This window comes from Hyla sarda, chromosome 1 (assembly GCF_029499605.1).
Source record: "Hyla sarda isolate aHylSar1 chromosome 1, aHylSar1.hap1, whole genome shotgun sequence".
Lineage (NCBI taxonomy): Eukaryota > Metazoa > Chordata > Amphibia > Anura > Hylidae > Hyla > Hyla sarda.
Genome location: NC_079189.1, coordinates 578,889,237 through 579,177,594, shown reverse-complemented (window position 1 = coordinate 579,177,594; position 288,358 = coordinate 578,889,237). Strand labels below are relative to the sequence as shown.

The window sequence follows — 288,358 nt, the reverse complement described above, 5'->3', positions numbered from 1 at the left end:
TCATTAGGTAGCAGGTTCCCCACATTAAGTAGCAGGTTTTCCACATAAAGTCGCAGGTTCCCCACATTAGGTATCCCCACATTTGGTCATTAGGTAGCAAGTTCCCCACATCAAGTAGCAGGTTCCCCACATAAGGTCACAGGTTCCCCAAATTAGGTTTCCCCCCATTAAGTAGCAGGTTCCCCACATTAGGCTTCCCCATATTAAGTCACAGGTTCCCCACATTAGGTTTACCCCCATTAAGTAGCAGGTTCCCCACATTAGGCTTCCCCACATTAAGTATTAGGTTCCCCACACTAAGTCGCAGGTTCCCCACATTAGGCTTCCCCACATTAAGTAGCAGGTTCAGCACGGTAGCATAATGACCCCCCCCACCCCCACACACACACTGACCCCCCCCCCCCCCACACACACACACCCCGTCCCCCCCCCCACACACACACACGGACAAACACCACTAATGAATAACCCCTAAAAAATAATTTTTATTGGTGACTATTAAAATAAATACCCAGAAATAAGTGAGTTAAAATTGATGGCAGATAGGTTATAGTAATATGACATAATAGTGGGAGTTCACCCCTCACTTGTGAATTGTATAGGTACTGCAGATACCACAAATCCCTATCTGGAAATCATTAAAACAATTACACCGTATTGCCAGCCCCTACATGTTTCGCCATTGCCACTGTTTGCCTCTTGAGAACGCCATTGTAATGGCGAAACATGTAGGGGCTGGCAATACGGTGTAATTGTTTTAATGATTTCGGGATTTGTGGTATCTGCAGTACCTATACAATTCACAAGTGAGGGGTGAACTCCCACTATTATGTCATATTACTATAACCTATCTATCATCAATTTTTACTCACTTATTTCTGGGTATTTATTTTAATAGTCACCAATAAAAGTAAATTTTTAGGGGTTATTCATTAGTGGTGTTTGTCCATGTGTGTGTGTGTGTGTGTGTGTGGGAGGGGGTGTCTGTGTGTGTGTGGGGGGGGGGATGTCTGTGTGTGTGTGTGTGGGGTGTCTGTGTGTGCATGTGTGCGTGTGTGTGTGTGTGTGTGGGGGGGGGGGGGGTCAGTGTGTGTGAGTCTGGCACCCCCCCCACACACACACACACAGACTCATACACACACACTGACCACCCCCACACTCACACACTGGCACACACAGACTAACACACACTGACCACCCCCACCCCACACACACACTGGCACACACAGACACACACACACACACTGACCACCCCCACACTCACACACTGGCACACACACAGACACACACACACACACACACACACACACACTGACCACCCCCACCCCACACACACACTGGCACACACAGACTCACACACACACACACTGACCACCCCCACCCCACACACACACACTGGCGCACACACTGCACCACAACCCCCGCCATCAACCAGTACCTGTGTATAGTGCGGGAGAACCTCCCTCTCCCTCATCATTCCCCCTTTTTTTTTGCTTTTTATAGTTTTGTTTATTTTCCTTACCTGGCTGCGCTTCGGCAGATCAGGTAAGGCGGAGGGTCTTGCGGGGTCAGTGAAGCAGATGAGTTACGTCCTCTGCCCGCTTCTCTGTGCGGCATCACTGACGTCACTTTTCATTTCCTGTAGTCGCCGCCAAAAGTGACATCCCTGATGCCGCACAGAGAAGCCGGGAGAGGACGTAACTCATCTGCTTCACTGACCCTGCAGCCCGCAAGACAGCCGAAGTGCAGACAAGTAAGGAAAGGGGAAGAGTGGTCTTCAACCTGCGGACCTCCAGATGTTGCAAAACTACAACTCCCAGCATGCCCGGACAGCAGTTGGCTGTCCGGGCATGCTGGGAGTTGTAGTTTTGCAACATCTGGAGGTCCTCAGGTTGAAGACCACTGGATGCCATAGGAGGAACATGATGGGGGGATGATGAGACGGGGAAATGATGGGGGGGGGAATGATGGGGGGATGATGAGACGGGGAAATGATGGGGGGGGGGAATGATGGGGGGATGATGAGACGGGGAAATGATGAGGGGGGGAATGATGGGGGGATGAGACAGGGGGAAATGATGAGGGGGGGATGATGAGGCAGGGTGGGGGGATGATGAGGGGGAAAGATGGGGGACATGATGAGACAGGGTGGGGGGATGATGAGGAGGGAATGATGAGGGACATGATGAGACAGGGTGGGGGGATGATGAGGGGGGAATGATGAGGGACATGATGAGACAGGGTGGGGGGATGATGAGACAGGGTGGGGGGATGATGAGGGGGAATGATGAGGGACATGATGAGACAGGGTGGGGGATGATGAGGGGGGGAATGATGGGGGAGATGATGAGACAGGGTGGGGGGATGATGAGGGGGAATGATGGGGGACATGATGAGACAGGGTGGCGGATGATGAGACAGGGGGAAATGATGGTGGGGGAGGCACTAAATGCTTAATGTCTGTATGGCTAGTGATGGTCTATGACAGGGGGAAATTATGAGACAAGGGGGGGATGATGAGACATGGGGGGTGGCGATGAGAGGGGTTAAATGTAGCAGAGGGACTGATAAAAGGGAAGGAATTATGTGGCACTGGAGGGGACGGGACCAAACTGAGGTGCAGAAGAAAATGAAGTTGGGGGGATGATGTGGCATTTAGTCCAAGTCATTTATTTAACATTTCATTATTTTTAACTTAAATTTCCCTGTTAAAATGGGGGTGCGTGTTATACGCCAGTGCGTGTTATACACCGATAAATACGGTATATAAATTTAAATTTATTGTGTGTGGGATTTGGGTGGAATAGGGGCGTGGCAGAAGATTGACGAGCTGCAGAGTCCAGCAAGGGCCCTTGCCATTTTTTTGGTCCGGGGGCCCCGTGTGTTTTCAGTCCACCCCTGGGGGGAGGGGAGGGAGGGGGTGTAATCAAGGGGGGGGGGGGTGCGTGTGTGTGTGTGGGGGGGGGGCAAACAAAGGGTATGCCCCGGGTGCCAAATGCTCTAGGTACGCCCCTGATGCTGGGAGTTGGAGTTTTGCAACATCTGGAAGGGCCAGAGTTTGGAGACCACTGTTCTATAGAATAAAGGGAAATCAAAATGATAAAAATGTATAGAGACAGACTCCAAGGAGCATTCCCATGGAAATGATGCACAGGTGTAAGCTGTGCCGAATCTTGGTTAGGGATCCCTCAGATGGACAGCAGCGGCGGCAGGAACACAGAAGCTTGGAGGTTCCGTTTTCGTGACATCACGCCACGTCCCCTCCATTCATGTCTATGGGAGGGGGCATGGGTGTATGTCCTCCAATTGACATTAATAGAGGGGGTGTGCCGGCTGTGGTCGCCAGTAATCCGGAGCGGAAATCTCTCTGTGCACCAGATAACTGGGGTGCCGCAATGGAGATTGTGGGGGTCCCCAGTGGCGGGAAGGTGTTCTCTGACGGAGTACCTCTTTTAAGGTGAAAAAGTGTAGGTTTTTATTCACATAAAGTGCAAGGCAACATTTCAGCTTGCTCACCCGGCTATGATCAAATGAATAATGACACAGCAGTGCAGACACAGGGCCTCACAATCAATTAGATCAATAAAGTGCAATATGCTGTTATATTACATGCAATAGTAACAACATTATACAAAGTTCATGTGAAAATAAACTGCCGATTTAAATCTGTAGTATATCAAAACCATAAAGTAAAAACAAAGGCCATATGCATAAAAATACCATATCAGGGTAGGGTCACACGTAGAGCATCCGCAACGTTTTTCACGCTGCGGATGCGCCACTGACCATCCATAGAGTGAGTTCTCTGCTGTGCCTGTGGGACCTGCATGTCTGCTCATAGCATCAATCCAACATATCAATCCAATACAACATACAGGGATCTGTGATTCTGTAGTAAACTGCGCACACATGCACAATTTACTCGCAGACATCGCAACTCTGAGATATCATGGCCACTCTAGGCCCAGCTCTGGGAGCAGGGGGAGCATCCGCTATGTCTGTGAGTAAACTATGCATGTGTGCACAGTTTATTACTGACTTGCAGATCCCTGTATGTCTGCTTGTAGTGGCAGATTGATGCTACGAGCAGACACACAGGACACATGGGCACAGCAGGAAGTCCCCTCTAGGGTGCGCGAAATACCCTGCGGATGTGGTACCTGTGACCCTACCCTATGTAATCAAACGCATACAAGTGATAATGAGATGGGTGGGGGTGGAGGGCACTCACCATAGGGCATAGGTACAGGGATATATCAGCATGAAAGCATGAACACTGCGTTATGCGGCTTATGGTATACAGCCAGGAAGTCAACTCCATGATGTTTTCCACACGCATGCATGGAATGTCATTAGAGCAACTAGAACGCAATATTAATAATGGGCAGGAATTAAAGGGGTACTCCGGTGGAAAACTATTTTTTTTTTTTTTTTTATCAACTGGTGCCAGAAAGTTAAACAGATTTGTAAATTTATTCTATTTAAAAATCTTAATCTTTCCAGTACTTATCAGCTGCTGTATGCTCCAGAGGAAGTTGTGTAGTCTGACCACAGTGCTCTCTGCTGAAACCTCTGTCCATGTCAGGAACTGTCCAGAGCAGGATAGGTTTGCTATGGGGATTTGCTTGTACTCTGGACAGTTCCTGACATGGACTGAGGTGTCAGCAGAGAGCACTGTGTTAAAACTGGAAAGAACTACACAACTTCCTCTGTAGTATACAGCAGCTGATAAGTACTGGGAGGATTACGATTTTTACAAATCTGTATAACTTTCTGGCACCAATTGATTCACAGCACACCCAGGACTACAAGCCCCAGCAGACCCAATGAAAATATAGTCTCAGTTTTGGAGAAGGAGACAGGAGAGGCGTGCACACTTGAGCATTGGGGGAAGGAAGAGAGCGCTACAGAGAATGCCCACTGAGCTCCAAACCTGCAGCCCCATAAGCAGATAGGTTAGAAAAGGTAAAAACAGGTCCTGAGAATAAACAAAGGAATATAAAACCCCTCACAGTGAAACCTGCACATAGACTACAAAGTGTGTATGAAAGGTCGTAGCAGAGAGTGACTGACATCAGAGTACACATAGAGAAGAAGTCTAATACAATGTTGTGTAGGAGATTTCCATATTTCTAAGCGCTGAAAAAATTGTTGACCCAGTTTCTTTATTTGGCAGCAGACGACGGAAACTGAAATGTTTTAGAATTTTTGCCATAATTACGAACGAAATAGATAAAATGCAGCTCCACCGAATGTTACTGGAGTAAAGGCGCCCTTACAGCAATAGATGGCTGGACCCGTTACCTTCAACAGGTTTGGCGGAATGTCTAAAGCTTATGGCGGCCTTCCAACTCTCCACCAACAAATGGTGTTGGTGAATGGAGGGGTCGGGAGTGTTGGATTTTTACCCTATTGTTCGGGGGAGGGGGGGGGGGACATCAAAGTTTCACCATGCCGAACATTCATGTATATAGGGAGGTCAGGAGAGATGACTGTTGCCCAACAGTCTTTTTTAAATGTATGGCCACCTTAAAGGGGTACTCTGCCCCTAGACATATTATCCCCTAAGATGTCTGATCGCGGGGGTACTGCCGCTGGGCCCCATCTCCCAGCTGCACCCATCGTTTGTTTAGAGAGTTCGGTGTAGCGCTGGAGGCTCATGACGTTACGGTCACACCCCGCTCGTGACGTCATAGCTATGCCCCCTCAATGCAAGCCTATGGGAGGGGGCGTGACGGCCATCACGCCTCCTCCCATAGGCTTGCATTGAGGGGGCACGGCCGTGATGTCACGAGTGGGGCGTGACCGTAACGTCACGAGCCTTCGCCCCGCATCGCCAGTCATCCGGCACGGAGCAAAGATCTCTCCGTGCACCGGATGTCTGGGGTGCTGCAGCCGAGATCGTGGGGGTCCCCAAAAGAATTGTGACAGAAAGACAAATGATAACTAATGATATGGATGCTCAGCGTTGGCGGCAGGCAGGATGAGCTTTAGGATGAGCATATTCACCATGCTAGCACGATAATACTGTACTATTATATAGATGCATGCTAGTGTATTGTATAAACATAAAAGAACATCTTAAAGCCATATATGTCATATAAAATAAAAGATAATACTTCTATATGTTATTCACTATGTTCTAAAGATTATTTACATGCCTTTTTTTATGTGTCTAGCGTCTGTATTTGGCTCACAAATCCCTCTGTTCTGCTGTTCACTCATTCTGACATCCACTGCTTAGAAAGAGGCGTGTCCGAGGCATGCACTGAGCCCGCCCTCACTCCCCATGCATCCACTTCCTCCCTCTTCTTCCAATCCCCTCAGGCTGCTCTGTAACCCCCTCCTCTCTGTTTTCATGCTGCAGTCTGATAGGACGGGAGTGAGCACCGAGGAGTGCTTGTCCCGCCCTCCCTTTCTGGACTTTGTCCATGTCTGCGCTTCAGTTGGGAAAAAAGAGGATTCTGCAGCCAGATAGGATTATGTTCTGGATGGTATGGGGACCCCCTAGAGGTGTATGAAGTATATCAGAAAGGTTATTGTTTTGCCAAGATGTGCCCATTTAAGGAAGAAATAAATGAAAGGGGTACTATATTTTTTTTAAATGAACTGATGCCAGAAAGTTAAACAGATTTGTAAATTACTCCTATTCAAAAATCTATTAAACCCTTCCAGTACTTTTTAGCAGCTGTATGCTACAGAGGAAATTCTTTGCTTTTTGAATTTCTTTTTTGTCTTGTCCACAGTGCTCTCTGCTGACACCACTGTCCGTGTCAGGAACTGTCCAGAGCAGCAGAGGTTTGCTATGGGGATTTTCTCCTGCTCTGGGCAGTTCCTGATACAGGCATCAGATGTCAGCAGAGAGCACTGTGAACAAGACAAAAAAAGAGATTCAAAAAATCTGTTTTACTTTCTGGCACCAGTTGATTTAATTCCAAAAATGTTTTCCACTGGAGCACCCCTTTAAGAATTCCCTTATGAATAAAATAAAAATAAAAATCTGCAAAATATCAGTGAATAGCACACAATAAAACACACAATCACAATAAATAAACCTATCCTACATAATAATATACACACATATGGTGTATATATGCTGCAATTACCTGTACAATAAATGTCTTTTGAGAATCAATAAATGCCACAACAAGAAAAAATTAAAAGTTATGGGGAACTGCTTTTTACTGCATTTTTTGTGTGAATTAAAGGGGTACTCCGGTTGAAAACTTTTTTTTTTTTTATGAACTGATGCCAGAAAGTTAAACAGATTTGTAAATTGCTTCTATTAAAAAATCTTAATCCTTTCAGTACTTTTTAGCAGCTGTATGCTACAGAGGAAATTTTTTATTTTTTGAATTTCTTTTTTGTCCTGTCCACAGTGCTCTCTGCTGACACCTGATGCCCGTATCAGGAACTGTCCAGTGCAGGAGAAAATCCCCATAGCAAACCTATGCAGCTCTGGACAGTTCCTGACATGGACAGAGGTGTCAGCAGAGAACACTGTGGACAACACAAAAAGTAAGGAATTTCCTCTGTAGCATACAGCTGCTAAAAAATACTGGAAGGGTAAAGATTTTTTTAATAGAAGTAATTTACAAATCTGTTTAACTTTCTGGCACCAGTTCATTTAAAAAAAAAAAAAAAAAAAAGTTTTCCACCGGAGTACTCCTTTAAGATGTTGCTCTTGTCAATTTGTTTACAATGGCAGCCAGGGCATCCAGATACTTCAGCATGTCAGCGGGGGGCTCTCTGCACTCTACAGATGCCTCAGTACTGTAGTAACCTGAGTCCAATATCAAGAGGCCCAATGACCTGATATCCAGAAACACGGCAAGGTGGCCATATTGCTGCTTACTTGTTGTGCCGGATATGCAGAGGCCCAGCTGTCTTCTTCATCCCATTTTGTGGCTGTGTCAAATGGCTGCAGGTGAAGAAAATGAGGCAGGGGCCTATCTGATCACAAGACCCCTGCGATCTCACCTGCAGCACCCCTGTCATCTGGTGCATGGAGCGAGCTTCGCTCTGTGCCTGATGCCTGGCGATTCTGGGGCAGGAGGATCGCCCCCTGGTCACGCCCCCTTGTGACATCACGCCCCGCCCCCTTAATGTAAGTCTATGGGAGGGGTGTGCTGGCAGCACCAGATGACAGGGGTGCTGCAGGAGAGATCTTGGGGGTTCACAGCAGCTGGACCCCTGCGATTAAATATCTTATCCCCGATTAGTCCACCCCCCCCCCCCCCCCCCAGTAGTGAAAGGAATAAGACGCATCTGTGTTGTCCAGATTCTTCCTTCTTTGGCTATGCAGAATGTCCAGCAGAATGTACAACAGGAATTCCACATGAATGTTCCGCACTGACGTTCCGTCGCAGCAGAGTCCCATTGATTTCAATGGGATTCTGCTGCTCTTTTTACTCTGCAGAATTTAGGCGGCAGTTACATCTGCTGTGGAAATCCTGATTCCGACATCCGCAAAATCATTGAACTTGTTTTTGCATATTCCGCACAGAAATGCATTGCCGCCTATGAAATGGCGCATTTCCTAGCGGTCCTAGTGCCAGCATGTTCTGCCGCCACTCTGCTGTTTGTGGAATGTCCCTGTGGAAATTGTACATGCGGACAATCCACCATGTGAACATAGCCGTACCCAAATGTTCTAGTCAGTGCCCCCCATAGGTCATTCTCTTGTGACTGGACGCTGTGGTGTAGCGGCCCAGTTCCCCATTGCAGGCCCCATGTGAGCGATTCCCCTCCATTCACTTCTTCCCGTCACTGACCTCCCTTACACATTTGCTTACAATTCAGTTTTTCACTTATTTTCTGCAAGTTTTTTTTCGTAAGGCAAAACACAAAAACTTGGGGAAATTTGCCAAAAATTCTTTAGATCACGAGGAATAATCTGCCACCTACAAAGGCAAACAAACAGTCTGTTCCCTTTAATCTCTGTGCTCCGCAGAAACATATGTGCAAAATGTGGAATGTATGAGACTAGTTATTTTGGCTCAAGCGCCCATTCCCCCTCTATTTCCACATGGTGGTCATAAGCTGAGATCTCATTCACTTTAATGGACTTTTACTCTCTGCTTCCAGAAGGCTTGGAACTGTTTCCCAAGAGGTGCGGACAGAAAGTATGGGACCCCACAGCAGAGCTCAGAATAGACCCCAATGTCCACCAGCTCTGATAATATATTACTAATTTATTAACCACTTATTAGGTCCAAAGTTTTATGTTAATATTCTTCTAAAGTGGTTGTAACTGGTCTGCCTGTATTTGGTTCCTGGCAGCAGCTCCAGCCCCTCATGATGAAGTCTGGGCCAATCAGGAGGCTTGGATAACTGGCTAATCCTGTCCAGCTTAACCCCTTAAGGACTCAGGGGTTTTCGGTTTTTGCACTTTCGTTGTTTCCTCCTCACCTTTTAAAAATCATAACCCTTTCGATTTTGCACCTAAAAATTCCATATGATGGCTTATTTTTTGCGCCACCAATTCTACTTTGCAGTGACATCAGTCATTTTACCCAAAAATCTACAGCGAAACGGAAAAAAAAATCATTGAGCGACGAAATTGAAGAAAAAACGCCATTTTGTAACTTTTGGGGGCTTCCGTTTCTATGCAGTGCATATTTCAGTAAAAATGACAACTTATCTTTATTCTGTATGTCCATACGGTTAAAATGATACCCTACTTATATAGGTTTGATTTTGTCGTACTTCTGGAAAAAATCATAACTACATGCAGGAAAATTTATACATTTAAAATTGTCATCTTCTGACCCCTATAACTTTTTTAATTTTCTGCGTATGGGGCGGTATGAGGGCTCATTTTTTGCGCCAAGATTTGATGTTTTTAGCGGTCAAATTTTTGTATTGATCAGACTTTTTGATCGCTTTTTATTAATTTTTTCCTGATATAAAAAGCGACCAAAAATACGTTATTTTGGACTTTGGAATTTTTTTGCGCGTACGCCATTGACCGTGCGGTTTAATTAATTACATATTTTTATAGTTTGGACATTTACGCACGCGGCGATACCACATATGTTTATTTTTATTTACACTGGTTTTTTTTTCTATGGGAAAAGGGGGGTGATTTGAACTTTCATTAGGGAAGGGGTTAAATGACCTTTGTTAACTTTTTTTTCACTTATTTTTTGCAGGAGCTATAGCACTGCACACACTGATCTCCTATGCTGATCCCTGCAGAGCCATAGCTCTGCACGGATCAGCGAGATAGGGGCTCGATTGCTCAAGCCTGTAGTTCAGGCTTGGAGCAATCAAACCCTGATTGGACAACGAGAACACAGGCAAGGAGACCTCTGCCTGCGTCCCAGCTGATCGGAACATCGCGATTTTATCGCGATGTCCCGATCAGCCCGACTGAGCTGCCGGGAAGCATTTACTTTCGTTTTCAGACGCGGCGGTCAACTTTGATCGCCGCGCCTGAAGGGTTAACAGCGCGCGGCACAACGATCGGTGCTGCACGCTGTTAGCCCAGGGTCCCGGCTATGATTAGCAGCCGGGACCGACCCGGTGTAATGCGGGGTCAAGGCGTGACCCCAATTTTAACACCAAGAGCGGGCTCAGGATGTACAGGTACGTCCTAAGTCCTTAAGGGGTTAAGTGCCCACTGTAACACTCACGTTTCTGAAGATAGGAACTCCGGTGTATGTGGATCCGCTGGACCTGTGTGGCAGATGACTCGGACTGTACCAGGGAGCGGAGTCTAAGGTGTCTTACTGGTATTCACTAGAGCCCACCACAAAGCAGGATGGGCTTGCAGCTGCAGGGGACACCCAGATCGCTACCCCTGGCGCGGCTCGACCACACAGGCTGCTGAGGAGATGCGAGGCACAGGAGGGATGAGGCAACTCATAGTCAGGATAGCAGTAGGTCAGGGCAGGCAGCACAGTAGCATAGTCGGGACGTAGCAGAAGTTCAGTAGGCAGGCGGCAGAGGAGCATGGTCAAGTCACAAGAGCAGGAGATCTGGTACACGGGAAGGCAATACAAAGGAACGCTTTCTCTAGGGCACAAGACAACAAAGATCCGGCAGAGAACTGAGGAGGGTGGAGGAGTTTATAAATGAGCCACAGGTGGTTACACCAATGAGCGTACTGGCCCTTTAAATCTTAAAGGTGGAGGCAGAGGCCGGAGAAACACCCGGAGAGTGACGGACTGGGGCTCGCATGCGGGCGCATCCCGTGATGCGAATCCCAGCCCCGTCGGCAGCATAAGGTAAGGGGACCATGCGTTCACGGCAAGTGTGTGAGGCCGGAGCGCATAGTGTGACAGTACCCCCCTTTGGTCTCCCCCTCCTTTTACGAGAGAGAAAACTCCTGAGAAGGTCACAGTCCAGGATGTTCTCCTCAGGTTCTCAAGATCTCTCCTCAGGACCGTAACCCTCCCAGTCGACCAAAAAAAATTGTTTACCTTTCACAGTTTTTGCAGCAAGAATCTGTTTAACTTTGTTGACGTCAGATGAGCCGGAGACAGGTGTTGGGACAGGATTCTTCTGAGAGAACCGGTTTACAACAAGAGGCTTGAGGAAAGAGACGTGGAAGGAATTGGGAATACGTAACGTAGCAGGTAGACGGAGTTTGTAGGAGACAGGATTGATCTTTTGTAGAATCTGGAAGGGACCAAGGTAGCAGGGACCGAGCTTGTAACAGGGGATCTTGAAGCGGATGTATTTGGATGAAAGCCACATCATGTCACCAGGATAGAAGGACGGAGGAGGTCTTCTACTTTTATCCGCTTGCGCCTTCATGCGTGAAGAAGCTAGGGACAATGACTATTGGGTCGGTTGCCAGATGGTGGAGAAGTCACGGACCAGCTCATCAACAGCAGGCACACCGGAGGAGACTGGGAGAGGAAGAGGAGGACGGAGATGGAGTCGGTAGACAACAAAAAAGGGAGATGACCTTGTGGACTCGCAATCCTTAAGATTATATGAGTATTCAGCCCAGGGGAGAAGGTCGACCCAATCATCTTGGCGAGCTGAAACAAAATGCCGAAGGTAAGTCTCAAGGATTTGATTAACCCTCTCCACCTGAATGTTGGACTGAGGGTGGTAGGCTGAGGAGAAGTCCAGATTGATGTCCAGACGGTTACAAAGGGCTCGCCAGAACTTAGAGACAAACTGCATCCCTTGATCCAAAACTATATGCTGTGGAAGACCATGTAATCGAAAGACATGCAACAAGAAGTACTTCGCCAGCTGCGGAGCAGAAGGAAGACCTGGTAGAGGAATGAAATGAGCCATCTTGGAAAACCGATCTACCACGACCCAGATGACAGTGTTATTATGAGAAGGTGGCAAATTGGTGATGAAATCTATGGCGATATGGGACCAGGGAGTCTCTGGAATGGGTAAAGGCTGTAAGAGTCCTGCAGGTCGTTACCGAGGAGTTTTGTCACGGACACAAGTTACACAGGATCGAACAAAATCAGAAACATCACGTTCAAGATGGGGCCACCAGTAGTGCCGGGAAATAAAAAGTAGGGTCTTGCGTATTCCAGGATGTCCTGCTGTCAAGGAAGATTGACCCCATTTCAGTACCTTGCGTCTCAATCTGGTGGGCACAAAGGATTTTCCCGGAGGAACTTGCTGAATCTTGGCAGGAGTGGCAGGAATCAAACGGTCAGGAGGAATAATATGCCTAGGCGTGGAGTCCAAACCAATGACGTCAGAGGACCTGGAGAGAGCATCAGCCCTGATGTTCTTGTCTGCTGGACGGAAGTGAATGAAGAAGTTGAACCTGGAAAAGAACAGTGACCATCTTGCCTGGCGGGGATTCAAACGCTGAGCAGACTGAAGGTATAGAAGATTCTTATGATCGGAGTAGATGCTGACCGGATGAGAAGAACCTTCCAATAGATGTCGCTATTCCTCCAAAGCTAGCTTAATAGCGAGGAGTTCACGATCTCCAATGGAGTAATTCCTCTCAGCAGGAGAGAAAGTCTTGGAGAAGAACCCACAAGTTACACTCTTGCCCTTGGCGTTTTTCTGAGTGAGGACAGCACCCGCTCCAATAGATGAGGCATCAACCTCCAAAGCAAAGGGCCTCTCTGGATCAGGTCTAGTAAGCATGGGAGCAGAGGCAAATGCAGACTTTAAACGGGAGAAGGCCTCTTCAGTCTCTCGAGGCCAAGATTTAGGATTAGATGCCATTTTAGTGAGAGCCACAATAGGAGCAACCAAGGATGAAAAATGTGGGATAAACTGACGATAATAGTTAGCGAATCCCAGAAAGCGTTGAATCACACATAGGCCCGAGGGACAAGGCCAATCCAATACTGCAGACAACTTATCTGGATCCATCTGCAGGCCCTAATGAGAGACAATGTAGCCAAGAAACGGAAGACATGATTTCTAAAACAGGCATTTCTCCAGTTTGGCGTACAGATGATTCTTCCGTAGTCGCTGAAGAACCAGACGAACATGAGTATGATGCTCCTCTAAGTTGGAAGAGAAAATCAGGATGTCATCTAGTTATACGACAACACAGGTGTAGAGAAGATCACAGAAGATATCGTCGACGAACTCCTGGAAAACGGCTGTAGCATTGCAGAGACCAAAAGGCATAACAAGATACTCAAAATGTCCATCACGAGTATTGAAGGCCGTTTTCCATTCATCTCCCTTGCTGATACGAATGAGGATATACGCACCGCGTAAGTCTAACTTTGAATAGACCTTAACACCACGTAGGCGGTCAAAAAGTTCTGAGATAAGAGGCAGAGGGTAATGGTTCTTGACCGTGAATTTGTTAAAGGGGTATTCCAGGCCAAAACTTTTTTTTATATATCAACTGGCTCTGGAAAGTTAAACGGATTTGTAAATTACTTCTATTAAAAAATCTTAATCCTTCCAATAGTTATTAGCTTCTGAAGTTGAGTTGCTGTTTTCTGTCTAATTTCTTTCTGATGACTCACGTTCTGGGAGCTGTCCAGCTCCTATGGGGATATTCTCCCATCATGCACAGCTCCCGGGACGTGACATCATCATTGAGCAGTTAGACAGAAAACTTCAGAAGCTAATAACTATTGGAAGGATTAAGATGTTTTAATAGAAGTGATTTACAAATCTGTTTAACTTTCTGGAGCCAGTTGATATATAAAAAAAAAAGTTTTTGCCTGGAATACCCCTTTAAGTCCCCTGTAGTCAATGCACGGACGGAGTGAGTCATCCTTCTTCCCTACAAAGAAGAAACCTGCTCCAGCAGGAGAAGAGGACTTATGGATAAAACCCTTTTGGAGATTCTCCTGGATATACTCAGCCATGGCTTTGGTCTCAGGAACTGAAAGAGGGTATATCCTCCCACGAGGAGGAGTGGTACCAGGCAGAAGATCAATAGGGCAGTCATAAGGACAATGTGGAGGCAGAGATTCAGCCTGTTTCTTGCAGAAGATGTCCGAGAAATCTTGGTAAGGTGGCGGCAGGCCAGGTAAAGGTGAAAGACAAGAAACAACTTTACGCAGAACAGGTTGGAGGCAAAAATTTTGACAGGATTGTCCCCAGTGAATTATTTCTCCAGTTCTCCAATTCAGTTGCGGGGAATGGCGTTGCAGCCAAGGAAGACCAAGAAGAATCTCTGAATTACAGTGTGGCAGAACATAGAAGTACAGAAGTGAACCTTATAGTCCAGATTTTGTCCATTAACAGAGGAGATGAACAAGGGCTTGGACTAAAGCCGCATCAATAAAGTCACCTGCTTATCCGGAATCCAAAAATGCTGTAGCGCTGAAGGAAGACTTGGCTGAAGCAAAGACTTGTACAGGAATAGTTAAGTGTGGAGAGGTAGTATTCACACCCAGGGACACCTCTCCCACGTACCCTAGGTGCGGGTGAACTGTCCCTGAGAAAATGCTCCTGGCTAGCACAATACAAACACAAATTCTCATTGCGTCGTTGTGACCTCTCCTGTTGCGTAAGACGAGAACGATCTCCTTGTATACCCTCTCCGGCAAGAGGCGCAAGAGACAGAAGAGGGGGAGTTTGGCACACAGGTGTCAGGCGGGCAGATTCCCTCTCAAAGCGCAATTCCTCCTGTCTTTCGGCAAAACGCACATCAATGCGTGTGGCCAAGTGGATACGTTCAGTCAAAGAAGATGGAGGATCTCGTGCGGTAACGGCATCTTTAATCCTGCTTGACAATCCTTTTTTGAATGTGGCACACAAGGACTCTTCATTCCAGGCAAGTTCAGAGGCTAGAATGCGGAATTGAACAGCGTAGTCACCAACGGTAGAATTCCCTTGACAGAGGTTCAGCAAAGCCGTCTCAGCTGAAGAGGCACGTGTGGGTTTCCAAAAAGCACTGCGAAATTCTGCCAAGAATGCCTACTAATTGGAGGATACTGTATAACCACGGTCCTAAAGGGGTGTAGCCCAAGCCAAGGCTTTTCCGGAAAGTAGACTAATGACAAAGGCCACCTTACTACGTTCCGTCGGAAACAGTTCAGACATGAGCTCCAAATGCATGGAGCACTGTGTAACAATACCTCTGCACAACTTGAAATCCCCATCATACTTGGAAGGCAAAGGCACGTGCAGTTGGGAGCCAGGAGAAACTGCAGGAGCTGGAGGTGGGAGTGGGCCAGATTGTGGTACCTGCTACTGTTGTAAAGCCAAAAGCTGTTGCATCATGGCTGCAAGTTAAGAAAATTTCTGTGCCTGTCGGGCCAACTGCTGTGACTGACGTACCACAATGGAGGAAAGATCCGCAACTTCAGGCAGGAGTACCTCAGCGGGATCCATGGCCGGATCTTACTGTAACACTCACGTTTCTGAAGACAGGAACTCCGGTGTATGTGGATCCGCTGGACCTGTGTGGCAGATGACTCGGACTGTACCAGGGAGCGGAGTCTAAGTTGCCGCTGGTCTTCACCAGAGCCCGTCACAAAGCAGGATAGGCTTGTAGCGGTAAGCGACACCCAGGTCGCTACCCCCGGCACGCTCGACCACACAGGCGGCTGAGGAGATGCAAGGCACAGGAGGGATGAGGCAACTCGTAGTCAGGATAGCAGTAGGTCAAGGCAGGCAGCACAGTAGCGTAGTCAGGAGGTAGCAGGAGTTCAGTAGGCAGGCGGCAGAGGAGCAAGGTCAAGTCACAAGAGCAGGAGATCTGGTATACGGCAAGGCAATACAAAGGGACGCTTTCTCTAGGGCACAAGGCAACAAAGATCCGGCAGAGAACTGAGGAGGGTGGAGGAATTTATAAACAAGCCACAGGTGGTTACACCAATGAGCGTACTGGCCCTTTAAATCTTAAAGCTCTGGTTTTGCGCACGCCCTAACGGACGGGGACACGCGCGCCAGAGCAGAGAGGTGGAGGCAGAGGCAGGAGAAACACCTGGAGAGTGACGGACTAGGGTTCGCATGTGGGATCATCCAGCGATGAGAATCCCAGCTCCATCGGCAGCAGAAGGTAAGGGGACCATGCGCTCACGGCCAGCGTGTGAGGCTGGAGCGCATAGTGTAACACCCACACCCTCCTGAGCTGGCTTGTTTATACTTAGCTCTGTCTTCATGTTCTTTTCTGGGATGAAGGAACTGTCCCTCGTCTCTAATCCTGGTTTGTTATCCTCTTGTGTATCTTGTGTATATTCTTGGCCTCTTTTCCTGATTAGTCTACTGCATTCTGATTCTGTATCACACCACTCTCTCTTTGTTAAAGACTTGGCTTGTTTAACTCTGATTACACGTTTGTTTGTGCATTCGCTGTTAGTGTTCCTATTGCTGTTAAGTTGTTTGTTAACCCTTTTGTACCTTGACCTTTTCCCTGACTTTCATACTGTGTTGTTTGTTGCTTTAACTTCACTACCCCTTGCACCTTAGTGGCATAGAGACCAGTGTTTGGGTTAGGGACACTCTAATAAGAAGGTGGGCACTCCAAAAGGTAAGGGCAGAGAGTGTGAGTCAGTTTAGTGTCACACTTATCTTTGCCTACTGTGGCAAGAGTTTTTCAGGATTAGGAAAATTGAGCTAATTTCTTCTAAAAACAGCACCATCAGGTGACATGGGGTACGAGGGGAGCTAACTGCATAAATCCGTGTGGCATTTTACTACACTAAATAAAGATCAAGATTGTCCTACTCCTGGCATCCCTGGTGATCGTCTGTAATTTGTTAAGAGAATTTGACAAAAAAATTATCAATCCTTCTGCAGCACCACCACAGGTGAAGTAAAGCATTGCACCATACCCACCTTAATCAATGGGCTGTCTGTGTAATATATGTACGTGCTGGGTATATACACTGTATCTCCCAAACACATTTTCTTCTATCCAAAAGGAGAAAGTAAACTGGCACTCCTACAAGTATGAGGCATCAAATCCAAAGTCTGGCCCCTGTGGATGGCAGCGACACTTTTACAAGCACTGAACTGGTGGTGCAAAAGCCTGAACAATAGATATCCAAATATGCTCCACAACAAAGAAGAAATACAAGGCTGCACTCACCAGTTAACGTCATTTGTGCTTTAGTAAAGGTTCCCAACATGGGGTTGCACTTAGAGCGGGTGCTTTCCTAATGCGAGCGACATATGTTTCGTGCTAACTAGCGCATCCTAGGAGCCAGAGGATGAGCTAGTTAGCGTGAAACATATGTCACTCGCATTAGGAATGCACCCGCTCTAAGTGCAACCCCATGTTGTGAACCTTTAATAAAGCACAGATGACGTTAACTGGTGAGTGCAGCCTTTCATTTCTTCTTCGTTGTGGAGCATGTTTTCTTTTATGTTTCCATGAAATTACACTACAGTGTAAAGTAGTGTGTGCACAACCTGTATAACAGTGTTTAATGTTGTGCCGCCTCAAAATAACTCAACACATAGCCCGTACTGTCTAAACCTTGGCAAGTGAGAACACCCCTAAGTAGGAATGTCCAAATTTGGCCCAATTAGCCATTTTCCCTCACTGGTGTCATGTGACTCAGTAATGCTTCAAGGTCTCAGGTGTGAACGGGGAGCAGGTGTCTTAAATTTGGTGTTATTGCTCTCACACTCTCTAATACTGGTCATTGGAAGTTCAGCAGGGCACCTCATGGCAAAGTACTCCCTGAGGATCTGAAAAAACAAATTGTTGCTCTTCATAAAGTTGGCCTCGGCTAAAAGAAGATTGAAACTGGGCTGCAGCATGTTGGGCAGCATGTTCAGTGGTTTAACAGGACAGGTTCCACTCAGAACAGCCAACCAAAGAAGTTGAGTGCACATTCTCAGCTTCATATCCAGAGGTTGTCTTTAGAAAATAGATGTATTTAAGTGCTGACAGCATTGCTGCAAAGGTTGAAGGGGTGTGGGGTCAGCCTATCAGTGCTCAGAACATACGCTGTACACTGCATAAATTGGTCCGCAAGGCTATCTTCCCAGAAGGAAGCCTCTTCTAAAGATAACACCACACAAAATGGACCTATGGATGGAGGGTAAATAATCCAATCACTATTTACAATTGATCACAAAGGTGATCACTAGTACCCTAAATTTACCACCCACTGAAAATAATATACTGTATTAACTCTTATAAAACCTAAAAATTTTTTCATCATGCTTATTATTTAAAATTGCCAACAGTAGGTCTCTTTATAAATATCAAGTAAATCCATAAAGTATGTAGCTACATACTAATAGTGCGTCACCATATATTATTGTTGTGGCTGCAAGAGGCCTAACTGTTGATTTTAAAACAACAAACACATCACCCCCGACGTATTGCCACCAGCATGTGGCTTTATCAAGGGCTATAGGGCAAATGGCGTGTACAAGAGCCGATCTGGGGGTTATATAACCTCCCCTATGTGATGTCATCAACCAGGATGTAGTTTCGTTACTGCCTCTAAACGATTTCATTGGTGAATCAGTGAATGAGCACTGATATTGTCCAATAGGATTTATCACAAACCATAACGTTTCAGATATCCAATCATGCTCCTGTGTCTATTACCATTATTGATAGGTGAATGAACCAATCTTAACTTTACCTCTTGTCGGCCGCATCTCCGACTGGCTTCCTACGATATTTCCATATATGCGCAAGCTTCTAATGCCAAAAGATAGATATCACTGTGAGCGATGTCAATCTCAGAATACGCTTGCGCACTTAGTAATGTTTGAATATACCTCTATTGGTCCTTTCTCTAGATGACGAGGCCGCAACGATTGGCTCTCCAATTCTCTGACGCTCTCGTTTCTTATTGGCTCACAGTTCCTACTGCGCAGAACTCTCTGCACTAACTGATTCTTTTTACAACCTGCGCAGAATACCTCTGCGCGAACTGATAGACCCATTTAGACCACTATCAGAATAGTGTCATTTCCATGTAAAAACACTCAACAATGATATTAGACAACAGGTAAGTATTCGTTTCCACAGTACACCTGTTAGGGCTCTGCCTTCTGCTCCTGGTAGTGCCATGGTTCGCATTGCGGGACGCGCCAGCATGCGAACCCCGGACTGCCGTTCACCTTCTGCCCCATGCTCTTCTGTCCCCGCTAGACCTTTCACTCGCGTTGCAGGGTGCTCTCGCTTGCGAGCCCCATTCTGTTCTTCTCCTCCTGCTCGTCTCTGCTGGCACGTGTCCCCGCTTCCTAAGGCGTGCGCGCGCTGACTCTTCTAAATTAAAAAGGCCAGTGCACCACTAATTGGTGCTTGTCTCTAATCAACCATATTTAGTTCCAGCACTTCCTACTGTTCCCTGACGGATCTTTGTGGCCTTGTTGCCTAAGAGAAAGCATATACTTGTGTCTTTCCTTGCCGTGTATCTGACCCCTTGCTATGTATCCTGACGTTGCTCCTGTGCCACCTGCCTTCTGACCTCCTGCCTGTCCTGACTTCATCTGTGCCTCATCCTTCCTGTGCCTCCTTATACCTCGGCTGCTTGTGGGGACAAGTCGTATCAGGGGTAACGACCTGGGTGCCGCCTGCCGCAGCAAGTCCATCCTGCTTTGCAGCGGGCTCTGGTGAAAACCAGCAGCACTCTAGACTCCACTCCCTGGTACGGCCCACAACATCTTCTTCACAGGTTCTTCATCTAATTCCATTGTAAAAAAATACAATAGCAATATAACAGTGATACAAGGAAATTATAAGATTTAATAATTATGAATATCACACATGTTTGATGAACAACTTCCTGACTGTACCATATAGTTACCTTTTATATATAGTAGTATAATTATATTAGAGAGGCATTATAAAGTTTGATGACACAAAATGACTTTGGAGATTGGAGATCCTGTATATATAATGTGAGGGGTGGATTAACTTATGGGAGATACTGTGTATATAATGTGAGGAGTGGACTCACTTATGGGAGATACTGTATATATAATGTGAGGGGTGGACTCACTTATAGGAGATACTGTATATAATGTGAGGGGTGGACTCACTTATGGGAGATACTGTATATATAATGTGAGGGGTGGACTCACTTATGGGAGATACTGTATATATAATGTGAGGGGTGGACTCACTTATGGGAGATACTGTATATAATGTGAGGGGTGGAGTCACTTATGGGAGATACTGTATATATAATGTGAGGAGTGGACTCACTTATGGGAGATACTGTATATAATGTGAGGGGTGGAGTCACTTATGGGATATACTGTATATAATGTGAGGAGTGGACTCACTTATGGGAGATACTGTATATATAATGTGAGGAGTGGACTCACTTATTGGAGATACTGTATATAATGTGAGGGGTGGACTAACTTATGGGAGATACTGTATATATAATGTGAGGGGTGGACTCACTTATGGGAGATACTGTATATATAATGTGAGGGGTGGACTCACTTATGGGAGATACTGTATATATAATGTGAGGGGTGGACTCACTTATGGGAGATACTGTATATAATGTGAGGGGTGGACTCACTTATGGGAGATACTGTTTATATAATGTGAGGGGTGGAGTCACTTATGGGATATACTGTATATATAATGTGAGGGGTGGACTCACTTATGGGAGATACTGTATATAATGTGAGGGGTGGAATCACTTATGGGAGATACTGTATATATAATGTGAGGGGTGGAGTCACTTATGGGAGATACTGTATATATAATGTGAGGGGTGAATTCACTTATGGGATATACTGTATATATAATGTGAGGGGTGGACTCACTTATGGGAGATACTGTATATATAATGTGAGGGGTGGACTCACTTATGGGAGATACTGTATATAATGTGAGGGGTGGACTCACTTATGGGAGATACTGTATATATAATGTGAGGGGTGGACTCACTTATGGGATATACTGTATATATAATGTGAGGGGTGGACTCACTTATGGGAGATACTGTATATATAATGTGAGGGGTGGAGTCACTTATGGGAGATACTGTATATATAATGTGAGGGGTGGAGTCACTTATGGGAGATACTGTATATATAATGTGAGGGGTGAATTCACTTATGGGATATACTGTATATATAATGTGAGGGGTGGACTCACTTATGGGAGATACTGTATATATAATGTGAGGGGTGGACTCACTTATGGGATATACTGTATATATAATGTGAGGGGTGGACTCACTTATGGGAGATACTGTATATATAATGTGAGGGGTGGAGTCACTTATGGGAGATACTGTATATATAATGTGAGGGGTGGACTCACTTATGGGATAACTGTATATATAATGTGAGGGGTGGACTCACTTATGGGATATACTGTATATATAATGTGAGGGGTGGAATCACTTATGGGAGATACTGTATATAATGTGAGGGGTGGACTCACTTTTTGGAGATACTGTATATATAATGTGAGGGGTGGAGTCACTTATGGGAGATACTGTATATATAATGTGAGTGGTGGACTCACTTATGGGAGATACTGTATATATAATGTGAGGGGTGGACTCACTTATGGGAGATACTGTATATATAATGTGAGGGAAGGACTCACTTATGGGAGATACTGTATATATAATGTGAGGGGTGGACTCACTTATGGGAGATACTGTATATATAATGTGAGGGGTGGACTCACTTATGGGAGATACTGTATATATAATGTGAGGGGTGGACTCACTTATAGGAGATACTGTATATATAATGTGAGGGGTGGACTCACTTATGGGAGATACTGTATATAATGTGAGGGGTGGACTCACTTATGGGAGATACTGTATATAATGTGAGGGGTGGACTCACTTATGGGAGATACTGTATATATAATGTGAGGGGTGGACTCACTTATGGGAGATACTGTATATATAATGTGAGGGGTGGAGTCACTTATGGGAGATACTGTATATATAATGTGAGGGGTGGACTCACTTATGGGATAACTGTATATATAATGTGAGGGGTGGACTCACTTATGGGATATACTGTATATATAATGTGAGGGGTGGAATCACTTATGGGAGATACTGTATATAATGTGAGGGGTGGACTCACTTTTTGGAGATACTGTATATATAATGTGAGGGGTGGAGTCACTTATGGGAGATACTGTATATATAATGTGAGTGGTGGACTCACTTATGGGAGATACTGTATATATAATGTGAGGGGTGGACTCACTTATGGGAGATACTGTATATATAATGTGAGGGAAGGACTCACTTATGGGAGATACTGTATATATAATGTGAGGGGTGGACTCACTTATGGGAGATACTGTATATATAATGTGAGGGGTGGACTCACTTATGGGAGATACTGTATATATAATGTGAGGGGTGGACTCACTTATAGGAGATACTGTATATATAATGTGAGGGGTGGACTCACTTATGGGAGATACTGTATATAATGTGAGGGGTGGACTCACTTATGGGAGATACTGTATATAATGTGAGGGGTGGACTCACTTATGGGAGATACTGTATATATAATGTGAGGGGTGGACTCACTTATGGGAGATACTGTATATATAATGTGAGGGGTGGAGTCACTTATGGGAGATACTGTATATATAATGTGAGGGGTGGACTCACTTATGGGAGATACTGTATATAATGTGAGGGGTGGACTCACTTATGGGAGATACTGTATATATAATGTGAGGGGTGGACTCACTTATGGGAGATACTGTATATATAATGTGAGAGGTGGACTCACTTATGGGAGATACTGTATATAATGTGAGGGGTGGACTCACTTATGGGAGATACTGTATATATAATGTGAGAGGTGGACTCACTTATGGGAGATACTGTATATAATGTGAGGAGTGGACTCACTTATGGGAGATACTGTATATATAATGTGAGGGGTGGACTCACTTATGGGAGATACTGTATATATAATGTGAGGGGTGGACTCACTTATGGGATATACTGTATATATAATGTGAGGGGTGGACTCACTTATGGGAGATACTGTATATATAATGTGAGGGGTGGAGTCACTTATGGGAGATACTGTATATATAATGTGAGGGGTGGAGTCACTTATGGGAGATACTGTATATATAATGTGAGGGGTGGACTCACTTATGGGAGATACTGTATATAATGTGAGGGGTGGACTCACTTATGGGAGATACTGTATATATAATGTGAGGGGTGGACTCACTTATGGGAGATACTGTATATATAATGTGAGGGGTGGACTCACTTATGGGAGATACTGTATATATAATGTGAGGGGTGGACTCACTTATGGGAGATACTGTATATATAATGTGAGAGGTGGACTCACTTATGGGAGATACTGTATATAATGTGAGGGGTGGACTCACTTATGGGAGATACAGTACATATAATGTGAGGGGTGGACTCACTTATGGGAGATACTGTATATAATGTGAGGGGTGGACTCACTTATGGGAGATACTGTATATAATGTGAGGGGTGGAGTCACTTATGGGAGATACTGTATATAATGTGAGGGGTGGACTCACTTATGGGAGATACTGTATATATAATTTGAGGGGTGGACTCACTTATGGGAGATACTGTATATATAATGTGAGGGGTGGAGTCACTTATGGGATATACTGTATATATATAATGTGAGGGGTAGACTCACTTATGGGAGATACTGTATATATAATTTGAGGGGTGGACTCACTTATGGGATATACTGTATATATATAATGTGAGGGGTGGACACACTTATGGGAGATACTGTATATATATAATGTGAGGGGTAGACTCACTTATGGGAGATACTGTATATATAATTTGAGGGGTAGACTCACTTATGGGAGATACTGTATATAATGTGAGGGGTGGACACACTTATGGGAGATACTGTATATATAATGTGAGGGGTGGACTCACTTATGGGAGATACTGTATATATAATGTGAGGGTTGGACTCACTTATGGAAGATACTGTATATATAATGTGAGGGGTGGAGTCACTTATGGGAGATACTGTATATATAATGTGAGGGGTGGACTCACTTATGGGAGATACTGTATATATAATGTGAGGGGTGGACTCACTTATGGGAGATACTGTATATATAATGTGAGGGGTGGACTCACTTATGGGAGATACTGTATATATAATGTGAGGGGTGGAGTCACTTATGGGAGATACTGTATATATAATGTGAGGGGTGGACTCACTTATGGGAGATACTGTATATAATGTGAGGGGTGGACTCACTTATGGGAGATACTGTATATATATATATATATAATGTGAGGGGTGGACTCACTTATGGGAGATACTGTATATATAATGTGAGGGGTGGAGTCACTTATGGGAGACACTGTATATATAATGTGAGGGGTGGAATCACTTATGGGAGATACTGTATATATAATGTGAGGGGTGGACTCACTTATGGGAGATACTGTATATATAATGTGAGGGGTGGACTCACTTATGGGAGATACTGTATATATAATGTGAGGGGTGGAGTCACTTATGGGAGATACTGTATATATAATGTGAGGGGTGGAGTCACTTATGGGAGATACTGTATATAATGTGAGGGGTGGACTCACTTATGGGAAATACTATATATAATGTGAGGGGTGGACTCACTTATGGGAGATACTGTATATAATGTGAGGGTGGTCTATCTTTTGGGCTATACTGTATATAATGTGAGGGTGGTCTATCTTTTGGGCTATACTGTATATATAATGTGAGGGTGGTCTATCTTTTGGGCTATACTGTATATAATGTGAGGGTGGTCTATCTTTTGGGCTATACTGTATATAATGTGAGGGGTGGTCTATCTTTTGGGCTATACTGTATATATAATGTGAGGGTGGTCTATCTTTTGGGCTATAATGTATATATAATGTGAGGGTGGTCTATCTTTTGGGCTATAATGTATATATAATGTGAGGGTGGTCTATCTTTTGGGCTATAATGTATATATAATGTGAGGGTGGTCTATCTTTTGGGCTATACTGTATATAATGTGAGGGTGGTCTATCTTTTGGGCTATACTGTGACTACTAATACCGCTCCCTGTATCCAAGCATGTGATTACTATTATACTGTTCCTTATGTACATGAATATTACTTCTATAACACTGTCTATTCCTCAGTGTCCTGCATGTATAGGAGGTTCTGCCCTGCGGAGATGACTGCTCCATGTTACATGTTGTCTCCATTAGCGCGGTACTTTACGTGATCTCCTCACATTTGGCGCTCAGCAGAACAGATGATCTTCTTCATGTCTTTTTTTACAAGAGCAATAAACACTTTTTTTTTTCTCTTTAACAAGGTGCCATGTGTACAGCTGCCTGGTCGGGGATGAGAACTTCAATAGCCAGAGTTACATCACAGATACTTCTTTTCCAAAGATGTTACAGTGCAGGAAACAATAGCGTCAAAGGGTCAAAAAGTCTTCGAAAATAGCACAAAATGTATAAAATGTATCAAAATGACACTCTTTGTTGTTATGCGCCTGCAGACATCGGATTAGCAACATGTATAAACCGGTGTTTCCCATCCAGGGTGCCTCCAACTGTTGCAGAACTACAACTCCCAGAATGCTGGGAGTTGTAGTTTTGCAACAGCTGGAGGCACCCTAGTTGGGAAACAGTGGGTCACACTTTAAGCCTCAAAGTAAAACCTGTATTTATTTATTTATGTATTTAATTAGTTATTTATTAATTAGTTTAATTATATATATATATATATATATATATATATATATATATATATATATCTTTTTTTTTTTTATTTATCTAGTTTTTTACAAAATGTTAGGCTTTAATGCAAAATTGCATGAAGGCACCCATGAGTGCCAAGTGCCCGGTGACATTTACACAATGTGCCAGGTCATGTCTACTTTGAGAAAATATTGGTATGTTACTATACAATTATACTGTATGAATATTACCCCGAAGCCTATGGCTGCAAAAGGGTTAAATAAGCACATTTCAGGGATTTTATTTTGCCTATGTCATGCACACTCACCATCACTAGTCATACAGCGCCATCTGTTTCATTTCAGCACTATGGCATCCGTTTGTTTCATAACTGTAATTGGGTCATGTGATCACCAGTCTGACCCACAGAAAATCAGTGTTTATTGTATCAGAGGAAGTGACTGGGTCCTGGGTCAGTTGATTTCCTGTGAACTGCAGGATGACTTTATCCGCTATTAGTTTGCTCCTGCTATCTCCCAGACCCCTCCCATCTGAGCTCTATCTGTATACTACTGCTATCTCTATAAGATCAGGATATATAAAAGTTATGCACTTCCATGTTCTTGCCGTGCTTTTCCCAATTTCGCTGCAAAAATTGAGCTAATATATTGCAATTGTGCAAATCACAAAAACAGCCAAAATGCAGTAAAGATGTGTAAAAAAAAAAAATGAATTCAGTTTGCAAGCACAGTCTAAAGACTAAAAATCTTCATAAAACACCATAATTGTGATTAAAAGTTAAATCACTTTTTGGCCTATGGAAATATTTCTCAATAAACACACTTTAAAGGTGTACTCCGGGGAAAAACTTTGTTTTTTAAATCAACTGGTGCCAGAAAGTTAAACAGATTTGTAAATTACTTCTATTAAAAAATCTTAATCCTTCCTGTACTTATTAGCTGCTGAATACTACAGCGGAAATTCTTTTCTTTTTGAAACACAGAACTGTCTGCTGACATCACGAGCACAGTGCTCTCTGCTGACATCTCTGTCCATTTTATGAACTGTCCAGAACAGCATATTTTTGCTATGGGGATTTCCTTTTACCCTGGACAGTTCCTAAAAATGGACAGAGATGTCAGCAGAGAGCACTGTGCTCTTGATGTCAGCAGAGAGCTCTGTGTTTCAAACGGAAAAGAATTTCCACTGTAGTATTCAGCAGCTAATAAGTACAGGAAGGATTACGATTTTTTAATAGAAGTAATTTACAAATCTTTTTAACTTTCTGGCACCAGTTGATTTAAAAAAATATATATTTTTCACCGAAGTACCCCTTTAAATAAGAAAATGCACCACAACTGCAAAGTGAGAACTGACACAAACCAACTTATGAGTCTAATCAGTTCATCTCAAGTTCTGGTCCCCGACACCCCCCCCCCCTCTTTCCCCCTCACTGTGGCACATGCTGGATTTTATCGTTTTGAGCTTAGAAACATAAAATAATACCTCAAGTCCTGGACGACATATTAGTCCTGCAGTGACTAAATAATACCATCATGCTGTGCTGTAAGGAAATAAAAACCACTATACACAGACCAATATCACTAATAACACACTATACAAGTGACAAATGATTTCACTGCACCCTGACCACTACCATTACCACTGACTAACACTGATCAATTGTTATTGAATAAAAATAACTATACAAAGACCAATATCCCCTATACAGTGACCATATAGAAGTACATACCAGCTGTACACAGGATCTGTATACCATATAAGTGATAATATGCAGACCATATAGAAGAAGATTTGAGCTGTACACAGGATCTGTATACCATATAAGTGATTATATACAGGACCATATAAAAGTATATACCAGCTGTAGACAGGATCTGTATACCATATAAGTGATTATACACAGACCATATAGAAGATTTGAGCTGTACACAGGCTCTGCAGACCATACAAGTCATTACAGTTACATACTCTTCTCTGATCGGAGTAGTTCCCTTTTCTATTTCGTCTCCATCTTTCCTGGGTCAAGAAGGCTTCTCCCAACCACAACTCGTCTCCCGGGGCTCCCTCACACTGCCCCCATAGAATATTAGACCCCAAACATTGTTGTTATAGAATATTATGCCCCTCACACAGCTCCATAGGGAACAAATCAGACAAAAACACCCTTCACTTCTCCTTCGCTCCCTGCAACTCCTTTCACTCCTTTTCTCTCTCAGCTTCCTGTGTGGTCAGCATCATGCAGAGGCGCTACTGCATAGGAAGCCCAGGCTGGAATCCTGTCCTGGGGGCTCTACTAGGGTACTGGCTGTACCCTCCCGATTATGGCCCTGTTCAGCACCAGCAGCCTAGTAAGATGACCAGGTGCAGTGATAAGACTCCACACCTTTTCTCTACAAAGCCAGAGGATTCAGGGGAAGTGTAGGCAGCATTACGAAATCATTTAAGTGATACAATTGGGATCAGTATAAAACGAATGCCTGCCACATCAACTAAAACAGGTAAGCATAATAAAAGAACTTCAACGTCATTCTCTAGTAATAGCTATGTAAGCCAAAAAAAATAAAATAAATAAAAGATCTTCTTTAAAGGGGTACTCCACTGGAAAACATTTTTTTAAGTCAACTGGTGCCAGAAAGTTAAACACATTTGTAAATTACTTCTATTAAAAAAATCTTAATCCTTACAGTACTTAACAGCTGCTATATGCTCCACAAGAAGTTATTTTCTTTTTTAATTTCCTTTCTGTCTGACCACAGTGCTCTCTGCTGACATCTCTGTCCATTTTAGGAATGGTCCAGAGCAGGATAGGTTTGGTTTGCTATGGGGATTTTCTCTGGACAGTTCCTACAATGGACAGAGGTGTCAACAGAGAGCACTGTGGTCAGACAGAAAGGAAATTCAAAAAGAAAAGAACTTCCTGTGGAGCAAATAGCAGTTAATAAGTACTGGAAGGATTAAGATTTTTAAATAGAAATTATTTACAAATATGTTTAACTTTCTGGCACCAGTTGCTTTAAAAAAAAGAAAATGTTTTCGAGTGGAGTACCCCTTTAAAGTAGAACTCGAGTAAATACTGAAAATTTAGCTTCTACCTGAGGTAGAAGCCGGACCGACTTTGAAACGCATTGTACGTAATAAATGTTATTTTATTGATAAAATTTCGTTCTTTTGGCCCCTTTTTCAGCAATGCCCTGTGATCCCCTGAGAGGAAGTTTGGAGGATTAATTAAAGGGGTTATTTTGACTCTTAAAAGTGATCACCAATCTACAGGACAGACCATCAATATTAGACTGGAAAGGGTCGAACTCCCAGCAGCGGTGTGCAGTTCTGTGCCATTCAAGTGAACAGTATTGAATAGTATGGCAGTGCAAGGATGAGCGCTGATAAACATTTGATATATTGGGACAAGCAATGCAAGTAAGGAACTTATGAAAGAAGCTAATAATAATAATAATAATAATGGAATATTAACAAAATCTAACATCATTCTGTGCACTACATGTGGAATAGCTCATGACTGTGCTGCCATCTAGTGTCAGGTAGTAATATTGCTTTTCCCATGTAAACATCAATGTTCATTGTTTTCCATTCTCATGCAATGCAATGCCAATTCATTAAAAGGGGAACTCCAGTCTCCAGTCAATATGCAGTTAATGATGAGCTTAGAAGTAACCTTTTCACTCTTTTGTATAACCACAACCCCCCCTCATTTGCACCCCAGTGTATTGGCAGACATTGTTCACATTCTCTCTTGAGAATCTGTTCATATTTATTCCACCCTCGCATTGGAAATCCTCTGAACATTTAAACAAACCGCAAATCTGAAGAAGCAGAGCTGCAGTATAAAGCAGAGTGGAGAGAAAAACATCCTGGCTGGAGTCAGTGCTATTAAAACAGAATACAAATCAGCCAATGCTGTAGAATAAATAGCAGGAAGGAAAGGGTCTAGCTTTAGGAGGTGCACAGGTATAACACCCCGGCCCCAATACCAAAATGGGTTCAAAGGTTTCTCAGCTACAAATTCATGTGTCCCTTCAACTTTTTGGGAGTCCACACCCACAGGATTGGTTATTAACTATAATGGGTCAATAATGGAATGTGAGTGGAACACAATGGAGCTGGTTTTTATCACCATTGCTCTAATGATTGGTGAGGGTCTCAATGGCCCCACCCCCAAGGATCATTGATTGAATTTTGTGAGAATCTTGAGAACACAGGGTCCTGTTAGAAAATTAAGTTGGGTTGTAATGCTAATGTGCATCCTTAACTTCCTGCAATTTCCATACTTGCCTTCCAATTTTGTCTGGGCAATCTCAGGGACCCGGCTACAACATAGAAACATAGAATGTGTCAGCAGATAAGAACCATTTGGCCCATCTAGTCTGCCCAATAATCTGAATCAATAGTCCCTGGTCCTATCTTATATGAAGGATAGCCTTATGCTTATCCCTATCTTATATGAATAATAGCCTTATACCTATCCCTATCTTATATGGAGAATAGCCTTATACCTATCCCTATCTTATATGAAGGATAGCCTTATGCCTATCCCTATCTTATATGAAGGATAACCTTATGCCTACATCTATCTTATATGAAGGATAGCCTTATACCTATCCATATTTTATATGAAGAATAGCCTTATGCCTATCACTATCTTATATGAAGGATAGCCTTATGCCTATCCCTATCTTATATGAAGGATAGCCTTATTCTTATCCCTATCTTATATGAAGAATAGCCTTATACCTATCCCTATCTTATATGAAGGATAGCCTTATGTCTATCTCTATCTTATATGAAGGATAGATTTATACCTATCCCTATCTTATATGATGGATAACCTTATGCCTATCCCTATCTTATATGAAGAATAGCCTTATGCCTATCCCTATCTTATATGAAGGATAGATTTATACCTATCCCTATCTTATATGAAGGATAACCTTATACCTATCTCTATCTTATATGAAGAATAGCCTTATGCCTATCCCTATCTTATATGAAGGATAGCCTTATGTCTATCTTATATGAAGGATAACCTTATGCCTATCTCTATCTTATATGAAGGATAGATTTATACCTATCCCTATCTTATATGAAGGATAGTCTTATCCTATCCCTATCTTATATGAAGGATAGTCTTATACCTATCTCTATCTTATATGAAGGATAGCCTTATACCTATCTCTATCTTATATGAAGGATAGCCTTATGCTTATCCCATGCATGTTTAAACTCCTTCTCTGTATTTGCAGCGACCACTTCTGCAGGAAGGCTATTCCATGCATCCACTACTCTCTCAGTAAAGTAATACTTCCTCATATAACTGCAGAAACGTTTACCCTCTAATATAAAACTATGTCCTCTTGTGGGAGTTTTTCTTATTATTAATCTCCTCCCCTCCTTTACCGTGTTGATTCCCTTTATGTATATAAAAGTCTCTATCATATCCCCTCTGTGTCCTCTTTCTTCTATACATCTTAAGGTCCTTTAACCTTTCCTGGTAAGTTTTATCCTGCAATCCATGTACTAGTTTAGTATCTTCTCTGAACTCTCTCTAGAGTAATTATATCCTTCTGGAGATACGGCCTCCAGTACTGCGCACAATACTCCAAGTGAGATCTCACCAGTGGTCTGTACAGCGGCATGAGCACTTCCCTCTTTCTACTGCTTATACCTCTCCCTATACATCCAAGCATTCTGCTAGTGTTTCCTGCTGCTCTATTACATTGTCTTCCAACCTTTAAGTCTTCTGAAATAATTACTCCGAAATCCCTTTCCTCAGATACTGAGGTCAGGACTGTATCACATAGTTTATATTCTGCCCGAGGGTTTTTACGCCCAGGTGCATTATCTTGCACTTGTCCACATTATATATCAGTTGCCAGAGTTCTGACCATTCTTCTAGTTTTCCTTAAACCTTTCCATTTGGCGTATCCCTCCAGGAACATCAACCCTGTTACATATATTTGTGTCATCAGCAAAAAGACCAATACCACAATACCTTACCATCGAGACATTCTGCAATATCACTAATGAAGATATTGTTACGCCGAGCGCTCCGGGTCCCTGCTCCTGTGCCTGGTCTCCCCAAGACTTATCAGGACTGTGCCGTGCCTCCTCATAGCCCCCGTCCTGGTAACACTCTGCCCCGTGCCAAGCCTCACCCTCTGCCCCCTTCCCCATTCCCACTCCTTCTGAACTGTCTGCCGTTCAAGGACTTCACTGTCCCCCAGAAGGAGACTCTACAATCGCTCCCAATGTCCTCGTCCCATGTGGAGCGACATCCCGACAAAAAGAGGGGGAGACCTAAGGGGGGGGGGGTACTGTTACGACGAGCGCTCCGGGTCCCTGCTCCTCCCCGAAGTGCTTGCGGCGTTTCTCTCCCTGCAGCGCCCCGGTCAGACCCGCTGACCGGGAGCGCTGCACTGACATTGCCGGCGGGGATGCGATTCGCATAGCGGCACGCACCCGCTCACGAATCGCATCCCACGTCACTCACCTGTCCCGGTCCCCAGCTGTCATGTTCTGGCGCGCGGCTCCGCTCTCTAGGGCGCGCGCGCGCCAGCTCTCTGAGATTTAAAGGGCCAGTGCACCAATGATTGGTGCCTGGCCCAATCAGCCTAATTAGCTTCCACCTGCTCCCTGGCTATATTACCTCACTTCCCATGCACTTCCTGGCCGGATCTTGTTGCCCTTGTGCCAGTGAAAGCCTTTCCTTGTGTGTTCCTAGCCTGTGTTCCAGACCTCCTGCCGTTGCCCCTGACTACGATCCTTGCTGCCTGCCCTGACCTTCTGCTACGTCCGACCCTGCTCTTGTCTAATCCCTTGTACCGCGCCTATCTTCAGCAGTCAGAGAGGTTGAGCCGTTGCCGGTGGATACGACCTGGTTGCTACCGCCGCTGCAAGACCATCCCGCTTTGCGGCGGGCTCTGGTGAAAACCAGTAGCAACTTAGAACCGGTCCACCGACACGGTCCACGCCAATCCCTCTCTGGCACAGAGGATCCACCTCCAGCCTGCCGAATCATGACAGATATTAACCCCTTAAAGACCAAGGACGTATATTTACGTCCTTGGCCGGCTCCCAGGATATAACGCGGGTCACGCAGGGACCCCGCGTCATATCGAGTCGGTCCCGGCATGTATCTGATGCAGAGACCCGGGGCTAATAGCGCACGGCAACGATCACGGTGCCGCGCGCTATTAACCCTTTAGACGCGACGTTCAACTTTGATGAAAGTGAAAGCTGCCCGGCTGCTCAGCGGGGCTGATCGGGATTACCGCAGTGAAAATGCGGTGTCCCGATCAGCTGGGACACAAGTGGAGGTCCTCTTACCTGCCTCCGGCGTGTCCCCTCGGCGATTGATTGCTCCAAGCCTGAGATGCAGGCTTGAGCAATCGACCGCCGATAACGCTGATCATTGCAAAGCTATGGCTTTGCAGTGAACAGTGCTGGCAATCAGTGTGTGCAGTGTTATAGGTCCTTATGGGAGCTATAAAACTGCAAAACAAAGTGCAAAAAAAAAAGTTAATAAATGTGATTTAACCCTTTCCTTAATAAAAGTTCAAATCACGCCCCTTCTCCCATAAAAAAAACACCATGTAAATAAAAATATATATAAACATATGTGGTATTGCTGCATGTGTAAATGTCCAAACTATAAAAATATCTAATTAATTAAACCGCACGGTCAATGGCGTACACGCAAAAAAATTCCAAGGTCCAAAATAGCGTATTTTTGGTTGCTTTTTATATCATGAAAAAATGAATAAAAAGGGATCAAAAAGTCCGATCAATACAATAAAATGGTACCTCTAAAAAATTCAGATCACGGCGCAAAAAATGAGCCCTCATACTGCCCCATATGCGGAAAAATAAAAAAGTTATAGGGATCAGAAGATTTTAAACATATACATTTTTCTGCGTGTAGTTATGATTTTTTAGAGAAGTACGACAAAATCAAACCTATATAATTAGGGTATCATTTTAATTGTATGGACCTACAAAATAAAGATAAGGTGTCATTTTTACCGAAATATGTACTGCGTAGAAACGGAAGCCCCCAAAAGATACAAAATGGCGTTTTTCTTCAATTTCGTCGCACAATTATTATTTTTTCCGTTTCACCGTAGATTTTTGGGTAAAATGACTGATGTCACTGCAAAGTAGAATTGGTGGCGCAAAAAATAAGCCATCATATGGATTTTTAGGTGCAAAATTGAAAGGGTTATGATTTTTAAAAGGTGAGGAGGAAAAAACGAAAGTGCAAAAACGGAAAAACCCGTGGTCCTTAAGGGGTTAAACAAAATTGGTCCCAGTACAGATCCCTGAGGTCCCCACTGGTGAAAAGACCTTGCTCTGAATATTCTCCATTGACTACAACCCTCTGTTGTCTGTTCCTTAGCTACTGCCTAATCCACTCAACAATATGGGAGTCCAAGCTCAATGACTGTAGTTTATTGATAAATCTTCTATGTGGGACAGTGTCAAAGGCCTTACTAAAAATCTAGATATGCAATGTCTACTGCCCCTCCGCCCAGGGCCGGCCTTCGGGGTGTTCGCAGTGTAACAGGCCGGCCGAAGATGGGGAGAAGCCATAGGCGTGTGCACGGGGTGTGCCGGGTGTGCCTGGGTACACCCTAATCAAGCCCAGGGGGGGGGGGGGATCTGCGGCCACCACTAAGCAGCCCGCAGGGGCCCCCGTTACATTCTGTACCTCCCTGTGTCCCGAAAGATCTTTTCGGGACACAAGGATGTCTCGTTACCTCTCTGCGGCGCCCCCCCCACGTTAACTTTAAAAACGCAGGGGCCGCCGGGAGATAGGGCACGCAGGGACGTCACTGACGTCCCGTGCGTGCACCCATAACAACAACAGCAGAGCGGAGCAGCAAGGAAGAGGACACGCGCGCATGGTAAGTTACCTGTATGTTGTACGTCATCTTCAGTGTTCCGACCACCACTCCTCCAGTCCCAGGACCTACTGCTATGGTCTATAGACCATAGCAGTAGATCGTGACCCCAGAGCGGTGATCGGAACAGTGAAGTGGGGCAGTACACAGACATACAGCCTCTGGCCATACACTATATATGGCTGGAGGCTGTATGTCTGTGGGGGAACATACTGCACCTAATGTGGGGAACTATACTGCCAACCTAATGTGGAGAACTATACTGCACCTAATGTGGAGAACTATACTGCACCTAATGTGGGAGAACTATACTGCACCTAAAGTGGGAGAACTATACTGCACCTAATATGGAGAACTATACTGCACCTAATGTGGGAGAACTATACTGCACCTAATATGGAGAACTATACTGCACCTAATGTGGGGGAACTATACTGCACCTAATGTGGGGGAACTATACTTCACCTAATGTGGGGGAACTATACTGCACCTAATGTGGGGGAGCTATACTGCAACTAATATGGAGAACTATACTGTACCTAATGTGGGGGAACTATACTGCACCTAATGTGGGGGAACTATACTGCACCTAATGTGGAGAACTATACTGCACCTAATATGGAGAACTATACTGTACCTAATGTGGGGGAACTATACTGCACCTAATGTGGGGAATTATATGGCACCTAATGTGGGGGAACTATACTGCACCTAATGTGGAGAGCTATACTGCAACTAATGTGGGGGAACTATACTGCATCTGATTAAGGGGGGCAGGGGACTGGTGAAGGGGGACATGGGACTGATTAAGGGGGCAGGGGACTGATTAAATATGAAAAAAAATATTTGTTACAAATATTTTTTTCCTCTTTGTGTATGTTTATGGGGTAATTAGGGGGGGGGGGCACCACAAGGTTAGCTCGCACAAGGCGCCTGAAGACCTAAGGCCGGCCCTGCCTCCGCCATCTATTATTTTAGTTACCCAGTCAAAAAAAATCAAAAAGATTTGTTTGACATGATCTCCCTGAAGTAAACTAATGTTGTTTTTCATCTTGCAATCCATGGGATTTTAGAGGTTCCACAATCCTATCCTTTCGTAGGGTTTCCATTAAGTTCCCCACTATTGATGTCAGACTAACTGGCCTATAGTTGCTTGATTCCTCCCTACTACCTTTCTTGTGAATGGGCATGACATTTGCTCATTTCCAATCTTCTGGGCGACTCCTGTTACCAGGGATTGGTTAAATAAATCTGTTAACAGTTTTGCTAGCTCACCACTAAGCTCTATTAATAATTTTGGGTGTATCCCATCAGGCCCCTTTGACTTATTTGTCTTCACTTTAGACAGCAAACGTAGAACCTCTTCCTCTGTAAAGACACATGCATCAAACTATTTATTAGTCTTCCTCCCTAATGGAGGTCCTTCTCCTTCTTTTTCAATTGTAAAAACTGAACAGAAGTATTCATTAAGGCAGTCGGCTAGCCCCTTATTCTCTTCTACATACCTTCCTTCCTTTGTTTTTTATTTAGTTATTCCTTGTTTTAATTTTTTTTTTTCATTTATATATCTGAAAAATGTCTTATGCCCTTTATTCACAGACTAAGCTGGTTTTTCTTCTGCCTGCACTTTAGAAATTCTTATGAGTTGCTTGGCCTCTTTCTGCCTAATCTTGTAGATTTCCCTATTTTCATTGCTCTGGGTTGTTTTATAATTACTAAATGCTAGTTTTTTTTTTTTAATGATTTTGGCCACTTCTGCTGAGTACCACAGTGGTCTCTTCCTTTTTCTGCTTTTACTGACAAGTCTAATGCAATTTTCTGTTGCCTTCAATAATGCGTCTTTTAAGTAGGCCCATTTCTCACCTGTGTGGTGTGACTCCTTCACTGTTCTTATATTAAACCACACTGACTGGTGATCACTAGATCCCAAGCTTTCGCCTACAATAACATCATATACCAAATCCCCATTTGTGAATACCAAATCCAAAATGGCCTCCCTCCGGGTTGGCTCCTCAACCACTTGTGGAGATAATCCCATTGACCCTAAACACCAACACCACTGACCCTTGCTGTCCCTGAAAATATCTCTAATCTGCAAAACTGACGCTAACACAAAAAGAGGGCTCTAGGACCCAGAGACATAAACCATGTCACACACTGCTAAACAAAAGAGGATAAAATGCTAAAAAAAACTGGGAAAAACAAGAACTACAAAATACAGAAACAATTAATTATACAAGAATGAGCCAACTGAACTAATTACGTTCAAAACTAGGCTAGAACACAAAGACCATACGCTATAATCCGCATCACACTTCAAAAGTCAGGGATCATACAAATAGCAGGGGTCATCCTTCCCCAATCTATTATTTTCTTTGGGGCAATTGCTATGTAATGTTCTTACAGCTGATCAACTACTCTGGTTCAGCTGGCCCTGCTGCTCAACTTAAAGGGGTACTCCACTGCCCCAGCATTCGGAACATTTATTCCAAATGCTGGGTGTGGTCACGCAATGCAAGTCTTTGGGAGGGGGTTTGACAGTCACAAGGGGCGTGGCCTTGACATCAAGCCCTCCGCAGCTCACACCCAGCATTCGGAACAAAATGTTCCGAACGCTGGGGCAGTGGAGTACCTGACTGAGTGTGCAGGCTCTGACTGAGTGTCTGATTGATAGCCTTCTCTTTAACCTTTTATGGACTCAGCCCATTTTCACCTTAAAGGGGTACTCCAGTGGAAAACTTTTTTTTTTTTAATCAACTGGTGCCAGAAAGTTAAAACAGATTTGTAAATAATTTCTATAAAAAAATCTTAATCCTTCCAGTACTTATGAGCTGCTGAATACTACAGAGGAAATTATTTTCTTTTTGGAACACAGAGCTGTCTGCTGAATCACGAGCACAGTGCTCTCTGCTGACATCTCTGTCCATTATAAGAACTGAGTAGGAGAAAATCCCCACAGCAAACATAAGCTGCTCTGGACAGTTCCTAAAATGGACAGAGATGTCAGCAGAGAGCACTGTGCTCGTGATGTCAGCAGTTGATTTAAAAAAAAAAAAGTTTTCCCATCGGAGTACCCCTTTAAGGAATTTTCGTTTTTGCACTTTAGGTTTTTCCACCTCCCCTTCTAAAAATCATAACACGTTCAAATTTGCACCTACAGACCCATATAAGGTCTTGTTTTTAGCATCACCAATTGTACTTTGTAATGACATCCCTTATTTTATAACATAATCTGTGGCAAAACAGAAAAAAAAACCTTATTTGTGGGGTGAAAAAAAAAAAACATTTTGCAACTTTTTAGGGCTTCCGTTTCTATACAGTGTACTTTTCAGTAACGATGGCCCCTTATCATTATTCTGCAGGTCCATACGGTTACAAGGATACCCAATTTATATAGGTTTTATTTTATTTTTACTACATAAAAAAAATTATAACCACATGCACCAAAATTTGTATTTTTTAAATTGTCCTCTTCTGACCTATGACTTTATTTTTTTTCCGCATACAGGGCTATATGAGTGCTAATTTTTTTGCACATTGGTCTGTAGTTTTTATAGGGACCATTTTTTTTTTATGGGACTTTTTGATCGCTTTTTATTAATATTGTTTTGGTATATGAAGTGACCAAAAATACACAATTTTGGACTTTGGTATTTTTTACGTGTACTCCACTGACCATGCAGTTTAGCTACCCTTATATTTTAATAGTTTGGACATTTACGCAGGCAGTGGTACCCCACATGATTATTTATTTTTTTTACGTTATTTTATTGAGGGGTGATTCAAACTTTTATTAGGGGAGGGGCTTATTCACATTTATTAACTTTTTATATTTATTAGCCCCCATAGGGGCTGTAACATGCAATCTTTTGGTTGAATATACTGATCAATGCTATGCCATAGCATAGCATTGATCAGTGTTATCAGTACTCTGCTGCTTCAGCCTGCATAACAGGCTTGGAGCAATAGAGCACCGATTGGACAGCGAGAAGGGGGGTAAGGACCCTCTTGTTGTCCTCTCAGCTGATCGGGACATCGCTATTTCATCATGATAGTCCCGATCAGCTCCGCTGAGCTGCCGGGATAGTTTCAGTTTCATTTTGTGATCAACTCTGATCGTGGCATCTAAAGGGTTAATGCCGGGCATCAGGCCAATCGGTGATTCCTGGCATTATCCCTGGGTCCTGGCTGCTGATAGCAGTCGGGACCCATCGGGTTTAAATCGTTCTCCACTCGTAATAACGTTTTAGACGCCAGTAACGGGACCAGGATGTACAGGTATGCCCTGATTCCTTAACAGGTTAAAGGGAAACTGTCATCACTTTCATGCTGCCTGAACCCCAAGTCATCAGGGCGGTCCTGGCAGCTTCACCTGCCCAACCAGTCTTCATTGATCAATCGCTCCCTGTTTGGGTTAGGGAAGGATCTATAAATCAGGGTCAGCAGGGCAGACAGAAGCCCCCAGGAACCAACCAAGTGGTGACAGGCTCCCTAACCAATCAGAAACTTAGAGCCTTCAGTTAAGTTGCATGATCAGCTGATCCAGAGTATTCAATCCGCTGTAAGAAAGTTTAATAACAATTGCCCTAAACTAACATACTGGGAAAGGATGATCCTTGCTATTCATATTATGTAAGATTAAAGGGGTACTCCGCCCCTAGACATCTTATCCCCCTATCCAAAAGATAGGTATTAAGATGTCTGATCACGGGGATCCCACCGCTGGGGACCTCTATGATCTCGGCTGTGGCACCCCAGACATCCGATGCACAGAGCGAACTTCGCTCTGTGACAGAGGCTCATGATGTCACGGTCACGCCCCGCTCAGGACATCACAGGCAAGCCCCCCCTCAATGCAATTCTATGGGAGGAGGCATGATGGCCATCACTCCCCCTCCCATAGACTTGCATTGAAAGGGAGTGGCCTTGTCATCACGAGCGGGAACAGCTCGCAGCGGCGGGACCCCCACAAGAATGTCTAGGGACGGAGTACCCCTTTAAGGATGTATTGGTCCTTGGCTAAGACCTGGTTCCTGATGTCACCATCCTCTCTTTCCACTCAAATCTCACAGCAGTGGCCTGGCCCCTGTCTATATCAGGTACGGCACTGTTTGCCTGACAAAATGGCCGCTGAGTCATCCTCCAAAATGGCCGCCTTTCTTGCCTAATAACATCATAGAAGAAATTTTGCCTCGAAGTTCAAGAAGAACAAAGACTTCCTAAACCGCCCGCCCGCCTCCTCCACGGAGCCCACTCAACAACATACTAAACAATCTAGTATTTAAAGCCAGGTCCATACTGTGTTATGTGTAAATTTACTACAGAATAATTTGTTTTAGTAGACAAAGCACAAAGGGATATTTTAACACCAGCAGATATTTTAATAGCCCTGGTGCCCCGGGAAACAGAGTACGTCTTCAAACGTGCGGAAAAAGGGGAATTTTTCGCTTGCAAAAATTAAGTTCTTGGGGAGGGAGCAATTTAGAAAAGTCGCGCTGAGCGCACAAGTCTATTTTAAAGTTCTAAATGGCACAATGAGTGAAGTCAGGCAGATATTTCCATACCGCAACCAAATAATAAACACAGTCGGTTCCTAAGGAACCACGAGGGACGTCGCACTGTGCTCGGCTCAGCGTACTCCCCTCTAATTACTGCAGATTCACTTTAACACACACTCACTCCTAACTATTTTATGAACTTTAAGTTTTTCTGCTATATGCTGTATGTTGGTAGGTTTCTGGATTCTTACTGCAGAACCTTATAATACACACCCCAGCTGCTTCAGAACTTCATAATACACACCTCAGGTACTGTAGAACATCATAATACACATATCAGCTGCTGCAGAACTTCATAAAACACACCTCAGGAACTGTAGAACATCATAATACACATATCAGCTGCTGCAGAACTCCATAAAACACACCTCAGGTACTGTAGAACATCATAATACACATATCAGCTGCTGCAGAACTTCATAAAACACACCTCAGGTACTGTAGAACATCATAATACACATATCAGCTGCTGCAGAACTTCGTAATATACACCTCAGATCAGTGTTTCCCAACCAGGGTGCCTTCAACTGTTGCAAAACTACAACTCCCAGCATGCCCGGACAGCCAAAGGCTGTGCGGGCATGCTGGGAGTTGTCGTTTTGCAACAGCTGGAGGCACCTTGGTTGGGAAACACTGCCTCAGATACTGTAGAACATCATAATGCACACATCAGCTGCTGCAGAACTTCATAATACACACCTCAGATACTGAAGAGCATGATTATTCACACCTCAGCTGCTGCAGAATATCATTATGCACAGCTCAGCACAATTCAGCACAATTCAGCTCAAGCAGAACATTAGAATACACTCCACAGCTACTGCAGAACCTCATGCTACACACCTCATCTGCTGCAGAACATCATAATACACACCTCATATACTCCAGTGCTTCATGCTACACACCTCAGAAACTGTAGAACATCATAATACACATTTCAGCTGCTGCAGAACTTCATAAAACACATACTCAGGTACTGTAGAACATCATAATACACATTTCAGCTGCTGCAGAACTTCATAAAACACACCTCAGGAACTGTAGAACATCCTAATACACATTTCAGCTGCTGAAGAACTTCATAAAACACACCTCAGGTACTGTAGAACATCATAATATACATATCAGCTGCTGCAGAACTTCGTAATATACACCTCAGGTCGGTGTTTCCCAACCAGGGTGCCTTCAACTGTTGCAAAACTACAACTCCTAGCATGCCCGGACAGCCAAAGGCTGTGCGGGCATGCTGGGAGTTGTAGTTTTGCAACAGCTGGAGGCACCTTGGTTGGGAAACACTGCCTCAGATACTGTAGAACATCATAATGCACACATCAGCTGCTGCAGAACTTCATAATACACACCTCAGATACTGAAGAGCATGATTATTCACACCTCAGCTGCTGCAGAATATCATTATGCACAGCTCAGCACAATTCAGCACAATTCAGCTCATGCAGAACATTAGAATACACTCCACAGCTACTGCAGAACCTCATGCTACACACCTCATCTGCTGCAGAACATCATAATACACACCTCATATACTCCAGTGCTTCATGCTACACACCTCAGCTGCTGATTAACATCAGAATAAACATCTGAGATGCTTCAGAACTTCATAATACACACCTCAGCTGCTGCAGAACATCATAATACACCCCGCATATACTCCAGTGCTTCATGCTACACACCTCACGCTGTGGCGTGTCAAAAAGCACAATTCAGCTGATGCAGAACATTAGAATAAACACCACAGCTAGTACAGAACTTCATAATACACACCTTAGCTGCTGCACAACATCAGAACAATCACCCAGCTGCTGTAGAACCTCATAATACACACCTCAGCTACTGAAGAGTATCATATCATCGTACACACTTCCATCATACACAGAGCTCCATAATACACACCTAAGTTGCTTCAGAACATCATAATACACACCACAGCTGCTGCAGAACATCATAAGGCACGCCTCAGTTCATGCAGAACATCAAAATACACACCTCAGCTACTGTAGAACCTCATAACACACACCTCTCTGCTGCAGAACATCAGAAGAATCACCCCAGCCGCTGCAGAACCCTAAGGCTAGGTTCAGACTACGGAATTTCCGTCGGAATTTTTGCTTTAAAATTTCCGGCAGAAATTCCGCTTACTATAATGCACAGTGTAGTGAATGGTTTTCCGTTCAAAAATTCACACTCCGGAATTTGTGAAGCGGAAAATCCGGATGAAAAATCCGCTAGAAAATTTCCGCCTGAAGAAAGGGGTTGCTCTTTCTTCAGGAGGAAATCCTAGCGGAACACCTAGCAGTCTATAGGAGACTGTCCGCGCGGTCCTAGCGCCGACTAATTCAGTCGGCGCAGGCGGAACTCGGAATCTCCGGGTGGAAATTTTCTGCCCGGAGATTCCGTAGTCTGAACCTAGCCTTATAATACACACCTCAGCTACTGCAGAGCATCAAACACTAACCACAGCTGATGTAGGTCATCATAATACACACCTTAGCTGCGGAAGAACAATACAATGAACACCTCAGCTGCTGCAGAACATCATAAAGGTGCATGCACACCACGTTTTCACTGTACGGGTGCCGGATCCGGCTGGGGGAGGGGAATATTGTGCGCTCCGTACCCCAGCCGGACCGGCGCTGAAATCCATTGACTTTAGTGAGCTGACCGGAGTCACTGTTTTACTTAATTGGATGATCGGATCGCCCGCAGTGCTGCCGCGGCGATCCAATCATCCAGCACAGCAGCCGGAGGTCCCCTCACCTGGTTCCGCTGTCTTCCGGGAGTCTTCTGCTCTGATCTGCCTTCCCGCAGACCAGAGCAGAAGATGACCGATAACCCTGATCAGTGCTGTGTCCTATACATAGCACTGAACAGGATTAGCAATCGAGTGATTGCTTTTTTTTAACTTTTAATTTTACACTTTAATAGTCCCCTATGGGGACTATTAAAGTGTAAAAATAAAAGTAAAAAAAAGTAAAAAAATAAAGTAAAAAAAATGTGAAAAAAACCTCCCCCAATAAAAACGTAAATTGCCCCATTTTCCCTATTTCACCCCCAAAAAGTGTTAAAAAGATATTTTATATACATACTTGGTATCGCCGCGTGTGTAAATATCTGAACTATTAAAATAAAATGTTAATGATACCATACGGTGAACGGCGTGAATGTAAAAAAAAAAAAAGTCCAAAATAGCTGCTTTTTTATAACATTTTATTCCCCAAAAAATTAATAAAAAATGTATTAAAAGTTTTATATAAGCAAATGTGGTATCAATAAAAAGTACAGATCACGGCGCAAATATTGAGCCCTCATACCGCCGCTTATACGGAAAAATGAAAAAGTAATAGGTCTTCAAAATAGAGGGATCTTAAACGTACTAATTAGATTCAAAAGTTTGTGATTTTTTTTAAGCGCAACAGTAATAGAAAAGTACATTATCACAGCTATTATTTTAATCGTATTGACCCAAAGAATAAAGAACACATGTCACTTTTACCATAAATTGTACGGCGTGAAAACGAAACCTTCCAAAATTAGCAAAATTGCGGTTTTCTTTTTAATTTCCCCACACAAATAGTATTTTTTTGGTTACATTTTATGGTAAAGTGAGTGATGGCATTACAACGGACAACTGGTCTCGCAAAAAACAAGCCCTCAAACTAGTCTGTGGATGAAAATATAAAAGAGTTATGATTTTTTAAAGGCGAGGAGGAAAAAATGAAAACGTAAAAATAAAATTTTCTGCGTTCTTAAGGCCCAAATGGGCTGCATCCTTAAAGGGGTACTCCAGTGTAAAACTTAAGTTCCTTCAAGCAACTAACTACAGTATTAAAAGGGCTATAAATTCAGTCCATGTGTCTTGCAACAGCTGGAGGCACCCTGGTTGGGAGGGAACCGCTGGTTAAAAGGGGTACTCCGGTGTAAAACGTAATTTCCTTCAAGCAACTAACTACAGTATTAAAAGGGCTATAAGTTCAGTCTGTGTGTCTTGCAACTGCTGGAGGCACCCTGGTTGGGGACCTCTGCTTAAAAGGGGAACTCCGCTGGTAACCTTTTTTGCTCATTGTCACCCTTGTGCAAATCACATTTGGTGTGACACTTGTGCAAATAAAAAAAATAAAAAAATACCTTTTTTGGCTGTGAAATAAAACTGGTCAGTTCACGTCACAGTTGTGAGGTTTTTTTTTTTGCCTCCAGGGCTAATTGTGTCACCCTAGTGCAAGTCACATTTGGAGTGACAGTTGTTCAAAAAAAACTAAAATCTTTTTTGGCTGTGAAATAAAACCAGTCAGTTCACGTCACAGTTGTGAGTTTTTTTTTGCCAGCAGGGCTAATTGTGTCACCCTAGTGCAAATCACATTTGGTGTGACACTTGGGCAAATAAAAAATAAAAATACCTTTTTTGGCTGTGAAATAAAACCAGTCAGTTAACTTCACAGTTGGGAGTTTTTGGGCCTGCTGGGCTCATTGTCACACTAGTGCAAATCATATGTGGGTTGACAGTTGTGTAAATTTGAAAAAAAAAAAAACTTTTTTGGCTGTGAAATAAAATCAGTCAGTTCACTTCACACTTGGGAGTTTTTGGGCCTGCTGGGCTCATTGTCACACTAGTGCAAATCATATGTGGTGTGACGGTAGTGTAAATTTGAAAAAAATTTTTTTTTTGGGCTGTGAAATAAAATCAGTCAGTTCACTTCACACTTGGGAGTTTTTGGGCCTGCTGGGCTCATTGTCACACTAGTGCAAATCATATGGGGTGTGACAGTTGAGTAAATTTAAAAAAAATTTTTTTTTTGACTGTAATAGATATAATAGCAGTTAGTTGTCTGCAAGCATGTGTGTCAGGCCTACAGCGTCTACTCTACGTCTACGTCTGTCAAGGACATGTTTGAGCGTAAGATGCCAATGTCACAAGGTCACCCCCTAGCCCGGTGTCTGACAGCTGGCTAGTCTGAACTCATAGCCCACACCGCAGTGGAAGGTACCCGGACAAAATTTATTTGCACAAAAGGCAATCCCCAACCGGTACTCGATTGTGCAACAGGAAGTAATGGCATGTCTGGCACACAGTGTTGGGGCAAGGGTCCATCTGACCACTGATACCTGGTCTGCAAAGCATGTTCAGGGCAGGTATATCACCTACACTGCGCATTGGATAAACCTGGTGACGCTGTGCAGGGTTGCCGCGGTGGATTTTGAATGAAGATGGGCCTCTTGAAGCTGATTGGTCGCTCGCTGCTGGATGGTATGAGGGTGACCAATCAGGAACGTGCCGTACATGGCTGTGTACAGTTACGCTGTCATAGGAAATAGTCGGTGAGAGGATGTCATTCAAACATGGGGATGGTAGGCTTAACTCTAATTGGCTGTTCGGAATGTCGAGTGAGCCAATCAGAGAGGGGACGTATGAGTTCAGGTTGCAAGTCTTTGCCGCTGGTGGCGGCAGGGGGTCTTTCAAATCTTTCAGCCAATCGCTGCTGGGCAGGTCCGGGCGCCGACCAATCAGGTTAAAGACATATAATTCCTCTTTGGGGGATTCCTAGAGGCAGCATAGATGTACCCCAGATTAGGAGCTTAGTTGTCCCCCAGATTAGGTAGCATATATGTCCCCCAGATTAGGCAGCATAGATGTCACCCAGATTAGGAGTTTAGTTGTCCTCCAGATTAGGCAGCATAGATGTCACCCAGATTAGGCAGCATAGATGTCCCCCAGATTAGGAGCATAGTTGTCCCCCAGATTAGACAGCATAGATGTCCCCCAGATTAGGAGCATAGTTGTCCCCCAGATAAGGAGCATAGTTGTCCCCCAGATTAGGCAGCATAGATGTCACCCAGATTAGGCAGCATACATGTCCCCCAGATTAGGATTTTAGTTGTCCCCCAGATTAGGAGCATAGTTGTCCCCCAGATTAGGCAGCATAGATGTCCCCCAGATTAGGCAGCATAGATGTCCCCCAGATTAGGCAGCATAGATGTCCCTCAGATTAGGCAGCATAGATGTCCCCCAGATTAGGCAGCATAGATGTCCCCCAGATTAGGAGCATAGTTGTCCCCCAGATTAGGCAGCATAGATGTCCCCCAGATTAGGAGCATAGTTGTCCCCCAGATAAGGAGCATAGTTGTCCCCCAGATTAGGCAGCATAGATGTCCCCCAGATTAGGCAGCATAGATGTCACCCAGATTAGGCAGCATAGATGTCCCCCAGATTAGGAGCATAGTTGTCCCCCAGATAAGGAGCATAGTTGTCCCCCAGATTAGACAGCATAGATGTCCCCCAGATTAGGCAGCATAGATGTCACCCAGATTAGGCAGCATAGATGTCCCCTAGATTAGGAGCATAGTTGTCCCCCAGATAAGGAGCATAGTTGTCCCCCAGATTAGGCAGCATAGATGTCACCCAAATAAGAAGCATAGTTGCCCCCCAGATTAGGAGCATAGTTGTCCCCCAGATTAGGCAGCATAGTTGTCCCCCAATGAGTGTGGGCCGGTCAGTTCCAATCAAAGGGCCGTATGTGGCAAGCGGGCTGTACAATGCCCAGGTCTGCTCCAGAGGGTTTCATAACCAACCATAATAGAGAAAATTTTGTTGTAGGGGCATGGTCAATCTACTCAGACCCATCTGTCATTGGTGGCTTGAAATCCTGGCTGATCCATCCCTGATTCATCTTGACAAACGTCAGTCTCTCCACATTTTTATTGGACAGACGAGTTCGCCTTGGGGTGACTATGGCCCCGGCCGCACTGAACACCCGCTCTAAATAATAATAAATTGGGTTTAGCTGCCCATAAGTCCAGCGGATCTTCAACGGTTGTTGGCAGGGTCATCTCGAGGTATGCCACCACAAGCTGTTTCAGGTCCTGCTCCATGTCCACCTGCTGCTGATGAGTAGCTTCACTATGCGGCTGAAGGAAGCTACTCATCAGCGACTGTAGACTCAGGCTGCTGCTGACTGAGCCGGTACTGCTCCTGCCACCCCTCCCCTCCCCAGCAGCCGTGGCAGTGGAAGGTGAGCGCAGAGGGCCCCCCGAGTCAGACCTGCGAGTGGATGGACCATGTGGCCGATAGGCATCGGCCAACTGACTACGTAGAAGCTCCCTGAAGTAGGTCAGTTTGTCCTCCCTCTCAGTGGGTGAAAAAAGGCCCCCATTCTGGGCCGATAGCAAGGGTCTAATAAGGTGGAGATCCAGAAGTCATCGCGCTGACGAATTTTCACAATTCGGGGGTCACTACGCAAGCAACTCAGCATGCATCGTGCCATTTGTGACAGTGACTCGCTGGGACTACCTGCCTCCATCTCCACTGCATACTGCCACGGTGTGTCTGGGTCCTCTGTCTCGCCTCCCTTGTAATAACCCTCCAGCTCCTCTGGCTGCTCCTGCTCCTCCTCTACTGTTCAATGACCAGAAACACCGGCCATCTCATCCACCGTAAACTGTGCTCCGCTCTGCCCCTCATCATCCTCCTCCAGTTCATCCCCCACAGGACTCATGTAGCCTTCTGATGTAGGCGCAACGTCTCCATTGCCGTGACCAGCCATGTTTTCAATCATTTTTTGGAGCAAATGTAGGAGTGGAATTACATCGTTCATGGCATAAATCGAGCGACTAACAAAAATGTTGCTTCCTCAAAGGGCCTCAGCAAACGGCAGGTGTCACGTATGAGCTGGCACTCATTCACATTGAAGTTACACAGGGGAATACTCCTATCTGCTTGGATCATCAAAAAATCGGTGATGGCTTTTCTTTGTTCATATAGTCTGTCCAACATATGGAGGGTGGAATTCCAACGTGTGGCAACGTCACAAATGAGACTATGTTGTGGGATACCGTTCTGACGCTGCAGCTCAAGCAAAGTGTGCTTGGCGGTGTACGAGTGGCTGAAGTGCATGCACAGTTTCCTTGCCACTGTCAGGACGTCTTGCAAATGGGGTGAAGACTTGATGAACTTCTTGACAACCAGATTCAACACTAGTGCCACGCAGGGCGAATGGTTCACACTTCCTTGTCGCAGCGCGGCCACGATGTTCTTCCCATTGTCGGTCACCATGGTTCCCATTTCCAGATTTCGTGGAGTAAGTAAGCCATACTCGTATTTCTTCCCTAATGAACTTTAGCAGTTCCGCCCCTGTGTGACTCCGTTCGCCAAGGCAAACCATGTGAAGGATGGCTTGACACCGCTGTGCCCTACACACGTGGTACGATGAAGGGCCACCGAGATTTGGACGTGCAGTGGAGGCCGAAGACACGGGGGAGGAGGAGGCGCACACTGTAAAAGGACCAACTGCCTGGGAGCGAGAGCGTGGAGGAGGAAGCGGTGTGACCTGTCCAAGTTGCTGTTGTGGCTGTGCAGGAACAACATTTACCCAGTGGGCCATAAAAGACATGTATTGTCCTTGCTCGTAGTTACAGCTCCACACGTCGGCGCTGCCGTGCACTTTTGAACACACCGACAGGCTCAAGGACTGGCCCACCTTCTATTGTACAAACTTATGCAGGGCTGGTACTGCCTTCTTCACAAAGAAATGACGGCTTGGGACTCTCCACCTCGGCTCGGCACAAGCCATTAATTCCCTGAAAGCTGCAGAGTCCACCAGTTGGAAAGGGAGGGACTGCAACACCAGCAACTTGGACAGGAGCACATTTAACTTCTGCGCCGTTGGATGAGTGGGCGCATACTGTTGTCTCTTGGACATGGCTTCGCCGGTCGATTGTTGGCGGAATGGCTGACAAAAAGCGGGAGAAGCAGGAGCGCCAGAAGGAGGGTTTGACACAATGCTCCCTTCGGCTGAGGTGGTGGAGCCTTGGCTGGATGACGGAGGGAGCGGATGGCCACTGGGTGATGCGGCAGGCTGGACCACTACATCGGAGCCACGGTTATCCCAGGCCCCTTTATTGTGGCGAATCATGTGTTGACACAGGGCCGTGGTGCCGAGATTGGGACCCTGGCCACGCTTCACTTTCTGCCTACAGATTTTGCATGTGACTACGCTAAGGTCCTCCGGATTCTTTATGAAGAACAACCACACCGCAGAGTAGCTCATTTTCCCACCCGCAGTCCGCACTATTTGACTGCTATTGGCGCCGTCTCCAGGAACCCCTGTTCCACTGCCTCCCAGAATGGTAGCTTGCCGCGAAGCAGGTGGTCTCCCCCTGGCACGTTTGGCTCCTGAATTTTCCACTACTGCCACCACCACGCTGATTGCCAACCGTGCTACCGCCTTGCTGCCTCATAGACAAAGAGTAAATCTCTTCTCCTGATGATGATGAAGCCCCGGCTTCTGCACCCGGCTCCCAATTGCGATCGGCTTCATCATCATCAACAGTTGTGTGCACGTCACTGATGTCTGTCACGATTCGGCTGGCAGGAGGTGGATCCTCTGTGCCAGAGAGGGATTGGCGTGGACCGTGCTAGTGAACCGGTTCTAAGTTACTACTGGTATTCACCAGAGCCCGCCGCAAAGCGGGATGGTCTTGCAGCGGCGGTAGTAACCAGGTCGTATCCACTAGCAACGGCTCAACCTCTCTGACTGCTGAAGATAGGCGCGGTACAAGGGAGTAGACAAGAGCAAGGTCGGACGTAGCAGAAGGTCGGGGCAGGCAGCAAGGATCGTAGTCAGGGGCAACGGCAGGAGGTCTGGAACACAGGCTAGGAACACACAAGGAAACACTTTCACTGGCACAATGGCAACAAGATCCGGCGAGGGAGTGCAGGGGAAGTGAGGTATAAATAGGGAGTGCACAGGTGAACACACTGATTAAGCCAACTGCGCCAATCAACGGCGCAGTGGCCCTTTAAATCGCAGAGACCCGGCGCGCGCGCGCCCTAAGGAGCGGGGCCGCGCGCGCCGGGACAGGACCGACGGAGAGCGAGTCAGGTACGGGAGCCGGGGTGCGCATCGCGAGCGGGCGCCACCCGCATCGCGAATCGCATCCCGGCTGGGAGAGGTATCGCAGCGCACCCGGTCAGCAGATCTGACCGGGGCGCTGCAGTTGCGAGGATGTTGCGAGCGCTCCGGGGAGGAGCGGGGACCCGGGGCGCTCGGCGTAACAGTACCCCCCCCCTTGGGTCTCCCCCTCTTCTTGGAGCCTGAGAACCTGAGGACCAGACTTTTGTCTAGGATGTTGTCCTCAGGTTCCCAGGATCTCTCTTCTGGACCACAGCCCTCCCAATCAACCAAAAAAATTTTTTTTCCTCTGACCGTCTTGGAGGCCAGTATCTCCTTCACGGAGAAGATGTCAGAAGAGCCGGAAACAGGAGTGGGAGAAACAAGTTTGGGAGAGAAACGGTTGATGATGAGAGGTTTAAGGAGAGAGACATGGAAGGCATTGGGAATACGAAGAGAAGGAGGAAGAAGGAGTTTGTAAGAGACAGGATTAATCTGGCACAAGACTTTGAAAGGACCAAGATAGCGTGGTCCCAGTTTGTAACTGGGGACACGAAAGCGGACATATTTAGCGGAGATCCATACCTTGTCTCCGGGAGCAAAGATGGGGGGAGTTCTTCTTTTCTTATCGGCAAACCTTTTCATGCGAGATGAAGCCTGTAACAGAGAATTTTGGGTCTCTTTCCATATGGTGGAAAGATCACGAGTCACTTCATCCACAGCGGGCAAACCAGAGGGCAAGTGAGTAGGGAGGGGGGGGGGGAAGAGGGTGACGGCCGTACACCACGAAAAATGGGGATTTAGCAGAAGATTCAGAGACTCTGAAGTTGTATGAGAATTCGGCCCATGGTAGAAGATCTGCCCAGTCATCCTGGCGGGAGGAAACAAAATGCCGTAAATAGTCACCCAGAACCTGGTTAATTCTTTCTACTTGCCCATTGGATTGAGGATGATAAGCAGAAGAGAAGTTTAATTTAATCTTGAGTTGTTTACAGAGAGCCCTCCAGAATTTTGACACGAATTGGACGCCTCTATCCGAGACGATCTGCGTGGGCAAACCGTGAAGACGAAAAATGTGTACAAAAAATTGTTTTGCCAACTGAGGCGCTGAAGGAAGACCAGGAAGAGGAATAAAATGTGCCATCTTGGAAAATCGATCAACGACCACCCAAACAACAGTGTTGCCACGGGATGGGGGTAGGTCTGTAATAAAGTCCATACCAATCAGAGACCAAGGCTGTTCGGGGACAGGCAGAGGATGAAGGAGACCAGCAGGCTTCTGGCGAGGAGTCTTATCCCGGGCACAGACAGTACAGGCCCGCACAAAATCAACAACATCCGTCTCCAGAGTCGGCCACCAATAGAAACGAGAGATGAGTTGCAAGGACTTTTTGATGCCCGCATGGCCTGCGAGGTGGGAGGAGTGACCCCATTTGAGAATCCCGAGACGTTGGCGTGGAGAAACGAAGGTCTTCCCTGGAGGAGTTTGCCTGATGGAGGCTGGAGAAGTGGAGATCAGACAGTCAGGAGGAATAATGTGTTGCGGAGAGACCTCTACTTCCGAGGCATCCGAGGAACGAGAGAGCGCATCGGCCCTAATGTTCTTGTCGGCAGGGCGAAAATGAATTTCAAAATTAAAACGGGCAAAGAACAACGACCACCTGGCCTGGCGAGGATTCAGCCGTTGGGCAGACTGGAGATAGGAGAGATTCTTGTGATCGGTGTAAATGATAACTGGAAATTTTGATCCCTCCAGCAGATGCCTCCATTCCTCAAGTGCCAATTTAATGGCCAGTAGTTCTCGATCCCCGATGGAGTAGTTCCTCTCCGCCGGAGAGAAGGTCCTAGAAAAAAACCCACAAGTAACAGCATGCCCGGAAGAATTTTTTTGTAGAAGGACCGCTCCAGCTCCCACTGAGGAGGCATCAACCTCCAATAGGAAGGGTTTAGATGGGTCAGGTCTGGAGAGCACAGGAGCAGAAGAAAAGGCAGACTTGAGCCGTTTAAATGCGTCTTCCGCTTGGGGAGACCAGGACTTAGGATTGGCATTCTTCTTGGTTAAAGCCACGATAGGAGCCACAATAGTGGAAAAATGTGGAATAAATTGTCTGTAATAATTGGCGAACCCCAAAAAACGTTGGATAGCACGGAGTCCGGAGGGGCGTGGCCAATCTAAGACGGCAGAGAGTTTATCTGGGTCCATTTGTAGTCCCTGGCCAGAGACCAAGTATCCTAGGAAAGGAAGAGATTGACATTCAAACAGACATTTCTCCATTTTGGCATAAAGTTGATTGTCTCGAAGTCTCTGACGAACCATGCGGACATGCTGGCGGTGTTCTTCTAAGTTAGCAGAAAAAATCAGAATATCGTCCAGATACACAACAACACAGGAATATAAGAGATCACGAAAAATTTCATTAACAAAGTCTTGGAAGACAGCAGGGGCGTTGCACAGGCCAAAGGGCATGACCAGATACTCAAAGTGTCCATCTCTGGTGTTAAATGCAGTTTTCCATTCGTCCCCCTCCCTGATGCGGATGAGATTATAAGCACCTCTTAAGTCCAGTTTGGTAAAGATGTGGGCACCTTGAAGGCGATCAAAGAGTTCTGAGATAAGAGGTAGGGGGTAGCGGTTCTTTACCGTGATTTTATTAAGTCCGCGGTAATCAATGCAAGGACGTAGGGAGCCATCTTTTTTGGACACAAAGAAAAATCCAGCTCCGGCAGGAGAGGAGGATTTGCGGATAAACCCCTTTTTTAAATTTTCCTGGATGTATTCAGACATAGCAAGAGTCTCTGGGGCGGACAGAGGATAAATTCTGCCCCGGGGTGGAGTAGTGCCCGGGAGGAGGTCAATAGGACAGTCATAAGGCCTGTGAGGAGGTAAAGTCTCAGCTTGCTTTTTGCAAAATACGTCAGCATAGTCCATATAAGCCTTAGGGAGACCGGTTACAGGGGGAACCACAGGGTCACGGCAGGGAGTACTGGAAACCGGTTTAAGACAGTCCTTGAAACAAGAAGTACCCCAGCTCTTGATCTCTCCTGTGGACCAATCAAGGGTTGGGGAATGGCGTTGAAGCCACGGTAGTCCAAGGAGAATTTTGGAAGTGCAATTGGAGAGGACCAAAAACTCAATTTTTTCGTGATGAGGTCCGATGCACATTAGGAGGGGTTCCGTGCGGTAACGCACGGTACAGTCCAATCTTTCATTGTTAACACAATTGATGTAGAGGGGTCTGGCGAGACTGGTCACCGGGATGTTGAACCTGTTGATGAGAGAGGCCAAAATAAATTTTCCTGCAGATCCGGAATCCAAGAAGGCCATAGTAGAGAAGGAGAAGGTAGAGGCAGATATCCGCACAGGCACAGTAAGGCGTGGAGAAGCAGAGTTGACATCAAGAACTGTCTCACCTTTGTGCGGAGTCAGCGTACGTCTTTCCAGGCGGGGAGGACGGATAGGACAATCCTTCAGGAAGTGTTCGGTACCGGCACAGTACAGGCAAAGATTCTCCATGCGGCGTCGTGTCCTCTCTTGAGGTGTCAAGCGAGACCGGTCAACTTGCATAGCCTCCACGGCGGGAGGCACAGGAACGGATTGCAGAGGACCAGAGGAGAGAGGAGCCGGGGAGAAAAAACGCCTCGTGCGAACAAAGTCCATATCCTGGCGGAGCTCCTGACGCCTTTCGGAAAAATGCATGTCAATGCGAGTGGCTAGATGAATGAGTTCATGCAGGTTAGCAGGAATTTCTCGTGCGGCCAGAACATCTTTAATGTTGCTGGATAGGCCTTTTTTAAAGGTCGCGCAGAGGGCCTCATTATTCCAGGATAATTCGGAAGCAAGAGTACGGAATTGGATGGCGTACTCGCCAACAGAAGAATTACCCTGGACCAGGTTCAGCAGGGCAGTCTCAGCAGAAGAGGCTCGGGCAGGTTCCTCAAAGACACTTCGAATTTCCGAGAAGAAGGAGTGTACAGAGGCAGTGACGGGGTCATTGCGGTCCCAGAGCGGTGTGGCAAATGACAGAGCTTTCCCAGACAGAAGGCTGACTACGAAAGCCACCTTAGACCTTTCAGTAGGAAACTGGTCCGACATCATCTCCAAGTGCAGGGAACATTGTGAAAGAAAGCCACGGCAAAACTTAGAGTCCCCATCAAATTTATCCGGCAAGGATAGTCGTAGGCCGGAAGCGGCCACTCGCTGCGGAGGAGGTGCAGGAGCTGGCGGAGGAGATGATTGCTGAAGCTGTGGTAGTAGCTGCTGTAGCATCACGGTCAGTTGAGACAGCTGGTGGCCTTGTTGCGCTATCTGTTGCGACTGCTGGGCAACCACCGTGGTGAGGTCGGCGACAGCTGGCAGTGGAACTTCAGCGGGATCGTCGGCCGGATCTACTGTCACGATTCGGCTGGCAGGAGGTGGATCCTCTGTGCCAGAGAGGGATTGGCGTGGACCGTGCTAGTGGACCGGTTCTAAGTTACTACTGGTATTCACCAGAGCCCGCCGCAAAGCGGGATGGTCTTGCAGCGGCGGTAGTAACCAGGTCGTATCCACTAGCAACGGCTCAACCTCTCTGACTGCTGAAGATAGGCGCGGTACAAGGGAGTAGACAAGAGCAAGGTCGGACGTAGCAGAAGGTCGGGGCAGGCAGCAAGGATCGTAGTCAGGGGCAACGGCAGGAGGTCTGGAACACAGGCTAGGAACACACAAGGAAACGCTTTCACTGGCACAATGGCAACAAGATTCGGCGAGGGAGTGCAGGGGAAGTGAGGTATAAATAGGGAGTGCACAGGTGAACACACTGATTAAGCCAACTGCGCCAATCAACGGCGCAGTGGCCCTTTAAATCGCAGAGACCCGGCGCGCGCGCGCCCTAAGGAGCGGGGCCGCGCGCGCCGGGACAGGACTGACGGAGAGCGAGTCAGGTACGGGAGCCGGGGTGCGCATCGCGAGCGGGCGCCACCCGCATCGCGAATCGCATCCCGGCTGGGAGAGGTATCGCAGCGCACCCGGTCAGCAGATCTGACCGGGGCGCTGCAGTTGCGAGGATGTTGCGAGCGCTCCGGGGAGGAGCGGGGACCCGGGGCGATCGGCGTAACAATGTCCTCCTCGTGTTCCACAACAGTGTCTGCTTCAGGACCCTGAACAAATGAAACACCGCCTCCCACGTCACTCTCCACATCACTACTTGGCCGTCTTGCGGAGCAAGGGACGCATGTCTCCTCACATTCTTGGCTGCCCATTAGAGGCTGACTGTCCTCTATTACATCGTCCTCACTAAATAGTGGAGCTGAACCCAAAGCATGAGATACTTCTTTGGGAGAGGGAACAGCATAGGACAAAGGCAATGGGATTATGGGGACTGCTCCTGGGCCATGCCAACTGAGGGTTGTGTCTGAGGAACCCACCGACTCTTGACTGGGGTTGTCAGATGTCACTTGTGATGATGGGGATGAGTGTGCAAACCAATTGACGAGGAGAGATGGGTCGACGACACGCTGGGTGTTAACGGGAGCTCAGGCCTATTGCTGCGACTCCTGCTGCCACTCGCCCCAAGTCTGCTGCCAACTCTGCCTGCCGTATGTAGGCCTCTGCCCCTTCTCTGTGCACGTCCTGGCACTTCCCTGCCTGACATACTTAGTGCGTTTATGAGGGTATTACAATACGCCACACTACTCTTTAAACCGTATTTGTCTAGAACAGCAGCAGGCCATTACTTACGGCTGTCCTTTTACAGTATATAGGCCCTAGACAGAATAACAGTTACTAAATAGTACACTCCTTTGTTGTAAGTATGCCCTTTGCAATGATGAGCGCACTGGTATGCATATTTCTACGCAGGAAAAACTTTTTTTTTTCTTTAATACACCGGCAGGTATATAACCTGTGTTATAACACTGAATTTAGCACAGAGACTGAAAAAAAGGTGGTATATGGTACGCTATTTGCTTGTATTTAGGCCCTTTGCAATGATAAGGCCACTGTTAAGCATATTTGTACGCAGGAAAATTTTCTTTTTTCTTTAATACACCGGCAGGTGTATAACGTGTGGTATAACACTGAATTTAGCACAGAGACAGAGTAACAGGTGAAAAATCGTAAAAAGGCACTAAAGTCCACACTAATATGACTTATTTCTGAACAGCAGCAGGACCCAACTGGGCAGCACCACAGATTTTTTTTTTTACAGGGATTAAATCCTAAATTGCACTCTGTCACACAAGACAGAGAATGTGAGAATCAGATTTGTAGAGCAACAGAAAAAACTCAATTAGGCTGAAAAAAGAGGAGATTAGATGCTCCATACAGGTAAAACAGCTGTGAGATCTATGACGCAGGTGACTGCTATGCAGCACCTCTATGCCTGCTATATGGAGTAAGGAGAATACGAGGTTTTGCTAGAATCATTCTCGGTCAGAACTGCAGCAACACTGTGCCCTGTGTCTTTCCCTAATGCTGATGTCAACGCTGCATATATGCTGTATAACGCCGTTGTATGCGATCAGCACACAGACGTGCAGTCACTTCCTTTCCCTATCTCGTGTGGAGAAGATATGACCAGAGGGAAGATGGCCGCCGATTATATAGAGCTGTTACATCACAGGGGTCACTGAACACTGATAGGCTGTATTTCACATGTGATTCAGGGTCAGGCCGCCTACCTTGATTCCCGCTCCAGCTTCCCGCCCTCCCATGGTGCCTTGCCCCATGTACTGACATGGAGCCGCCATCTTAGGTCTAAAACAGCCTAGACCGCAGGAAAATGGAGTTTAATAAACCGATTTGTGCAATCGAATCGCGGCGAAGTTCGTATTCGATCAGAATCGAATTTTTCCTGAAATTCTAAACGAATTCGGGTTCGTCAGATTCGATTCGCTCATCTCTACCCCTTTTATGTTTTAGGAACAGCTTGGTTAAAGTTTAGTCTGGACAAGAAGACAATTAGACATCCCATGATCATTGTAGATCTTCCATATGATCAGCTGATCATTGGAATTAATCTGCTAAAACGCTTGAGTTCCATAGTAGACTTCATTAATGAAGCAATATGGATCCAAGTAAGGGCACCAATTGCCTACAATCATTATTGCAAGGAACGATCCAGACATAGCTGTCATTTTGTGGAAGAAAGGTCTGACTCTATTGAGATTCATATATATGTAGAAACCGACATAGACTGGGAATTGCACTTAAAAAGTTCTTTATCTCCAAATGTATCCATGTACAAAATAGCAAAGAGATATACAGAACATAATCACCCGGTGCTCAATAGACTGCTCAGAGGTTATTCCATTTGGTGTCTTCAGAACCTTCCATCCCAGACTTGCTGATCGGACAGTATTCATAGGAAAACATTAAAATTACAGCTTTCATTAATCCCCTTAGGTGCTAGAGAATCGATTCTTTAGCACCTAAGGGGATTAATGAAAGCTGTAATTTTAATGTTTTCCTATGAATACTGTCCGATCAGAATCCTGTTTTTAATTATTTTATATTTTTTATGTAGAAATGAATTCTCGCAAGAGAAACGTACCTGTATAAGTGTATGATGGTAACCTAATGATTCCTTTTCAGGTTAACAATATAGCTAGGATGAAGTATGCCAAGTTGTAATATCAACCTGAGCCAATTAAAACAAATGTCCAATCCTAAAATGATAAGATGTCTTTCTCCACAGGAACAGTGGGTACATGATCTGGATGGTGACTCTATGAGTCATTATGTTGTTGCAAAATGTTTATTGTCTATTTCTATAGGTAACAAAATGGTAGAACACTCTTTTCTGGTGCTGAAAGATCCAAAATACCAGATGTATGTGTGGTGTCCCGGCACCGTATTTCATACTGTCACGATTCGGCTTACGGGTAGTGGATCCGCTGTGTCAGCGAGGGATTGGCGTAGACCGTGCTAGTGGACCGGTTCTAAGAGGCTACTGGTTTTCACCAGAGCCCGCCGCAAAGCGGGATGGTCTTGCTGCGGCAGTAGCAACCAGGTCGTATCCACTAGCAGCGGCTCAACCTCACTGACTGCTGAGAAGGCGTGGGACAGAAGGACTAGGCAGAGGCAAGGTCAGACGTAGCAGAAGGTCGGGGGCAGGCGGCAAGGTTCGTAGTCAGGATGGATAGCAGAAGTTCAGGTACACAGGCTTTGGACACACTAAACGCTTTCACTGGCACAAGGCAACAAGATCCGGCAAGGGAGTGCATGGGAGGAGGTCAGATATAGCCAGGGAGCAGGTGGAAGCCAATTAAGCTAATTGGGCCAGGCACCAATCATTGGTGCACTGGCCCTTTAAGTCTCAGAGAGCTGGCGCGCGCGCGCCCTAGAGAGCGGAGCCGCGCGCGCCAGCACATGACAGCAGGGGACCGGGACGGGTAAGTGACCTGGGATGCGATTCGCGAGCGGGCGCGTCCCGCTGTGCGAATCGCATCCCCGACGGCCATGACAGTGCAGCGCTCCCGGTCAGCGGGACTGACCGGGGAGCTGCAGGGAGAAAGACGCCGTGAGCGCTCCGGGGAGGAGCGGGGACCCGGAGCACTAGGCGTAACAGTACCCCCCCCCTTAGGTCTCCCCTTTTTTTTGTCCGGTGACTGCCTCCCCTGGGATGAGGACACCGGGAAAGAATGGATGGTTTCCTCAATGGCAGGCAGTACAGCAGGAGTAGGAATGGGGAGGGGGGGCAGAGGGTGAAGCTTGGCACGGGGCAGGGAGACACAAGGACGGGAGCCATGAGGAGGCACAGAGGCTTGCCAGACGGGACTGGGAGGGGGGGAGAGGCACTTCCTGTGGCAGGCAGAGTCCCAGTACTTGATCTCCCCGGTGGTCCAATCAAGGGTGGGCGAATGAAGCCGGAGCCATGGCAGACCGAGGAGGACCTCAGAGGTACAGCCGGGGAGAACGAATAGCTCAATCCTCTCGAGGTGGGGTCCAATAGACATGAGGAGGGGTTCTGTGCGGTAACGCACGGTGCAGTCCAATCTGGCTCCGTTGACCGCGGAAATGTAGAGCGGCTTGACGAGACGGGTCACCGGGATGCTGAATTTATTAACAAAGGACTCCAAAATAAAATTCCCGGAGGCACCAGAGTCCAAGCAGGCCACGGCTGAGAGGGAGGAGTTGGCTGTAGGAGAAATCCGCACGGGCACCGTGAGACGTGGAGAAGAAGACTTAGAACCAAAAGATGCAACACCCACGTGAGCTGGGTGCGTGCGTGCGTTTCCCAGGCGTGGAGGACGGATAGGGCAATCCACCAAGAAATGCTCAGTACTGGCACAGTACAGACAGAGATTTTCTTCTCTACGGCGATTCCTCTCTTCCTGGGTCAGGCGAGACCGATCCACTTGCATGGCCTCCTCGGCGGGAGGCCCAGGCGAAGACTGCAAAGGATGCTGTGGGAGAGGTGCCCAGAGATCTAAGTCTTTTTCCTGGCGGAGCTCTTGGTGTCGCTCAGAAAAACGCATGTCAATGCGGGTAGCCAAATGGATGAGTTCTTGGAGGTTGGCAGGAATCTCTCGTGCGGCCAGCACATCCTTGATGCGACTGGATAGGCCTTTTTTAAAGGTCGCGCAGAGAGCCTCATTATTCCAGGATAGTTCAGAAGCAAGAGTACGGAATTGTATGGCGTACTCGCCAACGGAAGAATTACCCTGGACCAGGTTCAGCAAGGCAGTCTCAGCAGAAGAGGCTCGGGCAGGTTCCTCGAAGACACTTCGGACTTCAGCGAAGAAGGACTGGACTGTGGCTGTGGCAGGATCATTGCGGTCCCAGAGCGGTGTGGCCCAAGACAAGGCCTTTCCTGAAAGAAGGCTTACTACGAACGCCACCTTAGACCGTTCTGTAGGAAACAAGTCCGACAACATCTCCATATGCAGGGAACGCTGAGACAAAAATCCACGGCAGAGTTTAGAGTCCCCATCAAATTTGTCCGGCAGGGACAAGCGGAGGTTAGGAGCGGCCACTCGCTGCGGAGGAGGTGCAGGAGCTGGCGGAGGAGATGGTTGCTGCTGTAGCAGAGGCAGAAGTTGCTGTAACATGGCGGTCAACTGCGACAGCTGCTGTCCTTGTTGGGCAATCTGCTGCGATTGCTGAGCGACCACCGTGGGAAGATCAGCGAGACTTGGCAGCGGCACCTCAGCGGGATCCATGGCCGGATCTACTGTCACGATTCGGCTTACGGGTAGTGGATCCGCTGTGTCAGCGAGGGATTGGCGTAGACCGTGCTAGTGGACCGGTTCTAAGAGGCTACTGGTTTTCACCAGAGCCCGCCGCAAAGCGGGATGGTCTTGCTGCGGCAGTAGCAACCAGGTCGTATCCACTAGCAACGGCTCAACCTCACTGACTGCTGAGAAGGCGTGGGACAGAAGGACTAGGCAGAGGCAAGGTCAGACGTAGCAGAAGGTCGGGGGCAGGCGGCAAGGTTCGTAGTCAGGATGGATAGCAGAGGTTCAGGTACACAGGCTTTGGACACACTAAACGCTTTCACTGGCACAAGGCAACAAGATCCGGCAAGGGAGTGCATGGGAGGAGGTCAGATATAGCCAGGGAGCAGGTGGAAGCCAATTAAGCTAATTGGGCCAGGCACCAATCATTGGTGCACTGGCCCTTTAAGTCTCAGAGAGCTGGCGCGCGCGCGCCCTAGAGAGCGGAGCCGCGCGCGCCAGCACATGACAGCAGGGGACCGGGACGGGTAAGTGACCTGGGATGCGATTCGCGAGCGGGCGCGTCCCGCTGTGCGAATCGCATCCCCGACGGCCATGACAGTGCAGCGCTCCCGGTCAGCGGGACTGACCGGGGAGCTGCAGGGAGAAAGACGCCGTGAGCGCTCCGGGGAGGAGCGGGGACCCGGAGCGCTAGGCGTAACACATACTGTGCCTTGGTGGGGGGTCCCCAAAGTCAGAGTCCCTAGGACTGTGGGGGTCCGCTTCCCTAGTTAGCCCCTAATCACCCCTTAGTAAGTTAATATTTATAAAAATTATCATTGTAAATATGTATATTGCATTACTCACTTGTTTGGCGTCGCAGGACCTTAGGTCATGTGACCCGTTATTCAGAACTCTATGGTATCTTGAAGGACCTTAGGTGGTTCTTGTGTCACATGTTCGCCCACAATGCCGTGTAATGGGGAGTGACAGTTGTTATGGACCAATCCAAAATGGCTCAGCCCCTGCCCATATAAGGGAGCTGCGGCAATTATTCGCTCTCTTGGGTTGCTGTCACTGAACGAGGTTGGACATCCGCAACTTTTAAGTACGTTTACTAGGCCAAAGCCTTGCGGCCTCAGCCTATAACAAAGCTGTTGTACTTCTACAATTCCCCGCTACTCTCTGCAAGATCACTGGACCTAAATGCACCCCTAAATCCAGCGGATCTATGCTACAGAGTCTTTTAAAAGCTAAACTGAGCTTATCTGATCCCAACCAACTGTCAATCGCTGCTCAACTATAAATAGACTCTGTTATCTGGACTGTTACTAATATTGGCTGTTACAGAAAATCTTCAGAAAATGTTCTTGCAAGTTCTCAGTTAAACAGTGGTTGTGGACAGTCCATTTATCACGCACTCACCTATCGCTCTTGGGAAGGGTGGCGATAGGCCCAGCATAATTACAGTATATAACCCACACCCTGGCGTCACGAGTGACAAGGGTTAACAGCAGCCTTTATTATTCAGAACCGCAACACCCCAACTACCCTACACCCCACAAGGCACCACATATGTGGGTAATGACCTCTTACACCGATTTGCCATATAGATCTGTTTGTCCAATAGGATGCAACAATTCGGTCTTAAGGTACCACATAATCCCATGGTAAATATTCAACAATATCCTTTGTATTTGTTGAACTAATTGTATGGCCGAAAAATTAATCATTATGTTTAATAGAATAATAGCATGATGTGTCCACCATGTTGTATGTTCTAAATAGACCACAGTGTATTCTAAAGTTCTTCTCTACAAGTGCCTGTCTGGGTGAAGAATACTTGTTGTCTCTTTAGATATTTATGGCTGTTTAGATAAGACAGATGAGAGGGCTAGTTATCCAGTCTTGTGAATGTTATTCTGACTAACAATTAATTACCCATTTGACTGGACAGATAGGCCTTCACACATCTGTGTTGCAGAATCATCCATTGTATTATTTTTTTTCCATAAATTTGTTAGTGTTGGAAATGTCTAATTGGTGACTATTTGTCTGGAGAAACCATGTTTTGATTACTTATATGTGTCACACTTAATCCCCATACTTTTAGTTTTGGTCCCGGCAGCATTAACCCCCTAGATGACGTGATCAATCCTAATCACGGCATCTATGGTGTTGACAGGGGGAGCGCTCGGGGGTCGCCATTGGTTGCTATGGCAGCAGGAGGTCAGATCATGACCTCCTGTCTGCCTGCTACGGAAGCCTGTGAGATCCAGCCAGAGGTTGGATCGTACAGGCTGTAGTGTGTGCAGTTCATCAGGTCATACTGTGCTGCAGTACAAATGTATTGCAGCATAGTATAACCTGTAAAAAGTGTAAAAAATAAAATAAAAAGTTCTTCAATAAAAGTATAAAGTGTAAAAAAAATAAAAAAATGCCCCTTTCCCAATTAAAGCCCTGTATAATCACCAAAAAGATCAAAAACACAAATCATATACATAATAGGTATTGCCACGTCCGTAATGACATGTACTATAAAACTCTATTGTAAATAATCCCACACGGTGAACGCCGAAAAAAATTAAAACATAAATAAAAGTAAAAAATTCACCAATTTTGGTACAAATAGCGGAATAAAAAAGATCAAAAGGTAGCATGTAGCAGAAAAATTATACCAATAAAAAGTACAGCTCATCCCACAAAAAATAAGCCCTTACTCAATGGAGACGGACGAAAAATAAAAAAGTTACGGCTGTTGGAAAATGAATGGAAGAAAAATAATTTTGCTCAGAAAAGGAAAAAGAACATAGAAAGCTATATAAAATGGGTATGGCCATAATCGTACTGGCCCACAGAATAAATGTAACATCACTTTTACTGCACAGTGTACACCATGAAAAAATAAAAAAAATAAAACACCAGAAATTTAACAGTTTTTCACAATATTTTGAAGTTTTTCACAAAAAATGCTGCATGTCATGATGGCTAGTTCCCTCCCGTCATCAATTGGCTACCCCTACAACTACTCCGGGTGAAGGACTGTACCATTGGGTCTGAGTGAGTGGTCCTTATTGGACCTTATATCTTAGTTTAGCTGGCAGCGAACCCTTACCATCTGTATCATACTTGGTTATTGTAATACTGTTGTGATAGGTGATGGTATTGGAACCCCATTGATTTTTCTTTGCTCTCCATCCATCTGACCTATACCTTATGTAAACTTTTATTGGTATTCTGAGGACTATTTATCTTATCACTAAATACTATTAAAGGTTAAGTTTTAATTGAGCTAACTATTCTACTTCTGTGAACTATTATGGTGATGTCATAGTCATTATCATATGAACACGCCCAACCTACATTCATTGGGGAATTCCAATTTAAGAGGATGTGTCTAACTAATTAAAAAGTCTGTTTAACCAGATTTCAAAAAAAAAAAAAAAAAGAAAGCAGAAATACACAAAGAAGAGACCTAGGGACACACCTAGAGCTAGAGAACAGACTTAGACAAAGAGGTCTGCCACTAAAAGAGGGCCACAAGGTGGAAGCCATGAAAGCCATGATATCGTAGAACCCAGCAAGCCGGATTGATCACATGGTACAGACTATGGCTACCCAGGTTGAAGCGATGGACCATTCAACTTCCCTAAGAACCGAAAAAAGGTTTTTACATAGACTTTGTAAGAGACACAAAAATATTATTCTATTTAATTAAGACTAATTTGGATAATGTGAATGGAATTATACCATTTAGATTGGTGAATATATTAATTAAATAAAATAGTTAATTATCTCCATATTGAGATTATAGTCTTGTTCTGTATTATAGATTCTAACTGCAGAAGAGACTATTCTCCAGATCTATAAGAAAGCATTGAACAATTGCTTATAGATATTGATATAACTCCTACTCGCCAAACTAAGCGTTATAAGTAAATTTCCCCCACAAGAAACTTGCTTCAAGTTCTTCCTCCTAAAATACAGAGCAAGATCATATATCTCTGCTATCAGTCTTAATAGTCTTACCAATGTCATGTATAAAATAGTCCAGAATGGGGCAGAAGTTTTTCCATGTTTATATCCTTAGATGGATTTGCCCATTCATGTGATTTGTAGTTGGTTAGTTCCCAGAAGAACAGATGGTGGAACAAAACTTTTCCACTACTCCAGAAGGGTTATTTAACATTCATTTTGTTTATCCTTTCGGTTCTGAAGAAGGTACTAGCCATATTGAAGAGTCATCTCTGGTTTTCAACCATGAGATCAATGAGGAGTATGAGTCATACCAACAGTAAAAGGTAAGCAAACTTAAAAGGCGACTTAACAACTAAGCTTGAAGAAACTTATGAGATAAGTCAACCTGAAATCTTCCCTGAATTTCAGGAACGGGTGGAAGAGCAGGTGTCTATAGCTGATGGATGCTCAAATGATTTGAAATGTCAGCAGCTAAAAGGGCTCTTCGCAGATTTCCAGGATTGCTAAGGATTTTTATGACTGTGGGGTAACTGACCTACATGTTGCAAGAATCCAGACAGATCCTGATGCACCTCCTTAATATGACAAACAATACTGACTTCTGCTGGCAGCTTACGAGTCGCTATTGGAAATCATCAAGAACTTGGAGAAGCTGGGTATTATACGTCCGGTGCACAGTTCGTATAACAGTCCGGTCCTTGCTGTCTTGGAACCAAATGGTCAATTTCACTTATGTACTGACTTAAGGCAGTTAAATTAGTGGGTATATAGGTCAGGCTGGCCCGTACCATTTATAGGCTCAATGGTGACGTACCAAGGTTACTTTCCTAGGTCATGAAATCACCGCTGATGGAATCAATCCACAAACAAAGAAGGTGGAAGCAGTGCTCAGTACAAAGACACCTGCTAACCTTAAAGAGCTAAGATCCCTTCTGGGTATGATGAACTATTCACGTAAGTTCATTGATAACTATGCCAAGATTTCAAAACCTCTATTGCAGTTATTGAAGAAAGGTGAAAGATGGGAGTGGAGTGGAACTCACGATCAAGCGATGAATGAACTCAGGACAAGACTCACCCAGGTCCCATGCCTAGCATACCCAGAAGATAGGAAACCTTTCTTTCTTGAAACAGTTTTTACCGACAAAAGCATGAGTGCAGTTTTCTATCAGAAGCAGGAGAATCTGAATAAAACCATCACTTATGCCAGCAAGTTCTTATCCTCGGTGGAAGTAAAATTCAAGGATTGTGGAAAAGCAATATTATCAACTGTATGGGCTTTGCTAAATTTTCAGAGTCTCATCCAAGGTGAGAAAATCATTGTGGAAACGGCACATCAACCGGTACAATATTTGCAAAGTGACAGGATGAGGGATAATAATCTTTCTAAGAGCAGGATAACCGCATGGACTTTGTCATTGATGGGATGGTCTCTAGAGGTCAGATACAAGCAAAACAAGGTAAATCCAGTTGCCCAAGGGTTAGCTGAGCTCCATGATTGTACCGTCCCAAAACATAGTTGTGAACCGGTGGGAGAAGATTTCCTGGATGAACGATTATCTCCTTATATGTGATTTGAGGGTGAATATTGTAAATCTTTACCATCTGTGTACGTGGACGCTTGCTCCTACCATGCTGTGATAGGAGATGAGCGAAAATTTGTTGCAGGTATTGGCATGGTTTGGTGTAACACTTTCCCAGATGTATCCCTAGGGTACAGTATTGATTCAAAAAGTAGCCAGGTTGCAGAGCTCACAGCTGTGTACAAAGCTGTTCAGATGGCCATAGAACATGGTACGAAGGGATTTGTTATTGTCACGGATTCTAACTATATTCGTAATAGCTTTGTAGAATATTTTCCTGGATGGAAAAGATCCAATATGATGCAAAGTAACAACAAGCCCGTCCAGCATGGTAAGATGTTTTGCAGGATCAACAAAATGGTTTGTGCTTGGATTAACCCTTTATTGAAAAAAGATTAAAGGCCATTCAAAAAGCCCTGGTGTGGATAAGGATGGTAATGACTTGGCAGATTCCCTAGCCAAGCAAGGAGCCATCAATCGAGAATATTTGAAGTTCGATGATCTCATGGGACCTATTCAGGTAAATGCCTTAACCATACAACAGGCTAAAAGGAAAGTCGAGGCCAATGTGGCACAATGGAGCCAGGATTCTCCCAGTGAAGATCTCATCACGAGCCAAAAAGTATCTTTTATAAATATACTAGCTGAGTACCCGGTGTTGCCCGATTTTTCCTTCCTAATCCTTTTGGGAATGAAAATCAAGGAGTAAGCTTTTGTATTAATATCCCAACCCCATATCCCATCCCCATTTCCCATTCTCATATCTAGGTTTTAGAGGCGGAGAACAAGAAAAAAAAACAGCAGGCCCCCCTTGTAGACAGTGCCCCCTTGTAAACAGCAGGCCCCCCCCTTGTAGAAAGTGCCCCCTTGTAAACAGCAGCCCCCCTTATAGACAGTGCCCCCTTGTAAACAGCAGGCCCTCCCTTGTAGACAGTGCCCACTTGTAAACAGCAGCCCCCCCCCCTTATAAACAGTGCCCATATCAAGTCGACTTTATTTGCGGCGAATCGCTATTAAAAACGGCTATTTCTGGCCTACAGAGAGCCTCAATAGGGGTGTAGAACACTTTGCTTTGTCATAACACCCATAGGGAGTGTGCTTTGTTAGTGAAATAATACTGTTAGTCAGTATGACATGCAAATTACAGGCATCGCTATTAGAATCACTGCCGCAGAGCATCTGGATGTGGCAGATTTTTTATGTAATTTTAATTTAACTTTAATTTATTTTAATTTTTTGATTACCCATTCTGGTGAGGATCAAGCTGGCGGTCCGCAACGAGGTGAGCTACCACCTGTTCCAGCCCCTGCCTCTCAGTGTACCCCTATACTCTTGAGTGTCCACTTGAAAAGGAAAAGGACTGCAGTACTGGCAACTTGGACAGGAGCACATTCAGCTTCTGTGCCATTGGATAAGTGGGCACATCAATCTAGAAGTGGCTGCAGTGAAAAAGCCCGTACTTGTATCTTAAAATAGAGCTGGCGGTCCTCTGCCAAGCGAGCTACCACCTGTTCCAGCCCCTGCCTCTCAGCACCTCCCTGACTCGGAAAGTGCAAATGTTTCATTTAATCAGTTATGGTTCATTGTTATCACTCTAAGCTGTTTCATTGGGTTCTTGTGATAATTCCACAGGTAATATATGACGTCGACGACCATAGGGCCTCAGTCTTGAAAAGATTACATCGATTTTTTTTAATTTAAGATTTTTATTAGATTTGCAAGTTTAATGTCCTGGTGTTTACTTTGAACTAATACTGTATGACCACAAAACCCAAACTAACAAGGAGTCACATGATGGCACAATGACAGAGCCTAGAGGTGGCAGCAGCATGAGGAGACCATAATCTGGCAGAATGACACAGCCTGGAATTGGCGGCAGCAAGAGGAGACCATATAAAGTGGCTGAATGACACAGCCTGGAGTTGGCGGCAGAATGAGGGCTTCACAATCCCTTAGATTTAAAGATGAATTTTAAAAGTTAAATGGAAGATTTATGGTAGCTAGTGCTACCACAAAAATTTTTTGGTAACGTCCCAGGCCCAGCAGCATCAGTAAACCATATAGTGGCTGAATGACACAGCCTGGAGCCCGCGGCAGCATGAGGATACAATAGGGCTTCACAATCCCTAAGATTAAAAGATTAATGGGGGCGGAGCTTGGACGCCAAGCCGTAGGCAGCATGGAGTGAGAGCTCAGGGCAATTCCGGGGGTAAAAAGCTACTTCTAAGAGACTAAATACAGTTGTGGGGCTATTAAGTGGTGCGCTAAGCTGCGGAGGGCCTGTAGAGACATTTGGAGACCTGCAGTTTGCGGGGGAAGGACTCCGGAGGAGTTAAGTAAGTTCAGTGAACTGAGGGCCCCGTCGGGCGCGAGCGGCAGATCCCCCTTCGCGCTCTCTACATACGCGCCTACACCTCCTGCTGAGATTATCAAAAAGTGACTCACCTGGAGGTTCCCGAGAGACTGCCGACAGCTTCGGTGAGAGGAAGAACTGCTGCGGTCCAGTACCGGAGTTTAGTGAGACAGTCGCAGCGTACAGTCTTCGTGGCCCTCCTGGGAAGAAGCTGGAAATGGAATGCCGGCGGCCATTACCAGCATCTTCACGCCCAGAGAGAAGTAAACCGGCGTAGTCGGCACGGCACACAGAGAACCATCCCTCGGGGCTCCTTGCAGCGGAACAGACTCTCCCGATCCTTCATCTAGTCTGGTGACTCGGAGGTGAGGTGTGGGATTCAGTGCCTAACTGATGAGGGCTAATGGATAGTCGGATAATTTCACGTGGTCCCCCTGACCCCACTCAGCGGCCATAGAATACGCATAAGCACGCTCACGCTGCTGCCACAGCGTGCAGGAGACTCGGTCCCCAGATACCTGATATCTGATTACCAAAGTACATTTGAGTGACAAGGGACTTTATATCAAAAGATTTACCAAATTATCTCATTTACTACAACATCATTATAACATCATAGTGTCTTATTTGCAAAATCACAGGTTGCTTAGAGAACAAGTCTTTATGTGTATAAACCATATTTGATTGAGATAACATTTAAGGAGGAACTCTATTATCCCAATACCATATTACAGGTCTTTGAGTACACTCCTCACTTCCTGCTCCACTCAGTACCATCTCTCAAAGTGGGAACTATACTACAGCACAGGGGTCTGCATTGCTTAGCAACGAGTGAGTAAAGATTGCCGTTTGTTCTTTGTACCTCTAACATCTCCATCCTCTGACCATTGCATTTGTTAGTGTCTCAGTGGTAAAACGTTAATACTCCCATCTCACCAGACATAGTGTTACATGGACTGTATAATTGTTATGAGTAAACATAATTCCTGCTTGCCTGACCTGAGTCTACTTACGGATTCTCCACACAAAAGTAAATCCACATCAAAAAGGAACTTTACTCCTGTGTACAAAGATCACCATAAGAAATACATTCGCTATATTAAGTGACATACAAGACCAAGATGAACCATCCTCAAATACAAATAGTCCTAAATTCTCCAATTCCTCCCCCTCAAATAGCCCTGCTAAACAGAAAGCTAAATGGGGTGACGACCTTCCTGGGAAAAACGGTCAACAATCGCTAGAAATTGACTTTGAGGAAGCCATGGGCACCTTAAATACTACTGAGGAAGCGGCTTCTGAGTCCTTTATAAAAGAGACAATGTTAATGTTACACAAAGCTTTCAAAAGAGAATTTGCCGCGGCTTCTTCTGATATGAACAAGAGAATTGATGCAGTAGAAGACAAAATGCAGCACATTGAAACAAAAGTGGGCGAATTCACAGATGCCCATAACAACTTAGTGGATGATCATTCTTCTACGAAAAGTGAATTAGAAAAATTATGTATGAAAGTTGCAGATATCGAGGACAGGAACAGGCGTAACAACGTCAAAATCAGAGGTATTAGCGAAGATTTTACATCCGACACTCTGGAAAATATGTCAAGGATTTTATTAAAACAATAGTACCAGAATGCACTCCCCACGACTTAATACTTGACAGGGTGCATAGGCTTCCGAAGCCAAGGGGCCTTCCAGATGCTATACCTAGGGACGTTATTGCTAGAATCCACTTCTTTCATACCAAAGAGAAATTGATGAGAAACATGGGAAAAAAGAACACAGATATACCTATGCTATATAAAGACATTCAAGTTTTTGCTGACCTATCCCAGTATACTATTCAAGCAAGAAAGCAATTGCAAGAAATGACAACAATCCTCAGAAATAACGCCATTACTTATAGATGGGGCTTCCCAACCAAGCTCATTGTCCCTTACTAAAATAAAACTTTCCTGATAGACTCGATTACAAGTGTTATGGAATTGATGAAAAGATGGGGCTTACTCACAAGCCTGCCCTCGGGATCACCTGGATGAACCTACCACACGAACTTCCCATACTCTATAATTTGCTTAGCCCTAAATGCCCCTAGCTGAATGTTAAAGTAACTACCCCTTAAAGATTATATCGATAGATATATGTTTCATTTAAATGCTGTTATGTTCCTTACTCTTATGTCTCAGACTTCCCCCAGTCTGTGCAGAAATATGTCATCTGCTCGTTGTACCTTTTCTTGTTTGCTATCCTTTTTTTATGTTTCAATGTTTTATTTTTTGTATTTAGTTATGGAACATGTTGTGACGACACAAAATATGAAAATTGTTTTTACAACAGATGGACATCGGACCCCGCCCTCTCCATACTTAATCTTCACACAATTATGGGTAAGTGCAACTCTGACTCTGACCATTTTACACATAACATGAGTAATAGCATATGCACCCACAATGTGCGGGGTCTAAATAGCCCTCATAAACGTTCATATCTGTGGTCAGACTTGAAGAAGGCCTCGGTGGATGTGGCTTGTCTCCAAGAAACCCATTTGAAAAAAGACAACCATCCGACTATAGCTCATAAAAACTTCCCACATATCTACTTAGCAAACGCATCTTCAAAAAGGGCGGGAGTTATGATTGCCATTAGGGACTCCTTCACTTTCATTGAACATAAACTTGTGGCTGATAAAAGCAGTAGATACTTGATTTTAATTTGTACTATCAACAACACACTTTTCACTATTGTCAATGCATACGTCCCCAACTCCAGACAAATCCATTTTCTCAACTCTCTTTTACAGAAAACTAATAAGTTAATTCAAGGTAAATTAATTATCTGTGGTGATCTGAACGCAGTTAGTGACGCTTCCATTGACTCCACTACGAGATCTTCTCAGGTTCAACTAAAAAACTGGTTATATGACAAGGAACTGCTGGATGTTTGGAGATGTGTGCATGACAATGAAAGGGATTACTCATATTACTCAAACCCTCACAACATTTACACAAGAATCGATTATTTTATTACGAATGTCTGGTCTATTAAGGACGTTATTAAATGCGATATAGGCTCAATTTCATGGTCGGATCCTGCCCTTAACTTCCCTTCGAACGTCTATCAATGGAAAGTAAATTTGTTCATATTGAATGACCCCACAACTATAGAGTCACTTAATAAGGAATTGACGGAATGCTTTGAAATAAATGAGGGTTCGGTAGAGGATCCGACAGTTCTATGGTGCTCTCATAAAGCCTTTGCTAGAGGCATCTTATAAAAACAAGCGGCTAGAGCGAAAAAGCTTTATAATAACGAACTCAGGACAACTCTAGAAAACACAAAAAAGTTGGAAACTGAACATAAAAAAGATTCCTCTAAATTAGATACCTTACTTTCACTCAGATCTCAACGCTTAAAACTGGCTAAAAAATTACAAGAGAAATTCGATAAATATATTAGATCATCTAGGACAAATCTATATCAAAATATTAATAAACCCACTAGCCTAATGGCTAAATTAGCCAAAAGTAGACAGACAAAAAATAGACTTCCGTACCTGAAACCACCAGACGGCTCTCCTAAAATTTCACACCCACAAAAAATTGCGGATAAGATAAGTGAATACTACAGCAATTTATATAATTTAAAGAATGATCATAATACACCCATGCCCGATATTTCTCAAATTAGAGATTATTTATTAAATTGTAATCTGAAAACCATTACTCCTAAGGACGCTAAAGTACTTTCCCAGCCTTTCACCTCTGAAGAGATTGAGAAAGCTATAAGCTCTCTTAAGAAAAATAAATCGCCTGGTCTGGACTGATTTAATTCAGAATACTATAAACTATGTTCATCAACTCTATTGCCACATTTGGTATCCATGTTCAACTCCATACTACAAGGCAGAAGCTTCCCTTCAGAGATGGTAAAGGCCACTATAATTACTTTGCACAAAGCAGGAAAAACTCCAGATTGGCCTACTAACTTAAGGCCTATATCGTTATTGAACGTGGATATAAAATTATATGCAAAAATTTGGGCCACTAGACTTTTGTATTTTCTTCCAGATATTATAGGTAAAGATCATGTTGGCTTTGTGAGGGGGACACTAGCGGAGGATGGCATAAGAAGAGTAGTTTACCTGATATCTCTACCAACAAAATAGAACCAGATCATGTAAAATGACTTTTATTAACACATATGCAAAAAATACATACAATAGAAAATAAAAAGAGGATAAAATAAGGCACTACAATAGCAGTCACAGAAGAAGGGAGCAGGCAAGTGGTGTAGCCCTACATGGAGTACAGGGAATAACTGGTGTACCATAGAAAATACAAATGTAAACATGGAAGAGGTCACTGGATATCATTACAAAATGTAATGTAACAGTGACACATCAAAGAATGTCTTAAATGGGAAAGCATACAATAAACAGAGAATAACCAAGGGAGAAATGAATGAGACACCATAAAGTCCTCCTGCCATGCAGCCACACACCTACCTCCTCCTACCCCAACGTACGTTTTGCCTGTGCTTCGTCAGGGGGCGTGTCTAAACCTCCTGCCAGGTGGGTATATATATCATCACTCCACCAATGGTGTCCCTCCTCTAGATGATTGATAGCTGCCTAATCCAATAAGAGGCCTTCATTGCCCCTCATACCACTGAACCTACCTCTCTATCAGTAATAAGTAATAAGTAACACCTGTTTATCTCACCTCCTAGTATGGTGCTGTATAATGAGATGCGACTAGCGCATCATCACTGCACGCCGCAATTGGGGTAGTACTACGCTGGATGAGCTCAAAGACTTCCTGGTCACATGACCAGAGACCGGTCATGTGATCCCGCATCATCAATGGGCGGTCACATGATCGGAGGAGTCCGCGCGTCACAGCTTGAATGACAGGGGGGCGGTACCCGCGCCGTATCGCAGTGGGAAAGTACTAGTAGCAGTGCGATCTAGGCACATAGCAGGCTGCGAACATCCCGAGTATGCGCAAACCACACCAAGGGGATCGGCCGACATAGACATACATAACAGGACACAACATAAAACATACAGGTGAATACAGATGTAACACCGCAAGCCCAAAATGTGCAACTTACTGTGAAAGGGTGGCAAAGTGAATGGGAGACCCACCAGAAATGTGATGAATGTGAAAAATGATGATCAGTGAATAGATGAAAATCCCCTAGAAAAAGAAAATAGAGTAAGGAAAAATGAATTAAACAAACGTGTATTATGAAATTAATTAATTAATTATTGAAAAAATGATCAAAAATAGCAAACCAAAACATAAATGTGAAATAATAGTGATATCTGCAGCTAGATCGGGTCGGACGCCTTCTCTGCTCCTTTCTCTGGACACAGAGAAGGCGTCCGACCGTGTTCATTGGTTGTTCGCCAGAGAAACTCTCCGCAGGTTCCATCTTCCTGAGTCCTTCATTCATGCCATTTGGGCCTTGTATAGTGATCCTACAGCTTCAGTTTATGTTAATGGAATCTTATCAAGTCCCTTTAAAATCACAAACGGCACTAGGCAGGGGTGCCCACTATCCCCTCTAATATTCATTATGGTCATGGAAATATTGGCGTCCAAGATAAGAAATGATCCTACGGTTGAGGGCATATATGTCGGTAATATACAACATAAAATTAGTCTTTACGCGGATGATGTTCTACTGCTGTTAACTAACCCCCTAAATTCATTGTCTGCGGTCAGATCACATGTCTTTAAATTCGGCACCCTTACTTATTATAAAATTAACGAATCTAAGTCTAATATTCTTAATTTAAATCTCCCTGACCATTTAGTATCTCATATCTCCTCTCTTTTTTCGTATAAATGGGCCACATCTCATATTCCATATCTGGGTGTTAACATTACAAGCAGTTGCTCCACCTTATTTTATTTTATTTATATAGCGCCTACAGATTCCGCAGTGCTTAGTTGAGGCTAACATGCCAGCTTTCACTAGTACATTACAAACGGAACTTAATGCTACTGCTCAGAAATATTGGAGTTGGTTGGGTCGTAGAGTGCTGTTCAAGGTGTTTTATTTGCCCAAAATACTATATTTATTCAGAACTATTCCGATAAATATTCAGTTCACAGTAATTTCAAAACTCCAAACAATGGCATCTAGATTTATTTGGAGCGGTAACCGGCCTAAAGTGGCGGCCAAGTTATTACAAAAATCCTCTACTAACGGCTGCTCGGGTATTCCAAATTTAAAAGCATACAGACTAGCGATATCTATAAAACAATCACTAAAATGGATTGCAGAAGAACCAAGTAGACCTTTTTGGACAGACAGAGAGTCCACGTTCTCAGGCATTACAAACTGGAGAGACATTTGGCTAAACCCTTATAGAATTATCTCATTGAAAATAGTACTACTACCATCTACTAAATATGCATTGAGTGTTTGGTGCAATGCTTTAAACATAAGAGTAACAGGTCAATCATATGTTAAACAAGATATTCCTTTCCAGTCTTTATGCAATTACATTAAAAACATACCACCAAATATCTGGAGAGATTTTGGGATAGCGCATATTAAGGACCTCTTTGAAAACTCAAAGATAAAGTTATTTCACCAATTGCAGGAGTCTTTTAATTTCCCAGACTCAGACCAGCATTCATACGACAAAATAGCTTCTCATCTAAAGAAATGTAACCAACATACATGTGCGATCCCACAGTGTCTCTCAGATTTAATATTCATCCCCTTCTACTAGTAATAAAGCCGGTTTGGGTCTTTTATACCCTTTTTTTTAATTGTGATTTACATGCTACTAAAACTAAATATATGCTAAAATGGGAGGAAGAGATAGGTAGACCTTTTCCTATCTCCATGTGGTTGAAAGCCCTTTACATAGGCAAGCATTTTTCTAAGTGTTCTAATCACGGCGAACAACTCAAAAAAATATACTACAGATGGTACTACACCCCTAAACGTCTCGCAACATTTCATAGCGATCAAGATCCTCTTTGTTGGAGGGGCTGTGGATTAATTGGCTCATTGTCTCATATTTTTAGGAAATGCCCTAAACTAAACAAAATAAAAGAGGACTTACTTTCTCTCTTACAGATACTGTACCTGACAATTCAGAAAATTCCTACCGAACTGGCCCTTCTAATGATAGGCATAGATGGCTATCCAGATAAGATACGTATTCCAATATGCCACATTCTACACAATTACAGATTATTAATTTCTAGGAAGTGGAGAACTTCTAATATCCCATCTATAGCTGAAATAATACACATGGTCAATTATAATCGACTGTTTGAGGAGGTAATAGCGAGACATGAACAACCAGCCACTTATTCCAAAAATTGGGGTGTCTGGTTGCGCCATTTTGATCATAAATAGCACCTTTAGCCCCACTCACTACCTACTTTTAGTTTTCATAATACCACATAATTTACTTTTCTTTGATTGTCTGGCCACAAAAGTTGACCGGAGAGAGGCGGGGTCCGAGGATTTCATCAACCAGAGGACGTTAGGTGAGGTATGAATACCTGTTAATATGAATAAGTCATATATTATAGAACTCGTGGTCCTCTGGAGTAATTCTAAGGTTCATTTATTATCTACATATATAGTTGGTTCGGAAACTTTCATAATGCTTTATTAGAACCATTTATGTATATGACATATATACCCTCATGTGTTTGTGCATAGAAAGACCGTTATAGACCGTTACAGATGAATACTTATTTCTTTTCCTTTTTGTTTTCACTACTTTATTTTATTATGTAACTCTATTAATGTTACAACCAAAGCTTAGCATGTTTATGCTTGTTAAGAAAATTCTTCAATAAAACCCAATTGAAAAAATAAAATAAAAATAAAAAAATAAAAGATTAATTTTAAAATGTATATGGAAGATTTATGGTAGCTAGATCAACCATAAAATTTTTAGATAATTTCCCAGGCTCAGCAGCATCAGTAAACAATATAGTGGCTGAATGACACAGCCTGGAGCTCGCGACAGCATTAGGAAACAATAGGGCTTCACAATCCCTAAGATTAAAAGATGAATTTTAAAATTTAAATGGAAGATTTATGGAAGCTAGTGCTACCATGACATTTTTTAGGTAATGTCCCAGGCTCAGCAGCATCAGTAAACCATGTAGTGGCTGAATGGCACAGCCTGGAGCTTGCGGCAGCATGAATAGAACATATAGTGGCTCAATGGTACAGCCTGGAGTTGGTGTCAGCATGAGTAGACCATATAGTGGCTGAATAGCACAGCCTGATGTTGGTGGCAGATGAGGAGATCATATAGTGGCTGAATGGCAAAGCCTGGAGTTGGCGGCAGCATGAGTAGAACATATAGTGGCTGAATGCCAGCTTTCACTAGTACATTACAAACGGAACTTAATGCTACTGCTCAGAAATATTGGAGTTGGTTGGGTCGTAGAGTGCTGTTCAAGGTGTTTTATTTGCCCAAAATACTATATTTATTCAGAACTATTCCGATAAATATTCAGTTCACAGTAATTTCAAAACTCCAAACAATGGCATCTAGATTTATTTGGAGCGGTAACCGGCCTAAAGTGGCGGCCAAGTTATTACAAAAATCCTCTACTAACGGCTGCTCGGGTATTCCAAATTTAAAAGCATACAGACTAGCGATATCTATAAAACAATCACTAAAATGGATTGCAGAAGAACCAAGTAGACCTTTTTGGACAGACAGAGAGTCCACGTTCTCAGGCATTACAAACTGGAGAGACATTTGGCTAAACCCTTATAGAATTATCTCATTGAAAATAGTACTACTACCATCTACTAAATATGCATTGAGTGTTTGGTGCAATGCTTTAAACATAAGAGTAACAGGTCAATCATATGTTAAACAAGATATTCCTTTCCAGTCTTTATGCAATTACATTAAAAACATACCACCAAATATCTGGAGAGATTTTGGGATAGCGCATATTAAGGACCTCTTTGAAAACTCAAAGATAAAGTTATTTCACCAATTGCAGGAGTCTTTTAATTTCCCAGACTCAGACCAGCATTCATACGACAAAATAGCTTCTCATCTAAAGAAATGTAACCAACATACATGTGCGATCCCACAGTGTCTCTCAGATTTAATATTCATCCCCTTCTACTAGTAATAAAGCCGGTTTGGGTCTTTTATACCCTTTTTTTTAATTGTGATTTACATGCTACTAAAACTAAATATATGCTAAAATGGGAGGAAGAGATAGGTAGACCTTTTCCTATCTCCATGTGGTTGAAAGCCCTTTACATAGGCAAGCATTTTTCTAAGTGTTCTAATCACGGCGAACAACTCAAAAAAATATACTACAGATGGTACTACACCCCTAAACGTCTCGCAACATTTCATAGCGATCAAGATCCTCTTTGTTGGAGGGGCTGTGGATTAATTGGCTCATTGTCTCATATTTTTAGGAAATGCCCTAAACTAAACAAAATAAAAGAGGACTTACTTTCTCTCTTACAGATACTGTACCTGACAATTCAGAAAATTCCTACCGAACTGGCCCTTCTAATGATAGGCATAGATGGCTATCCAGATAAGATACGTATTCCAATATGCCACATTCTACACAATTACAGATTATTAATTTCTAGGAAGTGGAGAACTTCTAATATCCCATCTATAGCTGAAATAATACACATGGTCAATTATAATCGACTGTTTGAGGAGGTAATAGCGAGACATGAACAACCAGCCACTTATTCCAAAAATTGGGGTGTCTGGTTGCGCCATTTTGATCATAAATAGCACCTTTAGCCCCACTCACTACCTACTTTTAGTTTTCATAATACCACATAATTTACTTTTCTTTGATTGTCTGGCCACAAAAGTTGACCGGAGAGAGGCGGGGTCCGAGGATTTCATCAACCAGAGGACGTTAGGTGAGGTATGAATACCTGTTAATATGAATAAGTCATATATTATAGAACTCGTGGTCCTCTGGAGTAATTCTAAGGTTCATTTATTATCTACATATATAGTTGGTTTGGAAACTTTCATAATGCTTTATTAGAACCATTTATGTATATGACATATATACCCTCATGTGTTTGTGCATAGAAAGACCGTTATAGACCGTTACAGATGAATACTTATTTCTTTTCCTTTTTGTTTTCACTACTTTATTTTATTATGTAACTCTATTAATGTTACAACCAAAGCTTAGCATGTTTATGCTTGTTAAGAAAATTCTTCAATAAAACCCAATTGAAAAAAAAAAAAAAAAAAAAAAAATAAAAGATTAATTTTAAAATGTATATGGAAGATTTATGGTAGCTAGATCAACCATAAAATTTTTAGATAATTTCCCAGGCTCAGCAGCATCAGTAAACAATATAGTGGCTGAATGACACAGCCTGGAGCTCGCGACAGCATTAGGAAACAATAGGGCTTCACAATCCCTAAGATTAAAAGATGAATTTTAAAATTTAAATGGAAGATTTATGGAAGCTAGTGCTACCATGACATTTTTTAGGTAATGTCCCAGGCTCAGCAGCATCAGTAAACCATGTAGTGGCTGAATGGCACAGCCTGGAGCTTGCGGCAGCATGAATAGAACATATAGTGGCTCAATGGTACAGCCTGGAGTTGGTGTCAGCATGAGTAGACCATATAGTGGCTGAATAGCACAGCCTGATGTTGGCGGCAGATGAGGAGATCATATAGTGGCTGAATGGCAAAGCCTGGAGTTGGCGGCAGCATGAGTAGAACATATAGTGGCTGAATGGCACAGCCTGTAGTTGGTGGCAGCATGAGTAGAACAGATAGTGGCAGAATGAGGCAGCCTGGAGGTGGCAGCAACAGCATCAGGAGTCCTGAAAGTGACCCAGTGAGTGGTGCGGTGGGTGGCAATACCAGTACCCAGTGACGAAGATAGGTGAAAAAAGGTCTGATGTGGAGGAATGTTTGTAACTGGGGAGCAGCGCCTTAAATCTGTTTGGCACTATACATATTTGTGAAGTGCTGGTGTGGCACCGTGGTCAATCTACTCTGATGGATAAGGCATTGGTGGGTGGAAATCCTGGCTGATCCATGCCTGATTCATCTTCACAAAGGTCAGTCTCTCCACATTTTTCGTGGACAGACGAGTTCTCCTTGGGGTGACTATGGCCCTCGCCGCACTAAACACCCGTTCTGATGGCACACTTCTGGCCGGGCAGGGCAGCTTTTCCAGGGCAAAATCTGCTAGTTGCAGCCACAAATCAAATTTGGCTGCCCAGAAGTCCAGCGGATCTTCAAGGTGTGTTGGCATGGGCATGTAAAGGTATGCTACCACCTGCTGGTTCAGGTCCTGCTCCAGGTGTACCTGCTGCTGATGAGTTGTTTCACTATGCGGGTGAAGAAAGCAACTGTAGACTCAGGCTGCTGCTGATGGAGCTGGTACTGCTCCTGCCACCCCCTCCCCAGCAGCCATGGCAGTAGGAGGTGAGTGCAAAGAGCCCCCCTGAGTCAGACCAGCGAGAGGATGGACGATGGCGCCAATAGGCATTGGCCAACTGACTACGTAGGATGTCTCTGTAGTTGGTCAGTATGTGTAAAAAATGCCCCCATTTTGTGGCAGTAGCGAGGGTCCAATAAGGGGGACAGCCAGAAGTCATCCCACTGCCGAATGGTGACAATTTGACAGTCACTACGCAAGCAAGTGAGCATGCATCATGCCATTTGTGCAAGTGACTCAGAGGGACTCCCTGCCTCCATATCCACTGCATACTGCCACGGTGTGTCTGGGTCCTCTGTCTCGCCTTCCTCATAACCCTCTAACTCCTCTGGCTGCTCTTGCTCCTCCTCTCCTGTCAGAAGACTAGAAAAACTGCCCATCTCACAAAACGTAAACTGTTTTCCACTGTGCACCTCCTCCTCCTCCTCCAGTTCAGCCCCCACAGAGCTCATGTAGCCACGAGACGTAGGCGCCACGTCTCCATTGCCCTAACCAGCCATCGTTTCAAACACGTGTTGTAGGAAATGAAGCAGTGGAATGACGTAGTCCATTCCGTAATCCTGGTGACTGACTAATAATGTGGCTTCCTCAAAGAGCCTGAGCAAACCACTCGTTGACATTGGAGTTACACAGGGGAGTACCCCTATCCGCTTGGATCATCAAGAAGTCGGTGATGGCTTTTCTCTGTTCGTTTAGTCGGTCCAACATATGGAGGGTGGAATTCCAACACGTGGCAACGTTGCAAATCAGACTATGTTGTGGGATACCGTTCTGACATTGCAGCTCAAAGAGGGTGTGCTTTGCAGTCTACGAGTGGCTGAAGTGCATGCAAAGTTTCCTTCCATTGTTAGGATGTCTTGCAAATGGGGCGAACACTTCAGGAACCGTTTGACAACCAGATTGAACACGTGTGCCATGCAGGGCGCATGGCTCAGCCTTCCTTGTCGCAGCGCAGAAAAGATGTTCTTTCCATTTTCAGTCACCATGGTTCCCCTTTCCAGTTTTCGTGGAGTAAGCCATGCTCTGATTTCTTTATGAATTACTTTTTGCAGTTTCTCCCCAAGGCAAACCATGTGAAGAACAGTGTGACACCGCCGTGCCCTGCACACATGGTATGCTGAAGGGGCACTGAGACTTGTCTGGACAGTGGAGGCTGAGGACACGGTGGAGGCTGAGGAGGAGGATGAGGGGGCACACTTTCACAGGACCTGAGAGCGTGGAGGAGGAAGCGGCATGACCTTTCCAAGTTGGTGTTATGACTGTACAGGAACATCATTCACCCAGTGGGCCGTAAAGGACATGTATTGTCCCTGATCATAGTTATTGCTCCAGACATCAGCGCTGCCGTGCACTTTGGTGCACACCGACAGGCTCAAGGACTGGCCCACCTTCTCTTCCACAAAATTGTGCAGGGCTGGTACTGCAAAGAAATGTCGGCTTGGCACTCTCCACCTCGGCTCAACACAAGCCATCAGTTCTCTGAAAGGAGCAGAGTCCACCACTTGAAAAGGAAGGGACTGCAGCACCAGCAACTTGGACAGGAGCACATTCAGGTTCTGTGCTGTTGTATGAGTGGGCGTATACTGTTGTCTCTTGGACATTGCTTCGCCGATGGATTGCTGGCAGAATGACTGAGCAGGAGCATCTGGAGCGACAGAAGGAGAGTATGACACACAGCTCCCATCGGCTGAGGTGGTGGAGCCTTGGCTGGCTGAAAGAGGGAGCGGCGTGCCACTGGGTGATGCAGAAGGCTGGACCACTGCATCAGAGCCACGGTTCCCCCAGGCCACTTTATGGTGGTGCAGCATATGTTGACGCAGGGCCGTGGTGCCAACATTGGGACCCTGACCACGCTTCACCTTCTGCTGACACATCTTGCATGTGGCTATGTTAACCTCCTCCAGATGCTTGATGAAAAATTGCCACACTGCCGAGTAGCTGATTTTCCCACCAACAGTTGATTGACTGACCAACACTGATTGACTGCTACTACCGCCATCTACAGGAACCCCTGTTCCACTGCCTCCTGGGAAGGTAGGCTGCCGCGAAGCAGGTGGTCTCCAACGGGCTTGTTTGGCTACAGACTTTCCACTTCTGCCACCATGCTGTCTGCCAACCATGCTACCACCTTGGTGGCTCAGCTGCTGCCTCACGAGCAACCTGCAACCCTCTTATCCTGATAATGATGAAGCCCCTTCTGCACCCGGCTCACATTTATGATCAGCTTCATCATCATTAACAAGTGTCTGCATGTCACTGATGTCCTCCTCAGGTTCCTCAAAAGTGTCTGCTTCAGGACCCTGAACGCTGGCAACACTGCCTCCCACGTCACTCTCCTCATCACCACTTGCCCGCCTAGTGGAGGAAGCGGCAGATGTCTCCTCCACTTCTTGACTGGGCAGCAGCTGCTGACTGTCCTCTATTAGATTGTCCTCACTGAATAGTGGAGCTGAACCCACAGCAGACTTCTTTACGGGAGGGAACAGCATCGGACAGAGGCAATGGGAGGACAGGGACTGCTCCCGGGCCCTGCCAACTGAGGGTTGTGTCTGAGGAACCTACTGACTGGTGACTGGGGGTATCAGATGTCACTTTTGATTAATTGGATGACCATGTTAACCATTCGATGACAGCAGATGGGTTGCTAGTCGAGACACGACCGCTAGCTGATACCGGGAGATCAGGCCACTCGCCCCTAGTCTGCTGTGACCTCTGCCTGCACCTGATGAATTTAGGCCTCTGCCACATCTCTGTGCACGTCCTGGCTTTTCTCTGCCTGACATATTTAGTGCGTATATGAGGGGAGTACAATACGCTTCACTATGCTTAAAACAGTATTTGTCTAGAACAGCAGCAGGTGTGCACTTTTGGCTTTCCTTTCACAGTATCTAGGTCCTTGACAGATTAACAGGTACAAAATAGTAGACTACTTAGATGTAGTTATGTGGTATGCACTTATTAGGGCAGAAAAATGCGCTACAGTACGCTTAAAAAGTATTTGAGTACAACACCAGCAGGTCAGGTCAGTACTTTTGCCTGACCTTTCAAAGTATCTAGGCCCTTGATAGATTAAAAGGTACAACATAGTACACTAATTAGATGTAGGTATGTGGTATGCACTTATGAGGGCAGAAAAATGCGCTACAGTATGCTTAAAGAAGTAGCGGAGTAAAACACCAGCCGGTAATTACTTTTGCCTTGTCTTTCACAGTATCTAGGCCCTTGACAGATTAACAGTAGTGATGTCGCGATCATAAAACCTACAGGGACTCTTTCTGGCCACAATAGTGATTTATAAGTTTTTTCAAGGGGACTAATACCTGGACTATGGCGTGCTGGAGGGGGGATCCATGGCAAAACTCCCATGGAAAATTACATAGTTGATGAAGAGTCTGGTTTTAATCCATAAAGGGCATAAATCACCTATTATTCCTAAATTCTTTGGAATAACGTGCTTTAGCCCCCTTTAGGCAGCACATAGAGCCCCCCTTTAGGCATCACATAGTTAGATCCCCCTTTAGGCAGCACGTATATTCCCCCATATTAGGCAGCACATAGTTAGAGCCCCCCTTTAGGCAGCACATAGGTAGACCCTCCCTTTAGGCAGCACATAGAGCCCCCTTTAGGCAGCACATAGTTAGATCCCCCTTTAGGAATCACATAGTTAGATCCCCCCTTTAGGCATCACATAGATTCCCGCATGTTAGGCAGCACATAGTTAGAGCCCCCCTTTAGGCAGCACATAGAGCCCCCCTTTAGGCATCACATAGATTCCCCCATATTAGGCAGCACATAGTTAGAGCCTCCCTTTAGGCAGCACATAGAGCCCCCCTTTAGGCAGCACATATTTAGATCCCCCTTTAGGTAGCACATAGATTCCCCCATATTAGGCAGCACATAGTTAGAGCCCCCCTTTAGGCAGCACTGGTTTTATTTCACAGCCAAAAAAGGTATTTTATTATTTGAACAACTATCACACCAAATGTGATTTGTACTAGTGTGACAATGAGCAAAAAAGGTTGCCAGCGGAGTTCCCCTTTTAAGCAGAGGTCCCCAACCGGCAGTTGCAAGACACATGGACTGAACTTATAGCCCTTTTAATACTGTAGTTAGTTGCTTGAAGGAACTTAAGTTTTACACTGGAGTACCCCTTTTAACCAGTGGTTCCCTCCCAACCAGGGTGCCTCCAGCTGTTGCAAGACACACGGACTGAACTTATAGCCCTTTTAATACTGTAGTTAGTTGCTTGAAGGAACTTAAGTTTTACACTGGAGTATCCCTTTTAACCAGTGGTTCCCTCCCAACCAGGGTGCCTCCAGCTGTTGCAAGACACACGGACTGATATTTGAGCCCTAAAAAGGGCTTTTTTGGGTGCTGTCCTTAAAGCAGATGTTAGACTAGTGCTTTAGGAGTAAACTGGACCCTGAATACACCACCTAGCAGCAACCTAGCTATCGCTTCCCCTATTACAGCAGGAGCAGCTTCTCTGTCCCTCCACTTCCTAAGCCTGCAGCATGCCGAATGAAGGTAAAATGGTGTCCGTGCAGGAGGTAGGAGGATCTGGAAGGAAGGGACTGCTGCTGATTGGCTGTAATGTGTCTGCTGACTCTGGCTCACAGGGTCAAAGTTTACCGCAATGTTAAAGTATAGGGGACAAATCGAACTTCACATATGTTCGTCCGGCGATGCGAACGCGAACATGCTAAGTTCGCCGGGAACTGTTCGCCGGCGAACAGTTCACAACATCTCTAATTAACAGGTACAAAATAGTACACTACTTGGATGTATGTATGTGGTATGCACTTATGAGGGCAGAAAAATGCGCTACAGAATGCATTTTAAAAACTTATTTTAGCACAACACCAGCAGTACACAACAGTGCTGCATGTATGAGGCAACACACAGCTCTCTGCCCCTCTCTGTCATACAATGCTGTAGAAAGGGACTGGGAGGTTAATGGCTGCAGTACAAATTATTTTCTATGAAAAATGCACTCCTCTCTGTCTACCAGAACGATGACGTGACTACGAGGTGAAATGCTGCTGGAAAAAGCTTGTCTGTGTAAAAGCAGCGCTGTCCTATCTCTGTGCAGTGACATCACAGGGGTGACTGGCTGCTGATAGGCTCCATCTTGCATATGATTAATGGTCCCCCCCGCCTACCCTTGTTCCCACCTTCCCAGGGTTCCTTCCCCCATTTCCTTACATGTGGATCTGCCATTTTAGATGCCCTGGAGCCTGGACCGCACTAAATGGAGTTTATTGAAGCGATTTGCGCAATTTATTTTTTCCTGAAATCTGGAATGAATTCGGATTCGTCAGATTCGATTTGCTTGTCTCTAATTCTTAGCCTCAAACTCAAGAATTTCACATGGTGTCTGCAAGTGTGAAACATCCCTTTGTCTTTGTTTATATGAACCATTTTACGGCTCAGATAAGGGCATTGGAATTCAGATCACTTTCAGCTCAGGAGTATATATATGCACTTATGAGGGCAAAAAAAAAGTACACAACAATGCTGCAGACACAGTCACTGCCACTTCTTGTATATAGGAGGCAGTATTATTGTAATTATATTCTTGTATGTAACAGGCAGTATTATAGTAGTTATATTCTTATAGATAGGTGGCAGTATAATAGTAGTTATATTCTTGTATATAGGAGCAGTATTATAGTAGTTATATTCTTATAGATAGGTGGCAGTATAATAGTAGTTATATTCTTGTATATAGAAGGCAAAATTATATTAGTTATATTCTTATATATAGGGGGCAGTATTATAGTAGTTATATTCTTGTACGTAGGGGGCAGTAGTATAGTAGTTATATTCTTGTACATAGGAGGCAATATTATAGTAGCTTTATTCTTGTACATAGGAGCAGAATTATAGTAGTTATATTCTTGTACATAGGAGCAGTATTATAGTAGTTATATTTTTGTACATAGGAGCATCATTATAGTAGTTATATTCTTGTATATAGGGGCAGTATTATAGTAGTTATATTCTTGTACATAGGAGCATCATTATGGTAGTTATATTCTTGTATATAGGGGGCAGTATTATAGTTGTTATATTCTTGTATATAGGGGGCAGTATTATAGTAGTTATATTCTTGTATATAGGAGCAGCATTATAGAAGTTATATTCTTGTATATAGGAGGCAGTATTATAGTACAGTAACCCCCCGACCTGCGATGGCCCCGACATATGATAAAATCGACATGCGATGGCCTCTCAGAGGCCATCGCATGTCGATGTCAGCATCGACATACGATGCTTTTATATGTCGGGGCCATCGCATTAACTGCTATACGATAGCCCAAAATGCTTAAACTGCTGTCAGATAGCAGTTTAAGCATCCCGGACAGGTTCGCCTACCTATTCCCGCTGCTCCGGGTCCACTTCGCGATCCTTCGGCATCTTCCGCATCTTCTCCAGGGTCCGGGCCTCGCTTTCTGGCGTCGTTATTACGTCACCAGAAAGCGAGGCCCAAACCCTGCAGAAGATGCGGAAGACACCGGAGGATCGCGAAGAAGACACCGGAGCAGCAGGACAGCATCGGGAGCCCATTGGACAGCATCGGGAGCGGTGAGGACCTGGTCCGGAGTGGCGGGGACAGGTGAGTACAGCTTCCTATACTTTACATTGCACAGATCCCTCAACATACGATGGATTCGACAATTGATGGGTCGTTTGGAACAAATTACCATCGTATGTTGAGGGACCACTGTAGTTATATTCTTGTATATAGGAGCAGTTTTATAGTAGTTATATTCTTGTACATAGGAGCAGTATTATAGTAGTTATATTCTTGTGTATAGGAGCAGTATTATAGTAGTTATATTCTTGTACATAGGAGGCAGTATTGTAGTAGTTATATTCTTGTATATAGGAGGCAGTATTATAGTAGTTATATTCTTGTACATAGAAGCAGTATTATAGTAGTTATATTCTCGTACATAGGAGGCAGTATTATAGTAGTTATATTCTTGTATATAGGAGCAGTATTATAGTAGTTATATTCTTGTATATAGGAGCAGTATTATAGTAGTTATATTCTTGTATATAGGAGGAGTATTATAGTAGTTATATTCTTGTATGTAGGAGCAGTATTATAGTAGCTATCTTCTTAAACATAGAATCAGTATTTTTGTAGTTATATTCTTGTACATAGGAGGCAGTATTATAGTAGTTATATTCTTGTATATAGGAGCAGTATTATAGTAGTTATATTCTTATATATAGGAGGCAGTACTATAGTAGTTATATTCTTGTATATAGGAGGCAGTATTATAGTAGTTATATTCTTGTATATAGGAGGCAGTATTATAGTAGTTATATTATTGTACATAGGAGCTGTATTATAGTAGTTATATTCTTGTATATAGGTGCAGTATTATAGTAGTTATATTCTTGTACATAGGAGCAGTATTATAGTAGTTATATTCTTGTATATAGGAGCAGTTTTATAGCAGTTATATTCTTGTACATAGGAGCAGTATTATAGTAGTTATATTATTGTACATAGGAGCAGTATTATTATAGCAGTTATATTCTTGTATATAGGAGCAGTTTTATAGCAGTTATATTCTTGTACATAGGAGCAGTATTATAGTAGTTATATTATTGTACATACGAGCAGTATTATTATAGCAGTTATATTCTGCTAAATAGTTATAATGGTTATATGCCTGTATAGTAAAGGCATTATTATGCAGTTATATTTTTGTACATATGGACAATATTATAGTAGTTATATTGTTGTACATTGAATGCAGCATTTTAATTGATATATTATTGTATACTGTAGTAAGGGTGTTAGTACTTCATGTAGTAAGACAGTATATGAAGAATCCAAGATTTTGCTTTAATCAGCTGTTCTGGTTGAATCTCTCATTGTGGCCAATACAGCAGAAGGCAACATACGTTTAAGTAAATTCAACATATGGTCACACAAAATCCACACATTTCCAGTCTTCACTGAAATCTTGCCACACTGCATATGTATAAAAACACTAGGCAGATAATGGGAAATTCTTTGAAGACTGGTCTTTTCTCTACTGTAATTCTTAAAGGTATAGTCAGTGTTTACTATGGCTTTTTGTAAGCAGAGTCCCCCAATAATGTTCTGTCCACAAGATATCTTGGTGCCAGGACCATCATCAATCTGTTTTAATCTCATTGAAGTGGGGACAATAAGTGTTTAATTATCCTGCAGTACCACCATAGGGGAAATTAAGCATTACAAGGGTCCATTTAAGTTGGATGGTAGCCCATGTAATGGCTATGTGGACACAAAGTAATTTGAGCCATTATAACAAAAGAAAAAAGCCAAAGGCTGTCCGGGCATTCTGAGATTAGTAGTTTTGCAATTGGAGGCACCCTGGTTGGGAAACACGGCTACACATAATAATTTTAATGCACTTGTGGTTACTTACAAAAATCATTATGGGAGGCTCCCACCAGAGCTATTTACTAATGGTATCCACCATCCTAAATCTGGCCCTTGATCTGAGGTGGCCCAGAACACGCTCTACCAGCTGCTGCACAAAAACTAGTTGGGTGGCTGAGGAATTAATAGGTTTGCTGGAGAGTAAAATGTGTATTTCAGGTGCTGTAGTCCTAGGTGATTGTGTTTTTATATTTCATATGTGTCTTTCTAGATATCCCAACATGCATACACTAAGCTCTCTAATGCGCACAGGGTAATGTACTGTCATATGAAAGCCTTCTAGCCGGTAGGTGCAGAAAATGTTCCAACTCTACTCCTCTAGCCTGGGAGAAAAAGTGGAACCCAAGTGAGATCCCATGATCAGCTTTAAATTGTGGAATTTATTGTGCAGCAACAGAGACTTTAAAGGGGTACTCCGGTGAAAGCTAATTTTTTTTTTTAAATCAACTTGCTCCATAAAGTTAAACAGATTTGTAAATTACTTCTATTTAAAAAAAAATTCTTAACACTTCCAGTACTTTTCTTTTTGAATTTATTTTCTGTCTAACCACATTGCTCTCTGCTGACACCTCTATCCATGTCAGGAACTGTCCAGAGCCGGATAGGTTTGTTATGGGGATTTGCTTCTACTTTGGACAGTTCCTGACATGGACAGAGGTGTCAGCAGAGAGCACTGTGGTCAGACAGAAAATAAATAAAAATTAAAAAAAAGAACTTCCTGTGGAGAATACAGCAGCACAGCAGCTGATAAGTACTGGAATTGTTAAGATTTTTAAATAGAAGTAACTTACAAATCTGTTCCACTTTCTGGCACCAGTTGATTTTATAAACATTTCTTTTCCACTGTACCCCTTTAAGACAAGAAGGAGCACTCCCTCTTGTCTGGCAGTCTTATGTTGCCCTGGGTCCAGCACCTCTGAAGCTTTGCACACATCTATTACAGCCTTTGACCCAGACTGTGCAGCTGCATTTTATCTAAATTGTGTTTTTCAGCAGTAGGTGTTCAATCTTCTCGCAGCACCACCACAAGGAAAATGACACAATTCACTTTCAAGTCAACGGGTTGATCATGTAATGCATGAACTTCCTAAGTCCTCCAAGTAAGAGACATTTGGGGCTGTATTCTACTTTGCCTAATAGCGAACAGTTCTTCATAGGAACCATCCTCTATTAAAGGGATTCTCGACTTTTAAATAAAGTAGCTGATACCTAGTAGCTGTAACTTACCTGCCTCACTTCATCACTGCATCGGATCGCTGGAAGTATTTTGATGTGTCCACTGCCGGAATAAGAGCATCATGGGCCTGGTGTTGAGAATTTTGATGGGCCTACAAGAGGCCGTGATCTGACAGCTGGGTTGCAGCCATTTGTGGGTCGCAGTTCGACTCCATTTACTTATAGTATGTGCAAAACCGTACAATATACAGTATGACATAGGTAGGTAGACAGTTAGGTAGCCAGGTAGATAGCCAGGTAAGTAGGTAACCAGGTAGGTAGATAGCCAAGTAGCTAAATAAGTATGTAGCTAGATAGTGCTCACATCCCTTGCACACAGAGCCCTATGTTCCCTCTCTAGCTCTGGAAGATGAGCCCAATGTCATCCCACAGGTGATGGGGAGGCCTGTAGAGTGGGGAGCACTAGGAAGGCTCCAGTCCTTCCTTCCATGCTGCCGGCCACTTCTCCACTGTGTTGCCTTGGTCTGAGAATAAAATGCTGCTCATTTTAATCATATTGACCCACAGAATAAAGTAAACATGACAGTTTTACCATATAGTATACTGCGTAAAAACAAAACACCCAAAAATATGCTACATTATGGCTTGCTTTTTTAATTTCCCCACAAAAATATAATTTTTTTGTTGCGCCGTCCATGTTATGGAAATTGAGTGATGTAGTTACAAAGGACAATTGGTTGGGCAAAAAATAAGCCCTTCTTATTGGTCTTTGGATGGAAAAATAAGAGCTTTATGGCTCTTAGAATGCAAGAAGGAAAATGCAAAAATATAAATTGTCTGTTGCCTAAAGGCCAAAAGGGGCACAGAATAGGAGATAACAAAGCAGATCGGTCCAAGAAGGCCCAACTGCTGGGACCCCTGCCTATCTCAAGGACAGAAGTAAAATGTCCTGCACTGTATAGGACTTCTGAACATTGCAGAGTGCTAAACTTGGCTGTTTTCAAGTCCCACAAACAGTGGAGGGAGCGGTGACCAAGTACACTGCCAACATAGGTGTCTTTAATCCTAATATGAGAGTTAGCAGGAATTATTTGTGATGGTGTACCCCTTTAAAATGAAACGGCACTGTTCAGAATACCGAGAGACTTTTTGTCCTCCTCTCATGACTCATGTGCTTTGCAGGATCAATATTACTTGCAGGAACTCGACAAAGGACAAAGTGTTATGTGACTTCATATTTTAAGTTTTGTTCCAAACGACACCCACTGCTGCTGCTCATAGTCTTGAAGAGGCAGTGTGACAATGTCTGATATTTCAGACAAAACATCACCGAGTTTTTGTCTAACAGATGGTTCAACCCACTCTACGAAAAAAAACTGAAGACAACACAGGACATTATTCATTATGGTGTTTTAACGGCACGCCAATTAAGGAGGAAAGAAAAAAATAAATTGGCCGAATACTCGCAGACCCTTATCCATGTTTTTCTTATAATATTAATTAATTTTGATAATGGTTGAGTTAACTTTTCATGTCCTAAGATAGAATGAAAAAAGTGTGTCCGTAGGCCCAGAGTGAGAGGGGGACAACTTCTTTAGCGTGCAGGGAACTCCCATTCATAGCTAAGGGCTCTGCCAATGAAATAGATTTGTCAACTGTGGTCTGTACTGTCAAGAGAAATTGGGTTGCTCTGTTAGGGGGGCACTGCTGCTGACACACATACCCTGAAACGTAATCAAGATTCCTACTTTTTTTCTGTGGTTTGCATAAACCCCCCTAAGGCAGTGGCAGTGGTTTACACTGCCACTGTGCTCCGCTTAAAGGGGTACTCCACTGGCCAGTGTTTGGAACATTTAGTTCTGAACGCTGTGTGCGCTCTGCGGGGGTCAGCCACGCCCCCTCAATGCAAGGCTGTGGGAGGGGGTGTGATGGCAAACCATGCCTCCTCCCATAAACTTACATTGAGGGGCATGTCCTGGCGTCTTGAGGGGGTGTGGCTGACCCTCGCAGCACACACACAGCGTTTAAAAAATAATGGTTCCGAACGCCGGCCAGTGGAGTACCCCTTTAAAGGTCGTCAGTATGTGACCATCGGAAGGGAGTTGAGTGGAGAAAAAAATACTGCATTTCCTATTTTTTATTCTATGCCCCACCCCTATAAAATGCCAGACACCCGACGGACCCCTTTCAAGTCAATGGAATCCATTGGGCCCCGGATATGTGAGTTGTGGTCTGACTCGCTAAGGGTCCGCTCAGCGCAAAAATAGAGCTGAGCTGGTCAGAGAACAATGGTCATGTGAACTCAGCCTAACATTGTTAGTAAGGGTGCTTTAAAGTCAGCCATATTGGGAAGCCTTGGATAGCACTGTTGGGGTGCTACTAGGGGTCATGAGGTCAAGAGGGCAAACCTTACCACCCCTTAATAATGTGACTGCACAACTACGTACATGTGTTTATTGCTGTCTCCATTGTAGTGGTCTGTATGTGTTGGCCACCTTTTAGTAAATTTATGGCAAAGGGTATAATACATTACAATGAAGGAATAATAGTTCACTGTGGTCCCGTTCTGTATAATGCTAACAGGGGATACATTTTTAATTGGTTGTGTACCCCTTTAACACAAATAGCTAATCCTTTAATCACATGGCAGTAATAAAGGAATGTAGACATGGTCAAGACAACTTGCTGAAATTCAAATAGAGCATCGCAATGGGGAAGAAAGGGGATCTAGGTGACTTTAAAAGTTACATGGTTGTTAGTGACAGATTGGCTAGTATTTCAGAAACTGCTGATCTACTGGGATTTTTACGCACAACTATCTCCCTAGTGAGTGGCAGTTGTGTTGACAAAGATGCCTTGTTGATGTCAGAGGAGAATGGGCAGACTAGTTTGAGATGACAAAAAGGCAACAGTAACTCAAATAATCGTTACAACCATTGTGTACAGAATACCATCTCTAAATGCACAACATGTCCAACCTTGAAGCAGATGGGCCACAACAGCAGAAGACCCCACTGGGGGCCACTCCTGTTAGCTAAGAACAAGAAACTGAGGCTACAATTCACACAGGTCACCAAAATTGGACAATAAAAACTGGAAGAACGTTGCCTGATCTGATGAGTCTCGATTTCAGCTGCGACATTCAGATGTCAGGGTCAGAATTTGGTGTAAACAACATGAAAGCAGGGATTTATCCTGCCTTGTATCAGTGGTTCATGCTGGTGGTGTAATGGTGTGGGGGACATTTTTTTTGGCACACTTTGGGCTAAATTAGAACCAATTGAGCCTGGTATAAACACGATAGCCTACCTGAGTAATGTTACTGACCATGTCCATCCCTTTATGACCACAGTGGACCCATCTTCTGATGATACTTCCAGCAGGATAATGCCCCATGTCACATGACATCATCTCATACAGGACAATGAGGTCACCGGACTCCAATGGCCTCCACAGTCACCAGATCTCATCCTATAGATCACTGCTGGGATGTGGTGGAACTGGAGATTCTGATTATGGATGTACAGCCGACAAATCATGTATCTAGTGACCAGTGAGTGTATATAGACACCTATCTTTACGCTCATACCACATGTATAACATTCCATTCTAGATAGACACAGCTTCAGCAAGTGGTATAATGTCATTGCAATGTGTTGCTACCTATTAATAGGCACAATAGTGATCTTTTCTACACAGTTCTGTAGTTATATTTAAACCCCTTAAAGGGGTACTCCGCCCCTGGCATCTTATCCCCTATCCAAAGGATAGGGGATAAGATGTTAGATCGCCGCGGTCCCGCTGCTGGGGACCCCGGGGATCGCCGCTCTAGAACCCCGCCATCATTACTGCACAGAGTGAGTTCGCTCTGTGCGTAATGACGGGCGATACAGGGGCCGGAGCAGCGTGACATCATGGCTCCGCCCCTCATGACATCACGGCCCGTCCCCTTAATGCAATTCTATGGCAGGGGGCGTGGCAGTCGTCCCATAGACTTGTATTGACGGGGGCGGGGCGGGCCGTGACGTCACGAGGGGCGGAGCTGTGACGTAACGATGCTCCGGCAACTGTATTGCCCGACATTACGTGCAGAGCGATCTCGCTCTGCGCAGTAATGATAGCGGGGTGCTGCAGCAGCGATCCCCAGGGTCCCCAGCAGCGGGACCCCGGCGATCTAACATCTTTTCCCCTATCCTTTGGATAGGGGATAAGATGTCTAGGGGCGGAGTACCCCTTTAAGGACCCAGGGTGTATGGATACGCCCTGTGTTTTAGATCGTTAAGGACGCAGGGTGTATCCATACGCCCGTGGGAATTTTGGCCCCCGCCGCATGCCGGGTGGGGACCGGACCAGGGTGACTGCTGATATCTATCAGCAGGCACCCCGCGCAAATGCCCAGGGGGTTCATCAGACCCCCCCAATGTTCGTGACCCGGAATATAAGGGGGATCGCGGTTGTCCAAGACACCCACGATCCCCCTGAATGAATAGGATTGAGGTGGCAAGGGTACCACCCCTCCTATCCCTGCTATTAGTCGTCAAGAAGCGACGACCATTAGCAGATCGGGGGCGGGGGGGGGGGGGGGTTAACTTTCGGTTTCCCCGTTCTGCCCACCCACAATAGGCCGGGCAGAACGGGGAAACCGACAGGGACCAGCGCCAAAGTCCATTTACCCATCAGCGGCGGCAGCGGGCAGTGACCGGCGGCGGGGATCGATGGAAGAAGAGGACGGTGATGCGGCTCCCTGGATCCTACGGAAGCCAGTGAGTTCCCTAGCAACATTTGGAGGGCTACAGTCTGAGACTACTATGCAGTGGTCTCTAAACTGTAGCCCTCCAGATGTTGCAAAACTACAACTCCCAGCATGCCCAGACAGCTGTTTGCTGTTTGGGCATGCTGGAATTTGTAGTTTTGCAACAGCTGGAGGGCTGCAGTTTGGAGATCACTTTGCAGTGATCTCTAAACTGTGGCCCTCTAGATCTTGCAAAACTAAAACACCTAGCATGCCCACACAGCAGTTTTCTGTCTGGGCATGCTGGGATTTGTAGTTTTGCAACATCTAGTGGGCCACAGTGTGGAGATCACTGTGCAGTGGTCTCTAAACTGTAGCCCTCCAGATGTTGCAAAACTGCAAATCCCAGCATGCCCAAACAGCTGTCTCGGCATGATGGGAGTTGTAGTTGGGTACCTCCAGCTGTTGCTCTCCCAGTATGCCCTTCGGCGATCAGTACATGCCGGGAGTTGAAGTTTTGCAACAGCTGGAGGCACACTGGTTGGAAAATACTGAGTTAGGTAACAGAACCTAACTGAAGGTTTTCCAACCAGTGTGCTTCCAGCTGTTGCAAAAGTACAACTCCCAGCATGTACTGACAGACCGTGCATGCTGGGAGTTGTAGTTTTGAAACAGCTGGAGGTTTGCCCCCCCCCCCCCCCCCCCCATGTGAATATACAGGGTACATTCACACAGGCGATTTTGCAGTGAGTTTTCTACTTCAAGTTTGGTCTCCTAGTAGGAAACTCAATGTAAATCTCCGCCTGTGCGTATGTACCCTAAAAACACTACACTACACTAACACATAATAAAGGGTAAAACACTACATATGCACCCCCTACACTGTCCCCCCCCCCCCCCCCAATAAAAATGAAAAAAAGTATCGTACGGCAGTGTTCCCAAAATGGAGCCTCCAGTTGTTGCAAAACAACAACTCCCAGCATTTCCGGACAGCCACTGACTGTCCAGGCATGCTGGGAGTTTAGCAACAGCTGGAGGCACCCTGTTTGGGAATCACTGGTGTAGAATACCCCTATGTCCACCAGTATGCAATCCCTACTATAGTCCTCAAATGCGCATGGCGCTCTCTTACTTTCGAGCCCTGTCGTATTTCAAGGAAACAGTTTAGTGCCACATATGGGGTATTTCCGTACTCGGGAGAAATTGCGCTACAAATTTTGGGGGGCTTTTGCTCCTTTCACCCCTTATGAAAAGGAAAAGTTGGGGGCTACACTAGCCTGTTAGTGTAAAAAAAATTAAAATTTTTACACTAACATGCTGGTGTTGCCCCATACTTTTTATTTTCACAAGCGGTAAAAGCAAAAAAAGACCCCCAAAATTTGTAACGCAATTTCTCCTGAGTACGGAAATACCCCATGTGTGGGCATAAAATGCTCTGCGGACGCACAACAAGGCTCAGAAGTGAGAGCGTACTATGTACATTTGAGGCCTAAATTGGTGATTTGCAGACGGGCGGCTGTAACGGGCGGCTCACGGAATGTGACAAGGGGTATAGTGAGCCTTAACACCCCACAGGTGTTTGAAGAATTTTCATTAAAGTTGGATGGGAAAAATAAAAAAAATAAATGTCTTCACTAAAATGCTGGTGTTACCCTAATTTTTTCATTTTCACATGGAAAAATAAATAGGAAAAAGGAAAAAAGCCCCCCAAAATTTGTAACCCCATTTCTTCTGAGTAAGAACATACCCCATGTGTGGACATCAAGTGCTCTGCTGGCGCACTACAATGCTCAGAAGAGAAGGAGTTCATTGGGATTTTGATGAGAAAATTTGTTCGGAATTGAAGGACATGTGTGTTTACAAAGCCCCCATAGTGCCAGAACAATCGACCCCCCCATGTTACCCCATTTTGGAAACTACCCCCCTCACCTAATGTAATAAGGGGTGCAGTGAGCATTTAAGTCCCACAGGTGTCTGACAGATTTTTGAAACAGTTGTCCGTGAAAATGAAAAATGTAATTTTTCATTTGCACAGTCCACTGTTCCAAAGATCTGTCAAATGCCAGTGGGGTGTAAATACTCACTGCATCCCTTATTAAATTCTGTGAGGGGAGTAGTTTCCAAAATGGGGTCACATGTGGGGGGGGTCCACTCTTCTGGCACCACGGGGGGCTTTGTAAATGCACATGGCCCCTGACTTCCATTCCAAACAAATTCTCATTCCAAAAGCTCAATGGTGCTCCTCCTCTTCTGAGCATTGTAGTGCGCCAGCAGAGACTTGACGTCCACACATGGGGCATTTCCATACTCAGAAGAAATGGGGTTACAAATATTGGGGGTAATGTTCTCCTATTATTACCTCTTGTAAAAATGTAAAATTTTGGGGAAAAAAAAGCATTTTTGTGAAAAACGAAATGTTTTTCATTTACACATCCAACTATAACAAAAAGTCGTCAAACACCTGTGGGGTATTAAGGCTCATTGTACCCCTTGTTAAGTTTCTTAAGGGGTGTAGTTTCCAAAATAATATGCCATGAGTTTTTTTTTTTTTTGCTGTTCTGGCACCACAGAACCACTGCTGTTCTTAAATGCGACATGCCCCCCAAAAACCATTTCAGCTAAATTTGCTTTCCAAAAGCCAAATTTGACTCCTTCTCTTCTGAGCATTGTAGTGCGCCCGCAGAGCATTTTATGTCATAACATGGGGTATTTCCATACTCAGAAGAGATGGTGTTACAAATTTTGGGGGCATTTCCTCACATTAGCCTTTGTAAAAATGGTAAATTTGGGGAAAAAACTGCACTTCAGTGAAATTTTGTTTTTCAATTTACACATCTGACTTTAACGAAAAGTCATCAAACACCTGTGGGGGGCTAAGGCTCACTAGACCCCTTGTTACTTGTCTTGAGGGGTGTAGTTTCCAAAATGGTATGCCATGTAGGGGTTTTCTGCTGAAACACTTGACATACACATATGAGGTATTTCCATACTCGAGAGAAATTGGGTTACAAATTTTGGTGGGCTTTTTCTCCAATTACCCCTTGTAAAAATTCAAAAACTGGGTCTACAAAACATGCGTTTGTAAAAAATGAAGATTTTGAATTTTCTTCTTCGCTTTGCTGCTATTCCTGTGAAACACCTAAAGGATTAACACACTTACTGAATGTCATTTTGGAAACTTTGAGGAGTGTAGTTTTTATAATAGGGTCATTTGTGGGGTATTTCTAATATGAAGGCCCTTCAAATCCAATTCCAAAACTGAACTGGTCCCTGAAAAATTCTGATTTTGAAAACTTTGTGAGAAATTGGAAAATTGCTGCTGAACTTTGAAGCTCTCTGATGTCTTCCAAAAGTAAAAACATGTCAACTTTATGATGAAAATATAAAGTAGACATATTGTATTTGTGAATCAATATATAATTTATTTGGAATGTCTGTTTTCCTTACAAGAAGAGAGCTTCAAAGTTAGAAAAATGCAAAATTTTCAATCTTTTCATCAAAGTTTGGAATTTTTAACCAAGAAATGATGCAAGTATCGACAAAGTTTACCACTAACATGAAGTAGAATATGTCACGAAAAAACATTCTGGAATCAGAATGAAAAGTAAAAGCATTCCAGAGTTATTAATGCTTAAAGGAAAACTGTCAGATATCTTCTCCCGCACTATCCACAGGTACTGGTGGAAGATGCTGATTAAAACGAGCCCTACCTTGCCTGAATCCGCCCTGCCATTCGCCCGCAATTGTACTTTTATTCTATGTGTATATCTTGCTGTAACTAGCACGGGCGGGGCTTCTGCAGCTAACTGGCACTGACGTCAGCGCCACTTATGAATATTCATCCCCCCTCCCTCCTGTTAGGAGCAGGGAAGAGAGGGAGAACTGGAGGGAGGGGGATGAATATTCATAAGCGGTGCTGACGTCAGTGCCAGTTAACCTGCCGAAGCCCCGCCCGTGCCAGTCACAGCAAGCTATACACATAGATCAGAACAAGGTAGGACTCGTTTTAATCAGCGTCTCCCGCACTATCCCCCAGTACCTGTGGATAGTGTGGGAGAAAATATCTGACAGTTTTCCTTTAAAGTGACCGTGGTCAGATCAGCAAAAAATGGCCGGGTCCTTAAGATGAAAATAGGCTGGGTCCTTAAGGGGTTAAAGGGGTACTCCGGTGGAAAACAAGTGGACAGCAAATGTTTCCAAATCAACCGGTGCCAGAAAGTTAAACAGATTTGTAAATTAATTTTATTAAAAAATCTTAATCCTTCCAGTACTTTTCAGCTGCTGTATGCTCCCAGAGGAAGGTTTGTAGTTCTTTCCAGTCTGACACAGTACTCTCTGCTGCCACCTCTGTCCATGTCAGGAACTGTCCTGAGTAGAAGCAAATCCCCGTAGCAAACCTCCCCTACTCCAGATGGTTCCTGACACGGACAGAGGTGGCAGCAGAGAGCACTGTGGTCAGACTGGAAAGAACTACACAACTTTCTCTGGAGCATACAGCAGCTGATAAGTACTGGAAGCATTAAGATTTTTTTTATAGAAGTAATTTACAAATCTGTTTAACTTTCTGGCACCAGTTGATTGAAAAAAAAAAAAAAAGTTTGCCAGTGGAGTATCCCTTTAACACGGATATACACATACCTAATGCCCTGTTTCTTATACGCTTATTAGGAACACCTTTCCTAGAACCCACTTGCTCAGAACATTATAAATAAACAATGGAAAACAAATGGAAATGAAAACAAGATTACAATTTGTGTACAAAGCAATTAAAAACCCGGCATGGTTAATACACGGCAATAATAAAGCAGTAAACACAGCAGTATGGAATGAGGAATTACTCCATAATTAAATGTATGAACTGGGACATAATGTATCACTGCAAACAGCTGATCACAATGTCTGACACATTGGCTTCAGTTTATCTGGGACTGGGTAAAACTGCGGTTTTGCGATTCCCCTCTAAACACCATTTGACTGTTTCTATCTAATCTACCGAAAAAGTTAGATCACTTTGTAAAAACATCACATGACTTATCTGTATCATACTTCAGAGCTGCACTCACAATTCTTCTGGTTGTTAATGGAACTTCGCCATAGGTTACCATAACATCTTAGCTGAGCTCCAAGATTTGCAAGCTTTAGTAAAATACAGTCTTTTTCAACCAGTATGCCTCAAGCTGCTGCAAAACTACAACTTCCAGCATGCCCAAACAGCCGTTGGCTGTTCGGGCATGCTGGGATTGTAGTATTGCAACAGCTGGAGGTACACTGGTTGGAAAACACTGGAGTAATAACTTTATATGACCTCTGTAGATCCCAGGGCAAATTTTGGATCTCTTTTTCACACTATACCCATCCACATTGGGACACAGTTAAAGAGTTACTTAGGTGGAAAAAAAATGTTTTCAAATTAGCTGGTGCCAGAAAGTTATGTAAATTACTTCTATACAAAAATCTTAATCCTTCCAGTACTAATCTGCTGTATGCTCCAGAGGAAGTTGTGTAGTTCTTTCCAGTCTGAGTACAGTGCTCTCTGCTGACACCTCTGCCCATGTGTCTTATAACATCTGTGAATGCACAACATGTCCAACCTTAAAGCAGATGGGCTACAGCAGCAGAAGACCGCAGAGGATGCCATTCCTGTCAGCTAAGAACAGGAAACCCTAAGCTTAGACCAACTTCTGGTTAGGCTACCTTAAAGGAGATATGTCACCCAAAAAAACGTATCCCTGCCCAAAGGATGGGGGATATGTTTTAGATTGATCGCCGAGGGTCCGACCGCTGGGACAGGGACTGCACAGGGCCCCATCTCTCCCCGCACACACGCACGAAGTGGCGGCCGTCAGGCCCCCTCCATGTAACTCTATGGGTAAGCCGTTCTTCTGTCTTCAGCCCTCCCATAGTTACCAGCGAGAGACGGGGCCCCATACAGGATCCCCCCCCCCTTGGTTCCCAACACCCCCCTGTGTTTTGGAGGGGCTTGCGACTTTTTGTACGACATTCATACTTGATAAATTCGTTACCACTGCAAGTTGAAGACTTTCATTGACTTTTGCAAGATCGTTCTCTGTTTTTTCTTTTTTGTAGAGTAAAAAGTTGCACAAAAAGTAGTTAGGCGAACATGCGACTTTTCATGCACCCAGTGTAGGCAAAAAGAGCTTTAAATGCAATGATAAATTTCCTCCCATGTGAATAAGAAAGATGTCATAATTGTTGTACACCAGAGTTATGGTGCAGCTGAACCCAAAAATTATGGTGCAGCAGTCAAGTGCTGGTATTTTTTCTTTATTATGTGATCATGCACTTTGCCACATCCGTAAAAGATGTATTCCCACCTGGGTTTACCGGCTTCCTGGCCCCCTCTGGCATGTTTGCAGCCAGAACAGCCCAAGTGGGTGAGTTAAGCAACATGCGTCACTCCCGTTTGCTTTAATGGGAGTTGCACATCCCGTTTTGGCTTCCTGACCACCTTCTGCCATGAAGTTGAGAAGCTGAGATGGGAATACCCCTTTAAATATGTAAGTCACATTGTGAATAGAATGAAAATTGAAGTAAAACACAGAAAATCCAATCCACACAGACAGAGACAGATATACACTTGCTCTTTTGAAACAAGTGCATCCTACCACTATATAAAGACCAATATAAAGGATCTCCATTTTGTTAACATATAGGGTGAGATTTTTCAAAACCTGTCCAGAGGAAAAGTTGCTGAGTTGCCCATAGCAACCAATCAGATCGCTTCTTTCATTTTTGAAAAGGCCTCTGAAAAATGAAAGAAGCGATCTGATTGGTTGCTATGGGCAACTTTTCCTCTGCACAGGTTTTGATGAATCTCCCCCGTAGTGATCAGATACCAGGTCTATAAAAGAAGTCTGAAGTTTCCTATCACACTCCAGACTGTGAGGCCGGGTTCATAAGACATAATTTCTGCACTGAATTCTGCATGGAATTCAGCACGAAAATTTGGCATTAATTTATAGCCAATACACTTCAATGGGATTCCACTGTCCCATCAAATTTATTTGTTGGGAGAAAGTTGGGTTTGGCCAACTTTATTCTACTGTGCATAGGGGAGACCTTTTGTCTCTGGGAGGACTCTATAGGAACGGCAAACAGTAGGGTGTCAATTGGCCTAGGAGAGTCATGGAAAGTCCCTTTTGTCCCCGGTGTCAAAACCCATTCCCATAACAAGGAGCCAAATTTGATGAGGATGCTATGTGGTCTCTTTTCTGTGCGTGGTGCCTACCTGCTTACATTTTCCTAAACTGACTCCGATTAGACAGATAGACATGGAAACTACTGTCTACTGTTACATTGAAGCCTCGAACTGAAATTTTCAGTATTTTTTGGATTTTTTATTTTTTTTTGCACAATACTGTTGGCAAGGGAAGCTAAGTTCACAATGTCCTTAAATAAAAAGAAGATCCCGGCACTCACTTATCTCTTCAACCCCCTTCATGTTTATTCACACATAATTCTTAAATAATGCTTCGACACACAGGGCGTGTTTTGGCTCGTGGCCTTCCTCAAAGGCCATGAGCCGAAATGCGTCATGTGTGTTGCAGCTTTACTTAAGAATGATGTGTGAATAAACACGAAGATGATTGAAGAGATAGAAATACCAAAGAACAAAGAGCTAGTTTCGGCACTGCTGTGTTTTCAATCACGGAGGTGGCGTAAACTGCAGTCTTTACCTGGAACCACAGGTGAGGCTTGTTCACAGTGGTCAATCCCATGTTAACAAACAGACACCAGATAATTTTGAAAGAAGAATCTAGTAAAGCCAAAATGTATTCCTGTCTGGTCACAGATATAACTAAGGCCAATGGGCCGTTTCACACTGCATGCTCATAGGTCATGATTGAGCGCATGTAGCATGAAACAGCTCGTTGGTCGTAGTTTTATCTGTGACTGGACTGGAATAAACTTTTGCTTTACTACAAGTGCCTCCTAGATTCTTCTTTCAAGATTATTTGATTGAAGAGATACGCGAGTGCCGGGATCTTTTTTTATTCTTTGCTTATTGCTTGTCTGTGTGCACCAGAAAAGCATACGAGTGCCGACTCCTACAGTATACTATACCATATTGTCATTGTGCTCCGTTCCGTACTGGGCCTCTCCAGCCCCAAAAAATGGGTCGGAGCACAATGGACTTCACCAGGTTACCGCCGGGTCCTGACAGATCCCATTGACTTGAAAGGGGTCAGACAAAGATCTGTTGGAGATTCTGACCCTTGATGGCACCTTATCGTCTGAGATGAGGTTTGCATATTACCGTGATGGTCAAAAGGGTCATATACAAGTAAATGGCATAATTTCCAGAAATAAAGTAAACCCTCTTTCTTAACCTCAGGCAACCCTCTGAAATCTCAATAGAAGAAACAGCACAGATATCCTCTCCCCTTTTCTATCTGTGACCATCTCCCCCCGATAAGTGACAGCACAGATGCCTCTTGTCTATGCTTTGATGCCTTGTTATTATTACATTGTATCATACAGTTCTGAGTGTTTGTGTTGGTGCCACACGTCTTCGGCATTGATGCAGCCTCTTTAAGATGAAACATTGGAGATGGAAGTAAAGAAGATGAACTAAATGTCACAAATGGCAGAATGACATGTCTCTGGCAGGAGAACGAACAGAGCCAGACGGCTTGACAGCTGCAGCAAATCCTGAAAGGGCACATACAAGAACAGGACATGATCATTTAGAGGAAAAAAAAAATATATAAAAAAAAAATCACTGCTCACATCAGAAAGAAAATAATTCTGCACATTCACTTTATTGAATAGTTTTGTTGAATGTTCTTGGAATTTAAATATTTTTTTTTTTGAACAGGTTATGGACTGTATAAAGGACATAATCACACTGCAAACTGAAAGATTAGATCACTGTTTTCCAAACACTGGGTTACATTCGCACGTGAGTCTTTTTGTTGGGTTTGACTATGGGGCAGGGGCTGTAAAGTTTGTGTAGTTCATAATATAGTGTCTGTACCTGTGTTTCATGGTGGTCTCACAATTCTTATGTGATTTTTCCCCCAAGGTTTATTGTTAAAGGGGTACTACCGTGCTGACAACTTATCCCCTATCTAAATGATAGGGGATAAGTTGCCTGATCGCGTTGGATCCCGCCGCTGGGGAACCCCGCGATCTCGCAAGCAGCACCCCACTCTCATCAGGCCCTGGAGCAAACATCGGCTCTGGGTCTGATGACGGGGCTGGTGATCGTGATGTCACAGCTCCGCCCCCATGTGACGTCACTCTCCACCCCCTCAATGCAAGTCTATGGCAGGGGCGAGACAGCTGTCTTGCCCCAGACTTATATTGAGGGGGCGGAGCGTGACGTCACATGGGGTGGAGCCGTGACGTCACGATACTCCGGCCCCGTGATCGGCAGTCATCAGACCCGGAGCGATGTTCGCTCCGGGGCCTGATGATAGCCGGGTGCTGCATGCGAGATCGCAGGGGTCCCCAGCGGCGGGACCCCGCGCGATCAGGCAACCTATCCCGTATCCTTTAGATAGGGGATAAGTTGTCAGCACGGTAGTACCCCTTTAACAGCATGCAAAATGAGTGTCGTCTCAGGTTTCCCCAGGTTGCAGTGCAGTCAAGACATTACATCAATAGTCAGGTGATCAGAGGGAGCCTGTCTTTGCATCACTGGGTGGAGTGACTGCTGGGTGGGAGGAAAATCATTATGTTGTTGCAACAGCTGGAGGCACCCTGGTCAGAAAGCACTGGTCTATTGCATAGAAGGGAGCGTATGTGTTTCAATGGGTGGGGTGGCTGATGTGGGGAGGGAGAAAAGTGATCTTTTGCTTACAAACAAGGAATGATGGGATTTGTAGTTTAAGGGAACAAACTCCAACAGGAAATAGTCAGTTCACAAAAAGATAGCCACAGTATTATGGTAGTCTCATAACATCACAACAGCCATTTAGACCCAAGACAAGTATGGATCCTTCCTAAGAATGACCATTACTGTCTGGCAGGTACGCACTAAAATCACCTTATGGTGGATAACCCCTTTGAATATTTTTAGTATTTTCCGACATAATCGCTCCTCACATACTGGCCAAAAATGTGATGTTTATAGCCTAGATGGCCTATGGTTATGACATGTAGTTCTGCTTCAGCTTGCTGGTCGCAGATGCTCAGTTGCAGCACTAGGTTATATTGGAGGGTGAGGACGCGAACTAGGAACTAATGTAAGAGGCCACCGCTGTGAAGGTATACAATATGAAGTGCACAAGATGCCAGTGACATCAGGCTCTCAATAAGAGCTCAGCTTTCATGGATGGGAGAAAGAGAGGGACTGGGATTAAAAAATGTAATGGGAACTGTCATATTCAAAAACTTTTTAAATGTTGTATATCTTGGCAAAATATGAACCTTTCTAATATACTTCATAGGAAAATTTGATTTCCTTTTTATAGAAATCATGGCCTATAAATTCATGGCTTTGTCCAAGCTGAAGCACAGGTGTGGTGTCGGGGTGTGAGGTGCAGGGTAAATGCAGGGCTGATGTTATGGCCCAAGGGGCAAATGGTATTAACCCCTTCTTGTCGTGATGACAGGGCATGGTTTAGCCGTAAACACCCGAAGGTAATACCGCTGATCCTGGGTTAATCAGGGGCAATGCAGACACTAACGCCAGATTCAGGATAACGGCAGCTTTACTAAGACAAGACAGGTGATATAGTCTTTGCAGTACAGCAAAATATCCCAGGGAGGTGACCAGTGACACAGGGGACCTTGCAGGCTTGCTGGGACATGCAGTAATTAAACTGACTTTAGTGCAGGCCATGGTGACTACAGATGGACTTGACTTGACAGAGATGGTGGCTGACAATAAGATGACTTGACTTACTGATGACTGACTTGTGGCTGCAGGACTTTAGGCTTGAGACCTCCAATGCTCTGGAAACAGACACTGGAACAACTTGACTGGACATGACCTCTGCAGAAGTAGCAATGTGCTAAAAGAGAAATTGCAGCCCATTCCTAGTTATATAGGACGGCTGTGCAAGGAGCCCATAGGTCACTTGGGGGGGTCACCTGGTCACTGGAGCCCTCTGGGTAACAATCACATGGTACAAACATCAAAGCGACAATACATTAAATGAGGCAAACCTATATACATAATGGGTTTATGCTGCAGGGGATCCCTGGGGACATATAGGGACTCTGCCTGACAGGGCAGGAGGACAGTACCGGGCTACACCATCCCGTACTGGGACATCACAAACTCCCCCACTTGAATAAAGTCGCCCTCGATGCCCAGACCGGGAGGGCAGAGGAGCGAAATGGCCACAGGGGCCACATGCAGTCCTGGAGCATTGCAATTAACGCCCATTTCCAAGCTGAACCTTAGTATGACCAATGACAATAAAGGGTTCTTGTATAATTTCCATACACGCTCTGAAGACTTATAAACTTTTATGACTATTTTAGGAACATGACTCGATAACATTACACTTGACTATAAAACACTTTATGCAACTGTAGACACACTATAAGACGGATTGGGCTGCCGGAGGCTTTTTACCCAATGCCTTGGCTACTGGGGTCCGTTGGCATAACATACTTCTCCCCAGAACACTAGATATATAATTTAGCCTAGACATTTCTAGACATTTGTTACCTTTGACTGTTTGATACGTGCATGGCAGGTTACAGGTATACCTTCTGGCCAGGAAAGTATCCTGAGCACAAGGACACAAGAGAAAATACATTAGACATATGACAATTTAGAGACATTAGTGCAGACTGTTTTATGGTTAGTGCTACAGTGAAATGACAGATATGTGTACATGAATATATATATATATATATATATATATGTATATATATATATATATATATATATATATATATATATATGTATACATATATATGTACTCAGTGACTCTAAGTGTGATACTAACGGTTACTTGACACTTAATCTTTGTATCTTTCTGGCAGTTGGCCCTAGACCTTTGGGACCTACGCAGCAACACTTCTTGTGAATCAGGAACACTTCCCTCTTCAGAGCCCTTGTCTTGACTGGAGTTGTAGGGGATTTTTGGTGATCAAATTCCAGAGTTGGAGTTGGTTCTGGACTAACAGAACTTGGGCTGGCTAGCAGAGACACTGGAGACCTGGAAACTGGGGTCTAGACTGGTGCCAATGGTGACAGAACTGGAACTGGTGAGGTGACTAGGATTGGTTGCACCAGCCCCTGGGATGGCACGATACAGTAGACTGCAGGTTGGCTGGGAGAGAACATTGGGACATCCATGGATGGGTGAATCCCCTCTCCTGGCATGTACTCCCTCGCAGGTCTCACAGCTGGTGGAGGAGGTACAGGAGGTTCAGGCAGGTCTTCCTTGAGACATAATTTTATCCGGTTCCAGTAGATGACTTTCGGCTCATCAGAGTCTGGGTAGGGTATGGCCGTTATTGTGTATGGCTCCATTTCTCAGATGGAATCCAGCTTGTGGGACCTCGGAAATTTCCACAGCCACACCTTGTCACCAAACTGAAGAGCTATGATGGTTATAGTCTTGCTGTTGCTTTTGCTTAGCCTCTCCCATCCTTTTATTGAAAATCTCTTTTGCTTCTTTGATTCTTCTTTGATGGCCAGAGACCCACTCCATGGAAGCTTGCAGAGAGTTATTGAAGAGAGCTTGAAGTCCAAACGTATGGTCCTTCGGCAGCTGCCCATGCCACCCCATAATCAGGTAGAAAGGGGTGTATCCTGTGGAACAATGGACCGTATTGTTATAAATCTCCAGCAACTCAATCAACAATGGAGGCCACTCTTCGTGTTTTTACACAGACGTTGCTCGCAGCATGTGGATAAAAACTTGATTGATGCCCATTTTCTTGAGGGTGGTAAGCAGTAGTCCGGAGCTTATTACAGGTGTGGAACCGACACAGCTCCTGGAAGAGTTGGGCTTCGAAGGCCGTTCCTCGGTCCGTCAGGACAGACTCCGGGCAACCAAGGGTTTGCACCCAATTGAAATAGAACATCTGAGCCTCTGTTTTGGCTGTAAGGTCTTTGACAGGCACTACGATAAAACACTTAGAGTAGTGATCCACCATGGTTAGAGCATATGTGTACCCGGACCTGGTAGGAGAAAACTTGACATGGTCTAGCGCGACCAACTGGTTAGGCCTTTCACTCTGGATGGAATGGAAGGGTGCTCTTGCGTCCTTGTGCACGTTCTTGGTGACGTTGCAGAATGCACACTCACTGCACCATTTCTCGATGTCGCACCGCATCCCAATCCAGTAGAACCTCCGTCTGACAGTAGCCTCCGTTTTGTGGACTCCAAAGTGTGCCAATTGATCATGGTATGCGTTGAGGACCATCACCGCGTCCCTTAGGGGAACCAGAATCAAAGAATTTCGGTAGAACAGTGCCTTGTGCACGAACAGCTGCTTCCTCTGTTGCCACAGATGCTTCAATTCGTAGTCACACTGGGCCCAGCATAGACGGGTTGGTACATTTTTCATCAGAAGATAGTCCAACAGATCCCCCATGACTCGACCTTCAGGTATATAGGTCTTCTTGGACCTTCTCGGACCTGGGTTCACCGTTCTCTAGGATGGTCACAACATTCTGACTCACGAACTTCTGGTAAAATGGGGGCATCTCCACGTCTTCCCACTCATCTTTGACAGGTGGTTCTTTGCCGGGGTCATCCGAGACAGTACATCGGTGTTGACATTTGATTTTCCACTTCTGTACTTGATAGTGAAGTTGGATTTGCCCAATCTGGAGGCCTAACGCTGCTTGAGGGCACCTAATTTGGCAGTATTCAGATGGGCCAATGGGTTATTATCCATGTAGACAGTGAATGGCATGGCAGACAAATAGTCCTTAAACTTTTCAGTCACGGCCCATACAAGTTCCAGCTTGAAGGAGTTGTAGTTTGCATTGTTCTTCTCTGCTCCTTGCAGTCATAGGCCATCACTCGCTCTTGCCCGTCTTGGACTTGGGACAGGACCGCTCCCAGACCTTCAAAGCTGGCATCAGTATACAACCGGAACGGCTGACTATAATCTGGATACGTCAGGATGGGTGATTCAGTCAACAGGTGTTTAAGAGCTCGGAATGCTATCTCTTGCTCTTCAGCCTATTCAACAGGTAGTCTTCCGATGCCGTTCTCCTTAGCCATATCCCTGAGAAGAACTGTGAGGGGTTCTGCAATCTGAGTGAAGTGGGGAATGAAGCGGCAGTAGTAGCCGGCAAATCCCAGGGAGCTCCTGACATCTTTCACCGTGCACAGGGTAGGCCAGTTCTTGACAATCTCTACCTTTTCAGGATTAGGCTGGACTCCCTCAGCGCTGACAACATGACCTAGGTAGTGTACCTGAGGTTTACACAGATGACACTTTGACGGCTTGATCTTCAGCCCATGCTTAATCAGGACTTGGAAGACAGATGACTGAGGTGATCCTTGTAGGACTTGGAATACATGATGACATCATCCAGGTACAACAGGACACTTTCAAAATTCAGATGGCCCAGGCACTGCTCCATCAGACGCTGGAATGTAGGAGGGGCATTACATAGCTCAAACGGCATACTCAACCTGCTGGGGACTAAGGGTGTACAGGTACGCCCTTGCTTCCTGGTACTTAAGGACTAAGGGCGTACCTGTAAGGCTGTGGGAATTCCGTTCACTGCTGTGCATGGGACCGTGATCGGAACAGCATGACTGCTGATATCTATCCCCTTGTCGGTGATCACTGTGATTGGCCGGTTAATTCTCACCGGCAAATCACAGCCTTTTCCGGTCAGTGACCCAATCGTCGGGAAAATAAGAATGATCAGAGCGGTCAGAAACAGCCCCGACCATCCTGAATGAGAGGAGCGAGGTGGCAGGGATGCCACTCCTCCTATCCCCTGCCATTGGTCAGTGTGGACTGACCGACCAATGGCAGGAGGGGGTGTGGGGGTGAAATGTCATGATCCTTACCGCTCTACCCATCCCTGGAAGTCCGGGCAGAGCGGGGTTACCTTGGTGATGGCTGCCCAGACTTGGTGGTGGCAGTGGTGGTGAGCGTGACCGGTGGGAGCAGCGTGGCAGCAGATGTGACCGGCAGCGGCAGGGACAGAGCGGGCGGGCCACTGTCTTAAGATTGCGGTGAGTTAACTGTGGCCGCCTAGAAGTTTCAATACTACAACTCCCAGCATACCCAGACAGCCTTTGTCCTGCTTATCACTATGTATTTCTGAGGCTGTAGCTACTGGCAAGGTAGGTGGCACTGGGGCGGGGGCCGGTGATGGTGGTGGTATGGGCCTAGCTACCACACCTAGTGGCTCTGTGACAGGTGTGCAAACTTCCTCTGACTCAGTCCAGTCTCTTAAAAGCGGGGAAGGACAGACTGGGGTTTTGGACTGCTAACATTCTCAACTGGGCTTCGTCCCACTTATTATGAGCCCCATCGATAAATCTATCCATCAATACCTTGTTGCCCTGCTCAGAAGTTATGCCATCTAGTTTTTGAACAGTCTCTAGAGCATTCTGTAGAGCTACGGCATAAGCTCCGAAAGTCTCACCTGGCTTTTGTTGCCTCTCATACAACCGGAGACGTACCTCTTATGGCGAATATGACTCAAATACCTGGTAGAGTCCTTCAACGATCTGCTCTTCAGTCTCCTTCTCGGAGGCGGGCCAGGTGCGGACTTCCTCCAGTGCTGATCCTTGTAGTTGTCCTGTGAGCAGCTGCACCTGTTGATTAGGAGGGAAAGGATAAAAGGCAAACAAACTCTGGATCTTCTCCTTGAAATCCCTCAAGGTGAAGGGGTCTCCGTTTTAGTAGGAAGGACAGGGTTCTCCATGAATACCAGTGCTGATGCTGGAACAGCCAGGTTGTTGATTTGGACTGCAGGCAGGACTGGCCACTGGGGCAACAGCTGATCCTGCTGCTGGAGATGAAGGGGCACTGTCGTCTGGTTGATCTGGAGGGCTGGATGATGACATCTTGCAGACTTTTTTGAGTGCGCTGTCACTTAAAGATGATTTGAGTGCGCTGGCCCTTTAAGATAATTTGAGTGTGACACCATGTACAGGGTCCTCTCTCCTGTAGAGTGTAATCTCTTATGTACAGGGCCCTCTCTCCTGTATAGTGTAAGCTCTTATGTACAGGGTCCTCTCTCCTGTATAGTGTAATCTCTTATGTACAGGGTCCTCTCTCCTGTAGAGTGTAATCTCTTATGTACAGGATCCTGTCTCCTGTAGAGTGTAAGCTCTTATATACAGGGACCTCTCTCCTGTATACTGTAATCTCTTATGTACAGGGTCCTCTCTCCTGTAGAGTGTAATCTCTTATATACAGGATCCTGTCTCCTGTAGAGTGTAAGCTCTTATGTACAGGGTCCTCCTTCCTGTGGAGTATAATCTCTTATATACACGGCCCTCTCTCCTGTAGAGTGTAAGCTTTTATGTACAGGATCCTCTCTCCTGTAGAGTGTAAGCTCTTATGTACAGGGTCCTCTCTCCTGTATAGTGTAAGCTCTTATGTACAGGGTCCTCTCTCCTGTAGAGTATAAGCTTTTATGTACAGGATCCTCTCTCCTGTAGAGTGTAAGCTCTTATGTACAGGGTCCTCTCTCCTGTATAGTGTAATCTCTTATGTACAGGGTCCTCTCTCCTGTAAAATGTAATCTCTTATGTACAGGGTCCTCTCTCCTGTAGAGTGTAATCTCTTATGTACAGGATCCTCTCTCCTGTAGAGTGTAAGCTCTTATGTACAGGGTCCTCTCTCCTGTATAGTGTAAGCTCTTATGTACAGGATCCTCTCTCCTGTAGAGTGTAATCTCTTATGTACAGGATCCTCTCTCCTGTATAGTGTAAGCTCTTGTGTACAGGGTCCTTTCTACTGTAGAGTGTAATCTCTTATGTACAGGGTCCTCTCTCCTGTAGAATGTAATCTCTTATGTACAGGGTTCTCTCTCCTGTAGACTGTAAACTCTTATGTACAGGGTCCTCTCTCCTGTAGTTCCCCTGTATCCAGAGGAAGACCCTACCTGTGAGAGCTGCCCCTATGGGTCCTCTGAAAAGTACAGGACCCTTGGATCTTGTGTGCATTGACTATCTCTGCATTGAAAATGATACAGCGGGGATTGGGAATGTGCTGGTGGTGACAGATCACTTTACAAGATATGCTCAAGCTTTCCCCATGAAAGATATAAAAGCTGTGACTGTAGCCAAAGTCCTTTGGCAGAAGTATTTTATACACTATGGACTACCCAATCAGATACACTCTGATCAAGGTAGAGACTTTGAGAGCAAGTTAATCAAGGAACTGTTGGACATGTTACAGGGCATAACTCCAGAACCACACCTTATCATCCGGAGGGTGATGCACAGCCAGAACGGTTCAATAGGATCCTCTTAGGTACTCTCATGCTAGGGACTCTCAAGCAATTTGGGAAACGATCTTGAAGTAAGCATGTGGAAGCCATGGTCCACACATACAACTGTACAAGGCATGAATCTACAGGGTTTTCACCCTATTTCCTAATGTTCAGAAGAGAAGCCCGATTACCGATAGATGTCCAGTTGGGAGTGTCTGCTGATGGAACAGATTCAACCCTTTCAATATGTGAGGAACCTCAAATAAAACCTTCATCGGGCCTATGAATTGGCCACCCAAGATTCTGCAAAAATGAAATAACGGAACAAAAGAAGGTATGATGCCAAGGTGAGACATTGGGAAATTCGAGCAGGAGATAAAGTTCTTCTCCGGAATTAAGGCATGCCTGCAAAACACAAACTGGCTGACAGATGGAAAGATACCCTGTTCAAAGTGGTGTCTAAACTGGAAGGACTGCCAGTGTACAACATCAAGGGCCCGGAGGGACGAATAAAGGCTTGGCATAGAAATCATCTGCTTCAAGTTGTGTATGCTGATGAAGAGGAAGAAAGTAGTGAGGAACTGGAGGAAAACATAACAGAGAGTCCTGTAAATGGGGCAGAGGAGACCCTGGGAATCCATAGTACAGAGGATTAGTGGGGGTCATCTCCTGCTGAGGAAACACAGTAATTGCCTCCTTTAGCTCCTGCGGTTTCACAGAGTCCTGGAACCCCTGCTGGGTCACAAATTTCTCCAAGATTGATCCCAGAAAGCCCCTGTTTTGTGCCTGGAACTCTCCTTAGAGACTCTAGTTCGAGGGCACATTTGCTGTCCCAAGACCCTCTCCCACATCGAGAACTGAGACAGCACCAGAGTGGGGCAACCCCCTAGCGCACTAGTTTATGATAATATAGGAGAGCCCAGTTATGCCCCACTGACACAGGCAGCATCTAAAATGACCCCTTTCCTACATGCACTAGCTGAAGTGGTAAATGTTAATCACTCTTTGCCCTAGATCAATAGCTAACTAGAATGTTACTGTGCTAGTTGTATTGTATGTAGGATGTATATATTCTTTACCTTGTTTTTTTATTTTATTTTTTATTTTTTTTGTTAGCTTCCTTGCTAGGACTTGCCAGTGGAAGGCAAGAATTTTTCAAGGGGGAGCATGTAACCCCTGTGGAGTTGGCTGCATTATCTGAAATGCCCAGTAGATGGCGGATGGAGACCACATATGAACTAGTATGCTGCTAATAAAGACTGGAGTTGTGATCACATGATTAGCAGCCATTTCATGAAAGATGATGCTGATTGGTGCAGACTTCGGTCACATGATTGTGACATCACACAGGTCCTGTGTCCTGAGGATTTGCTCAGATTACCACAAGCTCAGGCAGAGAAAAGACGTGCTTATAGCTGTGAGAGACTGCACCACAGAGACAGCCACAAGCTGAGAGAACTTGATTCACACAAGACCACACCAGTTGAGAGAGAGAGACCTGCTGGCAGAGACAAGCACTGAGTCCTGACTTCTGGTGAATACAGTGAGAGGAGACTGCTGCTGGACTGACCTAGTTAATGGTGTTATGAGGGTAAGCCTAAAGCCTCTTCCCTGTTCCACTGCAGGGCATCTGTCTCCCTACTCACAGAAAAGACTCTGAGGTCCAGTGGCGGATATTACACAGCGCAGGCTGCTCTAGTGATGCTGCGGAGCAGGACTTGTTAGGGCTCCAACACTCCTTTGTGCACCAATGGCCATTAGGGCAAAGATAAGGGGGTGGGCTAGTGGGTGGTTGAGGAAAATCCATATTGCATTCCTATGTGTGTTACACTATTGTATTATCCCATGTTTGTTGTTCATTTGCTACTTACTATATAAAGTTAGTTCTCATTAGGCTGTGTCAGTCTCATTGCACCAAGTATGTTCCCAGTGGGACCCCACATCCCTACCACAGATGCTCCACTGGGTGGAGGCACTGTCGCAGACATGTACCCCAGCTCCCAGATAGCGGAGGCTCAGGATCCGCCTGTCACGCATAGTGAGGTAGCTAGGGTAAGAGACCCCAGAGACACTAGAGGGCACTCCCAAAAACCTGCTAGACACTTTATATCTTTTTAACTTTCACAAAACCCTGTGAAATGTGCTGGTGCTAAATTATTACGTCAAGTAAGTGCAAACTAAGCAAAATAGTTAATAAATGGCACTAAAATGATCCCATACAATGTCCACGAAGACTAAGCCATCTTTAAACAGCCGTTTATCCTTCCCTAAAACTTGTCGGCATTCACTCATGTCAACATTGTATTTCCATATCTGCTATCTTGCAAATTTGCATGTTCGCCTGTTTACTCAAGTTTTCCGTGTTAAAATGACTCTGGGGATTGACTGCACTGCTCAGATAGCACATTCAAAAACGCCCTTATTTACAGAATAAAGCAATTTATATGTCATATAATTGGTTGACAAGAAGCGTATCCACTTTGTTACTTGTTATGCAATGCCTCCGGCAACCGTTTCCCCGGCACAAAAGCAAACAGTGGATTTGTTCTGTGAAGTCAATATATAACTTTTCTCTTGATTTCGGCTTTGGTCTAACAATAGCTACAATCACAAATGGCTCCTGTATCGCTACAAAGCTGACCACCTACCGTGCTCCTACTTACTCTACTTAATTATGTAAATCACAATAAATTTGCTGGTTTAGTACGTCTGCTTAATTAATGAGAGGGGAAAACTTTGGCATCATGTGATAGCAATTTTATTTTATTTATTTATTTTTTAAATTAAAAAAAGTTAAATGTTTGTTTGTTTTTTGTTACATTTTTAAAGGAACAAAGCAATGTGGGTCGTTTTATTTTTTATTTTTTATTCTTCTTTGTTTTGCCGTATAATATTTGAAGTCACTTTTTTGCTTTTCATTGAATCCTAAAGAAGTAGTTTATCAATGGGGGATCAAGCTGTGGAAAATATCTTTTTATACAAAAATGCAAGAACACTGCACGCTATTAATTATGCAACCAAAGGGACTTTGAACAATATCGAAAATCCTTCTTGGACTTAATGACGGCCGACACCTTTAGAGATTGAAGGGAAAAGAAATGAAAACACAGTAAACATTTTTGAAGTCAATACAATTTCTTTTTATTCTAATCAATAAATAAGTATATTAAAAAATTTGTAGAACATTTTTTAAGCCTAATTTCAATTTTTTTTTAGTTTTTTCCCCCCTGTATAGTCACGTCTGCCAAGTAGATGTCACGTACTTCTGGCAAGAATTTGTGATGAATCTCAAATGTGTCTCAAAAATTATCATGGTATTTCAATAATGTGACCCCAGTGAGGAGGGGAGTGAGCATTAAAATTCATGATAGATCTTTAAAGTCCCATCATGTCTATGAAAAAAGGACATTTCCACAGCACGAAACGATAGTTTTATGACAGGATATCGAAACTGTAGATTGTTTTTCAAAGTTTTTCCATCAGTGTCAAAAGAAATACGATGTGTTAGGGATCGCCTATTGAGGAATGAAAATTTGTCTTTTTCTACTTTAGAAAATATTCAGATTTTTTTAATACTTTTTTTTTACATTTATCTTTATTTGTTTTCAAAGAAAAAATGTTTTTAAATTCTCATCTTTTATTCATCATAAAATAGAACAGTAATCTGAAGTCAGGGAAAAGTCAAGTGTCTATAGAGATCCCTCAACTTTTTGACTTGCGGTGCCTACAAAGTGCAACCAATGGGAACTATAGAGAATAGCCCAGAATTCTGGATTCTTATTCTAACTTAAAGGAGTACACTGGTGCAAAAAGTTTTTTTTTTTTTTTATCAAAATCAAAATGGTGCCATTTTGAACAAACTAGTGTGTGAATATACACCTAAACAGAAAAATACAAAAACAAATAAATGGACATTACAGAATGAATGGGGAAACCTGATATGAGCTACTTTGTCCATGGACAACCCGCTTGGTCCATGGACGACCATACATTCAACATGGCATCCCTATTCTTAAACAGCAAATATCTGGGGTTTGTGTATGGGTAGTAGAAAGGAAATTTGGACATGCTTGGTAGCAGGAGAATCACCTGTATTATAGTGATGGATACAGAGTCTAGTCTAGGGAGGGGCACTATCAGAGTATTTTGTGTTGGTGGACAGAAAGGTAGGTAATGCCCCTAGGTAGGTAATGTCCCCCAGGTAGGTAGAGCCCCATGTAGGTAATTCCCCCAGTATGTAGTGGCCCCTAGTAGATCATGCCCCAGGTTGGTAATGCCCCCCAGGTAGGTAGTCATGCCCCTGGTAGGTAAATCCACTACATAGCTGTCCCCTGTATGAAAGCCCCCAAATAAGCTATGTAGTTAGTAGGTAGCCACCCTATTAGCTAGATAGTTAGTCCCCACATTTGGTAGGCACCAGTTCCCCCACATAATGTAAGCAGCAGTTCCTCTAGATTAGGTAGACAGCATTATGAAGGCAGCAGAAGTTCCCCACATAATGTAGGCAGCAGATGCCTCCCTCATTAGGTAGGCACCAGTTCCCCCATATTAGGTAGGCAGCAGCTTCCACATTAATCCTTATGTAGTATAGGGGGAGGAGCAGTTTTGGCTAAAGATGGAGTTGGAGAAGAGCTGAGGTGCAGTGTGGAGAAGTGTGAGGAGAAGTCTGAGGTGATCTGAGGAGGCCTTAGGAGAGAAGAAACCTAAAATCTGCAGGCAAGCAATTCTCAGGAACCCCATTGCACAGTTAAAGGTCAAGCCTGACAGTAAGCTCAAAGCTCCAGAGTAATATTCTCCAGTCAGTCAGTCTAAGTCAGCGTGTGATGCCATTGGTCACAAATCACAATTCCGCTAGGTGCAAGCAATTACAAGTCCTAGCAAGGCAAAGGCTTCCCGTGGTTAATCTGAACTCCCCCTGCTCTAATCTTTACTGCAAATTAATTACCATCTATCCTACCTCAGTAAAGACAGTGCTCCGTAACCCTGCATCTATGGTCCCAGGAGAATTATCTAAACCTTGGAACATGGTTGGTTAATGTTACACTGGCATCACGAACTGGGCAATACATCATTCATACCGTATCCACCACACAGGGCTCACATTTAAATATTGGGGAGATTTATCAATCAGCCTGAAACCCTAATTGTCTTGCTTATCCCATAACAACCAATCACAGCTCAACTTTCATATCTTAACAAGCTCTTGTAAAGTGAAAGTTGAGCTGTGATTGGTCGCTATGGAAAAAAAACGACAATTAGGGTTTTAGGCTTATCGATAAATCTGGGCCATTGTGTTATTTATATATTATTTTTGCTTTTCCTCTCCCACAAGGTTTAGGTAGGAAGAGTGGGTAACGCCAAGTACCCAGCTTATATTCCCTACATTTCAGAAATACCCTATAGAATGTTACATATTGAAAATTGGTCCCTTAGGAGAGCCCAGTGGTCCCATTTTCACCTCTTACCCTCTACATGTATCTATCTATCTATCTATCTATCTATATCAGGGAAAGATGGATGGGATGAAGATTTATGTTTTTCCAGTGGCAGGAATTATCTGGTCTCCAAAGCTTGACAATTATCTGGTCTCCAATGCTCCTGTTTTTTATGTTTAAATGTATGCTTTATCAATGTGCTTTTACTTCTACTTTTTTATTTTAACAAATCCTTAATTCTTCATCTAGAGATGAATCATGGTCAATTAACAGGAACAATTCTAATTAACCGGCATAATTATAAAACTAATAATGTTGAACATCATTGTTCTGTACAGCGACATTAGCTTTTAGAGAGGCGCATCAAGTCTCCATTTAGATAGATGCACAGTAGATCATTTATACTCGGTTGCCGTGGCGACTGCATTGACAATCGAAACAGCGATGCGAGGCTCTAGATTGTTCTGTTGAACAGTGCCATAAATTATGCCACTAGAAGTAATTGTAATGTCAGTATAATCTCCTTTTAATTATCTGTTAATGAAAATTACATTCATTTAGGAAGAAAAACTGAATAAAAAATATTCAAACTTAAATTTTTAGTCACCTGTTTACATCTTGATGTTTGTATTTTCTTCCCTGTAGGGTCGGGTCATGGAATTTGAAGTTAATGGTTTTAGGAAACTTGTAAAAACTTGTAGAACTTAGGCAAAATAGGCACTTGGGTGTGGGACATTATGATTGGATTATAGGGTAAGGTAGGGCCCTCCACCACCACATCCCTACCAGTAGCTTCGGCCCAGCAGCTTTCCCCTCCCACTTATTTGGTTCCCAGGGAGAAGGAGCCTTCTACAGGTCAGACTAGCTAGAATGTGTCAAGGACCGACCGGGGGGACAGGGAGAGTGAGCCCTAATTTGAACCTAAAACATCTCTCCCGGCCTACTTGCCCACTCACCCTAAATGGTGAGTCAACAACTGGGAGCTGGTCCTTTCCTGTGCTAAAGTGCAGTGGCGTAAAAACAAATAATAAACATAGTCACAGGCCAGAAACAGAAAACAACTAGAGAACCAGATATACCAGACAGAATACAAATACTATCAATGCAGAATATAACTCACAAACAGAACAGAATATAGTGAATAAACAAACAGTTCACAAAACCGGATATAAGATAAACGGCAGACATGATGAAAATGAACAAGACTAGGCAAGATATGAGTATACAGCAGAAGCCACGAGATGAAGGGGATAGCGGAAGAACTGAGAGCCAAAACACTAAAACTGAATGGGTAAAATAGAACACTGTTAACATACAGGTACAAGTACAAAGATCAGATCAACCAAACAGGATATAAATATAAGACACTGTTCACATTGGGAAACAGAACATACAAACTGGACTTCATAAAAAAAGGAAAGAAGAACACCAAACTCTACAACGTAGAGGAACACTGGTAAGGATACTAGACAGGATATTTCTCAAGATACAAGACTAGAACTGGATGAGTCTGAATAGACTCCAGAAAACGAAACAAGATATAAATATACAGGGCACAGGTAACAAGCAAGACTCAGACACAGTGTGAACACAGACAAAGCTAAACAGACAATCCTAAAACCAACAAATGTAGCACAGACTAAAAGCTACAATGAACAAGACTATTTAACCATGGCTAAAATTCAGATAATATCACAAGATAAATACAAGGTGCAAGCTCAAGCAGACATGGAAGTGTATTGCACAAACAGACATGGTGGCATTAACTAAATAACAGCCAGCATGTTAGCTGCTAGACATCAGGAAGTCCAAATGAAGTCATTCAGAAGTATAACCAGCAACCAGAATGCAGGAGAACTCTGGCTAAATAACTCCACCCGAGTTCTCATTCGCTCAGAGCATTAACTATTCCCTATCCAGGTGGAATAGCAAACTGCTCTGAACAAACTAGTGTGTGAATATACACCTAAACAGAAAAATACAAAAACAAATAAATGGACATTACAGAATGAATGGGGAAACCTGATATGAGCTACTTTGTCCATGGACAACCCGCTAGGTCCATGGATGATCATACATTCAACATGGCATCCCTATTCTTAAACAGCAAATATCTGGGGTTTGTGTATGGGTAGTAGAAAGGAAATTTGGACATGCTTGGTAGCAGGAGAATCACCTGTATTACAGTGGTGGATACAGAGTCTAGTCTAGGGAGGGGCACTATCAGAGTATTTTGTGTTGGTGGACAGAAAGGTAGGTAATGCCCCTAGGTAGGTAATGTCCCCCAGGTAGGTAGAGCCCCATGTAGGTAATTCCCCCAGTACGTAGTGGCCCCTAGTAGATCATGCCCCAGGTTGGTAACGCCCCCCAGGTAGGTAGTCATGCCCCTGGTAGGTAAATCCACTACATAGCTGTCCCCTGTATGAAAGCCCCCAAATAAGCTATGTAGTTAGTAGGTAGCCACCCTATTAGCTAGGTAGTTAGTCCCCACATTTGGTAGGCACCAGTTCCCCCACATAATGTAAGCAGCAGTTCCTCTAGATTAGGTAGACAGCATTATGAAGGCAGCAGAAGTTCCCCACATAATGTGGGCAGCAGATGTCCCCCACATTAGGTAGGCAGCAAGCTGTTCACCAGAACAATGCAGAAGCAGGAAACCGCTATTTAAACAGTGGTCTTCTGTGCTGTGCTGTGGCTGCCGCAGGAGGCTACTGCACTGTTTTTCTATCTTTTTGCTTTCTCACAAATATGAACTAGGATGGATGTTTTGAGAAATAAAGTTTCAAGCAGTCATGGGCTCTGAGGCCTCTCTTAAAGAAGGGAGAGTAGGTGTTCCTCACCCTTCCATAATTCGAGATGTGTGACACTGAAGACCAGAGAATAGTACAGAATTAAGAATTAAGGATTTTCAAGGAGAGCATCCTTATCAAACTGTGATGTTTTCCCACCTCTGACAAGGAATCAACAGGTTCGGGATTCAGTAAGGCCCAATGTACTGCTTCTCCTTACTGGCTAGAAGTAAATAGGGGAGATTTATCAAAGGATTTAGACTTGTTTTTCCGGTCTAAATTTGTCGCACAGAAAGTTGCTGTATAAATATGTGCGACTTTTTCGCGACTTTTGCTTTAGAGGATTTTTAGAACATGATGCATTCTAGTCTATTTTAGACAGAAAAATGCATTGGTGCTGACTTCATCAATAGCCAAAAGTATACTGAAATGTCAGACCATGCTGGAGAAGGTGTAAATATAGTCTAAACCATAGATCCCGAAGTCTGTGTGCAGAATTTATGAGGAACCGTGCAACTTTTGATAAATTAACCCCTTAACCTGTTCAGGACCCAGGGCGTAATTTTACGCCCCGGCGCCCTGGTACTTAAGGACCCAGGGCGTAAACTTACGCCCTGGCGGTTTCCGGTCCCTGCCGCGCGCCGGGCAGAGATCGGAAGCGGATGCCTGCTGAAATCCTTCAGCAGGCATCCAGGGAAAACGCCGAGGGGGGCCATATAGGCCCTCCATGTCGTCGATCGCCGCAAATCGCAAGGGAAATCGCCCTTGCGATCTGCGGCGATACCGGGCTGATCGGGTCTCTGGGACCCGACCGCCCGGTAATTTTGCATGATCCCGGCTGTCACAGACAGCCAGGACCATGCTGGAGCCTAGGAGCGAGGTGGCAAGCCGGCCACCTCCTCCGATCCCCTGCGATTCGTTGGTTAGTTTACCGACCAATCGCAGGGGGGGGGGGGGGTTACTTCCTCCCGTCCTGCCCGGCCCCTGAAAGTCCAGAGAGGACGGGAGGAAGACCGGAGGACGCGGCGGGGGACGGGGGAGTGCTGGGGACCGGCCCCGGTACTTACCTCGTCCCTGAAGACCCGGATCCCGGCGATGAAGATGGCGGCGGCGGCGACAGGTGAGTAGATCTTCAGCCGCGGTCGAGCCCTTTACAGCAATGCACGTCGCCGTAAAGCGACATGCATTGCTGTAATGGGACCCTGTATACTACAACTCCCAGCATGCCCAGACAGCCCTTGGCGTCTGGGCATGCTGGGAGTTGCAGTTTTGCAACATCTGGAGGTCCACAGTTTTTGGACCACTGTGCCCTTCCAGATGTTGCAAAACTACACATCCTCAGCATGCCCTTACTGTCCAGGCATGCTGGGAGTTGTAGTTATGTAACATCTGGCCCTTCAGATGTTGCAGAACTACAACTCCCAGCATGCCTGGACAGTTTTGGCATACTGGGAGTTGTAGTTTTGCAACATCTGGAAGGGCACAGATTGGGAACCACTGTATTAGTGGTCTGCAAACTGTAGTCCTCCAGATGTTGCAAAACTACAACTCCAAGCATGCTGGGAGTTGTAGTTCGGCAACATCTGGCTCTAAAGATGTTACCGAACTACTACTTCCAGCATGCCTGAGAAAGTTTGGGAGTTGGGGTTTTGCAACAAGTGGAGGCACACTGGTTGGGAAACATTGTCTGTTTCCTAACTCAGTGTTTCCCAACCCGTGTGCCTCCAGCTGCTGCAAAACTATAAATACCAGCATGCACTGATAGACTGTGCATGCTGGGAGTTGTAGTTTTGCAACAGCTGGAGGTCCCCCCCTGTGAATGTACAGGATACATTCACATGGGCAGGGGGCTTACAGTGAGTATCAGGCTGCAAGTTTGCGATGCAGCAAATTTTGTTCGGCAGCTCAAACTCGCAGCGGGAAACTCGCTGTAATCCCCCGCCCGTGTGACTGCACCCTAAAAACACTACACTAACACAAAATAAAATAAAAAGTAAAAAAACACTACATATACACATACCCCGACACAGCCCCCCTCCCCTCCCCAATAAAAATGAAAAACGTCTGGTACGCCACTGTTTCCAAAATGGAGCCTCCAGCTGTTGCAAAACAACAACTCCCAGTATTGCCGGACAGCTGTTGACTGTCCAAGCATGCTGGAAGTTTTGCAACAGCGGGAGGCACCCTGTTTGGGAATCACTGGCGTAGAATACCCCTATGTCCACCCCTATGCAAATCCCTAATTCAGGCCTCAAATGCGCATGGCGCTCTCACTTTGGAGCCCTGTCGTATTTCAAGGCAACAGTTTAGGGCCACATATGGGGTAGCGCCGTACTCGGGAGAAATTGCCTAACAAATTTTGGGGGGCTTTTTCTCCTTTCACCCCTTATTAAAAGGTGAAGTTGGGGTCTACACCAGCATGTTGGTGTAAAAAAATAAATTTTTTACACTAACATGCTGGTGTTTCCCTATACTTTTCATTTTGACAAGAGGTAAAAGGGAAAAAAGCCCCCCAAATTTATAATGCAATTTCTCCCGACTACGGAGATACCCCATATGTGGGCGCAAAGTGCTCTGGGGGCGCACAACAAGGCCCAGAAGGGAGAGTGCGCCATGTACATTTGAGGTGATTTGCACAGGGGTGGCTGATTGTTACAGCGGTTTTGACAAACGCAAAAAAAAAAAAAACAAACACATGTGACCCCATTTCGGAAACTACACCCCTCACGGAATGTAATGAGGGGTGCAGTGAGAATTTACACCCCACTGGTGTCTGACAGAGCTTTGGAACAGTGGGCTGTGCAAATAAAACATTTTGTACAGCCCACTGTTTCAAAGATCTGACAGACACCAGTGGGTTGTAAATGCTCACTGTACCCCTTGTTACGTTCTTCAAGGGGTCTAGTTTCCAAAATAGTATTCCATGTGGGGGTTATTTTGCTGTCCTGGCACCATAGGGGCTTCCTAAATGCAACATGCCCCCGAGCAAAATTTGCTCTCAAAAAGCCAAATATGACTCCTTCTCTTCTGAGCATTGTAGTTCGCCCGTAGTGCACTTCAGGTCAACTTATGGGGTACCTCCATACTCAGAAGAGATGGAGTTACAAATTTTGGGGGTATTTTCTGCTATTAACCCTTGCAAAAATGTGAAATTTGGGGGGGAAACACACATTTTAGTGAAAAAAATTATATATTTTTTTACATATGCAAAAGTCGTGAAACACCTGTGGGGTATTAAGGCTCACTTTATACCTTGTTACGTTCCTCAAGGGGTCTAGTTTCCAAAATGGTATGCCATGTGGGGGGCTTTTGCTGTTCTGGCACCATAGGGGCTTCCTAAATGCAACATGCCCCCCAAAAACCATTTCAGAAAAACTTACTCTCCAAAATCCCCTTGTCGCTCCTTCGCTTCTGAGCCCTCTACTGCGCCCGCCGAACACTTTACATAGACATATGAGGTATGTGCTTACTCGAGCGAAATTGGGCTACAAAAATAACAATCAATTTTCTCCTTTTACCCCTTGTAAAAATTCAAAAATTTGGTCTACAAGAACATGCGAGTGTAAAAAATGAAGATTGTGAATTTTCTCCTTCACTTTGCTGCTATTCCTGTGAAACACCTAAGGGGTTAAAATGCTGACTGAATGTCATTTTGAATACTTTGGGGGGTGCAGTTTTTATAATGGGGTCATTTGTGGGGTATTTCTAAAATGAAGACCCTTCAAATCCACTGACCTTGCAAACCAAATTGGTCCCTGAAAAATTTTGATTTTGGAAATTTTGCGAAAAATTGGAAAATTGCTGCTGAACTTTGAAGCCCTCTGATGTCTTCCAAAAGTAAAAACTCATAAATTTTATGATGCAAACATTAAGTGGACATATTGTATATGTGAATAAAAAAAAGATTTTTTTTGGAATATCCATTTTCCTTACAAGCAGAGAGCTTCAAAGTTAGAAAAATGCAAAATTTTTAAATTTTTCATCAAATTTTGGGATTTTTCACCAAGAAAGGCTGCAAGTTACCACAAAATTTTACCACTATGTTAAAGTAGAATATGTCACGAAAAAACAGTCTCGGAATCATAATGATAACTAAAAGCATTCCAGAGTTATTAATGTTTAAAGTGACAGTGGTCAGATGTGCAAAAAATGGCCTAAGGTGTAAAATGGCTGGGTCCTTAAGGGGTTAAGGACCCAGCCAATTTTCAGTGTAGGACACGGCCATTTTTTTCACATCTGACCACTGTCACTTTAAACATTAATAACTCTGGAATGCTTTTACCTTTCATTCTGATTCCAAGAATGTTTTTTTAGAGACATATTTTACTTTATATCAGTGGTACAATTTTGCAGATACTTGCATCATTTCTTGGTGAAAAATTCAAAAGTCTGATGAAAAAATTTAAAATTTCGCATTTTTTTTACTTTGAAGCTCTCTGCTTTTAAGGAAAATGGATATTCCAAATAAATTATATATTGATTCACATATACAATATGTCTAATTTATGTTGGCATCATAAAGTTGGCATGTTTTTACTTTTGGAAGACATCAGAGGACTTCAAAGTATAGCAGCAATTTCCCAATTTCACAAAACTTTCAAAATCGAAATTCATCAGGGACCAGTTCAGTTTTGAAGTGGATTTGAAGGGCCTTCTTATTAGAAATACCCCATAAATGACCCCATCATAAAAACTTCTCCCCTCAAAGTATTCAAAATGACATTTAAAAGGTTTGTTAACCCTTTAGGTGTTTTACAGGAATAGCAGCAAATTGAAGGATAAAATTCAAAATCTTCATTTTTTACACTGGCACGTTCTTGTAGACCCAGTTTTTGAATTTTTACAAGGGGTAAAAGGAGTGAAATCTTTCTAAAATGTTTAACCCAATTTCTCTCCAGTAAGGAAATACCTCGTGTGTATGTCAAGTGCTCTGTGGGTGCCCTAGAGGGCTCAGAAGGGAAGGAGCGACAGTGGGCTTTTGGAGAGTGAGTTTTTCTGAAATGGTTTTGGGGGGCATGTCACATTTATGAAGCCCCTATGGTGCCAGAACAGCAAAAAAAAACATGTGGCATAATATTTTGGAAACTGCACCCCACAAGGAACGTAACACGGGGTACATTGAGCCTTAACACCCCACAGGTGTTTGACAACTTTTCCTTAAAGTTGGATGTGTAAATGATAATTTTTTTCACTAAAATGCTAGTTTTCCCCCAAATTTTACATTTTTACAAGGAGTAATAGGAGGAAACTCCCCCCAAAGTTTGTAACCCTATCTCTCCTGAGTATGGAAATACCTCATGTGTGAACATCAAGTGCTCTGCGGGCACACTACAATGCTCAAAAAAGAAGGAGTCCCATTTGGCTTTTGGAAAGCAAATTTTGCTGAAATGGTTTTTGGTAGGCATGTCACAGTTAGGAAGCCCCTATGGTGTCAGAACAGCAAAAAAAAAAAAAAAACACACGGCATACTATTTTGGAAACTACACCCCTCAAGGAACGTAACAAGGGGTACAGTGAGCCTTTAGTGAAATTCACTAAAATTCTGTTTTTCCCCCAAATTTTAAATTTTTACAAGAGGTAATAGTAGAAAAGTTTGTAATCCTATCTCTCCTGAGTATGGAAATACCCCATGTGTGGACGTCAAGTGCTCTGCTGGCGCACTACAATGCTCAGCAGTGAAGGAGTCACATTTGGCTTTTGGAAAGCACATTTTGCTGAAATGGTTTTTGGGGGGCAAATCCCATTTAGGAAGCCCTTAAGGTGCTAGGACAGCAAAAAAAAAACCATGGCATATTATTTTGGAAACTACACCCCTCAAGGAACATAACAAGGGGTGCAGTGAGCCTTAACACCCAACAGGTGTTTGACGAATTTGGATGTTTTTTTTAACTAAAATGCTGGTTTTTCCCCAAATTTTAAATTTTTACAAGGGGTAATAGGAGAAATGTACCCGAAAATGTGTAACCCCATCTTTTCGGAGTATGTAAATACCACATGTGTGGACATCAAGTGCACTGCGACCGCACTACAATGCTCAGAAGAGGAGTCACATTTGGCTTTTGGAAAGCAAATTTTGCTGAAATGGTTTTTGGAGAGCCTGTCCCATTTAGGAAGCCCCTATGGTGCCAGGATAGCAAAAAAAAAAAACATATGGCATACTATTTTGGAAACTACACCCCTCAAGGAACGTAACAAGGGGTACAGTGAGCCTTAATACCCCACAGGTGTTTGATGACTTTTCGTTAAAGTTGGATGTGAAAATTATTTTATTTATTTTTTTCAACAAAAATGCTGGTTTCCCCCAAATTTTACTTTTTTACAAGGGGTAATAGAAACTACACCCCTCAAGGAATGTAACAAGGGGTACAGTGAGCCTTAACACCCCACAGGTGTTTGATGACTTTGGATGTGTAAATTATTTTATTTTTTTTTTGCATTAAAATGCTGTTTTTTCCCCAAATCTTACATTTTTACAAGGGGTAATAGGAGAAATGCCCCCCAAAATGTGTAACCCCATCATTTCTGAGTATGGAAATACCCCATGTGTGGACGTCAAGTGCACTAGAGGCGCACTACAATGCTCAGAAGAGAAGGAGTCACATTTGCAAATTTTGCTGAAATGGGGGGGGGGGGCATGTCGCATTTAGGAAACCCCTGTGGTGCCAGAGCATAAAAAAAAAACACATGGCATACTATTTTTAAAACTACACCCCTCAAGGCACATAACAAGGGGTACAGTGAGCCTTAACACCCCACAGGTGTTTGATAAATGTTCATTAAGTGAGAAGTGAAAAGGAAAATTTTGATTTTTTTACACTAAAATGCTGAGGTTACCCCCAATTTTTCATTTTCACAATTGGAAACAGGAGAAAATGTCACCATAAATTTGTAAATACATTTCTTTGGAGTAAGGACATACCTCATATCTTGGCGTAAATAGCTCTGCGGGTGCACACCGGTCACGGAAGAGCAGGAGCGCAGTCAGGGGCCTTGAGCTTTTGCATAGCTGCCTATGGAGCCAAAACAGGGGGTACACTAAATAACTAAGGTAGGGTACAGTAGGACATAAAATCATAAAACAGGTTATGTTCCCAGAATGATGACTCAGAGCATGCCAAAAACTAAAAAATATGCCCACCCCAAACCCTATGCTCTGAATCATCATTCTGGGTGTGTGGACGTCCTTAACTTGTTGCCTCAAATGCGCACCCCGCTCAGGTGGAGATAGAGCGCTGCGCATTTGAGGCAACATAAAAAAGTCCCCGATGATAGTGACTCAGTGACCCATGACCCATTTTTGCAAAAAATACCCCCAGAGGTCTTATCACGTTTTTTTTTTTTTTTTTTTTTATAAAAGAGTTTTTTGGGCAATTTAGTGGTTTTATGTGTTTAAAATTTGGAATGTACTCTGGACTTGGTACATTGGGGTCAAATTATGGAAAATTATGAAGCAATCCTTAATGCAGAGGCCCGGACATTTAGGACTTCTTCTTGGAACTGAAGGTATGTCCCTGTGTTGCCAGCGTACTGGTACAATACAAAAGAGTTGTACATGGCAACCTGTACCATGTAGACCGCAACTATTTTGTACCATATCCGTGTTTTCCGCATGGACATGTATGGCTTGAGGACTTGATAAGAGAGATCAACTCCCCACATATACCGATTGTAGTCCAGAATACAATCGGGCTTGAGGACCGGCGTTGTGGTACCTCGCACAGGGACAGGTGAGCTGCCGTTACCATGAATTGTGGTCAGCATAAAGACATCTTTCTTATCCGTATACCGTGACCAGCAACAGGTTTTCATGGGCAAGGGCACGGGACTCACCCTTGGGAATATGTGTCTGGATCAAATTTAGAAGGAGGCCCTCTGGTTCTTTCACACGGTCCCACAAGCGGACGTTGATCTGGCAGCAACGGATGTGAACAGAGGGATGCTGGTATAAAAGTTGTCCACGTACACGTGAAACCCTTATCCAGCAATGGGTGCACAAGGTCCCAAACGATTTTCCCGCTAACACCCACAGTGGGGGAACATTCTGGGGGTTTAATACGGGAATCTCATCCCTCATATACTCTAAACTTGTAAGTGTACCCGTAGGTACTCTCACAAAGTTTGTTGAGCTTCACGCCATACCGCGCCCGCTTCGAGGGAATGTACTGGCGGAAGATGAGTCTCCCCTTAAAACTGATAAGAGACTCATCTACCGAGAGTTCCCTGAGCGGTACGTAGGCATCCAAAAATTTGGGGTGGACATGCCGCATTATCAGAGTAATGGAGGCATTTCCGAATGGCCTCGAACCGCTTCCGTGTCATCACCATACTGTAAAGTGGGGTCTGGTATAGAATGTCCCCGCTCCAGTACTGTCTGACAGTGGGCTTTTTGACCAGGCCCATATGCAGCATGAAGCCCCAAAATTTCCTCATTTCTGCTGCATCAATGGCGTGCCATTCATTGGACCAATGAATTGCTCGGCGTACAGATTCGTCTGCTCCCCCATTAGATTGACAAAGCTGTCACTGAATAAATAACTGAAATAGTCAATTTCAGTTAATCCAGCCGTGTCAATCCAGATTCCTGAATCTCCAACAAACTCAGGAATCCGTGGCTGATAACCCTCTGGGGGTCTCCAGACAGGTTCACCAGAAGGGGTCTCCGGTACACTTGTCTGGGGGGTCGGACTCCTATTACGAGCGGCATGGACGCTCATACTAGTGTCATCCACTGGGTCACTTTCATGGGGGATGCGTGGCCTCGCCTGGCGGCGTCTCCACCGCTGTACAGGGGACTCATCATCAGTACAAGATGATGAGGAGGACGAGGAAGAACACAGGAATGTAGGATCTTCCTTGTCCTCACTGACAGATTCGGAGTCGGAGGCAAGAAAAGCGTATGCCTCCAGCCCAGCGAGCCATCGCCTTTTTTTCCACGGTGGCGGGGGGGGGGGGGGAGGGTGTGTGTGTGTGGGTGGGGGGGAGTATGTAGTGTGTGCCTGGTGTTAACTTTATTAAAAATATCACACCATTATATGGGGGGGAAAAAGCGCTGTGGCCCCCCCAAAAAAGGGGGCAAATTGCAGCGCCCTGAACCCCTAATACGGCCCGGGTCACACTGAAAAAAACTGCGACGGACCCTTGAGGACCTATTAGGGAGTCGGGGGGGGGGGGGAATAATTATTTTACTTTTTTTTACTTTTTTTTTTTTTACAGTCCTACCTGTCCCTTTAGAGTACTCTTTCCCTGACTAATGGAGGCTTCTTCTTCTGTGAGGGGGGTCCTTCTTGCAGCTCTGCCCACTGACTGAACTCAGTAACCCGGCAGAGCGGCGAGAAGAGGTCATTAAACCCTCCCATAGATACAGGAGGTGATTGGGGGTGTATCCTACACTCCTGATCACCATGTATCTCTGGGTTAGCGGGTCACACGTGACCCACATCACCGGAATCACGGCAAATCACCAGTGTGGGGGGGTCCAATGACCCCCCTGGACATTTGCGCGGGGTGCCTGCTGATCGATATCAGCATGACCCCTGTCCGGTCCCTGCCCGGCACGCGGTGGGGACCGAAATTCCCACGGACGTACATGTACGTCATGGGTCCTTAACTACCAGGGTCCGATGACGTACCAATACCACATGGGTCCTTAACAGGTTAGGCACACAATAAACTAGCCTAACGCTCTGTAGGTTGGTCTATATTGATGCGGGTAATAGACAACTTTGATAAATCTCCCCCAATGTACCTAAAGGCACTCTCTGAAGAGGAATGTAGGGAACGTGGCCCTCTCAGCCACTGGCACTTCCAGAGGATGAAAGTAAGAAGATCCCTTGAACTGGGACTGAAACAATATACAGTAGTTTTACTTATAGGGAATCCCTGCAGTCAGAACACTACAAAATATGTTTTATAATATGCTGTTTTGAAATGTCATACATTGTATTGGTTGAAAAAATACCCTTGCAGGCCGATCTCCTAAATAGACAACTATTTATATGCTCCATTACCTCTTTCCATAGGCAAAAGGATTTGGCAAAACCACAAACCATCCCTGTAAGGGTATGTTCACACTGAGGAATTGGAGAGGAATTTCCACGAGTAATCTGCTCGCTTTTTTCTCTCCAAATCATTCAGCAGTGAAATCCCCATAGAGTTGTACAGAATTTCTGCCCCTTAGTTCACACTGAGGAATTTCCTCAAGCAGAATTCTGACGAGGAAGTCTGTTCCGCTTGAAGAAAGAACATGTTCTTTCTTTCAGGCGGAATCAGCGTCGTTCTCCCATAGAGATCAATGTTATTTTTTTTTTTCAGTCAGAAGCATTTCCACGCGGAATTGGCGCAGAATTGGCGTGGAATTTGCGCGGAATTTCCACATGAAAAAATAAATAAAATTTTATGAATAGAAATACTTGATACTCCTCCTCCGCATGAAACCTGCATTTCCGCGCGGAATTCCGTGCGATTTCCGCGCCAATTCCACGCAAAATCTCTGTGAGTTCTTGTGGAAAAGTAACAATATTTTCAGGCAGAAAATTTCTGCTTGATTTCCGTCCCAATTCCTCAGTGTGAACATACCCTTACAGATAATCTCTGTGTCTTTAGCTGTCTGCAAATTGAAAAGAGGTTGCCTCAAACTTTTTGGCGTTTTAGCCCATTGCCCCAAGTGTAACAACTGTTTTCAATAGTTTTTGCATCTTAAGCGACTCAATGTTGGAGTAGACAACCATTGGCTCCCTTTACTTACTCATTGGCTCAACTTTGAGCATGGAGCACTTCCTGCTTTAGTTCATTTTCAATATGAAGTCATACAATGGGTTGGGCGCCACCATTGTGGCTCCTTGACTTTCCAAGCTATTAAAAATATACATATAATGGTATTATCTACATATTGTAAAAAGCTTTTATTAACGGCAGGTACGGTATATCAATGGACTATACAAAAAATATGGGGAAAAACTGTTCCAAGTAAGAAAAATAACTCAAAAGACAAAAGGGCGCTGTTCCAACATGGAGAAAAAAAGGTTTAGTATGCAGGAGTGACAAGCCTTTTTTTACCATAAGAACTGTGAGTCTATGGAACAGTCCACCTCAGGAACTGGTCACAGCAAAAACAGTTGAGGGCTTCAAAACAGTGTTGGATATATTCCTGACTGTTGAGACCCACTTACCTCCTACCAGACTGTAACTACCCCTCCCCCTTACTAAAATAACTAATTAAATAAATAACTGAGACAACAACAATTTAACTTTTGTGTTGTCTTTTTAAAAACAATTTAAATATAAACAAATGCACCGCTTGCTTCTTGCCAACCCGAGAGGTGCTGCCATACCTGTGTGCAGGTTTACTCTGGGTTGACCCCGCTTTCACCGTCTTCTTGGTAAGCTGTGACTTACAACAAAACATAAATACAAAAGGGAGGGAGGGCAAAACTCCAGGTCCTGGGCAGATTGAGGGGGAAGGGAAAGCGCCAGCACTATAAATACCCAGGGGAGGGTCCCCTAAAGCCCGGGAACTATGAGCACCCTGATAGGCGCACTCCTACCCCCCACCCTTGGGACATACCACTGCTGTTGCTGGGCAGATTGCAGGTGGGGGAAGGGGTGAAAACCACTATCCTGCAGTGCTTAACCCCCTTAACCCCTTAACTGCTCTCCAGTCTGGGGGCAAGGTAATTAGGCACAGTTTGCCACACCAAGAACAACATAACATTAATTCTTACACAGAAATATAGAAATCACACCCCCACCTCTTCATCCATCCACACTTCTTCCCTTTATCCATACCCTTCCCTCCTTGGTTAACCCCTTAAGGATGATGGGTTTTCTCATTTTTGCACTTTCGTTTATTCTCACTTTTTTTTTTTTTTTACACTATTTTATAGGCACAATAAGGGACTATTACATGCAATTTTCTGATTGCATACACTGTTCAGTGCTGTGCCATAGCATAGCATTGATCAGTGTTATCTGTTCTCGATTGCTCCAGCCTGCTGAGACTGCACGGAGCAACCTAACAATGATCGAACCGTGAAGAGGCAGGTGAGGGCCCTCCCGCCATCCTCTAAGTGGATACGGACACAGTGGTTTTAACTTAGATTACGGCATCTAAGGTGTTAATGCCGGACATCACCGTGATCGGTGTCCAGTTAGTTGTACATAATTGCCCCTCACTTACTCTTCTTATCCTTTTAGATAAGCCTGATGTGGAACTCTAAGGTGATCACTGTTATAGAGGTTTGGACCAATTCTGGTTGCTCTCATCTCAAGGGCTTTCTTGTTTTGCTCTTTTTGGCGTTTTTGCTAAATTGTGAAGAAAGTGTAGTGATAAATTGAAGCAAACTGCGTCATAACCACCAAATTTGAGTCAAAGGGGTACTCAGCTGCTAGACATCTTATCCCCTATCCAAAGGTCTTACGTGATCTCCCGCAGCACCTCGCGTTCTAAACAAATGCCGGGTTCCTGCAGCAGTGGTTGTAACATCACGGCCACGCCCCCTCATGACGTCACATCACGCCCCCTCCATTCATGTCTATGGGAGGGATAGAAATGAATGGAGGGGGCGTGGCATGACATTACAAGGGGCAAAGCCGTGACGATCGTGGCCCTTGGCTCCGAATGTACCCCTTTAACCCTGAAAAAGTTTGCATCAAGAATTGCACCACGGCAGCGGCAGAATCTACATTGTGTAAGACTGTGGACCAATAAACCCCAAGGCCTCTACTCCTTATAGTTCAGGTAGTCCAGGTTTTGGAGGTTTCTCATGCTCTTAGTAAAACTAATGTATTGAAATGATCATTGGAACAAGAGGGAAGTTCATCAAGTAATTTAACCCATTGTAAACAGTAACAGATGTACTAGACGAAGCAGCATGCTGTAGGCTGAGGATTATAATTGCACTATTGATCCAAGTGCAGGAGTTTACAAGACACAATCTGGAGTTATCGGCTTCCAGATACTAGCGGCCTATGGATAGGAGAATGAGGCGCTCATTAATAGTGTGAAGCAGGTTTTACAAAGGAATTAATTGACTACAGCAAACATGCTCTTGGCATTCCCTCCTTCACCCAAAACCGTGAAGACTCGTGATATCACTATGGATCTTAGAAGTAACAGAGATATATGACTTCCTGCCCGATATGCCAGATCCTTTACCCAGGAAGTGAGCAACTGAACACAGTCTTTACGAAGCTTGGCAGATTCTCAAAAGGGTATAGAAACATGACTACAATATAGAAATTATAGCAAACAATGTCGTTTTGTTTATGCTCTATGCAGGATCCTAAAGTTTTTGCACAGTTGCTGCAAAATGGAGCCGTTGCTATCGATGTAAGGGTCTATTCACATGTGGAATTCCGCCTTAAATTAAAGTCCATAGACTTCTACGGGATTCCGCACTCCCATTCACACTTCTGAATTTCCTCTTGCGGAATTCCACTAGCGTGAATGAGAGTGCGGAATTCCATAGAAGTTTATGGTCTTTCATTTGAGGCAGAATTCCTAAGGCTAGGTTCACACTGCGGAATCTACGGGCAGAAAATTTCCGCCCGGAGATTCCGAGTGCTGAATCAGTCGGCGCTAGGACAGTCTCCAATAGACTGCAATGTGTTCCATGAGTATTTTCGCCTAAAGAATGAGCAACGCCAATTTTCAGGCGGAAATTTTTCAGCCTATTCTCCCTTCACAAATTCCGTGAAGTGTGAATTTGTGAACGGAAACCCATTCACTACGCTATACATTTTAGAAAGCGGAATTTCTGTCTGCAATTTCAAAGCGGAATTGCAGGCAGATATTCCGTAGTGTGAACTTAGCCTAAGAGTAGGGTCCCATGTAGCGTTTTTTGCTGCGTGTTCTGCTCTGTATTTGCTGCTGCATATTTTCCTACCCAATGGGTAGCAAAATCAGCTGTGTATACGCTTTGTGGGACCTACCCTAAGGGTACGTTCACACGAGCAGATTTTGCTGCGTATTTTTGTGCAGACTTTTTGCCGCATATTTTCTACAGTTTCTGCTGGCAAGGTAATGATAAAATAAGCAGCAGAAAGTAAAAAGCAGCATATCAGCTGCACAAAAATCCGCTCCTGTGAACGCACCCTAAAAATTTTTTTTTATTTGAGCCTCTGCTGATTTTGTTTGTTTGGTTGCCCATTGACAAAGAAATTATCCGTCTATAATTTTAAGGGTCGGACTCGGTTTATTGAAACGGTCAGAGAATTTTTTTTTTTAAATTTAGAAAACGCATTTCCAATAAGTTATGAATTGATTTGCATTTTACTGAAATAATATTTCACCCCTTTGCAAAACTTGGTGACAAAACCCTCGTTGGCGATCACAGAGGTCAGACATTTCTTGTAGTTGGCCACCAGGTTTGCACACATCTCAGGAGGGATTTTCTCTGTCTCCTCTACAGATCCTCTCCAAGTCATTAACCCCTTAAGGACGCAGTGTTTTTCAGTTTTTGCACTTTTGTTTTTTCCTCCTTACCTTTTAAAAATCATAACCCTTTCAATTTTCCACCTAAAAATCCATATTATGGCTTATTTTTTGCGTCACCAATTCTACTTTGAGGTGACATTAGTCTTTTTACCCAAAAATTCACGGCGAAACAGAAAAAAAATCATTGTGCGACAAAATCAAATAAAAAACGCCATTTTGTAAATTTTGGGGGCTTCCGTTTCTACGCAGTGCATATTTCGGTAGAAATTACATCTTATCATTATTCTGTAGGTCCATACGATTAAAATGATACCCTACTTATATAGGTTTGATTTTGTCGCACTTCTGGAAAATATCATAACTACATGCAGGAAAATTTATACGTTTAAAAATGTCCTATTCTGACCCCTATAACTTTTTTATTTTTTGACATACAGGGCGGTATGAGGGCTCATTGTTTGCGCCGTGATCTGAAGTTTTCATTGGTACCATTTTTGTTTTGATCGGACTTTTTGATCACTTTTTATACATTTTCTAATGGCATAAAAAGTGACCAAAAAAGACACTTTTTTTGACTTTGGAATTTTTTGGCGCGCACGCCATGCGATTTAATTAACGATATATTTTTATAGTTCAGACATTTACGCACGCGGCGATACCACATATGTTTATTTACACTGTTTTATTTTTTTTTATGGGAAAAGGGGGATGATTCAAACTTTTATTAGGGAAGGGGTTAAATGACCTTTATTAACACTTTTTTTTAAACTATTTTTTTGCAGTGTTATAGGTCCCATAGGGACCTATAACACTGCACACACTGATCTCTCACTGATCTCTCGGACACCGAGGAGGCAGGTAAGGGCCCTCCCAGTGTCCTGTAAGCTGTTCGGACGCCGCTGTCCATTTCACCGCGGCGGTCCGGAACAGCCCGACTGAGCAGCTGGGTTACTTTCACTTTCACTTCAGACGCGGCGGTCAGTTTTGATCGCCGCATCTGAAGGGTTAATACAGGGCATCACCGCGATCGGTGATGTCCTGTATTAGCCGCGGGTCCCGGCCGTTGATAGCCACCGGGACCGACCCGATATGACGCAGGGACACAGTGTGACCCCGCGGCATATGGCGGGAGCCGGCGAAGGACGTAAATATACGTCCTTCGTCGTTAAGGGTTTAACCCCTTAAGGACGCAGGACGTAAATGTACGTCCTGGTGCGGTGGTACTTAACGCACCAGGACGTACATTTACGTCCTGTGCATAACCGCGGGCATCGGAGCGATGCCCGTGTCATGCGCGGCTGATCCCGGCTGCTGATCGCAGCCAGGGACCCACCGGCAATGGCCGATGCCTGCGATCTCGTCGGCGTCCGCCATTAACCCCTAAGATGCTGGGATCAATACAGATCCTGGCATCTGCGGCAGTACGCGATTTCAATGAATGATCGGATCGCCCGCAGCGCTGCTGCGGGGATCCGATCATTCAGAACGCCGCACGGAGGTCCCCTCACCTTCCTCCTTCCGGCTCCCGGCGTCTCCTGCTCTGGTCTGAGATCGAGCAGACCAGAGCAGAAGATGACCGATAATACTGATCTGTTCTATGTCCTATACATAGAACAGATCAGTATTAGCAATCATGGTATTGCTATGAATAGTCCCCTATGGGGACTATTCAAGTGTAAAAAAAAATGTAAAAGTAAAAGTAAAAAAATTGTGAAAAATCCCCTCCCCCAATAAAAAAGTAAGACGTCCGTTTTTTCCTATTTTACCCCCAAAAAGCGTAAAAAATAAATTTAATAGACATATTTGGTATCGTCGCGTGCGCAAATGTCCGAACTATTATAATAAAATGTTAATGATCCCGTACGATGAACGGCGTGAACGTAAAAAAAAAAGTCCAAAATTGCTACTTTTTTTATACATTTTATTTAAAAAAAATTATAAAACATTTATTAAAAGTTTTTTATATGCAAATGTTGTATCAAAAAAAATACAGATCATGGCGCAAAAAATGAGCCCTCATACCGCCGCTTATACAGAAAAATAAAAAAGTTATAGGTCATCAAAGTAAAGGGATTATAAACGTACTAATTTGGTTAAAAATTTTGTGATTTTTTTTTAAGCGCAACAATAATAGAAAAATATGTAATAATGGGTATCATTTTAATCGTATTGACCCTCAGAATAAAGAACACACGTCATTTTTACCGTAAATTGTACGGCGTGAAAACGAAACCTTCCAAAATTAGCAAAATTGCGTTTTTCTTTTTAATTTCCCCACAAAAATAGTGTTTTTGGTTGCGCCATACATTTTATGATATAATGAGTGATGTCATTACAAAGGACAACTGGTCATGCAAAAAACAAGCCCTCATACTAGTCTGGCGATGAAAATATAAAAGAGTTATGATTTTTAGAAGGCGAGGAGGAAAAAACGAAAACTTAAAAATTTAATTGTCCTTAAGCCCAAAATGGGCTGAGTCCTTAAGGGTCCTTAAGGGGTTAAAGGGGTACTCCAGGATTTTTTTTATTTGACTATGCTACAGAGGCTGTAAAGTTAGTGTCGTTCATAATATAGTGTCTGTACCTGTGTGTGACGGTTTTCTCACAATTCACATGTGATTTTCACCCCAATATTTATTTCTAACAGCATACAAAATTACTTGTCTCGAGATTTCCCAGGTTGCAGTGAGTCGAGGTATTACATCAATAGTCAGGTGTGCAAAGGGAGCCTGTCCTGCTTCAATGTGTAGAGAGACTGTTGGGTGGGAGAGAGATCATTTTGCAACAGCTGGAAGCACCCTGATTAGAAAACACTGATCTTTTGAATGGATGCAACTCATTTGTGCTGCAATGGTTGGGGTGGCTGATGTGTGGGAGGGAGGAATGTAACTTCACACTTACAAACATGGAACTATGGGATGTGTAGTTTAAGAGACCAAACTCCAACAGGAAATATCCAGTTCACAAAAAGATAGCCTGGAAGGTATGTACTAAAATCACCTTATGGTAGATAACCCCTTTAAGGTTTTGGAGCTGATGTTTGGCAACACGAACCTTTAGCTCCCTCCCCAGATTTCTTATGGGATTAAGGTCTGGAGACTGACTAGGACTAGGCCACTCTAGGCACCTCAACCCCCTCCCCCCGAAGTATAATTTTTCTACCTCTATGTTTGACGGTGGGGATGTTGCTCTTGGGGTCATAGACATCATTCCTCCAAACACAGCGAGTTGAGTTGATGCCAAACAGCTTGATTTTGGTAACATCTGACCACAACACTTTCACCTGGTTCTTCTGAATCATTCAGAAGTTCATTGGCAAACTTCAGAGGAGTTTTCTTGAGCAGGAGGACCTTGTGGTGTAGTGTGTGTAATTCATGGTGTAGTGTGTTACCAGTTGTATTCTTGGTGACTATGGTCTAAGCTGCTTTGAGATCATTGACAAGATCCTCCTGATTCCTCATGTTTTCATGATCATTTGAGCTCCACAAGGTGAGATCTTACATGGAGCCTCCGACCAAGGGACATTGTGTGTTTCTTCCATTTGTGAATAATTGTGCCAATTGTTGTGCCAACCCTTGTGTATTGTGCCAATTGTTGTGCCAACCCTTGTGTATTTCTACAATCTCATCCCTGACATCCTAGGACATCTCTTTGGTCTCAGCCATGATGGAGAGTTTGAAATTTGATTGATCGATTGCTTCTGTGGACAGGTGTCTTTTATAAAAGTAACAAGCTAAGATTAGGAGTGGTCCCTTTAAGAGAGTGCTCCTAATCTCAGCTCATTAACTGAATAAAAGACACCTGTAAGCTAGAAATTTTGCTGATTGATCAAATACTTATTTTACTTAGTTAAATGCAAATAAAAAAACTAGATTTTTTTGTTGTTATTCTGTCTCTCACTTTTTAAATAAACCAAACATTCAAATTATTGACTGATCATTTGTTTATCAGTGGGTACTCTACGTCACTCTACGTTCTATGTGTATACAGTATATTGCCTAAATAAAAAGTTAACACCCCCCAATGTACAAATGGTTCACCTAAATTGCTTGTGGTTTTAGTAACTGGATCAGAAGAACCTGGGACAGAAGGGTGGTGTTGGGAGGGGAGGAGGGTTAGACCTCAGATCCCCAAGATTCTGGAGGCCCTGTGGCCATGGCCTCTGGGTACCCTCTTTATAACCCAGCCCTGGTGATGGCTCCCCATAATGCAGCACTACTGCAGACCATGTAACAGATGCAGTTGACAGAAGTCCTCTGATGCTAAGAATGGAGGGCGGTCAATTATGGGCAGCCCTGTTCTGTCACTACCCCAATCCAGGTGATGGGCACATGAGCAAGGAAATACACATGCACATCTTACCCTGCTAACAAGTACACAACAGACCCACATGCCAATAGCGTAGAGCACATGTGAATGATAATAGTGGCTGGCACTCCTGTGGGCACTGACTTGGGCAGTGTGGCTTGCCCTGGGACTGGTACCCATTGGTATATGTAACGTGTACTACTGGGGACCCTATAGCTCTTGTTTATGGGGGACCTCAGGCTGCCACTGGTAGGTGCACTATACCTGACATTGATAGGGGCCCAATGGCTGGCATTGATGGGGCACTATAAATGGCATTGATAAAGCCACTATGGTTGGCAATGTTGGGGCCACTATGTCTGAAACTCGTGGGGGTAGTGTTGTTGAGCTTGTGGGGGTACTAAGGCTGATACTAATGTGGTCTCTGTGGCTGTACAGATGGGGCATTGAGGCTGGCAATAATGGAGGCAGTATGGGTCGCACTCATACAGTAGGTCACTACAGCTAGAATATATGGGAGTGGTATGGGTTGCATTGATGGGGTCTCCGTGGTTTGTACTGATGACTGGCACTTTTGGTAGCACACATTCCTAAGGCATTATGACTGGCACTTTCGGTAGCACTTTCGTATGACATTCCTAAAGCAATATGGCTGGCACCTGTGCGGGTGCTGTGACTCGCACTGATGAGGGCATTTAGGCTTTTGCTTATGGGGTTAGCAAAATGATCCTTAGGGAAGCACTATGACTGAAACCTATGTACAAAGAATTGGTTGGTACTGGGCAATTGTGTGCCCTTTTCCTAACATTACTGGCACTATTATGGGGCACTATGGCCATAAACCCCAAACTTTGCTCCTCTGGAGTATTTGATGATCCTGTCCTTACTGTTTGTATGAGTGCTTTCCTATTTGTATAATACCTTGTTAGAACAGTAGCCCATTATATACTATCTCTGCCTGTACTTCATTAATCTGTACTGTAAATGGGAATACAGTCTGGAGGCGGAGATATGTGTAAAAATCAGAACTGAATAACCTAAGTCTATATATGACTATATCCAATTGTTATCCTTCAGTATTTACCAGTACATTTTCTAAAGCAGCGTTTCCCAACCAGGGTGCCTCCAGCTGTTGCAAAACTACAATTCCCAGCATGCCCGGACAGCCAACGGCTGTCCGAGCATGCTGGGAGTTGTAGTTTTGCAACAGCTGGAGGCACCCTGGTTGGGAAATACTGCTCTAAAGAAAACTTTGTGCTGTGAAAGTAAATTCTTAACTCTAAATTAAAAGAAAAAAAAAAAACTTTCAGGTTCTTCCGCCCAATTAACAACTTTATTAAACTTCGTAATACGCCATAACAAGAAGCCTGCGTCCAATTAAAGGAAACAAAGAAAATATTCTGGACAATTCCTCTGTTCTCTTCAGCAGCTAATTTGTGAAATGCTGGTTTGAGTTCTGCTATAGTACTGGTCAACAGCGCCACCTAGTGGCAATAAGGGTCATAATACCCTTCATAGTTTTTCCTTAATGTATTAAAATCTCAGTTTATGTAACAAAAAAAAAAGAACATTTCTGCAATTTTCTAATATAATCCTGTATTAATACTTCCCTATTTTCAAGATCACTGCTTGCTGTCAATGAATGGAAACATTGATGACCATTATGGGGTACATGTCATTCATTGATTATTTTTTATTTATTTTATTTTGTGGCTATATGAAAAAAAATGTTGTATTATTTAGGGGTTTCATGTTTTTTGGCATTTATATTACGCTTATACAGACATGATACATCTATTGTATGGGTCAGTATGATTACAAGGATACCAAATTAAAAATTTTTTTTTCTGTTTTACTAGTTTTTGACATTCTATTTAAGTTTGCTGTTGTGCCGCCATATTCTCAACCTTTTTTAGTGTTGTGTTGAACTTTGGCTTGTTGTTTTGTGGGAGTTAATGGAATTTATGGGTACCAGCTTGGGTACATAACTTTTAAATTGCTTATTATTCCAATTTTGGGAGGTGAGGCGCCCGGGGCATGATCATTTTATAACTCAGATTATCAGGGATGCAATTATGTCAATTATGTGTAGATTTTTTTAATTTTATTTTTTATCACAATAACAAAAAAGTTTATGGCTTTGTTCATATTTTCCATATCTCTCCCCCTTGAATTTAATGGCAAAAGCTTGACAGTTCATATGTAGTTTTATTTTAAAGGGGTATTCCAGGAAAAAACTTTTTTTTATACATCAACTGGTTCCAGAAAGTTAAACAGATTTGTAAATTACTTCTATTAAAAAATCTTAATCCTTTCAGTACTTATGAGCTTCTGAAGTTAAGGTTGTTCTTTTCTGTCTAAGTAATCTCTGATGACACGTGTCTCGGGAAACGCCCAGTTTAGAAGCAAATCCCCATAGCAAACCTCTTCTAAACTGGGCGGTTCCCGAGACACGTGTCATCAGAGAGCACTTAGACAGAAAAGAACAACCTAAACTTCAGAAGCTCATAAGTACTGAAAGGATTAAGATTTTTTAATAGAAGTAATTTACAAATCTGTTTAACTTTCTGGAACCAGTTGATATAGAAAAAAAAGTTTTTTAACCCCTTTAAGTTCAAAATGCATGGTTCTTGTTTCAGAATTGATATGGCTGTTTTAGGTAACTTTTATGTTTTTGGTGAGGTTTTTGCATGAAAATGCATCAGCATGCTTAAAAACTAGGAAGCAAAGACCTGCTTTGCATAAAATGCACAGAATACACTTCTTTAAACAAAAATTTGTATAAAAACATTCCAAAAACAATTTAAAAAATGCTTAAAAATTGAAGTGTACACTGTGTGCATTTTTTAAAATCTCTCTTATAAAAAAAAAGAAAGCTTTTGGCCACTGATCTTGATATCTTCATGTGTTCTGTCCTCCTTATATGTGAGGGTGCTTAAAAGGGTACTCCGACCCTAGACATCTTATCCCCTTTCCAAAGCCACACACCCTCCCATAGACTTGCATTAAGGGAGAGGGGTGTGATGTCATGAGGGGCGGGGCCATGCACCAGATGACAGGGGGTGCTGCAGGAGAGATTGTTGGGGTTCCTAGCGGCGGGACCCCCGCGATCAGACATCTTATCCCCTATCCTTTGGATAAGGGATACGATGTTTAGGGACAGACAGCTTAACCTTCCCCGGAAATGCATTGACATAAGAGCCACGTCCAACTTCAACTTTTATATACGTGGTAAAACTGAGGAACATTAAAATAACACACTTACTAATGCACTCTGACATATGACAATGCTTATAATACATTACTGTACAAGGGAATGCAGATACAAACATGTGCAGGACATCATATCACAGCAAAAAGTATCACCCAAGACTTAGCCTTTATTAAAGAGGTAACCCGGTGAAAAACTTTTTTTTTTTTAAACTAACTGGTGCCAGAAAGTTAAACAGATGTGTAAATTACTTCTATTAAAAAAATCTTAATCCTTCCTGTACTTATTAGCTGCTGAATACTACAGAGGAAATTATTTTCTTTTCGAAACACTGAGCTGTCTGCTGACATCATGAGCACAGTGCTCTCTGCTGACATCTCTGTCCATTTCAGGAACTGCACAGAACAGCATATATTTGCTATGGGGATTTCCTTTTACTCTGGACAGTTCCTAAAATGGACAGAGATGTCAGCAGAGAGCACTGTGCTCGTGATGTCAGCAGACAGCTCTGTGTTTAAAAAAAAAAAAGAATTTCCACTGTAGTATTCAGCAGCTAATAAGTACAGGAAGGATTAAGATTTTTTTAATAGAAGTAATTTACAAATCTGTTTAACTTTCTGGCACCAGTTGATTTAAAAAAATAAAGTTTTTCACCGGAGTACCCCTTTAACTCCTTAAGGACGCAGGGCGTACCTGTAAGTCCTGCGTCCGCTCCCGCGATATAGCGTCATATCGGGTCAGTCCCAGCGGCTAACGGCAGCCGGGACCCGTGGCTAATAGCGGACATCTCCGATCATGGTGACGTGCGCTATTTACCCTTTAGACGCTGATCAAAGTTGATCGCCACGTCTAAAGTAAAAAAAGAAGCATTCTCAGCTGCTCAGTCGGGCTGATCAGGACCACCGCGGTGAAACCGCGGTGTCCCGATTAGCTAGGACGCATGAGAAGGGTCCCTTACCTGCCTCCTGTGCATCCATTCAGCGATTAATTGCTCCAAGCCTGAGATCCAGGCTCGAGCAATCGACCGCCGACAACACTGTTCAATGCAATGCTATGGCATAGCATTGATCAGTGCTGGCAATTAATGTAATGCATGTTATAGTCTCCTATGGGAGCTATAACATTGCAAAAAAAGTGTAAAAAAAAAAGTTAAGAAATGTGATTTAACCCCTTCTCTAATAAAAGTAACTAAAAATAAATATATACATATGTGGTATCGCCGCGTGCATAAATGTTCAAACTATAAAAATATATCATTAATTAAATTGCACGGTCAATGGCGTACAGTTAAAAAAAATTCAGAGTCCAAAATAGCATATTTTTGGTCACTTTTTATACCATAAAAAAATTTAAAAAAAGCTATCATAAAGTCTGATCAAGTTATAGGGGTCGGAAGAAGACATTTTCAAACATATGAATTTTTGTGCATGTAGTTATAACAAGTAAGACAAAATCAAACCTATATAATGAGGGTATCATTTTAATCATATGGAGCTACAAAATAAAGAGAATGTGTCAATTCTACCAAAAAATGTAGAGAAACAGAAACCCCCAAAAGTTACAAAAGGGTTTTTTTTCGTTAATTTTGTCGCACAATTATTATTATTTTTTTTTGTTTTGCCATAGATTTTTGGGTAAAATGACTGATTTCATTACAAAGTAAAATTGGTGGCACAAAAAATAAGCCATCATATGGATTTTTAGGTGGAATATTGAAAGGGTTATGATTTTTAAAAAGGAAAATACAAAAACTGAAAAACGCTGAGTCCTTAAGGGGTTAATAAACATCTAAAAGATAAACAACCATAACCCGTGGTGATATGAGAAGAACCTAAGGTCATAGATCATGCAAATTCATGGAAAGCAAGAAGAAAAGGAGAAATCTTATACCTATATTGCCATAGTCGGAGGAGCGCATGTACCCAGCTGATTCAATAATTCAAGATAAAGGTGGGCACTGTATCACTAATTGCATGGGTATAACCAAGATTATTGGTAATAACAACAATAACAACAACTATGTGCAGGACATGTAAGTTACAGAAAACACTGATATTTGAAATGTTGATAAACATCCATAAGAGTATACACAGATATACCCAGGAGCATACTATCCTATTTACAGTAAATGACAAGCATGGTCCCTATAAAAGAGTAGGAAAACATGAACACACAGCAATATGCATACAGATGCAAACCATATTGTTATATAGTTGTGTGAACATACCAGCGATGTTACCATAAGCTTGGATGAAGAGGATGGCTCAGGATCCTACCAGCCGTGTGGTTACCTCTGGAATGCTAGCTGTAAAATGAAAAAATGGCTGCTATAGGCTGAGCTGAGGATGTCATAAGAGTTCATAGGCTACAGGCTATGGGAGCTGAAATTGGTAAAACTTCTAATGTGAAGAGCTACAGTGTATGCAAATGGCCACTAGATGATGCTGTTACACCATGAACAGAGAATTACACACTAAAAAAAAACACACTAATACAAGCAACCCATAGAATAATAAAAAGTAACAAAACTGCTGAAGGCATGACACAATGAATAAATTATAAGTGATAGAGAAGGTACAGACAGCCATGTCCCAATGCAGAGCTGTACTGGGGTTCAAGATTGATAGAATGGTTTTACTCTTTTGCAGAAGTACTAGGCTTCAAGTGATCCTGAGTTACATTGGTCTTATCCCCAGAGGGGAGATGCTAGGAGTTGTAGTTTTGCAACAGCTGGAAGCACACTATTTGAGAAACACTGGCCTCAGGGTAGGTCTTTAATATGTGGCTGGTGGAGGTATTACACCCCTGCTGATAAGTTGTTTGCCACAGCCACAAAGTCTGCTAACTCAAAAAACTCCAGTGGTCCCTTTAAAAGAGCAGGAAAACATGAAAACACAACAGTGGTGCAGTGATAATACTGGGTAACCACAGCTTAGCTTCTATTCATTGCTGTGTGTTGAACTGCAATAACCAGCATGGCCACTACACATTGAGTGGAGCTGTTTGCTACTGGCTTTGTTCACTGTGTGTTACCAATGCCACAGCTCTGGAGTTGGACCCCCAACAAATAGAATAGACTAGCAATAAAATTTATCTTGGAATATCCCTTTTCTTTTTAAAGCTTCACACCTACTGCAAACCTATTATAATACTGGTGATTTCTTAAGAGGTAAAGAGGCTTTGGGCCTCAATAGACACCTGAGTCTCAGTACAAGTCCTACCTCTATTACAAGAGAGAGAAAAAAACTGTTTTCAAATCAACTGTTGCCAGAAAGTAAAAAAAAAATTGTTAAAGGGGTACTCCGGTGAAAAACTTTTTTTTTTAAATCAACCGGTGCCAGAAAGAGATTAAACAGATTTGTAAATAACTTCTATTAAAAAAAATCTTAATCCTTCCTGTACTTATTAGCTGCTGAATACTACAGCGGAAATTCTTTTCTTTTTGAAACACAGAGCTCTCTGCTGACATCATGAGCACAGTGCTCTCTGCTGACATCTCTGTCCATTTTATGAACTGTCCAGAACAGCATATGTTTGCTATGGGGATTTTCTCCTACTCTGGACAGTTCCTAAAATGGACAGAGATGTCAGCAGAGAGCACTGTGTTCGTGATGTCAGCAGACAGCTCTGTGAAAATAATTTCCACTGTAGTATTCAGCAGCTAATAAGTACAGGAAGAATTAAGATTTTTTAATAGAAGTAATTTACAAATCTGTTTAACTTTCTGACACCAGTTAATTTAAAAAATAAAAAAAGTTTTCACCGGAGTACCCCTTTAACCCCTTAAGGACTCAGCCCATTTTGGCCTTAAGGACTCAGACAATTGAATTTTTACGTTTTCATTTTTTCCTCCTCGCCTTCTAAAAATCATAACTCTTTTATATTTTCATCCACAGACTAGTATGAGGGCTTGTTTTTTGCGTGACCAGTTGTCCGTTGTAATGACATAACTCATTATATCATAAAATGTATGGCGCAACCAAAAAACACTATTTTTGTGGGGAAATTAAAACGAAAAACGCAATTTTGCTAATTTTGGAAGGTTTCGTTTTCACGCCGTACAATTTATGGTAAAGATGACATGTGTTCTTTATTCTGAGGGTCAATACGATTAAAATGATACCCATTATTACCTACTTTTATATTATTGTTGCGCTTAAAAAAAATCACAAACTTTTTAACCAAATTAGTACGTTTATAATCCCTTTATTTTGATGACCTATAACTTTTTTATTTTTCCGTATAAGCGGCGGTATGGGGGCTCATTTTTTGCGCCACGATCTGTACTTTTTTTTGATACCACATTTTCATATAAAAAACTTTTAATACATTTTTTATAATTTTTTTTTAATAAAATGTATTAAAAAAGTAGGAATTTTGGACTTTTTTTTTTTTTTCGTTCACGCCGTTAACCGTATGGGATCATTAACATTTTATTTTAATAGTTCGGACATTTACGCACGCGGCGATACCAAATATGTCTATAAAAAAATTTGTTACGCTTTTTGGGGGTAAAATAGTAAAAAACGGATGTTTTACTTTTTTATTGGGGAAGGGGATTTTTCACTTTTTTTTTACTTTTACTTTTACATTTTTTTACATTTTTTTTTACACTTGAATAGTCCCCATAGGGGACTATTCATAGCAATACCATGATTGCTAATACTGATCTGTTCTATGTATAGGACATAGAACAGATCAGTATTATCGGTGATCTTCTGCTCTGGTCTGCTCGATCACAGACCAGAGCAGGAGACGCCGGGAGCCACACGGAGGAAGGAGAGGGGACCTCCGTGCGGCGTTATGAATGATCGGATCCCCGCAGCAGCGCTGTGGGCGATCCGATCATTCATTCAAATCGCGCACTGCCGCAGATGCCGGGATCTGTATTGATCCCGGCACCTGAGGGGTTAATGGCGGACGCCCGCGAGATCGCGGGCGTCGGCCATTGCCGACAGGTCCCTGGCTGCGATCAGCAGCCGGGATCAGCCGCGCATGACACGGGCATCGCTCCGATGCCCGCGGTTATGCTTAGGACGTAAATGTACGTCCTGGTGCGTTAAGTACCACCGCACCAGGACGTACATTTACGTCCTGCGTCCTTAAGGGGTTAATTCCATTTAAAAGTCTTCATTCTTCCAGTACTTATCAACTGCTGCATGCTCCACAGAAAATTGTGTAGTTCTTTCCAGTCTGACCACAGTGCTCTCTGCTGACACCTCTGTCCGTGTCATGAACTGTCTAGTGTAGGATCAAATCCCAATAGCAAACCTCTCCTGCTCTGGACAGTTCCTGAGATGAACAGAGGTGACAGCAGAGAGCACTGTGGTCAGACTGGAAAGAACTACACAACTTCTTCTGGAGCATACAGCAGCTGATAAGTACTGGAAGGATTAAACATTTTAAAACAGAAATAATTTACAAATCTGTATAATTTTCTGGCACCAGTTGATTTAAAACCATTTCCCCTCCTCCAGAGTATCCCTTAAAGCCCCTGGTAACACATGAACCTATAGATCTAGAAACTTGTGGCCCTTTATTTCAATAGTTATAAATGAATAAAGTATTTATAAATAGTTGTCACTGTGTTTGTTACATTCCAGTCATTCCTTCTCTGTGCTGCAGATTAAAATATCTTCTTGTGTCGTATTTCTAATCCCTCCGGCTCCCATTGTTTATTCAGTATCTGTGTCTCATTTTACTGGTAATAGCATAATCACACAGTGATACCAATTATACATACTGGTCATACTGGTCAGAATCCATAGACGTTTCATCACATGACCTGCTTACAGTATCTTTGGTTACTTTCTATTATTTAAAAAAATGTATGAAAATGACCTCTCTTCTAGAAGGAAATAAATGATAAGCTATCAGCCCCGAGTTATAAAATATATCATATCCAGGTTCTACCTGACCCACGCCAGACCACACCATAATGTAGCAGCAGCTGTGGCGCCATCCTCTGGCTCTGCTCGTTTATGGCCGAGGTGGGTTTAATGGGTTGTCCTATTAAGAAAAATAGGTCTAAACTGATGCATTATGAGAAATGAAACATAATTCAAATGTACAAGCATTTCTGAAGATGTCCGGTATGAGAGATACAAGTCACTAATCCCCCATGTTCCTGCTTTGTTTAGATAACTGTTGCCCCTGGTTACGACCTACTGACGCGGTCGCACATGCTCAGTTCATATGCTGTCTCCTAAAGGTAATGACAGTTGGTTTCCGCTGCACATGCAGGCAGGGGGGATTGTGGGAAAGTGTGAGCTCTGTTACAGCACAGGGATATTAGTCACTTTACTTAAAAACAGCACAGTGTCCTCCTTTACACACACAGACATTATATATATATATACAGTACAGACCAAAAGTTTGGACACCTTCTCATTCAGAGTTTTCTTTATTTTCATGACTATGAATATTGTAGATTCACACTGAAGGCATCAAAACTATGAATTAACACATGTGGAATTATAGACATAACAAAAAAGTGTGAAAATATGTCATATTCTAGGTGGAAAGTGTCCCCAAGTGCAGTCACAAAAACCATCTAGAGCTACAAAGAAACTGGCTCACATGTGGACCGCCCCAGGAAAGGAAGAACAAGAGTCACCTCTGCTGCAGAGGATCAGTTCATCTGAGTCACCAGCCTCAGAAATCGCAGGTTAACAGCAGCTCAGATTAGAGACCAGGTCAATGCCACACAGAGTTCTAGCACCAGACACATTTCTAGAACAACTGTTAAGAGGAGACTGTGTGAATCAGGCCTTCATGGTAGAATATCTGCTAGGAAACCACTGCTAAGGACAGGCAACCAGCAGAAGAGACTTGTTTGGGGTAAAGAACACAAGGAATGGACATTAGACCAGTGGAAATCTGTGCTTTGGTCTGATGAGTCCAAATTTGAAATATTTGTTTCTAACCACCGTGTCTTTGTGCGACGCTGAAAAGGTGAACGGATGGACTCTACATGCCTGATTCCCACCGAGAAGCATGGAGGAGGAGGTGTGCTGGTGTGGAGGAGGAGGTGTGATGGTGTGGGGGTGCTTTGCTGGTGACACTGTTGGGGATTTATTCAAAATTGAGAGGCATACTGAACCAGCATGGCTACCACAGCATCTTGCAGCGGCTGCTATTCCATCCGGTTTGCGTTTAGTTGGACCATCATTTATTTTTCAACAGGACAATGACCCCAAACACACCTCCAGGCTGTGTAAGGGCTATTTGACCAAGAAGGAGAGTGATGGGATGCTGCGCCAGATGACCTGGCCTCCACAGTCACCGGACCTGAACCCAATCGAGATGGTTTGGGGTGAGCTGGACCTCAGAGTGAAGGCAAAAAGGGCCAACAAGTGCTCAACATCTCTGGGAACTCCTTCAAGACTGTTGGAAGACCATTTCAGGTGACTACCCCTTGAAGCTCATCAAGAGAATGCCAAGAGTGTGCAAAGCAGTAATCAAAGCAAAAGGTGGCTAGAACCTAGAATATGACATATTTTCACACTTTTTTGTTATGTCTATAATTCCACATGTGTTAATTCATAGTTTTGATGCCTTCAGTGTGAATCTACAATTTTCATAGTCATGAAAATAAAGAAAACTCTTTGAAAACTTTTGGTCTGTACTGTATACCGTATATATATATATTGGGAAAGACAAGGAGGAGCTGGTCGAAACATTGCTTTTGTAAGACACTTACTATGGAATAAACGTACCTTGTCTGCTTATTGGAGTACTGCGGAGAGCTTCTCTTTTAGATATATATATATATATATATATATATATATATTGATATGGGTACACATGAATGTCCAAGTGTGGCACATACTTTTAATAAAACATAATTTTATTTAAGTTTGTGTCCAATAGTGTGTGCAGCAGGAGCCTCCCCCCTCTGCTGTAAGGCACATACATTGTTAACCCTGTCCACTGGTTATGATCCACCCTCGCCATCTCCTATCCAAAAAGTTGTGCACTTTTGCAACTACACCACCTTTTTAGGCCAAATCCACTTTTTTCTAAGGTTACATTGTACAAAGGCTGAACGGCTCTGTATTGTGAGAGTCCCTTTATATTGGAATAATCGCACGGTGCTGTTATATACATAAAACACATAATGGCTCCATTGTTCCCATCCTGCCACAATAAAATAGTGTAAAGCTGGCTGCATACATAACATTGAACACAAGATGCTGTGTGTGCTGCACAGAGCTGCACCCGGTGGGCCAGGCGTCCGTGTGTGTTTGCTGAGGACGCACCTTCCTTTGTGGCTTGTTTGATGATGAAACTCCCTGTGGTTTCTATGCCAGATCCCTAGTAAACACCAGCAGGAGAATAGTATCAGCTGGCCGCTGCCAGGTACACATGTACAGAGCAATGGAAGGTGCATTTACTTATTGTAGCTAATTATATCTTCTAATCATCAATAAATAGTTTTATCCAAGGCAAAGTTATGAAACGACACCTCCCAATACCGCAGATGATCGCACAGATCTCCAGGCTCCTCCCTCATTAGTCAGTACATCTGCAGCAATAATCTCATCATCTGAGGTTGTGCTTATAGAAAGTACATATTTAAACCAATCAAAGCTGCAGTGTAAAGCACAGAGGAAGGTTTACAGTGTGGTGGCCCAGTACGGGAGGTGTTACCCCGTACCCTTGCTGCCCTGTCAGGCAACCTCCCTACAGTGTCCCCTGGGCCCCCTTGCATCTGTCCCCCCATGTAAATATATTTCTAATGTATTATACCATGTAAAGTGTTCAGAAAGCGTTGTCACTTTAACCCCTTAAAGGGGTACTCTGCCCCTGGCATCTTATCCCCTATCCAAAGGATAGGGGATAAGATGTTAGATCGCCGCGGTCCCGCTGCTGGGGACCCCGGGGATTGCCGCTGCGGCACCCCGCCATCATTACTGCACAGAGCGAGTTCGCTCTGTGCGTAATGACGGGCGATACAGGGGCCGGAGCAGCGTGACATCATGGCTCCGCCCCTCATGACATCACGGCCCGTCCCCTTAATGTAAGTCTATGGCAGGGGGCGTGACGACCACCACGCCCCCTCCCATAGACTTGTATTGACGGGGGCGGGCCGTGGCGTCACAAGGGGCGGAGCCGTGATGTAACGATGCTCCGGCCCCTGTATTGCCCGTCATTACATGCAGAGCAATCTCGCTCTGCGCAGTAATGATAGCGGGGTGCTGCAGCAGCGATCGCCAGGGTCCCCAGCAGCGGGACCCCGGCGATCTGACATCTTATCCCCTATCCTTTGGATAGGGGATAAGATGTCTAGGGGCGGAGTACCCCTTTAAGGACCCAGCACATTTTCACCTTAACCCCTTAAGGACCAAGCGTTTTTCAGATTTTGCACTTTTGTTTTTTCCTCCTTCCATTTTAAAAATCATAACCCTTTCAATTCTCACCTAATAATCCATATGAGGGCTTTTTTTTTGCACCACCAATTCTACTTTGTAATAACATCAGTCCTTTTACCCAAAAATCTACGGTAAAACGGTAAAAAATTATTTTGCGACAAAATTGAAGAAAAAAACGCCATTTTGTAACTTTTGTGACCTTCCGTTTCTACGCAATAAATTTTTCTGTAAAAATGACACCTGATCTTTATTCTGTAGGTCCATATGATTAAAATGATACCCTTCTTATATAGGTTTGATTTTGTCGTACTCCTGAAAAAAATCAGAACTACATACATGAAAATGTATACGTTTAAAATTGTCATCTTCTGACTCCTATAACTTTTACATTTTTCGACAAACGGGGCTCAGATTTTTTGCGCCGTGATCTGAAGTTTTTATCGGTACAATTTTTATTTTGATCAGACTTTTTGATCGCTTTTTATTCATTTTTTATGGTATAAAAAGTGACCAAAAATACGCTATTTTGGACTTTGGAATATTTTTGCGCGTACGCCATTGACCGTGTGGTTTAATTAATGATATATTTTTTTGGTTCGGACATTTACGCATGCGGCGATACCACATATGTTTATTTTTATTTATTTTTAAACACTTTTTTTTAAATGGGAAAAGGGTGGTGATTCTGATTTTATTAGGGAAGAGGTTAGATCACATTTATTAACTTTTTTTTTTTTATTTACTTTTTTTATGCTGTGTTATAGCTCCCTCTAGTGGCTATAAAACTGCATGCACTGATCTCTTACACTGTTTAAAGGGGTACTCCAGTGGAAAACTTTTTTTTTTAAATCAACTGGTGCCAGAAAGTTAAACAGATTTGTAAATTACTTCTATTAAAAAATCTTAATCTTTCCAGTACTTTTTAGAGTCTGTATACTACAGAGGAAATGGTTTTCTTCTTGGAACACAGAGCTCTCTGCTGACATCATGACCACAGTGCTCTCTGCTGACATCTCTGTCCATTTTGGGAACTGTCCAGAGCAGCATATGTTTGCTATGGGGATTTTCTCCTACTCTGGACAGTTCTTAAAATGGACAGAGATGTCAGCATAGAGCACTGTGGTCATGATGTCAGCAGAGAGCTCTGGGTTCAAAAAGAAAAGAATTTCCTCTGTAGTATTCAGCAGCTAATAAGTACTGGAAGGATTAAGATTTTTTAATAGAAGTGATTTACTGATCTGTTTAACTATCTGGCACCAGTTGATTAAAAAAATAAATAAAAGAGTACCCCTTTAATGCATTGCCATAGGAATGCATTGATCAGTGTTTTCTGCGCTTAGTTGCTCAAGCCTGGATTTCAGGCTTGGAGCGATCGACGCCGATCGGACAGCTGGGAGCAAGGTAAGACACCTCCCACTGTCCTGTCAGCTGTTCGGGATGCCGCGATTTCACTGTGGCGATCCCGAACAGCTCCGCTGAGCTAACCGGCAGTGTATTCTCCTGTTTTAGACGCTGCAATCAACTTTGATCGTGCCACCTAAAGGGTTAATACCGGAAATCAGCCCGATGTTCGGTATTAGCCGCGGGTCCTGGTTGCTGATAGCAACCCGGGACCTTACAGATACGAAGCAGCTCAGCTTCTGAGCGCGCTTCACAGATCGGGAGCGGCCACAGGATGTAAATATAGAGAATTTTTTGCACATCTGACCACTGTCACTTTAAACATTTATAACTCTGGGATGCTTTTACTTATGAATTTGATTCCGAGAATGTTTTTTGTGTGACATATTCTACTTTAACATAGTGGTAAATTTTCGTCGATACTTGCATCATTTCTTGGTGAAAAATTCCAAAATTTAGTGAAAAATTTGAAAATTTTGCCTTTTTCTAACTTTGAAAGGAAAAAAGACATTCCAAATAAATGTTATATTGATTCACATATACAATATGTTTACTTTATGATTGCATCACAAAGTTGACATGTTTTTACTTTTGGAAGACATCAGAGGGCTTCAAAGTTCAGTTTTCTAATTTTTCACGAATTTTTCACTGAATTTTTCAGGGACCAGTTCAGTTTTGAAGGGGATTTAAAGGGCCTTCATATTAGAAATACCCCATTTATGACCCCATTATAGAAACTTCACCCCTCAAAGTATTTAAAATGACATTCAGAAAGTGTGTTAACCCTTTAGGTGTTTCACAGGAATAGCAGCAAAGTGAAGGAAAAAAATTCAAAATCTTCATTTTTTACACTCGCATGTTCTTGTAGACCCAGTTTTTGAATTTTTACAAGGGGTAATAGGAGAAAAAGCCCCCCAAAATTTGCAACCCAATTTCTCTCGAGAAAGGAAATATCTCATATGTGGATGTAAAGTGCTCTGTGGGTGCACTAGAGGGCTCAGAAGGGATGGAGTGATAATGAGATTTTGGAGAGTGAATTTTGCTGAAATGGTTTTTGGGGGGCATGTCGCATTTAGGAAGCCCCTATGGTGCCATGACAGCAACAAAAAAAAAAAAAAAACACATGGCACACTATTTTGAAAACTACACCCCTCAAGGCACGTAACAAGGGGTCCAGTGATTCCCAAACAAGGTGCCTCCAGCTGTTGCTAAACTCCCAGCATGCCTGGACAGTCAGCGGATGTCCGGAAATTCTGGGAGTTGTTGTTTTGCAAAAGCTGGAGGCTCCGTTTTGGAAACACTGCCGCACGATACGTTTTCATTTTTATTGGGGGGGGGGAACAGTGTAAGGGGGTGTATATGTAGTGTTTTACCCTTTATTATGTGTTAGTGTAGTGTTTTTAGGGTATATTCACAGTGGCGGGGGTTTATGGTGAGTTTCCCGCTAGGAGGTGGTGCTGCGGCAGAAAATTTGCTGCAGCTCAAACTTGAAGCAGGAAACTCACTGTAAACCCGCCCGAGTGAATGTACCCTTTGAATGTACACTGTAGCCCTCCAGATGTTGCTAGGCAACAACTCACCAGCTTCCGTAGTCTGCACCAGGGAGCCGCACCTCATTGACGCCCGCCGTTCTGCCCGGACTACCAAGGGTGGGCAGAGCAGGGGAACCAAATTTAAACCCCCCCTGCCTCCAATCTGCTATTGGTAAGATCTCCATCAGGGCCGAAGAGGCCTGCTACTAAGTCCTGCTGCCCAAGAATGATGGAGACTGACCACCGACTCCTGCAGAGGGAACACCGGCATCTTCTCGTGCATCATCGAGGAGTCAGAAGTGAGTATCCCGGCTGAGACTGCTTTCTCTACCCCTCCTTCTACCCCTAGCCCAGAGCAAACCCCCCAGGCCCAGAAGTCTGCAGCATGTCCCCGGTCCCCACCTTTACCAAAATGGTTGTTTGGCGATGAGCCTGGGCTAATACAATATATGAGGGCGCACCTTCTTCCCTTGCCAGGGAAGTCCCATCCCCCAGTCCCACCGGCCCAGTCTGAGAGGGCCAGAAGAGAAGCTTAGGTGACTGAGATTGTAGAGGGGCTGAGGGCACAGAGAAAGGAAAGATATAAGCCGAAGCTGTTACCATATGAGGTGCGACAAGTGCAGCAGCAGTGTCACGTACCGGAATGTAGGCTGTCACGAAGCTTGGACGTGGATCCTCCACCTGTGTGGCTGATGACTCGGACAGTATCGGGGCATAAGGTGCCGCTGGTCTTCACCAGAGCCCGCCGCAAGGCAGGATGGGCTTGCTGCGGCAGGTGACACCCAGGTCGCTACACCCGACACGTAAGTGGATATAGAAGTCGAATCTGGAGAAAAATAGAGACCACCGGGCCTGCCGTGGGTTGAATCAATGGGCAGTCTGTAGATAGAGAAAGTTTTTGTGGTCAGAAAAAATTGAAACAGGATGTACAGAGCCCTCTAGAAAATGACGCCATTCCTCCAACGCCAACTTAACGGGCAAGAGCTCGCGATCCCCAATGGTATCGTTTTTTTCCACATGGGAGAAGGTTTTGGAGAAAAATCTGCAGTTTCAAGTCTTCCCCTTAGTAGACTTTTGCGTTAACACTGCACCTGCTCCAACTGAAGAAGCATCCACTTCCAGGAAGAATGGCCTATTAGGATCGGGTCTAGAAAGAACAGGAGCAGATGCGAAAGCAGACTTTAACTGTTTAAACGCTTCTTCAGCCTCAGGAGTTCAGACTTTAGAATTAGCAGTCTTCTTGGTGAGGGCAACGATGGGGGCTACCAGAGTAGAGTAGTGAAGAATGAATTGCCGATAGTAATTGCTGAATCACTTTCAGACCAGTGGGTTGTGAGACTGGATATTGGGCGAGTAAATTAGTATGTCATCCAGACAGACAACAACACGGGAGTACAGAAGGTCACGGAAAATATCGTTGATGAATTCCTGAAAGACTGCGGGAGCATTAAATAGTCCAAAAGGCATCACAAGATATTCAAAATGTCCTTCACGAGTATTGAACGCGGTCTTCCATTCGTCCCCTTCACGTATACGGATCATATTATAAGCCCAACGAAGGTCCAGTTTAGAGAAATTCTTGGCTCCCCGCAGACGATCAAATAATTCAAAGATTAAAGGAAGTGGGTAACGGTTCTTTACAGTAATTTTATTCAAACCTCGGTAGACTATGCATGGTCGCAATGACTCGTCTATTTTTTTCCATGAAGAAGAAGCCGGCTCCAGCAGGGGAAGAAGACTTCCTGATAAACCCCTTCTTGAGGTTCTCCTTGATGTAATTAGACATGGCCAAAGTTTCAGTAACGGACAAAGGGTAAATTCTGCCCCTGGGGGGTGTGGTGCCGAGCAGCAAGTTAATTGGCCAATTGTAGGGACGATGCGGTGGTAACACTTCGGCTTGCTTTTCACAGAAGACATCAGCATAGTCCTGAAGAAAGGATGGCAACCCAGGCATAGGACGAGATGATGGTTCCAATTTACAGACCCGTACATGGATACAGTGGTTGTTGCAATGCAGACCCCAGCTAAAAACTTCTCCTGTTTTCCAATTCAGCTAAGGGGCATTGAGTGGCAACCACCGTAGGCCAAGCAAGAGAGGAGAAGTACAATGTGGGAGAACATAGAAGGACAAGTTCTCCCTATGAGAGACTCCGACTTGCATAGGCAATGGTTCTATGCGATATAGCACGGTACAGTTCAGTCTTTTACCATTCACCGTAGAAATGTACAGGGGCTATAAAAGGCGGGACACCGGCAGACAATGCCTATGTACTAGGGAAGCATCAATAAAATTTCCTGCAGAGCCAGAGTCCAAAAAGGCAAAAACAAAAAGATAATCTCTTTGGAAGGTAGGAAAAGCTGGAATGTCATATTTTAGCGTGGAGAGGTTGAATTCATACCTAGGGAGGCCTCTCCCACAAACTCTAGGTGTGGGCATTTCCCTGTGACTGGGGATGCAGAGGACAGTCTTTTAGGAAGTGATCCACACTGGCGCAGTATAGGCAGAGATTCTCGGTTCGTCGCCAAGTCCTTTCCTGCTACCTGCATAGCCTCCACTGCGGGAGGCAACGCAGAAGGTTGCAGTGGCTGCTGGAAGACAGGTGCCAGACGGGGAAAGTGCCGAGGTCGTGCAGACTCCCTTTCTTGGAGTAGTTCCTCACTTCGCTCTGAGAAACGAATATCAATCCAGGATGCCAATTCTATAAGTTCATTCAGGTTAGATGGCAATTCCAGGGCAGCAAGGACATCCTTAATTTGGCTTGGTAACCCTCTCTTGAAAGTAGCGCAGAGAGCTTCATTATTCCAAGACAACTCCGATGCCAAGGTCCGGAACCAGATGGCATACTCGCCCACAGTGGAGTTGCCCTGGGAAAGAGTCAGCAAAGCCATCTCAGCGGAGGAAGCTCGGGCAGGTTCTTCAAAGACTGTGTGAAATTCCATCAGGAATGCCTGGAGATTGGTAGTGATAGCATAACTGTGATCCCACAGAGGAGTAGCCATGGCCAAGGCCCTACCAGACAGAAGACTGATGACAAAGGCTACCTTTGCTCATTCTGTGGAGAACTGGTCCACCATAAGTTCTATGTGCATGAAGAACTGCATCACGAAACCCCGACAGTACTTGGGATCCCCCTCAAACTTCTCAGGAAGTGACCAATGGAGTTTGGTTCCGGAGGGCACTGCAGCAGCAGGAGGCTGTACTGGAGCTGGAGGAGGAGGCTGTGGCTGTGGCGAGTGCTGCTGTGCAGCTAGCAACTGCTGCATCATGGTGGAAAGCTGGTTAAGCTGCTGTGCCTGCTGGGCCGACTGCTGGGACTGGAGTGCCACGATAGATGCAAGATCCGTGTTGTCAGGCAGAGGAACCCCAGTTGGATCCATGGCCGGATCTTGCTGTCACGTACCGGAATGTAGGCTGTCAAGAAGCTTGAACGTGGATCCTCCAACTGTGTGGCTGATGACTCGGACCGTATCGGGGAGCGGAGTCTAAGGTGCTCCCCCATCTTCACCAGAGCCCCCCGCAAGGCAGGATGGGCTTGCTGCGGCAGGCAACACCCAGGTCGCTACCCGTGGCTAATCGCGCGCAGCACTGATTGCCGCATATAAAGTTAAAGTAAACTACCCCCAGATAGTTCAGTGGGCTGTTTGGGACCGCTGCGGCGAAATCGCGGCATCCCGAACAGCTGGAGGACACAAGGAGGGTGCCTTCCTTCCTCCTGTGTGTCCGATCGCCGAATCACTGCTCAGTGCCTGAGATCCATGTTATCCTATGGGATAACAATGATCAATTTAAAAGATCAGTGTGTGCTGTGTTATAGCCCCCTATGGGAGCTATAACATTGCAAAAAAAAAAAAAAGTGAATAAAGATCATTAAACCCTTCCCTAATAAAAGTGAAAATCACCCCCTTTTCCCATAAAAAAAAACTGTGTAAATAAAAATCCCAAATGAAAGTGCAAAAACTGAAAAAACCCTGGTCCTTAAGGGGTTAAGGCGTTAAGGGTACAGTAACACGTGAATAACATATATACAGATAACAATAGAATTAATTGGAAAAATACATTACAGAGGGGGGTTGGGCTCATTCTGCAGGTGGCTATGGTGTCCATTATTTCTGTGCAGGCCTCTGTCTTTCTTTGTACTGTATATTGGACATCAGGTTATATAACGGCTGAAGCTTCTTGTAAATCCTCTATATAAAATCTTCATCTGTTGTCACCAGAGGTTATATGAATGCGCCTGTCACTCCTATGATGAGTTTATATGGATTATATAGAAAAGCTTGGAAGATTTATAGGCTGTATGTAAAGTAGCCGTATTAATAGACGCATGTAATTGATGTAATGTTATTTAGTCACAGGAGGAAGGGAACCGTCTGGGGTGTCCACTAATCGTATAGTGGAATTACTATGGATCCTAATTCTTCTTGTCATGGTGAGTCACCATGGAGATGTTTCAGTCACACAATACACAAAATCATAAGCTATAATGTAGCCTAAAGGCTCTGGACACCAAACGTGTAGATTTTGTGGGTCCCCATTTGACCCCCGTTCCTATAATACTTACCATACCCTAATAATATATTCAGATATAGTAAAATTTATAGACACGTATGGACACACCCTCACACACATATACAGGGTGGGCCATTTATATGGATACACCTTAATAAAATGGGAATGGTTGGTGATATTAACTTCCTGTTTGTGGCACATTAGTATATGTGAGGAGGGAAACTTTTTAAGGTGGGTGGTGACCATGGCGGCCATTTTGAAGTCGACCATTTTGAATCCAACTTTTGTTTTTTCAATAGGAAGAGGGTCATGTGACACATCAAACTTATTGGGAATTTCACAAGAAAAACAATGATGTGCTTGGTTTTAACATAACTTTATTCTTTCATGAGTTATTTACAAGTTTCTGACCACTTATAAAATGTGTTCAATGTGCTGCCCATTGTGTTGGATTGTCAATGCAACCCTCTTCTCCCACTCTTCACACACTGATAGCAACACCGCAGGAGAAATGCTAGCACAGGCTTCCAGTATCCGTATACACTGCTATATACTACTATATACACCGCAGGAGAAATGCTAGCACAGGCTTCCAGTATCCGTATACACTGCTATATACTACTATATACACCGCAGGAGAAATGCTATTACAGGCTTCCAGTATCCGTATACATCGCTATATACTACTATATACACCGCAGGAGAAATGCTAGCACAGGCTACCAGTATCCGTATACATCGCTATATACTACTATATACACCGCAGGAGAAATGCTAGCACAGGCTTCCAGTATCCGTATACACTGCTATATACTACTATATACACCGCAGGAGAAATGCTAGCACAGGCTTCCAGTATCCGTATACATCGCTATATACTACTATATACACCGCAGGAGAAATGCTAGCACAGGCTTCCAGTATCCATATACACTGCTATATACTACTATATACACCGCAGGAGAAATGCTAGCACAGGCTTCAAGTATCCGTAGTTTCAGGTGCTGCACATCTTGTATCTTCACAGCATAGACAATTGCCTTCAGATGACCCCAAAGATAAAAGTCTAAGGGGGTCAGATCGGGAGACCTTGGGGTCCATTCAACTGGCCCACGAGGACCAATCCACTTTCCAGGAAACTGTTCATCTAGGAATGCTCGAACCTGACACCCATAATGTAGTGGTCACCATCTTGCTGGAAATACTCAGGGAACGTGCCAGCTTCAGTGCATAAAGAGGGAAACACATCAAGTGGATTGGTCATCGTGGGCCAGTTGAATGGCCCCAAGGTCTCCTGATCTGACCCCCTTAGACTTTTATCTTTGGGGTCATCTGAAGGCAATTGTCTAGAGATAAAAAATGTCACAATCCACTATAAATGAATACTTCCCTCTCCTACAATGTCACTAGTCAAGAGTGACAACTCACTATACATATCACCATAGTGTGTATATATATATGATCTCCTTCTGTTTCTTTGTCTACCTCTTTGTTCCCTTCTCGTACATATAACCCTGGGACCAGGATCCATGTACAGAACAAAGATCTGCCTCATGCAAATTATGCTAATAGGTGGGTAGCGCATTGTTCTCTAACCACTGGGCCTCAACCCCTCTTTAGCCTATGGTATGGATGCCTTACCTTTATATCTCCTCAACTTCAAAATTTCCCACGGACCTTGGGGCAGGAACACCTGTGGGGCAACAAAATAGCTCCGCCTAGTTTAAACACTGCTACTATCATAAAAGGTAATGGAATTCTCAGCTCACCCTCCAGGGCCCCAGGCGCACGGACTGTGCGAGGCAGCACTGTTATAGCAAAACAAGAAACTGGATGTCCAGCGCCAAGATTCGTGCAAAACGGATTCTTTAATGCTTAAAAAGCCATAACAGGGGTCAATGTGACGCGTTTCAGATGCGTTAGCACCCTTAATCGTACATAAGATAAAACCACATTTGTCTGGGTATATATAGAGGAAATGACATGGTTCTCCCAGGTGGAAGGAAAAGTGATTGCTCACATGACCGACCTCCTGGAGTCAGACATTAACCCCTTACAACCACAAAGTAAAATATACATAGTATAACATACAAAAGTGTTGGTTAAGACAAAAGTACACATTTAGGGGCATACATATGTTCGCAAAGTGTAAAGAACTTATTACATGTAGAGGAATTATTATTTAAATTTTCAAATACGCATTCATATGTATGTACCTAGGGTGTGTAAAAAACGCACATATGTCAGGGAAACCTGTGTGAATAGGTCACAATCACTTCAAAGAGGAGATTGAGGAAAGACATGCATGGTTGTACAAATGTATTCGAACAGAAATTGACAAAATTTATATATAGAAGAAGTATATTTTATATTCTGAATAATACAAAAACAAACCCAGATGCATGTCCCGCTAATGTTTAAACCCGATTTCTGGACTCCAACATGCTGCTACATAAATAAAATGTATCTATAGTAAATATAAAAAAAAAGTTTTTTTATATTAAATTATATAGCAAAAAAGAGCTCAGATAGACAGCAGAGCCACATATGAATATATGGATACAAATATGACATTTGCTGCTTCCAAAAACATGAGGGCAAAAAAAGAGAGGGCAGAAAAAATACAGGATGCCATAACACTGAAATTTGGAAAAAACGAGGGAAATGTAAAAATAGTATGTAATACTAATTTAAATATTTAATAGTACAAAATAACATCTTGTCTTTTGTTTAAGCCCTGAGGCGCCCTGGTTCCCAATTTGATGATCCAGTATACCTCGCGGTTCAACAATTTCTGTCTATAGTTACCACCGCGTTTGGGCAAAAAAACTTTTTCAATAGCAGATAACTTAATAGAGGAAAAATCCCCGTGATGGTGTTGGGCACAATGTAGTGATACAGATGAAACATTTCTGGAATTAAAGTGAGGTATATCTGATAAATGTTTCCTAATACGGGTTTTAAGACTATTGGTGGTGCACCCCACGTACTGTACCTTGCACGTCACACACGACAGGAGATACACGACATATTTTGTATTACAGTTGATGTATTGTCTAATGTTATATGTCGCTCCTGTCGCGTATGACGTGACCACAGACGTGGGAGACAGGATATTGCAGCAGATGCAGCGTGTATGTCCGCATCTGTAAATGCCTACAGTTTTCAACCAGGTAGGTGAAATAGTAGTGTGGGAAGAAAAAAGTGAGGGCGAAATAGACTGACCAAGTGTTGGAGCACGTTTAGCCACACACCGAAGACCTGCATGCATGGTATCTGAAAGTTGAGGATCAGATGAAATTAATGGTAAGTATTTTTTTATAATACTGCAAATCTGGGGAAATTGGAGACTATATTGTGTAGAAAAGACCATGGGTTTAAAAGTACTGTTTGTAATTCTCGGGTGTTGGCTTTTGAGTAGACGGTCTCGGCTCCTGGATCGGGCAATGTTGTCTGCACGATCCAGTGACCACTGTGGATATCCTCTGTTGCGAAGGCGTTTGGATAACGCATTCATTTCAACAGAAAAATCCATATCCCTAGTGCAATTCCGTCTGGTTCTGATAGCTTCTCCAATAGGAAGGTTATGGATGACATGTGGGGGGTGACACGAACGAGCATGTAAGATGGAATTAACCGCAGTTTCTTTGCGATAAGTAGTAGATATAATTTTTTGAGAATCCGTGTCACCCCTCATAGTCACATCCAAAAAAGACACGTTAAAAATGCAATGATTAACTGTAAAGCATAAATTCAGCATGTTGGAGTTCAAAAAATCTTTGAAACAATCCAAATCTTTGGCATCCCCCCTCCATATAAATAGCAAATCATCAATATACCTGCCATACCAATGTATATGGGACTTGAATATATTAGTAGATGAATATAAATACAAACTTTCCCAATAGGCCATGTATATATTAGCTATAGATGGGGAAAAACGTGCGCCCATCGGGGCCCCGGTGGTCTGCAGGAAGAACTGATCATCAAACATAAAAAAATTGTGAGTAAGTAAATAATCCAAAACGATGATCATATATTCCTGCAGACCAGCGGGGTATTCAGAATATGTGGTCAGAAACCAACTCATAGCAGTTTTTGCCTGACTGTGGGGAATTACAGAATAAAGTGAAGTTACATCGGCTGTAATCCACGTTAGTCCCTTAGACCACTCTAAACTTTCTATTGCTGATAAAAGATGTTTTGTATCCTGGATGTATCCAGGCATAGTAGGAACGAGTGGTTGAAGGAGATTATCTAGCCAGGTGGATAGGTTCTCATTAAGGGAACCTATCCCAGCAACTATGGGTCTGACTGGTGGGGGGAAACAATTTTTGTGTATCTTGGGGAGTGAATGGAAGATAGCTGTAACTGGATGTTCAATTTTGATGTAATCTGCTTCAGATTTAGATATAAATCCATTCTGCTCCCCAAGATCCACAAGTTCTCTGAGTTGCTCCTTGAAAATGGAACAGGGGTTGCTGGATAACCGTCTGTAGGTAGTAACATCCGACAGTAATTCTAAGTTTAATTTTTTATATAGACCGGCATCCAGCAACACCACTGCTCCCCCCTTGTCGGCTTGCCGTACGACCAAATCGGACATATTAGATATGTCCTTCAAGGCCGCACGTTCCTGAAAGGAAAGATTGGAACTAGTGGTGGTTCTGGACTGAGATAGAATAGTCAAGTCACGCTCAACAGCCTCCTGAAAAAAATCAAGAGACTGTGTGCGCGACATGACTGGATAGAAATGAGGATTTTTGGTTGCAAACTTAGGGATAGATTGCGGCATAGAGGAAGAGGGTTCATGCATATGTTGTAATTCAGATGAAACACATAATTCTGCAAATGAACAACGTAAAACACTTTCCAAACCATTATGAGGAAGCATAGAGTTAACATCATGGCCCTCTACTACATGACTTTCCTGGTTATTGCCCAAAAATTCTATCTCATTAGTGTCCATGGAATTGTCCATCTGAAAAAAATGTTTGCGTATAGTAATCCCTCTCACAAATCTATTCACATCTAGTAAGGTAGAAAATAAATCAAAAGTTCGGGTAGGAGAAAATGATAGTCCTCTCGATAATAAAGTAATATGATGTGTAGACAGTACCTTTGCAGATAAATTGTATACAGGGATTGTTAGTTCCTCTTGCGATTCCGCTGGGGGTTCCTTCTTCTGTTTGGCAGAGCGATGTTTTCTGCCACCCCGTCGTTTTTTGACTGCTTAGATTTAACAGATGCTGATGGATTTTGAGGGGCATTAGTGATGGAGTTGCCTGGACGAGCAGAATCAATGGTTTCTGGAGCGGAGTCAGACGAATCCATTTCTGTGGAGCTGAAGTTCACTCTCTGCATACTCCTGCTACGACGATGGTGTTTGAATTTTCTTAGAATTGAACGGGGGGTGCCGGATTTTGTATCAGTTTGAGGCCAGATGTAGACATTGTTCGTCTTATAGTCCTGCATATCTCTTAACAGTTTGGACTGTTTTATGTCCATGATCGTGGCTTCCAATTTATCCAGATTTTCTTGGATTTTCTTATCTAGATCTTTAAATGCAGAGTTGTCTTCAAATTGTGCAACAGCACTTTGTAGTGTAGTGATGTTGATTTGAATGTCTTTCAAAGCATTCTCCTCGTATTTTATGAGGAGTTTGATGAAACGTAATGATGAATCAGTTAGAATCTCTTCCCACTCAATTTTGAAGGCATCACAATATATGGTGGAAGGGAATTTCCTGATCCTGAGCCCACGTGGAATCATTTTATCGTCAAAGTATTTTTGCAATGTCGATATGTCCCATGTGAGTCTCAGCTCCTGTATGAGTGCGGTTTCCAATTGAGACATGTGAATGCGTAGGTCCACGACCTCCTGTTTTTCTTGGCTAGCACTGTTTAGCATGGTGTTGATTTTCAAAGCACGAGCCTTCCGATCCTCAGCAGACTTTAAACACGCGCTGGTATTCATATTCTCAGCCGGTGTGCTGGTGGTCATTGTCTCGGAAGGTAGGGGCAGGGAATAAATCCCCAGGGGAGCACGAGATATAAAGCCTTGATGAGAACAGAAAAGGTAATGGAATTCTCAGCTCACCCTCCAGGGCCCCAGGCGCACGGACTGTGCGAGGCAGCACTGTTATAGCAAAACAAGAAACTGGATGTCCAGCGCCAAGATTCGTGCAAAACGGATTCTTTAATGCTTAAAAAGCCATAACAGGGGTCAATGTGACGCGTTTCAGATGCGTTAGCACCCTTAATCGTACATAAGCTAAAACCACATTTGTCTGGGTATATATAGAGGAAATGACATGGTTCTCCCAGGTGGAAGGAAAAGTGATTGCTCACATGACCGACCTCCTGGAGTCAGACATTAACCCCTTACAACCACAAAGTAAAATATACATAGTATAACATACAAAAGTGTTGGTTAAGACAAAAGTACACATTTAGGGGCATACATATGTTCGCAAAGTGTAAAGAACTTATTACATGTAGAGGAATTATTATTTAAATTTTCAAATACGCATTCATATGTATGTACCTAGGGTGTGTAAAAAACGCACATATGTCAGGGAAACCACGCGGTGGTAACTATAGACAGTAATTGTTGAACCGCGAGGTATACTGGATCATCAAATTGGGAACCAGGGCGCCTCAGGGCTTAAACAAAAGACAAGATGTTATTTTGTACTATTAAATATTTAAATTAGTATTACATACTATTTTTACATTTCCCTCGTTTTTTCCAAATTTCAGTGTTATGGCATCCTGTATTTTTTCTGCCCTCTCTTTTTTTGCCCTCATGTTTTTGGAAGCAGCAAATGTCATATTTGTATCCATATATTCATATGTGGCTCTGCTGTCTATCTGAGCTCTTTTTTGCTATATAATTTAATATATAAAAAAACTTTTTTTTTTATATTTACTATAGATACATTTTATTTATGTAGCAGCATGTTGGAGTCCAGAAATCGGGTTTAAACATTAGCGGGACATGCATCTGGGTTTGTTTTTGTATTATTCAGAATATAAAATATACTTCTTCTATATATAAATTTTGTCAATTTCTGTTCGAATACATTTGTACAACCATGCATGTCTTTCCTCAATCTCCTCTTTGAAGTGATTGTGACCTATTCACACAGGTTTCCCTGACATATGTGCGTTTTTTACACACCCTAGGTACATACATATGAATGCGTATTTGAAAATTTAAATAATAATTCCTCTACATGTAATAAGTTCTTTACACTTTGCGAACATATGTATGCCCCTAAATGTGTACTTTTGTCTTAACCAACACTTTTGTATGTTATACTATGTATATTTTACTTTGTGGTTGTAAGGGGTTAATGTCTGACTCCAGGAGGTCGGTCATGTGAGCAATCACTTTTCCTTCCACCTGGGAGAACCATGTCATTTCCTCTATATATACCCAGACAAATGTGGTTTTATCTTATGTACGATTAAGGGTGCTAACGCATCTGAAACGCGTCACATTGACCCCTGTTATGGCTTTTTAAGCATTAAAGAATCCGTTTTGCACGAATCTTGGCGCTGGACATCCAGTTTCTTGTTTTGCTATAACAGTGCTGCCTCGCACAGTCCGTGCGCCTGGGGCCCTGGAGGGTGAGCTGAGAATTCCATTACCTTTTCTGTTCTCATCAAGGCTTTATATCTCGTGCTCCCCTGGGGATTTATTCCCTGCCCCTACCTTCCGAGACAATGACCACCAGCACACCGGCTGAGAATATGAATACCAGCGCGTGTTTAAAGTCTGCTGAGGATCGGAAGGCTCGTGCTTTGAAAATCAACACCATGCTAAACAGTGCTAGCCAAGAAAAACAGGAGGTCGTGGACCTACGCATTCACATGTCTCAATTGGAAACCGCACTCATACAGGAGCTGAGACTCACATGGGACATATCGACATTGCAAAAATACTTTGACGATAAAATGATTCCACGTGGGCTCAGGATCAGGAAATTCCCTTCCACCATATATTGTGATGCCTTCAAAATTGAGTGGGAAGAGATTCTAACTGATTCATCATTACGTTTCATCAAACTCCTCATAAAATACGAGGAGAATGCTTTGAAAGACATTCAAATCAACATCACTACACTACAAAGTGCTGTTGCACAATTTGAAGACAACTCTGCATTTAAAGATCTAGATAAGAAAATCCAAGAAAATCTGGATAAATTGGAAGCCACGATCATGGACATAAAACAGTCCAAACTGTTAAGAGATATGCAGGACTATAAGACGAACAATGTCTACATCTGGCCTCAAACTGATACAAAATCCGGCACCCCCCGTTCAATTCTAAGAAAATTCAAACACCATCGTCGTAGCAGGAGTATGCAGAGAGTGAACTTCAGCTCCACAGAAATGGATTCGTCTGACTCCGCTCCAGAAACCATTGATTCTGCTCGTCCAGGCAACTCCATCACTAATGCCCCTCAAAATCCATCAGCATCTGTTAAATCTAAGCAGTCAAAAAACGACGGGGTGGCAGAAAACATCGCTCTGCCAAACAGAAGAAGGAACCCCCAGCGGAATCGCAAGAGGAACTAACAATCCCTGTATACAATTTATCTGCAAAGGTACTGTCTACACATCATATTACTTTATTATCGAGAGGACTATCATTTTCTCCTACCCGAACTTTTGATTTATTTTCTACCTTACTAGATGTGAATAGATTTGTGAGAGGGATTACTATACGCAAACATTTTTTTCAGATGGACAATTCCATGGACACTAATGAGATAGAATTTTTGGGCAATAACCAGGAAAGTCATGTAGTAGAGGGCCATGATGTTAACTCTATGCTTCCTCATAATGGTTTGGAAAGTGTTTTACGTTGTTCATTTGCAGAATTATGTGTTTCATCTGAATTACAACATATGCATGAACCCTCTTCCTCTATGCCGCAATCTATCCCTAAGTTTGCAACCAAAAATCCTCATTTCTATCCAGTCATGTCGCGCACACAGTCTCTTGATTTTTTTCAGGAGGCTGTTGAGCGTGACTTGACTATTCTATCTCAGTCCAGAACCACCACTAGTTCCAATCTTTCCTTTCAGGAACGTGCGGCCTTGAAGGACATATCTAATATGTCCGATTTGGTCGTACGGCAAGCCGACAAGGGGGGAGCAGTGGTGTTGCTGGATGCCGGTCTATATAAAAAATTAAACTTAGAATTACTGTCGGATGTTACTACCTACAGACGGTTATCCAGCAACCCCTGTTCCATTTTCAAGGAGCAACTCAGAGAACTTGTGGATCTTGGGGAGCAGAATGGATTTATATCTAAATCTGAAGCAGATTACATCAAAATTGAACATCCAGTTACAGCTATCTTCCATTCACTCCCCAAGATACACAAAAATTGTTTCCCCCCACCAGTCAGACCCATAGTTGCTGGGATAGGTTCCCTTAATGAGAACCTATCCGCCTGGCTAGATAATCTCCTTCAACCACTCGTTCCTACTATGCCTGGATACATCCAGGATACAAAACATCTTTTATCAGCAATAGAAAGTTTAGAGTGGTCTAAGGGACTAACGTGGATTACAGCCGATGTAACTTCACTTTATTCTGTAATTCCCCACAGTCAGGCAAAAACTGCTATGAGTTGGTTTCTGACCACATATTCTGAATACCCCGCTGGTCTGCAGGAATATATGATCATCGTTTTGGATTATTTACTTACTCACAATTTTTTTATGTTTGATGATCAGTTCTTCCTGCAGACCACCGGGGCCCCGATGGGCGCACGTTTTTCCCCATCTATAGCTAATATATACATGGCCTATTGGGAAAGTTTGTATTTATATTCATCTACTAATATATTCAAGTCCCATATACATTGGTATGGCAGGTATATTGATGATTTGCTATTTATATGGAGGGGGGATGCCAAAGATTTGGATTGTTTCAAAGATTTTTTGAACTCCAACATGCTGAATTTATGCTTTACAGTTAATCATTGCATTTTTAACGTGTCTTTTTTGGATGTGACTATGAGGGGTGACACGGATTCTCAAAAAATTATATCTACTACTTATCGCAAAGAAACTGCGGTTAATTCCATCTTACATGCTCGTTCGTGTCACCCCCCACATGTCATCCATAACCTTCCTATTGGAGAAGCTATCAGAACCAGACGGAATTGCACTAGGGATATGGATTTTTCTGTTGAAATGAATGCGTTATCCAAACGCCTTCGCAACAGAGGATATCCACAGTGGTCACTGGATCGTGCAGACAACATTGCCCGATCCAGGAGCCGAGACCGTCTACTCAAAAGCCAACACCCGAGAATTACAAACAGTACTTTTAAACCCATGGTCTTTTCTACACAATATAGTCTCCAATTTCCCCAGATTTGCAGTATTATAAAAAAATACTTACCATTAATTTCATCTGATCCTCAACTTTCAGATACCATGCATGCAGGTCTTCGGTGTGTGGCTAAACGTGCTCCAACACTTGGTCAGTCTATTTCGCCCTCACTTTTTTCTTCCCACACTACTATTTCACCTACCTGGTTGAAAACTGTAGGCATTTACAGATGCGGACATACACGCTGCATCTGCTGCAATATCCTGTCTCCCACGTCTGTGGTCACGTCATACGCGACAGGAGCGACATATAACATTAGACAATACATCAACTGTAATACAAAATATGTCGTGTATCTCCTGTCGTGTGTGACGTGCAAGGTACAGTACGTGGGGTGCACCACCAATAGTCTTAAAACCCGTATTAGGAAACATTTATCAGATATACCTCACTTTAATTCCAGAAATGTTTCATCTGTATCACTACATTGTGCCCAACACCATCACGGGGATTTTTCCTCTATTAAGTTATCTGCTATTGAAAAAGTTTTTTTGCCCAAACGCGGTGGTAACTATAGACAGAAATTGTTGAACCGCGAGGTATACTGGATCATCAAATTGGGAACCAGGGCGCCTCAGGGCTTAAACAAAAGACAAGATGTTATTTTGTACTATTAAATATTTAAATTAGTATTACATACTATTTTTACATTTCCCTCGTTTTTTCCAAATTTCAGTGTTATGGCATCCTGTATTTTTTCTGCCCTCTCTTTTTTTGCCCTCATGTTTTTGGAAGCAGCAAATGTCATATTTGTATCCATATATTCATATGTGGCTCTGCTGTCTATCTGAGCTCTTTTTTGCTATATAATTTAATATAAAAAAACTTTTTTTTTATATTTACTATAGATACATTTTATTTATGTAGCAGCATGTTGGAGTCCAGAAATCGGGTTTAAACATTAGCGGGACATGCATCTGGGTTTGTTTTTGTATTATTCAGAATATAAAATATACTTCTTCTATATATAAATTTTGTCAATTTCTGTTCGAATACATTTGTACAACCATGCATGTCTTTCCTCAATCTCCTCTTTGAAGTGATTGTGACCTATTCACACAGGTTTCCCTGACATATGTGCGTTTTTTACACACCCTAGGTACATACATATGAATGCGTATTTGAAAATTTAAATAATAATTCCTCTACATGTAATAAGTTCTTTACACTTTGCGAACATATGTATGCCCCTAAATGTGTACTTTTGTCTTAACCAACACTTTTGTATGTTATACTATGTATATTTTACTTTGTGGTTGTAAGGGGTTAATGTCTGACTCCAGGAGGTCGGTCATGTGAGCAATCACTTTTCCTTCCACCTGGGAGAACCATGTCATTTCCTCTATATATACCCAGACAAATGTGGTTTTATCTTATGTACGATTAAGGGTGCTAACGCATCTGAAACGCGTCACATTGACCCCTGTTATGGCTTTTTAAGCATTAAAGAATCCGTTTTGCACGAATCTTGGCGCTGGACATCCAGTTTCTTGTACTGCTACTATCATGTAGCACTTCAGATGCAGAGAGCTTAATAATTAGCTCCACCCACTCTGTTATGTAGCGCCCCTGATGCAGAGGACCTAAAAATCAGCTCTGCCTACTCTAAGCATTGCTACTGTTGTGTAGCGCCTTGGAAGCAAAGAATCTAGCAAAAAATCCCAAACCCCATCGTAGTGAATGAGCACTTCGAAGGGAGTGATCTCAGCTACTAGTCCAGCCCATTTTCAACATCGCAGCTGTGATGTAGCGACTTAGTTGCAGTGAGCATGTATTTTTTGCGCACCTCAAACACCACTACTATCAAAAGAGCACCTCATAGGGAACTGGCTTAGATATTAGTCCTGCCCACTTTGAATATCGTCACTGTGATATCCATTGAGTATGTCATTCTGCCGACTTCATACTACGCTACTGTCAGATTGTGGGCTAACTCAGGAACTAGCTCCGCCCACATCAAACACCGCTACGGCTATGTAGCGCTCCAAACAAAACCTCCAATCTGACACAGTGAGAAGCTCCGATAAAGAGAGACTGAGTTCTCGGAACAAGCTCTGCCCCAACTAAACACCGCTACCACTGTATAGCGATTCCAACAGCCCTCAGCTACAAAAAAGAACTGAGTCTGTGATACAGCTCCGCTCCATTCTGACATCGTTACCCTGTATAGTGCTCTGTGTAGAGCTCCATAGGGGTCCGATAAGCTATGTAAAAAATAGCTTACATCACGTTAATCTTTGATACAATGTTGCAGACTAGGGTTCTGGCTATACTGGAAACAGTGTCTACATTGCATTTACAACAGTGCACATAATACTCTGTATCTAACACAGTGCGCATAAATAGGAAGCTTTCATTTCAATTAGTTTTTATCTAATTTTCTAGTTCATAGTTGTCCTCTTATATTTCTCTTCTATTTGAATGTAAATAAGCATGTTTTTTAAAAGGAATTTAGTGTTTTTTATTTTTTGACCTATCAGTACTGGTTCAGGTGAAACAGCTGGAGAGCCGGTCTGATTATGGTGGTCACGTTGAGTATTGCAGAATGTCTTAATTAATGTGACCTTAACAACCACGTACTGAGTGTATTTAAACTGCACTGTGCTATCCCGTCACATATACCTTGCCTGACGAAGGGTCCAGTTCGGACCAGAAACGCGTAGCTTATGTATTCACAATAAAGCCTCTGAAAGGAATGCGGATCTGTTCCTGATTTTCTTAATATCCAGAGTTCCAGCGCCAAAATTCGTCCACATTTTCTTCCAATACCTGCTATTAGTCTTTAGTCCCTGGTATACTTCCCTAGTAATGATGTCCTGGACGGTGTTCCATGGAAGACCCATGGTGGTATGTGTGCCGTAGAAACAAAGACATCAGGACTAAAAGGATGAAAATAACTTTTATTAAAGAAGTTGTCCAGGAATTGAAAAACAGAGATAATTTCTTTCAAAAAAACACTTCCTGTCTGTCTCCAGGTTGGGTGTGGTTCTGCCACTCAGTTCCATTGAAGTGAATGGAGCAAAGATGTAAAACCACACCCAACCTGGAGACAGACAGAGAACAGTTTTTGAAAAAAAAAATTGGGTCTGTTTTTTGATTCCTGGATAACCCATTTAAACTTCTTTCATATAGTCATATAGTGGAGGCCCAGATTGTGAACAGTTCCAACAACAGTACCTGAGTTAGTAGATGGCAGATGGCAAAGGCATCTCCTAAAGACTTGGTAAAACTGTAGGTTGGTTCCCAGCAGGACACGATCATCTGGCACGACCAGAGATCCACAAAGACACAGATTGCTAAGGGGCCCTGGAATATTGTTATCCCCTAAGGCTTAGGAAAGAGAGAGACTGTGGGGAGAAGTTGAACAAGAGCCTCTTAGCTACCCTAGGACCCTTAAAGGGGTTCTCCAGTACTTATCAACTGCTGTATGCTCCACAGGAAGTTCTTTTTTCTTCTTCTTCTCTGTCTGACCACAGTGCGTGAGTTGCACGAAACAACTTGTTCCGGTCAAGCCCCGTCCTTTGCTGTTACTCCCCTGCCTGTGACCTGTATCCTGTGTAAGAGACTGCAATAAATACACCTGCCTGGTGAGTGCCACCTGTCTGTCTTCATTACATTAGATTTGTAAATTACTTCTATTTAAAAATTCTAATCCTTCCAGTACTTATCAGCTGCTGTAAGCTCCACAGGAAGTTCTTTTTTTTTCCTTCTCTGTCTGACCACAGTGCTCTCTACTGACACCTCTGTCCATGTCAGGAACTGTCCAGAGCAGGATAGGTGTCACGATTCGGCTGGCTGGAGGTGGATCCTCTGTGCCAGAGAGGGATTGGCGTGGACCGTGTCGGTGGACCGGTTCTAAGTTGCTACTGGTATTCACCAGAGCCCGCCGCAAAGCGAGATGGTCTTGCAGCGGCGGTAGCAACCAGGTCGTATCCACCGGCAACGGCTCAACCTCTCTGACTGCTGAGATAAGCGCGGTACAAGGGAGTAGACAAGAGCAAGGTCGGACATAGCAGAAGGTCAGGGCAGGCAGCAAGGATCGTAGTCAGGGGCAACGGCAGGAGGTCTGGAACACAGGCTAGGAACACACAAGGAAACGCTTTCACTGGCACAATGGCAACAAGATCCGGCGAGGGAGTGCAGGGGAAGTGAGGTATAAGTAGGGAAGTGCACAGGTGAAGGTACTGATTAAAACCTGATGCGCCAATCAGTGGCGCACCGGCCCTTTAAATCGCAAAGACCTGGCGCGCGCGCGCCCTAAGGAGCAGGGCCGTGCGCACAGGGACAGCACAGACGGGGAACGGGTCTGGTAAGGGAATCGAGATGCGCATCGCGAGCGGGCGCGTCCCGCATCGCGAATCACATCCCGGCTGGGAACATTATCGCAGCGCACCCGGTCGGCAGGTCTGACCGGGGCGCTGTGAATAAGAGAACGCTGTGAGCGCTCCGGGGAGGAGCCGGGACCAGGAGCGCTCGGCGTAACAATAGGTTTGCTATGGGGATTTGCTCCTGCTCTTGACAGTTCCTGGCATGAACAGAGGTTTCAGCAAAGAGCACTGTGGTCAGTCAGAAAATAAATTCAAAAAGAACTTCCTGTGGAACATACAGCAGCTGATAAGTACTGGAAGGATTAAGATTTTTAAATAGAAGTAGTTTGCAAATCTGTTTAACTTCCTGGCACCAGTTGATTAAAAAAAATTCCACTGAATTACCCCTTTAAGGGCCAAGCCAAATGACTCTGTGGATACCAGGCAACCATTTTTAGAGAACTTGCACCCCACAGTCAGCATTACAGCCCTACATAGTGTTGGGAATCCACTGAAAATGAATCAGTGGGGATAGTGGGCTAGAGAAGAGTAAAGAAATTCTGGGACCCCTAAATCCTACCTCATAAGAGTTGGATACCTGTAATTTTAAGAGACTGTGCCTCCATATTTTTGGATAAAGTATTCTCCTGTATTATGGTATTTTGATACCAGGGTCTGGCTTGATTATCTGCACCTGCCCCACCAAGGGCACCCTGACCAAACATAGGTGTGCCCTAGGGAATTAATTACCAATAGTTCCACATGTGCAGCATGTGTCTGGCACAGTAAGAGCCAACCTCTGCAGCAGCTCTCCACCTTAACAGGAGGGGGTCCTAAGTGACAACTTTCGGCTATGATGTCCATTTATTATAATATTACTAGTGCAGCTAGTTACGAAGGTGCAGCTCGTGGCATCCTCGCTCCTTCAAGCTGCTTTATATGCATGAATAATAAAGACTGCCGTTCTACTGTACTGGTGAATGCCTCCCGAATATATCTCTTTCGATAATATTACTAGTGGTGTAGGAGATTATACAGATTAATACAACTGCTCAAAAAAATAAAGGGATCACTTAAACAACACAATGTAACTCCAAGTCAATGACACTTCTGTGAAATCACACTGTCCACTCAGGAAGCAACACTGATCGACAATCAATTTCACATGCTGTTGTGCAAATGGAACAGACAACAGGTGGAAATTATAGGCAATTAGCAAGACACCCCCCAATAAAGGAGTGGTTCTGCAGGTGGTGACCACAGACCTTTTCTCAGTTCCTATGCTTCTTGGCTGATGTTTTTGTCACTTTTGAATGCTGGTGGTACTTTCACTCTAGTGGTAGCATGAGATGGAGTCTACAACCCACACAAGTGGTTCAGGTAGTGCAGCTCATTCAGAATGGCACATCAATGCGAGCTGTGGCAAGAAGGTTTGCTGTGTCTGTCAGCCTAGTGTCCAGAGCATGGAGGCGCTACCAGGAGACGGTCCAGTACTTAAGTAATCGTGGAGGAGGCTGTAGAAGGACAACAACCCAGCAGCAGGACCGCTACCTTCGCCTTTGTGCAAGGAGGAGCAGGAGGAGCCCTGCAAAATGACCTCCAGCAGGCCATAAATGTGCATGTGTCCTCTCAAACGGTCATAAACAAACCGTGGGGGTTCTGCTTACAGCCCAACACCTTGCAGGATGTTTGGCATTTGCCAGAGAACCACAAGATTGGCAAATTTGCCACTGGCACCCTGTGCTATTCAAAGATGAAAGCAGGTTCACACTGAGAACATGTGACAGACGTGACAGAGTCTGGAGACGCTGTAGAGAATGTTCTGCTGCCTGCAACATCCTCCAGCATGACCCATTTGACAGTGGCTCAGTAATGGTGTGGGGTGGCATTTCTTTGGGGGGGCCACACAGCTCTCCATGTGCATGCCAGAGGTTGCCTGACTGCCATTAGGTACCGAGATGAGATCCTCAGACCCCTTGTGAGACCATATGCTGGTGTGGTTGGCCCTGGGATCCTCCGAATGCAAGACAATACTAGACCTCATGTGGCTGGAGTGTGTCAGCAGTTCCTGCAAGAGGAAGGCATTGATGCTACGGACTGGCCCACCCATTCCCCAGACCTGAATCTGATTGAGCACATCTGGGACATCATGTCTCGCTCCATCCACCAATGCCATGTTACACCACAGACTGTCCAGGAGTTGGCTGATGCTTTAGTCCAGGTCTGGGAGGACATCCCTCAGGAGACCATCCGCCACCTCATCAGGAGCATGCCCAGGCGTTGTAGGGAGGTCATACGGGCACGTGGAGGCCACACACACTACTGAGCCTCATTTTGACTTGTTTTAAGGACATCACATCAAAGTTGGATCAGCCTGTAGTGTGGTTTTCCACTTTGATTTTGAGTGTGACTCCATATTCAGACCTCCATGGGTTGATAAATTTCATCTCCATTGATAATTTTTGTGTGATTTTGTTCTCAGCACACTCAACTATGTAAAGACGAAAGTATTTCATACGATTAGTTCATTCATTCAGATCTAGCATGTGCTATCTTAGTGTTCCCTTAATTTTTTGAGCAGTGTATAAATCAATTTCCCCTGGTGGTGTAGAGTAGCTTAGAGGTTAATATCTATTATATCAGTAGGGTAGGGTAGAAAAGAGATTAATGTAACATTCCTGGTGGCCTAAAGTAGTAATCTGGTAAATAGAACATCCAGAGTGGTCTACCATGATGACGTAATACATTAAAAGAATTAATAACCCTGATGGTCTAGTACAGTGTTTACCAACCTTTTTCAGTTTTGGACACCCTTGAAAAGCATTTTTACTGCGGGCACACCTACCAAATTATTTTTTACAAAAGACAAAAAAGGAGCACAATCACTATGTATATATCTCTAGCTATAACTATATAGCTATGTAGATTACAGTGCAGTGACATGGATATCCCGGGACTCACAGGTGATGTCTTTTCTGATTGGAGTCATTCATTCACTTACCCTTTTTTCTCCATCTGGTCTAGACCATCATGATGATTTCTTCCAGCCACAATTCATTTCTGCAGAACCAGCCAGACAAACATCTTAGGCTCTGCAGGCTCCTTTTCAGCACCTTCCTCCTTTTTCCCCACCTATAGGGTTCAAAACAGTAATAGTTCCGCCATTAAGTGTCCTACACAATAAAGAGTTAAGGTAATTGGGATGGTGGGGTTGGGTAGGTTGGTTGAGGAGGAGTAGGTAGGTCCCTCCCATTAGGTAGATCCTGTAGGTAGTTTTAGGTAGTTTGCCCCCAGTATATAGTTTGCCCATTGTAGGTAGGACCCCCCCTGTAGGATGATTCCTAATGTAGGTAGAAACCCCCTGTAGGAAGTTTGCCGAGGTTGGTAGGACCCCATATAGCAAGTTTGCCCCTTTAGATAGGAACCTCCTGTAGGACGTTTGCCCCCTGTAGGAATTTTGCCTCCCACCTTTATGTAGTTTACACCCTATAGATATGATAGGACTCCCCAGAAAGTAGTTTGTCCCCTCTAGGTAGAACCCCCGCCCCTGTGGGTAGGACCTCTTGTAGAAAGTTTGCCCCCACACCCCCTCCCTCTGCAGGTAGGATCCCCTGAAGTTAGTTTGTATCCTGTGTGTAGTTCACCTTCTGTATGTAGGACGTTCCCCCCCCCCCCTGTATGTAGTTCTTCCCCCTGTGGGTAGTACCCCCTGAAGATAGTTTGCTCCCGCTAAAGAGAGAACCTCCCTGAACTTAAGACCCCCTCCTGTAGTTAGGACCCCCCATAGGTATTCTGTCCCCTGTATGTAAGAACCTGTATGTAGGACCTCCTATATATAAGACTTCACTGTCAGTAGGATCTACCTTCATTTAGGACCCCATTGTAGGTAGTCTGCTACCCTGTATGTAGGACTACCCTGTAGGTAGGACCCTTCTGTAGATAGCTGGCCCCGACTGTAGGTAACTTGCCCCCATATGTAGAACCCCCTGTATATAAGACACCATTCCTGCAGGTAAGACTTCCCTGGAAATAAAAAACATATCTTAGCTCCCCCACAGTCACTGCCGACTTCTCCCACTTCTACGCCGCAGGCAGCTTCTTCATGCACTGACTAGAGGCCAGCCAGGAGCTTCTCTACCTACAGGACTTGCACAATGTTGTCACTCATGCACGTCCAAGATTTAATGAGGTCCCTGGCCTTTAGTGGTCACAGGCACAGCTTCATGCCTGTGGTTTAGAGAATGCACAGTTAGAATGCTCGATGGTGAGCCACAGGTCCTTCCCTACCAGAATTCTACAGAGACCCTGGTGGTCCCTTGCAGCACCCGAGTGTGCCGTTGCACCCCGGTTAGGAACCACTGGTCTAGTATAGTGAAAAGAATCATGTAATGTAGCATATACTGTCTACTATACCTGGCCACTAGCTTATTCACCTCTTTGGGCTCCAACACTATCACGCTGTTCTCTTCCTGTTCTGCACTGGTCATGGAGGTCAATACAAGACAAAAGGCAGAGACAACTGTTATCCAAAGATCAAAAAAGCACAGGTTTTCCAGGTTTTGAGATTATAAATGTTCATTCAAGCAATTTAAAGATATCCTGTCATCTGTCATTTTGTCCAGGGCCTCTGCCTTTAAATCCCACCGCCATATTGGTTGCATGCGGTAAATTTCTGGAAAACTCCTTTCATTGCTGACTTTTGAGGTGTGCAACCGGTGAACATCAGCCACTCCCTGCTGAAGGGGCCGCCTCAGTTGGCCTGTCACCTAAGGCTATGACCACCTTAGTATTATTTTTAGATTTACTTTATGTATGGAGCTATTATTTTGTCACTGTGTCTTGATATTTGAGCACTGTTTAGTGGTTTATATTTAGGTGCTGTGTACCACTATAAACTCTGGGAGGCAGTTTTCATGTGCCCATCCCATGAAATGTCAGGGAGTAGGAGGTTTATGGGCAAAAAGAACCCTTTATTAAGTGTGTGTCTGAGACAAATCACTATTCTTAATACTTCTAGACCAAACACAACAGCAATTACCTATATATAGACATCCTGGAAATAGCCGAACCTCCTCCGTATACTATATAATCAAACTGTATCTGTACAGACTGGCAGGAGTTAAGGCCATTGTGGTAAATAATAATAATAAGTCTTATAATAATAATAATTGTAAGCTGAACATAGTCAAGTATATAATTATAGGACAGAAGCTAATGGGTTTGGTAAATCTACATTTACATGTGGTGTCCCGGTACTGTTTTGCATACCATACCTTGTATGGTGGTCCCCAAAGTCAGAGTTCCTATGTTCAGGTAGGGTCCCCCAGGTGGGAAACCCCCTAGTCGCCTCATCATTCTACTCTAATTCTATAATGTTTACATATATATACTTAATAATGTATATATCTAATATAATGTATATTAGCGTATGTCAGGCCCAAGGCCTGATTATGGAAACATACATGTGTTTTATAATTGTATCTGTATAAACTAAGACATGGGTGAGGGGTCATTCAGATGGTGTATCCTTTGTTTTTTGTGTATTGCATTTTATTGGGTGTCTGGCTGTTTGGTATTTCCTTTGAAGTCATGCACTCTAGTCTCATCATATAATCAAAGAGATAAGGGGTCAGGAAGAGAGGTGCCCCACCTGGTGGGATCAGAGGGGAGGGGGGGGGGAATGGAGTTTCCCTCCAAAGAAGCAGATAAGACTTAAAATGCTGGACTCAACGGTTGTTCAAGGCTGTGCAAAAAGCTGACAAGAGCTGGACTCACTGAAGGACGCCTATACCATCATGCTGTAGGAACTTCATCTTTTGTTTTCTGAACTTGCCTTGCTAAACTCTTCCATATTTTTGTAACTGTATGCCAATTGTTTATTTTTATGCATAGCACTGTGATACCTTTTATCAGATTAAATGTTTAATTAATTAGCTCTGGTCTTTGATCTCTAAATATATGAGCTCACCTTTCTGAAGGCAGCTCTGGTGGAAACACATTTATCTAAGGGTTAATTTGGTGACTTGCTGGGACTAGTAGTGGATACCCAGAGGTCTGGTGGCCTTAACCCTTGCACCATCACACTCTCTCTAGCGTCTTAGCTGGACAGACAGGGTGTGATCGTGACAGCGTACTTACCTTGTTAGCGTCGCAGGACCTTCGGTCATGTGACTGTGTTGATTCCTCTATGGTATGTTGGAGGACCTTTGGAGGTCCTTGGGTCACATGATTACCCATAACTCTCTGTACAGGAGATTGACAGTTGTATGGACCAGTGAGCTTAAGTCCAGCCCCGGCCCATATCAGGGAGCTGTAGCCAATTATCGCTCTCTTGGGTTGCTGCTCTCGTGGATGCCGGACTACCAAGACGGATCTGCGCAGCTTTCAAAGACATGCTAGGCAAGAAGCCTGCCGGCCTCAGCACGAAACTAAACCGTGAGTCCTAAACTAAATCCCTGCTAAAGTTAGCATGACTACTGGACCGAAACTAAATCCCCAAAATCCAGTGGAACAGCGCATATCAGTCTACAGACTCTAAAATGCTTAAGGTCCCAACCTTTGTCAATCTTTAAGAGACTTTGTATGTACAGAGACTGTTCCGGTTATAAAGCTTATAAGTACAACAGCAAACAAAATTTTGTATCAATATATCAAAATAATACTTATTACAATCAACCTATTGTGTACTCCTACACAAATATCATAGCAGAAAAAGAGAATGGAGACACTTGTAATGTAAAAATTACATAACTTTATTAAATATACATTAAAAAATTAATTAATTTAAAATCACAAATAGGGAGAAGCATCCACAAAGTGGAGAGACAAAGGCGTTGCTCACAGACAGATCCACATTAATAAGTTATATAAGGAAAAGTAACATGGTGCATAGTCACACATGTGTGCATTAACAGCACATATATAGGCACAACAATGCTCTAATTATCATACAGTACAATGCACACAGTGAGGACAATAGGCATACCAAACTGTAACATCCAGGTCCTAACAGGGGTGGCATTGCTCCAGCAGACCCTGTTAGGAACTGGACTTAATAATGTGGATCTGTCTGTGAGCAACGCCTTTGTCTCTCCACTTTGTGGATGCTTCTCCCTATTTGTGATTTTAAATTAATTAATTTTTTAATGTATATTTAATAAAGTTATGTAATTTTTACATTACAAGTGTCTCCATTCTCTTTTTCTGCTATGACGGTTATAAAGCTTGCATAAAATCTTCAGTAAAGTTCCGACAAGTTTCTGCAAAACTCTCCGGTTGTGGACATTCAATTATTTAATACCTCCCTATCGCTCTTGGGAAGGGTGGCGGTAGGACAAGCATTACAGAGGAGCCCTCACCCTGGCGTCACGAATAGCAAGGGTTAACAAGCACCCTTTAGTAACCGCATAGCTACACTCCCCATACCCTACTCCCCCAGGCTATCACATACACATAAGGGAACTGCATATGCAACGATCCCTCCAGTATCTTCCCTTGACCAAGTGTGGTTGATCATTTGGAGACGTATTACTACATAACAGTGACGGCAGAAATAAGGTTGGTCGGGGTCCCAATTTGTCCAGGGACAATCCACCAAACCAGGCTGCAAAATGAGAATGCTTTATGCAAACCTCAATAAGGAAAAAAAAAAAAAAAAATTGGAGTGTTTCTGGGCAATCTTCTGCGGTTTGGGGCGTGATGTATTCTGGAGCTACAATGATGTTTTTACTGGGTGTGGTGATTCAGTTTTACCAGAAATACATGCAATAAAATTATATAAATCTGGACTCCTGATGATTCAGAAATCATAATCTGGCAGGTTACAAAAATAGTCCCATGGCAGATTATTGGTATTCTGGATGATCAGGCAGTCATTAAAAAGTAAATGAAAACCCACTACACTTGGGCTTTGTTCACACACCAGAAACTGACGTTTTTGTTTGTTTACCTCCCAAAATGTGTCCCTAATTTGCTGCCAAAATACGTTGATTTGGGACATAATCAGCACAATCAAAAAAATAAGGACCTGCCACCTGATTTTAAAGTTGTGATAATTATGGCCATGAAAGTAACAGTGTGTACAAGCAGTGGCGTTGCGACCCGGGTGCGGGGGGTGCGGCCCGCACCGGGTGACACCAACCTAATGGGGTGACACCAAGACGCTCCGCAGCACCCCCCCCATCTGTGCCCGACCGGCCTCCCATCCGTCAGCACCCCCCCCCCCCTGCGCTGTGTGTGCGGTGCGCCCGTCCGTCATCACCCCCCCCCCCCCCTTTCACCTTCACTCTGCGCCCGTCCGTCATCACCCCCCCCCCCCCCCCGCACCTTCACCAGCACTGTGCCCGTCCTCCGCTCCCACGTCTGCGCCGGCCTGACGTCACACCGCATGGCCGCGCAGGAGGACGTGAGTTACGTCACTCGCACGGCGCCCGGTGAGAAGGATCGGTGCGCTGGATGGGTGAGTGTGTATGTCTGTCTGTCTCTCTGTCTGTCTGTCTCTATCTATGCTTGTGTGTGACTGTGTGTATGTGACTGTGTGTGTTTGTGTGACTCTCTGAGTGTGTGTGTGACTCTGTGTGTGTGTGACTGTGTGACTCTGTGTGTGTCTGTCTGTGAGTGTGTCTCTCTGACTGTGTGTGTGTGTGTTTGTCTCTCTGTGTTGTATGTGTTTTTTGTGTGTGTGTGTGTGGGGGGGGGGGGGGGGTATAACCAGCGATCTATTGTGGGGAGACTTTGACCCATTATGGGGAACCTGCGGCCTAATGTGGGGAAACTACTACCAAATGTGCGGAGTCTATGCTACCTAATGTGGGGAATCTGTGCTACCAAATGTGGGAAGTCTATGCTACCTTATGTGGGGAATCTGTGCTACCTAATGTGGAGAAATTGCTACCTAATGTGGGGAAATTGCTACCTAATGTGGGATAACTGGTACCTACCTAATGTGGGGGAACTGGTACCAAATGTGGGGAATCTATGCTGCCTAATGTGGGGAATAGATGCTACCTAATGTGGGGAAACTGCGACCTACCTAATGTGGGGGCACTGCTGCCTACCTAATGCTCCCCCCCCTGGCAGTAGCACCCTCATCATCCACCAGCAACACCCCCCCAGCAGCACCTCCATCAACATATCCTGATGGTGGATGATGGAGGTGCTCCTGCCAGGAGGATGATCCTGCCGATGGACGATGGGGGTGATACTGCCAGGGGGGATGGCCAGTAGCACCCTCATCATTCTCCAGCAACACCCCCCCCAGTAGTAGCACCCCTATCATCCACTAGCAACACCACCAATACCCCCCTCCCGTGGTAATAGCATCAGCTAACGGATGTTGAGGGGTGTTACTTTGGTTGTGGTATTATATTCAGAGGGGGCAGTGTATGGCAACGTTATATTCAGAGGGCGCAGTTTGTGGTAGTATTATATTCAGAGGGTGCAGTTTGTGGTAGTATTATATTCAGAGGGGGCAGTGTGTGGTAGTATTATATTCAGAGGGCACAGTGGGTGGTAGTATTATATTCAGAGGGCGCAGTTTGTGGTAGTATTATTAGAGATGAGCGAACTCACAGTAAATTCGATTCGTCACTAACTTCTCGGCTCGGCAGTTGATGACTTATCCTGCGTAAATTAGTTCAGCCTTCAGGTACTCCGGTGGGCTGAAAAAGGTGGATACAGTCCTAGGAAAGAGTCTCCTAGGTCTGTATCCACCTTTTTCAGTCCACCGGAGCACCTGAGAGCTGAACTAATTTATGCAGGATAAGTCATCAACTGCCGAGCAGAGAAGTTTGTGACGAGTTGAATTTACTGTAGTTTGCTCATCTCTAAGTATTATATTCAGAGGGTGCAGTGGGTGGTAGTATTATATTCCGAGGGTACAGTATGTGGCGGTATTATATTCAGGGGTACAGTATGTGGCAGATTTATATTCAGGGGTACAGTATGTGGCAGATTTATATTCAGAGGGTACAGTATGTGGCAGATTTATTTTCAGAGGGCGCAGTTTGTGGTAGTATTATATTCAGAGGGTATAGTGTGTGGCGGTATTATATTCAGGGGTACAGTATGTGGCAGATTTATATTCAGAGGGTACAGTATGTGTTGGTATTATATTCAGAATGTACAGTGTGTGGTAGTATTATATTCAGTGGGTACAGTGTGTGGCGGTATATTCAGGGGTACAGTATGTGGCAGATTTATATTCAGAGTGTACAGTATGTGTTGGTATTATATTCAGAATGTACAGTGTGTGGTAGTATTATATTCAGTGGGTATGGTGTATGGAAGGTTTATAATGAAAGAGTATAGTGTATAGTAGTATTATATTTAGAGGATACAGTGTTTGGCAGGTTTATAATAATTATTGTTTTCATATAGAGGATGAGAATGCGCTGACATAGTGAGGAGACGTCTGGGCGTCACATTCTGCAGAGAGAAGTTTTAGCTGGACCAGGCGGTATGTACCATCTGAATTAGATAAGGGAAGACTATAGAGAAGACGTTACCTGTAGTCACTGATATCATTGTGTATTCTCCTCACTATAGAGAAGACGTCACCTGTAGTCACTGATATCATTGTGTATTCTCCTCACTATAGAGAAGACGTCACCTGTAGTCACTGATATCATTGTGTATTCTCCTCTCTGTGTCCTATCAGAGCTGTAGTCACTTGTCAGTTCTACAGTTATGGTCAGTGAAACTACAACTCCCAGCATAACCTCACCACTGCTCAAAGGGGTACTCTACTGGAAAAACATTTTTTTAATCAGCTGGTGCTACAAAGTTAAACAGATTTGTAAATTACTTCTATTTAAAAATCTTAATCCTTCCAGTACATATTAGCAGCTGTATAAGCGATTCACAGGAAGTTATTTTCTTTTTTAATTTATTTTCTGTCTGACCACAGTGCTCTGTGCTGACACCTCTGTCCATGTCAAGAACTGTCCATAGTAGGAGCAAATCCCCATAGCAAACCTATCCTGCTCTGGACAGTTCCTGACATGGACAGAGGTGTCAGCAAATAGCACTGTGGTCAGACTGGAAAGAACTACACAACTTCCTGTGGAGCATACACCAGCTTATAAGTACTGTAAGTATTAAGATTTTAAATAGAAGTAATTTAAAAATCTGTTTAACTTTCTGGCACCAGTTGATATAAAAGTAAATTTTTTCCAGTGGAGTACCCCTTTAAGTAATTCTGGGAGCTGTATATTTCAATGGTGAAAACTTCTTTAACACTTTCCTATTCTGTGGCAACTGGTATATCTGATTATTATACTGGAATTTCTCACAATGCGCTACAACAGTGGTGTCTGTCACAACAGGCTAAAAACTTACTGGGGGGAGGGGGGAGGTATGGGGGTGACACCATTTTCTACCGCACCGGGTGACACCAACCCTAGCAACGCCACTGTGTACAAGAGAGCCATTTTCCTATTAAAGTAGTATTCCGGGCAAAAATATTTTATCCCCTATCCAAAGGATAGGGGATAAGGTGTCTGATCGCAGGGGCCCCGCTGCTGAGACCCCCTGCGATCTCCCTGTAGCAAACGCATTCTATGCGGGGACTGCGTCTCTAGTTTCGGAAACCTCCGGGTTTCCAAAACTAAACAGCCGTCACGCCCCCTCCCATAGACATGAATGGAGGGGGCGTGGTGTGACATCATGTCCCCAGTCCCGGAAACCTGGAGGATTGCGAAACTGGAGATTAAGCACCGGCATAGAATGCGTTTGCTACAGGGAGATCGCGGGGGGTCTCAGCAGTGGGCCCCCCGCGATCAGACACCTTATCCCCTATCCTTTGGAAAGGGGATAAAATATATTTTTGCCCGGAATACCCCTTTAACCCCTTAACCTCTTCAGGACCCATGACGTATTCATACGTCATCACACCCTGGGTCTTAAGGACCCATGACGTATGCATACGTCATGTCTTTTCCTGGTCTCCGCTGCTCACCCGGCGGAGATCGGAAGCGGATCCCTGCTGAAATCCTTCAGCAGGGATCCAGGGCAAACGCCGAGGGGGGCCATGTATGCCCCCCATGTCGGCGATCGCCGCAAATCGCAAGGGAAATTGCCCTTGCGATCTGCGGCGATACCGGGCTGATCGGGTCTCTGGGACCCGACCGCCCGGTAATTTCGCATGATCCCGGCTGTCATAGACAGCCAGGACCATGGTGAAGACTAGGAGCGAGGTGGCAAACCTGCCACCTCCTCCTATTCCCTGCGATCTGTCGGTTAGTTAACCGACCAATCGCAGGAGGGGGGGCGGTTACTTCCTCCCATCCTGCCTGGCCCCTTGAAGTCCGGAGAGGACGGGAGGAAGACCGGAGGACGTGGCGGGGGACGGGGGAGTGCTGGGGACCGGCCCCGGTACTTACCTCGTCCCTGAAGACCCGGATCCCGGCGAGGAAGATGGCGGCGGTGGCGACAGGTGAGTATATCTTCAGCCGCGGTCGGGCCCTTTACAGCAATGCACGTCGCCGTAAAGCGACATGCATTGCTGTATTGGGACCCTATATACTACAACTCCCAGCATGCCCAGACAGCCCTTGGAGTCTGAGCATGCTGGGAGTTGCAGTTTTGCAACATCTGGAGATCCACAGTTTGGAGACCACTGTGCCCTTCCAGATGTTGCAAAACTACACATTCTCAGCATGCCCTTACTGTCCAGGCATGCTGGGAGTTGTAGTTCTGTAACATCTGGCCCTTCAGATGTTGCAGAACTACAACTCCCAGCATGCCTGGCCAGTTTTGGCATACTGGGAGTTGTAGTTTTGCAACATCTGGAAGGGCACAGATTGGGAACCACTGTATTAGTGGTCTGCAAACTGTAGTCCTCCAGATGTTGCAAACTACAACTCCAAGCATGCTGGGAGTTGTAGTTCGGCAACATCTGGCTCTAAAGATGTTGCCGAACTACTACTCCCAGCATGCCTGAGAATGTTAGGGAGTTGTGGTTTTGCAACAACAGGAGGCACACTGGTTGGGAAACATTGTCTGTTTCCTAACTCAGTGTTTCCCAACCCGTGTGCCTCCAGCTGTTGCAAAACTATAACTACCAGCATGCACTGATAGACTGTGCATGCTGGGAGTTGTAGTTTTGCAACAGCTGGAGGTCCCCCCCCCCTTGTGAATGTACAGGGTACATTCACATGGGCAGGGGGCTTACAGTGAGTATCAGGCTGCAAGTTTGCGATGCAGCAAATTTTGCGCGGCAGCTCAAACTCGCAGCGGGAAAATCGCTGTAACCCCCCCTGCCCGTGTGACTGTACCCTAAAAACACTACACTACACTAACACAAAATAAAATAAAAAGTAAAAAACACTACATATACACATACCCCTACACAGCCCCCCTCCCCTCCCCAATAAAAATGAAAAACGTCTGGTACGCCACTGTTTTCAAAATGGAGCCTCCAGCTGCTGCAAAACAACAACTCCCAGTATTGCCGGACAGCCGTTGACTGTCCAAGCATGCTGGGAGTTTTGCAACAGCTGGAGGCACCCTGTTTGGGAATCACTGGCGTAGAATACCCCTATGTCCACCCCAATGCAAATCCCTAATTCAGGCCTCAAATGCGCATGGCGCTCTCACTTCGGAGCCCTGTCGTATTTCAAGGCAACAGTTTAGGGTCACATATGGGGTATCGCCGTACTCGGGAGAAATTGCCTTACAAATTTTGGGGGGCTTTTTCTCCTTTCACCCCTTATGAAAAGGTGAAATTGGGATCTACACCAGCATGTTAGTGTAAAAAAATAAATTTTTTACACTAACATGCTGGTGTTGCCCTATACTTTTCATTTTGACAAGAGGTAAAAGGGAAAAAAGCCCCCCAAAATTTGTAATGCAACTTCTCCCGACTACGGAGATACCCCATATATGGGCACAAAGTGCTCTGGGGGCGCACAACAAGGCTCAGAAGGGAGAGTGCACCATGTACATTTGAGGTGATTTGCACAGGGGTGGCTGATTGTTACAGCGGTTTTGACAAACGCAAAAAAAACAAAAAAACACATGTGACCCCATTTCGGAAACTACACCCCTCACGGAATGTAATGAGGGGTGCAGTGAGAATTTACACCCCACTGGTGTCTGACAGATCTTTGGAACAGTGGGCTGCGCAAATTAAAAATTTTGCACAGCCCACTGTTCCAAAGATCTGACAGACACCAGTGGGGGGTAAATGCTCACTGTACCCCTTGTTACGTTCCTCAAGGGGTCTAGTTTCCAAAATGGTATGCCATGTGGGGGTTATTTTGCTGTTCTGGCACCATTGGGGCTTCCTAAATGCGACAAGCCCCCCGAGCAAAATTTGCTCTCAAAAAGCCAAATATGACTCCTTCTCTTCTGAGCATTGTAGTTCGCACATAGTGGGCTTCAGGTAAACTTATGGGGTACCTCCATACTCAGAAGAGATGGGGTTACAAATTTTGGGGGCTATTTTCTGCTATTAACCCTTGCAAAAATTTGAAATTTGGGGGGGGAAACACACATTTTAGTGAATTTTTTTTTTTTTTTTACGTATGCAAAAGTCGTGAAACCCCTGTGGGGTATTAAGGCTCACTTTATTCCTTGTTACGTTCCTCAAGGGGTCTAGTTTCCAAAATGGTATGGCATGTGGGTATTTTTTGCTGTCCTGGCACCATAGGGGCTTCCTAAATGTGACATGCCCCCGAGCAAAATTTGCTCTCAAAAAGCCAAATATGACTCCTTCTCTTCTGAGCATTGTAGTTCGCCCATAGTGCACTTCATGTGAACTTATGGGGTACCTCCATACTCAGAAGAGATGGGGTTACAAATTTTGGGGGCTATTTTCTGCTATTAACCCTTGCAAAAATGTGAAATTTGGGGGGAAGCACACATTTTATTGAAATTTTTTTTTAATTTTTTTACATATGCAAAAGTCGTGAAACACTTGTGGGGTATTAAGGCTCACTTTATTCCTTGTTACGTTCCTCAAGGGGTCTAGTTTCCAAAATGGTATGCCATGTGTTTTTTTTTCCTGTTCTGGCACCATAGGGGCTTCCTAAATGCAACATGCCCCCCAAAAACCATTTCAGAAAAACGTACGCTCCAAAATCCCCTTGTCGCTCCTTCCCTTCTGAGCCCTCTACTGCGCCCGCCGAACACTTTACATAGACATATGAGGTATGTGCTTAGTCGAGAGAAATTGGGCTACAAATATAAGTATACATTTTCTCCTTTTACCCCTTGTAAAAATTAAAAAATTGGGTCTACAAGAACATGCAAGTGTAAAAAATGGAAATTGTGAATTTTCTCCTTCACTTTGCTGCTATTCCTGTGAAACACCTAAAGGGTTAAAATGCTGACTGAATGTCATTTTGAATATTTTGGGGGGTGCAGTTTTTATAATGGGGTCATTTGTGGGGTATTTCTAAGATGAAGACCCTTCAAATCCACTTCAAACCTGAACTGGTCCCTGAAAAATTGTGATTTTGGAAATTTTGTGAAAAATTGGAAAATTGCTGCTGAACTTTGAAGCCCTCTGATGTCTTCCAAAAGTAAAAACTCGTCAATTTTATGATGCAAATATAAAGTAGACATGTTGTATATGTGAATGAAATAAAATAATATTTGGAATATCCATTTTCATTACAAGCAGAGAGCTTCAAAGTTAGAAAAATGCAAAATTTTCTAATTTTTCATCAAATTTTGGGATTTTTCACCAAGAAAGGATGCAAGTTACCAAAAAATTTTACCACTAAGTTAAAGTAGAATATGTCATGAAAAAACAATCTCGGAATCAGAATGATAACTAAAAGCATCCCAGAGTTAATAATGTTTAAAGTGACAGTGGTCAGATGTGCAAAAAATGGCCGGGTCCTAAGGTGTAAAATGGCTGGGTCCTTAAGGGGTTAAGGACGCAGCCCTTTTTTCACCTTAAGGACTGAGCCCTTTTTCGCAATTCTGACCACCGTCACTTTACAAATTAATAACGCGAAAACGCTTTTACCGAATTTTCTGATTCTGAGATTGTTTTTTCGTGACATATTCTACTTTATTTTGGTGATAAATTTTCGGCGTTAATTGCATCCTTTTTTGGTGAAAAAGCCCCAAATTTCATGAAAATTTTGAAAATTTTGCATTTTTCTAACTTTGAAGCTCTCTGCTTGTAAGGAAAATGGATATTCCAAATAAATTTTATTTTTCTTCACAAACACAATATGTCCACTTTATGTTGGCATCATAAAATGGACATACTTTTGCTTTTTGAAAAAATTAGAGGGCTTCAAAGTAGAGCAGCAATTTTCAAAAATGTCATGAAAATTGCTAAATCTGAAGGGACAGATGTTACAGAACTACAACTCCCAGCATGCCTGGGCAGTCGAGGCATGCTGAGAGTTGTAGTTTGGCAACATCTGGAGGGCTACTGTTTGGGTACCACTGTAACAGTGGTCTCCAAACTGTGACCCTCCAGATGTTGCAAAACTACAACTCCCAGCATGCCCAGACAGCCTTTGGCTCTCTGGGCATGCTGGGAGTTGCAGTTTGGCCCCCCTAGTGGTTGCCACAGTAAAGATCGATTTACTTTCACTTTCAATTCCTCAGGTAGGGTCCCCCAGGTGGGTCCCCCAGCCCCTAGTCGCCTCTCTTCTATGCTAATTCTGTGATGTTTATATATGTACATATTTAATAATAATGCGTATATTTAATATAATGTATAGTATACTTACCTTGTTAACATCGCAGGACCTTCGGTCATGTGACTATGTTAAATCCTCTATGGTATGTTGGAGGAACTTTGGAGGTCCTTGGGTCACATGTTACCCATAATGCTTTGTAAAGGTGATTGACAGCAGTAATGGACCAATTAGCACTAGTCCAGCCCCTGCCCATATAAGGGAGCTGTAGCCAATTATCGCTCTCTTGGGCTGCTGCTCTCGTGGATGCCGGACTAACGGGACGGATCTGCGCAACTTTCAAAGACATGCTAGGCCTAACAACCTAACGTATCAAGTGGAACAGCGCATATCAATCTAAAAACTCCAAATGGCTTAAGGTCCCAACCTTTGTCAATCTCCAAGAGAATTTGCATTTGTAGAGACTGTTCCTGTTGTGAAGTTGCATAAAATCTGCAGTAAAAGTTCCAACAGTTTTCAGCAAACTCTCTGGTTGTGGACATTCCATTATTCTATACCTCCCTATCACTCTTGGGAAGGGTGGCGGTAGGACAAGCATTACAGAGGAGCCCTCACCCTGGCGTCATGAATAGCAAGGGTTAACCAGACACCCCTTAGTCACCGCACAGCTACATCCCATATACCCTACTCCCCCAGGCTATCACATAGCCATAGGACTACAGTGGCTGTAATCCAAAGAAATTGACAAGGGGAAATCCAGCCTAAGGGCCCATTCACACGAGCGGATTTCTGTTCAAACCCACAGCCACTGCCTCTTTGCTTATGGACCAGGGAACAATCAGTTTTCCTGATGATCCACTACGGTGGGGAAACACAGTGTCGGGGACAAGGTTCCATCAATTCTTATTTGGCTTGTACATAGTACTGTTTACACCTAACTAACCAGTACCTGCTATTTTATTTTATTATTGTGACGTTTGTCCCTGCTCATTACTACTCATGCACTTTACATAGCACCTTACTATATTGCAAGCACTTTATTTTGCATTTTGCACAAATGCATTTTTTCAAATGGTAGTAGGGCTTGTGCAAAGTAGGGTCAGGCACCAGAGACATGGGGGTCGCCCTTTCTAGGGCAAGTGACCAGACTTGGGGGTTCTTCTCTATTTACCCCTATTTGCCCCTTTTGGTCTTAGACTAGGCCTCTATATGACCCTGTCCCACATTTACAGGTACTGGTTTTTGTATCTATACAGTAGGAAACTGCAGGATTGGTTAGGCAGACCGTGGCTTTTTATTCTTGCATAAACACGCATTATTTCTTTACCTATTCTTGCATATCCAATAAAGGTTATGTTTTATTTATTTTATTAGTACAAATATCCCAGTGTTTTGGTAGATGTTTATTGGATGGTGGGATTATTGCCAATTCTCACAACTGAGGAATTGACTTTGAGAATTCTTTCTTTTTAAACTCACAGCGGATCTCCCGCTGCAAGTTTGAAAAGGGGCGGGGCCTCTGAGCGCTACCCGCAGCATATTTTTGCCAGCGGAATCTCCACTGTTGAAAATCCTCTGCAGATCCTATTGACTTCAGTGGGGTCTTTGGTGGATTTTCAACCTCCGAGATTCAGCTGGTGAAAATCTGCAGCAGGTAGTGCACGGAGGCCCCGCCCCTTTCCAAACTCGCAGCGGTAGATCCGTTGTGGGTTTGAAAAGAAATCCGCTTGTGTGAACGAGCCCTATGTTCACAAGGGCGGATTACCTGCGGAATTTCCGCATCATATTTGCTGCAGAAAATCGGCAACAGATTTTGCTACCATTAACTTCAATGAGTCCAAAGGAAAATCTGCACATCTGCTTTTATTGCGGATTTTCTGCTGACCCATTGAAATCAATGGTAGCAAAATCCGCTGAGGATTTTCTGCAGCAAATAAGCTGAAATTCCGCTGAAATTCCGCTGCCGAAACTATTTGTTATGCACTGTTTTTCATTTCCATTACTTAATTTGAGAAACTGAAATGCAACTGAAGTTAAAGGATCCCATTATTTTCAATAGGCGATTTTTCATCTCCGCTATCCTCAGTTGTCATCAGCTCTGCTTAATTTCTGTTATTTTAAGGGGAAAAAATACCAGGCGTGCACTCATTTTTTTTCCTGTCAAAAACAATGGACATTCTAATGTACATTGATCATTGTTTTTAGTCCCCTACGGGGACTAAAAAATTTTAATTATCAATGAATCTAAATTAACCCCTTCCCTAATAAAAGTTTGGATTGCCCTTTTCCTATAAAAATAAATAAATAAACATATGTGGGATCCATGAATGCGTAAATGTCCGAACTATAAAAATATATTGTTCATTAAATCGCATGGTCAATGGCGCATATGTAAAAAAAATTGTATATCCTATAAAAAATGTATAAAAAGCAATCAAAAAGTCCCATCAAAACAAAAATGTTAATGATAAAAACTACAGATCACAGCGCAAAAATATGAGCCCTCACACATGCAAAACGTCATAATTTTTTTACAGAAGTAAAACAAAATCAAACCTATATAAGTTGGGTATTATTTTAATTATATGGACCCACAGAATAAAAATAAGGTGTCATTCTGCCAAAAAAAGTGCTTTGACCCATATGGTTTGTAAGTGGAAAATGGAAAATGTGATTTTTAGAAGGTGTGGAGTAAAAAACAAAAATGCAAAAATGAAAACAAAAAACTGTGGTCCTGAAGGGGTTAAGAGGAGGATTATGAGGGGAAAAAAGGCAATGCAAAAAAAATAAAAAATAATAATAATAATTGGCCTTTTCCTTAAGGGGTTACACATTTCTGTACATTAGCCCTATAAAATATGATAACGAGAAGAATCTGACAAGTAAAATGACAGCAGAAATGATGAAGAGTCGTCGTAATGTATCTGACACTAGATGCGTTTTATTACAGGTTCATCCCATATTTTGATTTATTGACACTTACAGAGCCGCCGGGAGCTTATAAATGGCGCTTTTTCATGTGTATAATATTTATAGCGCTTACTGAGTGTATGATCCACTATAAATCAGAGCTGCGTTTAATAGATGGATTTTATATACTATTAGCTGTCAGTCGCTGCTTTGTGCGGCTGCAGTAAAGCTGTTATTACAGGAGAATACAGACTATAATTTAGGAGGCCGAGAACACGGGATACCTGCTTCTGGGGGGAGCAGAGGAAACAATACTGGGGATTTCAGAGCATTATACTGAGTCTGTCATTACTATTGAGCTGCAGCCATTAGGGAATCATTCCTGAAGAGTAACTCAATGACTTGTTAAGGTAATATCCAGTGTAAAATACACTATTAGGCTTGAATTCCACTTGTTCTTTTTTGGTAAAAACGGCAAGAAAACGCCAATTCTGCTGCATGGCGTTTTTTCGGCCAAAAAGCGCTGCGGACCGATGTTAGCTGTAAATCAATGAGAAATTGCTAAATTCTTTTTCCACTTTGCGTTTTTCAGTTCAAAGTTTTTTTGATCTTTATGACGTTTTTTCACTCTTTTTCAACTCCTAGGCGGTTTTGCTACATTGCAGCATGTTGAGCCTATGGCTTTATTTTCCCTGAAATTGTGGCGTTTTTCTCCCATAGGAGTCTATGTGAGTAAAAAAACACCACAAAAAATGCCATGTGGGTTTTAACTTTGGCGTTTTTGCAGGTGGTTTTTATTCTTTTTTGGACTTTAGGGATCCAAGAAAGTGATGGAGATACCCTTTTTAATAAAGTTTCGTAAGGTACAATTTAAAAAAAAATTATAAAAAAGAGAAATGTATCTTTTTTATTTATTTGTAAACATTTTTATAAATTTTTAAACAGGGATCAATTTATGTGTGCGGGTAGGGTGCTAAAAATGTATCCGGCAATAATAAAAATGTAGTGTATGTGTGTTTTTCACTTTTTTTTCATTTATTATTTTTTTTAAGGTACTACTACTACTTCCAGCATGGAACACACTGTTCCATGATGGGAGTAGTAGTACCTGTACTAAATGACAGATCGCCCCTTGTCTGTTGCAATCCTTCTGTATAATGTATAGATGCGGCCGACCGCTCTTCTATGGTCCCCTGCACTGCCGTATATATACACATATTCATATTTCCCACAGAGAGCTGAGATTGGCCAGATGGTTCAAGCCAATCACAACTCTCTGTGGGAAATATGAATAGGTGTAAATATATGTCAGTGCAGGGGACCATAGAAGAGCAGCCGCATCTATACATTATACAGGAGGATCACAGTGGGTGTCAGGAGTGACATCCGCTGTGATCTTTCCTTAGCTGCAGGTACTACTACTCCCAACATGGAGAACACTCTGCTCCATGCTGGGAGCTGTAGTACCTGCATTAATAGACAGATCTCCGCAAGTGTCAGAAGTTATACTCGCTGCGATCTGTCTTTTAATGCAGGTACTACTTCCCCCAGCATGGAGCAGAGTGTGCTCCATGTTGGGAGTAGTAGTACCTGCAGCTAAGGACAGATCACAGTGGTTGTCACTTCTGACACCCGATGCGATCTTCCTATCTATTGCCGAAATGCGGATCGGCTCTCTACAATGCTCGCATCTCTGCACTATACTCCGGCTGGCCAGTGATGTGAATAGAACATCACTCATTCATATTTCCCGCTGAGAGCTGTGATTGGCTGCAACCATCCGGCCAATCCCCACTTTTGGCGGAAAATATGAATGAGTGAGGTGAATATCTATTCACATCACTGGCCGGAGTACAGAGCAGAGATGCGAGCACTGTATAGAGCCGCTCCACATCTCTGCAATAGGACGATTGCATCGGGTGTCAGGAGTGACAACCAGTGCGATATGTCTATTAGTACAGGAACTACTACTCCCATCATGGAACAGTCTGTTCCATGCTGGGAGTTGTAGTACTACCTAAAAAATTAAGAATTAAAAATAGAGAAAAAAAAGTGAAACACATACTTTATTAAAAATGTATTAAAATTTCGTTATTAAAAAAATGTAATTAAATAATTTTTTTCCCATTTTTTTTGGTACCCAACAAATTTTGAAAGGGGCCAAAAATGCAATTTACACTCAAATGCAAAAACTCCAGAAAAAAACCTCAGACGCAAGAAATTGCACTGGCGTTTTTTCTGGTGTTTTTTTCAGTGAAGAAAACGCAGGAAAAAAACCAAGTGGAATCCTAGCCGTAGAGAATCTTGAGTTAATAGTCGGGGTATCCCATGTTCATCTATTTGGTGAAGTGTTTGCAAAGAGCACGTTACATGGGCAGTCAGGGCCGGTTTTAGACCAAGTGTGGCCCTGGGCAAAAATTAAAAATGGGGCCCCCAGATTGCATGACCAAAGATGACTATGTTGCGATCCCTAAAATGTGCTGCATCTCAGCTAATGCCAGTAAATGAGATTGCGCTGCAAACCCCAAATGGCTGTGACTACAACATGAGAAAAATAATAATTCCATCCAGAATGAATTTGTGGCTGCGGTAATTTGGCGGTCGCAACGTGACCCCAGTTAGTGCAAATCAGTTCAGCTCCTCCCTTTGTAAGAAGCAGCCCTTGAGGGTGATTTTAAAAAACTTATTTTGTGTAAAAAATTTTTTTTGAAGTAGTACAATAATAGAAAAGCATATATCATGGGTGTTACTATGAGCGGTCCAGTCCGGTGCTCCGACCGTAGCCACTTACCTCCCCGCTGGGCCGCAATTCACAGTTTTCTTTTCAATTTCCCCACAAAATAATATTTTTTAAAATTGATTCTTACAAGACTGTGATGACATCATAGGAGTCATCGCAGGTCCTAGTAGGTCCATAGTAAGTCTATTAGTGCTGTCTATAGGCTCTCTGCAGCCCAGACATCTTTAACCCCTTAAGGACTCAGCCCATTTTGGCCTTAAGGACTCAGACAATTTAATTTTGACGTTTTCATTTTTTCCTCCTCGCCTTCTAAAAATCATAACTCTTTTATATTTTCATCCACAGACTAGTATGAGGGCTTGTTTTTTGCGCGACCAGTTGTCTTTTGTAATGACATCACTCATTATATCATAAAATGTATGGCGCAACCAAAAAACACTATTTTTGTGGGGAAATTAAAACGAAAAACGCAATTTTGCTAATTTTGGAAGGTTTCGTTTTCACGCCGTACAATTTATGGTAAAAATGACGTGTGTTCTTTATTCTGAGGGTCAATACAATTAAAATGATACCCATTATTACATACTTTTATATTATTGTTGCGCTTAAAAAAAATCACTAACATTTTAACCAAATTAGTACGTTTATAATCCCTTTATTTTGATGACCTCTAACTTTTTTTATATTTTTCCGTATAAGCGGTGGTATGGAGGCTCATTTTTTGCGCCATGATCTGTACTTTTTTTTGATACCACATTTGCATATAAAAAACTTGTAATACATTTTTTATAATATTTTTTAATAAAATGTATTAAAAAAGTAGGAATTTTGAACTTTTTTTTTTTCGTTCACGCCGTTCACCGTACGGGATCATTAACATTTTATTTTAATAGTTCGGACATTTACGCACGCGGCGATACCAAATATGTCTCTAAAAAAAAAATTTTACGCTTTTTGGGGGTAAAATAGGAAAAAAACAGACGTTTTACTCTTTTATTGGGGGAGGGGATTTTTCACTTTTTTTTTACTTTTACGTTTAAATTTTTTTAAATTTTTTTTTACACTTGAATTGTCCCCATAGGGGACTATTCATAGCAATATCATGATTGCTAATACTGATCTGTTCTATGTATAGGACATAGAACAGATCAGTGTTATCGGCTATCTTCTGCTCTGGTCTGCTCGATCACAGACCAGAGCAGGAGACGCCGGGAGCCGGACGAAGAGGGGACCTCCGTGCGGCGTTATGAATGATCGGATCCCCGCAGCAGAGCTGCGGGCGATCCGATCATTCATTCAAATCGCGCACTGCCGCAGATGCCGGGATCTGTATTGATCCCGGCACCTGAGGGGTTAATGGCGGACGCCTGCGAGATCGCGGGCGTCGGCCATTGTCGGCGGGTCCCTGGCTGCGATCAGCAGCCGGGATCAGCCGCGCATGACACGGGCATCGCTCCGATGCCCGCGGTTATGCACAGGACGTAAATGTACGTCCTGGTGCGTTAAGTACCACCTCACCAGGACGTACATTTACGTCCTGCGTCCTTAAGGGGTTAAGGCCATAATCACAGTACTGTATTTTACCGCGATTTGCTCAAAATCGCAGCAAAAAAATGGCGCAATTTTATTGCGATTTTGCGTATATTGCAGAAAAATGCAGTAGGGTTAGTATTGTCCTAAAGCTTTTCAGGGACCCCCTTTTGGATGGGGGCCCTGGGCAACGGTGAATATATAGAAGACTTGACTTGACTGACTTGCCAAATGACATGAAGATGACTTTTAGCTTACCTGCAGGCCTCCAATACTCTGGGCACACTCTGAGATGTCTTGACAGAACTGGACCTCAGGAACAAGATCTATATTGCATGGACTTTGTTGAATACTACTTCACTGAAATAAGCTTCATCATTTTCATGCCTTAGACCCATGGGGCAATGATCTATGAGACAAAAAAAACAAAAAGCGACCCCTCAGCCCATCTCTGGTGTATATACACGCCAATCTCATAACAAACTAAAGTCTACAGACAAGCTGAACAAACAAACTCAAAGTGCCCCCTTCTCTCCCACTTACTGGCACAAAGTAGGACTCCCAGTCCACACCAGAAAACCAAGAGCCTTATCCATAAGTAACTGAGACTTAGCTCTCTCCCAAAAGAGACTTTCATTTCCTAAAGAAAAGGGAGAAGGTTCCTGCTGTAAGAGCTATAACAACCAGGTGCAAAAGATGTCTGAACTGAATGATTCACAACTACATGATCCCATGTGGAGGGGGGATCAGGCTCCAGCAGACTCTATCCAATCACAGATGTCTCCTGTGTCACAGGAAGCACCAACAACAATGGATATCCTTCCTGGGGATCCAAAGGAAAAAAGGCCTCCAAAAGTTCCTCCTCAGCAAGCCAAGAGGACCTTGTCAACCTCCTCTGCATGGGACCTTTACTCAGCGGGTGCGTCTTCATCGCCTCTCCACAAAAAAACAAGATAAAACGCCATGGTCCCCACCCTCTGTGATCTCTGAATTAGAAGACTTACCTCAAGATGACTGTGAAAATTTAAGTAAATATCTTCGCCATCTGCCCACTAAAGAGGACTTCCGTGGATTCCTCAATGAGATGAAGGACACCCTTAGGGTGAAGTTGACTGCGGTCCGCCAAGACATGCGTGCTGTCTCTCAGACGGTGGAAAATCTGGAAGAGGAGAATGACCACACCCGCAACTACATCTCCTCTTTGCAATCCACAGTGGCTGCTCAACACAATAGTATTTGCGAGTACCAACGCCACTTAGAAGATTTGGACAACCGTGGCAGGAGACACAATATAAGAGTCAGAGGCCTGCCTGAGGCCACTCAGGAAGAGGATCTGAAGAGAACGCTTGAAGCTATATTTAATATAATCCTAAAAATGCCCCCAAGTCACAAAATCCAACTAGATAGGGCTCATAGAGCTCTCTGCCCCAAAGGAGCTTCACCCTTTCCTAGAGATGTCATCTGCTGCGTGAAGGACTATTCAGTTAAGGAGGAAATCATGACCAAAGCACGTAACCTGCGAGCTAATGATTTTGACGGGGCCAACATTCAATTGCTCCCAGACTTATCTTGGATAACCTTACAAAAACTTAGGTTACTGAGGCCATTGCTTCAAGCCCTAAGGGATCGTCACGATCTATCAATGGGGGTTCCCGTTCAGTCTAACTGCCAGACACCTTGGAAAAAGTGCCACACTGAAATCATCACAAGACTTACACGCCTTCTGTGAGGCCTTGGACATTCCTGTGCCAGAGATGCCTAACTGGGAGCTACTCCCTCCTTCTCCTTCCCCTCCTTCTCCTTCAACCTGTCTGGACGAAAGTGAAGGAAACCTGCTCAACAACCCACGCCGGAGAGACGCAGACATGCAGTGAAAGACTTTCCCACCTGATGGCTGATGGTAGTATCGCACATTTCTTAATTAAGAAAGTTGTGAGTTAGATGGATAACCATGATCTGGAGTCTTAGTCGGCGCACTGCAACTGGTGACCGCCTCTTCCCCCTCCAGCTGAGGAACAGACTCTTTTCCCCCTGGCTTGTCGTAGATCCCTGTTCCTTCATATATATAGAGGACCTAATTCCTCTAGAACTTTAGTAAGGCTTCCATAGCCTATTTTCTTATGTCACAGTTTTACCAATTTGTTTTACCTACCTTTAATCTTTTTTTTTATTTTTTTCTTCTTCCTTCCTTCCTGCCTGCTTGACTTCTTTACTGCTCGGCTCCGTCTCCATGGAAGATCACTGGTCCGGCCGCTGTGTTGCTTCCTCGGTTCACCAGACCCTGACCACATCTGCAGTATCTCCTCTCCTACACCCTCTCACCTACACACTGGCCTGATGAGGGCACTGAGTCAAATCCCCAGCCGTGCTCTAGACCTGACTGATCCCAGCCACCCTAGAAGCATCTCTGCTCATGAGTGCTTACAGACAAGACAAGACACCATACGGTCTTTGTTACTCTACATACATACATTAAACCCCTATATATCATCATGACGCGTCTAATGACCCTGAATGTAAAGGGGCTCAATACACCCGTGAAGCGCCGTCTTCTCCTTAGAGAATTGACTACGCGTAAAATAGATATTGCCTTTATACAAGAGACGCACCATGATGATACGGGCTCCTTCACTTTTGCACTACATAGATACCCCACTGTATTTGTGGCAAACCAAGATAAGAAAAGAGGGGGTGTAGCCATTCTTGTTTCCCGCTCATGTCCTCTCCAGATTTCTGATACCTTCCTAGACCCATGTGGGAGATAAATAATAATTTCAGGAAAGCTCTACAATATACCCATAGTCCTATGTAACTTATATGCACCAAACACATCACAAATTCCATTTCTCATGAGAGTTTTGGCAAAATTGGCAAAACTGCCCCCAGCCACTCTGCTGATTGGAGGGGATTTTAACTTTTTAAAATTTTAAAATAGTAGGGAGTACACTTTTTACTCAACACCACATACCACCCACTCAAGGATAGAGATGTTTATGGGAAATCTCCTTGGCCTTAGACTAGCAGGCAGTGCGACAATTCATCGTATTATGTGGTCTGACCACGCTCCTGTAACATTGGACCTCAAACCAGCTTCTACACCACGTAAGGTTTGCCACTGGCGACTCAAAGAAACTCTTCTTAAACAAGAGGTCCATAGGATGAATTTGGAAGCATATTTGAAGTCATACTTTGAGCAAAATTTGGGCAGTGTCGATAGCTTTTCTACAGTATGGGAAGCACATAAGACTGTTTTTAGAGGCAATTGCATTTCTTTGGCTTCTAGACTTAAAAAAGACGCCATGGGAAAGACAAAAGATTTAGAGAGTAAACTTGAAGCTTTAGAGGATAGAATGGCCCATAGGCCTTCAACTAATATCCTAAGACAAATAGTCCAGACCCGTAATGTCCTGAAGGACCTGGCGGTGGGGAAAGTAGAAAAGCTTCTCGTCTATACGAAACACAAATATTACGCTCGAGCTAACAAACCACACACTCTTTTGGCAGCGCAACTGAACTCTCTAGCCTCACACACAACTCTGCAAGCCATTAAGGACACAAACGGCCATATAGCCTATAACCCTGAACGTATGGCTGATATATTCAGAGATAGAAAGATCATCCAGCTCTCCACCGCCGCCTCAGTGCACGGACTCGTGCGGACACCACGAAGACGAACAATAGAAAAGTAGAACAATGTCCAGCACAAAGCACGATGCAAGATGGAAATTTATTGTAGATACACACAGCAAACAGCAACACGGATCAAGGAGTAAAGTGACGCGTTTCAGCAACCTTGGTCGCCTAAGTCATACAAGGTTTTGTATGACTTAGGCGACCAAGGTTGCTGAAACGCGTCACTTTACTCCTTGATCCGTGTTGCTGTTTGCTGTGTGTATCTACAATAAATTTCCATCTTGCATCGTGCTTTGTGCTGGACATTGTTCTACTTTTCTATATATTCAGAGAGTATTATTCTCAGTTATATCACCTCCCCATTTTTTTACCCTCAAACAAAACCCAGAGGGACAATACAATTAAAGACTACTTGGGAAAATGTGGGTTACCAAAAATTACATCCAACGAGCTTAATGAATTAAACTCTCCAATTTCTATGGAAGAATGAATTGATACCATTAAAGCCCTACCTAATGGTAAATCGCCAGGTCCTGATGGACTATCCTACTTATATTACAAAACCTTCTCAGATATCTTGGCCCCCCATCTATTAACACTGTTTAATTCCTTTCTTCAGGGTATACCTATCCTCCCCATGATGCTAGCTTCTCATATCACTGTGATCCCTAAACCTGGGAAAGACCCATCAGAATGCACAAGTTATAGACCCATATCTTTACTAAATTCGGACCTCAAACTATTCACTAAAATTCTGGCGGACAGACTGAGCAACGTGGTACCTGGCCTTGTGAACAAAGACCAAGTTGGCTTTGTCATTCACCGTCAGGCGGGAGACAACACTAGGAGAGCCATTGACCTCATTGACATATTAAATAAGACAAAATCTTTGGGCCTTCTTTTGAGCCTGGATGCAGAGAAAGCCTTTGACCGGCTTAGCTGGCCTTTCCTGCTGTCTACGCTTCAAAATTATGGTATAAATGGTCCCTTCCTTACTGCTGTCTCCCAATTGTACACCACACCTTCTGCTCAGATCAAATTGCCACATGCCACTTCTTCCAGATTCCAAATTTATAATGGCACACGTCAGGGGTGCCCCCTCTCGCCGCTCCTATTTGTGCTCAGTATAGAGCCATTAGCAGCCTCCATTCGGAATTGTCCTGATATAGAAGGTTTAATGATTAAAAATAGGGAATTCAAAATCTCGCTATTTGCAGATGATGTCCTTTTGACCATTCGTAACACCTTAATATCCTTACCCAATCTCCATGCGGCACTAACTGATTATGGGCATTTGTCAGATTACAAGATCAATACTTCAAAAGCAGAAGCCCTCCCAATTAATATCCCCCCAGCTGATCTCTTACATCTGAAACAGTAATTTCCCTATAAATGGCATGATGCGTCCTTGGGTTACCTAGGAGTCTGTCTTACACCCACATACTCTTCCCTATATAAGAAGAACTTCCCTCGTCTCTTCCAAAATATACAAACATTGTTAGACAAATGGGCCCCAATATCACTCTCCCTATTAGGAAGAATAGCAGCTGTAAAAATGTCTATTCTACCAAAATTCCTGTATCTTGTGGAGACTTTGCCTGTCCCCATTCCCAAAACTGTCATTAAAAAGTTCCAAACTATGTTGCTTAAATTCATATGGAGGGGTGGGAGACATAGGTTCTTGGCGGCGGTCCTATCTGCTAAAAAACTGTTTGGAGGCCTGGCCATGCCTGATATATATATATATAAATATTATTTGGCGGTGCACCTCCGGAGAATCCCCTCATGGACCAAATTTTTGGCATATAACAGGTGGACTGAAGTTGAGAAGTTATGGATTTCTCCTATACACCCATCCTCTATAATATGGTCATCCACCCCCTGCACTGTCACAAGGAACCTTTTGGGGCCAATGAGACTATTAAAATCTGGAATGAGGCCTCCTCCACATACCCTCTTAAATCACTAACCTCTCTACTCACACCGATGTAATTTAACCCTAGTATTCCAGATAGTGATGACATCAGAACTGTCTCTCCTTTGATCACAGCCAAGATATTTTATTTAGCCGACTTGGTTGATCCCATTACTCGAAAGCTTCTAACCCCACAATCTATTAGTGACAAATTTCACATGACAAGAGAGTCCCTGTCTCACTTCCACACCATTCAGGAACTTTGAGGGATTCACCCATCCCATCCCCCCTTCCCACCTCCAACACCCTTTGAATTTATCTGTAAACGAGACACCTCCCCTAGAGGCTTGATCTCAAGAATTTATGATATCCTAATATCTCCAGAGGACACGTCCCAACTACGACACCCATATATGACCAAGTGGGAATCTTATTTAGGGAAATCCCTCACCTTTGCACAATGGCAGGTCATATGGTCACGGGCAGCTAAGTCCTCGACTTGTATCACACACTAAGAGAACCAGTACAAAATCTTGCTACATTGGTATCACACGCCTGAGCTGCTGCACCGCCTCTTCCCGCAGCTTTCACCCTCTTGTTGGAGGTGCAATAGAGATATTGGTTCTATACCACACATATTTTGGGACTGCCCACTTCTAAGACACTTTTGGCTGGAGGTGCAGTCACTAGTTAGGAGGGTTATAGGGTCCCACATCCCACTGTCAGCAGAGACATATCTTCTGAACATTCCCCCCAGCGGAATCACTACCATTAAGTCTAAACTCTTCTTACATATACTCACTGCGGCCAAGAGTCTTGTGGCTCAGTGGTGGAGGAAAACTGATAGCCCCCCATTCCAGATGCTACTAGATAAAATCGCAGATATACGGAGAATGGAAAATATGTCCGCCATGGTGGAAAACAGACTGGATGCTTTTGATACTTTGTGGCGCCGGTGGGATGAATATGTGGAGTCCCTTAGAGTGGTCTGAGGCAGTGGACGGACCCTGAGGAGCTGGAGCCGAGCGGATACTTCTTTATTCTCTTTATCTTCCCTACTTATCCGTATCTTTATCTTACCTGTCTTTTTCTCTATTAACTTTCTACCTCTTACAAACTTTTTACCTCCTGTTTTTTTTTTTCTTTTTACATTATTTTACGTCTTCTTCATTGCATATTGCCTGGACTTTACAACATCTTTACAGCCGGATCTATGTTATCATATTGTAATGACTCTGTTTATTATTCTATGTACTTTTATTTTCTTATTCTCAAATATCTGTTTTAAAGAAAAATTATTTAATAAAAAAACAGTTATAAAAAAAGGAACAAGATCTATGAGCTCCAAGAGAGCTTAGAGCTCCAAGAGAAAGATTGCAGCCCCTTCCCTGGTTTTTATAGGGGAGCTTAGCAAGGATCCCATAGGTCACTTGGGGGGTCACTTGGTATCTAGTGTCTCCTGAGTAACAAGCACATGGTATAATATTTAAAGCAACAGTAAAAAAGTGATGCAAACATATATACAATAGGGGTTACACTGTAGGGGGGGCCCTGGGGACATGGAGGGACTCTGCCTGACAGGGCAGGAGAAATGTACGGGAACACACCATCCCGTAATGGGCCACCACACATGTGAATAGGGTAATGCTCTTATTTGCCCTGTAGAGGCACTGCAGGAGAAATTTAGAACACAGTGTAAACTTAGACTAGACAGGCTAATAAGGCACCAGACTTACATGGGCTGATATGGGCAACAAATAATTTTTAAACCTGCTTAAAGGGGATGTGCCACATACAGCTCTGCCTTAGAAACTGTGTTGCTCCAGCTGGCCCACAATCAAAACTGCACTCTATTGGTGGCCATGCCATGCCAGTGTGGTTATATAATACAGATAGTGGTAACATGCCTAGTCAGTATATATGGTGTATCTAGCATGCTATGTACTGTATATACATGTGGCGTTGGCGCACGATGAGGAATTATCCTGCTTGTGATGCAAAGTTTTGTGGTAGACACGAGGTATTAGAAGAAATACCTTATCACTTTGTGACGCCAGGGCACCATTATCCTATACACAGTCCGAGGTTGGGGACAGCTTCTCTTGGGCCAGACATGGGGGGTAAATGAACACACGGATGTCAGGTTACAGATAACTGTCATTACTGAGCAGGGTGCAGATGATATTACACAGACAGTTGGTATTGGGTGAGAGGATGCAGCATTACCCCTTGGGAGCCCTGTTGCCTTGCTGAGACTTGTGGTGCTTTCATCAAATGGATTGATACTGACTTGTAAGATAGGTAGATGAATCCTGGTAGGTAAGGTTCTCTGAAGGTATTGTAGCCTTCTCTGACGGGGCATGAACTTCCACCGCACGGGTGATCATTGAAGAATGACCGGATTAAGTAGATTTGATTTGGGCCTTCCCTTAAGGCATCCACACACCTTAACCACACTGTGGCTCAGTTTAGTCTAGACTGGGGCAACTCCTCCCCCACTACACTATATGGGGAAGAATTTGGTGGGGGTTCCCATTGGCAGGCAGGGTCACAGGGGGTTTACACAACTCCTCTCTTAAGGGTACAGTAACACATTTATAAAATACAGTATATGGATAACGACAATAGAATTAATTAGAAAAATATATTATTTCTTGACAAAGTGAAAATATAATTAATAATACAATAAGTCCTTTGGTGGGCCCAACACCTTGTGCTGCCCAAAGCAATCCAAAGCCACGAGACAGCCATTGGTGCTGGGACATTACAAACTCCCCCTCTGAAAACACAGCTGTCCTTGGCACTCAGTCCTGGAAGCTAGGGAGTGTTGAAGGGAAGTCTCTGGGAGGTAGGAGAAAACATCCATTTTAGTGCAAAGGTCTTTCCATGGTATAGTTTGTGCTATGTGGAGAACCAAACACTGTATTAATTTTGTAAAAAAAAATAATTTGTAGGAAAAAAAAAAGCCCTTGAGAGTAAGGCCATGTTCACATGGAGGAATGTCTGCACAGAATTCCATGGGGGGAAGAAATCCCCATGGACATTCCACTGCAGCAGAATCCCATTGATTTCAATAGGATTCTGCTGCACTGTGCACATGGAGGAATTTCATGTTCCAGCATCTGCAGAAAGAATAGACAAATCTATCTGCTCAGAAATGCTCTGCTATCTATGGAGAAGGTGCATATCCAAGCGGTTCTATCGCCAGCATGCTATGTGGGCGCCCGCTGTCTGCAGAATGTTCGCATACCCTGAGAGAGAGACAGTATAAGGAAAAAATGTAAGACTGGTGTGGACCTGTGTGAAGTAACCCAGGCCAAGGAAGGGCTCCTGTGAAGGAAACAGGGACACTTGACATTGGTTTTATATTTTTGAGTATTGTCTTCATGTAAGTAGGAACCACCAAAGAGAGAAAACCTGGGTTACGGCTCATGTAGTCTAGTCTAGCAGATGTTGCTAAAAGGTGTGTCCGCATTGGACAACCCAATCAATGCATATAGATTAGTTTGATACACATATTTTCAGCAAATAGACTCCTCCCACCCATACTGGCCACACCTCCAAAATACTAGCAATAGCTATCCATTGAGTGAGCTATGATAATGCAGGCACCACTAGAGGATTATTAGAGAGGAGTTTTGGGTAGTGGCCAGGACCAATTGCAGTGACTGTGTCCAGACCTGCCGCACTCTGTCTCAATGATGCAATGAATACTTTCACAGGAAAACTAGTGAGCCGTGGGAGAGGGTGTTTTGTACATTCCCATAATGATAGGAATGTTTATACTGCTTATTTACTGTAATTGTATATGCATCTTTTATTTCATAAACTGACAAATAAATAAAAAAGAACTAGTATCTTTCATGGTCCCATGTGATCTTCTGTACCCAGATAAAACTACTACCTCTAATCCTCTTTGGTCATAAAATCTCCCTTGTGTATATATTATCTTACTTATCCTGTACTGATCATGAATTACATCCTGAAGTATACTCCAGAGCTGCACTCACTATTCTGCTGGTGAGGTCACTGTGTACATACATTACATTACTGATCCTGTACTGATCCTGAGTAATATCCTGTATTATACTCCAGAGCTGCACTCACTATTCTGCTGGTGAGGTCACTGTGTACATACATTACATTACTGATCCTGTACTGATCCTGAGTTATATCCTGTATTATACTCCAGAGCTGCACTCACTATTCTGCAGGTGAGGTCACAGTGTACATACATTACATTACTGATCCTGTACTGATCCTGAGTTATATCCTGTATTATACTCCAGAGCTGCACTCACTATTCTGCTGTTGAGGTCACTGTGTACATATATTACATTACTTATCCTGTACTGATCATGAATTACATCCTGAAGTATACTCCAGAGCTGCACTCACTATTCTGCTGGTGGGGTCACTGTGTACATACATTACTTTACTTATCCTGTACTAATCCTGAGTTATATCCTGTATTATACTCCAGAGCTGCACTCACTATTCTGCTGGTGGGGTCACTGTGTACATACATTACTTTATTTATCCTGTACTAATCCTGAATTATACTCCAGAGCTGTACTCACTATTCTGCTGGTGAGGTCACGGTGTACATACATTACATTACTTATCCTGTACTGATCCTGAGTTATATCCTGTATTATACTCGAGAGCTGTACTCACTATTCTGCTGGTGGGGCCACTGTGTACATACATTACATTACTTATCCTCCACTGATTTTGAGTTATATCCTGTATTATACTCGAGAGCTGTACTCACTATTCTGCTGGTGAGGTCACTGTGTACATACATTACATTACTTATCCTGTACTGATCCTGAGTTATATCCTGTATTATACTCCAGAGCTGTACTCACTATTCTGCTGGTTAGGTCACTGTGTACATACATTACATTACTTATCCTGCACTGATCCTGAGTTATATCCTGTATTATATTCCAGAGCTGTACTCACTATTCTGCTGGTGAGGTCACTGTGTATATACATTATATTACTTATTCTGCACTGATCCTGAGTTATATCCTGTATTATACTTCAGAGCTGTACTCACTATTCTGCTGGTGGGGTCACTGTGTATATACATTACATTACTTATCCTGTACTGATCCTGAGTTTGATGTGCCATACATTTTCTAGTAAAATGAAAGATGTCATTACAAAGTACAATTGTTCCAGCAGACAATAAGCCTTCATATGGGTCTGTGAATGGAAAAATAAAGAGACAAAAAAAAGTGTGTCTCTTAAAGGGAGCCAAGCACTAGATTTTACCATATATAGCGCTTGGCAACTCATGATATACAGTAAAATCTTTATCCTCACCATCCCCGGGGGATGTTTTTTCCTGCAGGGATGGTGAGGACATGAAGTCTGTAAATTACCCCTGTCTTGTAAGTAGTCTCCTGGGAAAGAAGCTATACTTACCTAGTCCCATCGCTCCAGCCGAAGTGATGCCGCCTTGGCGTGATTGATGGCCCGTGTAATCGCTCTGCTCCCTAAGCCGACAGAGTAGTGCATGCTGAGGGGGCGTCACCATGGTCAGAACAATGGAACTAGGTAAGTATAACTTCCCATCCAGGAGACTACTTATGGGGTGGTGGAGGGGGGTTAACTTACAATTTTCATATCCTCACCAACCCTGCAAAAAAGCAATTAGAGGGGAAAGGTTTCTGCAGTAATATCAGTAAGTATTACTTTACTGAGAGAGTAGTGGATGCATGGAATAGCCTTCCTGCAGAAGTGGTCGCTGCAAATACAATGAAGGAGTTTAAGCATCCATGGGATAAGCATAAGGCTATCCTTCATATAAGATAGGGATAGACATAAGGCTATTCTTCATATAACATAGGGATAGACATAAGGCTATCCTTCATATAAGATAGGGATAAGCATAAGGCTATCCTTCATATAAGATAGGGATAGGCATAAGGCTATCCTTCATATAAGATAGGGATAGGCATAAGGCTATACTTCATATAAGATAGGGATAGACATAAGGCTATCCTTCATATAAGATAGGGATAGGCATAAGGCTATCCTTCATATAAGATAGGGATAGACATAAGGCTATTCTTCATATAAGATAGGGATAGACATAAGGCTATCCTTCATATAAGATAGGGATAGGCATAAGGCTATCCTTCATATAAGATAGGGATAAGCATAAGGCTATCCTTCATATAAGATAGAGATAGGCATATGGCTATCCTTCATATAAGATAGGGATAGGCATGAGGCTATCCTTCATATAAGATAGGGATAGGCATGAGGCTATCCTTCATATAAGATAGGGACAGGCATGAGGCTATCCTTCATATAAGATAGGGATATGCATAAGGCTATCCTTCATATAAGATAGGGATAGACATAAGGCTATCCTTCATATAAGATAGAGATAGGTATAAAGCTATCCTTCATATAAGATAGGGATAGGTATAAGTCTATTCTTCATATAAGATAGAGATAGACATAAGGCTATCCTTCATATAAGATAGGGATAAGCATAAGGCTATCCTTCATATAAGATAGGGATAGGCATAAGGCTATTCTTCATATAAGATAGAGATAGGCATAAGGCTATCCTTCATATAAGATAGGGATAGGCATGAGGCTATCCTTCATATAAGATAGGGATAGGCATGAGGCTATCCTTCATATAAGATAGGGATAGGCATAAGGCTATCCTTCATATAAGATAGGGATAGACATAAGGCTATCCTTCATATAAGATAGAGATAGGTATAAAGCTATCCTTCATATAAGATAGGGATAGGCATAAGGCTATCTATACTTCATATAAGATAGGGATAGGCATGAGGCTATCCTTCATATAAGATAGGGATAGGCATAAGGCTATCCTTCATATAAGATAGGGATAGACATAAGGCTATCCTTCATATAAGATAGAGATAGGTATAAAGCTATCCTTCATATAAGATAGGGATAGGTATAAGGCTATTCTTCATATAAGATAGAGATAGACATAAGGCTATCCTTCATATAAGATAGGGATAAGCATAAGGCTATCCTTCATATAAGATAGGGATAGGCATAAGGCTATTCTTCATATAAGATAGAGATAGATATAAAGCTATCCTTCATATAAGATAGGGATAGGCATAAGGCTATCTATACTTCATATAAGATAGGGATAGGCATAAGACTATTCTTCAGATAAGATAGTGATAGGTAAAAGGCTATTCTTCATATAAGATAGGGATAAGCATAAGACTATCCTTCATATAAGATAGTGATAGGTATAAGGCTATTCTTCATATAAGATAGAGATAGGCATAAGGCTATACTTCATATAAGATAGGGATAGGCATAAGGCTATCCTTCATATAAGATAGGGATAGGCATAAGGCTATGCTTCATATAAGATAGGGATAGGTATAAGACTATCCTTCATATAAGATAGGGATAGGTATAAGGCTATCCTTCATATAAGATAGAGATAGACATAAGACTATCCTTCATATAAGATAGGGCCAGGGAGTATTGATAGGATTCAGATTATTGGGCAGACTAGATGGGCCAAATGGTTTTTATCTGCCGACACATTCTATGTTTCTATGATGTCCCCCGGGGATGGTGAGGATAATGATTTTACCATGTATAATGCATTGGCAAGCGTTATCTAGTGCTTGGTTCCCTTTAAGGGGCTAAACATATACAGACTGTAAAATGTATTAAAAAAAAAAAAAAAAAATATATATATATATATATATATATATATATACATATATATATATGAATATGTGTACTCAATATATATATATATATATATATATATATATATATATATATATATATATATTATTCACATATACAACATAAACAACTATAATTAATTAGACTTTAATTGAGTTATGTCTCTATTACAAGACAAAAGGTTGACACAGAAACCTGTTATCTTCTCCGTACAATAATTAACACATGATAATTTGTATCCGTCAGTAATTAACACATATACGGGCCGCTGCCTCCCGGAACGTATCGGGTGTCATCCAGAAAACCTGCTCTGCTATACGTACAGAACCTCCAGGCCACACCTGTAGGACAGGGCTGTGTATCAGGGATGATGTCACCCACTCCTGGGAAGGTTTCGTTCACATTCGCAGATAGGAGAACACCGCAGAGATTGTCGATCCTGGGCGAGAAAGGATCCTGATAGGTGATCCGAACCTTAGAAAGCTGAACTTTGAGCCCTGGGAGGGGTGGATACAGTCTCCTTCTAAAGCTGCGTATTCTGGAAAGGAAAGCGTTTGAAGGGCACTGGATGATATTCCATTTTTAACCCTTGCAAGGAACAGCGTTTACCTGGATGCAACCGGAGACGCCACTACCATGAAGCGGTGCTGCGACCAGATATGGGGCAGCTAGACGCACTGACCATGGAGTCCAGCGGTACAGGTAGGGTAGCACTGCAGAACGCTTTATCCGCGAGTGGGGATTGGACGCTTTGTCGGCATAGATGGGGTTAACGTTCAAGCTTTCAAGGAACGGGAAGCCACTGTGAAAGGGTTAACAGTGGACAAAACAATATTGTGAGATCCGTAAAACTGTGAGCGTTACAGGTGAGCGTGAGTCACTAGGGGGCGTCACCGCCTGTCAGTCCCCAATGACTGAACGACCAGGTAGTAGGGCTGGTGGATGATCACCTACTGTAGTGCGGGGAGAGGACACCTGATGTCCCTGGTACGGTAAGTGGAGAAAGGGGCAGAAAATCCTCTGGAGATCCCATTGAACAGTGTTTCCCAACCAGGGTGCCTCCAGCTGTTGCAAAACTACAACTCCCAGCATGCCCGGACAGCCAAAGGCTGTCCGGGCATGCTGGGAATTGTAGTTTTGCAACAGCTGGAGGCACCCTGGTTGGGAAAAACCATTGAAGAACACTACAGTCACTCTATCTTCAGCCCCTTATGGCTGACAACAGGGAACAATAAGAATCTATTAGACAGATATAAGATTGGGACGGAATCGATCAAAAAAGTAATTCAATCTATACATTAGTCTGATGCTCATAGCAATATAGATTATCCTGACATCCAACCGGTTGTCCAAAATTAGAAAAACACTGCTTCTTTTTGCGAAAATAGCGCCACTCCTGTGCACAGGTTGTGTGTGGTATTGCAGCTCGGCTCCATTGAACTGAATGGGACTGAGCTGATGCACAACACATGACCTGTGGACAAGGGTGGCGCTGTTTTTGCAAAATGAAACAAATAGAAGCAACATTGCAAAAACAGCGCCACTCCTTTGCACAGGTTGTGTCTGGAATTGCAGCTCGGCTCCATTGAACTGAATGGGACTGAGCTGCAGTACAACACATGACCTGTGGACAAGGGTGGCGCTGTTTTTGCAAAACGAAACAAATAGAAGCAACTAGAGATGAGCGAAGTTACAGTAAATTCGATTCGTCACGAACTTCTCGGCTCGGCAGTTGATGACTTTTCCTGCATAAATTAGTTCAGCTTTCCGGTGCACCGGTGGACTGGAAAAGGTGGATACAGTCCTAGGAGACTCTTTCCTAGGAATGTATCCACCTTTTCCAGCCCACCGGAGCACCTGAAGGCTGAACTAATTTACGCAGGAAAAGTCATTAACTGCCGAGCCGAGAAGTTCGTGACGAATCAAATTTACTGTAAGTTCGCTCATCTCTAGAAGCAACATTGTAAAAACGGCGCCACTCCTGTACACAGGTTGTGTCTGGTAATACAGCTCGACTCTATTGAACTTAATGGGACTGGGCTGCAGTACAACACAATGACCTTTGGATAAGGGTGGCGCTGTTTTTGCAAAACGAAACAAATAGAAGCAACATTGTAAAAACGGCGCCACTCCTTTGCACAGGTTGTGTCTGGTATTGCAACTCGGCTCCATTGAACTGAATGGGACTGGGCTGCAGTACAACACATGACCTGTGGACAAGGGTGGCGCTGTTTTTGCAAAACGAAGCAAATAGAAGCAACATTGTAAAAACGGCGCCACTCCTTTGCACAGGTTGTGTCTGGTATTGCAACTCGGCTCCATTGAACTGAATGGGACTGGGCTGCAGTACAACACATGACCTGTGGACAAGGGTGGCGCTGTTTTTGCAAAACAAAACAAATAGAAGCAACAGTTTTCTAATCCTGGACAACCACTGATAACCCCCTAATGGGATTTTTATAGATATAGGGGAAGATTTATAAAAACCTGTGCAGAGGAAAAGTGGTGCAGTTGCCCATAGCAACCACTCAGATTGCTTCTAGGCCTGTGGAAAATGAAAGAAGCAATCTGATTGGTTGCTATGGGCAACTGGACAACTTTTCTTCTGCACAGGATTTGATAAATCTCCACCATAGTCTATTTTGTTAAAATATTTCATGACGCATTTGTCATCATGCAGTTAGTTGAGGAACTACAAGTTCCAGCCTGCTGTGTCTGTATTTCTACTTTTGTTCTTTTACCTGAGCCCTTAAATACTGCTTCCTGTATTGCAAAAACAGTGCCACTCCTGTGCACAGGTTATGTCTGGTATTGCAGCTTGGCTCCATTGAATCAAATAGAACTGAGCTGCAGTACTACAAATAACCTGTGGACAAGGGTGGCGCTGTTTTTGCAAAAAGAAAAAAAATTCTAATCCTGGACAACTCATGTAAACCCCCTGGTGGGCTTTTTTTTAAATAGATTTTGTCCATTGTGTAAAGTAATTTAATGATTTATTTGTAATTGTGCCTTTCGTTGAGGAACTACAAGTCCCAGCCTGCCTGTCTATACTTCTGCTTTTGCTCCTGCCCTTCCCTTTTTTTTTTAGTTCTCACTAGTAAATGTCAGAGGGATGGAAGGGGAACATCGCTTTAATTGTTACTTGTTGGTTCTTGAAATTGTGCAATAAAACAATATGTCATGCGTGAGGAGTGGCACCTGGTGCCAAGGATAACACAAGCTGGCACTTAAAATTCACCTTAAAATGAACTTGAGTTGGTAGGTGACAGTCAGTGATGCCAGTCATTGCATTGCAGTGTTTGATCAATGCATTGTTATACAGGGTAAGGGCTTCTATCAGTGCTTTCCAAACAGTGGTCCTCCAGATGTTGCAAAACTACAACTCTCAGCATGCCCTGGGAGTAGTAGTTTTGCAATATCTGAAGGTCCACAGTTCAGAGACCACTGCATTAAACACACATAAAAAAAAAACTCTTTATTGCCACATGCAGCTGATTTTATAATCCCCTTTTTCCCAACTATTTTGTATATAAAAGTATCAGTCTTAAAGGGGTACTCCGGTGAAAACCTTTTTTCTTTTAAATCAACTGGCTGCAGAAAGTTAAACATATTTGTAAATTACTTCTATTAAAAAATCTTAATCCTTCCAGTACTTATTAGCTGCTGAATGCTACAGAGGAGATTCCTTTCTTTTTGTAACACTGATGACATCACGAGCACAGTGCTCTCTGCTGACATCTCTGTCCATTTTAGCAACCGTGCATAGCAGATGTATGCTAAGGGCAGCATGGTGGCTCAGTGGTTAGCACTGCTGCCTTGCAGTGCTGGGGCCTTGGGTTCAAATCACACTAAGGACAACAATAAATAAAGCATTCTTATAATAACGTCAGCAGAGAGAACTGTGCTCGTGATGTCATCAGAGAGCATTCCAAAAAGAAAAGAATTTTCTCTGTAGTGTTCAGCAGCTAATAAGTACAGGAAGGATTAAGATTTTTTAATAGATGTCATTTACAAATATGTTTAACTTTCTGCCACCAGTTGATTTAAACGAAAAAAAGTTTTCACCGGAGTACCCCTTTAAGGGGGTACTTAAAAAAAATCTCAAATGAACTGGTGCCAGAAAGTTATACAGATTTGTGAATTACCTTTATTTAAAAACAATCTTAATCCTTCCAGTACTTATCAGCTTATGTATGCTCCAGAGGAAGTTGTGTAGTTATTTCCAGTCTGACCACAGTGCTCTCTGCTGCCACCTCTGTCCCTGTCAGGAACTGTCCAGAGCAGGAGAGGTTTGCTATTGGGATTGTCTCCTACTCTGGACAGTTCCTGACACAGACAGAGGTGGAAGCAGACAGGAAAGAACAACTTCCTCTGGAGCATACAGCAGCCGATACGTACTGGAAGGATTAAGATTTTTAAATAGAAGTCATTTACAAATCTATATAACTTTCTGGCACCAGCTGATTTAGAAACATTTATTTTATCTGTAGTACCCCTTTAACTGCAGCAAATTTTTACGAGGGCAAAGTGCAACATACAAGGTAGTGTTAGGACAGCTATTATGGATGGCCATTAATATCAGATTGATGGGGGTCTAACCAATTAGTGTGTATAGGGTATTGCTAGAGGAGCTGTCTTTGTATTCTATACTTGAATGGGCACTGTCAGATAGAACATTTTTTTGTATGTTGTACATCTTGACAAAACATAAACCTTTCTAATACACTTCATAAGAAAATGTTATTTCCTTTATAAAGAAATAATGTCTTATAAAATCATGGCTTTGACAAAGTCCAGTAAGTGAGGGTGGGCTAGCACTCCTCTGTGCTCTCTCCTGTCTGATAGTACTCCTCTGTGCTCTCTCCTGTCTGATAGTACTCCTCTGTGCTCTCTCCTGTCTGATAGTACTCCTCTGTGCTCTCTCCTGTCTGATAGTACTCCTCTGTGCTCTCTCCTGTCTTATAGTACTCCTCAGTGCTCTCTCCTGTCTGATAGTACTCCTCTGTGATCTCTCCTGTCTGATAGCACTCCTCTGTGCTCTCCCCTGTCTGATAGGACTCCTCTGTGCTCTCTCCTGTCTGATAGCACTGCTTTGTGCTCTCTACTGTCTGACAGCACTCCTCTGTGCTCTCTCCTGTCTGATAGTACTCATCTGTGCTCTCTCCTGTCTGATAGTACTCCTCTGTGCTCTCTCCTGTCTCATTGGACTCCTCTCTGCTCTCTTCTGTCTGATAGTACTCCTCTGTGCTTTCTCCAGTCTCATAGTACTCCTCTGTGCTCTCTCCTGTCTGATAGCACTCCTCTGTGCTCTCTCCTGTCTGAAAGTACTCCTCTGTGCTCTCTCCTGTCTGATAGCACTCCTTTGTGCTCTCTCCTGTCTGATAATACTCCTCTGTGCTCTCTTCTGTCTTTTAGTACTCATCTGTGCTTTATCCTGTCTGATACTACTCCTCTGTGCTCTCTCCTGTCAGATAGTACTTCTCTGTGCTCTCCCCTGTCTGATAGTACTCCTCTGTTCTCTCTCCTGTCTGATAGCACTCCTCTGTGCTCTCTCCTGTCTGACAGCATTCCTCTGTGCTCTCTCCTGTCTGATACTACTCCTCTGTGCTCTCTACTGTATGATAAGACTCCTCTGTGCTCTCTCCTGCCTGATAGGACTACTCTGTGCTCTCTCCTGTCTGATACTACTCCTCTGTGCTCTCTACTGTATGATAAGACTCCTCTGTGCTCTCTCCTGTATGAAAGCACTCCTCTGTGCTCTCTCCTGTCTGATAGCACTCCTCTGTGCTCTCTCCTGCCAGATAGGACTCCTCTGTGCTCTCTCCTGTCTGATAGTACTTCTCTGTGCTCTCCCCTGTCTGATAGTACTCCTCTGTTCTCTCTCCTGTCTGATAGCACTCATTTGTGCTCTCTCCTGTCTGACAGCATTCCTCTGTGCTCTCTCCTGTCTGATACTACTCCTCTGTGCTCTCTACTGTATGATAAGACTCCTCTGTGCTCTCTCCTGCCTGATAGGACTACTCTGTGCTCTCTCCTGTCTGATACTACTCCTCTGTGCTCTCTACTGTATGATAAGACTCCTCTGTGCTCTCTCCTGTATGAAAGCACTCCTCTGTGCTCTCTCCTGTCTGATAGCACTCCTCTGTGCTCTCTCCTGCCAGATAGGACTCCTCTGTGCTCTCTCCTGTCTGATAGCACTCCTTTGTGCTCTCTCCTGTCTGACAGTACTCCTCTTTGCTCTCTCCTGTCCGATAGCACTCATTTGTGCTCTCTCCTGTCTGATAGGACTCCTCTGTGCTCTCTCCTGTCTGACAGGACTCCTCTGTGCTCTCTCCTGTCTGATATGACTCCTCTGTGCTCTCTCCTGTCTGATAGTACTCCTCTGTGCTCCCTCCTGTCTGATAGAATCCTCTGTCCTCTCTCCTGTCTGATAGCACTCCTCTGTGCTCTCTCCTGTCTGATAGGACTCCTCTGTGCTCTCTCCTGTCTGATACTACTCCTCTGTGCTCTTTCCTGTATGATAGTACTTCTCTGTGCTCTTTCCTGTCTGATAGCACTCATCTGTGCTCTCTCCTGTCTGATACTACTCCTCTGTGCTCTATCCTGTATGATAGTACTTCTCTGTGCTCTTTCCTGTCTGATAGCACTCCTCTGTGCTCTCTCCTGTCCTATCCAATACAGAGGAGTACTATCAGACAGGAGAGAGCAAAGAGGATTGCTAGCCCACCCTTACGTATTAGACTTTGTCCATGCCTGTGCTTCTGTTTGGACAAAGTCATGATTTTATAAGCCATGATTTCTATAAAAAGGAAATAAAATGCTCTTATGAAGTATATTAGAAAGGTTAATGTTTTGCCAAGATGTACGACAAATAAAAAGTTTCTGAATCTGACAGTGCCCATTTCAGATCAGGTTTGGACTGTATAGATCCATTGTAAAATGTAAACTTTATTAGTGTTGTACACAAAATACAAAAAAAAAGTGTTCAAACAGGATGCCCATCCATAAAACTTGTATCTTTTTTTGTTTCATTATAAAACAGTCTACACATAAAGAACAGACATGGAACTGATGCATTTTGGTAGCCCTTGACCTTAATCAGAGACACATATGGTCTATGAGTAAGTGAAGGACGACCAAAACATGTCAGATCTATGTCTGTCCTTTATGTGTGGACTTAGTTTTATTATGAGGTGAGAGCTGGTTTGTACTTCACCTGTACAATTTGCCTGTTTTTTTCTTATAAAACAGTCTACACATAAAGAACAGACATGGAACTGATGCATTTTGGTAGCCCTTGACCTTAATCAGAGACACATATGGTCTATGAGTAAGTGAAGGACGACCAAAACATGTCAGATCTATGTCTGTCCTTTATGTGTGGACTTAGTTTTATTATGAGGTGAGAGCTGGTTTGTACTTCACCTGTACAATTTGCCTGTTTTTTTCTAAGTTTATTGGTGTTGGTATGTGGCAAGTGTTTGGTGTGACTTTCTTGATTACTTTCTTGAAGACCCACCTCATGGCAGACCCCCGAAGATGCCGCCCCCCCCCTTCCGACGCACAGCCCCTAGACCAGACAACATATCCATCACCCTATTACAGACCCCCACAACCATCCTACCCCAATACACACTCCCGCCCCTCTCTAGGCAATTGTCTCCCTTATCACCACCACCCCCAGTGAAGACTTCTTCCCCCAATAAAGACCTCATCCCCAATACAGACTCCCAGAACCCCCTGATCCACTCCTACAAACACCCCCTCCAACTCAGCACAGATTCCCCATTCCATTTACAACCTCAGTACAAATCCCAGACCTACCACATGTATCTCATTTTATTTGCTAGTTGCATTAGCAGCGGGGACAGACCCATGCAAGCATCAGAGATCACATGACCGCTTTTTCATTAACAAATGGGGACTGTCAAAGGACAGCGGGGCACGACTCAAAAATCAAGATTGTCTTGCTGGATTAGGGATGGTTGGGACATTTGCACACCCATGTGTAATGTGGTTTTTGCCTAACCTCAAAGTTAAAAGTTTACACTGTAGGGTCAAGACAAACCCATCAGTAGTGTTGAGCGGCATAGGCCATATTCGAATTCCCGATATTTCGCGAATATATGGACGAATATTTGTCATATATTCGCTAAATTCGCATATTCGTAATATTCATGTTTTATTTTCGCATATGCGCAAATTCACGTATGCGTAAATTAGCTTATGCAAAAATTAGCATAAGCGAAAATTCGCATATGCGAAAATTAACATATGCACCATTTTCGCATATGCGAAAATTTGCACGCCAGTCTCACACAGTAGTATTAGAGCCTTCTTTACACCACACAAGCTAGAAGCAGAGAGGGATGATCACTGTGATGTGTACTGTGGAAAAAAACAAAACAAAACAAAAAAAACTATATTCGTAATTACGAATATATAGTGCTATATTCGCGAATATTCGTGAATTCGCGAATATGCGATATTCGCGAATAAAGTTCGCATTGCGAATATTCGCAAGCAACACTACCCATCAGGTATTGGGTGAGAACAAAAAATTTCCACGTGTTCCAAAAGTTGTATATTGACCTTAGATACTTTTTTGTGTAGCTGCTGCAGTTCTGTAACATTTTGGGGGGGGGGATTCATTTATGCTATTATGGCTGATATGATGATGTCATGGCAGAACCAAAACCCATCTATTTATTCATCATGTGATATATAGACTCTCTGGTTGCCAGATATTTACATTTTCTTTAGTCCTGTTTTTTAGAAAAATACCTGTCAGGATTCGGCAGGCTGGAGGTGGATCCTCTGTGTCAGAGAGGGATTGGTGTGGACCGTGTCGGTGGACCGGTTCTAAGTTGCTACTGGTTTTCACCAGAGCCCGCCGCAAAGACGGATGGACTTGCAGCAGCGGTAGCAACCAGGTCGTATCCACCGGCAACGGCTCAACCTCTCTGACTGCTGAGATATGCGCGGTACAAGGGATTAGACAAGAGCAGGGTCGGACGTAGCAGAAGGTCAGGGCAGGAAGCAAGGATCGTAGTCAGGGGCAACGGCAAGGAGGTCTGGAACACAGGCTAGGAACACACAAGGAACGCTTTCACTGGCACAATGGCAACAAGATCTGGCAAGGAAGTGCAGGGGAAGTGAGGTTATATAGGGAAGTGCACAGGTGAAGACACTAATTAAAACCCATGCGCCAATCAGTGGCGCACCGGCCCTTTAAATCGCAAAGATCCGGCGCGCGCGCGCCCTAGGGAGTGGGGCCGCGCACGCCGGGGCAGCACAGACGGGGAGCGAGTCTGGTAAGCGGGTCAGGATGCGCACCGCGAGCGGGCGCGTCCCGCATTGCGAATCGCATCCCGGCTGGGAACAATATCGCAGCGCACCCGGTCAGCGGGTCTGACCGGGGCGCTGCGAACAGCAGAACGCTGTGAGCGCTCCGGGGAGGAGCGGGGATCCGGAGCTCTCGGAGTAACAATACCTTTTTTGGCTGAAAAAAAGTTGTATGTGTTTTAGCCAATAAAAACCAGCTCAGGGCTCCTCCTAACCTTTGCCCCACCCACAAGGAGCCAACCAACTATGAAGCAGATTTATTTACCTGTAGGGCTTTGTGTCTCGAGATGGCCACACATATTTTACCAATGATAAGATGAACCCATTGTGCATTCATCCTAAGATCTTGTTACGCCGAGCGCTCCGGGTCCCTAGTCCTCCCCGGAGCGCTTGCGGCGTTCTCTCTCTAGCTCCCCGGTCAGACCCGCTGACCAGGAGCGCTGCACTGTCACTGCCGGCGGGGATGCAATCCGTGTAGCGGGACGCGCCCACCCGCGGGTCGCATCCCAATCTACATACCTGTCCCGTTCCCCGGCTGTCACGTCCCGGCGCGTGTGGCCCCCGGCTCTCTGTGATTTAAAGGGCCAGTGCGCCTTCTTGTCATAAACAATGCCTCACATCTGCTCCCACTTGTCTAACTCCTGAGGTTCCACCTTTACCGGGCCCTCCAAAGGCTTAACAGGACTTTTCAGATGTTTTCTGCAAAAAGCAAGCAGAGATCTTACCTCCTCATAGCCTCCTTCCTGGTACCACTCTGCCCCATGGCAAGATTCACCCTCTGCCCCCCCTCCCCATTCCCACTTCTTCTGGAGTTCCTGCCATAGATGAAGTAACCCGGGACTTCTCCTGGAAGGAAAGAGACTCAAGAGTCGCTCCCACTGGCCTTGTCTCATATGAAGGGACATGCAGACAAAAAGAGGGGGAGACCTAAGGGGGGGTACTGTTACACCGAGCGCTCCGGGTCCCTGCTCCTCCCCGGAGCGCTCGTGGCATTCTCCTCTCTGCAGCTCCCCGGTCAGACCCGCTGACCGGGAGCGCTGCACTGTCACTGCCGGCGGGGATGTGATCCTCGTAGCGTGACGCGCCAGCCCACGGGTCGTATCCCAATCTATTCACCTGTCCCGTTCCCCGGCTGTCACGTCCCGGCGCGCGCGGCCCCGCTCTCTAGGGCGCGCACGTACCGGCTCTCTGTGATTTAAAGGGCCAGCGCGCCATTGATTGGTGCCTGGCCCAATCAGTACCTGCACCTGTGCCTTCCCTATATAAACCCTCTTCCCCTTCCTGTCCTTGCCGGATCTTGTTGCCTAGTGCCTAGTGAAAGCATTTTTGTATGTGTCCATTTCCAGTGTTCCAGACCTTCTGCCGTTGCCCTTGACTACGAACCTTTGCCGCCTGCCCTGACCTTCTGTTACGTCTGACCTCGCCTCTATCTAGTCCTCCTGTACCTCGCCAGTCTCAGCAGTCAGTGAGGTTGAGCCGCTGCCGGTGGACACGACCTGGTTGCTACAGCCGCAGCAAGACCATCCCGCTTTGCGGCGGGCTCTGGTGAAAACCAGTAGCAACTTAGAACCGGTCCTCCGGTACGGTCCACGCCAATCCCTCTCTGACACAGAGGATCCACCACCAGCCTGCCGAATCGTGACAGATCTAAAGACTGAATAATACTGTGAAATACTTTATATGACTTACAGTGTCTTATGTTCATTCATAATCAGGTATCTTCAGTGTGGATGATGCCATGGACTTGCTATTAGCTCTGTGTAACCTGTATGTTATGACAAGCTTGTTTTATCAGGTTCCTTTTGTGAACAATAGATAGTAAGTTCTATTCTGTGACAGATCAGAAGTCACTGTCACTAGGTGACTAAGTCACAGATCATTCCATGATGGTTGATCACGAGCTGTCATTGTGATGTGAATAGGGTTGTGACATCCAGAGGACAATGCTGATACAAAATATGTCACCTGCACAGAGAGAGGAGGAAGTACTAGAACTATTCTTACATTCATAGAGAGCAACGCTACATAACTGGTGCTGCGCTCAGAACTGGATACAACTCTGGACTCCAGACTGATACATTGGCCCTCATTTACCAAGATTGTCGGGTTTATCTCTGAGTGTTTCTTCATTTACTCTGTGTATTTTTCTCCCTGATTTACTAATGTGTCGCACGGGAAAAAAATTTGTGTCGCACGGGTTGGAAATTGTGTCGCACTGTAAATTCTATATATGCCCCCCCGTACAGCGCAATCATATGCCCCCAGTAGCGCATGTGTGTATATATATATATATATATATATATATATATATATATATATACCCCCCGCACAGCGCTATCATATACAGACCGCAGCTCATGTAGATATATATTATATATGCCCCCCGCACAGCGCATCTATACACATATGCCTCTGAAGCGCTATTAATGACTAATGCTTGTTATTGATAGCACTTCAGAGCCATATGTGTACAGAAGCAAAGTGGGGACCCGACGTATAGCGTTATCTGGTCCCCACTTCGCTTCTATACACAATCCTCCTGAGTACAAACACCACAGCTGCTCCATCGCCTCCCCCATCCCCGATGTTATAATTACCTGTTCCCGGGGTCCGCGATCCTTCTGGCTCCGGCGCTGTTGCTGTGCGCTGCACAATGACGAGTGACGTCTCCATCAGTGCGCACAGTGACAGTGCACAGCAACAGCGCCGGAGCCAGAAGGATCGCGGACCCCGGGAACAGGTAATTATAACACCGGGGATGGGGGAGGCGATGGGGCAGCTGTGGTGTTTGCTGAGGATTGTGTATAGAAGCGAAGTGGGGACCAGATAACGCTATATGTCTGGTCCCCACTTCGCTTCTATACACATACGGCTCTGAAGCGCTATCAATAACAAGCATTAGTCATTAATACCGCTTCAGAGGCATATGTGTATAGATGCGCTGTGCGGGGGTATATGATATATATCTACATGCGCTGCGGTGTGTATATGATAGCGCTGTGCGGGGGGGTATATATATATATATACACATGCGCTGCTGGGGCATATGATGGGGACAAGACATATAGCAAAGCAGGGGGCAAGATATTTAGAAGCTGTGGGGGCATATACATTCCCCCCAGTGATTCTATATATCTTTCCCCACCGAAGCTCTTCTATTTGAGAACCCCGCCGGGATCCCTGAATCGCTCTTCTGTACCGGCCATTCAGGGATGCTGACGGGGAATTTGAAAATGAAAGTAAAATACATCGTACATCGCTGGGGAGCGAAGCATGCCGCCCGCTCCCCTGCTTAATAACTTTTGATCAGATCGGGTCTCAGAAGTGAGACCCGATGCGATCAACCCCTCAGCCCCTGTATTACTACCCCCAACATGGAAAAGACCCTGTTCCATGACGGGGGTAGGATTCACTCAGTTTTCAGTAATTTCCAGACAGCTCTGAGCTGTCGGGTTTTAGTGAAGAAAAATTCACAGGTTTTCCTGTGAGTTTATCATCATACTCCGAGTGGTTTTTCTTTTTTGTCGGGAACACGCCCCTTTTTGTGATAACCACGCCCATTTTGACGGGTTTAAAAAACACTCGGAGTGCTGATATATTTTGTCGGGTTGTGCAACTAAATTTGTGTTGCATGGGCTATGCGACACAAATTTGGTCGCACAACCCGACAAAAAAAGTCAGGTAGACATTAGTAAATGAGGGCTATTGTAGCAATAACAATATAGCAGTCTGGAGTCCAGGCTGTTTAGCTCACAGAGCATTGTCTAGATGTGATACAATTGTTTCCACTTCTCAGCTGAGAGCAGGACTAGCTATGTACAATGCATCAGTCTGGAGTCCAGGATGTTTAGCTCACAGAGCATTGTCTAGACTGGATACAATTGTCTCCACTTCTCAGCTGAGAGCAGGACTAGCTATGTACAATGTATCAGTCTGGAGTCCAGGCTGTTTAGCTCACAGAGCATTGTCTAGACTGGATACAATTGTCTCCACTTCTCAGCTGAGAGCAGGACTAGCTATGTTCAATGTATCAGTCTGGAGTCCAGGCTGTTTAGCTCACAGAGCATTGTCTAGACTGGATACAATTGTCTCCACTTCTCAGCTGAGAACAGGACTAGCTATGTACAATGTATCAGTCTGGAGTCCAGGCTGTTTAGCTCACAGAGCATTGTCTAGATGTGATACAATTGTTTCCACTTCTCAGCTGAGAGCAGGACTAGCTATGTACAATGCATCAGTCTGGAGTCCAGGATGTTTAGCTCACAGAGCATTGTCTAGACTGGATACAATTGTCTCCACTTCTCAGCTGAGAGCAGGACTAGCTATGTACAATGTATAAGTCTGGAGTCCAGGCTGTTTAGCTCACAGAGCATTGTCTAGACTGGATACAATTGTCTCCACTTCTCAGCTGAGAGCAGGACTAGCTATGTTCAATGTATCAGTCTGGAGTCCAGGCTGTTTAGCTCACAGAGCATTGTCTAGACTGGATACAATTGTCTCCACTTCTCAGCTGAGAACAGGACTAGCTATGTACAATGTATCAGTCTGGAGTCCAGGCTGTTTAGCTCACAGAGCATTGTCTAGATGTGATACAATTGTCTCCACTTCTCAGCTGAGAGCAGGACTAGCTATGTTCAATGTATCAGTCTGGAGTCCAGGCTGTTTAGCTCACAGAGCATTGTCTAGACTGGATACAATTGTCTCCACTTCTCAACTGAGAGCAGGACTAGCTATGTACAATGTATCAGTCTGGAGTCCAGGATGTTTAGCTCACAGAGCATTGTCTAGACTGGATACAATTGTCCCCACTTCTCACCTGAGAGCAGGACTAGCTATGTACAATTTATCAGTCTGGAGTCCAGGATGTTTAGCTCACAGAGCATTGTCTAGACTTAATCTGTGTGTCGGACCAAAAATCTGTAAAATAAGGAATTATTATTTGGACAGCCATAGAAGTAGGGTTTGCTGTTTTTATGCTGTTTTTGTTTCTCAACATTTTAGACCTCTACTTGCTGTCAGTGAATGGAAAAATTTAGAGGTTAATGTATTATACTACACTTCCCATAGCTTAGAGATGGTGAGAAATTGTATCTAATCCAGACAATCCCCTGTGGAATAAACAGTATGTACTTCAGACTGTTATATTTACCAATACTGATCCATAGTAACAAAATGCTGATGTATTTATCCAAAAAATAGTTAGTTACAGTTTTTGTACATCCCTATGATGGAAACCCTGCTCTGATCTTTGCTGCTCAAAGAAATGCCAAGCACATGAAAAGGGAAATCTCTGACACATTGTAGCAAAGCATACTCATGTGTCAGACACATCCAGAACGGTTTCCACCTCTAGATGCCAGTGACTGTGTTTACTGACAGCAAGCAGTGATCTAGGCAGTCCAGGCAGTTTAGCTCACAGAGCATTGTCTAGACTGGATACAATTGCCTTCCATTCTTAGCTGAGAGATGGACTAGTTATGTACAGTGTATCAGTCTGGAGTCCAGGATGTTTAGCTCACAGAGCATTGTCTAGATGTGATACAATTGTCTCCACTTCTCAGCTGAGAGCAGGACTAGCTGTGTACAATGTATCAGTCTGGAGTCCAGGCTGTTTAGCTCACAGAGCATTGTCTAGACTGGATACAATTGTCTCCACTTCTCAGCTGAGAGCAGGACTAGCTATGTACAATGTATCAGTCTGGAGTCCAGGCAGTTTAGCTCACAGAGCATTGTCTAGACTGGATACAATTGTCTTCCATTCTTAGCTGAGAGATGGACTAGTTATGTACAGTGTATCAGTCTGGAGTCCAGGATGTTTAGCTCACAGAGCATTGTCTAGATGTGATACAATTGTCTCCACTTCTCAGCTGAGAGCAGGACTAGCTATGTTCAATGTATCAGTCTGGAGTCCAGGCTGTTTAGCTCACAGAGCATTGTCTAGACTGGATACAATTGTCTCCACTTCTCAACTGAGAGCAGGACTAGCTATGTACAATGTATCAGTCTGGAGTCCAGGATGTTTAGCTCACAGAGCATTGTCTAGACTTAATCTGTGTGTCGGACCAAAAATCTGTAAAATAAGGAATTATTATTTGGACAGCCATAGAAGTAGGGTTTGCTGTTTTTATGCTGTTTTTGTTTCTCAACATTTTAGACCTCTACTTGCTGTCAGTGAATGGAAAAATTTAGAGGTTAATGTATTATACTACACTTCCCATAGCTTAGAGATGGTGAGAAATTGTATCTAATCCAGACAATCCCCTGTGGAATAAACAGTATGTACTTCAGACTGTTATATTTACCAATACTGATCCATAGTAACAAAATGCTGATGTATTTATCCAAAAAAATAGTTAGTTACAGTTTTTGTACATCCCTATGATAGAAACCCTGCTCTGATCTTTGCTGCTCAAAGAAATGCCAAGCACATGAAAAGGGAAATCTCTGACACATTGTAGCAAAGCATACTCATGTGTCAGACACATCCAGAACGGTTTCCACCTCTAGATGCCAGTGACTGTGTTTACTGACAGCAAGCAGTGATCTAAAACATGGTGAGGAATAGTATAGTAGAAAGTTGTAGAACTGATTTGGCTTACCTGAAACTTATAATCCCTTTCAAGCATAGGCTTCAGTATCAGGAAGCTTCATATATAGAATTCTTTTAACATATTAGGCAAATCAACTCTCCTCCAGAAGGTCCCAAGTGTCCTCCACAAGGAAGAGATAGTTTGAGACAGTTTTCTTCCTTCTTGAGGAGAGCTAATTTGCATACTCTTTCCCATTGACCCTTGCAAGAAAGCAAATCTGTATACACCAACTGGACAGTATAGAACAAATATCATTCTTTTAGTACAGTGGCCCCCAAACTGTGGACCTCTAGATGTTGTAAAACTATAACTCCCAGCTTGACCGGACAGCCTTTGGCTGTCTGGGCATGCTGGGAGTTGTAGTTATGCAACAGCTGGAGGTTCACAGTTTGGAGATCACTATTCTAAGTAACATAGTTCATAAGCTTGAAAAAGACCAGACTCCATCAAGTTCAACCTATATCCCTAATAAGTCCCTACTGAGTTGATCCAGAGGAAGGCAAAAAAAAAACTCATACTAGAGGTAAAAATTCCTTCCCGACTCCAAATATGGCATCAGAATAAATCCCCGGATCAACGTTTTGTCCCTATAGATCTAGAATCCATAACCTGTCATGTTATTATTCTCCAAAAATGCATCCAGACCCCTTATGAATTCTTTTACAGAGTTCCCCATGACCACCTCCTCTGGCAGAGAATTCCACAGTCTCACTGCTCTTACAGTAAAGAACCCCCGTCTGCTGGTGTAGGAACCTTCTTTCCTCTAGACGTAGAGGATGCCCCCTTGTTATAGATACAGTCCTGGGTATAAATAGATCATGGGAGAGATCTCTGTACTGCCCCCTGATATATTTATACATAGTTATTAGGTCTCCCCTAAGCCTTCTTTAAACTAAATAACCCTAATTCTGATAATCTTTCTGGGTACTGTAGTCCTCCCATTCCCGTATTACCCTGGTTGCCCGTCTTTGAACCCTCTCCAGCTCCACTATATCTTTCTTGCCCAGTACTGTACACAGTATTCTATGTGTGGTCTGACTAGTGATTTGTACAGTAGTAGAATTATTTCCTTGTCATGGGCATCTATGCCCCTATTGATGAACCCCATGATTTTATTTGCCTTGGCAGCAGCTGCCCAATAATGGTCACTACAGCTAAATTTACTGTTAACTAAGACTCCCAAGTCCTTTTCCATGTCAGTCATCCCAGGTGTTCTCCCATTTAATACATAATCCCAGCCCGGATTTTTCCTCCCCATGTGCATTACCTTACATTTATCAGTGCTGAACCTCATCTGCCACTTCCCAGGCCAAACCTCCAACCTTTCCAGATCCATTTGTAACAGTGCATTGTCCTCTGTTGTGTTTACCACTTTACAGAGTTTAGTATCAGCTGCAAAGATTGCTACTTTATTATTCAACCCCTCTACAAGGTCATTAATGAATATATGACCCCTGTGGTACCCCACTAGTAACAATCACCCAATCAGAATAAGTACCATTAATAACCACCCTCTGTTTTCTATCACTGAGCCAGTTTCTTACCCACTTACTCACATTCTCCCCCAGCCCAATCCTTCTCATTTTATGCACCAATCTTTTATGTGGAACCGTATCAAATGCTTTGGAAAAATCCAGATATATGACATCCAGCGATTGCCCCTGGTCCAGTCTGGAGCTCACCTCCTCATAAAAGCTGATCAGGTTAGTTCGACAGGACCGATCCCTCATAAAGCCATGCTGATACAGAGTCATACATTTATTTTTATCAAAATAATCCAAAATAGCATCCCTTAGAAAACTCTCAAACAATTTACATAAAACGGAGGTTAAACTAACAGGTCTATAATTCCCAGAGTCACCTTTTGACCCCTTTTTAAATATTGGCACCACGTTTATCATGCGCCAGTCCTGGGGAACAGTCCCTGTCCCTATAGAGTCCCTGAATATTAAAAATAGGGGTCTGTCTATTACTTAATTCCTTTAGAACATGAGGGTGAATACCATCTGGACCTGGTGATTTGTCTATGAAATTTTTTTATAGGCGGCACTGTACTTCTTCCTGTGTTAGACAGGTGACCTGTACTGGGGAGTTTACTTTTTCTTGCTGTATTTTACCTGGCATTTCATTTCCCTCGGTGAATACAGTGGAGAATTAATCTAATATATTTGCTTTTTCCTGATCCCCCGTTTATAATTTCTTCCTCATCATTTTTTCATATTTAACCTTTTTGCTATTTATAGAGTTAAAGAACATTTTGGGGTTAGTTTTACTCTCTTGGGCAATGAGTCTTTCTGTCTCTATTTTTGCGACTTTTCTCTGTTTTTTAAATATTTTACATTTTTGTCTATAGCTTTTTAATGCTTCTTCATTGCCATCCTGTTATAGTAGCTTAAATGCTTTATTTTTGTCATTTATTGCCCCTTTAACATTTTTATACATCCATATTGGTTTTCTTTTATTTCTGACCCTTTTATTCCCATAAGGTATATACATTTTACAGTGAGAATTTAAGATATTTTTTAAAGTCTCCCGTTTAGTGTCAGAATGATTTATTCCTATTATTTATTATTTATTCTTGTTTTTGAGGACATTATCCCAATTTATATTGTTAAGGGCTTCTCTGAGTTGATCGAACTTTGCCTTTCTAAAGTTCATTGTTTTTGTGGCCCCTCGAGAGATTCCTTTATTGAAGAACAAGCTATAATGTATTATATTATGATCACTATTTCCAAAGTGTCCTTCTACCTGCACATTAGTTACTCTGTCAGGTCTGTTGGTTAATATTAAGTCTAGTAGGGCACCCCCTCTTGTTGGGCCCTGCACCATTTGGGACAGATAATTGTCTTTAGCTATTGTCAGAGACCTGTTTCCTTTATGAGATTCGCAGGACTCAGTCTCCCAGTTTAGATCAGGATAGTTAAAGTCCTCCATTATTATCACCTCATTCTGATTTGCTACCTGGTTTACTTGCCTCAATAATTGATCTTCTGCCTCTTCCATTTTTTGTTTTTCTCTCCATATATTTCTACCCATAATGACTCCACATTATCGTTTCCCCACCATATATATCCTCCCCCAGTTCAGCCTTCAGACTGGACTTTTACATAAAGACAAACACCTCCCCATTTCCGTTTTGTCCGATCCTTCCTGAATGGACTATAACCCTGTATGTTGACCGCCCAGTCACAGCTATCGTCCAACCAAGTCTCTGTTATACCCACTATGTCATAATTCTCCTCAGATATCAACCACTCCAGTTTGTCAGTTTTATTGGACAGACTTCTGGCATTAGTCAACATGCAATCCAAGGGTATATGTTTTTTCCCTATCCCTATTAACTATTCTAACCGCTCCCTCTGCTCCACCCCCAGGTACATTAATAAGTCCCCCCTGTCTATCTACAGTATTTTCCCCCTCTATGTTGTAGGTTCCCTTCCCACCAGTCCCTAGTTTAAACACTCCTCCACCCTTCTAGCCATCTTCTCCCCAAGCACAGCTGCACCCTCCCCATTGAGGTGCAGCCCGTCCGTACGGTAGAGCAGGTATCTGACAGCGAAGTCGGCCCAGTTCTCCATGAACCCAAACCCCTCATTCCTACACCAGCTTCTGAGACACTTGTTTACCTCCCGGATCTCCCGCTGCCTGTCTGGTATAGGTAATATTTCTGAAAATATTACCTTGAATGTCCTTGCCTTAAGCTTGCGGCTTAAGTCCCTGAAATCATTTTTAAGGACACTCCACCTACCTCTTACTTTGTCATTGGTGCCAATAAGTACCATGACTGCTGGGTCCTCTCCAGCCCCACCCAGCAACCTGTCAACCCGATCCGCGATCTGCCAAACTCAAGCGCCAGGAAGACAACACACTGTTCGGTGATCCCGGTCTTTGTGACAGATCGCCCTGTCCCACTAATAATTGAGTCCCCCACTACCAGTACCTGTCTGGCCTGCCCTGCACTACTCCCTCCCTCCTTACTGGAGCAGACACCCCCCTGGCGGTCAGAGGCAGAGTCCTGCTGAAGTACTGCTAGCTCTGACCTGGCATCCCCCTCAACTGCCAACCGGGCAAACTTGTTGAGGTGTGCCAGATCAGGACTAGCCTCCCTGACACCTTTCCCTCTACCCTGTTTTCTAACTGTAACCCAGCTTGCTGCCTGACTGCCCTGCACCTCTGTCCCACTATCCTCCCCCACCTCTACCCCAAAGAGTACTTGCTCAGTGAGCAGGAGACTCCTCTCCAAGTTGTCAATGCATCTCAGTGTTGCCAGTTGCTCTTCTAAATCCAGGATCTGGGTTTCCAAAAGAAAAGGTCGCACACATCACGAACAACAATATGCACCCTCAAACTGCTGTTCAAGGATACATTGTGCAAGATGCACACTGGACTTCCTTTTCCAACATGGAGGCCAAACTAGATTCTGGGATTGCAAAAAATAACAGTAAAAAAAACAATCAAATATTTCAGTTAAACTCCCTGAATTTAAAGTCCCTCAACTTTAAGTCCCTCTCACTTTTATACTTACACTCACATGTATACTTCACACTCTTGTATACAAACACACAATCACTAGCTCAGACAATTGCCTAGTATACTTAGTATAATTTCTTTTATAGTTACCAGACTCCACCTCTCTCTTCCACTGTCTGGAAGTATATTCTAATGTATTGCTGTAGTAATGAGATCCGAAAGTACAGCAGAGAAACTGTAGGCCCTATGATTGTAATCCTCAGACATGTTCCTAGACCTTAAAGGAGTATTCCAGGATTTTTATTTTTATTTGACTATGCTACAGGGGCTGTAAAGTTAGCGTAGTTCATAATATAGTTTATCTACCTGCGTTTCATGGTGGTCTCGCAATTCTTATGTGATCTTTGCCCCAATGTTTATTTTTAACAACATACAAAATTAATGTTGTTTCAGCTTTTCCCAGGTTACAGTACGGCCTGAGACATTACATCACTAGTCAGGTGTTCAGAGGGAGCCTGTCTGTAGTTCAATGGGTGGAGCGACCTCTGGGTGGGAAGGAGATCATTCTCCACAGGGCTGCAGAGAATCGTCCCAGCTGTGCTTCAGTGTGCTTCACACTTACAAACAAGGTATCCTGAGACTTGCAGTTGGAGGGAGGGAACTCTAAAAGGAAATAGCCATTTCACAAAAAGAAATCAGCAGCGTTATTGTAATCTCACAACACAGCCATTTAGCCCCAAGCGTGTCCATTACTGTCTGGCAGGTAAGTATTAAAATACCCTTATGGTGGATAACCCATTTAAAACCCCCAGCCTAATATTGGCGGTCACATTTCATGCAAGATGGATCCATAGCCTTAAGGTAATTGGAAGAAATACCTAATGGGAGTGTAATACTATGATGTGGCAACTCCCTATTGGTGAATTCGGAGAAGTCCCAAACCGAAAGTCGCAAAAGACCCGGAACTGGAAGTGATGTCATGATAAAAGGCTATTAATAGCCACATGAGCATCATGGTTGCCAGTAGCCTCATAAACCCTTAACAAAGCCAGTGTTCTGGCGAAACGTCGGGAAGGCTGGTGGAAAGTTTTCAAACAGTGGTCCTTCCTAATAATATGACCAAATATAAGGTGTTACATAAGACATCTGATGTGATACAATATAGAAAGAGTTTGAGATCTCTAATTGGGAAGGTGTGAGAGACCTCCCATTGATTTAAAACAGTACCCATCAGATGCATACCTAAATGGGATGTGAGATAATAATCTCGAGTACAGATAGAATAGGTGCCATTGATAATTTTAAGTCATGTGTGTTTTCTATCAATTTTATATTTTAAATGACATAATAAAAGTTATATTTTAGTGAATCCCAAATAAAAGGGCATTTTTCCTAAGGGGTTTTCCCTGAAGGACATTGTATATAATATTGGCGAGGGCATGGCGGGGCACAGCTCTCGCAGGCTTCAGTGACGTTGTGCCTGCTGGGGAACACCCACTTTTTCCTGCTGGAGCTCACACAATGTGTGCAAGGGGAAAGGTATGATACACAGCTTTTTAAAGCTCAAAAACATTTTTAAGGGCAGGAGGGGTGTTAGTAGTTAGGGAATATATTCTGCGTTAGTTTAGAAAATATGGTTTGATAACAGGTACTCTTTAAGTTAGGCAGAGGGGCTATATTACTAGCTCCTGTTACAACTAGCACTCTGGCCAGACACGCTGGCCGCGAGCGCTCTCCTGCCCAGTCTTCCTCTGCCGGCGGTGGCGCGGTTCGCATTGCGAGATGCTCCCGTATGCAAACGCTGGGCCGTTACTCATCTCCTGTTTCCTCTGCTGTCCTAGGTCGCCGGCGTGTGTGTACCTGCCCTCTAGGGCGCACGCGCACCGGTTCTCTGTGATTTAAAGGCCCAGTATGCCCTTAATTGGTTGCTGTTGCTCCCTGACACTATAAGTGTCAGCACTTCCTGTTTCCCCTTGCTGGATCTTTGTGCTCACATGCCTAAGAGAAAGCGTTCCTGTTGTGTATTGCCTTCCTGTTGTACTGTGTACCTGAACACTTGCTCTGTGACCTGACCTTGCTCCTGTGCCGCCTGCCCTCTGACCTCCTAGCTACATTCCTGACTACACTCCTGTGCCGCCTGCCCTGACCTCTTGCCTGTCCAGACTTCGAGTTGCCTTATCCTTCCTTTGCCACGCTTCACCTCGGCAGCCTGTGTGGACGAGTCATGGCAGGGGTAGTGACCTGGGTGCCGCCTGCCACAGCAAGTCCATCCCGCTTTGTGGCGGGCTCTGGTAAAAATCAGCGGCACCTTAGAAAGTCCATCCCGCTTTGTGGCAGGCTCTGGTGAAAACCAACGGCACCTTAGACTCTGCTTCCTGATACGGCCCACGCCATCATCCACACAGGTTCAGCGGATCCACTTCACCACTGCTGTTACAGCTGCTCTCTCTTTGGGGGATCCGGTCTGGCTAGGCCACCCAGGACTGCGTGAGGCTTATGGCTTCTGCGGAGAGTGAAACCGGTCCTACATCTTGAACTTAGTCCAGTCACCTTTACACTAGTGGTGCCCCCTCATCACTGGCACCAGCCCAGAGAGTGTGGTAGAGAGTTGTGGAAACCTTGAGCCAGTGACAACACAGTGATGAGGCTTGGGCATACAACAAGGCCCAGCCATCCTGCAGGTCTTTTCCCTAGCTGTTACCACCAGTTGACACTTCACCTATGGCTGGTGTAGGATCTATCATGTTTCTCCGAAAATAGGACCGGGTCTTATATAAATTTTAGCCCCAAAGAACACACTAGGGCTAATTTTCAGGGTAGGGCTTATCTATCTATGGTATGCACATTGAACAACATGGCGGTTCCACGGTATTTACCCAACCCCCCCCCCCCCATTATCATCATGTGATATGCGCGAGCTGTGCATATCACATGATGATAATGGGGGGGGGGTGTAAATGTGTGACCGGGTCATGCAAATTTGGTGATACCAAAAAAGAACAGAACAGGGGGGGAGGAGTCAACACAGCAGTCAGAGCAGTGGCGGATCCAGGGGGGGGCAACGGGGCAATTGCCCCCCCCGAGATTGCTGCCCCTCGCCCCCTAGCATGGTGGAGCCGAAGCTGAAAGCTCCCGCTCCACCATTCACTAACCTTGGCTGTCACACGCTGTGAGTACACAGCGTGTGAGCTGCGGGGATGCGATCCATTGCAGGCCGGCACGATGACGTCACATCATCGCGCCAGCACCCTGAAATCCCGTCCCCGCGGCCAGCATACTGTAAGTACTAAGAGTATGCTCAGGGCCCAGGGGATTTGGGGGACAGAATATGTGCCACTGTTAAGGGCACTATATCGTACAGGAGGAGGGAGGAGGGGGATTTAAAAATTTAGGGGGGGGGAGAGAAAGGGGAATTTTTAATGTGAGGGGCTGCAGGGCAAAGCACTGGGGGTACTATATGTGAAGAGCACATGACAGGGGGGCCCCCTGTGCTGTGCCCACACATATAAATTATATGTGTGGGGGGGGCACAGCACAGGGGGTATTATATGTGTGGGGCACAGCACAGGGGGTATTATATGTGTGGGGCACAGCACAGGGGGTATTATATGTGTAGGGCACAGCACAGGGGGCATTATATGATATAATGCCCCCTTTGCTGTGCCCCACACATATAATTCCCCCTGTGCTGTGCCCCACACATATAATGCCCCCTGTGCTGTGCACCACACATATAAATTATATGTGTGGGGGGCACAGCACAGGGGGTATTATATGTGTGGGGCACAACACAGGGGGCATTATATGTAATGGGCACAGCACAGAGGAATTATATGATATAATGCCCCCTGTGCTGTGCCCCACACATATAATTCCCCCTGTGCTGTGCCCCACACATATAATGCCCCCTGTGCTGTGCACCACACATATAATTCCCCCTGTGCTGTGCACCACACATATATAATTCCCCCTGTGCTGTGCCCCTCACATATAATGCCCCCATCATGCGCCCCTCTTATATAATGCCCCTATCCTGTGCCCCTCATATATAATGTGACATCATGCGCCCCTCATATATAATGCCCCCTGTGCTGTGCCCCTCACATATAATGCTCCTGTAATGCGCCCCTCATATATAATGACCCCTGTGCTGTGCCCCTCACATATAATGCCCCTGAGGGGACAGGACAGGGGGCATTATATGTGAGGGGCGCATGATGGGGGCATTATATGTGAGGGGCAAAGAACGGGGGCTTTATATGTGAAGGGCACAGCACAGGGCATTATATGTGAGGGGTGCATGATGGGGGCATTATATATGAGGGGCGCATGATGGGGGCATTATATGTGAGGGGCAAAGAACGGGGGCATTATATGTGAAGGGCACAGCACAGGGGGCATTATATGTGTGGGGCATACGACAGGAGCATTATATGTGAGGGGCACAGCACGGAGGGCATTATATGTGAGGGGCACAGCACAGGGGGCATTATATGTGAGGGACGCATGATGGGGGCATTATATGTGAGGGGCAAAGAACTGGGGAATTATATGTGAAGGGCACAGCACAGGGGGCAATATATGTTAGGGGCACAGGACAGAGGGCATTATTATTATGTGGGGGGGAACAGGACGGGTCATAATTATTATATGTAGGGGCACAAGATGGGGCATTATTACTATATGTGAAGGCACAGAGTGTTCTGCATTTCAAAAGTATATTGTATATTATGAGGAATTTCTGGGGTGGTACATTTTTTTATGGGCCACAATATATTTGGGTATTTTATTCAGATGGTGCACTGCACAGCAAGTTATATTCAGAGAGTGCAGTGTGTGGTAGTATTAAATTTAGAGGGCACAGTGTGTGGTAGTATCATATTCAGAGAGTGCAGTGTGTGGTAGTATTATATACAGAGGGTACAGTGTGTGGTAGTATTCTATTCATAGAGTGCAGTGTGTGGTAGTATTATATTCAGAGAGTGCAGTGTTTGGTAGTATTAAATTTAGAGGGCACAGTGTGGTAGTATTATATTCAGAGGGCACAGTGTGTGGTAGTATTATATTCAGAGGGTGCAGTGTGTGGTAGTATTATATTCAGAGGGTGCAGTGTGTGATAGTATTATATTCAGAGAGTGCAGTGTTTGGTAGTATTAAATTTAGAGGGAACAGTGTGTGGTAGTGTTATATTCAGAGGGCACAGTGTGTGGTAGTATCATATTTACAGGGCGCAGTGTGTGGTAGTATTATATTCAGAGGGTATGGTGTGTGGTGGTATTATATTCAGAGGGTACAGTGTGTTGTTTATTCAGGGGGTACAGTGTGTCAGAATTATATTCAGAAGGTATGTGCCAGTATTATATTCGAGGATGCAGTGTCGGGCAGGTTTATAATAATTATTGTTTTCATATAGAGGATCAGAATCCGCTGACATAGTGAGGAGACGTCTGGGCGTCAAGTTCTGCAGAGAGAAGATTTAGCTGGAACAAGTCCCGGTGGTATGTACATCTGAATTAGATAAGGAAAGACTATAGAGAAGACGTCACCTGTAGTCACTGATATCATTGTGTATTGTCCTGACTGTCCCATCAGAGCTGAAGTCACTGAAGTTCTGCAGTAATGATGGGTGAAACAACAACTCCAAGCATTGCCTTACCACTACTTAGGTAATACTGGGAGCTGTAGTTTTAAATGGTAAAAACTTCTTTAGCACTTTCCCATTCTGTGGCAATTGGTATATTTGATTATTATTATGACGTGTGAGCATGGCCTAAGAGTCTTAAACAAGGTTCCCTGGTTGGACTTGATGGACGTATGTCTTTTTTCAACCATACTAACTATGTAACTATGTAAGGTTAGGAATGTATGATACATTTAATAATATTGTAAGTTCCGTAAGCAACATCTTATTTTCTGTCCGCCAACACAAAATACTCTAATAGTGCCCCTCCCGAGACTAGACTCTGGATCCGCCCCTGAGTCAGAGGCACCTTCCCTATGCAGTATGGTGCCTTCCAGGAGTGGCATCTGTAATGCAGACAAAAAGATGTTGCCACATTATGTCCATATGAAACTAGACTAAGCGAATCAACTTTTCTCACAGATGAGATATTTTCTTGGTTCCCTTCCTGTACTCAAAAATATTGGATTTAGAGGATTTTTATTTTATACGATTCCCCTTCCTCTTGGTATATAGATTTGGCTGAGTGTCTTAGAATCCTTCCTGCTCTCTGTGATACAGTACTGACGTCTAATGAATGGAGGACATTGTGGCACGGGGCTGCGGGCTGGATCGTCTCCTGCTCTCTATACTGAAGAGTCTCAGGATTGTCCATTGTCTCTGGAGACACAAACACACCTGAGGCACAGGCAGGGTATTCTTACCTTTAAAGAGACATAAACGTTACACAAGCACTTTTCCTTCTTAACAATAGCTGCTTTGTTTAAAATATAGAATTTACAGATCTCTTAGCTTTGTTCTTCTGTAAGAAGTTTTAATAACTGATTATTAAGGCAAATCCACACTACAGATTGTACTACACGCTGCATATTTTTGTCTAAAAAGAAACTGGCCTGCAGTCATTCACAGTGAATGACCAACATCAGACATCACCCTCATGTCAGTCATTACATTTTACGCCACGATCACAGTGGGTCACCTGCCGTATTAGCACCCCGCACTCCACGATTGGTTTACACAGCTCCCATGGCCTTCAGAAGTGTTGGCCACTCTGCAATCGGCCTATAGAGTCTGAACCACTGGTACAAGGCAGGATGGATCCATGCTTTCATGTTGTTTATGCCAAATTCTGTCCCTGCCATCTGAATGTCACAGTTGGAATGGAGACTCATCAGACCAGACAACATTCTTCCAGTCTTCCATTATCCAATTCTGGTGCCTGTGTGAATGGTAGCCCTTGTTTCTAAGCTGTTCTTAGCTGACAGGAGGGGCACCTGGTGTGGTTTTCTGCTGCTGAAGCCCATCTGCTTCAAGGTTGGACGTGTTGTGTGTTCAGAGATGGTAGTCTGCACATCTTGGTTATAATGAGTGGTTATTGCCTTACTGTTACTGTTAAGAGTTACTGTTGCCTTTCTCTCTTCTCCAACCAGTCTGCCCATTCTCCTCTGACTTCAACAAGGCATTTTTGTTCACACAACTGCAGCTCACTGGATACCTTCTCTTTTTCGGACCATTCTCTGTAAACCCTCTAGATAATCGTATGTAAAAATCCTAATAAATTAGCAGTTTCTGAAATACTCAGAGCGGCCTGTCTGGCACCAGCTGTTTTAAGTCTTTTAAATCCCCTTTCTTCCCCATTCTGATGCTTAGTTGGAACTTCAGAAAATTGTCTTGACCACGTCTACATGCCTAAATGCATTGAGTTGCGGCCATGTGATTAGCTATTTGTGTCAACAAACAATTAAACAGGTGTACCTAATAAAGTGGCTAGTGAGTGTATAGCAGTTATACACCTCCCCTGAGACTATTTTATCATTATAATTGTACAAAAATTTGTGGAAAATCGCTGCAAAAACAGCCTAAAGATTTCAATGCTTCATTAAACACCTCAACTGAAATGATAGTTTGTCCCTTTTGCCTCATTATTTCTCTAAAAATGCACTTTGAATAAGAAAACATCAATATGGCTGAAAACCTAACCCCTCGGCTTATACTCGAGTGAACAAAAAAATGTTTCTGGCTTTAGCTGTGAGGGGATGGTCCCGGCCGTCTTTCTCCACCTGTCAATCCATTCTCAGTGGTCTTCAACCTGCGGACCTCCAGATGTTTCAAAACTACAACTCCCAGCATGCTTGAAGACGCCTGTGGCCTTCGTCATCATCCAGACCCCCCTTTTTGTGGTGTCCCAGTACCGCATTTCATACGGTACCTATCTATTTATGGGTCCCCATAGCCAGAGTCCCTAGGACGTAGGGATCCCTGTAATCTAGTCTATCCCTGGTCGCCTCTATCTTAGCGTATAATTAGTAATTTATGCATAGATAATATAAATAGTATAGTATAAATGTAAATAAATGGTTAATTACTTGTTTCCATGATGTTGCAGGGCCTTCGGGTGATGTGATGCGTTCCAGGCCTCACTTTGGTATCTCTAGCCTCGTTTTATAATGTATATAGATCCTGTGACGTAAGCAATCCCATCACACCATGTAAGGTGAATGGCAGACGTTCGGACCAATCAGATTCGCCACGCCCCCTGCCCATATAAGGGAGCGGCAGCCATCTTATCTCTCTCTTGTTTCTGGGATAGCAAGCAAGCAAGACCTGTATAGCAGTAATCGCAGTGAGTTAGGCCTGAGCCTTGCGGCAACGGCTGAATGATCTAAATTATAGAGTGTGTCATCCCCTAAGCACTCTGCAGTATCACCGGACCCAATATTTCCCCTAAATCCGGACGGATCTGCACATCACTCCCTAAATTCAGAGACTATAAGTTTAATGCAAGGTCCGCAACTTCTGCCAGTCGCTAAGCAACCTAAGAACTGTTATATGAGACTGTTACTACGCATTGGATATTGCAAACACTGCAGTAAAGTTATTCAAGTTCAAGTTTAATCTGCTTGTGGACCTTCAGTCATTTCATTGCACCTATCGCTTCTGTGAAGGGCGGCGATAGGCCGGAACATAGATTCAGCATACCAGCCCTCACCCTGCCGTCACGAGTGACTGGGTGAATATTAACCCCTCATATACCAACATCATACCATCCCTACCATACACCCCCCAGGGGCTACCACATTTTGTTTTCTACTCACCTCCCGTTGGTGGGAAGAAAGGGTGAGCTGGTCCAGGCCATCCATATTCGACTACCTATGCTGCAGGGACCGTTCAGTGGGGAGGATTAGTCGTTCCGGGCTGTCCATCTTCACCGGGAGGCCCTCTTCTCCGCTCCAGGCCGGCCCCGAACTAGTGACGCTGCCTTGACGCCACCGCGCAGGGATGTTCATGCGCAAGGACGTCACGGACGTCTGCTGTGCACGGATGTCCCTGCAGGTCATCGTCAAGGCAACATCACTAGTTCGGGGCCGGCCCGGAGCGGAGAAGAGGGCCTCCCGGTGAAGATGAACAGCCCGTAACTACTAACCCTCCCCACCGGACAGTCCCTGCAGCATAGGTGGTCGAATATGGACGGCCCGGACCAGCTCACCCTTCCTTCCCACCGAGGGGAGGTGAGTAAAAAACAAAAGTGGGGTCTGGATGATGACGAAGGCGGGGGGATGATGACATGGGGGGGGATGATGTATTTTCCACCCTAGGCTTATAGTCGAGACAATAACTTTTCCTGGGTTTTTGGGCCTCGACTTATATTCGGGACGGCTTATACTAGAGCACAGGAGTGGATACAAGTGAAGAGATATATCAGCCTTTTTCTTTGCTGTATTCCTTCTTTTTGGATTCTCTGTACTCCAATTCTAGATTTGACAAGGAAGAAATGAACGGTTGCATGTAAGTCTACAATCTCTAGCTTACAATCGTTTATCTTCATTTTTATATTATCTTTCAGGAAATTTAAGAAAAATGACAACAATCTCACCTTCAGAGAATGGGTTCACGAAAACAGTTAATCCTGATTCAATGGAAGATGATATTTTTTACTTGTATGGGTCAACAGCGGCCCACATCAAAGAGGAGACTGAATATGTCCGCACTGTAAGTTATAGCCATCTTTTAGACTTTATTTATATACACCAGGTCAGACTCAATGGTGGGTTTCAATCCTGTTCAGTGTGTATCCTGATCTGTAATTACACTTGTTTGCGTTTTTTGTGTTCTTTCATGGTATGGGTCTTGATCAATTGCTTCTCCTGCTTTGCCCCTATATCTGTTGTTGTTTCTTTGCTTATGTGGTGTCCCGGTACCTTTTATGGTGGTCCCCAAAGTCAGAGTTACTTCGTTCCAGTAGCATCCTCCTGTTGGGATAACCCCTCTTTCTTATTAAATTTTATGGTGTTTAAGTAGTTATATATTTAATTGTCTATATGGTGCCGCATGACCTTAGGTCACATGACTAATGTTAATGCTAGTAAGGTATGTTGAAGGACCTTCCTAGGTCACGTGTGTGGTCACATGGTTAGACCATAATTCCTTGTAAAGTGAATGACAGATGGTATGGACCAATGAGCTCAAGGCCAGCCCCTGCCCATATAAGAGAGCTGCAGCCAATGATCACTCTCTTGGGTGCCGGACAATCAGAGAGAGAGATAGTGGATCCGTGCAACTTACAAAGACAAGACCAGGCCAGATGCCTGCAAATTCCGCAACTTGCGAAACTGGAAGTTTAAATATCAATCCCCGCTAAAGCTAGCATGACTACTGGACCTAATATCAATCCCCTAAATCCAGTGGAACAGCACCTATTAACCTCCTAAACTCTATAAAACTCACGAGGTCCCAACCAGCTGTCAAACTCCAAATAGACTTTGTTATATGGACTGTTCCTCTTTAAGTCTGCATAAAAGCTGCAGTAAAAGTTCTAACAGTTTCTACAAAATCTCCAGTTGTGGACAATTATTTATTTAATACCTCCCTATCGCTCTTGGGACGGGTGGCGATAGGACAAGCATATACAGAGGAGCGCTCACCCTGGCGTCACGAGGGATAAGGGTTAAACAAGCACCCTTTAGTTACTGCACAGCTACACCCCATATACCCTACAACCCCAAGCTACCACATTTAGTTTCATGTGATCCTGTTCCAGTGTATTCTTACCTGCATTGTGTCCTGACTTCAGTTCCTGTCCAACCCTTCATTCCTAGTAAACCTTGTAACCATTTTGTCATTACTCTTATGTCTGCCATATATTCCTTTGGTTCTGAGGCTGTTGTCTGTATGCTAAATACCTGTCATTATATCTTCCAGATATTTGTTTATTACTACTTTGCATACCTGCTGTTATATATTATCCTGATTCCCTGTCTGTTTCCCCGACCTCTGTACAGTTCTGTTTATTGTTTTTACTTGTGTCCCCCTGCACTTTAGCCCAGTGGAGGGACTGGCGCCTAGTTGTAGAACCGCTGTCTAGTAAGAGTGTAACAGTAGGCAGGGAAAGGGGTTCTGGGTAAGGTCATGAAGCACTATTCTCTGCCTGACATGACAGGTGTCCCTGCTCCTTGTATTGTACATTAAGCCAGTGATGCTTTATTCATTGCCATCTTACGTTCAGTAGATTCACTAGGCCATGAGCTCTCTGACTGGTCAGAAGTAAGCTGGCAAAGCTTTCGATTAGGCTCTGTTTTGCTCCTATTTCCAAGGTGGCCTACACTAACACAGATAGCATAGCACACAGTTGTAGTGCACCAATGATACAGTTGGCAGTGATTACATCTGCACATGATAGACAAGTATCACAAAATAATTTAAACTTGTCATTTTGTGCCACACATGTTGGTTTATGCTGAGACATGAGAGGATGTAGGAAGTACACATCTCTATCTATAGGCTTCTACTTTACAGGAGCCAGGAGCAATATTCTGTAAGATCTATGGGAAAAAGCAGCACAGTCGGCTATGTGAAAGAGCTGCACAGACTCTACAGTAACAATATGGAACAACCTTTTTGATGAAGACTATTTAGAGAACTGTGTACATTTGGGAAGCAAAACAATAATAATAATGAAATTATTTTAAAGGTGTCCCGTCACCTCTTTGTCTATGCCAAGGATTTCAATCTATGTTTTTAAAAGTGGGCATACATTTTAAAAAGCAAAGCAGGATGGGTTGTCACCAATAACTTTGTTATATCTGATGTTCATAAAGTTTCTATTGTGTTCGTTTAGATCCGGGCAACTTTAGAGAAGATTCAGAGTCAATTATTTAAGGATGAATTGGACAGTAAAAATACACAGAATACACAGGAGCAGGTAAAGGTTTTTTTGAATATTTTTAACCACTGCAAAATATTTTGTCTGTAAAAAAATTTAGATTTTTAAACATCTGAATTATCAGTAGGATGTCAGTTATCCTTCTATATGTCACAGAAACATCACAGATGGTATCATGGGACTTGTGAGCTTACAACACCGCAGATTCCAAAACTGACCAACATAGACCATCCAAGCTCCTCAAGATATAGTGGGAGATTTATGTAACTGAAAATCTTTTGTACTACAGGTGGTCGCGGGGGTCCGATGAGCTAAAATGGTGGTGAAGGGTCCCCTCATGTTTCACTAATTGCTAAGCCAACCTGTATCTGGCGAGAGCCGATCACACTGTATAATGTAGTAGGCATAGAATTATACAGTAAATACAATCTAATGATAAAAATGATATAAAAACTTTCTCCATTTTATCCCCCCCAATAAAAAATACATAAAAATAATAAAAATATTTAGTATCACCGCATGCGTAATTGTCCAAACTAAAAATATAATGTTTGTGATCCCGCTCGGTAAACAGTATAAATGTTAAAAAAAGGACAAAAATTATGATTTTTGGTCACTTCATATATCAGTAAAAAAAATTATTAAAAGCAATCAAAAAGTCCCATCAAAACAAAAAATGTATCGATAGACTGAAAAATCATAACGACAGATCACGGTGCAAAATATGATCCCTCATACATCCGTTTATACGGAAAAATGGAAAGCTTGTAGCGGTCAATTATAGACATACTAATATTGTACTACAGTTTTTTTTTTTTTTTTTTTTTTTTTAAGTTTTTAAAAAAACAACCCATCTCCAAAATTGCTGTTTTCATATACATTTTCTCCCACAAATAATATATATTTTTTTGTTTCGCTGTACATTTTATGGTAAAATAAAAGGTGTCAATACAAAATACAAATGGCCGGGCAAATATGGCTCTATTGGTGGAAAAAATACAAGAAAAAAATTCCTTTTATGGCTCTTAAAAGGAAAGGAGAAAAAAAAAAAAAACACAAAGGGGCCCTCAAGGGGTTAAGGCTGGATGGACATTGGGCATTTTCCTAGAGATAAAAGCTGGAAAAAAAAAAACCATAAATGAAAATAAGGAACAAACCATAAAAGGCCTATTTGCATAATATTGTCTATGCTTTACAACGTCTTCTAGTCCATGGTCATGTGTGTCAGGCAGTGACTTGGACTTTCATATGCAGAAATGACTATGTCCTGCTGTGTTTGCTTTCTGCAGTTACCTTGTATGTAGTGAAACCAGCTGAGCTGTAAAGTTGTTGACATATAGTGTGTGTTAAGTGGGTGGATTTCCCTGCTCTGCCTTCATTCTCCTGGTTCCTGATAAGCATCACTTGATTATTTTATATGTCAAGGTTCTCTGGACACTGGAGAGGACAGGCCAACCTGTAAGGTTCAGGCTGCCATCAAATAGAAGAAAATCACAACATTTACCTTCCTTCCCACCACCGCTGTCGTGAACGAACCTGGTCCGGCTGCACAGCATTTCCAGAGTCAGGGTCAACAAAATAGAATTGCCCTCTTAGCCAATCAGTAGTTGAGGCAGGATATTGCTGTGGCTACTGATTGGCTGAGCAGGAAATTTCATGTCCCAACAGGGCTGCAAGAGAATGATGGTGGCAGGGGAGCAAGGAAGATAAGTATATGTTTTTCTTCTATTTGACAGCAGCCTGACCACAAATACCTATAAAAATGTTCCACCAGAATACCCTTTAGCTCTTAACACTAAGTAGGAATCCTACTGCACATGCCACCTGCTCTGTACGTTGATTCCACGTTGCTCTAGCATGTTGACAGGAGTCCCTGCTATTGTACAGAAAGCAGCGATGCACTTTGCATCACCGCTTACTGTGTGTGCAATGGAGGTAGCTGACAATGCAGGGCATTTCCACTAAACTCCTTACACTCCATGGGCAGGGTGTTCCGCACCTGGCCCAGAGAGTGTAGGGCCAAAACCAAATCAGCTTCCAATATCAAATGAATTTAAAGGCCCAAGTCAAGCAAAACCTCCAGAAACTAATCTCTGAGCAAACTAGATAAGGGCCAACAAAAAAAGGGACTTCCCAGCTGGGAGGACTCATACCAGCCATGTATTACAACTCATTGGGCACCATGAAATTCCACACTTATCCTTTAGTGGCCGCTGCAGGAAAAATATATGGTTGGCTGCCACATTCCCTACAGCTGACCGTTAGGACCCCTCTTTTTATTTTCCATAATTTGTTTATTGAAGTTGATGAACTCTCATTTTCATCTCAGAATGGACACAGTAAAGAAGTGGAGGACTCCTTTCACTCCCGGTATAAACGGATCGTTGAGAAGTTAAAGGATCAAGACCTGGAGATACTAGATGTCCACAGAGAAAACCAGGATCTACAAATTAAGGTAGAATCACAAACTCTCAAAATAGCTATGGAGCCCTTAAAGGGGTACTTTGGTGAAAAACTGTTATTTTTGTAGTTTTTTTTTCTTTCAAATCTACTGGTTCCAGAAAGTTAAACAGATTTATAAATGACTTCTATTAAAAAATCTTGAAGGTGATATGCAGGAAAAAAAAAAAAAGCATGTACCTCCCCCTGTGCCCGAGCTGCAAAAAAATCAAAAACAAACTTTAACTCACCTTCCTATGTTCCCTCTTTGGGGAGATATCGGCGTCCCGTTCCTCTGCTGCTGCTCGTCTTCCTTCTTCTTAGGCCCGGAACGTCACAGTGCTGTCAGGGTATCGCCGGCCGCAGCGATGTCCCACCTCGTCATGTATGGAGCGCTGGCCGGCTCCTTACATGACAGTGCGCTCAGCCTATCACCGGCCGAGGTGGGACATCGCTGCGGCCGGCGATACCCTGACAGCACTGTGACGTTCCAAGCCTAAGAAGAAGGAAGACGAGCAGCAGCGGAGAAACGGGACGCTGATATCTCCGCAACCGGGGAACGTAGGAAGGTGAGTTAAAGTTTTATTTTAAAAAAAAAATTCTTTTTGCAGCCCGGGCACAGGGGTAGATAAAAGTTTTTTTTGCTGCATTCCTTCTTTAATCCTTCCAGTACTTATCAGCTGCTGTATGTTCCACAGGAAGTTGAGTTATTTCCAGCTCTCTGCTGACACCTCTATCCATGTCAGGAACTGTCCAGAGTAGGCGCAAAGTGGCGGATAAAATTCAGGAGAAGCATAGCCGAATCCTTGAACTCGAGAAGCTCAGGGAGCGCATGGAAGCAAATCTGTTTAACTTTCTGGCACCAGTTGATTTAAAAATAAAAAAATATTAATAATTCCACCAGAGTACCCCTTTAAGTACCTGACTAGCATTAGAAGTGCTCTTGCTGTTTTATCCATAGAATGATACAGAACAGGGATGGAGGATCATGGAGGATCTAGTGTAGTCACCTGCATGGAATATCTTTTTGTTGAGTGTAATATCTTTTGTTCCAGTTGGAAGCATCACGTGAAGCTGGAGCGGGCGCAATAAGGGACGCAACCCGTAAATTGTACGAAAATTACAACAAGAAGGCTGAACAACTGCGGAAATCTCATGAAGAGGAGAAGCAACGTTTACAAGTAAAGTGTAGTTACAGTGAATTCTTCCAGTACTTATTAGCTGCTGAATACTACAGAGGAAATTCTTTTATTTTTGGAACACAGAGCTCTCTGCTGACATCACGAGCACAGTGCTCTCTGCTGACATCTCTGCAACGTTTACAAGTAAAGTGTAGTTACAGTGAATTATACTGTAACATGTATGGCAGCATTTCCCGACCAGGGTGCCTCCAGCTGTTACGAAACTACAACTCCCAGCATGCCCGGACAGCCTCCGGCTGTCCAGGCATGCTGGGAGTTGTAGTTTTGCAACAGCTGGAGGCACCCTGGTTGGGAACCACTGATGTATAGGGTGGAAAATGGTACTGTACATTAGGATGAAACGTTAAAAACATAAAAGAAAGAAAGTGCTATAGAAAAGTATTTGCCCCCTATAAGATGTTCTCTGTAATGTCATATTTTTCTCATAGTTATTAAATTACAGATTTGTCTTTTCTTCTCTTTCCTCTTGCCCTAACATATCCTAAGATGTTTGACACAATCATAATATTGAGATATTATAATGAGTTTTTTAATGCTCTATATGGCCACCTAGTGGTTGTGTTGTAAGTTGCAGCCAATGAAGGTTTTGCTAGCAGGTCGTAATAATGAATTAAATTAGTATTTTGAAAAAGTGGAGTTTCTACAAAACGCACAGAAGGGTAAAAGTGGATATAACGGTAATACAACAACCATATCAGCCATGTGAAATAAAATAAACATATTTAGAACCACAGCAAAAAATAAATAAAAAAACACCATTATAATTTTTACCACATAGCATATTGCATAAAAATAAAATATTGCTTATTAAAAAAAAAGACCAAAAAAAAAAAAAAAAAAACTAACAAATAGCCAAATTGGTACCAATTTAAACTGCAACGTAACCCTCATTAGTACAATTACTGTATGTAAAAAAAAGTTACAGGTTCTAGAATGTAATGACACAAACACACAAAAAAACAACAACTTTTTTCTATAACTTTTTTCTTTACTGTGCAAAACTGCTAAAAAGTAAAACAAAAAGTAGATAGTTGCCCCCCTGTACAGTTAGATGCCCCCAGTAGGTGGATGAGTGCCCCCGAAGGTTGTTGCTACCCAGTAGATACAGTTAGGATGCAGTACAGATAGGTGCTCCTTAGTATAGATAGTTGCACCCCAAGTTTAGATAGGTGCCTCCTCCCCTCCTGGAGGTAGATAGTGGCCCCCAGGAAGTTGATAGGTGCCCTACATTACAGATAAATGCCCCCAGTAGGTAGAAACGTTTTCCCAGTAGTTGCTCCCCAGTAGATACACAGTTGGCCGCCAGTACAGACAGTTGTCCCCCCTGGAGATTCTGGAGATTAATAGGCACCCCCTCTGCAAAAGAAAATAAATACTTTACATTTACTTCTCCGGTCTGCCCTCATTGACAAAGTCTACGTGTGCCCTGCTCTTCTAACTGGAGGCGCACATTCTGTGAGTGATATCATCATTGTGCATGCGCATAGAGGTCCTGCGCTGCTCCTATCCCGCTGTAGACTGCAGGCCAAAGGCAGCCTGCAGCCTACAGGGTAAGCTTCCAGGAGTAATCGCTTGGATATTCCATAAAAGGAGGGATTTCAATGGGCACTCTCGGACTGTCATATGTTGTAATAGGTTTTGCAATTGCTTTCAGTAGAAAATTTTCACTATTTCATGCTGAAAATGCCAGTCAAAAAACTGCCCCCCCCTGCCTGCTTGGACACATACTAGTCCTGCTGTGTCCATGTATCATCACCTATGTCATGGACACACTTCCTTGATTGACAGCTGTGTGAGCAGGGCTCTTAGCTGGAGGAAAAATCCTCCCACTGTCAGCTTGTGTCCCGCTACTGTCAGTGAGGACAAGCTGGGAGTTGTAGCTTTGCTAATGCTAGAGGAGAAGTGAGCAGACAGCATACTGAGGGAGGGGGCGGAGACCTGCACAGTGAGGCCACGCCCCCTGCCTTTGAGAGGAATTCAGACTAGTGAGCTAAATTAAAAGTGTAATAAAAAAATAAATAAAGGTGCTAGGCACATAAAAATTAGATGTACATGGTCAGGATTAGGTACTGAGTGATATATTTTAAAAAATGTTTTTTGTTGGATTTGACGGGTACACTTTAAGCTGATGGAGATAATGGCTTCTGTCTGGTTGTCTTTGCTAGGCATCTTCTGCAGAGCATGAGGATCGGCTTAATAAAAGCATAGAGAAACTGAACGACGTGGCGGATAAAATTCAGGAGAAGCATAGCCGAATCCTTGAATTGGAGAAGCTCATGGAGCGGATGGAAGCGGTGAGTGGCAAAAAAAGCACATGCCTGGAATAACTATTACCAGTTCTATCTAGCCATGGGCTTATTTACACCCATGTTTTCCTGCTTACAGGTCCGAAATTTTTATTTTAAATTCATTGCAAATGATAATTCTTCTACAGGTCCAGAGACTCAGGGCAAACTGCTGGCAAGGGAGACCATGCACAGGGAGAGCCGGGGCAGCGTAGAGGAGATTGCGGGGGGTCCCAGTGTTCAGACCCCTAGCGTTCAGATATTTATTCCCTCTTCTGTGGATAGGGGATAAGAAGTAAAGTAGTGGAGTACTCCTTTTAGCAGTATAAAGCCATACAGTATACAGGAAAAAGAAGGATCGTCCAGTGCTTTATTCGGGGAACAGGTTTTTTATTAGGATATCATGTAGAACAGGTACACGAAGACATGTGACACGTTTCGGCTCAAGTCACTGAGCCTTAGTCATGACTAAGGCTCAGTCACTTGAGCCGAAACGCGTCACATGTCTTCGTGTACCTGTTTGTTCTCCATGATATCCTAATAAAATACCTGTTCCCCGAGTCCACGCCTGGTCCATGCACCTGCATCTGAGGGTGAGCTGCTACGAACTCTGCTCTACAAAGCCATACAGTACATACAGTACTCAGACAGGATCACACTGACAGAAGAGAATCTACGTCCAAACTACAACCTATCATCGTCAGTAGCAAGTAGACCAGGAACCCGGATACTGCAAGATGAATGAATTTCCCTGTCATAGACCGAAAGCCTCTGCATGTTAACAGCGACTTTTATGGCTCATAGACTGGGAGATCCAAGGGATTCATACTGTATGTATGACATCTATATGGTATATGGACACATGTCCTGAGGTCTCTGGGTCCTATAGATGATACGCTGTACATGTATCTGTCATTTCATGTGCTTTGGTTCCACATGTCCTTAAAATATATGTTTTAAAATTCTATTTTCCATAGGAAAATGCAACTCTGGTCAAGAAAAAACGTTTACTTGAAAATGAGCTCTCAAAAAGAATGTGCGAACCTTCCAAAAAGAACAGGTCAGTAGCCGGTCTACATTTTAATTGCTCTGTCGTATTATTTGTGTATTTTCCCTTTGTTGGTTGACAACCGTAAAGGATGGAATGACTGCACCCACAGGCTGATTTCGCCATTCAGTACTTTAGGAAAGCTGAGTGACTGCAACTGCAGGGTGTGACATTAGTTGTAACTTTACTGTCCAATAAACAGCTGGAGAATAAAAAGAACAATTTTAAAGGTGTTATCTAATTAAACAATTATCTCCCTCAATACCCCCGCAGCTTCCGGTATTGGCGCCTGGTATCCATCGCACTTTACATCGCTGTTCAGCCAATCACTGGCTGAGGCAGGACACAGCTGTGGCCGGCTTGATTGGTTGTGGCGTGCTGTCCGTAGCGCCAAAAAGCAGACTGCAGTGGAGGCTGGGGGGGTTCGGAGGACACACAGCGGCCACTTAAGGAAAGATTTAGTATTTCATGGCCCCTATTAAAATGAATGGTGATCCATGTGATACCTAGTGTAGCTGTGCCACCTCCCGGTTTGACTTAGGGCCAAACTTTGGAGCAGTGTCTAAGTATTTCCTTGGTTTTACCCATTATCCCGCTCCATGATATGGATGCTGGACTTAAGCTGCAGGGAACATACCTGGTCGCTTCCAGCAAGAGTGGTCCCTGTTTAGTGGTTGCAGGCCTGGGCGACCTGGTGCGAAGCACTGGGGATTCAGGCAGGAAGGGCAAGCTTACACTGTTGGTGGTATTAGAGTAGCAAAACAGAGTTTAATGTAGCAGAGCTGAGTTCGTAGAACAGCATAGCTGAGAAGCTCCGGAGCAGCAAAGTGGTGTAAGCTAGATCAGAACATAGATGTGGTTGACAGTCCAGGTCAAGCACAGGAGTTCCAGTACTTATCAGCTGTTGTATATTACAGTGGAAGTTCTTTTCTATTTAAATTTATTTCCAGTCTGATCACAGTGCTCTCTGCTGACACCTCTGTCCATGTCAGGAACTTTTCAGAGCAGGAGCAAATCCCCAGAGCAAACCTCTCCTGCTCTAGACAGTTCCTGACATGGACAGATGTGTCAGCAGAGAGCACTGTGGTCAGACAGAAAGGAAATTCCAAAAGAAAAGAACTTCCTCTGGAGCATGTAGCAGCTGATAAGTACTGGAAGGATTATGTTTCTTTTTAAACGCGCTTAGAGGCAGACATTTTGGAGACACATTTTCTTTCTGTATAGTCTGTTTAGATTGTGTATGTGCTTTATGGCAGCTGCAATGAATAGGAGTCAATTGACAGGAAGCACAAGTCCATTGTGTGTGCTCTAGAGAGCAAAAAGACAACTGTAATAGTGAAAAAAAAATGTTAAATGGATAGTTAGTTAATAAAAAAATACAAACCCTCCAGTTAAAGTACTGTTGTGCTCTAATGCTTTTGTAATTTTTTGCTTTTTGCTTTTTTGTATAGTACATTGTCCATTCAAGCTGAGATTTTTACTGTTGAAGAACAAATAAATCACCTGCACCATTTGATGATGTCCCAGCACCAGCATCTGCGCTCGCTGATCCAAGAGGTGAGGGCTCCGGAGAGAAGCCACAACTGTTAGGCCATGTTCACACCATGGAATGTCCGCACGGAAAGTCTCTGTGCAAACAAGGCACCGGCATAACATGCTGGCGCTAGGACCGCACAGGAATGCGCAGTTTCATAGACTATGTGTTCCGTACTGTGTCCCCAGAAAGAATGAACAGGTTTATTCTTTCTGCGGACACAGAAAACAAAATTTTCCATGGCGGAAAAATCTGGCACGGAAATTTCTCCGTGTGCACAGTGCAACAGAATCCCGTTGAATTCAATGGGACTCTGCTGCAGTGGAATTTCCATTCGGACATTCCAAGTGGAAATCCCCATGGAAAAGCCGACAAGTGAACATAGCCTATTGTGATTCCTGGAAGTTTAAGGAGTACTCCGGTGGAAAATGAAAAAATCATATCAATTGGCTCCAGAAAATTTAACATATTTGTAAATGACTTAAATCTTAATCCTTCCAGTACACATTAGTTGCTGTATGCTCCAGAGCAAGTTGTGTAGTTCTTTCCAGTCTGAACAAAGTGCTCTCTGCTGACACCTCTGTCCATGTCATGAACTGTCCAGAGTAGGAACAAATCCCCATAGCAAACCTCTCCTGCTCTGGACAGTTCTTAACATAGACAGAGGTGCCAGCAGAGAGCACTGTGGTCAGACAGAAAAGAAGAACTCAACTTCCTCTGTTGTATACAGCAGCTGATAAGTACTGGGAGAATTAAGATTTTTTTTAAAGGAAGTCATTTACAAATCTGTTTAACTTTCTGGAGCCAATTAATAAAAAATAAAAAAAATAGTTTTCCACCGGAGTACCCCTTTAAACCCCCTAAATTCCCAGAGACACCTAGGAAACCTCATTTAAGGCTTGAGGAGCACCTTAATAAAAGTGATGTGCTCCATCCCCCTTAGGCTGTGTTCCCACAGCAGAATAGTTGCGGAATGTCAACATTTTCTAGTGGACATTCTCCAGACATCGGGCGCTGCCGAAACAAGAGCGATCAGAAATGCGTCGTCTTCATAGACAGCAATGCTTTTCCCAGCGGACAAGCCTATTCTTTCTGCAGAGGCCAGAATTTTTTCTGACGTGTGTTCGGTGAGCCTATGTTCAAGATGCAGTTTCCATGATGAAATTCTGCAGAATAATTCCACATGGACATTCCATTGCAGCAGAGTCCCATTGATATGAGAGACAGAATTTCATTAAAAACAATACTGTAACGGAATTTCCATGGGGAATTTTTCCACCGAATTCCGCTCACTATTGTAAGTAGCAAATAGAGCAACCCTCTGAAGCTTTCCCAAAACTGGAAGAGGTGACTAGTTGCAGATCCTAAATATGAAAGACAGCAAAGAAGGGGAGCGGAAGTTAGTTTGGGATCATTACCCTAAAGAGGTATTCCAGAAATTAAAAAAACAGGCCTTTTTCTTTTAAAGACAGCGCCCTCCTTGTCTCCACTTTGGATGTGGTATTACAACTTGGCTCCATTCACTTCAATGGAACTGAGCTGCAGAACCACACCCAAACTGGAGACAAGGAGGGCGCTGTCTTTGAAAGAAAAAAGGCCTGTTGTTTTCATTCCTGGAATACCCCTTTAAAGGAAATCTGCAGCCATAGATACTTATCCACAGGATAGGAAATAAGTGTCTGATCAGAGGGGGTCCGAACTTTGGGACCTCCTGTGATCTCCTGTAGGGGGCCCCGACTCTGCCGTGCCTCTCCCATGCAGGAGGCGTGTTGGCCACAGCATGACGCCGCAGCCAACATGCATCCCCACCTCTCCCATAGAGCTGTATAAAGGGGGCGTGTCGTCGGCATCAGTGAGGTTGACGCGGTAATGCTGGGTCTCCGTACAGGAGATCCCAGGGGTCCCAGCAGTCACCCCAGGGGTACGTGGGGGGCTCACTGCACTCAAATCAAGGTGTCCTTCAATTCTTAAATGGTTAAAATTTCCTATATGCATAAAAAAAAAAAAAAATTAAATTAGGTTCCATTAGCGCATAATATTTAACCTAACGCCCATCTATGGATACAGGGTGCTCTCTGTGTAGTTTTGTCTCCACCCGGTGGCATGTTGAGGTTATTGCAGCTGTATAAGTCAAATTATTATTAAAAGGGGTACTTCACTGGAAAACATTATTATTATTATTATTATTATTATTATTTTAAATCAACTGGTGCTAGAAAGTTAAACAGATTTGTAAATTACTTCTATTTAAAAATCTTAACCCTTCCAGTACTTTTTAGCTGCTGTATACTAGAGGAAGTTCTTTTCTGTTTTGAATATCCTTTCAGTCTGACCACAGTGCTCTCTGCTGACACCTCTGTCCATTTTAGGAACTGTCCAGTAAAGGAGCAAATCCCCATAGCAAACCTATCCTGCTCTGGACAGTTCCTGACACGGACAGAGGTGTCGGCAGAGAGCACTGTGGTCAGACAGAAAGGAAATTCAAAAAGAAACAAACTTCCTCTAGAGCATAAAGCAGCTCATAAGTACTGTAAGGATTAAGATTTTTAAATAGACGTAATTTACAAATCTGTTAAACTTTCTGGTGCCAGTTGATTTAAAACATTTTTATTTCCAGTGGAGTACCCCTTTAAAGCATAAACTAAGTATTTTATTTATTATTATTATTCATGCACCAGCTTTCTCTAAAGCAGTATATCCCAACCAGGGTGCCTACAGCTGTTGCAAAACTACAACTCCCAGCATGCCCGGACAGCCGATGGCTGTCCGGGCATGCTGGGAGTTGTAGTTTTGCAACAGCTGAAGGCACACTAATTGGGAAACTCTGCTCTAAAGAATGGAAACAAAGTTTTTTACATCTATATCAGTGGTCTTCAAACCGTGGACCTCCTACCATGCTGGGAGTTGTAGTTTTGCAACATCTGGTTTGGAGACCACTGATCTGGATGCTGTAAATCTTACAATAATCATACAGAAATTAAACTTAATTTACATACAATTCTAAGCAACATCACATTTTGAAAATATTGACATAATGATTCAGCAGAGTTAAAGGTGTTATCCAGGAACAGACCTTCTTTCCAAAACAGCACCACCCCTGTCCGCAGGTTGTGAATGGTATTACAGCTCCTTTCACTTCAATAGAACTGAGCTGCATTACTACACACAACCTGAAGACAACAGTGGTGCTGCAGCCACCTTGTTATACATCATTTCACCAGTGGGGGAGCTGTAGGAGGATTAAAAACTTCCTGTTTACAATTCACCAGAGATCACTAGGGTTGGCCCTAATGGTACACTTTGTGATCATCCTTCTAACGAACAGGAGGTGTTTATAGTGGACATGGCCTTTAAATAAACTGATTAATAAAATTAATTAATTAATTAAATACAAAGTTGTTATAAAAATTTGATTCTTGCTGTTTTCTCAGAGTGAGGAACTGAGGAACCGTCTGAAAGAACAGGATGTAACAATCGGGGAATTGAGAGAAAAAATCAACTTGCTGGAATGTCAGGTAACACAGATATATAGATAAATATGAGATAAATATATAGATAAATAAATAAATTGATAGATGTGAGATAGATAGATAGATAGGAGATAGATAGATAGATAGATAGATAGATATGAGATAGATATGAGATAGATAGATATAGATAGATAGATAGATAGATAGATATGAGATAGATAGATATGAGATAGATAGATAGATAGATAGATATGAGATAGATAGATATGAGATAGATAAATAGATATGAGATAGATAGATAGATATGAGATAGATAGATAGATATGAGATAGATAGATAGATATGAGATAGATAGATAGATAGATAGATATGAGATAGATATGAGATAGATAGATAGATAGATAAATATGAGATAAATATACATGAGATAGATAGATAGATAGATAGATATGAGATAGATAGATAGATAGATAGATATGAGATAGATATGAGATAGATAGATAGATAGATATGAGATAGATAGATAGATACGAGATAGATAGATATGAGATAGATAGATATGAGATAGATAGATAGATAGATAGACATGAGATAGATAGATATGAGATAGATAGATATGAGATAGATAGATAGATAGATAGATAGATAGATATGAGATAGAGAGATATGAGATAGAGAGATATGAGATAGATAGAAGATGGATAGATAGATATGAGATAGATAGATAGATATGAGATAGATAGATAGATAGATATGAGATAGATAGAAGATGGATAGATAGATAGATATGAGATAGATAGATAGATATGAGATAGATAGATATAGATAGATCTATAAACTCATGTTTTATCTATATCTTTGTGCTAGCAGTGTGCTGCTGTATTCTCCTGTTGCTGTATATTTAGCCCAGCAGCCTGCACCTGTAAGCCAGGTCTATACAATAGTTTGGATCAATAGTGCTGGCCAACTTATTCTTTGGTTGTATTACACATACGGGGGAGTGGCTACCTCCATGTTGGCTCCTGCAGCCCACCCACCTCTATTAGGTGTATATAAGGTGCCGTGGATGTTTCAGACCATGCAATGCCTGCTGAGCTGTTCACACAGAGGCATATTCATAGTGTAGGGTCCGTCCCAGAATGAGGTCACCTTACCGTGGTGGGACGGTCCAAGCTATTTGGTGCCAAATTCGCAAGCTGAGTAATTTCATAGTTTCATCTTCATTTATTGCACTACAGCTGTATAGCTTTTCATGTTCTATCTATATACTCATGTTTTATCTATATCTTTGTGCTAGCAGTGTGCTGCTGTATTCTCCTGTTGCTAGATAGATAGATATGAGATAGATAGATAGATAGATAGATAGATAGATAGATAGATATGAGATAGATAGATAGATATGAGATAGATAGATATGAGATAGATAGATAGATAGATATGAGATAGATAGATAGATATGAGATAGATAGATATGAGATAGATAGATAGATAGATAGATAGATATGAGAGAAATAGATAGATATGAGATAGGTAGATAGATATGAGATAAATAGATAGATATATAGATAGATATGAGATAGATAGATAGATATGAGATAGATAAGAGATAGATTGATATGAGATAGATAGATATGAGATATATAGATAGATATGAGATAGATAGATAGATATGAGATAGATAGATAGATAGATATGAGATAGGTAGATAGATATGAGATAGATAGATATATAGATAGATATGAGATAGATAGATATGAGATAGATAAGAGATAGATTGATATGAGATAGATAGATATATAGATAGGAGAGAAATAGATTGATAGATAGATAGATATGAGATAGATAGGTTCTTATTAATATGTTGATCAGGTACCCAGATAGCTGTGGGGATGAGTGGAAGGCACCCAGAGAGGATTGGCAGATGTTGTGGTGCCCTACTGTAAAGAGTAGTGATGGGAATTTTGGCTTTATTTAGTGAGCTGTGTCCTTTAGTCTGCCAATGGCTCCCTATATACTACCATTTCTGGGTGTTGGTTCTGAGGTGGTGGGGTCAGTGTTCCTGCAGGTGACCTTCCTGGAAAGATTGTAGAGGCAGATGATGGGTCAGAAGGGGGACATATTGTGCCGTGCCAAATTGATGAAGATTGACCAGGCTAGAGGGGGTTGTTAGAGATCTGGCATGGCTCTTAGATAAATTTATCGATAGTCTATCCTTAGGATTAGTATCTGATCAATGGGGATCCAACATCCAGCACTGCCAGCATCTACAGAGAACAGAGACAAACAGCTCCATACATTGTATAGTGGCCGTACTGGGTATTGCAGCTCTGCTACCATTGAAGTGAGTATAAGCTGAACTGCAGTACCCAGTACGGCCACTACACAAAGGACAGAGCTGTCTGCTTCCTGCTCTGTTCTCTGAATATGCAAATAGCTGATTGATGGAAGTGCTGGGTGTTGTTGCCCCTCCAATCCTGGGGATAGGTCATCCATTCGTTTTGCCTTGTATATTCCTTTAATTTCAGCACTAAAGCAGGTCTATTGATGATAATGTAAAATGCTGAGTAACACAATGTAATTGTTTTTCATTTTATTTATTTCTTTATTTATTTTTTAATTAATTAATTTATTTTATTTTTTTCAGAACAAAGAAATGAAATACAAAGTAGAGCACTGGTCGAGCCCCAAAAAATTAAAAGTATCGAAAGTAACATTTGTAAAGTAAGTGTTCTTCTCAATGGAGTCATATGGTGAACAGGTCAATTTCCCCTACAAAATCAGCACACCCTTCTGCAGCTGTCATCATGTCCCTGACCAGTTGCACGCCTCTAATGCAATGTTTCCCAACCAGAGTGCCTCCAGCTGTTGCAAAACTACAACTCCCAGCATGTCCGGACAGCCAACGGCTGTCCGGGCATGCTGGGAGTTGTAGTTTTGCAACAGCTGGAGGCATACTGGTTGGTAAACACTGCCTTAATTGAAGCAGGGTTCTGAACTAGAAGTCACCCCGCGCGCCCCCTACTGGCCGTATTAGCACCTATCACAATTTATTACTAATACATAATTTCTTCCCGTTTCACAGCGAGTCCATGCTGGGTGGCCTGTCTCCATACTTTCTGCTGCTAAAAAAGAAGAACAACCCTGGAGGCAGCTGATGGCGATGTTAACCCTATCCTGGTGGATACTGCGCCATATATTGAAATCATTTCAGGGTCCGGATCCCATCCCCTGTTGTATTAGCATCAAAGGGACCGATTACCTTATACACCCACATACACGAATGGAAAATTTGGGGTTAATAGAGACAACTTCATCATTTATTTGGTGCAGACTACAAAAAGATTTTCTATTTCTCTCACTCTCTGGAGGAGCCAACCCATTTATTTAAATTTAAAACTGTGTAATACTTCTTGTCTCCCGCGGGGGTGCTGCAGGGAAGATGAACACCTGCTGTCAGGTCTCCCTTCTGATCACTCGCAGAACCTTTTTTAATCCCTCTCCTGATGAAGTGGCCAAACTTTTCAATGTGTTGTGACCGACCCAGAAACAGCGCCACTGCTGTCCATGCCTGGTATTGCATATTGATCTATTTTTATAAGCCCGGGAACCTGGTAAACCTGTTCCTTATAAGTGTTATGGTAATTGTTTTATACTGAATAACCTATAGGCCTGGTGGCATTTCATCATCAATATATAAGCTTGTAGGGATTTTGTTTTTTGGTGTTAAAAAGTGCCTGCTTAATGCTTGTTATATGGAACATTTCATGTGTCGATCGCATATATTCACAAACCGGCAATGCCACAGTGTTTCCTGTTGTAACGTTAAGTCATGTTTCAAAGGTCTTCTCCATCTAATTGTAATAAAAAAATAAAATAAAGGGATATCCCAGTAACAGAAAAAAAAAAAAACAATCACCCCCAAGATATATAGCTTACTAATATAGTGTTATCACAAATGTTACTGTATTCAGCATGTTTTTTCTTGAATTATCCCTGACAGGAAGTTGTGTAGTCCATCCATTGTCAGTGTGGTGTTGTCTCAGCATCTCCCCGGCTCCTCCCTCTGTCCTGAGATAACAAATAATGCTCTGTTGTCTCAGGAGGCGTGGCTGGATCTTTGTTTCTAAGCTCTAGCCCCAGTCCTAAATGATGTCACCACCTCTGACCAGCCCCTACAACTTTCATCATCATGTCCCTGTCATATACATATATCTATATAAATATATATGTATATATATATATATAGAGAGAGAGAGAGAGAGAGAGAGAGAGAACAACAATGGCGAAGAACTGCATGCTTGAAAAGAGCTCCATTGAGGAGCTGAAATGTCGCTTGTTTTGACATGAAGGAAAAAATGTCACATTTTCTGCATTTTTTGGAGTGCTGCGCCATTGTTGTTCTATGACATGGACTTTGATCGAGTTGGAGCGCTGGCACCGGACATTTAAGGGTGAAGTAGTGCTGCATTGTCTTTGAATATTTATATATATATATATATATATATATATATATATATATATATATGTTTATTGGGATATATAGGAAAGAATGAGGTTTACGGTACGTTACCTTGTGCTTAACAATGCCACTGGCAGAGGAGCAGACAGTGAATGAATACAGCAGGTGCTGCCGAATTCCTGAGTGGAAAGTCTGCAAAAGCTCCAGGAGGCAAACTGGCAGGAGTGATGTGTATTGGGGAAGGGGAGGGGGGGGATTAGGCAGGATGTGGGGACTATGATATAGAGCTGAGAGGGGAAACTATTGCATTCTGGGGACTGCAGTGCCAAAGGAATGCTCAACCAGGAAGCACAGTAATTTTCTGGCAAAGGAATGGACCAACAGACAGGCAAAACAAATTTAGATCTCAAATTGATATTTTTCTTGAGAACTGGTGGCAGATGGTGGTGGGGGGTTGGGCATTCCATCTTCTGCAGCATTGTTCTCTTCAGTGTATCAATCTTGTATATATGGGGACCTCCCGGCATCCGGATTCCAATATGCCCGATCCTGTTGTTTTCAGGGAGATAAGCTTGCCTGGCAGTGGCTTTCTTCGCCTCCACATTCAGAATACATGCACACTCAACCAAGCTAAGCGCACATGTTTGTGTGGGCATCAGGAGCAGTGGCTTTGACTGAAAAAACATTCAGCCAATGTTTTTTAGAAATGTATGGCCAGTTTAAGGGAAACAATTCCTAACGACTTTAAGGGTGCATTCACACTGAGTATTTCTGCCGGGAGTTCTCCGAGCGCAATGGCAAATAGCGCTATGACTGTGCGGACCTGCGCCGCCCCAAATAACAACAATGAGTGGCTGCTGCAACGGAGCAGAATTATTCTTCTGGATTCCACTTGGAAATTTCGTCATAATAAAGGGCACTTATAGTGTTTTGTTTTTTTTTTACAGGAAAAGCTTGTTCACTTTGATAGTGGTGCTAGTGTGAACTGCACAACTCATGGTGTCAGGAGACTGCAGTGAGTGGGAATTTTGCTACAAAGTTTTTCTGAATTTTGCTGAACCAGCAAACCCTGTTATTAGCCCCAAAATAGATTTTGGTATACCATTGTCTCAAAGTTGATATCAGAGAATTTTATATGAGGCTTGCTTTTATCTGTCATCAACCCATATTTTCTAAACTAACTCAGGTTATATTCCATAACTACTCCTAACACCCCTCCTGCCCTTAAAAATTTTCCTTTCCCCTTGCTCACATTGTGTGAGCTCCCAGCAGAAGAAAGTGGGCGTTCCCCAGCAGGCACAATGGCACTGAAGCCTGTGAGAGCTGTGCCCCGCCATGCCCGCACACACTTCCTGAGTTTGGTCTCCTGCCAGGCTGGGAGGAGACCAAACTAACTGTTTGACTTGCTCAGGGAACAGAACAGAGCCACCTAGTGGACGTTTTTTCAATCACACTAAAAACATATAAAGGTTGAGAATTTTAACAGCAAGTAAATAGCAAAGCGTCTTATAATTACATAAGGAACAATATATTAAAGGAGATCTGTAGTGCTCTGAACTTTATTCAGAGCACTACAGATCTCCTTTTAAAAGTTTAGTTTGGTGACAGGTACTCTTTAAGGTACAGAGTTGGTATAGTGAATGGCTCAGCTTTGTTTGCCATCTAATAGCCACAATTGGTACTACAGGAACATTTTCTAATTTCACTCTGTCCTGACCGGTATGTTTTTAAATTCAGCTTAAAGAGGTATGACAAAAAGTATAATAAATCAACTTGCTAATGTAATGATATTAGTCATAGTGCACTGATCTTCCATTTTCAGCTCTGCTCACTCCCTTGTAACTGTGATCTCCCTTCATACTCTCTGAATGCAGTCTTCTGTCACCTCTGCTCTCCCCTCGCTAATAGTCTATTCAGAACCAGATCAGTGATGTGAAGAGGACAGCTCATATTACTATTCATTTGATTGTAAGCCTTTCTCAGTCACACTTGTTTTTATCAGAACAGGCTCTCTGTCTTAGCTGAGAGACTTCCTGCTGCCTTATAAGCTAATGAGTGGTAATATGAAGTAATAAGAGCTCCCCTCTTCACATCACTGATCTGGTTCTGAGCAGACAGGAGGGGAAGGGAAAAGCAGGGATGTGAGTTCTGCTTTCAGAATGTGTGATGTGATGTCACAACTTCAAACCGGATCTGTGTACTATGGCTAAAAACATTATATTAGTAAGTTGTTTTATGACACTCTTTGACCCCATACACAGGTCGTTCCTTTCGCTGTACAACACCTTTATCATACAGTAGAGTAAAAGTGGCAGGTGCCGGATTATCAGAGATTCTGGAGCATTGGAGAGATATTACAACGTGTGCAGGATGGCAGCTATTGTGTGTTTACAAATTATACAATTATATTATACAAATCCTGTTAGGCCTAAATTCTATTCAGATGTTGGACTATTTTTCTTATTGCATTTTGATTGTGTACCATTGTATGATGTGTATATATGTTATTTAACTTGTGCAATAAAGTATTTTGGCATTTTTTTGTGTGCAAGTTTTGCTTTTTAGGGTTTACAAGTTTACAAGCATGCTGGAAGTTGTAGTTTTGCAACAGCTGGAGGCACCCTGGTTGGGAAAGACTAGCCTAGAAGATAGTTATAAAATCACTAAATTCATGGGAATCTGTCAGCTTTGTGTCATGCTTAGAGCAGCAGACATGGGCTGATAGGGATAAAAAACAAATGGTACCTCCCTCTTAGCTGATGGTTGTTTGCAAAGTTATAAAATAATGTATTTCTTATAAGCTCAAGATTGGTCCGGGCTGAAATTCAGCATGCATGCCTTCTCCCACCCCCACCCCTCCCTGCTCAGCTTCTAGCACTGAGCCCTGTACATCAATAATGCTGGGCAGGGAGAAGTGGTAAAAGGAGGAGACATGCATGCTGCTGCTAAGCCCATCCTCTATGATTCTTGAGTCTATAAGAATAACATCACAATACCCACTTAAAGGGGTACTCTGCCCCTAAACATCTTAACCCCTATCCAAAGGATGTTGGATCCCCCCAAGATCTCCAGGCTGGCACTGCAGTGTTCTAAACACGGAAGCTTGGAGCCATGCCCCCTCCATTCATGTCTATGTACTAGCCATCACAACTCCTCCCAAAGACATGAATGGAGGGGGCGTGACGGCTGTGGGCGCCCATCATGCTGCATGGAGTAGGGTTTGCTCCCTGCTCCGGATGACTAAGGGGCCGTGCCGGAAATGGGGTCCCAGCGGCGGGACCCCCGTGATCAGACATCTTAACCTCTATCCTATGGATAGGGTATAAGATGTTTAGGGCTGAAGTTCCCCTTTAAGCTTGTGGTTCAGCAGATTATGTAGCTTTGTCTATACAGAATTTCAATCCTGTGAAGGCAGGAAGCTCAGGTTGTTCTTATTTATTACCAATAAAGGGGTACTCCGCTGAAAGCATCTTATGTTAGATCGCTGGGGTCCACAGCAGCACCCCTGTCATTCGGTGCATGGAACGGACTCTGTTCTGTGCCCGATGACTGGCAATGCCAGCTGCCACGCCCCCTCCATTCATGTCTAAGGGAGGAGATGTGACAGCTATAGACATTAACCCATAGACATTAACGGAGGGGGCGTGACGTCACGAACGTGGAAGCTGCAAGCTTCAGTGTTATGAACGGCGCTGCCAGCCCGGAGATCGCGGGGGTCCCCCGCAACCTAACATCTTTTTCCATATCATTTGGATAGGGGATAAGATGTTTTCAGCGGAGTACCCCTTTAATTATTAATTGTTATCATTAATATTAATATTATTAATTTTATTGTTTTAATAGGTGTTGAGAACCTGAACAAAGATGTAGCCCCCACAGTTGTTGCTATGTGAGCAAACAAGGAAATGGAGAATGTATCAGGGTACTTCACAGATACATAATCCGCGGTTTTCTGCAGCGGAAATCCTGCTTGTGAAATACCTTGCTATGGACTGTCTCTAATGGATTCAATACAACTTTTCTTGCGGATTCCATAGCGAAAAGTCGCCAAACTTAATTTCTGCTACAGAAAACCCACAGTGGATTATATACATGTGAACGTCCCCTCGGAAGGGTCAACACGTAACTGCTTCATTTTCAAATGTGAACACCAGGTAACCAATAACCACATCCAAAAACTGCTGCAATAAATCAATACACGGCTGCATGAGAACTCAGTCTAAGGGTATGTTCACACTGGGGAAATTCAGCCAGGACATTTTTGTGGTCAAATTCCAACATGGATTCATATAATTTAAAGAGAATCTGAGCTAGGTTACCCGCACTAGACCTAATATACTGGGTGAAGAGCTGTAAAATGAGTGTTTACTCACTGAAATATGTTCACTAGGTGCTGCAATCATTTTGTAAATAGTTTTATTTGTAATGCGCCCCAGCATGCATTGGAGGTGGGAAGCTGGTGTGAGGTGCAAACTTACGCCCCGTGCAAACTTGCTTCTGCTCCTCCCCTCAGCTCTCCGAACCTTCTGAAGCTGGAGCTGGGGGAAGAGCATAGCTAGGGCAGAACGGGGGAGAAAGGAGGTACATATGACTCCCTCCATCCCCCCTTCTCAGCTGGGGCTGGGGCTGATTTCAGGAGATGAGCGAATTTTTGAAAAATTTGATTCGGCTGATTCGCCGAATTTCCCGAAAAAATTTGGTTTGGTCCGAAGTTATTTGTGGTGAATTGATATAAAAAAATGTCTATTTCTGGCCTACATACAGCCTCAATAGGGGTATAAAACACTTTGTCTTGTCCTAACATGCATATCGAGTGTGCTGTGTTAGTGAAATAATACTGTTATTCAGTATGACATGTGGATTACAGGCATCGCCATTAGAATCACTGCGGCGGCAGAGCATCTGGATGTGGCAGCAGGGAGCCATAAATTGAAGAGAACATATAATTTTTTTATGTCATTTTTATTTAATTCAATTTGAATTTATTTACATTTTTGAGTACCCATTCTGGTGAGCATCGAGCTGGCGGTTCGCCGCGAGGCAAGCTACCACCAGTTCCAGCCTGTGCCTCTCAGCGCCCCCAGAACCCCCCCACTGTCTAACTCTTTGTGGAACTGCAAAATGTTTCATTTAATCAGTAATGGTTCATTGTGATCGCTCCAAGCTGTTTAATTGGATTCTTGTGGTAATTCCACAACTACTAAATGACGTCGACAACCATAGGGCCTTAGTCTTGAAAAGAGTACATCGATTTTTTTTAAATGGAAATGTAAGATTTTGAAACTGAAATTTAAGATTTAAAAAAAAAAATGTAATATTACACTCCCAAGTTTAAATGTCCCGGGCCCCAGTGTTTACTTTGAGTAAATAGTTTGGTTACAAAGGACCAAATCTAACAAGGAGTCACATGTCACATGGCGGCACAATGACAGAGCCTGGAGGTGGCATCAGTATGAGGAGACCATATAGTGGCTGAATGACACAGCCTGGAGTTGGCGGCAGCATGAGCAGAACATATAGTGGCTGAATGACACAGCCTGGAGGTGTCAGAAGCATGAGGAGACCATATAGTGGCTGAATGACACAGCCTGGAGTTGGCAGCATGAGGAGACCATATAGTGGCTGAATGGTACAGCCTGGAGTTGGCAGCAGCATGGGGAGAACATATAGTGGCTGAATGGTACAGCCTGGAGTTGGCGGCAGCATGAGGAGAGCATATAGTGGCTGAATGGCACAGCCTGGAGTTGGCGGCAGATGAGGATACCATATAGTGGCTGAATGGCACAGCCTGGAGTTGGCGGCAGCATGAGGAGAACATATAGTGGCCGAATGGTACATCCTGGAGTTTGCAGCAGCATGAGGAGAACATATAGTGGCTGAATGACACAGCCTGGAGTTTTTGGCAGCATGAGAAGACCATATAGTGGCTGAATAACACAGCATGGGGTTGGCAGCAGATGAGTAGACCATATAGTGACTGAACGGCACAGCCTGGAGTTGGCGGCAGCAGCAGCATCAGGACTCCTGAAAGTGACCCGGTGACAGAGTGGTGCGGTGGTTGGCAATACCAGTATCCGGTGACGAAGGTGGGTGAAAAAAGGTCTGATGCGGAGGAATGTTTGTAACTGGGGAGCAGCGCCTTAAATCTGTTTGGCACTATCCATATTTGTGAAGTGTTGGTGTGGGACTATGGTCAATCTACTCTGATGCATCAGGCATTGGTGGGTGGAAATCCTGGCTGATCCATGCCTGATTAGTCTTCACAAAGGTTAGTCTCTCCACATTTTTCATGGACAGACGAGTTCTCCTTGGGGTGACTATGGCCCCCGCCACACTAAACACCAGGTCTAATGGCACACTACTGGCCAAGCAGGACAGCTTTTCCAGGGCAAACTCTGTGCTAGTTGCAGCCACAAATCAAGTATGGCTGTCCAGCGCATGGGCATGTCAAGGTATGCCACCACCTGCTGGTTCAGGTCCTGCTGCAGGTCTACCTGCCGCTGAAGAGTTGCTTCACTATTCGGGTGAAGAAAGGTACTCATCAGTGACTGTAGACTCAGGCTGCTGCTGATGGAGCTGGTACTTCTCCTGCCACCCCTCCAAGGACCCTTGGCAGTGGAAGCTGAGCGCAGAGGGCCCCCTGAATCAGACCTTCGAGAGGATGGACGATGGCACTGATGGCATTGGCCAACTGACTACGTAGGATATCTCTGTAGTAGGTCAGTTTGTCCTCCCTCTCAGTGGGTGTAGAAATGGCCCCCATTTTGTGGCGGTAGTGAGGGTCCAATAAGGTGGACAGCCAGAAGTCATCGCACTGCCGAATGGTAACAGTTCGGCGGTCATTACGCAAGCAAGTGAGCATGCATCGTGCCATTTGTAAAAAGTGACTCAGAGGGACTCCCTGCCTCCATCTCCACTGCATACTGCTGTGGTGTGTCTGGATCTTCTGTCTCGCCTTCCTCATAACCCTCTAGCTCCTCTGGCTGCTCCTGCTCCTCCTCTCCTGTCAGATGCCTAGAAAACCCACCCATTTCACGAAACCTAAACTGTGCTCTACTGTGCCCCTCCCCCTCCTCCAGTTCAGCCCCCACAGGGCTCATGTGGCCGTGAGATGTAGGCGCCATGTCTCCGGTGCCCTGACCAGCCATCGTTTCAAACATGTGTTGTAGGAAATGAAGCAGTGGAATGACGTTGTTCATCCCGTAATCCTGGCGACTGACTAATAATGTGGTTTCCTCAAAGGGCCTGAGCAAACGGCAGGTGTCATGTATGAGCTGCCACTGGTTGACATTGAAGTTACACAGGGGAGTCCCCATATCCACTTGTCCACTTGGATCATCAAGAAATCGGTGATGGCTTTTCTCTGTTCATATAGTCGGTCCAACATATGGAGGGTAGAATTCCAACGTAGGGCTATGTCGCAAATCAGACTGTGTTGAGGGATACCGTTCTGACGCTGCAGCTCAAGGAGTGTTACGCCGAGCGCTCCGGGTCCCCGCTCCTCCCCGGAGCGCTCGCTACACTCTCGCTACTGCAGCGCTCCGGTCAGATCCACTGACCCGGTGCGCTGCGATACCGCCTCCAGCCGGGATGCGATTCGCGATGCGGGTGGCGCCCGCTCGCGATGCGCACCCCGGCTCCCGTACCTGACTCGCTCTCCGTCGGTCCTGTCCCGGCGCGCGCGGCCCCGCTCCCTAGGGCGCGCGCGCGCCGGGTCTCTGCGATTTAAAGGGCCACTGCGCCACTGATTGGCGCAAGTGGTTCTAATTAGTGTGTTCACCTGTGCACTCCCTATGTATACCTAACTTCCCCTGCACTCCCTCGCCGGATCTTGTTGCCATTGTGCCAGTGAAAGCGTTCCCTTGTGTGTTCCTAGCCTGTGTTCCAGACCTCCTGCCGTTGCCCCTGACTACGATCCTTGCTGCCTGCCCCGACCTTCTGCTACGTCCGACCTTGCTTCTGTCTACTCCCTTGTACCGCGCCTATCTTCAGCAGTCAGAGAGGTTGAGCCGTTGCTAGTGGATACGACCTGGTCACTACCGCCGCAGCAAGACCATCCCGCTTTGCGGCGGGCTCTGGTGAACACCAGTAGTGACTTAGAACCGGTCCACTAGCACGGTCCACGCCAATCCCTCTCTGGCACAGAGGATCCACCTCCTGCCAGCCGGCATCGTGACAGTAGATCCGGCCATGGATCCCGCTGAAGTTCCTCTGCCAGTTGTCGCCGACCTCACCACGGTGGTCGCCCAGCAGTCACAACAGATAGCGCAACAAGGCCACCAGCTGTCTCAACTGACCGTGATGCTACAGCAGCTACTACCACAGCTTCAGCAATCATCTCCTCCGCCAGCTCCTGCACCTCCTCCGCAGCGAGTGGCCGCTTCAGGCCTATGACTATCCTTGCCGGATAAATTTGATGGGGACTCTAAATTTTGCCGTGGCTTTCTTTCTCAATGTTCCCTGCACTTGGAGATGATGTCGGACCAGTTTCCTACTGAAAGGTCTAAGGTGGCTTTCGTAGTCAGCCTTCTGTCTGGAAAAGCTCTGTCATGGGCCACACCGCTCTGGGACCGCAATGACCCCGTCACTGCCTCTGTACACTCCTTCTTCTCGGAAATTCGAAGTGTCTTTGAGGAACCTGCCCGAGCCTCTTCTGCTGAGACTGCCCTGTTGAACCTGGTCCAGGGTAATTCTTCCGTTGGCGAGTACGCCGTACAATTCCGTACTCTTGCTTCAGAACTATCCTGGAATAATGAGGCCCTCTGCGCGACCTTTAAAAAAGGCCTATCCAGCAACATTAAAGATGTTCTGGCCGCACGAGAAATCCCTGCTAACCTACATGAACTCATTCATCTAGCCACTCGCATTGACATGCGTTTTTCCGAAAGGCGTCAGGAGCTCCGCCAGGATATGGACTTTGTTCGCACGAGGCGTTTTTTCTCCCCGGCTCCTCTCTCCTCTGGTCCCCTGCAATCCGTTCCTGTGCCTCCCGCCGTGGAGGCTATGCAGGTCGACCGGTCTCGCCTGACACCTCAAGAGAGGACACGACGCCGCATGGAGAATCTCTGCCTGTACTGTGCCGGTACCGAACACTTCCTGAAGGATTGTCCTATCCGTCCTCCCCGCCTGAAAAGACGTACGCTGACTCCGCACAAAGGTGAGACAGTCCTTGATGTCAACTCTGCTTCTCCACGTCTTACTGTGCCTGTGCGGATATCTGCCTCTACCTTCTCCTTCTCTACTATGGCCTTCTTGGATTCCGGATCTGCAGGAAATTTTATTTTGGCCTCTCTCATCAACAGGTTCAACATCCAGGTGACCAGTCTCGCCAGACCCCTCTACATCAATTGTGTTAACAATGAAAGATTGGACTGTACCATACGTTTCCGCACGGAGCCCCTCCTAATGTGCATCGGACCTCCTCCCGGGCACTACTCCACCCCGGGGCAGAATTTATCCTCTCTCCGCCCCAGAGACTCTTGCTATGTCTGAGTACATCCAGGAAAATTTAAAAAAGGGCTTTATCCGCAAATCCTCCTCTCCTGCCGGAGCCGGATTTTTCTTTGTGTCCAAAAAAGATGGCTCCCTACGTCCTTGCATTGACTACCGCGGTCTTAACAAAATCACGGTAAAGAACCGCTACCCTCTACCTCTTATCTCTGAACTCTTTGATCGCCTCCAAGGTGCCCACATCTTTACCAAACTGGACTTAAGAGGTGCTTATAATCTCATCCGCATCAGAGAGGGGGATGAATGGAAAACGGCATTTAACACTAGAGATGGACACTTTGAGTATCTGGTCATGCCCTTTGGACTGTGCAACGCCCCTGCCGTCTTCCAAGACTTTGTTAATGAAATTTTTCGTGATCTCTTATATTCCTGTGTTGTTGTGTATCTGGACGATATCCTGATTTTTTCTGCCAACCTAGAAGAACACCGCCAGCATGTCCGCATGGTTCTTCAGAGACTTCGTGACAATCAACTTTATGCCAAGATGGAGAAATGTCTGTTTGAATGTCAATCTCTTCCTTTCCTAGGATACTTGGTCTCTGGCCAGGGACTACAAATGGATCCAGACAAACTCTCTGCCGTCTTAGATTGGCCACGCCCCTCCGGACTCCGTGCTATCCAACGTTTTTTGGGGTTCGCCAATTATTACAGACAATTTATTCCACATTTTTCCACCATTGTGGCTCCTATCGTGGCTTTAACCAAAAAGAATGCCAATCCTAAGTCATGGCCTCCTCAAGCGGAAGACGCCTTTAAACAGCTCAAGTCTGCCTTTTCTTCTGCTCCCGTGCTCTCCAGACCTGACCCATCTAAACCCTTCCTATTGGAGGTAGATGCCTCCTCAGTAGGAGCGGGAGCGGTCCTTCTACAAAAAAATTCTTCCGGGCATGCTGTTACTTGTGGTTTTTTTTCTAGGACCTTCTCTCCGGCGGAGAGGAACTACTCCATCGGGGATCGAGAGCTACTAGCCATTAAATTAGCACTTGAGGAATGGAGGCATCTGCTGGAGGGATCAAGATTTCCAGTTATTATTTACACCGATCACAAGAATCTCTCCTATCTCCAGTCTGCCCAACGGCTGAATCCTCGCCAGGCCAGGTGGTCTCTGTTCTTTGCCCGATTTAATTTTGAAATTCACTTTCGGCCTGCCGATAAGAACATTAGGGCCGATGCTCTCTCTCGTTCCTCGGATGCCTCGGAAGTAGAGCTCTCTCGGCAACACATCATTCCTCCTGACTGCCTGATCTCCACTTCTCCAGCCTCCATCAGGCAAACTCCTCCAGGGAAGACCTTCGTCACTCCACGCCAACGCCTCGGAATCCTCAAATGGGGTCACTCCTCCCATCTCGCAGGCCATGCGGGCATCAAGAAATCCGTGCAACTCATCTCTCGTTTCTATTGGTGGCCGACTCTGGAGACGGATGTTGTTGATTTTGTGCGGGCCTGCACTGTCTGTGCCCGGGATAAGACTCCTCGCCAGAAGCCCGCTGGTCTTCTTCATCCTCTGCCTGTCCCCGAACAGCCTTGGTCTCTGATTGGTATGGACTTTATTACAGACTTACCCCCATCCCGTGGCAACACTGTTGTTTGGGTGGTCGTTGATCGATTCTCCAAGATGGCACATTTCATCCCTCTTCCTGGTCTTCCTTCAGCGCCTCAGTTGGCAAAACAATTTTTTGTACACATTTTTCGTCTTCACGGGTTGCCCACGCAGATCGTCTCGGATAGAGGCGTCCAATTCGTGTCAAAATTCTGGAGGGCTCTCTGTAAACAACTCAAGATTAAATTAAACTTTTCTTCTGCTTATCATCCTCAATCCAATGGGCAAGTAGAAAGAATTAACCAGGTCCTGGGTGATTATTTACGGCATTTCGTTTCCTCCCGCCAGGATGACTGGGCAGATCTTCTACCATGGGCCGAATTCTCGTATAACTTCAGAGTCTCTGAATCTTCTTCCAAATCCCCATTTTTCGTGGTGTACGGCCGTCACCCTCTTCCCCCCCTCCCTACTCCCTTGCCCTCTGGTTTGCCCGCAGTGGATGAGATAACTCGTGATCTTTCCACCATATGGAAAGAGACCCAAAATTCTCTCTTACAGGCTTCATCACGCATGAAGAAGTTTGCTGATAAGAAAAGAAGAGCTCCTCCCATTTTTTCTCCAGGAGACAAGGTATGGCTCTCCGCTAAATATGTCCGCTTCCGTGTTCCTAGCTACAAATTGGGACCACGCTATCTTGGTCCTTTCAAAATTTTGTGCCAGATTAATCCTGTCTCTTACAAACTTCTTCTTCCTCCTTCTCTTCGTATTCCTAATGCCTTTCACGTTTCTCTTCTTAAACCACTCATCATCAACCGTTTCTCTCCCAAACTTGTTTCTCCCACTCCTGTTTCCGGCTCCTCGGACATCTTCTCAGTAAAGGAGATACTGGCCTCCAAGAAGGTCAGAGGGAAAACCTTTTTCTTGGTCGATTGGGAGGGCTGTGGTCCTGAAGAGAGATCCTGGGAACCTGAGGACAATATCCTAGACAAAATTCTGCTCCTCAGGTTCTCAGGCTCTAAGAAGAGGGGGAGACCCAAGGGGGGGGGGGTACTGTTACGCCGAGCGCTCCGGGTCCCCGCTCCTCCCCGGAGCGCTCGCTACACTCTCGCTTCTGCAGCGCTCCAGTCAGATCCACTGACCCGGTGCGCTGCGATACCGCCTCCAGCCGGGATGCGATTCGCGATGCGGGTGGTGCCCGCTCGCGATGCGCACCCCGGCTCCCGTACCTGACTCGCTCTCCGTCGGTCCTGTCCCGGCGCGCACGGCCCCGCTCCCTAGGGCGCGCGCGCCGGGTCTCTGCGATTTAAAGGGCCACTGCGCCACTGATTGGCGCAAGTGGTTCTAATTAGTGTGTTCACCTGTGCACTCCCTATGTATACCTCACTTCCCCTGCACTCCCTCGCCGGATCTTGTTGCCATTGTGCCAGTGAAAGCGTTCCCTTGTGTGTTCCTAGTCTGTGTTCCAGACCTCCTGCCGTTGCCCCTGACTACGATCCTTGCTGCCTGCCCCGACCTTCTGCTACGTCCGACCTTGCTTCTGTCTACTCCCTTGTACCGCGCCTATCTTCAGCAGTCAGAGAGGTTGAGCCGTTGCTAGTGGATACGACCTGGTCACTACCGCCGCAGCAAGACCATCCCGCTTTGCGGCGGGCTCTGGTGAACACCAGTAGTGACTTAGAACCGGTCCACTAGCACGGTCCACGCCAATCCCTCTCTGGCACAGAGGATCCACCTCCTGCCAGCCGGCATCGTGACAAGCAGGGTGTGGTTATCGGAATACAAGTGGCTGAAGTGCATGCAAAGTTTCCTTCCCATTGTTAGGATGTCTTGCAAATGGGGGGAACACTTCAGGAACCGCTTGACAACCAGATTGACTTTATGGAGTGGAGTTTTCGTGGAGTAAGCCCTGCTCCGATTTCTTTATAAATGACTTTTGGCAGTTCCTCCCCTGTGTGACTCCGTTTGCCAAGGCAAACCATGTGAAGAACAGCGTGACACTGCCGTGCCCTGCACACATGTATGCTGGAGGGGCACTGAGACTTGTCCGTGCAGTGGAGGCTGAGGACACCGTGGAGAATGAGGAGGCGGAGTCGCATACTGTCACAGAACCAATGGCCTGAGAGCGTGAAGGAGGAAGCGGTGTGACCTGTCCAAGTTGGTGTTGTGGCTGTGCCGGAACCACATTCACCCAGTGGGCCGTAAATGACATGTATTGTCCCTGACCATTGTTTAAGCTCCAGACATCGGCGCTGCTGTGCACTTTGGTACGCACTGACAGGCTCAAGGACTGGCCCACCTTCTCTTTCACAAAATTGTGCAGGGCTGGTACTTCTTTCTTCGTGACGAAATGACGGCTTGGCACTCTCCACCTCGGCTCGGCACAAGCCATCAGTTCTCTGAAAGGTGCAGAGTCCAACATTTTAAAAGGGAGGCACTGTAGCAGTAACAAATTGGACAGGAGCACATTTATCTTCTGTGCAGTTGGATGAGTGAGCGCATGCTGTTGTCTCTTGGGTATGGCTTCGCTGATGGATTGTTGGCGGAATGACTGACTAAAAGTAGGAGGAGCAGGAGCATCTGGAGCAACAGAAGGAGGGTATGACAAACAGCTCCCTTTGGCTGAGGTGGTGGAGCCTTGGCTGGCTGAAAGAGGGAACGGCATGCCACTGGGTGATGCAGCAGGCTGGACCACCATATCGGAGCCAGGTCTAGCTTGCTGCAGGCCACTTTATGGTTGCGCAGCATATGTTTACGCAGAGCCGTGGTGCCAATATTGGGACCCTGGCCACGCTTCACCTTCTGCTGACAAATCTTGCATGTGGCTATGCTAACCTCCTCCGCATGCTTGATGATAAACTGCCACACCGCCAAGTAGCTGATTTTCCCATCAACAGTCCGCACTAATTGACTGCTACTGCCGCAGTCTCCAGGAACCCCTGCTCCACTACCTCCGAGGAAGGTAGGCTGCCGCGAAGCAGGTGGTCTCCCCCGGGCACGTTTGGCTCCAGAATTTCCACTTCTGCCACCATGCTGACTGCCAACCATGCTACCACCTTGCTGGCTCACAGGCAACCTGCAACCCTCTTCTCCTGATGATGATCAAGCCCCTTCTTCACCCGGCTCCCAATTACGATCGACTTCATCATCATCAACAAGTGTCTGCACGTCACTGATGTCCTCCTCAGGTTCCTCAGCAGTGTCTGCTTCAGAACCCTGAATTCTGGCAACACCGCCTCCCACGTCACTCTCCGCATCACTACTTGCCCACCTAGTGGAGGAAGCAGCAGATGTGTCCTCCACTTCTTGGCTGGGCAGTAGCTTCTGACTGTACTCTATTAATTAGTCCTCACTAAATAGTGGAGCTGAACCCACAGCATAAGATACTTCTGAGGGGGAGGGAACAGCATAGGACAGAGGCAATGGGAGGACTGGGACTGCTCCCGGGCCATGCCAATGGAGGGTTGTGTCTGAGGAACCCACCGACTGTTGACTGGGGGTATCAGATGTCACTTGTGATGAAGTAGATGACCATGTTAACCAATTGATGACGGCAGATGGGTTGCTGGTCAAGACACAACCGCTAGCTGATACTGGGAGATCAGGCCTCTCGCTGCGGCTCCTGCTGCCACTCGCCCCTAGTCTGCTGTGACCACTGCCTGTGCCTGATGAATTCAGGCCTCTTTCACTCCTCTGTCCTGCCACTGCTCTGGCTAACATACTTAGTGCATATATGAGGGGAGTACAATACACTTCACTACGCTTAAAACAGTATTTGTCTAGAACAGCAGCAGGTGTGTACTTTTGGCTGTCCTTTCACAGTATCTAGGCCCTTGACAGATTAACAGGTGCAAAATAGTATACTACTTAGATGTAGGTATGTGGTATGCACTTATGAGGGCAGAAAAATATGCTACAGTACGCTTAAAAAAGTATTTGAGTACAACACCAGCCGGTGAGTACTTTTGCCTTGAATTTCACAGAATCTAGGCCCTTGACAGATTTAAAGGTACAAAATACACTACTTAGATGTACATATGTGGTATGCACTTATGAGAATGTGCTACAGTAAGCCTAAGAAACGTATTTGTGCACAACACCAGCAGTACACAACAGTGCTGCAGCCCACAGTTGCTTTGTACTAAACCCAAAATTGCACTCTCTCAAAGAATATTAGTAATGGACTGCTGGGTATTTTAATGCCTACAGACTAGTATAACCAGCAGACCATTTGTTGTGGAACAAAGACTCAGAGTTGAGCTGAAAAATTATTCCTCTTTCCTCTGCTAAGGTTTCTCAAGCGGAGGCAGCTTGTTCAAATGTATTAGGCAACACACAGCTCTATGCACCTCTTTGTAATGCAATGCTGTAGAAAGGGACTGGGAGGTTAATCGCTGCAGTAAAAAAAAAATTCTGCGAAAAACGCACTGCTCTTTGTCCACCAGAACGCTGATGTGACTAGGAGGTGGAACGCTGCTGGATAAAGCTTTTCTGTGTAACACACACACACAGGTTGTCCGTCCTATCTCTCTGCAGTGAAAGGATGAAGCCGGAATATGGCTGCCGATTATATAGGGCTGTGACATCACAGGGGTGAATGGCTGCTGATAGGCTGCATCCTGCATGTGATTCAGGGTCATCCCGCTTACCCTCGTTCCCGCCTTCCCAGGATTCCTTGCCTCATGTTCTCACATATCGATCCACCATTTTAGATGCCCTGGAGCCTGCACTAAATGGAGTGTAATGAAGCAATTCTCATGATAGAATCGCGGCGATATTCGCATTCATTGCAAATCGAATTTTCCATGAAATTCGTAAAGAATTCGGATTCGTCATATTCGATTCGCTCATCTCTACTGATTTCTATAAATGTGCTGTGTATAAAGCAGGTTTCCTCAGGCTGCAAGGGGGAGGATGAACTTCATGGGCTGGTTTCTTTTTTTTCATGGGGTTTATTAGCACCATATGGAGGACATAGAAATGCATGGGGTTTGTACAGGACATGAGCATCACTGTATGAACCCTGTGCATTTCTACATCCAGGCGGGGCTTAGAAGGGGAGATGAGAAGGCAGTCATACATATGTCCTATCTCCCCCTGCTTTGCTTTAGCTATGCCCGTGCAAACCTGCGTTCTCCGAAGGGAGGTGGAACAGGAGGAGGGGAGATGAGGGAGGCGTGTACATCCTCTCTCCCCCTGCTCTGTCTTTGCTCTGTCCTCCCCCTGCTCTAGCTTCGAAGAGTGGAGGGGAGGAGCAGAAGAAAGTATGCACCTCACACCGGCTGACCAAGTTCCCTTGTCTCCTACATAACCCTCAGTCGGCCATGCCCCCTATATAATTATGCTACGCAAGGCCTCGTACTCACAAAGAATGCTCACCCGTGGTCTCAATTAGTATAATAATGAAGACGCCGGGTTGAGGGAGAAATATGGAGGAGACTAGGCGGCTGGGTGAGCCAGTTCCCTGCCTCCAATGCGTGCTGGGGTGCATTAGGAATGAAACGATTTACAAAACTTTTTAGTATTACACGCCGACTTTTACAGCACTTTACCCGCACTATAACCCAGTATACTGAACTAGCTATCATATTCTCTTTAAATTGGCAGAAGAAAAAACTCAAGCGCACTCACCACGTTAGTTGAGTCTTCTGTGTCCTTTATTTGATATCAAACATTGACATAGTGCAGGGAGACGACATCAGGAGGATCTGGGCTACGGAACCATTTCTTACAATCGCTTTGTAAGGCTGGTTTTGACATACGTCTTTACTTTTGCAAGTTTAGCACCACCACAATCTGTGTTTGGATGGTATCACTGCAGCATAGTGTCTATTTAAGAGGATTCATACAGGTGTGTGAAATAGCAGTGCCAGGTTGTCTGTTTCTCCCTTGCTATTTATTCTCTTTAAATTGATTGAGAATTAATTTAACGCTCATAAGAACTGTCCCAGGCGTCCCTCACAGATCCTTAATGCTCATAAGCGCTCTCCCCATGTACGCACAGATATCGCGGTCGCGCCCCTTGCGCCCTGAGCTAAGCCGAGAGCGTCCGCGATGTTTCTGAGTGTGCTGCGCATGCCCGCAGCGACTTGCAGATGACTGTGTGTGACAAAAGCAGGACACACAGGGTACAGCAGGAGGCACACTCTTGGGACAATCAGTAGCGCATCCTCATCGTCTGTCATATTACAGAAAAAAGCCAGGGTACACTGGCGAAACGTCAGCAGGAGGGGCTATAATGTTTTTAAAAATGGCATCCTAGTGACACAAGAGCAATACTGTAATTGGGTGGGAGTTCTTCCTAGTCAGTGGTGGTAGCACTGTCTGTAAGAACTAGACTTTCCCACAGTGACACTGGTCACAAAGTACATTGAAAGTATCAATCTATTTGTAGTCACAGAGCGGATGACCGGACTTTTTAAAAATGTTTCACTATGGTACCAATAAGCACAATTTATATTTAAATAGTTGTAATAAAAGTAAAGTTTTAATAATTTAGTTAAGTGGTCTCTAGCTTAGGGCAGTCCTTGGGGATGTGTCCCTAAAATTGTAATTTACCCTGGTTATTTGGCTCACAAATCCCTCTGTTCTGCTGCTCACACATTCTGACATCTATCAGACAGGAGAGAGCACAGAGGAGTGCTATCAGACAGGAGAGAGCAAAGAGGAGTACTATCAGACAGGAGAGAGCCCACAGGAGTGCTATTAGACAGGAGAGGGCACAGAGGAGTGCTACCAGACAGGAGAGAGCACAGAGGAGTACTATCAGACAGGAGAAAGCACAGATGAGTGCTACCAGACAGGAGAGAGCACAGGGGAGTACTATCAGACAGGAGAGAGCACAGAGGAGTGCTATCAGACAGGAGAGAGCACAGAGGAGTGCTATCAGACAGGAGAGATCACAGAGAAGTAATATCAGACAGGAGAGAGCACAGAGGAGTGCTACCAGACAGGAGAGGGCACAGAGGAGTCCAATCCGAGAGGAGAGGGCACAGGGGAGTCCTATCAGACAGGTGAGAGCACAGAGGAGTACTATCAGACAGGAGAGAGCACAGAGGAGTGCCATCAGACAGGAAAGAGCCCAGAGGAGTAATATCAGACAGGAGAGAGCACAAAGAAGTACTATCAGACAGGAGAGAGCACAGAGGAGTCCTACCAGACAGGTGAGAGCACAGAGCAGTACTATCAGACAGGAGAGAGCACAGAGGAGTACTATCAGACAGGAGAGAGCACAGTGGAGTACTATCAGACAGGAGATAGCACAGAGGAGTACTATCAGACAGGAGAGAGCACAGAGGAGTCATAACAGACAGGAGAGAGCACAGAGGAGTACTATCAGACAGGAGAGAGCACAGAGGAGTACTTTCAGACAGGAGACAGCACAGAGGAGTACTATAAGACAGGAGAGAGCACAGAGGGGTCCTAACAGACAGGAGAAAGCACATAGGAGTACTATCAGACAGGAGAGAGCACAGAGGAGTCCTATCAGACAGGTGAGAGCACAGAGCAGTACTATCAGACAGGAGAGAGCACAGAGGAGTACTATCAGACAGGAGAGAGCACAGAGGAGTACTATCAGACAGGAGAAAGCACAGATGAGTGCTACCAGACAGGAGAGAGCACAGGGGAGTACTATCAGACAGGAGAGAGCACAGAGGAGTGCTATCAGACAGGAGAGAGCAAAGAGGAGTACAATCAGACAGGAGAGATCACGGAGAAGTAATATCAGACAGGAGAGAGCACAGAGGAGTACTACCAGACAGGAGAGGGCACAGAGGAGTCCAATCAGAGAGGAGAGGGCACAGGGGAGTCCTATCAGACAGGTGAGAGCACAGAGGAGTGCCATCAGACAGGAAAGAGCCCATAGGAGTAATATCAGACAGGAGAGAGCACAAAGAAGTACTATCAGACAGGAGAGAGCACAGAGGAGTCCTATCAGACAGGTGAGAGCACAGAGCAGTACTATCAGACAGGAGAGAGCACAGAGGAGTACTATCAGACAGGAGAGAGCACAGTGGAGTACTATCAGACAGGTGAGAGCACAGAGCAGTACTATCAGACAGGAGAGAGCACAGAGGAGTACTATCAGACAGGAGAGAGCACAGAGGAGTACTATCAGACAGGAGAAAGCACAGATGAGTGCTACCAGACAGGAGAGAGCACAGGGGAGTACTATCAGACAGGAGAGAGCACAGAGGAGTGCTATCAGACAGGAGAGAGCAAAGAGGAGTACAATCAGACAGGAGAGATCACAGAGAAGTAATATCAGACAGGAGAGAGCACAGAGGAGTACTACCAGACAGGAGAGGGCACAGAGGAGTCCAATCAGAGAGGAGAGGGCACAGGGGAGTCCTATCAGACAGGTGAGAGCACAGAGGAGTGCCATCAGACAGGAAAGAGCCCATAGGAGTAATATCAAACAGGAGAGAGCACAAAGAAGTACTATCAGACAGGAGAGAGCACAGAGGAGTCCTATCAGACAGGTGAGAGCACAGAGCAGTACTATCAGACAGGAGAGAGCACAGAGGAGTACTATCAGACAGGAGAGAGCACAGTGGAGTACTATCAGACAGGAGATAGCACAGAGGAGTACTATCAGACAGGAGAGAGCACAGAGGAGTACTATCAGACAGGAGAGAGCACATAGGAGTACTATCAGACAGGAGAGAGCACAGAGGAGTACTATCAGACAGGAGACAGCACAGAGGAGTACTATAAGACAGGAGAGAGCACAGAGGGGTCCTAACAGACAGGAGAGAGCACATAGGAGTACTATCAGACAGGAGAGGGCACAGAGGAGTCCTATCAGACAGGTGAGAGCACAGAGCAGTACTATCAGACAGGAGAGAGCACAGAGGAGTACTATCAGACAGGAGAGAGCACAGAGGAGTACTATCAGACAGGAGAGAGCACAGAGGAGTACTATCAGTCAGGAGAGAGCACAGAGGAGTACTATCAGACAGGAGAGAGCACAGTGGAATACTATCAGACAGGAGATAGCACAGAGGAGTACTATCAGACAGGAGAGAGCACAGAGGAGTCATAACAGACAGGAGAGAGCACAGAGGAGTACTATCAGACAGGAGAGAGCACAGAGGAGTACTATCAGACAGGAGACAGCACAGAGGAGTACTATGAGACAGGAGAGAGCACAGAGGGGTCCTAACAGACAGGAGAGAGCACATAGGAGTACTATCAGACAGGAGAGAGCACAGAGGAGTCCTATCAGACAGGTGAGAGCACAGAGCAGTACTATCAGACAGGAGAGAGCACAGAGGAGTACTATCAGACAGGAGAGAGCACAGAGGAGTACTATCAGTCAGGAGAGAGCACAGAGGAGTACTATCAGACAGGAGAGAGCACAGTGGAATACTATCAGACAGGAGATAGCACAGAGGAGTACTATCAGACAGGAGAGAGCACAGAGGAGTCATAACAGACAGGAGAGAGCACAGAGGAGTACTATCAGACAGGAGAGAGCACAGAGGAGTACTATCAGACAGAAGACAGCACAGAGGAGTACTATAAGACAGGAGAGAGCACAGAGGGGTCCTAACAGACAGGAGAGAGCACAAAGGAGTACTATCAGACAGGAGAGAGCACAGAGGAGTCCTAACAGACAGGAAAGAGCACATAGGAGTCCTAACAGACAGGAGAGAGCACAGAGGAGTCCTATCAGACAGGAGAGAGCACAGAGGAGTCCTATCAGACAGGAGAGAGCACAGAGGAGTACTATCAGACAGGAGAGAGCACAGAAGAGTCCTATCAGACAGGAGAGAGCACAGAGGAGTCCTATCAGACAGGAGAGAGCACAGAGGAGTCCTAACAGACAGGAGAGAGCACAGAGGAGTCCTATCAGAAAGGAGAGAGCACAGAGGAGTCCTATCAGACATGAGAGAGCACAGAGGGGTCCTATCAGACAGGAGAGAGCACAGAAGAGTCCTATCAGACGGAAGAGAGCACAGATGAGTCCTATCAGACAGGAGAGAGCACAGAGGGGTCCTAACAGACAGGATAGAGCACAGAGCAGTACTATCAGACAGGAGAGAGCACAGAAGAGTACTATCAGACAGGAGAGAGCACAGAGGAGTACTTTCAGACAGAAGAGAGAACAGAGGAGTACTATCAGACAGAAGATAGCACAGAGGAGTACTATCAGACAGGAAAGAAAACAGAGGAGTACTATCAGACAGGAGAGAGCACAGAGGAGTGCTATCAGACAGGAGAGAGCACAGAGGAGTACTATCAGACAGGAGAGAGCACAGAGGAGTCCTATCAGACAGGAGAGAGCACAGAGGAGTCCTATCAGACAGGAGAGAGCACAGAGGAGTACTATCAGACAGGAGAGAGCACAGAGGAGTCCTATCAGACAGGAGAGAGCACAGAGGAGTCCTATCAGACAGGAGGGAGCACAGAGGAGTCCTATCAGACAGGAGAGAGCACAGAGGAGTACTATAAGACAGGAGAGAGCACAGAGGAGTACTAGTCCCGCCCTCACTTACTGGACTTTGTCCCTGCCTGTGCCTCAGCTGGGACAAAGATGATGCTGGATATTATCAGGACCCCTAGTGGTCTTATTCTTTATAAGTCACGATTTCTATAAAAAGGAGAAACATTTTTTTAAATAAAGTGTATTGGAAAGGTTAATGTTTTGGCAAGATGTACAACATATAAAAAGTTTTTGACTTTGACAGACCCCACTTTTTAATTGCATCTAACAAGACATTTCTATAGTTTATATATTTTTTGGACCTAATAATGATGGCGGAAGTTCACTTTAAAGGGAAACTGTCATCACTTTGATGACATTGGGTTGGTCCCTGGTGGCTTCTCCACACCCCATCAGCCTGGATTGACAGATCCCTCACTGCTTGGGTATAGGGACAGGGCTATCAATCAAGGCCGCCGGGGTGGGGAGAAGCCTAATGTATTTAGGTGATTCTCAGTCAGAACTCTGCTCCATCAATAGGAGATGGAAATAATATAAGATTTTTATTCCCCCCCCCCCCCCACCCCACCCCTCCCCCAAAGTGCTGTGTTTCTGCAGAGTATATTTACATGCCCATCCACAGGCGAGGAGCGGTTATTGTGTTATTGATATTGTTATTATGTTACATGTGATTGCTGGTTTAATATTACCAAAGCAAATCATTTTCTCCATAAAACGCTGGAAAACAGCACGTAAACCCCTCGCTGTCATTGTCACTTTACAATCGTCCTAGATTGCTGATGTGTCACACAAGCCGCTTATTAAGAGTCAATTATTCTCCAGCAGCTTCACAGATACGAGTCCGCCCGAGTCCCTTCATGAATCCCCAAATAAAGGAATCAAATCTGTATGGAAACAAGTGAAACAAAATATTGTAGAAACAGTCATCATCTTCAAGGCTTGAGAGCGTTACAATACTTACCGTATATTCCTTAATATAGGGACAGTATTCTAGTAGTTATATTCTTGTATATACAGGGCAGTATTATATGCAAAAGAAGAGAAAAAACTCAAACAAAGAGCAATTGCTACTGATAAATATGCAAAATTTTATTATTATATCCAAAATGTTAAAAAACGTCACACATTTGTGACTAATTTCAATAAGGATAAAATACCAGGTGTGTATGTATAAAGCAATACAAAATGAGATGTCTCAGATACAACCGGAAAACACGTAGGTGGATCAGGTACAGTAAAAGTAATAATCACAATGGATGTATATATAGTGAGGTCAGGAAATGATGTAATATGGCTCCTATTCAATAAGAAGTAACCAGGGGTCCAGAAAGGGCCCCAGTAGTAATAAGAAGCTAACTGCTATATCACATGATTAGTATAGAGATTAGGCCCAAAGTATATCAATAATGAATAGTGGAATGAACCTCACTTGCCTGTAACCACCGTAGGGCAGTATTATAGCAGTTATATTCTTGTACATAGGAGGCAGTATTCTAGTAGTTATATTCTTGTATATAGGAGCAGTATTATAGTAGTTATATTCTTGTACATAGAAGGCAGTATTCTAGTAGTTATATTCTTGTATATAGGAGGCAGTATTATAGTAGTTATATTCTTGTATATAGGAGCAGTATTATAGCAGTTATATTCTTGTATATAGGAAGCAGTATTATAGTAGTTATATTCTTGTATATAGGAGGCAGTATTGTAGTAGTTATATTCTTGTACATAGAAGGCAGTATTCTAGTAGTTATATTCTTGTATATAGGAGGCAGTATTATAGCAGTTATATTCTTTTACATAGGAGGCAGTAGTATAGTAGTTATATTCTTGTATATAGGAGGCAGTATTATAGCAGTTATATTCTTGTATATAGGAGGCAGTATTATAGCAGTTATATTCTTTTACATAGGAGGCAGTATTATAGTAGTTATATTCTTGTATATAGGAGGCAGTATTATAGCAGTTATATTCTTTTACCTAGGAGGCAATTTTTATTGTGAAAACAAACAAAATTACAATTAAAATAAATTCTTACAATGCAAAACAAAAATAACAAGCATTGTACACACAATGACTACTCAGCTAGAGTATGTACAGAGTAATATTAAACTTAGAAAGTCCACATTTGCTGGAAAAGGAAAAACACAAAAAATAAAATAACATGACATCATCTGTGTTAAACCAAAGAAACATTTCTCCATAATTTCCCATTATTTTGGTTCCTCCGTATCTCTAATGACTTTACCCACTGGAGCTCGGACATTATCTGGCTTACTGCTGTGATGTGGTGGAATGGCTCATTGTGTATGGACACTCGGGTTCTCTTGTGCCAATGGTAATATTTAATGATTGTTATAATTATGTACATTGTCCCCCTGTCTACAGTCCTGTTACTGGATGGAACAGCGAAGATGATGTCAGGATACGTCAGGTTCTGCAGTAATGGGATGTTTAGCCTACTGGACACTTCTTCCCATATCCTCCTCCCGCCCCTGCAGTTAGATATGAAATGCTCCATAGTCTCCTCTTGCTGACAACCCAGAGGACAGTTCCTATCTGAGACACTTAGATATGTTAGATTACCCCTGACAAAGAGCCTCCCATGGAGTGAAAGCCAAGCTATGTCAAAGAATTTTGCGGGGAGTCGTTTCCCATTGAGGAACTTTAGACTTTCTTGTAAAGTGCTGGTCACACAATCCCTCAAGGCAAGCGGAGAGCAGAAGAAAGCCCTACAAACCCTTACGTATAGATCCTTCCTTGGGTTACTCTCTATATAAGACTTCTCAATGCGCCATCTCTTCAGACATGTGAGCCCGTATTCCAGGTACGGGGGGAGGTAGTCACGCGTCCATCTCCCCCTCTTGAGACTGCCGCCTCGCACCCAAGACTCTGCAAAAGGAAATATCCAGTCCCTGATACTATTCGCCCACAGGGAGCTGTTGTTTGAGTCCAGGCAACCAAAATTAACTTTTAGAAACATGGAGTCAAAGAACACCCTTGGATTCAGCATATCCAACCCACCCTCTCTCCTCTGTAGGTAGGTGACCCCTCTTTTTATCAGGTTCAACCTGTTCCCCCAGAACATTTGGAAGAACAGGCTAAAGAGCCGAGCGGAGAAAGAGACATAAAAGAAGACGGGGACCAGGTAAGTCTTCAACATTTTAACCCTTTCTCTATAGGTCAGCCTCCAGTTCTTCCATCGCTGAACCTTTGCATTTCCGGCTTCCAATTTCTCTTCCCAATTTAGTTTGGCGTTATCATCCCTCCCGAATTTGACCCCTAAGATTTTAATATAGGAGGAGGTTCTCACAAATTGGGGCAGATCAAAATCTGGATCAGTATCTGATATCCAGAGAGCTTGACTCTTCTCAAGGTTGACCAGAGACCCTGAGGCCTCCGAGTAACTTCTTATGGCCGCAGACAACATCTCCACCTCACAAGGCTCAGATATCACTACAGTCACATCATCCGCGTAGGCAACAACACTCAGGGGCAGGCAGTGGGGGACCGGCACCCCCTGAAAACCACACTCCTGCAGTGACCTCAGAAACGGGTCTAAGGCAAATACATACAGCAGCGGACTCAGTGGGCAACCTTGTCTCACCCCCGCCTCAACCCTGAAGGTGTCACCCTGCAACCATTGATCAGAGGAAAGCTCTCGGCCTCACAATACAAAGTCTTCAGCCAATCAATGAATTGTCCCGGAATACTGTACTTTAACAAAGTGGCCCATAGATACTCATGATCTACTCTGTCAAAGGCTTCAGCCTGGTCCAGACTCACAACATATCTCCCACACCTCAGGAATTTACATCTGTCAAACATCTCCCTTATGGAGATCACTGCCCCAGAGATGTTCCGCCCTTTTTCTGTGCCATACTGACAGCCTGCCAACAGTGCCGGGGACAGACAAACTAACCTAGAAAACAGGATCTTTGCCAGAATCTTCCTGTCGACATTCAAGAGGGCAATTGGCCTCCAGTTCTTGATGTCACTCGGTTCTTTACCTTTAGACAGCAGAATCAGCGAGGACACTCTCATGGATGGAGGCATCAGGTGACTTTCTAGACAATTTGTATAAACATCCACGAGGATTGGGGCCAAGAGGTCTCTGAATGTCTTATAGAATTCTGCTGTTATCCCATCCGGACCTGGTGTCTTCTTCTGATGTAACTTATAAATGGCCTCTTTGACCTCTGCTACCGTCAATTCTGCTGTCAACGGAGAAAAGTCCAAATCATTAGTATCAGGGAGCGGAGTTGCCTCCAAGAATTGGGTCATCTTGTCTCTATCCAAAACCTTCCTCTGAAACAAGTCAGCATAGTAAGATCTCACCACCCCCAGGATACCCTCCCGAGATTCCTGCAAAACACCCTGGGAGTCAGTGAGACCGGTGACAGATTTATTTGCCACCCGCTCCCGGCAATTCTCAAAGGGATCAGGAGACCCTAAGGACCCATAATCCCGTTCAAGAACCAGGGAGGTATACCTGCTGTACTGATACTGCCTTATCTCAGATTTCAGCCGGTCTATGCTTTGTTGGTCCCCACCCGCCGAATATAGTGACTCCAATTCTTTCCGCAGCTTGAGATACTGGCCATACTTACTCCTCCCCTTTATAACTGACAGTCTCTTTAAGAGGGTTCTGATCTCATCCTTGACATCCTCCCACCAGGCGGCCATATCATCATAGAAGTCCACCCTCTCTAGCTGACCCTGTATAAGAGAGTGAACCTGTCTCTGCACAGAAGGATCCTCTAATAGGCTGTAATTCAGTCTCCACAACCCTCTACCTGTCTCAGGACACTGTGTGACACCCAAACAGAAATATAAGGCCAGATGGTCAGAATAAGGGACGACTTTCTCATCTTTCTCACCAATGGTCTCTGTGGGACTAACCAGAGCTAAATCTATACGACTACTTCTTCCACCACAAAAATAGGTAAACTTTGCCTTCCGGCCACCCTGCACAGACACATCTGACAATCCGGCCTGTAGAATGATGCTGTTTAAGACCTTGGAGTCTCGGGTTAGAGGTCTATTAGATGTTCTGTCACTAGATGTTCTGGAGGCATTAAAATCTCCGGCCATGATGACGGGGACAGACGTAAAGAGATATGGCTTTACTTCATTATAAAGGTTAACCCTTTCAGTCACTGTCTGTGAACCATAGATATTAATGAGTCGGAGCCTTCTACCCCGAATAGTAACTTCTAGCATTAGGCATCTTCCCATCAATACCTCTGTCAGCCTATGTATAGTTACATCATTGGTGGTAAACAGGATAGAGACCCCGGCACTTGGTTCAACAGCCAGTGACCAAAAGGACGGACCAGACCGCCATTCATGCTCTGCCTCACGTAACAGTCCTAGAGTATTTAAACGTGTCTCCTGTAAGAAGAAGATGTCAGCATCAAGTGACTTCAGATGGTCATAAACCGCATGTCTGGTCCTCCTCACTCTGACACTGTTCACATTACTGGAGAACACTTTAAGGCTAAAGTCGGCCATCATAACAAATGAAAGCAGAAAAAGCAGATATGTCACCCCCATCATCACAGATCTGAGTCCGAGCCCTCCTGCTGACCACCTGTTTCCATGTCCGATTCGGACAGACGTTTTGCTCGTGGGGATCTCCTTTTTGTGGGGGGATCACCCTCTTGGTCTTCATTAAATTCATCTACCACTCTCTTTAACTCTCTCTCCATCTCTTCCTCAGCGTCTGACTCTGATAACACACTGTACCTATTTTTGATGGACATGACACCTGACCCGGGGTCTACTTTCTTTTTGGAGGGTTTTTGGACAGTGGTCCATCCCTCCTCAGGCTTACGGCTGGTTTTGTCTTTCTTCCGTCTCTTCTGTGGATTTATTGATACTGGGGCAGAAGAAGACATGGCCACAACCTGCTCAGTGACCTCCCTGTTCCCCTCAGTGGCTCCTGGCTGGGACTGGTCGGGCACTGTGTCACCAATATTGTCACCCATATTGTCACCGCTAGTGTCACCCATGTTATGCTGAGGCTCGGGCTGTGTCACTGCTGACCCTGACACCAATGTCTCCCCCTCCAGGTCCTCTGCCCCCTCCAGCAGGTCCTCATCAGGGAAGTCCTTACAGATGTTATGCCAGGCGTCAGGACAGTCCCTGTGGGAGTGACCGGTCTTACCACAGAGGTTGCAGCGGATGTTCTGGCAGGTGGCGCTGACATGGCCGATCTCACTACATAAATTACACTTCACCAGGGTGCACACACTCGCAATATGACCGGTCTTCCCACACTTAAAACATTTTCTGGGCTGACCCGCATAGAAACAAACCCCTTTCTCCCGGCCAATAAAGAATGAATTGGGCAAATATTGGGTTATGTTGTTTATCTGCCGTAACTTCACCAAAACCTTCCACCCTCCCGTCCATATGCCGTCCTCATCCCTGGTCTTAGTCAGGTCTGACATTAGGTCACAGTGTCTCTTTAACCATACGACAATATCCTGGGGGGGGACAGACTCGTTTGAGAATATAATGGTGACATTCGCTGTGTCTGGTCTGGAGATGGGGACAAAGCTGAACTTATTCCAGCCATCAGCATCTCTCACCCGGGTGACATGGGCCCAGAAGCGGTCCAGGTCAGACATGAGTTTGAAGCTGATGTCATAGCCCTGCCTGTCAGGAAGGTTTATCACTGTTAGATGGCAGGAAGCCCATTTGGTGGCACAGAAGTTCACGGACCACAAACCTCCTGTCAGGCAGCTCCTCCTTGGCCCCTCTATGTCTGAACCTGACCACGTTCCTCCTCTTGAAAGCCTGACCTGTATAATTCACATTGGACATAAATGGTGACCCACGACTCCAGGCATTACCAGAGGAGGCGCCACTACTTCTACCCTCCTGCTGTACTTGGGGGCGCTGTGGTGGCTGCTGACCAGCTGTACTATGGGGGTCTGACACTTGTGTGACTAAAGGGGGAAAGTGTTGTGCATCAGACTGTACAGCCCCCTCCCCACCATCAACCTCTATACTCTGGGGGTCACAAGCCTCTGAAGGCTGAACTAATGGTGGACCTGACCCCAGAGATGACCCCAGATCCCACACAGACTGTGAAGCGCTCCCCTCTGCAGACACATTATCAGTAATATCACATACAGTCATATCAGTGCAGTCACTGGCAGAATGATCCTGCACTACAGATCCCAGCAAGCCCTGCAGAGCCATGTCCTGTGAACTCTCTGCTGCACTGCTGCCTTCAGGTAAGAGTCCACAGTTATGCTGCTCTCTACTGCCCCCCAGGGCTTGTGGTGACTGCACTGCTGTTACAGAGTTACCTTCAGGTATGTGTCCATAGTCCTGCTTCACCGTGCTGACTTGTGGTACCTCTGGAGGAGTTTCTGCAGGTCTCTGTTGTTGCTGGACGCTTGCTTCTGCTTGTCTGTACAAAACCCCTTTTTCAAAAGGGAAGCTGGCTGGTCTGAGGAGTGGTCTTGCACAGGACTGCTGGATGTCCTCTTGTCTTGTACAGGACTGCTGGGTGTCATCTGGTGAGGCTGAAGACTTGGGTGCAGCAGTAGATGGAGAGGACTTTGGCGCTGGTCTTTCCTTATATCCCTCAAATCGCTGCTGATTCCTGAAGGTTTCAGCGACTGGTCCCATCTGGTCCAATACGTCCTCCATGTCCTGCACAGTGTCAGCGAGCTGCACAGCGAGGGAGCTCAGCTTCTTGTCATATACAGCATGGTTATTGGGGTTT

General features: G+C 44.1%; 1 protein-coding gene and 1 long non-coding RNA gene across 9 annotated transcripts; one reads left to right on the top strand and one right to left on the bottom strand.

Annotated features, from left to right (window-relative positions):
• Nucleotides 1-102,774: 102,774 nt before the first annotated feature.
• LOC130294809 (uncharacterized) lies at nucleotides 102,775-148,026 on the bottom strand. 3 transcript variants are annotated; one of them, XR_008848632.1, is made up of 5 exons: nucleotides 147,750-147,973; nucleotides 144,064-144,141; nucleotides 130,628-130,734; nucleotides 126,803-126,893; nucleotides 102,775-102,976 (listed from the first exon to the last, which is right to left on the bottom strand). It is a non-coding gene; the product is annotated as an uncharacterized LOC130294809 (long non-coding RNA). The 3 variants fall into 3 exon arrangements; XR_008848631.1 differs by lacking the exon at nucleotides 102,775-102,976 and adding an exon at nucleotides 114,453-114,733 and having other exon boundaries at nucleotides 147,908-148,026; XR_008848630.1 differs by lacking the exon at nucleotides 102,775-102,976 and adding an exon at nucleotides 114,453-114,733.
• CCDC68 (coiled-coil domain containing 68) lies at nucleotides 103,223-261,408 on the top strand. 6 transcript variants are annotated; one of them, XM_056544889.1, is made up of 12 exons: nucleotides 147,986-148,047; nucleotides 210,682-211,137; nucleotides 240,365-240,510; nucleotides 242,636-242,719; nucleotides 245,010-245,135; nucleotides 246,175-246,300; nucleotides 248,487-248,615; nucleotides 249,584-249,666; nucleotides 251,106-251,211; nucleotides 254,620-254,703; nucleotides 257,303-257,379; nucleotides 257,741-261,408. In XM_056544889.1, the coding sequence occupies exons 2-12, from the start codon at nucleotides 211,095-211,097 to the stop codon at nucleotides 257,811-257,813; spliced, it is 1,077 nt and encodes a 358-aa protein (XP_056400864.1). In that variant the 5' UTR covers nucleotides 147,986-148,047; nucleotides 210,682-211,094; the 3' UTR covers nucleotides 257,814-261,408. The 6 variants fall into 6 exon arrangements, with proteins under 6 accessions (XP_056400868.1, XP_056400865.1, XP_056400864.1 ...); XM_056544893.1 differs by lacking the exons at nucleotides 147,986-148,047; nucleotides 210,682-211,137 and adding an exon at nucleotides 103,223-103,226; XM_056544890.1 differs by lacking the exon at nucleotides 210,682-211,137 and having other exon boundaries at nucleotides 147,975-148,047.
• The last annotated feature ends 26,950 nt before the right edge of the window (nucleotides 261,409-288,358 follow it).

Bases quoted from the DNA above. Each gene is read 5' to 3' on its own strand.
- CCDC68 (XM_056544889.1), top strand. From the start codon at position 211,095: ATGGGGCAGCTAGACGCACTGACCATGGAGTCCAGCGGTACAG. The intron at 242,720-245,009 runs GTAAAGGTTTTT...TTTTCATCTCAG, and splicing joins CACAGAATACACAGGAGCAG to AATGGACACAGTAAAGAAGT. The intron at 246,301-248,486 runs GTAAAGTGTAGT...TGTCTTTGCTAG, and splicing joins AGGAGAAGCAACGTTTACAA to GCATCTTCTGCAGAGCATGA.